General features: G+C 41.5%; 10 protein-coding genes across 16 annotated transcripts; 5 read left to right on the forward strand and 5 right to left on the reverse strand.

Annotated features, from left to right (window-relative positions):
• Window positions 1–4,624: 4,624 nt before the first annotated feature.
• Window positions 4,625–51,912, reverse strand: frk (fyn-related Src family tyrosine kinase). Of its 4 annotated transcripts, XR_015124930.1 has the most exons (12): window positions 51,231–51,912; window positions 48,238–48,359; window positions 46,307–46,470; window positions 46,040–46,208; window positions 44,256–44,414; window positions 40,409–40,590; window positions 9,660–9,878; window positions 7,910–9,577; window positions 7,293–7,426; window positions 5,183–5,398; window positions 4,887–5,105; window positions 4,625–4,804 (listed from the first exon to the last, which is right to left on the reverse strand). XR_015124930.1 is itself a non-coding variant. In XM_086262904.1 (8 exons), the coding sequence occupies exons 1-8, from the start codon at window positions 51,620–51,622 to the stop codon at window positions 9,575–9,577; spliced, it is 1,410 nt and encodes a 469-aa protein (XP_086119030.1). In that variant the 5' UTR covers window positions 51,623–51,912; the 3' UTR covers window positions 7,497–9,574. The 4 variants fall into 4 exon arrangements, 2 of the variants coding, with proteins under 2 accessions (XP_086119030.1, XP_086119029.1); XR_015124929.1 differs by lacking the exon at window positions 7,910–9,577 and having other exon boundaries at window positions 4,631–4,804; XM_086262904.1 differs by lacking the exons at window positions 4,625–4,804; window positions 4,887–5,105; window positions 5,183–5,398; window positions 7,293–7,426 and having other exon boundaries at window positions 7,497–9,577.
• An 11,191-nt stretch (window positions 51,913–63,103) lies between these two features.
• On the forward strand, window positions 63,104–139,618 carry nt5dc1 (5'-nucleotidase domain containing 1). The gene is made up of 12 exons (XM_086262907.1): window positions 63,104–63,483; window positions 64,664–64,755; window positions 67,893–67,964; window positions 68,054–68,163; window positions 68,558–68,637; window positions 68,737–68,818; window positions 106,907–107,081; window positions 109,351–109,448; window positions 116,024–116,145; window positions 128,890–129,063; window positions 131,877–132,045; window positions 137,179–139,618. Exons 1-12 carry the CDS (start codon window positions 63,391–63,393, stop codon window positions 137,289–137,291), a joined length of 1,380 nt encoding a protein of 459 aa, XP_086119033.1. The 5' UTR covers window positions 63,104–63,390; the 3' UTR covers window positions 137,292–139,618.
• Window positions 68,896–75,263, reverse strand: col10a1b (collagen, type X, alpha 1b). The gene is made up of 3 exons (XM_086262905.1): window positions 75,124–75,263; window positions 74,673–74,805; window positions 68,896–71,331 (listed from the first exon to the last, which is right to left on the reverse strand). Exons 2-3 carry the CDS (start codon window positions 74,788–74,790, stop codon window positions 69,479–69,481), a joined length of 1,971 nt encoding a protein of 656 aa, XP_086119031.1. The 5' UTR covers window positions 74,791–74,805; window positions 75,124–75,263; the 3' UTR covers window positions 68,896–69,478.
• A 423-nt stretch (window positions 139,619–140,041) lies between the features above and the next one.
• dse (dermatan sulfate epimerase) lies at window positions 140,042–172,212 on the forward strand. Of its 2 annotated transcripts, XM_086262908.1 has the most exons (6): window positions 140,042–140,210; window positions 145,532–145,997; window positions 151,789–152,042; window positions 162,636–162,875; window positions 165,373–165,580; window positions 168,885–172,212. In XM_086262908.1, the coding sequence occupies exons 2-6, from the start codon at window positions 145,576–145,578 to the stop codon at window positions 170,629–170,631; spliced, it is 2,871 nt and encodes a 956-aa protein (XP_086119034.1). In that variant the 5' UTR covers window positions 140,042–140,210; window positions 145,532–145,575; the 3' UTR covers window positions 170,632–172,212. The 2 variants fall into 2 exon arrangements, with proteins under 2 accessions (XP_086119034.1, XP_086119035.1); XM_086262909.1 differs by lacking the exon at window positions 140,042–140,210 and having other exon boundaries at window positions 145,859–145,993.
• LOC147313401 (uncharacterized) lies at window positions 157,077–161,205 on the forward strand. The gene is made up of 2 exons (XM_086264371.1): window positions 157,077–159,866; window positions 161,183–161,205. The coding sequence occupies exons 1-2, from the start codon at window positions 157,745–157,747 to the stop codon at window positions 161,203–161,205; spliced, it is 2,145 nt and encodes a 714-aa protein (XP_086120497.1). The 5' UTR covers window positions 157,077–157,744.
• Window positions 172,213–174,620: 2,408 nt separating the features above from the next.
• ndufaf4 (NADH:ubiquinone oxidoreductase complex assembly factor 4) lies at window positions 174,621–178,822 on the forward strand. The gene is made up of 3 exons (XM_086262913.1): window positions 174,621–174,837; window positions 174,961–175,055; window positions 176,409–178,822. Exons 1-3 carry the CDS (start codon window positions 174,702–174,704, stop codon window positions 176,709–176,711), a joined length of 534 nt encoding a protein of 177 aa, XP_086119039.1. The 5' UTR covers window positions 174,621–174,701; the 3' UTR covers window positions 176,712–178,822.
• Window positions 178,553–191,597, forward strand: gpr63 (G protein-coupled receptor 63). Of its 2 annotated transcripts, none has more exons than XM_086262912.1 (2): window positions 178,553–178,597; window positions 186,638–191,597. In XM_086262912.1, exon 2 carries the CDS (start codon window positions 186,753–186,755, stop codon window positions 187,983–187,985), a length of 1,233 nt encoding a protein of 410 aa, XP_086119038.1. In that variant the 5' UTR covers window positions 178,553–178,597; window positions 186,638–186,752; the 3' UTR covers window positions 187,986–191,597. The 2 variants fall into 2 exon arrangements, with proteins under 2 accessions (XP_086119038.1, XP_086119037.1); XM_086262911.1 differs by lacking the exon at window positions 178,553–178,597 and adding an exon at window positions 179,535–180,034.
• Window positions 191,598–198,923: 7,326 nt separating this feature from the next.
• ufl1 (UFM1-specific ligase 1) lies at window positions 198,924–212,706 on the reverse strand. The gene is made up of 19 exons (XM_086262914.1): window positions 212,461–212,706; window positions 212,130–212,275; window positions 211,990–212,018; window positions 211,779–211,876; window positions 210,443–210,557; window positions 210,133–210,263; window positions 208,297–208,355; window positions 207,918–208,064; window positions 205,816–205,991; window positions 205,524–205,703; window positions 205,312–205,438; window positions 203,650–203,772; window positions 203,299–203,419; window positions 203,047–203,213; window positions 201,568–201,698; window positions 201,380–201,460; window positions 201,147–201,232; window positions 200,882–201,062; window positions 198,924–199,327 (listed from the first exon to the last, which is right to left on the reverse strand). Exons 1-19 carry the CDS (start codon window positions 212,535–212,537, stop codon window positions 199,136–199,138), a joined length of 2,367 nt encoding a protein of 788 aa, XP_086119040.1. The 5' UTR covers window positions 212,538–212,706; the 3' UTR covers window positions 198,924–199,135.
• Window positions 212,707–242,467: 29,761 nt separating this feature from the next.
• Window positions 242,468–247,501, reverse strand: LOC147313405 (uncharacterized). The gene is made up of 2 exons (XM_086262915.1): window positions 243,118–247,501; window positions 242,468–242,836 (listed from the first exon to the last, which is right to left on the reverse strand). The coding sequence occupies exon 1, from the start codon at window positions 246,311–246,313 to the stop codon at window positions 244,202–244,204; it is 2,112 nt and encodes a 703-aa protein (XP_086119041.1). The 5' UTR covers window positions 246,314–247,501; the 3' UTR covers window positions 242,468–242,836; window positions 243,118–244,201.
• Window positions 247,502–248,792: 1,291 nt separating this feature from the next.
• Window positions 248,793–253,836, reverse strand: LOC147313406 (uncharacterized). Of its 2 annotated transcripts, XM_086264313.1 has the most exons (3): window positions 253,644–253,836; window positions 252,633–253,362; window positions 248,793–249,708 (listed from the first exon to the last, which is right to left on the reverse strand). In XM_086264313.1, the coding sequence occupies exons 2-3, from the start codon at window positions 253,195–253,197 to the stop codon at window positions 249,608–249,610; spliced, it is 666 nt and encodes a 221-aa protein (XP_086120439.1). In that variant the 5' UTR covers window positions 253,198–253,362; window positions 253,644–253,836; the 3' UTR covers window positions 248,793–249,607. The 2 variants fall into 2 exon arrangements, with proteins under 2 accessions (XP_086120439.1, XP_086120438.1); XM_086264312.1 differs by having other exon boundaries at window positions 252,633–253,836.
• Window positions 253,837–288,358: the final 34,522 nt, after the last annotated feature.

Consider the following 288,358-nt stretch of genomic DNA (forward strand, 5'->3'; position numbering starts at 1 on the left):
CATTTAACCCATTCACTCAGTGAAGCAGTGGGCAGCCACTGGGCGCCCGGGGAGCAGTGTGTAGGGACAGTACCTTGCTCAGGGGTACCTCAGGGTAGCTGTTCAGGGGAATCGAACCCCCGACCTTCCGATCATGGGGCCACCACTCTACCTACTGAGCTATCCCTGCCCATAGAGAGGAGGTGATGGCGCTGTACGAGTGGTGCCTGGAAAATAACCTGACTCTCAACATCAGCAAAACTAGAGAGATGATAGTGGACTACCGGAAATGACCAGTCAGAGAACGCCAGCCCATCCACATCAACAGTGTCAAGGTCGAAAGGGTCAGCAGCTTCAAGTTCCTTGGAGTCAACATCACTGAGGACTTCTCCTGGACCCTTCACACAGACACTGCTATCAGGAAAGCTCGCCAGCGGCTTTACTTCCTGAGGAGGCTGAGGAAGTTTAGCATGAATGCCAACATCACCTCAAATTTTTACAGGTGTGCAATTGAGAGCTTGCTGACGAGCTGCATCACAGTTTGGTACGGAAGCTGCTCTGCCAGCAGCCATAAATCACTACAGAGGGTGGTGAAGGCAGCAGAGCACATCACTGGCACGAGGCTTCCTGCCATTCAGGACATTTATCTCCAGCGATGCCTCCGTAAAGCACACAGCATCATCAAGGACCACCCAGCACATCAGCTGTTCTCCTTGTTACCATCTGGCAGACGTTACAGGAGCCTGTCTGCTCGGACTACAAGACTCAAAAACAGTTTTTACCACCAAGCCATACGACACCTCAACCACAACACTTAAACACACACAACACAGCACTCAGAAGCTACCCTGCAGCTTCACAAGTACTCTATTTAATCTGCACTGGTCACTCCACTTTATTGTCATTGATATTTATATTTAAAAGTGCAATACTGTAATTTTCTGCTGCTCACTCCTGTGCAATATCCCATCTGCCCTTCCGTCATATTTCTTTTCAAGATTTTCTTATTTAATCACTAGTGTACATATATTTATATTTATAGATACATATATATTTAGTCATCTTTTCTCTTTTACCATGTCTCTCTAATATTTTGCTCCTTACTATTTTTCTATTTTCTTTATTATTTTATTTTATTTTATTTTATTTTCTCCTATAGGAGAAAATATGAAAAAAATACTGTATCATGCTGCTGAGTGACTGCTGTTCGTCAAACACATTTCATTGCAATGTTGACCCTGTGCTAACTTGCATATGACAAATAAAACTGAAAACTGAAAACTGAAACATCTATTATGCGATATGAAAAGAAAAGATATTATGAGCAGCTGCTTCAAAAACATAAAAATAATATTAAGGCTACCTGGAGTATATTAAATAGGATAATAAAAAATCTAAATAGTATATGTTCTCCAACACGTATTGTAAAAAGAGGTAATGTAGTGATTGAGAAAATTGAGAACATAGTTAATGAATTTAATGATTACTTTGTTAATGTAGGTCCCAACTTGGCAAAAGAGATTTCTGTACCAGGAGGAAATGATGATAAAGTAGATTCTACTTCTTGTAAATGTAACTCAATGTTTCTTGGTGGAGTCTGTGAGAGTGACATTGTGGAAGTGGTGAGTAAATTCAAGAGTAAAAAATCCATGGATTGTGACGACCTTGACATGTCACTAATTAAAGAAGTTCTTCATAGTGTCCTTCCGCCATTAACATATATTTGTAACAAATCATTTCAAACTGGAATATATCCAGATAAAATGAAAATTGCCAAAGTGATCCCATTATATAAAACTGGTGATAAACAGATTGTGTCAAACTATAGACCGGTATCTTTACTGCCTCAGTTTTCGAAGATTCTTGAAAAACTATTTGCAAACTAACTAGATTCCTTTATTGATCAATATGATTTATTGAATGATCATCAGTATGGCTTCAGAAGAAATCGTTCAACATCTTTAGCTGTGATGGAATTTATTGAAAACATTGCAACGGCTGTGGATGAAAAACAGTTTGGAATAGGTGTGTTCATTGATTTACGTAAAGCCTTTGATACGATAGATCATTCTTTACTTTTACGGAAGTGTGAAAGGTATGGTTTAAGAGGTGTTGTACAATTTTGGTTAAATAGTTACTTGAATAATAGGTTCCAATATGTGAGTATTAATAACATGAAATCTAAACTTAGAAAAGTAACTTGTGGAGTTCCGCAAGGATCTGTTTTGGGACCTAAATTATTTTTACTTTATATAAATGATATTTGTACAGCCAGTGATACTTTAAAATATGTGATATTTGCTGATGATACAAACTTATTTTGCTCTGGAAAGGACATAGATAAACAGGGGAAACAGAACTCATGAAGTTAAATAGATGGTTTGTATTTAATAAACTATCATTGAATGAAAGTAAAACACAATTTATGTTATTTGGAGGTAGTAAATGTAATATTAAAGTAAAATTGAATTTAAATAATGTTGAAATTGAAAGAGTATATCAGACAACATTTTTAGGAGTAATTATTGATGATAAACTTTGTTGGAAGCCCCACATAGAACATGTGAAACCGAAATTATCCAAGTCTATTTCTATTCTTTATAATACAAGAGATTCTTTGAATAAGAACTGCCTTTATTTATTGTATACTTCCCTTTGTTTGCCTTATATGACCTATTTTGCGAAATTTGGGGGAACACATACAAAACATATTTGGATTCAATATTTAAATTGCAAAAAAGAGCTATTAGAATAATAAATAAAGTTGGATATAGGGAGTCCACCAACCAGTTTTTTGTAGGATCATCTATGTTAAAATTCATGGACATTATATATTCTAAAACTTTAGAAATGATATATCGAGTGATGAAAAAGAATCTTTCAATTTGTATTTTAAGTATGTTTCAACTAAGAGATGGAAAATATGATTTGAGGGGGTCTTATAAGTCTGAAATACCTAAAGTGAGAACCAATGTTAAGTATAGATGTGTGTCAGTTTTGGGAGTGAAATTATGTAATGGACTTAATGATGAACTGAAGAGGTGTTGTCATTTTTTGTCATTTTTCAGGAAGAATTTAAAACAGGATGTGAGGATGCGTGAATCCAGTTTAACTCACTGTGCGATCAACAGATCATAGTCCAAAGCTCCAGACTAAAACAACACAAAGAAAGTCAGGCTTAACTTTAAAACTACACTGTAAAAAAAATTGTAATATAAAAGTATTTTACTGTGTATTTCAGAGGGGTTTTTTACTGTTTTTCTAGAACATCATTAAATTTACATAAATAGACTGTGATTTTACACGTCAAATGTAAAATAACATAAGATCGCTGTAAATGTAATAAAACCTAATTTTCTTGTTTTTTAAATATATTTTTTGTACATATGCATTAATCACAAATGTATCATAATTTCACAAATATTTTTCTGTTATTTGAGAGATTGAACTGTTAAATTCAAATGTAATACTATGGAAAAATATATAAAATGATCTAAATTAATGAGAACAATTAATAATTAAAGGAGTATTTAAATTATAATTTTGCTGAAAATATTATGCCATCTAGGTCTGTTTCAATAATTCAGAGGTGAAAATATAATCAATAGGAATAAAAAACATGACGATAAACATCGCCCAATAAATTTGAACTAACAACCACAAGGTCACGGGTATGGCTGTGGAAAGCCCGGTGGAAGAGAGAGGTTGGTGAAAGATCATCCACCCAGTGCTGCAAGGCAAGTATATCAAACTCAGCTTAGTAGAATTAACTTGGTATTGCTTGACCACTATGGCTTGTGGTTTACTGAGATGGTAAAAGGCATGGAATCCCTAGCTATAAAGGTAAAGCACGTTGTCTGTCAGTATAAGTTGCAGTTAGTATACAGCTAGACCAGCCGCTATCTTGCTGGCTAGCAGAGTTATTGTAAACCTGGGCTGAGGTTAGATTATTATCCTTCACCTGTGTACAAGCTGTGTGGGACAACATTTTACACTCATGCATCAAAAACCAGTCTCTCATCCCTTCTAGTCCTCCTAGTCATGGATACATAAAGTCCGCTTCTGTCCTTCATCAAGTCAAGTCTACCTAAACTGAAAGACCCTGAGCCTTTGCTCGAGCTTTTACAAGATTTGAGAGTTGAGGGACTGGAGGACCTGAGCTATCTGCAGGAAAGTGACCTCCTTCCTGTCCTGCGGCCAGTTGAAGTTAGAAAACTTCTCTCACAGCTTAAAAAGACAAGTATGTATTTCAATTCTGTATGTAACAAAACTTTCATGTCAGAAAAATATGCATAGTCAAATAAATTTACTGGGCACACTTGTTGACACAGTTAATAGTGGATGGTAGTTGTGTTGTACTGCGTGGCATTATAGCAAGAGAGGAACACTTCAAAGTGTATCAATTGAGCTGAGTGTATAATTATGTTAACTATTGATAATCACAAATTGAGCTTTGTGATGTCTGTGTACAAATATAAGATGTAATTCCTGTCCTGTGTGTTACGGCCGAGAGGGCCAGGCTGTGGGTGTGGACTCAAATGCAGACACAGAGGGAGGCAAAACGGGCGTGAACACAGTGCTTTATTTACAGAGCCTAGTGAAGTTACAGAGCAGAAAACTATGAATGCTATGAACTGTGGAAGCTATGAACTGTGGAAGCTATGAACTGTGGAAGCTATGAACTGTGGAAGCTATGAACTGTGGAAGCTATGACCTGAGAACTGTGAGGCAAAACTGTGAACATGAAACTCTGAGTGCTAGATTTCACGGATGGATCCGGGGAATGAAAAAAGGGGGCAGCGGCTTGGATGGAGGTGTGCAGTCACTATGATGAGAGGAGAAAAGTAGTCAGTGGTAGTCTTAGTGAATCACAGCTGGAGGATTAGACTATGGTGGTTAGGGCTTACGCGTTGCAGGTTTAAAGTGTCATGCGAGGAGGGGGTGTCCAGGGGGTTCCGGGTGAGGAGTGTCCAGAGAGGATCCAGAATATGCTTGGAGTGAGGGGCTTGGCAGAGAGGCAGGCAGGTGTAGTCCGACGATGGAAAGGGAGCAACCAGATGATGGAACCAGCGTCCAGGCGGAGATGTGAGTAGTCTGGGTTGGGAATCGCGACGGCCAGGTGGGTCCTATGACAAAGAAAACACGGTGAGGAGAAAAGCAGTAGTTAAGGGTTCTCACAAGGGCTTGGCGGCCTAGCACTAACATGAGTTAGCAGAAGATCTGGCAGAGGTCTGTTGTGAATGCTGGTCTTATATGCTGGTGACTTGATTGGAACCAGGTGTGGAAGCTGATTGGAGTCTCTGCCTGAAGGTGGAGCCCAGCGGAGTGGAAAAACCCCGTACTCACCCGGACCATGACAGTACCCCCTCCTCAAGGATCGCTCCCCGGCGACCGAGCCGGCCCGGACACGCGACGAGACCTGTAAAAATCAGAAACAAGCGCCGGGTCCAAGATCAGAGACGGAGACACCCACGAACGCTCCTCAGGCCCGTACCCCTCCCAGTCCACCAAAAACTGCCGGCCCCTGCCCCTCCGCCGCACGTCCAGGATATGCCGCACCGAGTAGGCAGGATGACCATCGACGAGCCGGGCGGGAGGAGGGGGGTCGGAAGGAGGGCACAGAGGACTAGACAACACCGGCCTGACCTGCGAAACATGGAACACTGGATGGATCCGCAACGATGCAGGTAATGCAAGCCTGATTGCCCCAGGGCCGATTAGCCTGTCAATCTTGAAAGGCCCGATATAGCGCGGATGTCCTTAGCCGCCAGCCACACCTTTTGCCCCGGAGAGTAAGTAGGTGCTGCCGTGCGCCGCTGGTTGGCGTAGTGACATTGGCGAGACACAGCGCGCAACAGCGCCTCACGAGTCCGCGTGCAGGCCCGGCGGCAACGCTGTAGATGATGCTGGACAGAAGGCACAGCAAGCTCGGCTTCCTGCTCAGGGAACAGAGGTGGCTGGTAACCTAAGGATGCTTCAAAAGGTGAAAGACCCGTGGCTGAGGTGGTGAGTGTGTTATGTGCATATTCAACCCACGGTAAGAATGTGGACCAAGAGGCTGGATTATGGGCAGTAACACAGCGAAGAGTGGTCTCGAGTTCTTGGTTTAGGCGCTCAGTCTGGCCATTGGTCTGTGGATGGTAGCCTGAGCTCAAACAGGGCTTGGCCCCCAGGGCCGTACAAAAGGCTCCCCAGGCCTGAGAGGCAAACTGGGGACCCCTGTCAGACACTATTTCCATAGGGATCCCATTGAGCCTGAAAACATGTTCAACCAACAGTTTAGCTGTTTCTGAAGCAGTGGGCAGTTTATCTAGAGCTATGAAATGTGCTGCCTTGGAGAATCTGTCAACTATGGTAAGTATGGTAGTCTTTCCTACTGAGTCTGGGAGTCCTGTAACAAAATCCAACGCAATATGTGACCATGGCCGGTGTGGGGTGGTTAGTGGTTGAAGCAGTCCGTAAGGGCGGTGATTTCTGGACTTATTACGAGCACAAACTGTGCAAGCAGCTACGTATTCGCGTACATCCCTATCCAACGTCTCCCACCAAAAGTGTCTCTTCAGTAGCATAGCTGTCCTACCTCGGCCCGGGTGACCTGTGAACTTGGCCGTGTGAACCCATTCCAAAACCTTGGAGCGGGCTGCTGTGGGTACATAGCGCTTGTTAGCTGGACCGGTGCCCGGATCAGGTTCTGCTTGTAGAGCCCGCTGAATGACGGAGTCTACTTCCCATGTGACAGCCCCTACACGACAGCTGGCAGGGAGTATAGAGGGTACCCCTGACTGCTCCGAGGCAGCTTCGAACTGGCGAGAGAGAGCATCTGGCTTAACATTCAGGGTACCTGGGCGATATGACATAGAAAAGTCGAAACGGGCAAAAAACAGTGACCAACGGGCTTGGTGTGTATTCAGTCTCTTTGCGTTCCGTAGGTATGTTACATTTTTATGGTCTGTCCAGACTATGAATGGGTGCTCAGCCCCCTCCAGCAGGTGCCGCCACTCCTCCAATGCCAGTTTCACAGCAAGCAGCTCACGGTCCCCAACATCGTAATTTCTCTCTGCCGGAGACAAGCAACGAGAGAAGAAAGCGCAGGGTTGCAACTTTGCTGATGGACTAGTATGTTGAGACAACACTGCCCCCACTCCAACATCTGATGCATCTACCTCTACAATGAAGGGCTTGCTGGTGTCGGGCTGGATTAGCACGGGAGCCGTTGCAAACAGTTGTTTTAGCCTGTTGAAAGCTTTGTCGGCTTCGGCAGACCATGTGAATGGGTGCTTGGTAGACGTGAGGCGTGTTAGAGGTGCAGCTACCTGACTGTAGTTCCTGACGAATCGCCTGTAGAAGTTGGCAAAGCCCAGGAATCTTTGGAGAAGCTTACGGGATGTGGGTACCGGCCACTCTGTGACTGCCTTGACCTTTGCTGGATCAGTCTTCAGCTGCCCCCCTGCCAAGATATAACCAAGAAAAGAGACTGACGATGCATGAAACTCACACTTTTCTGCTTTTATGTACAGTTTGTTTTCCAACAAGCGCTGGATGACGGCACGGACATGAGCGTGATGTTCCTGGAGTGATCTGGAAAAGACAAGTATGTCATCCAGATATACGAACACAAATCTGTTCAGAAAGTCCCTGAGAACATCATTCACCAACGCTTGAAATGTGGCTGGGGCGTTCGTTAGTCCAAAGGGCATGACCAAGTACTCGAAGTGGCCCAGTGGCGTGTTAAAGGCCGTCTTCCACTCATCTCCTTGCCTAATACGTACCAAATGATAAGCATTACGAAGATCCAGCTTTGTGAAGATAGTGGCGCCTTGCAGGGACTCTGACACAGAACTGATGAGTGGCAATGGGTATTTATTCTTTATGGTTATGTCATTGAGGCCATGGAAATCAATACATGGTCGTAGCGACCCGTCCTTCTTACCCACAAAGAAGAATCCAGCTGCAACAGATGTGGCGTGGTCAAAACTGATTAGGTTTTGCTCCAAACCGGAGTCGACCAGGGCCTGAAAGGAGTGCATGGCACGGTTGATAACTAAACTGACTGTGAGAAGCAAACGGGGTTTATCATCACTATGAGAACCGCCCACCCGTATCCCCGAATCTACTGGCGGGCTGGCCCTTTTCCTCTCTTAGGACATGCTGCGATTAAATGTTCAGTTGACCCGCAATAAAAACACGCGCGTGCACGAAAGCGACGCTCTCTCTCTTCCGGCGGCAGCTGAGCGCGGCCAATCTGCATCGGTTCCGGCGCCGCGTCTACGACGGAGGGAGAGGCAACTGACACAGGCGACTGCATTATGGGTGGAGCTGGCGCAAACGAACACGGAAGTGGACGGAGGAGGGAACGTTGGGGTTTGTAGTTCCTTTCCATTCAGTGTGTGAATGTGTGCGTGAATGGGTGGATGACTGGATATGTAAAGCGCTTTGGGGTCCTTAGGGACTAGAAAAGTGCTATATAAATACAGGCCATTTACCATTTCATACTCCCTCTCTCTCAGCCTGTTGTCAATACGGAGAAAAAGGGAGACTAACTCCTCAAACGTAGCGGGCTCATCCCGTGAAGCAAGCTGATCTTTCATGTTATCATTCAGGGACTGTAGAAATATTCCCTGCAACGCGTGATCCGGCCACCCCGTCTCCACGGCGGCCGTCCGAAAGTCTATGAGGTGATCAGGAACACTACGGCGACCCTGGCGCAACTTTAACAACTTACGGGCCGAACTGCCCTCAGAGACAGGATGAGCGAATGTTCTTTTAAACTCACCCAGGAAGTCATCATAAGAGCAGGTTCGCAAGGGATGGCTTGACAGGTATGCTTCTGCCCATTTTAGAGCACGATCCCGTAATTTCCCTATGAAATAGGAAATCCGAGCGGCGTCGTCAATGAAGGTGCGTGGTGAGCGGCCAAATACCAGATCGAACTGAAGTAGGAACCCCGTGCAGCTCCCCGGATCCCCAGAAAAAGGTTCGGGCTCCGGGGATGATGCGCCGCGAAAAATCGGCCCACTTTGGAGCGCGGAAGCCGAGGCGGGGGACAAAGTGGATGGCTGTGTGTCTTGTGCGGGGGCCGCGGGTTCGGGGGCAGGACGCGGCACGGGAGCGAGGTTAGCTTGTAGAGCCTCTAGGGCAGCAAAGATCTTAGCCTGTCCCTCACCAAGGTCTTTCTGCGAAGCCAGGAGATATTGAATGGATTGCTCGTGGTGACCTAGGATGGCACCTTGTTTCTGAATGGCGGTCCGCTCTGCGTCTGCTGAGTCCATATTGTGGCCAGATCTTACTGTTACGGCCGAGAGGGCCAGGCTGTGGGTGTGGACTCAAATGCAGACACAGAGGGAGGCAAAACGGGCGTGAACACAGTGCTTTATTTACAGAGCCTAGTGAAGTTACAGAGCAGAAAACTATGAATGCTATGAACTATGAATGCTATGAACTGTGGAAGCTATGAACTGTGGAAGCTATGAACTGTGGAAGCTATGAACTGAGAACTGTGAGGCAAAACTGTGAAAATGAAACTCTGAGTGCTAGATTTCACGGATGGATCCGGGGAATGGAAAAAGGGGGCAGCGGCTTGGATGGAGGTGTGCAGTCACTATGATGAGAGGAGAAAAGTAGTCAGTGGTAGTCTTAGTGAATCACAGCTGGAGGATTAGACTATGGTGGTTAGGGCTTACGCGTTGCAGGTTTAAAGTGTCATGCGAGGAGGGGGTGTCCAGGGGGTTCCGGGTGAGGAGTGTCCAGAGAGGATCCAGAATATGCTTGGAGTGAGGGGCTTGGCAGAGAGGCAGGCAGGTGTAGTCCGACGATGGAAAGGGAGCAACCAGATGATGGAACCAGCGTCCAGGCGGAGATGTGAGTAGTCTGGGTTGGGAATCGCGACGGCCAGGTGGGTCCTATGACAAAGAAAACACGGTGAGGAGAAAAGCAGTAGTTAAGGGTTCTCACAAGGGCTTGGCGGCCTAGCACTAACATGAGTTAGCAGAAGATCTGGCAGAGGTCTGTTGTGAATGCTGGTCTTATATGCTGGTGACTTGATTGGAACCAGGTGTGGAAGCTGATTGGAGTCTCTGCCTGAAGGTGGAGCCCAGCGGAGTGGAAAAACCCCATACTCACCCGAACCATGACACTGTGTCCTTTATTAGGCCATCAAGATGTGTTTGACAGTCCTCCAAGCAACCGCTGAACTGAGTACAAGTACAAGTCCAGTAACACGATCTGACAAGATGCTCATTTCTGGTGAGTACATGCCTCTGTTTCACAGAAGGACTCTCTTAAAGTGTTAGCATAGATAGGTTATATAGATTGTAAAATCACTCATGAATGTTTTTAGCCCAATGCTAATAACAAACCTCATTGATCTGACCACTTATTTTATCCTTCCACAGAAGTGTTACTAGTTTTCTTTTTCTTTTGTTGCAGTCAGTATCAGGACTAACTCTGTTGATAAGAATGAACTTTGACAGTCAAAATAATGGAGGTTGTAACATTCCAACTTCCCCTTCAGTGTGCTTGTTGGGCAACTTAGATAATGTCACTACAGAAAAGAATAAAGCCCATATGGTTGCCAAGAAAACAGTCCTCATGAACTGGAAAAATAAAAATAATCATAACTCTAACCAATATAGAAATTATCTAATAGATTATATTAGTCTTGATACAGATTCTGCCACCACATCAGATCAATCCCTCTGGGCTCCTTTGATCAGCTCCATCACCTAGCGGTGGGTGTCGTAGTTTGGTCCCACCTTCGCTGTTGTGATTGGTGTGGGGGTAGGGACAGGCTTGGGGTGTCGGGGGATTACCTAGGAGTGTCTTCCTTGGAGGACTCAACCCGGGATTGTGGTCACGACCTGTTACAGATGGCTCTTAGATGATGGTTTCCTTGTGGCTGCGTGCAGTGGGGCTGGGGTAGGATCTGTGCTGACGGACGTGGGTTACTGACCTGGAAGCCTGGTTGCCCCTGGGTGGGTTTGAGGCGGGCATGGGGTTCTGGGGGTGCTCCGTCTCTGGGCTGGGGCCCTGGCTGGGCCTTGGGGGCTTGGGGCCTGGTTGGTGTGTCGCTGAGGTTGTGGGCGGGTGGGTGGGCGCATGGGGGCTCAGCCCTGTCGCAGGGGGACTCTGGTGCATCGAGCCAACTGGGGGCTCTTCATCATTGCAGAAGTTCTCTGGTCTCAAGGAGTTCGCTCTGCAGATGGGGGTGAGATTATAGAGAGGGAAGGAAGAACTCAACCTGGGTGTCTATTGTCTTGTGTAGTCTGGGAGATGAGTGAATGTCGGGGTGAGTGCAGTTTTCTCTGTGGTGGGGTCGGGTGGGCTGCCCCGGAATCTCTGGGGCCGGGCGGTGCTGCTGCTGTGGGCCCTGGTCCGGATGGGCCTGGGCCCCCTTGCCCTGGTGGGTTCCAGAGTGTGGGGGTGCCTATTGGGGTCAGCGGGGGAGCTGGCCCCAGTGAGGGGCCTCTTGCCCCTCCCTTCCTTCCCTCCCCATCTCCAGCTGCCTCCCTCTTCCCGCTCCACCACAATCACCCACACATTCAGGGCCTTGGGGTGCAGGTGTGTCACCAGGGTGCAGGTGAGGCATCGGTACATTGGTGATTCTTGGTGTCCGGGGCTGCGCGCTCAGTTATGCACCGGCTCACTCCCGGTGGCTGCTTGTCAGGGCCTGGCGCCTGTGGCTCGGTCGGGCCCCTTCGGGGGGTGGGGTGCCATCGGCCTCTGGGCCTGGGGCTTGGTCCACTCTGCCACAGCTGGCTGCTGGCGGAGCTCATGGGCACGTCATTGCAACCCCCTCTGGGTTCTGCTCCACGGCTGCTAGGTGACCCCTCATATCGGGCTCTCCTCAGCTCTTTCTGGGAGAGTGGCACGGTTGCCCCTCCATTGGTCTTCCTTGGTCTCTTGTTCTCTGAGGGTCTCTGGATGTCTGGAGCCTGGATCTCCTCCATACCTGCTTCATGCCCTGGAGGACAGGGCTGTGGCTCCCCACACCCTCTAGCAGATCGTTGCACAAAGGAACCTTTTGAATACAAGCACGCTGATGCTCACAGGTGTACACATGGGTGCTCACAGATACAAACTACACCCATTTTGGCTGCTACCTCAAAGCACACTGTGCGCTGTTGATCATACATGCTGCACAATAATATTCAGTATTTAGTATTTACTGTTATATACACATAGATTATCGCGATGATCTTGTATATTATATCGCTCTCTTTTTTGCTTGTTTTCTCTTCTTTTTTTCTCTCTCAACAGGTGATCCAGGTCATTGATATATATATATACAGTGGGGCAAAAAAGTATTTAGTCAGCCACCGATTGTGCAAGTTCCCCCACTTAAAATGATGACAGAGGTCAGTAATTTGCACCAGAGGTACACTTCAACTGTGAGAGACAGAATGTGAAAAAAAAATCCATGAATTCACATGGTAGGATTTATAAAGAATTTATTCATAAATTAGGGTGGAAAATAAGTATTTGGTCACCTCGAACAAGGAAAATCTCTGGCTCTCACAGACCTGTAACGTCGTGTTTGGAGGAAGAAGAATACTGAGTTGCATCCCAAGAACACCATACCTACTGTGAAGCATGGGGGTGGAAACATCATGCTATGGGGCTGTTTTTCTGCCAAGGGGACAGGAGGACTGATCTGTGTTAAGGACAGAATGAATGGGGCCATGTATCGTGAGATTTTGAGCCAAAACCTCCTTCCATCAGTGAGAACTTTGAAGATGAAACGAGGCTGGGTCTTCCAACATGACAATGATCCAAAACACACCGCCTGGGCAACAAAGGAGTGGCTCCGTAAGAAGCATTTGAAAGTCCTGGAGTGGCCTAGCCAGTCTCCAGACCTCAACCCCATAGAAAATCTGTGGCGGGAGTTGAAAGTCCGTGTTGCTCAGCGACAGCCCCAAAACATCACTGCTCTCGAGAAGATCTGCATGGAGGAATGGGCCAAAATACCAGCTACTGTGTGTGCAAACCTGGTAAAGACCTATAGTAAACGTTTGACCTCTGTTATTGCCAACAAAGGTTATGTTACAAAGTATTGAGTTGTATTTTTGTTATTGACCAAATACTTATTTTCCACCCTAATTTACGAATAAATTCTTTACAAATCCTACCATGTGAATTCATGGATTTTTTTTTCACATTCTGTCTCTCACAGTTGAAGTGTACCTCTGGTGCAAATTACTGACCTCTGTCATCATTTTAGGTGGGGGAACTTGCACAATCGGTGGCTGACTAAATACTTTTTTGCCCCACTGTATATATGTATTTTTTTGTCCCCCACCTTGTTTTGTGCCCTTATCACCGTTCCTCTTCCCGCTGTTTTTTCCTTCTCTCTCTTTCTTTCTCCCTTTCCTTCGCCCAGTCATGTCTGTCCCGTATGTAACAACTGAAAATAAAATAAAATAAAATAAACAATAAAAACAAAGGTCAATCAAATGGACCAATACGGCAAGGCATCTTTCTTGGCCTTTAGACAGTAATTCTGATGACAAAAGAACCAAAGAGGACAGGCAGGCAAAAAAAAAAAAATTTAAGAAAAAAATAATGGAGGTTATATTATATGAATTGATGGCTTTAAAGTGCTGTATCATTATGTCAAAACAGCTTATCTTCTATGTTGCAACTCTTCAGGTGGTTCTAGCTCAGCAAGTACAATCTTACTGCAGTCAAGTAGTTCCATGGATATGGATTTCAGACCTCGTTGACTGCCTGACAACAGTTGGCATTTTAAATTTCAAATTCCTTGGCATAAAATTCCATCTGATGGAAACAGGAAAATGGCCAACAAAAAGTGAGAGACTTGAAATCATCTCTCTCATTGCTGATCTGCACTGGTTGCCTGTCAAATATCGTATTCAATTTAAAATTTTGTTGTTTACTTTTAAAATTACCAATAACACTGCACCAAGCTATCTTAAGGAACTTTTAAACCCATATGCTCCTGCTAGGGCTTTAAGGTCATCCTCACAGTTACTGTTGGTTCAGCCCAGATCTCGACTGAAATCTAGAGGTGATCGATCGTTTGCTCTAGTTGCACCGGAGCTGTGGAACAATCTCCCGATTGGCATCCGGGCGTCTGATTCTATTCATTCTTCTAAATCACGGCTAAAAACATATCTTTTTAAACTTGCCTTTTCTACCAGTTAAATGCTGGCTTGCTTGCAGTGACCTATTGACCTATTGTATTGTATTGTATTGTATTAAATTCTCTGCTATCTTTCCATTATTGGTGTCTTTTATCATGGTGGTACAGTCTTACCTTGCTATAACCTATGTGCTGCAGTTTACTCTTATTGGTGGCTTTTATCTGTGAACATAATCCGTTACTTTTATGTATTTGATGTTAATGTGTGAACTGTTTTTTTTTTTTATTGTTTTATGTAAAGCACTTTGGTATGCCCAAGGCTTTTAAATGTGCTCTATAAATAAAGATTGTTGTTGTTGTTGTCATTGTCAGTGAAATTTTAACCATATGCTCAACACCTGGGAAGAAACACCTCAGTGAGATAGCAAGAAAGATGACAATGACCTACCCTGTAATGCCACAGGGTAGCCTCTCACTTTTTGTTGGCCATTTTCCTGTTTCCATCAGATGGAATTTTCTGCCAAGGAATTTGAAATTTAAAATGCCAACTGTTGTCAGGCAGTCAACGAGGTCTGAAATCCATATCCATGGAACTACTTGACTGCAGTAAGATTGTACTTGCTGAGCTAGAACACAGCAAAACACAGCAAATAAATTTACTGATGTAATTGAAGGGGAAGTTGTAGGCAGTGGGTATGACACTGTCACCAAACAGATGGTCAGCAGAGTGGATAACCTTAAGAGAGGAATGATTTCACTTTCCTTTAAGAGAAAGCTCATTAGTAGCAGTGAAGAAGAGGGTAGCCCCACTCAAAAGAGAAGGCTAGACAGTTTGCATAAACTGGCAACCAACACGGCTTCAGCCTGAATTCCAAAAGCGTGAAAAAGAAGAGTTAAAAAAAAGTACAGAGAAAAATACTGTGACACCAAAGCTATTGAGAATATGATGAGGGTCACCTTCTTCACTCAGAGAAAAGACATTATTCGTGGAACTGAAACTTCTGACTTGACGAAGGAATGGCCATATCTGTTTGAGATAACTGGCATCAAGATTCATTTTGAAGAGCTGTGTTTTTCTCATCCATGGACATGGATGAGAAAAACACAGCAAATAAATGTGCCAGAGTTGTTTCATTCCTTAAAAGCAATGACAAGACCAAGAGAAAGGCGGCCATCTTCAGAGAAATGGAAACATCTAGCAAGAATGTTGCAGACGTCAATGTTGCAGGGTTTCTTCCACTACTTCTCAAGTACTTCAATGAAGAGGAAGAACAGATGTTCTTCAAAGTGAATTAAAACAACCCTACCCTCTGAAGTGGACTGTAGCTACACCAAGTGCACCATGCATTGTTCTTTGTGGTATGAATATTTATCTTTATCTATTTAAACTTTTTGTGCATGATACCTCTTTATATTATGGTCAGTTAAAACTTTGAGTTTACACTTCTGAGTTGGATTGTGGTCTGATTGGTTGTTGTGGCTTTTCTCAATTTCATAATAATAGTATGGTATAATAAGACCATTGATATTTGATGTGATTATTATACTGCTAAATTCTGTCTGATTGGCTAAAGCATTTGGGCACCTTGCAGTTGACTGAGGGGCCCAAACTGCGTGCCAGTATATATAATTGATATACATCAATTGTAACATAGCAGTTGTTTGAGTCATGTGTGGATTTGTTTTTTGACTTTTTGTCCCATTGTCTCTTGTTCATGTACATAACAGGAAACTCTACTTTGGCAACCGAGCATTGCATGTTATCTGTGGACCAGACCATTGTGAATGGACATATCACTATCTTCAGCGAGGCACTTATCCTGATGTTTGACTCTTACTACTGCATGAACATTTCTTATCCAGTAGGCCAAGCATCAACCTTGGAATTCTTATAAATTTAAGGCAGCACCAGTCAATTTTATATATTGAAACATCTCCTTTCATTTGCATCTAGAACACATAAGACTGAGCAATGCTTGAGTGTTGAGATGATTTGTAGATTGATAAATCAACAAATAATTAATATTTGAGTTTCAGATGGCTGTCTCTGAAATATGATTCATGCTCATGTCAAGTTATAGAAAGAGACCTTTGAGTAGTAGATGTTCACGGATGTTTCACTGCCCTGAAATAGTATTTGCAATAGAGACTCGCAGGTTCACCAAACATCTTTGCATCACCTCTCTGTTCCACAATGACCTGTATGTCCAAACACGCACTCAAAAGCAAGCTCAATCTACACTGTTAGATTAATTGCAAACGTAAAAAACGCATACAGTCCAGTCCTCAGTTTCTTAATTAAGTTTTTGTTTTTCATTGACAGATGCCTCGTTCAGATAAACCCCGACAAGGGATCCAAAGTGGAGCGGAACACGTCTAAGAAACACCTTGCGTTCAATCCAAAGGTTCTGACGTTGATCACCAAAATTGCAGACTACGAGTGGAAAGCATAAAAAGGTCTTAGTTTTATCCTGAGGATAACATAATCTGGTGTTCAGTAGCACTGGTCTCTGATTCACAGCCAAAGTCAACAGCACAGGTGGCCCGCTTGATAGGGGAAAAGTGAAATATAGGCTGCAAATCCTATTCACATTTAGCTAGCATTAGCACTAGCCTGTTAGAATCTGCAGATTATACAGTACAAATAAAATGTTCACATTTCTCCAACGTTGTCTTCCCAACAGTTTCACTAACATCTACGCTTGATGGCCAGGAAGCGTTCCCGATGTCTTCTCGGGTGCTTCTCCAGCGCTGATAATTGGCGTCTGTCTTGTGTCAGTGACGTAAAAGATGGATTTAATGCGACATGACCGTTCAAACTGCAGGCTCTTTCTAAAACATCAGATATGTATCGAATTCAGTACCACATACGAAAGTGGCCCAGGTTGGATTTGAAAATATCGGATTTGTGCTGTTCACACTGTCAAACCGTGATCGGATATGGGTCGCATAGGGTCAAAAAAGTCAGATTTGATGCGCTTTCGCCTGCAGTGTGAACGTAGCCTAAGTCACCCTTGTGGTGTGCCCTTTTATTTCTTGCTAGACAGTTTAACAAAAAAGTCCAGGCTACTCATGCTGACAGTGAGTCAAAGTCGTATCTTGATGTTGGCATAACTTCCATTTTGGAATTATTTTCCAACCCACGACTAGATGACAAGAAAAGGCTGATAGTTGACCAACTTCAAAATATATTGTATGATTCTTCAGAAAATTCTGATACTACAGCTGTCTCCATATCACAGTGGTACCCTTATTCGGATTCTGCACAACACTCTCAGAGTCACTGTAGAGAATGTGTGTGTGTGTGTGTGTGTGTGTGTGTGTGTGTGTGTGTGTGTGTGTGTGTGTGTGTGTGCTCTTACATGAGTGTGTGTGGGCGTGGACAGATGCACGTCGCCTCCCTCAGAGCCTCCCATTTCCCACTCTTTTCTGCTAATGAATACCGGTGGAATGAGGAGCTCTAATGGAATTACACTTTAATGATGTTTGCTGTTTTTATGGCAGTAATTAATAAGATCAATGTAATCTCTTCTCCCCAAATTCTTCCCACACAAACATTGCAAGCATGAGCCCCTGCTCCCCCGCAGAATGTCATAAACATCTGTAATGGCGTACTCCCTGGACAAAGCTCTCTCCCTAAATGAAGCCAGAACACACTCAGGGCAGCTCAGCAGATACCCAGCTACTGGAAATGTTCACAGACTTATTACCCATATTGCTCTTCATTTGAAAATATTTACTGAGATCTCTAGACTTTGCTTTCTTTGTCTAATCTCCTATATAAGAATAGCACACAAACTGTTTCCTGCTAAACCTTCAGCTCTGAATTTAGTGCATATATATTCAGAGACATTATACATGATGAAGATAGGAGGACTATATAACAGCCAAATATCAGACCAAATGGGAAAGAAATTAGCCATGTTTGGATGCACAGTAGAGCCTCGCAATCATTTGCTAACTGCCTGCATGCAAACTAGAAGTAGAACTTACTGGAGAAAAGATTTTGAAAGTTTATTCAAGAGCAAAGTTGCCACAACTTTTCCAGCAATTTCTTTTATTTTACATGCATATAAAATAAATAAAATATTGGAGTTGTTACACTCTGGAGGATACTGATTCTGATTTATCTTCTTGATAAATATGGGCTCTGAAATAAACTGAAAAACCTAGAATATTATTACAGATACGCAGTAGAATGACTAAACATGACAACGACTACATTGGTTTTGATGCCAGACAAAACCTTCCATTTACAGTGGATGCCTTATTTTTATCTGCTTGTATTGTTTGGTCTTTTTTTTTTTTAAAAACAAAACAAAACAAAAAACCACTTCCCTGATGAATCTGACTTGCATTTGGTTTGTTTATCAGATAGCCCAAAATAAATGTGATAAAAGGATTGACATAGCAGCTTTTTTGGCACTGAAACAGATAGTTGACTGCAGCCATCCATATAGCAAATATAGTGTATGCATAGTGATGCACAGTCTCCTGTTTTCAATTTCCATTTACAATGCAGCTGTCAAGAAGATGGTCACCCAGGAAAGTAAAATATCTGGCCCTCGTTCACACAGTTAACATTGTGAGTACCGTGCCAAAGGAAATGGAAACAAACACTGCAAAAGAGTGAGTCACATGGTCAGAATGACCTTGCTTTATGACTTAAGTGCTTCCCGCCTTCTCCTGTCTGATCTGCCACTTCCTTCTATCAATCTAATGATATGGCAAAGGGCCAGGTTAATCAAGCTCAATTACTTTTGCTCTCATTTGAGACTGACAGTAATACAACGTGGTCCCAGTACCAGCAGATTTAAGACTGGACATACATTGGTGTTAGGATGTTGGGTAACTGTTTACATTGGAAGAATAAACTATTTTCAGGGTTTCATATACAGATGGGAATAAATGAACTGTATCTAAATGATAGAATGATTTCATATTACCTAACTTCCTAAAGTCACTGGTCATCAGGAATCTACTTACTACTACTAACTTAATGGCCATATAGGGTGTTATGGTTTTATCCTCAAAATATATACACAGGTTTACCATCAGGGTTTGGGTTAGATTTGGGTTTAAAAAAAGTACTTTCACCATCATGGTCATTGTAATAAAGAAATATGTGGCATTTTGACTGTAACAGAACAAACTGACTTTCTGTTTAAAAGAAGCAAAGAACATATAAGTACTATGCCCTCATCCTGTATGTCAAGATATTAACATCCTTGCTCTAACATGCATGTTCTGTAGGATATAATACTCTCTTGCCCCTGCAAGGTTCTCTACCAGAGCCCTGGGAGCTTGAGGGTCCTGCACAGTGTATTTGCTGTTCCTGTGCTTTTCTGTATGTATTATTGTAGGTTCTCCCTTACAATAAAAAGCACCTTGGGGTGACTGTTGTTGTGATTTGGCGCTGAATAAATGAATTGAATTGAATTGAATTGAATTGATTGCGCATGTTGTTCTAGGGATCTGCTGGAGCCACTTGCCTAGCTTGGGAGTCACTGCACTGAGTCCCCCGGTTACTACTGGGACCACTGTTACCTTCATCCTCCACTTCTTCTCGAGCTCTTCTCTGAGCCCTTGGTACTTAAGCTTCTCGTGTTCCTCCTTACTGATGTTCCTGTCATTCGATACCGCTACATCTATTACAAAGGCTGTCTTCCTCTGCTTGTCCACCACTACTATGTCCGGTTGACTAGCTATCACCATTTTGTCCGTCTGCATCTGGAAGTCCCACAGGATCTTAGCTTGGTCATTCTCGACCACCCTAGGGGCATCTCCCAGGCCATACTCAGCACAGATGTTTCTGTATACTATTCCAGCCACTCAGTTATGGCATTCCAAGGATGCCATACCTGCTAGCATCTTGCACCCTGCTGTTATGTGCTTGATTGTCTCAGGGGGATCTTTAAACAGCCTGCACCTTGGTTATTGCCTGGTGTGATAGACCCCAGCCTCTATGGATCTTGTGCTCAGACTTGCCTTACTCTCTGCAGGTACTTGAGGGTTGCAACTTTAGGAAACCAGTTGGATTCCCAGGTACTTTTAGCTGTCCTCAGTGTCTGCAGTGCTGCCTTCTGGTAGTTCAATCCCCTCAGTTCTGACTACCTATCCCTCTCTTCATTACCATCCAACTACACTTTTCCCATCCAAATCACATTCCACTGTCAATTCAACTGCTCTGTCTACCAGTAGCTGGTATTTTGCTCCTCTGGTATTCTTGCCAATACTGTTCTGTGGCAAGCTCATGTATTGAGCTATATGCCTATTCATCTTAGCTATTATGATGCCTGACAGGAGCCTCTATGTGGTACTGAGGCAGGTTTTTGGCCGATAGTTGGATGGGACTGGTCCCTTCTGGAGGTCCTTGGGGATCAGGACTGCCCAATTTCAGTTACCCATTTTGGCTTTCTCTCATCTACCTGCAGCTGGTTTATTTGTGCTGCCAGATACTCATGGAGTGCAGTCAGCTTCTTCAGTCAGTAGGCCTGGTGCTGTTCAAGTTTTCATACTGGAGACCCTTTCTTGGATGTCTGCCACTTTGATGGTTACTGGACCCTGTATATTTTTTCCCTCTTTTTTTGCGTAAGTACTATGTTTTTCTCCTTATTGGTTTGTTGTCTGTCTGACAAATAACACGTGGTGAGCCAATTATAAGGCTGATGTACAAGATCCATAAATAAGCTCTACTAGAACACAGGTAAATTTTGGGTTGATTAACTCTGATTGTCGAGTTCCAGAAAGGATGATCAGATATTTTCATCAACTAAGAACATGTTCACTCTGAGTTAAGTGCTTGCATGAGAAATGAGAAATGATCTTTTAATTCTGAGCTGATAATAAATGTTTAGTTATGATCATCTGTGTCTGGTGATCATGTCCTTATGATGACTATTGCACTATTGATTAAATGAGTTTCATACATGTACTTCAGCATCCTCAGAAGGAGAAGAAGAGTTGGATAGAAACTCACAGTTTGCTGTGGAAAACTTAGCACTGAGCAGGTTAGATTCTTAAAGTACATCAGTAACTGACTCTAGCTTTCTTTCTAGAGAGTCCCTTATCTCAGTGTTATTAAACTCTAAAACTGAAAGTAGGCCTAGTTCTAGTTTTAGTCTATTATTTAGAACAGGCGCCAGGAAGGATGCGAGGACCATGAAAAAGTCTGGGCAACAAGCTGGAGCAAAGGAACAACAGGGAACAACATAAGCAGGTATTCTGACAGAGAGGTTGTCAGGGACAGGGAGAGTAATTAGGCAGCAAGACAGAGGATCAAGTGGAGCAAGTGAAACTAACAGGTAAAGACAGGGAGGACGAGGCAGATAATCACAAACTCAAAATAAAAAACAAGAATGAGACACATCAGAAACAAACCTTTCAAGTAAAACAGGAAAAAACAAGGGACATTATTGATCACCCTAAATAAGAAGACAGAGACAGAGGAATACAGGAGGGAAAAGGCATGAAGACACAGCATAGGGATTCAAAATAGGGAAGCACTGAGGCAATGAAACCAAGAGAAGAAAAAAATATCTGAACAGCACCCAAAGCTCCATAATATGGGATAAAAAACCAGGGACCATGAGAAATAGACGTATTGTCAAAGCACTGACCCAGACCTGGCAACAGAATCACTTATAAGTTAAAATGTATCAAGACCCATGTTAAATCTAGACAAACCACTAGTACCTAATGAAATGTAGATATAAAATGAATAATGTCACTGGTGTGAATGAGACACGGCGGGTCCAGGGATCATAGGTTTGAGCCATTTTATTCAATATTTGTCACACCACAACACACACCAACCCCTGAGTCCCCGTGTTTTTAACTAGGCGGGCGTGATTAAGGATGCCGTGCAGGTGCGTCTGCCCTCCCTGCACGGCACTGCAGACCACGCCCCACCACAGTCACACATTTATTTTGTGTGTATAGATTACAGGATTATTGTTTCCTGGTTTGGACTACTGCAGGTATTGGAGTAATTCAAATGGACTTGCTGTGACACAAGCCATGAGTGACATAATATCATGTTCAGACATGAACTCTAATATTCTCTTTAATGTAAATCACTCAACAAAGTCATTAAATTTGTAACTCCAGTCCAGGTCATGCTGCTCAAGTCCACTGACATAGAAAGCTTAAGTTGCTAATGCGCTGATACAATTCAAAGGGTTGTTAGGGTTAACATCTATGGTCTTATTTATTTTGTGAAGATTTCTCGTTCTCGTTGACTATTTCTTCTCCTTATTGCTGGATCACCTAATACCCAGCATTCCCTGATATCTTAATTTTTCTACTTTGCTAAAGTCTGTAAGCAAAGACCACTCTGAGGATCCTGTTAGCTGGCCAAATCACTACTGAGGCTTTTTGCCTTTCTGCCCATTTGTAACAAAACATCTCCATCTTTGTCCTTGAGCAATGTGAGAAGAGGCGAGCATAAGGTTCCATTAATACTGCATTGTGCTGTAGGCCTACCTACAGAAAAACACTAAGCTCTATGCTCCGGTGGAGGTTCACAGATGTTAGTTCATCCTAAAATTTTAAATGTAGCTTACTTGTCTTGTAAACATAACTTTCTTCATGTTTATCCTAAAATATCCATAATTTCATTAAAAAGCTGATTTGGGATTTTCCTACTGCTTCACCCAGCATGATTAGTAGGGTTTCTGTGGTGCTAGCAGGACAGAAACTGAAGAAGCTGCTTAAAAAGAAAACTGTGTAATAAAACCTCAGATATCTTTTTACAGAACTGGACCTTTAAAAACTCACAATTAACCAATACCTTAAAAAATAGGCTTTACAGTCCTGTAAACACGACTGCAATATATGGAGACTCGCTGTATATATAAACTTTAAGTAAAATGTTAAACGTCAGACACTGTAAGAGAACTCCACTAGCTTAAAGTGTGCTTGCTTGCAGACAATCAGTCATTCAAAGGGCATCAGTGAGGGTCTCAAAGTGGCAGAATGCCAAATTAATCAGGCTACAGAGATTAGACAACTTTTGTTTCCAGAGCCATTAGTGTCACCTCAGGCGCTTAGTGTTCTACCCACTCAGCGTGCAGCATATTCCTAATAATTAGCCTTAATGAGCTGACCTATGGACCCACCACCTGCAACACTTGACTCAAATCAGCATTTGATATGATTATAGTGGGAGAAAGCAAAATGTGTGGGAGAAGGTCCAGTGTATTTTGCTCAGGTTCTTACATATTTCATTCTGGACACATTAAGATGTAGCACATAAAATCCCAGTAGGTGATTTTAGAAGACATTGAAAACGCAGGTTAAAGAGTACGCTTTGTGAGCAATGTCTTTATTAAACTGCTGTTTGCCTCTGAATCCTTTCCTCCTTTTCTGGATGGAATCAGAGATAATTTCATGCATATTGTAGCGGAACCTCTATTCCATCAATTATTCGTAATACACAAAGGTGAGCCTCTTCCAACAGGGAACAAAAAAACCCTGGTTGAAATGTTTAAGCGGTTTTAACAAAAATTAAATGAATTTCATTAAAAAGAGAAAGGATTAGTGAGAAAGAATTGCTTGGAGCTGGTGGAACTTCTCTATGAAAACCCTGCTGCTCAGGATCAACACACAAAATTATGTCAATGCTGTTAATTGCCCCCAAGTCTCTGTCCCACAGTGTGGCTCTCAGCTGCCTGTCAGTGCTGTCGGAATAATCTGCACATGGTGTAAATCAATGCTATTGAGATTTCCATTACAAAGCAAACTGTTTGCATTCTCTCTTCATTCTCTGCCTTGCGGAAGGCTTGTGTAAGTATTTTTGCAGCAGTAGTACCACCTCATTTAAAATGTGACAACAGCATAACCATGTCATGATACCTGTTATAACCATGGAGTCAGTCAATGTATTTCAGTTATGCTAAATTTAATACAAAGTTGGATTTTTTTAAAAGATGTCTGTCTACTTGCAGTTTTTAATATATTAAAGTGTAAAACTGCTTTCCTAGCATATATACAGTGTTACACTGCTGGGTGCTCATATTAAATATGCCCAAGCTTCAAATAATGACATCAGTATATTACAACTAAACCCTGTTAGCCAAACGCTCAGACTGCTGCAAACACACATTTCCAACACATTTATTCCACTCTTTGCACCATGTGATGTTACCTGTTTATGTATCCTTAAATGGTGCCGCATTTGAAAGGAAACCTGCCTATGCCAAACTGCTATTTAGTCTCATTTGGTGTAGAAATCTGGAGAAACAAGACATTTTTTCTTTTTGTCCAGCATTTGTCATAAGTTAGCCAGTGTGGCTGTGTTGGTCACTCTTGCATGAACAGTACACCCAAGCTAATCCTGCAAGTGTTCAATAGGGTGGAGGTCAGGACTGCAGGCCCTACACACCATCACACTGCCCCATCCAAAAACTACTATCCTATCAGCAATGTCATGGGCCCTATGCAGATCCGTCATACATGCCATTCTTAGAGCAGACACCAACTGACCATCGTGGTAGAGTCCATGCTCACAAGTAGCTGACATGACTGTCAACACCTGGGGCACCAAAAATTCAGAAGAAGTCAATAATAGAATAGCTGTTTGGCATTGACAGAAAAGATCTGAAGTTTTTCATAAGTGCAACCCACATACATACTTAACTCTGTTACTCAACACACAAATGAATTTTAATTGCAAATTTAAATCACACCATTTAATGGAGACTAACACCCAATAATCACTTTTACAACAAAGAAGCAATCAATACACATTTCCTCACTTAGGGTTTTGTTTTATACCTATATGTTGCACAAGGTGGCTGCTCTGCACATCAGACAGACAGACAGACAGACCTATCTCTATAGCCTCCACTCCACTGCAGGGGTATTGTATCATTGGACATGAACCCATCACTGAATCTGGATCCTTGTCCCTGCCAGCTGATTGCTAAACATAGCTAAAAATCTTCGTGCCAGTTGCGGTCTCATTTCTTTTTATTTTTCTTCTCCTTGTGCCTTGTTTTCTCTAATGTGCTTTTTCTTTTATTTAAAGTGAGTGAACTCCGCAAGGTGTAACTCATTCAGTTTTTTGTGTGGTGTCAGGCCAAAGGTAAAAGTAACAACAAAAGCAATGTTCACATACACCAAAAATGCAAGAAAAATAGCAACATGCAGAAAAACTGAAATTAATTTTAAATCTATCTGCACTCACAGCAAATAGAATATGAGATACAGCGTGAGTAAGTAGCTGTAAAATAATTTAAGGTTTAGGGTGTAGCATGCAGAATAATGTTTCATTTCTCTGATTCACATTTTTTTTCTTTGTCTGCTTTGTTCACTGATTGTTTTGAAGCTGTTATGTTAATAAAGACACTTGCACCTTAAATCCTTGAAAAAAAAAATCCAAGTATTTTAATAGGAAAATAGATTCACTTTTTGTTAGGTATGCTTACTGAACTCAAACACCCTCCTCTTTCTGGCTTTCTTCCAGTCTCACAGACTTTGCTATTTCCTGAACACAGAATTCATTGTTATCAGTGATTCAATATTAAATGATGAAATTCAAACATCAAACAGCCTGCCTATACATAGTATATTTACTATTTCAGTTTAAGGTGCCAAGGAAATATCCAAAGAGGTTACAATAGCACTTAAAATAATGCCATGGCTGTGCTCATCATTTGCTCCAGATGAGTGTTATGGGCCAGAGGAGAACAGATGTGGTTGTCACTGTATTATCAAGCAGGAGAAAAGGCATGACGAGGCTGCTGGTGTGAAAGGAAGCCACTGCAATATTTCGAAAGTCAAATGATTCATCCCATCCGACCCAAGTCATTTGTCTGTGTCAGAGTTTATGCGATGTTCCCAAACACTTTGCCTAGCCCCCCAACTTTCCTGTCTCCTATCCTTGAAAGCCAAATCAATCAAGCTTCCCCATGCAGGAAAGTGGCAAAATAAAGAGACAATGAAGTGGAATGAGCGAAAGCAGGATTGATAGCATTAAGAGGATTTGGGACAGCTTGTGAGGAAATTTCTGGGCTACAGTGTTTTTGGGGTGGAGTAGCACACTCCAGTCCACACTGCTGAATAAGAGGTATGCAGATAAATGGAGTCAAAGCAATGTAATCATATATTCAGGCCCTAGGAAGCTATCGCTAGCACTGATCTGATGGATGATTGCCTATCTTTATTTCTTGGAGTTAGAAAGTCAAAGTTCCAGTGGAAACTGTAATCGATCATTCGTGTCTGTGCTTTCAGGAGTAGATGGTGGTTGTCCCAACAAACTCAGAATGTGAAATGTTTCTCTTTTTAAAAGTAATACCTCGGGTGAGGTTTACTTACACTGACATGTTCAAGCTTTTAATAAGCAGACAGAGAAAAAAGTTGTATGTTATAAACCAAATTTTATATTGTTAATACTGTAATATGTCTCACTCTGAACCCAAACAAGTAACAAACAATATCTGTTGATATTTTATCTTTGGTCAGGTCAGCTTGTGTCCCTGCATAATGGAAAAACTCCAGTGTTTTTCATGTTCCGCATATTTAGACAAGGAGTGGAAAGCAGACATCCAAGTTGAAGGGCAAGCTCTTTTTATTTGAAGTCACACAGACCCGTGTCAGATTAGTAAATCCGAGTGCTTTCTTGGCCAGCTTCACCACTGGTCACGGCACTCCTCGAACACCATTTGATAGACTTGGACATCTGGACCAAAGTCAAAGAGTACTTGGCAAAGCAGACACTTTATTGTCCAGAGGTGAAAAGGGACATTTCTGGCTGTTGTTCAGGCATTTATTTTCTTGGAGAAACACAAGCATCTGTTGTTAAGTTAATTTTTCACATAGGTGGGAGCTGATTAGCACTTTATCGTAAGCCAAAGCAGTCAAAGCTCAGGGGAAGCAGAGATGTTCTGTCAAGCATTTGAGTTATCAGCCAAGATTTGTTTCAGTAATGGTAATGATTACTTTGATGCTAATCGAAAAGAAGAAGAACAGAATTTGAATCTGAAGGGGGAAGAAAAAATTATTTCACACCTTTGTCTCCACTTTATGCTCAATCTGGGCTCAGCTTGTGTCAGTCTGTCTCTTTTTCTTCGCTAATCGACTTTTATCTGCAGGACTTTTCCCTTTGATCTCAGACTGTTAGCAGCAGACTGCTCCTCGATGTGAGTCTCTGACAAAAAGGGTGAAGCATACGGTTGCACAGTGGGATTCTGGGTAGCCCTAGCGCTTTCACAACATTTTCTCTGTGTGAATGAACCCTTTACAGAAGAAGTGAGTAAGGTAGGCTGAATTCAAATCTGTTTCATTGTCTGTCTGCCTGACAGATATTGTGCCTTCTGATGAAGCCAGCTGAGTCCTAAAATGTAGTGGACATCCATAAACATGTCAAACATATGACCCCACAGTTTTACTTTGGTTTTTTTCTTGGGTTTTGTATCTATATTTTTTCTTTTACTTTATATTTAATAATATTACCACTTAAATTTTTTACAGTACACACAATTGTAGAAAACTGTGACCTGAACTGAAGAGCAACCAAAGCAGGTATTATGGTCACAATTAGGTGGCACTTCAACCCCAGTAGCTTAATATTGATCAAGAGAAGCAGCAAGGACACTGTAATAGTTGCATGATAATAGTTATTTGATAATACAAATGCATAGTTACTCTGGTGGTAAAATACTGTTACTGTACACCAATGGCCACAAAGAGCCAATATCTTTGCAGCTTTCCGAGCCTTATATTCAGCTAATGGGGCCAGAAAGTAACAACATTTTTGGGGTAACATGTTACATTGTAATATAGTGTAGTACAAGCAATTACATAATAATAAGAGTAATGAGGAGTAAGCCTAGTACAGCTTCCATTTCCTGCCTTACCTGCTTGTACTGTAGAATAGCTGTTCCCACAATGTATGTGAAGTGCTGTTTGGGCTGCTAGCCCACCTTTGTGTTAAAACTCAAAAAATAATGTGTGTTTCCTCATTAAGATGTGGATTGACGCCCATGTGTTGAGATGTAGCCTAAGGTTTATGTTGTTAAATGGTAATTAAGTAACAAATTACTTTCTCCGGGGAGTAATTGATTAACGTAATGCATTCGATTTTTGAATCAACCAACAGTGACAAGACAGTTGTAAATCTGTATACCAGCAGAGGAAAGTAAATACTCCACTGCCTAAAGCTATAGAGGACAAGCAGGTCATGAAGCATGTAAAACCACGTAACCCTGTCCCTGAAAAGATAGCAACTGGACCGTTTAGATTTGTTTCATGTCTTCTCTTTTGTCTTCCTCTCCAAGACACTCGTATGTCTTGGAACATTATACTGAGCTACCAAATTTCATATATATAGATGTCCATCCATCTATTTTCTTCTGCTTATCGAGTTCATGGTGGAGGGGGACAGGCTGTGAGGCAACCGTTCCCCAGAGTAAACTATTTGATCAAGATTGAAAGATTCACAATTTAACTTGCGACTAAATCTCTAGGAGAAGTGTGTTCAACTATAATAATATAAAATAGCATAAAAGTTCAGCACAAACTGTGCCAACTGCCTATTACCACATTTCCACCTGTGCCTTTCCAGCTGTCATGCCAGTTTTAGGATAGCACACTAAAAAAATAACTGATGTGTGTTCCCATTAGGATCAGAATTTTTTACCACTTTGTGGGACTTCAGTGTATGGTTTAAATTCTTAATATACGATGTATCTAAGATCATATCATGAAGCAACAAAAATTAATGTAAAGCACAGAATGATAGACTCAGCAGGAGTACTTAAATAAAACAGTGCATTATTTTATAGAAAAAGAAATGAGAAATAATCTAACTCATTACTTGTTTAGTGCACCAACCCCAAAACTCAGTGGCAGAAACAGGCAAGTCAAAGGAGAATCAAAGTGTTTGGCTGAGGCATGCGTTAACTGAAAGGCAGAGGCACAACTTGTTTTTTCACATCCAGGATCTGTAGGTATCACCTAAGAACACGCTGAGTAATCCTTAATGCATTTTTTTAGTTTTTTCAGCATGCAGGCAAGTGCGAGCAATTTCAGTGGAAGTGTCTCCTTTTCCTGTCCATTTACCACCTTTCAAAGCAAAGTGGTGCAATGAAGCAGTATCCTAAATTTTGGGAAAGTTTTTAAACCAGGTTCATTCCAAATAACTTGATTAAATGCCAATGTGTTAGAAGTGTTCATTGCTGAAATATAGACTTGAATGTGACCTTGTCTTGTAGAGAGACTGGTCCAAAGATCTGCTGCCAGCTTTCATGTTTGATAATTATGGTCTTGAGACAACACACGAGAATGATGACAGTAAAGTAATTAAAGAAGTTTTATTTTATCAATCATGTGGGTAAACAGGAGGTGATGTAAAGGTGCGATGTCCAAAGTCCAAAAAGATGAACCAGTATGTAACAAAGACACAGAAAGTACACAGGAGCTGATTTGATGGCTTGATACTAATGAGGATGGGATAAAGAGCACAGGAGGAAATCAGCAACACAGCAAGGAAGTAACCTTCATAACAAAATAGGCAACTGAAAGTATGTGGATAAATTTTCTCATCCCTTAAAGTCTTCCTGTATGAATAACACACTGCATCACAGTAAACACGGAAAGTAGCTCAGGAGGTGAGAGAGGTGAGAGAGTCATTGCCTCTTTTTTCTTATCTATTACCAGTATATTTCTTTAACATTTCTTTATTTATTTCATGGATTGAATTTTAGAAGAAAATTTCAACTTAAAACGAAAATCTGAATGTCTTAAAATGTAATAACCTGCCTCGGTTGTATAATGCACACAGTAGAAATCTGTCAGCATCATCGTGTTTCATCATAACCCTGTGCTCAAAACTCGTGTTAATACATAATCTGCTCTGCATGTACACATCCAGCATTTAATCAGGTTGACGTTGGCTCTGAAGAGTCTGCTACTGGCTCTATCATAACTGTCTTGGGAACAATCCATCAAAGATGACAAACCCTGCTGGAGAACTCTTTTATTTACAGTATGAATCTAAAGCAGAAAAAAACAATAATTTTCTTACAGTTGTCAAAATTCACAAATTCTTTGCTATAATATGATTAATAAAATTAGGAATTACTAATTGATTTTTAAAACTGCAGTCACATGTTATAGTACCACATTAGCCTTTACTGCTGAACACCATTATGGAGTAAGCTGCCAGTGTGTAGTATACAATAACCAGTTTTCTTAAACCTCACTAAAGCCTTTTCCGATACAACTTTTTATAAAGTCTTTTGTCCAAAACCTCCAAACACCTTTTCTCTTTGTATGTCAACAGCACCATCAGTCAAAAGATATTAATCAGATTGTGTGATCACTCTGTTCACACTGCTCTCATAATGTTTTTACCAACTTCATGCACTACTTTGCGTCAGCTTATTTAGCACAACAACATCAGTTCACACCATTTTCACAGTTTCATTCTGAAAAAAAATGACCTCCATGATCTCAGGGCTGGTTACAGCCACGGTGAGAAATTCTAACAATATTCACTATTCTAAAGTAAAATTACAATTTTTTTAAACTGCTGGCTGAGAGATGAAGATGTCCTCGGGGCCAGTTTAGCTACAAGGTTGAACTAGAGTGTAATTATATTTGCAGGGCAGAGTTGGGCGAGATTCAGGAAGCCAGGTCCAGTGGGGTTAGAGCATGCTGCTGTGTGGTTGACATGATTGATAGACTCCTCCCTCAATGCTTGCAATGATCCCTCAAACTGTAATGGCCCAGAGAGAGGGGCAGCATGGGAACATCTTCTCAGAGATGAATGTCCTGTACCTGGGGTCCTAAGCCCGGTCCTTCGAAGTCTGAACTGTCAAGTCATCCTCATGCATCGATTGGAAGCAGTGATAAATGCCTCACTGCAGTTAGTACTAGATGCCTATGGAACAGGGTTGCAGGATCCCTTTTTAGCAGAAACCTGGAATTCATTAGCAAAGCCATAGCAGCCCTGACCAGACATTACTACCTTTTTATATAATTACGTCCACTCTGCAAAGTTGCAGGACTGGCTAAATCCTGTACTGCATTTTGTTAAGGCAAGACCGAGAACACAGGAACACAGGGCCTGCCAGTCCTATCAATCAAAGAGTAGCCTAGCAAATGAGCAATTTTAGTTGGACATTTGGAATGGGATTAAAGCAACAATGTGTGCAGCAGAAAGGGCAAAATTATCAAAGGTTATAAGGACTTCATCTGTATATACACAGTGTTGTCATGGCATTGTAAATAAAAAGTACAACAATTCAGGCACATTTTGTACGTCTTTTCAATAATTTGTATCAATTCACAGCTTTAACATTCTAAAAGGTTTGTGTTGTTGCAAAAGGCGTGAAGGTCTTTCAGAGGGTCTCCTCCCAGCTGGTTATACAAGGAAAAACCTCTAAGAGGAAGCACCAAGGAGGGATCCTAACCAGATGCCCAAACCACCTCAACTATCTCCAGAACACTCTACACTACTCCCCCCTGCACAGTCTATTTTTGCATTTGGATTGTCTGATTACACCTACTGTCATTCATTTCTGCAATATTCTTCTTAACCTCTTTATTAAGAATCGAACCGTTAAGATACCAGGATGTTGGATTTGTAAAATATAATCTATGTCATTTTCTGCTGTTATCAATGAGATTTAAATTTAGCAGAACAGAATTTGGTATTGAAGACTTTCTGGTTTAGTGTCTTTATGTGGCAAGAAAAAATGAAAGCAAAACATGACCAAAAAATTCATGATTAGGGGAGAAATTATCACAGACTTACTGTACAAACCAACGTAGCTCAGAATGATAGATAAAGAAGATACTCAGTTAAACAGAAGAAAAGAAAAAAGTGAAAAGTGTAATGAATCAGAAATTTGCCTAATCATATATGGCTGATGGGGGGACAGAAAGAGATTGGGCTAACTTTATTGGATTCCTTAGGGGACTAAGCCATAGAGAAACCCTCATATAGCTAAAGGTAAGAAAATGTAAGCCAAAGCTTAACTGACCCTTACATTTCTATACCCACAATCAGCCTAACTAAGATCTGCAAATGGTACAGAAACATTGAAGTTACTGGGGTTTTTTTTCATAACTCATTGAATATATCAGTCGTATATCAATGTAATTTCTGGGGAAGAGCTGCTATTGTGGGAACAATATTAGCCATGTGCAACAGGGCTAAATGGGGTATAGGTTACTGGGAGTTCAAACTCAGATGGCTGTGCATTTACACCACCAAACAGAAAAGCAACCCATCATGTTTATGACCCCAAAACCCAGTGAAAAAGAATCTTGACTTCATACAATTTCATTCTCTCTCAGCTTTTATGATATACTGATTTCATAATGCCTCAACATGTAAATCATGCAGTTTGAATCAAACTGAGCACACTCTTTATTCTCCGTCTGCCTGCAGACACAAGGGAGAGAATTCAGAGCATAACCAAAGTCTTGACATGTCTCTGTGAATAAGGGAATTAACTTATAAACTCATAAATATGTTGGTTGCAAAAGGAATTACCCATCCTATTCAAGGCTGTTCGTCTTTTCAAAATCCCCCTTTTCTCTATGCAAACACGAGCTATTCATTTGAATAATTCTCACTAAACCTGTCTTATCCACTTGTTTTCCCTTTGAGAGGCAATCACCCGTTGTCAGCTTGTAATTTATGACCACATGCAAATCTGCTGCAGTTTTACAGGATTGCATTAGAATACATTCTTGTTATTGTGAAGCATTATGGTAAATGGGGAAATATATGCTTTTTAATGGAAAAAGACAAGGTGGATCTTGAGTTTTATGTGTTTCTGAGACACTGAAAGCAAGACGGATTATATTTGCATTGCTACTTTTTTATTATCCTAATTATGCAAAGAGTTTACTGCTGTGAAATGCTTTTAAAAGGCTTGTGAACAACCAGCTTCTCTGTTAAATTAAGATACATCTAGATTCTTGTTTTTTGTATTCATGCTTCCCAAACAAGTTGATTATTACCCTAGCTGTAACTGTTGGTTACCAGGTAACCATGGTTAACAGTTAAGACATCCAATGCATTCATTGGAGTATTAACAGCTGGCAGCACTAAAAGCTTGGCTAAATGTGGCATGTTTTATACAGCACTTTGAGTAATGCCAGAGAATTGAAAAGCGCTATATAAGTATCAGACCATTTTAATTCAATTTTATACAGCGCCAAATCTGTCACGGCCTGGAGGTTCAGCTGGTCGCTGATCAGCTGTCTCTCTCTCTCTCTCGCCAGGGCGGAACTCATTGTGGGTTCACGCCCTTGTCCCACGCCCTCGGAGGAGGAAACACCTGTGCCTCATCAGTGGATGGCATTTACCGGTAAGCCAGGAAGCAACGGCTGTTCTTCGCTGGATCATTGTAAGAATCGCGTCAGAGAAAGTCAAGCGTCTAGCAAGTGTTTTTCCATGTAGTTGTGTGTTTGGAATCTAACGAGCGTTTCTTTGTGTGCAGACCTGAACTGTTTTCCCTGGTGTTCCCTGAGTGATGAGTGTTCGAGTGGATTCGTGTTTGGATTGTTTGGAGAGAGACGAGAGTGTTCACCTGGATTTCCCCCGGAGCCCTGCCCCTCTCACAAGCCTGCCACAAGGCAACTGTTACATTGTAAGGTAGACCTTACAATAATACATACAGAGAAAAACCCAATAATCACATAACCCGCAAGCACTTTGGCGACAGTGGGAAGGAAAAACTCCCTTTTAACAGGCAGAACCTGCGGCAGAACCAGGCTCAGGGAGGGGTCGGCAGGGATGGCCTACAGTCTTTACTTAAGTACATCCAGATGTAGTAAATTTGTTTAGTCAGCTCTTTTATCCATAATTTTTCTTTAATATTTGTAATCCCACTGTAGATATTGACATTTAATGGAAAATCAACATGTCACATACTGTTCAAAGCCTTTTAATTCCTTTTTAAGTCTTTATCATTTGGTTCAAAATTGACGTTAACACACTTTCATTTGAAAAAGAAACTGCACTAATGAAACCAACAAAAGGAATTAAAAACCAGTCTATAGCAGGGGTATAGACAGACTGTGTGTTTACTACAGTACAATATATATACAGTTTAATGTTTATTTATATAATGCAGTTGTTGTTGTTTTTTGCACTACTTTGTCAAAGGTAGAAAGGGAAAAAATATTTCAAACATATTTATGTGATTATTGTAGCGACTAGGCTTTTAAATGAATCAAGATTCAAATTAAACTGTCCACAAAGTCTGTGCTTTATTTACATTGAGTAAATAAATGAATTATTACAAAGGTCATTTTAGTCATTTTGCAAGGTAAACTCTAAGGGGTCCTGACTGCACCCACAGTAAAAACCAATGATTTTAGAAAACACTCATCTTTAACGCTATCATTGGTACAAACAGATCTTTTAGCTCCCCCTTCTGGTAAATTTGTGTAAGATCGACCAAGACAAATGCCCACATAAAACTGTTTCTCCTGTATAAACAAGCAGCTATCAGATGGAGCTGACCCTATAAAAACACCAGATTACAGTGTGAGAATAGTGTTGACCAAACAAAACCCTAGCCATGTCAGCATAAAGCAACCAGGTGACCATCTGAGAATTGTTAAAACAGCAGCTAAGACTTCCAAGTAACCCATTTGCTGAGTCTGACCATCTACAAAATCAACAAGTGAATAAAACAAATATAAAAGAAACAAAAAAGGCCATACAATATTCAGATCTGTGATTCTGTGCTTAACTTATGTCCCTGTTGTTTTCTTACCTAACCTAACGTTATGGTCTAAGCCACTAATGACATTTTAGAAATTTCAATAATCAAAACCTGAAGGGTTTGATTATTGAGGGAAGTTGCGATTTATCCCAGTGTCATTGTCCTTACACAGTCACGTTTCATCAGTATTTGTGTGTATATGTGATGTGTTGGTTGTCTGTTTGTTTGTTTGTATGGACATACTGCAAATCAATTTCCCGTTAGGGACAATAAAGTTACCACCACCACCATAAAGTATTTTTAAGCTGATCACTTATTTAGCATTGAAATTTCAGTCCCAACTACAACGATGATTCAGATGAACATTTTTTCAATGTAGTCTTGCTTTAAATACATAAACCCATAAACAGTACAAACACTACACTAGGTCCACATAAACACAAATGCCAAAACAACACCAAACCAAAACACGCATCTGACCTTTTCCTTCAATACCTTAGTAACACGTTATGCTATTAAGCATAGTTATTATAGTCTGCACCGACGCGGGCGCTTCATGTGGTATAACTTGTACTACTTGATTCTACTATGTGTAATACGCCTAGAATTATGCAGTCTGCCACATTTCAACTAAACTTTCCTCTGCGATTTTGTGTTGCGTACTAGTACTTCCATCACAGTTGATTCCTTTTTTTTGAATAAATGCTATAAGTGACATTTGCCCCAGGCCCATCAGTCCTATATTTGCTCTTAATACACCTGTAACAGACAGCTTTGAACCTTTTTAGCTGTACAACATAAAACCAGTGATTTGAAGCCACAACCAAAAACACCACCATGATCCTGTCACATTGGTCATCTGTCATCTGTGGAAGGCCAGAATGGTACAGTGTGTACCTGGGTTTAGGAACACGGTTTAAAACCATGGATATGTTTTGGCCTCAGTGAATGACAGAGCTGAAAATTATCAACCAACCCTGATGTTCAACATAAACTTTGACTTAAGTGTGCACTTACTTCTCTCTGTTAGATAAAAAAAACAAAAAAAAAACATTTCCAATGATGAAGATGAGTCAGACTTTAGATAACTGCATTTAAAAACTGCTGGAAGATATCAGCAGGCTATGAGGCAGGGGTGCAAACGGACCGGCAGCACCGCCATGTGGTCACATTGGGAAGTTACATCAAACAATTTAGTCATAGTTGGTGCAAGTTGCCAAAAAACCCATGAACCCATATAGTCTTTCTCTCTCACACAATCATGTTTGTATCAATTAACAGGACGTTGAATTCACCTTTTTTATTTGCTGGAGGCTTGCTCAAGCCTTAATCATAATGTTTTCTTTGCCTTTCCCCTAATTTTATAGCAGAAATCAGTACATTTAGGCACGTAGACTAAATGAAGATGACGTGCTGAAGCTCAAACTGATCAACAGAATGGCAAAGAACAGTGATTTAACAGACACGGAATGTGACATCCTTGTTGGTGCCAGAATTCAGATGAGAATGATGAGATTGCTTCTACGTGATAGGATGGCAGCAGTAACTTAAAAAAAAACATCAATTAAAAAAAACAGAGTAAACAGAAGAGCTCATTGTACTGCAACATGGATGCAATCAACTTATCGCACTACTGAGGTTTTTCTGAAGCTTAGGTGGCTTAAATAGTAGCGTTCTGCTCATCTGTGTTTTTGGCTCAGGTGTTTCTCATCTTCCCCTTGACAATACTTCACATGTTTTTTGCAGGATTCAGGTCAGGGGAGTCAGTTAGCCAATCAAGAACAGTAATGTGATGATTTGGTAGTAGCCCTGGTAGGTGCTGAGTCCTACTAAAAAAGGAAACCTGGATTTTTATAAAGTTGATCACCAAATGGAAACATGAAGTGTCTACTTGAAAATCTCCAAGTAGACAGTTGCATTGACTTTGGACCAACCAACTTCAGAATGCAACATGGCACCCAAATCATCAGAGACTGCAGGAACTAAACACTGCACTTCAAACACCTTGGTTTCTGTCCTTCTCAACTCTTCCTCCAGATTCTAGGACTTTGATCCCAAGCCAAGTCATCAGTCTTTCCCATGACAGCATTTATGTGTACTGAATTAGACTAAGATACATGGTATTTATACAGTTTGTACTTGCATACATAATGAAAACAGAATATTAGTTTACATTTTTTAATTAAATCGTTTAAAATATGAACTTTTTGACAGTATTCAGATTTGTTCATATACATTAGTTTATTTACTGAAATTGAACTATAGCCGGTGTGCAATACCATTTTGTACCATGAGATGGTGTAGAGAGTCTATCCATCTCCTTCCACGTAGCCAATTCAGGGTTGTTGAGGGGGTGCTGGAGCCCCATGGATGTCTTGGACACAGGTAGAACACAACAACTTGTCACAGAAAGACCCCAACTCTAGATTTGAGCCCAGGACCTTCTTGCTGTGGGGTAACAGTGCTAATCACTGCATCACCATACCACAGGGTTTACAGAGTTAATGTCCTAAATGTCATAGGGTGAGAGGCACCCTGAACAGAGACCTGTTTAACAACTCTATTCTATAATAGTTTTTACAAATTGATCTATGGGACAAGGAATTCCAGGTAAGTTGCAACTTTTTTCGAAAGGTAAAAAAGTTGGTAGGCAGTATGCATATGAATAAAATACAATATATACTGACAACAGACAGCGTGAACAATGGCGCTTCCTGTTATATAAAATGTCCACACAATGAGAACCTGCAATGTGTTGACCCATTCTGTCCTGTTATTAAGTGCAGCCCGAGACTAACCTTACAGCAGAGCTCTGAACCACAAAGTTTCACATACAAAAGATATCTTATTATCATTCACCCTAATGTCAGAAGGGCTGATCATGTTAATCCACAGTTTAATACTCTAGCAACCCGCCTTTTCACATAAAAGGGGTGGTGTTGGTAGAATGTCACCAATTACAAAACTCCAGGCAACAAAGTGATTTATTTTAAACAAATCTTCCTATCTAGAACAGCAGCGTGAACATAACAGAAAAGACACTGTGTGGTTATGCAAGTTATTTAAGTAATGTTAAAACCACTGGTGTTTGTGCATTTGAAGTTCCATCACCTAGTTCATCCTATTGGAATGCAGGAAGTAGAACTAACAAAAAGCTGCATAAGTTAACAGGCTTTTCAACATAACCCTTACATTAGGGCATAGGAGTTCCTGCTGGTTTATAATCCACTGTTTCATTAAATTACACCTGAAGTAAAGGATCTTCATAGTACAGAAAACTAGGATTGAATGCCATATGGCAATGGATCCTGCTGAGAGGCAAACCACCTTTCTAATGCTGAAAACCGAGGGTTAACCCTTACATTACCTGGTTTAGCCCAAACTCCTTTTCATAGTATAAGCATCAAGCCTCCGTTCTACAGTATTTATTATAGGTTATGGAAACTTATACCTGTTTGAAGAAAAAAGCTAATCCCAACCAATAAAAGTACACAGCACACAATGACACAGAAGACAAAGGACTACACATTCAGACTCCAAAGACCATCACTGCCATGCGTCGAAAGCATGGGAAAAAAGGTTTAATGTGTCAGATGAGTTACTCTGATGTCAGACTTTCATTTTCCTATCAGTGTAAAATTCAAAAATCCAGGCAAATCATACTAAATACGGTTCTTTTAATTATATTAGGCTTAGGGACAATTAAGTTAAAATACAATATGATTATATATAAACACTGTCAAGATTACAATGTACAATTAACAAGAATTTGTGCATGACACTGAAAAAGAAAAAAAAAATCAACATTAGCTAAAACACCAGTTTAACTGGTTTAGTAAATGCATCAAGAATTTGAATGTTTGTGCCGTCACTTTGTTGTCGCAGCTTCCATTAATATGAAAGACCCCACAGATCTGAGAGCAGTGTGAACAGAATCAAAAATCAAATTTTTCAGTCACAGAGCATCAAACCGTCGCACAATGAATGAGCAGAAGTGTGAAGCAGACAGGTGTGGTGATACTGTGATGATACTGTAGGTGCTTAAAGTAGAAAAAAAGTGCATGCAAATAACTGATTGTTCACAAATGTAGCTTTAACAACTACAACAACTAGCTGCTGATCAAAATTCACAGTATATTATGTGGGGAGAAAAAAAAAAAAACTAGACTAAAGTAGCTAATGTTATGCTTCCATTTACATTATTTGCTTTTAGTGTGAACAGAATAACAGCCATCATGACTATGTGCGACTATGCAAATGGTTAAATGCAGCACAATAGTTGCATTTAGAACTTTTAGTAGTGGTTATTTTGGAAACATGACTTAACAGAGTATGCAGCAGGTTTCTCTCAGGACATCTGCAGGACCCCCACGCCCATCTTCCTTTTATTTGTCACCATTTTGTAGCAGCTGTTAGAATTTCTAAAGAGAAAAGCTTGTAGTTAAATAGCTTGGTTAATTTGTCTTATTAGTGACCGCAACTTTGGTTGTCGTCCTAGAACCCCAAAATAACAATAAATGTGATAAAACTGCAGTGCCTGCTATTCTCTCCAAGACAGCAGATTGAGCTTCTAGGTGAACGTGACGCATTACTCCTGTCATGCAATGGCTCAACAAGTCGTTAGTGGAAAGAATGTTTGCTATGCTTCGAGCAAGCCGAACCAGTTAGTCGAGAGCAACGTAATGCTGTGCTGAAAAAGGCGTCTTCCAGTTAAGCGCTCTGTAGGAATTAGGTTAGACACGCATGTTATGCAATTGAGTGCGTTCATTTCAAACAAGACTATGAGTGCTGTCACCAACTCCATTCTGCTTTCCTATTTAGACCTTTTAAATTACATTAGCCAGTCAGTATATTCACGATTTCTTAAGAGTTTTTTTTTGTTTGTTTGTTTTCTAATATCACAGCCTGGCAGTTGTGCTAATAACGAGTGGCATCGTCATAGGACGTCACATCCTGTTCAAAGTATTCCTCCAGCTTCCACTGCAGGGTCTCAAATGTAGGCCGGTCCTGTTCATTTTCCTTCCAGCAGTCCTTCATAATGTCATACAAGACTTTGGGGCAGTTTGCGGGGCATTGCATCCTGAAGCCCTCAGCCAGTTTCTGGACCACCTGAAAGTTTGTCATTGCTGAAAGAATCACAGACTCACATCAGTACTAATCTTACAAGCTGGAATTCTTGCTAGATCTTTGTATTTGATAGAAATCAAATCTCACCTGGGTACGGCATCTGGCCAAATGTCACAATCTCATACAGCAAAATTCCAAAGGACCAAACATCAGATTTGATAGTGAACCTGTTGTCATGAATGGCCTCTGGAGCGGTCCATTTCACAGGGAATTTAGTTCCTTCTTTGGCTTCGTACACATTTTCGCTTTCTTTCTGCAAGCAAAAAAAGGCACAAAGATCCAGCCAAAAGTGATCATCAAAGCACATCAGTTTATTCCTGCAGTACAAACATGTGATGTGATCCTGACAGTAGTATAATAGATTCTGTGGATTAGTTTGAGGAGTATTTACAAGTTATGCCTGAAAGCAAGCAATTACATTTAGTAAAGAATGCAGGTTTTCTGAAGGACGTATGACTGGAATGAACGGCATCATGAAAGCGTAGAATACCAATTTCAGTTTTACACTCACCATGAAAACCCTGGCCAGGCCAAAGTCAGCCACTTTGCAGATGTTGTTTTCGCCCACTAGGACATTTCTGGCTGCCAGGTCTCTGTGGATGTAGTTCTGTAACTCCAGAAAAGCCATGCCTGATGCCACCTGTGCAGCCATCTCAATTTGATCTGAGATACGCAGTGTTCTACCTTTATCCTCTGTAATCCAAAGAGAAAGCCAAGTTACTGGTCACAATCTTACACACACACTTTTTCTTTTTTTTAATGAAGCATGCCGGTAAGGAAACAAGTATAGTTAGTAGAGAATGCTAGCTTCTCAAAGAATGTATCTATTTAAGTCTGTCACTTTGACAGTAACAAATTCTTTGTTCCGACTACTGTGTCTATGTGGTAATTTTCTATGATTTCATTTCTCTGCCTCCTCACATGTGACCCCAACTCTGCCAACAAGAGCTCAAACTGCCCTGCATAGATGCATACAAAAGCATTTTGGATAAAGCTTTAACTTCTGGATATAACCATGAAATCTTCCCTGCTGCTGGGGAACTGGATGAACCCAGAATATCAGTTTCTTTCTTTACTTGTTTAGAAACATCAGGACTAGCTCATCTTGGCTTGATGTCTTCTTAAGCCAGATAACACACACCAATTAGTTAAACTGCAGGAATGTCTTAAAGACATAAAGACCTGGATGGCCGCTAACTTTTTGCTTCTTAATTCAGATAAAACTGAGGTTATTGTACTCGGCCCTGAAAAGCTTAGAAATATGGTATCCAGCCAGATTCTTTCTCTGGATGGCATTACCTTGGCCTCCAGTAACGCTGTGAGGAACCTTGGAGTCATTTTTGACCAGGATATGTCCTTCAACGCACATATTAAACAAATATGTAAGACTGCGTTCTTCCATTTGCGCAACATCTCTAAAGTTAGAAATATCCTGTCTTAGAGTGACGCTGAAAAACTAGTTCATGCATTTATTACTTCCAGGCTGGACTACTGTAATTCATTATTATCAGGATGTCCAAAAAACTCACTGAAAAGCCTTCAGCTAATCCAAAATGCTGCAGCAAGAGTCCTGACAGGGACTAGAAAGAGAGAGCATATTTCTCCTGTTTTGGCTTCCCTTCATTGGCTTCCTGTTAAATCCAGAATTGAATTCAAAATCCTGCTCCTCACATACAAGGTTTTAAATAATCAGGCCCCATTTTATCTTAATGACTTTTAGGAACAACAAGTAGGCCTGCAGAGCGAGAGCGAAGTGCTCTAATAGGGTGATATGGTACTACGAGTATTTAAAAGTAGAATGGGAGGGAGAGCCTTCAGTTTTCAGGCCCCTCTTCTGTAGAACCAGCTTCCAGTTTGGATTCGGGAGACAGACACTATCTCTACTTTCAAGATTAGGCTTAAAACTTTCCTTTTTGCTAAAGCATATATTTAGGGCTGGACCAGGTGACCCTGAATCCTCCCTTAGTTATGCTGCAATAGACGTAGGCTGCCAGGGGATTCCCATGATGCATTGAGTTTCTCCTTTCCAGTCACCTTTCTCACTCACTATGTATTAACAGACCTCTCTGCATTGAATCATATCTGTTATTAACCTCTGTCTCTCTTCCACAGTATGTCTTTTATCCTGTCTTCCTTCTCTCACCCCAACCGGTCGCAGCAGATGGCCGCCCCTCCCTGAGCCTGGTTCTGCCGGAGGTTTCTTCCTGTTAAAAGGGAGTTTTTCCTTCCCACTGTCGCCAAAGTGCTTGCTCATAGGGGGTCATATGATTGTTGGGTTTTTCCTCTGTATCTATGAAGCGCCTTGAGGCGACTTTTGTTGTGATTTGGCGCTATATAAATAAAATTGAATTGAATTAATTTTTGGGTGCCAGGGTGCTGGAAAGGAGAGTTCGTCCACTAGTCGAACCTCGGATACAGGAGGAACAATGCGGTTTTCGTCCTGGTCGCGGAACACTGGACCAGCTCTTTATCCTCTCCAGGATACTTGAGGGTGCATGGGAGTTTGCCCAACCAGTCTACATGTGTTTTGTGGACTTGGAGAAGGCATTCGACCGTGTCCCTCGGGGTGTCCTGTGGGAGGTGTTGCGGGAGTATGGGGTGTCTGGCCCATTGCTACGGGCCATTCGATCCCTATACAACCGGTGCAAGAGCTTGGTTCGCATTGCCGGCAATAAGTCGGACTCGTTCCCGGTGGGTGATGGGCTCCGCCAGGGCTGCCCTTTGTCTCCGGTTCTGTTCATAATTTTTATGGACAGGATTTCTAGGCGCAGCCAAGTGGTGGAGGGCTTTCGCTTTGGTGGCCTCAGAATCTCATCTCTGATTTTTGCAGATGATGTGGTTCTGTTGGCTTCATCGGGTGAGGGCCTCCAGCTCGCACTGGAACGGTTCGCAGCCGAGTGTGAAGCAGCGGGAATGAGGATCAGCATCTCCAAATCTGAGGCCATGGTTCTCAGCCGGAAAAGGGTGGAGTGCCCACTTCGGGTCGGGGATGAGTTCCTGCCCCAAGTGGAGGAGTTCAAGTATCTCGGGGTCTTGTTCGCGAGTGATGGAAGAAGGGAGCCGGAGATCGACAGACGGATTGGGGCTGCAGCTGCAGTAATGCGGACGCTGCACCGGTCCGTCGTGGTGAAGAGGGAGCTGAGTGTAAAAGCGAAGCTCTCAATTTACCGGTCGATCTACGTCCCTACCCTCACCTATGGCCACGAGCTGTGGGTAGTGACCGAAAGAATGAGATCACGGATACAAGCGGCAGAAATGAGCTTCCTCCGAAGGGTGGCTGGCCTCTCCCTTAGAGATAAGGTGAGAAGTTCGGCCATCCGGGAGGGGCTCAGAGTAGAGCAGCTGCTGCTCCACATCGAAAGGAGCCAGCTGAGGTGGTTCGGGCATCTGCCAAGGATGCCCCCTGGGCACCTCCTGGGTGAGGTGTTCCAGGCATGTCCCACCGAGAGGAGGCCCCGGGGCAGACCCAGGACACGCTGGAGAGATTATATCTCTCGGCTGGCCTGGGAACGCCTTGGTGTTCCCCCGGATAAGCTGGAGGAGGTGGCTGGGGAGAGGGAGGTCTGGGCCTCTGCTTAGGCTGCTGCCCCCGCGACCCGGCCCCGGATAAAGCGGATGAAGATGGATGGATGGATGGATGAATTAATTTTTTCCCCACACAATCATTTTTTTGGATGAATTAACCACTAACCACAAAATGTATTCTGTAATGGCCTTAAGGACTGTGCTTTTTGACACAGATTACTCTCACGTGTCCAGCAGCTCAAATAGACCAAATCAGTAAATCTATTTAAATCTATTAACCAACATGACAACAACTATTTCACCGCTCACTCAGCTATCTTTATCTCATGGGAGATATTCTTTACAGTTAACATCTGATCTCTTCAGTCAAAACTATCAAATACAAATACATAAAAATTCTAATAATTACAAAGATCTAACCAACCTAGAACCTTAGATGACTCCTGCTAATCTGCTTTAAATCAATGAAAACAAAAGAACACAGAGTCAATCTGTCATATATTACAGGCCAGTAGATAACTTGTAATTGTCTATTTACAGCAGAGCAGAATGAGTCACTCCTCAGTAAGACTGCTATCATCACCTACTTCCTTTAACCAGATTTTTTAAAACGTGAAGTCTAACAATCCAAGACAGTGATATATTTCTTTTGTATGTTCTAAATTCTTTACACAATGCATCTGATCTGTTACTAAAAGATTAAAATCTCGGTACCATGGCCTCTCACTGGTGATAACTTTTTAAAGAACAACAGCAGCAGCAGCGGTGGTTCTGTCATAAAGCAGAAGCTGTTCAGAATCACAGGTGCAAAATAAAGAGTGTGGCTGTCTTACTTTGAAGGTACTCCAACAGGCTGCCATTTGTCATCAGCTCTGTGATTATGTAGATGGGCTCCTCCAAGGTGCAAACGGCATACAGCTGAATCAGCTTGGGGTGCCGCAGCCTCTTCATGATCTGAGCCTCTCTCAAGAAGTCCTCTGCGTCCATGGTGCCTGTCAGAGGTGTGTAGTGATTTCATGGTTGTATACTGGCACTCAAAGCAGCTTAGAAATATGGTCATTTTTGTTGAACCCAGCAATGCTAACTGCTCTGCCAACAAATAGAACTTGTTTGTGACATACATTTAACTTTACTTTTAAATATATTATCTTTATTTATTATAAGCTATTTTCAGATGGGTGCAAGTGGGCATCTTTCCAGAAAAACCTACTGCTAATTGGAATGTCAAAGGAATCTTCTAAGAAGCTTTCATGCATAGGAACTTGAGTCATATCCCATTTTCAATTCATACGGTTGAAGATCATATCGGCCCACCCAACTTGTAGAAGCAGTACTTATAGGCAGGTGTTTTATTTTATACAGCTGTGGCCATGGAAGTCACTGTAAAACTTGAATTTAATCATTTGGATGGATAAGTGAATACTTTGGTAACATAATCCATCAGTAAGGACAGATAGATGGAAATATACCAATTAGCAGTCACATAAAAACACAAAAGGCATATCTTTATGAGCACTGGCAAGTGAAGTGAATAACACCGATTATCTCTTCACCATGGCACCTTTTAGTGCGTGCAAAGGAAATTTCTTTCCTTAAATTTGATATGTTCGAAGCAGAAAAATGGCCAAGCATAAGGATTTGAGCAAGTTTGACAAGAGCCAAATTATGATTTCTATATGGCTTGGTCAGAGCAATGATAATTTGGAGCTCTTTTGGAGCGTTCATAGTCAACAGTGGTCCAAAGAAAGACGAGTGGTGAACCAGTGACCAAGGTCAATGGGCCGGAAAAGCTTACTGATGCATGGTGGGACCGAAGGTTGGCTCATGTGATCATGAGCTACTGTAGCTCACATTGCTGAAAAAAATGTATGCTGGTTCAAGATGTCCGAATGCACAGTGTATCACAGTTTACTGTGTACAGCGCTGCATTGCTGCAGAACAATGAGTTTCCAAGCTGACTCCTGTACACTCCTGAAAGCACCAACAATGGGCGCATGAACATCAGGACTTGACCATGGAGGAATGGAAGAAGGCAGCCTGGTCTAATAAATCCCATTTTGCTTTACATCATGTGGATAGCCAGGTGTGTGTGGGTCGTTTACCAGGATGCTCTGTGGGAAAATGGCAATCCAGCAGAGAGTTTGATGCTTTGGGCAATGTTCTCCTGGAGAACCTTGGGTCCTGCCGTGCATGTGGGTGCTACTAACATGTACCAACTACCTAAGCATTGTTTGAGAGCATGTCCACCCTTTAATTGAAATGGTAATCCCTGATGGCTGTGGCCTCTTTTAGGTTAATATGCCATAAAACAAAAGTTGGCTAAGGAATGAACACTCAGGGCTGTTTTGACAGCAAAAGGGTCCCAACACAGTTTTAGGAAGGAGGTCATAATAATATGTCCCATCAATGTAAACACCATTTTCATTATTAGCTCTAGTATCTAGAAGCACGCAGTAGTCAGGTGCTAATGATAAATAGCTTATTATTGGTTTAATAATTTGACGACAACTTCATCGGCTGATTAAGTTTCTTTATGTGAATCACTCTTTTTGTAGTTTTTAAGAGCAGCCCTATTCTGACAAGGTCAGAATGTCTGAGTATTTGTCGTTTTGTGTACCTGGTTTGAGAGTCTTCACGGCAACTGATGTAGTTTCATTCCATATGCCTTCAAAGACCTCACCAAACTGTCCCGCTCCAAGCTTTTTCAGTAGTTTGATGGAGCTACGATTGATTTCCCATTGGTCCACTGTGTTATAGGACAGACCATAAGTCTGTGGAACTTCTATCTGCAGACAGAAAGAGTCACAGATTTAAAATTAGTTAATTAATTAGATAAATAAATACAAATTATGCATTGTGCGTGGCAGCATAGTTTGTTTTTTACCTTTTTGCATGGCTCACCCAGACGTGCACAGAGGCCATCAGACTGTCGGGAGTAATGTTCCACTAACTCCTTCAGTGTTTGAAACGATTTGGCCCTTGACACATAGTAGTGACCATTGTCCAGTTTTCTCAGCTTGTAATGCTTCACCTTTCCATTGTCAAGCACTGTAAAATAAGTTAATAAGGCAACATTTGAACATCTCAAACACTATCAAAGATAAAAGTCTGAAACTTTTATTAGTCTTTCTTACTCTCAAAACGAATCATAGTCTGTAATATGGGACAGATAAATTGGCGCACTGGTGATGTAATGACCCTTACAGGAAATGCATGAGACTTTCTATACTAACTAGTTTATATTTCTTTACTTAAAATTATTATTTTTATTATTATTATTATTGTAATAGGACTTTTATCAGAAGAATGATAATTATGTTTGTAGCAGCAATACATTTTTTAAAAAGTGGTAAGCAAAAGATTTCTGTTATAAAACAGCATCAATATTTGGATTGCAAATACTCCATAAGGTTATCAGCTGGCTTTAATAAATAAATATAGCAAAAATTCAACCATGGTGGAAAGAGCAAGGACAGAGTGGAAAACAATACAGATAAGAGCTCAAAGAGATAAAGTGATCCTACTATTTTTTATGGCAGTGGAGACCTCGATTAAACTTTCTGACCTTTAAACCATTAGTCACTAAACAATGCTGCAGTGTCAGGGAAAGTGTGCATCCAATAGTATGGGAACAACAAAATGTTAACTATGTGAGAGCTGACCAACTTTTAGTAACAGTGTCAACGTCTTTTTGAAATATTCTCTCGCATAAGGTCTCTGGTTTTATTTTGTCTTGTTTTAATATTTTACGGTCTACATTTAAAATAAAACACTGTGGCATCCCATAAATGTTTAAACAGGTTCACAAGACTTTTACAAGTCAAAAAGCCACAGTAAAAGCAAACACAAGTGAACTTCCTAAAATGCATGTGACAGCATTATGGTTAAAGAAGTAATAAAGTCAAACAGCTGATTGCTGTCACTAGTCACAGTTCCTATCAGACCAAGTAAGACTGTAGCAAGAAAACCCCTGAGTGGACTAAAGTGAGCAGCTAGTAAGTGTGTTTTATTGGTTAGTAATTCAAATTTTATCGCTAAGAAAGAATATCTTTTTACAATATCACATTACTTTAGCTGATTTCATTCTGAAGCATTTTCATTTATAGGACCTGCCGGGTCCCATATTCACAAACACTCTAAAAATCAGTTACGACAGTTCCAAACTAAGAATTTCTAGCAAGAACTTAGAAGGGATTTAGAACAAAGTCTCTCAAACTCTGGCCAAAAAGAGACTTAAACCAAGGCATGACTGAATATGCAGGGCTGTTTAGGATGTAACCCATTTAATTTTATTAGCCAACTTTCAGAGGAAACAACTTTACACTTCTGGTCATTTATCCAGTTAGAGGAGCGGGGAATGGAAGAATAGGCAGATATTTCACAAGGTTTGGTTTTGGAGACACATACCACAGAATGGACTAAAACAGTTTAAAAGCCCATTTTTCAAGTGAGTTTGTGTAGGACATTACACAAGTGCTACTAAACCCCCCCCTTCTCGATGTCTTATTTTTGCATATTTGTCACATTCATCATCAAACTAATATTAGACAAAGGTATCCCGAGTAAACACAAATGATGATGTTATTTATTGAGGCGAGAAAAGCTATTTAAACCTGCCTGGCCATGTGTGAAAAAAATAACTGAACAGAATTTATGGAGTCACAGAACTATTAGCATGGGTGCATTGTGTTGCTCACTCATTTTGAAAGAAGGGAAAATCATGGCTATACTACTTTAATTTTCACAAGCAAAAAAGCTATAAAATTTATTTGATGACATTGACTTCAAAAGAGATGAAGTCAAGTGAGAGGTTACCTGACAGTGAGAGGTCTCCTTTCTGACTTTCACAGTTTCTGACGAGAAAGGCTCCATGCTTGTTCCCTCCAGCCATCAGCATCTTCTCAGCATCCAGCCTCTTGGTGTCAGGGAAATACCATCTGGACATCAGAATGGAAGCAGGATATGTCCATATTAGCAATGTTGCAGGGAAGACATGTTTCTGGACTGTCAATGCTTAAAATAAAAACTGCTGACACAGATATATCTTCTGTCATTTTATTTGGGTTTTAATGTTATTTATTTCCCAAGGAAACCAAGAAATCATCACAAGACAAATTTTAGAGTCAACTCTTTGCAAGTTTTCCAACACCGAGCAGATAAATAACGGTCACAGACAGAAGTCAATGTTTTACATGTAAATTAAGTAAAATCTTATGGGCAATCTACCAGTATCAGGAATCATATTAACCACTACACCTTGGGCTCACTTTGTGTCTGCGTGTGTGTCCTTCAATGACCGTAGCCCTTCTATAACCAAGCTATGATATTTATGCTCACTTGGACTTTAAAAATCTAATTGAAAGAGTAAAAAAAGTCAAATCTGTATTTGAATGGTCTGACATTTTGAAAAGTTATTTTGACAAAAAAACTTTTTTTCCTTTGGCAAATATACTTCAACTAGATAGTTACACAACATTATGACTTTGTTTAACCTGTCAGAGTACAAAATTAACAACACGGGGATTCCCATTATGGGCAGAGTAAACCAAGAAAAACAATGATGTCACTGCACAGTTGCAGCTTAAATTAATTGTACGTTTGCATCAGTGCAAAAACACAATAAGTTTTCCTCTTTGAGTCTTAACTGGCTCATCTGGGTGCTTTCCCTTTGTAATGCTCAAAATCAAGTTAAAACTGAGGGTTATTTTCCAGTATTCACACACTTCAGACATATACAGTATCTCTGTCGAGAATTAGAGTGAGATTAATCAACAACAAATTCAAAGAGAGCCACATAGTGCCAGATGTAGAATTCAAAGGATTTCAAATCATAATCATAAACTACACTGTCTATAATGGAACAAATGTACCTGCGGGAATATTGAGTCATAAAACTGACTGATTGAGCTGTGACACCGTTTTCCATTATTAAAACAAAAGAGCTGATCATCTCATCGATAGGATTCTCTCTCTAAAATTGCGGAGTCTTTAGAAAGAACCTTCAGATGACTGATCTAAACTGGCACTATATCCTGAATATAATGTTCAGAGTGCTGTATGTTTCCATTTTTACTAAAGTACTGGTAGTAGATTCTGCTGTGTAAAACTTGATTTCTACTATTAGAACAACCACCTCTTCTTAATCACTGCTTATAGTCGAGGCTCTCTACCAGTCCACGTTACATTTGAGCCAGATTATTTTATGTGGTTAATCTAGATTTGATTAAACTGACAATTAAATTACACACTACAAGTTTTGTCGACTTGTTCTGAACTAACGAGGCCTGACTTTTAGTTTTCCATTAGTTATTTACAGATAACGGCTTTCCTGCAGGTACACAATGTGGCAGACTGGATAATTCATTGTGTAATTGCATTATGGAACAGGTCTGCCTATCTATTAGGTTTGCAACTGGACAAACTATGACACAAATAATGCCAAGACTGATTACCTCTTGAACTGGGTTTATTCTTGTAAAAAAAAAAAAAAAACCCTTCCATTATTAGTTAGGAATTTGTGTGACGTCATCTTTTTTCCAACAACTAAGCTACACATGGCAGCAAAGAAAAAGGTACACATTCCAGGATTGGTTGCTCTATAGTTCCGTGCCCTACACAGGATACCTGAAGCTGAATTTATGACAAACCAATCCTGTCTTTATTCTCAACACTAGAGTTAAATGGCATGAAATGCCAGCAATGTGGCTTTAATGTGTGGTTCTGGTTCTTGTTTATGATCTCCACCTTCAACAGGAATCATTAACCTGTAAAGCTTTCCCAGCATTTCCTGGTCTCAAGGTGAATGATTAACTAGTTTCGGCAAAGACTTTAGGGATAAGGAAAACACGCCGTTACATTTTACAGCCTTTTACCCGTGGGACATGACTGACTATTCAAATGTTTTAAAAACGTCAATCTCAGGCAGAAATAGAACAGTAAAACACTTAAATCACAGGCTCAAGTACTTCAAAAGAATTTTGAGGTTTTTGAGGTACTTCTGCATCTTCTACATTCTGTCACTTTAGAATTGAGAGTGAACTCTAACGACATTGCCTTTACAACACTGTATTTACCATTCAGCTTCAGGAAGTATGTTCTTTTTAGTTGTTACTACCAGTTAAGTTAATACATGTTTCATTGGAAGAAATCCCTTCAAGGAAATTTAAATGACAAAGTAATTTAAGATTAGCTTCCTCCTCATACAAACCTATTCCGTTGATGACTGTCGATGACCATTTGTTGCAGTTATTTAGCATTAATAAATACATTTTTAAAAAAGAAATATATATATCTATATCCATATCTATATATCTATATCTATATACAAACATTTTAAGTGTTAGATTAAAGAGAAAGTTTCACTTTTTGTTGTCATTTTCGACACAACTGATATGAGAGGATTACTCTATGATGAAAATCCCTGCTGTATGTAACCCTTCTGTAAGTAGAAGAATATGACTGTGCGGATACAATTTGACTTGACTTTCCTTGGAAAGGAAATAAACATCTATTTTGTAGTATTATTGCCTATTTCCCCCTCTAGATTATTTTAAACTCTCAAAAAAAATATGTGCATTTACTTTGACCTGTAATTGATAACAAAAAAAAAATGTTAACTCGTTTTTCAAGTTGTTCTTCCATTCCCAAACAAAACAAAAATGGCTCCCCCCCTCAAAAAACAAACTAAATAAAATAAAATAAAAACCTTCAGCTTGGGATTCAAATAAAACACATTTTTTTAATGGTTAAGTTTGATAAATTATATAAAGAAGACTTCACATGATCCTTCATACAAAAGCTATACTTACGGTTCGGCATTAATGCTCTCCACAGGCGCCACATAGTTAGCAGGGATGTATCCCTGTTTGGAGGCTGACACCCCGGTGAGGGCTTTAGCGAACCACCAATCACCGGCACTTTTGTCCAGGGCCTCTAAAGTATCCCCCGTGTTGAAGCTAAGATCCTCTTCTGTGCGAGCAGAGTAATCATACAGGGCGACATAATACTCCACATCAGCTGGTGGCAGCGGCGGTAAATCTCTTGTTGAATGAAAGCTCTGTTCGTCTTTGTCAGCAGCGCTCAAGTTTTTAATAACCATCGATTTTTCCCCACGGTCGGTCTCGTCTCCAGAGGGGCCATTTTTTTTAAAACACCCCAAAAAACTGTCCCAACAGGCAGAAAACCTCTTTTGGATCTCCATGGTACTTTCGTCAATCACAGTCGGTCATTGTTTTTGTCAGGAATAAACAAGGAAATCGTTTAGAGAATCCGTCCTCCTGTCTTTATGATCCACATCCCATTAAATACAAGCGCATTTATTTTTCCCAGTTTGGGATGGTGGCGGTCTTTGACCTGAACACACGCCCAGCTATCACAGATCGGTGTGAGGGGAAAGGAGCGGTAGTTTAAGTGTGGATCTTCGTGTTAGAGGATCGGTCTCACTGTTCAGGTAGCAATCACCTGCACCTGCTCAGGAATGGGGAGCGGCTCGCGCTCACTCTCCACTGGGGTGACGTCACGCCTGCGCTTATAGTCGGGTTAGTCACGCGTTATGAATGTGGGAGAATGCTGATTCATGACACTTTTAGGAATATTTTTTATACATAATTTTCCATTTTTAGAGGCTCAAATGTAATTGGATAATTGACTGGCAGTTTCATGGCCAGCTGAGGCTTTTTACATTGTTATTTTATCACTAACTGAGCAGATAAATGTATTGATTTTACAGTGAATAGAAATAAATATGCTCATTATTTCTCCTTAATGTGACAATTAGCATATAAATGCTTAGAACTGTCATCATGGAAAGGTTTATCTTTATATAGGTATAGTTGTGTTCTCCACTTTGCATGCAGTCCTCATACAGTCATCGGGCTTGAAAACCTTATCTTTAAACCATATCTTACTTATCTTTACTCCTCAAAACATACCTGTCATTGTAGCCTGGTAGTGCTACAATGACAGGTGGTTTGTCCCCTCTAACCACATTTTTTTTCCTCCAGAAGCAGACTTGACTTGTCCATGTGTGCAGCTTCAAATTTCAGTCAAGACTGAAGGTGTTAGTTCTGAATCAGAGGCTTTCTTCTTGGTTGTCACCGTCTCAGTCATGGCAATGTAAAACTCTATTAATATTTTCTAACAGTTCATGGCAAGCTTGAGCCCTGGTGGTTCCTGGATTATTCCTGAACATCCCAATAAGTTTCTTCTCATCGGATGCTGACAGTTTGTGTCTGTAAATGTGTGTGTGAGAATGGGTGGATGACTGGATATGTAAAGCGCTTTGGGGTCCTTAGGGACTAGTAAAGCGCTATATAAATACAGGCCATTTACCATTTACCATTCTTGCAGGGGTCTTGGCAAAGTGGTCATACATCTGAATACGTGTACTTCCATGGAACTGTGTAAAATGATATCTTGGAATCTGTAGTTTTTAAATGGTTCCAAGAGACCTCCCCAGTTTGTGTAAATCTACAACTCCTTCTTTACTGAGATCTTTTATGTCAAATGTGTTAATATGTCAAGTGTTTTCTATGTTATATTTGCCATTCCTGACCAGATACAAGTGATGACTAGCCAGATCTTACACCATGAAGAATCCAAATGAGGATCTTTTTCATTCAAAGTGCTATCAGTGTGTATAGAAATGAGGAGAGAGGTGGGAGTGATTGTCTTTAGAAATACTTTCAGCCTGTGGTGTTGAACATCTTATCAGAATTTGTTGAATTATGAACACGGACAAGTACTGTCAGACTTTGAACAATGAAACAGTATCAGCTAATTGCCATCAGCTTAATTTGTCAGTGTGAAAATGATTCCAAAAATTATGTTGCTGTGTATGTTTAGACCTATACAAATAAAACCTTAGCTTCAACATTAGGGATATTTTAGAGATATTTTAAAGTGCCGGTGATTGGTGGTTCGCTAAAGCCCTCACTGGGATTTCGGCCTCCAAACAAGGATACATCCCCACTAATTATATGGCGCCTGTGGAGAGCATTAATGCAGAAACATAAGTATAGCTGCTGAATGAAGTATCATGTGAAAATAATGAAAGAGCAGATGTGACTGTAGCTGCAGTTTGTATCCATATGATTGTGGCGGAGGTGTGGTCCCGGGCGCGTCTGCAGGGGAGGAGTGGTGTCACGGCTGGCGGAGTGAGCCGTGTGGAGTGGAGGAAAAGGAGGACCCAAAATGCAGCAAACTGATGATATGAGTGAAGTTTATTTACACGGTGGCAGTGGCAAAAACAGGCAATGAAGCATGAGTAATGACAAACCTAAACTGGGAGAAACTAAAGAGCAAACCTGAAATCTTACAAAACGGAGAGCGGAGCAGAGAGACGCAGACCAAGGACCAGGATACCAAGAAACACAGACGAGCCGACAACGAACACAGACCGACACCCACTATATATACACACACACACACACACACACACACACACACACACACGGTAATCGCACACAGGAGGGAAGAACAGCTGATCTGAATACACATGATGACTGGAGGACACAAGCTGAACACAATGACAACAGACACAGACTTTCAGAACAAAACAGGAAATCTAGAACCCGAACCGGACACAAGGGAGGAGGACACAGAATAACTAGAACAGAGGGAAATAATCACAAAACACAAAACGCTGGGTCAACGACCCAGGACCATGACAGTACCCCCCCTCCAAGGGCTGGCTCCAGACAGCCCAAAACAAAAACAGACGACCAACCCAGGGCGGGCGGCGGGGGCCCAGGACGGAGGGACCAACACAAGCTCCAGCGAACCGAGAGAATTGTCCAAAACAAAAACACACATGCTGGAGCACGAGAACAAAACACAGTTCAGGAGGCCGGCCCGGAGGCTGACAACTCAGAAGTCCAGGACAGTTCATCTTCTGAGGCCGGCCACGTCGGCGACGTAGATCCATAAGCCGACCGAGCGGAAGGCAGCGGTGGCGGAGTGGAGGCAGTTCAGGGGGCCGCCCGTGCACACGGCAGCGGCGGCAACAGGGAAACCGTTCAGGCGGCCGACCGTGCGGACAGCAACGGCGGCGATGACAGAAGTCTGGAGGCCGACCGTGCGGACGGCAACGGCGGCGATAACAGAAGTCTGGAGGCCGACCGTGCGGACGGCAACGGCGGCGATGACACAAGTCTGGAGGCCGACCGCGCGGAAGGCAGCGGTGGCGTCTAGGAGGTCGTCCATGTTGACGATGACGCTCCACCAGCGGCCTGGCAGATGACCGCCGATGTCGAGGCGGCAGTTTGGGACCCGAAGGTGGCGTGGCCGTCGCAGCACCAGACGAGACCGAAGCAGAGGCTGGACCAGACGAGGCAGCTGATGAGGATGCTGAAGCAAAGGCCGGACCAGGCGAAGCTGAAGCAGAAGCCGGACCAGGCGATGCTGACGAGGATGCTGGAGCCGGGCCAGGCGATGCTGAAGACACGAAGGCTGGAGCCGGACCAGGCGATGCTGAAGACACGAAGGCTGGACCGGGCGAGGATGAAGGCTCGGAGGCTGCAGCTGGCGAGGATGATGAGGCTGCAGCAGGCGACGGCGTGGAAGCCGGAGACTGTAGCGCTGCAGGCGTGGAAGAAGCTGCTGCTGCCCGCGGCGTGGATGAAGCTGCAGCTGGCGAGGATGATGAGGCTGCAGTTGGCAGCTGGACGGGCTCCTCGGGCCCTCCAGCTGACGAGGCAGGAGGCTGGCTAGGTTCTCCTGAACCTCCAGCTGACGAGTCTTGAGGCTGGACGGGCTCCTCGGGCCCCCCAGCTGACGAGACAGGAGGCTGGCTAGGTTCTCCTGAACCTCCAGCCAATGAGTCTTGAGGCTGGACGGGCTCCTCGGGCCATCCAGCTGGCGAGACAGGAAGCTGGGCGGGCTCCTCGGGCCCCCCAGCTGACGAGGCAGGAGGCTGGGCGGGCTCCTCGGGCCCCCCAGCTGACGAGGCAGGAGGCTGGGCGGGCTCCTCGGGCCCCCCAGCTGACGAGGCAGGAGGCTGGACGGGCTCCTCGGGCCCCCCAGCGAAAACAGTCTCTGGACCAGTGGGCACCGGGGCCCCTGGAACACACAGGTCAGAACCAGTAGGCGCACGGGCCTCTGGCAGGCACAGTTCAGAACCAGCAGGCGCACGGGCCTCTGGCAGGCACAGTTCAGAACCAGTAGGCACACGGGCCTCTGGCAAACACAAGGCAGACTGCAGCTGCACAGAGCATTGACCCAGCTCGGGCAGCGACAGCCGGATACAGTCCTCAGCTGGCTTCTTAATCTCCAGGGGTCCAGAGTCGGCCGGGGGCTGGGACCCAGCCTCTGGGGAGGCCCTGGAGTGCGTCACAGTCTCTGGGCTGGCCAGCTGTTGCGGACTGACTACTGCGTTATGTGGTGTGTCTCTCTGCTTGACATGAACAGGTGAAAAACAGTGCTTTTCCGGTTGGATGGACTGGACTTGTAGTACAGGCGGAGCTGGTGAAGATGGTGGCTGAATAGGTGGCTGAGCTGGTAATAACGCTGATGAGTCTCTTGCCAACTGAGCTATTGACTGAGCCACGGATTGTAACAAGGTGTCTAATAGGTCTGGCTGTGACTGTAATGGGGGTGACGGTTGAGTGGCTAACTGAGCTAGTGGCTGCTGGGCAGCTAACTGAGCTACCGGCAGGGCAGCCGACTCAAAAAACACAGCCCCGGAATAAACAGACACACAGTCCAAAACAGAAAAAGCGTCCTTTTCACTCACCACAGCTGGCAGTTCCAAAGTCCTAGTCTTCGGCTGTGGGGTGATGCGCCGACGGCGCGATCGTCGCTTCCTCCCGGGCAAAACCTCCGGCGGGCCGGGCAAAACCTCCGGCGGGCCGGGCAAAACCTCCGGCGGGCCGGGCAAAACCTCCGGCGGGCCGGGCAAAATCTTCGCCGCTGGGCTGAGTTGGGAAGCGGTAGCGGCTGGTGGGTGAAGGTGCAGTTCGTTGAGTATGAAGTCCTGTGCGAGCGGGTGAAGAGAGTCCAGCAGCCAGGAGTGAGCAGAGATGAGCTGCTGTAGCCTGGCTTCTACAGCGTGGAGACACTCTTCCCCCTCATGCTCGAGCCATAGGTTAACCAACCTGGAAACAGAGTCAATTAGTTCCTCCCGAAGCTCCTCGGGAGGTGCGGATGCCGCTGGGTCCATGTTTGGTCGGCTCGTACTGTCACGGCTGGCGGAGTGAGCCGTGTGGAGTGGAGGAAAAGGAGGACCCAAAATGCAGCAAACTGATGATACGAGTGAAGTTTATTTACACGGTGGCAGTGGCAAAAACAGGCAATGAAGCATGAGTAATGACAAACCTAAACTGGGAGAAACTAAAGAGCAAACCTGAAATCTTACAAAACGGAGAGCGGAGCAGAGAGACGCAGACCAAGGACCAGGATACCAAGAAACACAGACGAGCCGACAACGAACACAGACCGACACCCACTATATATACACACACACACACACACACGGTAATCGGGTAATCGCACACAGGAGGGAAGAACAGCTGATCTGAATACACATGATGACTGGAGGACACAAGCTGAACACAATGACAACAGACACAGACTTTCAGAACAAAACAGGAAATCTAGAACCCGAACCGGACACAAGGGGGGAGGACACAGAATAACTAGAACAGAGGGAAATAATCACAAAACACAAAACGCTGGGTCAACGACCCAGGACCATGACAAGTGGTGCAGTGGGCTCAACGGGGCGGTGCTGGAGATGCCGGTGAGAACAGCTGATGGCGATTTGGACTGATAATGGTTTCCTTCCCTTTTTATAGTGATAAAGACCTGTGTGTGTGTGTACCTGTGTATAGTGCATTTCACAATGATATAATGGATAAAAACAGGATAAAACGGTGTATATATGATGGATAACTATTCTAGATGGAGAAATATTTCAGAAGACTAATTAAAGAAATTACAAAAAAAATAATAATAATTCTAGGATCATACCAAATATTGACTTTAAAGTTCATTAGATTTCTACAGAATGTCATCAAATTAACAGACTAAAATATATCAAGCAACTACTCCTTACAGAACAAAATCTTACATCTTTTTCACCTCAGTTTTTTTCTTCCCACATTTGATCTCAGAGGTCAAAAATGTCTGATTTAAACTCACCCTCTTAACAGAAACCAGATAAAAGTATAATTTATACTAATGTGTTGTTGCAGATGATGTTTAGAATTAAATGAGTTTCTTTGCTTTGATGAGGGTCTCTGTACCTCGGCCTGTCACAGGTGGTGAGACTGTTTTCAAAGAACAGCAGCAGCAATGTTCAAGTGATTTTGAGCTGCTTCTGCTTTATGACAGGGTCAAATGTGGAAAATAAATAGTGTTGCTGTCTTACTTTGAAGATATTCCAGAAGGCTACCATTTGTCATGAGTTCTGTGATGATGTAGACGGGTTCTCCCTGCTGCAGACAACTGGACCAGCCTGGGGTGCCAAAGCTTCTTCATGAGCTGAGATTCTCTCAGGAAGTATTTAGGGTCTATTGTGCCTAGGAGAGATGTGCAGTGCTTTCTCAACACTGGCACTAAAACAGGCTCTCAGATGTTGAGAAAGCATGTTGATTTTTGATGTTATTTTTTTCAAGGATGCTGTGTGGCAGGCGGGAGGATGAGTCAGAAGATGGGACATAAAAACTCAAAAGCAGCTTTATTACTTTGCACTTACAAAACAAAACACGGTTCTGGTCGGGAACAGATCATTTAAAAGGGCAAGGGAGAACTCAGACAACATACATACAAAAAAAAAAATCCCCTCTTGCCCCTGCGGGCAGTTTATCCTTCAAGCTCGGGTCCTCTACCAGAGGCCTGGGAGCTGTTCCTAGGACTGCGCTCTGCTGGACAGAAATCTCCGATGTTGTTCCTGGGATCTGCTGGAGCCACACGGCTAGTTTGGGAGTCACCGCACCTAGTGTTTTGATTACCACTGGGACCAATGTTACCTTCACCCTCCACATTTTCTCAAGCTCTTCTCTGAGCCCTTGGTATTTCTCGAGCTTCTCGTGTTCCTTCTTTCTGATGTTGCTGTCATTGGAAACCGCTACATGTATCACTACGGCCGTCTTCTTCTGTTTGTCTACTACCACTATGTCCGGTTGGTTAGCCACCACCATTTTGTCCATCTGTATCTGGAAGTCCCACAGGATCTTAGCTCGGTCATTCTCCACCACCCTTGGGGGCGGCTCCCATTTTGACCTTGGGACTTCCAGGTTATACTGGGCACAGATGTTCCTGTGTACTATGCTTCCGCTTGTCCTTTTCAGGGTCGCAGGGGGCACTGGAGCCTATCCCAGCTGTCATAGGGCGAGAGGCGGTGTACACCCTGGACAGGTCACCAGTCTGTCGCAGGCAACAGTAACCAATAGGCTAAATAATAAGACAGAATACAGAGGCATAAAACAACGAGCTAGCGAAAACTCAGAAGACCCAAAAACTCATAATAGTACCTACCTTACCTTCCTGCATGGCTCACCCAGACGTGCACAGAGGCCATCAGCCTGTCTGGAGTAATGCCCGGAGTAATCCCCCCTACTGGGGTTGTTTTGGTACCTCATGACCTGAAGGACTTGCTGTGGCAAATGGAACTTTGAATTCTGCTGTCTACCAAGACATCCTGAAGGAGAATGTCTGCCCATCTGTTCATGACCTGTAGCTGAAGTGCAAAAGAAAAACAAAATGAAGTCTTTGAAGTGGCCTAGTCAAAGTCCTGACCTGAACCCAATTGAGATGCTGTGGCATGACCTGAAAAAGGTGGTTCATGTTTGAAAACCCTCTAATGTGGCTAAATTACAACAATTCTGGAAAGATGAGTTGGCCAAAATTCCTCCACAGAGCTGTAAAAGACTCATTGCCAGTTATTGCATATGCTTGATTGCAATTGTTGCTGCTAAAGGTTATCAGGTTTGTAAAACAAACCTGTTTTACAGACCTGTAGGTTTGGACCCCCCCCCCCCCCTCCCCCCCATAATGAACACCTTCATTTATAACCTGTATTTTGTGTTTACTTGTGTTATCTTTATCTTATATTTAAATTTGTTTGATCTGTAACATTTAAGTGTGACCAACATACAAAAAAATGGGAAATCAGGAGGCAGGCAAACACTTCCTCACACCACTGTAGTAGCTCTTTTCCAGTTTTACTGACCATAAAATGTAAGCCATCAGTGTAAATGACCAGATGTTGCCAATGGCACCCCTTTCATGTGAGCATGCTCAAACCTAGACCAGGATGGCTAGTGAATAACCAGCTTCAAGTGACCATTTATCCTATCTCCTATTGTAAGGTGGAACCAAAGATCTCAAATTTGGACTCATCAGCCCAAAGCGCAGATTTCTACTGATCTAATGTCCATTCAGTCTTTCTTTTCCCAAACAAATCTCTTCTCCTTGGTGTTTTTTACCTATTCTTTGACAATAAAGGCCCGATTCGCGCAGTCTCCTCTAAACAGTTGATGTAGAGATGTGTCTGCTACTGGAACTCTGTGTGGCATTTATCTGGGCTGTAATCTGAAGTGCTGTTAGCTTGCAATTTCTAAGGCTTATTAGCTAATCATAATAAGCTGTTAGCCAGTGAGCATGCACTGTTTTTACCCCTCAGCTGAATGAGGTATTGTCTACCTGTGGGGCAAGTGGGTGTGCGGCTCAGACACCCAACTTTATGAACAAGATAACTCAAGAATAAGTTGAAGTAAGATTTGAAAAATTTGAATTTGATTTGAAAAATCTTACTTCAGACCTCATTCACCTTGAGGTCTCTTAGGTTTCAGATGATACTTTTTCTGAAAATCTTGTCAACACGATAACACGAGAAAGATGTCAACTATGATTGATAAGATAGGTGTCTATACTAGGAGTCTGGTGGCACTGGCAGCTGCCAGTATTTTTAAAAAATAGTATGAGCAAGATTTCCAAAAAAGACTCGACTAGTTATTATCTGACTAAAGGTGAGTGGCTGAGTCCATAAACTCATCTGGAAAGTGTTTACAGAGGGCAAGGCACAAAACCACATTCTTGTAGACTTTTTTCAACCTGTTATTACCACTTTCTGGTGTCCTTGAGATAGAAGGCAAGTTTAAGGCATGTCCAAATTGGCTTTTGTTTTCAACCCAGGAAGCTACATCCATGTTTTATGCTGAGTGGGTGTGAAGTTTTTAACTGAAGGAGGCAAAGGTGGAACTTTTGGTGTTAATACTGTTGAAAATGAGTATCTAATCCGAAAGCAACTTTTAGCAAACCCGGGTTAGATATGACTTTTTTATCTTCCAGGAAAGCATTCTAGCTTGGAAGATTACCATAATGTGACCTATGACTAACACTGACTATTAGCACAATGACAAGGATGCAATGTTTACAAAAAGAATAAAAACCTCTGTGAACAAAATTATTTCCAGACATGAACACACTGACATGCAGTAACACATTCAAAGAGAATTTAAAATTACACTTAAATGATGACAAATGAACATATTTTGAAATGGGCAGTATATGTGTCAAACCTAACTCCACTTGACTGGAAGATACCTTTTTCAGGACAGTGCTACTATGCGTCACTCTCAACCAACTGGTTCTCCTTGCTTCAAACATAGCAAGCATTCTTCTCACTGACTTCCTTACCAGAAAGCAACTATTATGAATCATGTTCACTTAGGAGCTCATTTTGCATTATATAACCAAGCTTTGATTAAAAAATTTTCTCTTTCTGAAACTACCCTTTTGGATTGGTCCCTTTGCGTGTGCAGATTTCCACCTGCATTCCAAAGGATGCATGTTAGGAAAGACTGGAGTTGTAAGAGTGAATGTTTGTCTTTCTCCTTGCCTTTCATCCCATGACAGCAGGGACATTATCTTTCCACACCACCTTAGGGTACATACTGATATTACACCAGCCTGGCCACTGTTCACCTTCAGATTAGATCTCTACAACATACTTCATAGATGTTTTGTTCATTAAGTCATTGCTGTTTCTTCACATTCCATTAATAGTTTTGGTTAATTTTGAAATGCTTAAATAATTTGCATATTTCATATTTTTATTTCCATAATGTTGTTATTGCATTTCTCCATGATGTGGGAATAATATGTAGTACTTTCTGTCTGTTATCTATACCACACTCACTGCATCTCTATAGAGGTGCTACTGCCAGACTTCCTGATGGAGTTCAGACACATATCAAAATAACTGGCCACCACAATTTGATTCTAACTGCTGACCTTTGTTTCCTCTTTTAACTGTAGAAATGGTGAAAGAGGTAAACATAGTTAAAACTGTTATTAAGGGCAATAAGGGCTGTTGAAATAAAAATGCTTTGGGACTCTGTTTGAAAAAGGTCAAATATAAAACATATACAAAATAGGAAAACATAAATCAAAACCAAATATGTTTCTCCAATACATTTAAAATTAATCTTATTGGACATGTTATATGTCCTGTAAAATCCACGACACATGGGGAAGAAAATATAAAAGTGTGCTGTTGAAAAATGAAAGGATTTCTCTTGAGAACAAAATAAAAAGCTAAAGATTGAGACAGGTTACTGTAAGGTTATGTCATGGCCTAATGTGTCATGGCCTAATGTGGTCCTACAGTAGTGCAAACTACAACAAAGGCGACTTCAGGTGATGTTTGGATGGTGGTAGCTGTGTAAGACAAATTGACCTTAAAATTAAGGTTGGGTTTGGGAGCGGTGGTTGTATCAGCACTGAGTAAAATAAGTCAACTACAGCCTGCTCTCATGTATGGTTTTTTTTTCACATTCTCTTAAATTTGTAATGTACTTTTAACTTAAAACTATTTTTAAAGTCTATATTGTGTATACATTTATTTAACATGTGTGGTCTGACAGCTCCTTGGCATTGCCATTGTCCATCTTCTTAACTTCTTCAGTTCAGTTTTGCTATTAGAATCTGTCCCATCTGTCACAGGGTGAAAGGTGAAGTACCCTCCGGTTTCAGGTCGTTCTTATGACAAACAAGGAAATGTTCACAAAGAGGAAGAATAAATGGATAAACACATGATTTTAGACCACATGATTTAGATTCATGATTTGGCTATTCAAGATATCTGCCAACTGTGCTGCATTTGTTCATGTTCATAGACTTGAATTGTCCTTCTTTTTGTTTGTGTGTGTTTATTTCTGAAGCAGCACAACTAGAAGTATGTTTTTGCATATATGCTGATTCTTCAGCAGATTCTTCATCATCTTTAAAGCTTTTTTTCTGGCAACTAGAAAAAACAGCTTTATGTTTTTATGAATGTTGTTTGTATTACGTTGTGTTTTCCAGATTTATTAATTCTTTGTTTTTTCATCTATTCGCGGTTTTAGTTTCTTTGTGTTCTGTGTATTTATGTCTTGATTTTCTACATTGTCTATTTTTTGATCCAGTTTTTTTTGTATTTGTCTTTAACGCTGGCTATCAGGTTCAGTTGTCTGTAAGCATTTGCTGTTTTCTGTTTGTGTACAGTGTATACATGATTAATTTAGTCTATTCTGTGTGACAAACCGTGCATTGTTGTGATCTCCCAGAGCCTCCAACTGGAGAGACTAATTATATCTGTACAAGTGCGGGTATATGTACGTGGTGGGATGCTGCAATCACTACTGCAGGCATTAGCCTTTGCGTGCCCTAGATGGACGACTTTTACCTAATTTACCCGATACCTATACACTGTGTATTACGGTTTCACACCCGGAAGCACTGCGTGCTGTCTTGTCTTCTTCTGGCACACAGGAGTTAAACTTCTGCCTCCATGTGGACAACTTATTGACATTAACCGTTCTGTGATCAGCCATTTGCGTTGAGGAAAAGCCGCGCTGGTGGGATTATTTTCGCGCAGGCAGAGCGCAGAGCCATCCTCGCCGTCACACGGTGACATTGACACACTCGGAGTGTTTGTGCAGCTGTGCCCAAGTTGGTGCTTCGGAGCGTCCCCCAGCCTCAGCAACAATGAGCGAATACTTCAGCCTTTCGGACTGCGACGTTATCGGCTTCGACCTGGACCACACGCTCTGCCGCTACCATCTGAAAGAGACCTCCAGGGTGAGTGTGCAGCGCGCGCGGCTAGCTTCACACGCACACAACCGTACGGTGGCCGCGAGGCGCTGGCTCGCAACACATCTGGAATAGAAACAACCCGTGGCTGGCCAGCGGGCTCAGCGGGCATCTGTGGCATTTTTCACTGGCATCAAGGCTCGCTGGTGAAAACGCTGGTGTGTGCTGTGGGAGGTTTGATGTGATGTGATGCTGCCGCTGCTGCAGTCACTCTGCGTGACTCACGGGGTGAACGTCGGCGGTGATGCTCACACATACATGTCTTTAAGTGTTTAAGTCCCCTCAGAGGCCTGCTGATAGCCAGCACATTTTCATACCCTTCTTCGTCTGATGTCGTTAGAGTAAATAATAACAACACTGCGGACTCGCGGGGTGTTGCTGGATCCCGTGACATCGTATGACAAATAAATAACTGCTGAATCCTTGTTTCCTGCAACTTACCAAGGCCTGGAGTTCATTTGTTTTCCATCAATGTCAGATACGCACAGTTCAATTCTTTACACATATCACACAATGGATATGTCAGTGATAAAGATGTCGTCCAGTTTTAATAGACTAGTGTTTATTATCTGTGAGTGAAAACTAACTTAATGCCGTGATGTGGATTTTTCCTTTGATATTCACAAAGCATCGTACAGATATGTGTAACATGAAAGGTTTAAATACTGACAAGCTTAGTACGTGAACTCTCCAGTTTATAGTTACCTTCGGGTCTTTAGAGTCTGTGAGCACTATAATCCATTGGTTCCCTTTGTGGACCCATACTTTGTGCAGCTGTTTCTATGCTTATGCTGACTCATGGAGGTCATATTCTATAATAAGTATTTCTGTAAATAAAAAAAAAATAAAAAAACCTGAGCGGTTATGAGCAATAACTAGTTGTTCTTCATTATATCAGGGTCATAATAGGTCTTTTTTTGGCAATGAGTCTGTGTTAACTTGTTAAGAAAAGAAAAGCATGGTTTAGATATGAATAAATAAACCCCCAGTATAAATAAACCCCCAGTATAAAACATGTTGAAAAAATGCTAATAACCTTCACCAGAGAAGAATGAGGAAAGTCTTTAGTATAGCCTTAATTTGGAATATAAACCTGTATATTTTTGGCATTCTGTAGCACTCTCTGTACACTTCGGTGTGTGATGGTATGTGCTCTTTGTGTTTACAGCTTATCTACGAGAGCTTTGCCAGATATCTGGTGGAGCATAAAGGATATGACAAAGACCTGCTGAATCTAACTCCTGCTACCTGGGATTTCTGGTGAGTCAGCAGCAGCATCAGTTTTGTCGGCCTAAAGCAAAATGGGACAGAAACACGTGTAATGAATATCTGACGATCCCTCAGGTACTACATTCATCTGATATTAATGGCTAAAAAAGAAGTAACATCTTTGAAGAACAGAATGTTAACCTGCACTTCATCATTGATGAATGTATCTTTCCCTCTGCTGTGTTGACTGTTAGTAGGCCAGTACTAACCCATATCCAAGTAAAATCAATATTCGCATTCAGATGTCACTATCAGCACCCACCGAAGTGCAAGCATTCCTATTCACAGTTTTCATTTGTGTGAAGCCCTGAAGGGCAGAGTACCATTCAACCTTACTGAACATTTCATCAAACCATAGTGCAGACATATCAATTTGTTTCAAACCACAAATATTCTGCCTCTCATATGTACAAAACCAAAGAAGTGTGGACATACTGAAAGTTGTATTTTAATCACTTTTAATCAATCAAAGTCATTGCAGGAGCTCCACTTTGGTGGTTTTCTTTTAACCCTTGTGTGGTGTTCGTATTTTTGTTACTCAGCCAGTGTTCATGGGTCTGGTGGACCCGCTAGAGTTTTGGCTTTCCAAATTAACACTATCAAACAATTTTATGTTAAATTACTCAACAGATGTTTACTTCATCCCAATTACAAGCCATATGAACAGCAAACATGGTTAATTTTTTCCCTTTACCTTTGTTAGATCACATTTATGAATTAATGTGCTTCTCGTTTTTCTTTTATATAAAATGTTATAAAAAAATCTGTTATAATCAAGTGGAGTGAGTGGAAAGACACAACACATTTACACGTGAAGCAATATGTTTCACAACTAAATGGGATCAGCTGCTCATCAATGGTGACATTAGGCCCAGGGTTGTAAAACAGGGGAGGTGGTGCACACACTTATCCCACACTGTCCTGATGGCAGGTAGCTTGTCTCTCTGCCGTCGAGCTGGTCTGTCGTCTCGGTTATCAAAACGGATAATCCTGGAAATTTTGTTGAAGTTTTCCAGAAACATTGATGCATGGAAAGGTTCTTGCCGGTTTCTTCATCCCACAGGGATTCTGTGGATTCCCCTTTGGACCTGAAAACTCCAGCAAGGATAAGAACCCCAAAGTAGGCCTTTGGGGTTCTTAGATGGATTTGGTCCATCTCCTTCCACCTCTCTCCAAAAACACACCTTCCTTCTAGATTACTGCAATCCAGAATAATTTTCTGGATGGAATCTGGGATGAAAAGCTCAAATGAAGACTTGATGTCCTGTCAGCCGTGTTGGCCCTGGCTTATCACAGTAGCAGCTCTGCAGGGTGGCTCATTTCTTGGGCAAGAAGACCATTCAATTTCACCAGTTATTGACATCCATATTTCTTCACTTGCTGTCTGGTGGGCTTGTTCTGGTCCTGGAGCTGGCTGCAGATGGGGTACTCGTCTTCGTTTTGTTACTAAATGGTGCTCAACCTCATCCTCTTCTTCAAAGTCACTGTCAGACTCAGAAATGTGAAATATTCTGAAACCTCTTTGTCAACATCATCATCAGAAGCCCCTCTCTCTTCCAAAATCAATTGGATGGCCCTCGCAGCAGATAATCTTTTGCCATCTTGATCAGTTGTGATAAAGAACCACACTGGCAAAGTCTTATTTATAGTATTATGCCCCTAATTTGCAGGTGGGACAGGGTATGAGAAAATAAAATTTGGATCCCTAAAGAAAGAGGGTAAAATGTGCGGGAATGTAAGAGCAGACAGTGTTGATAGTTGAATTTTCAACAATGTTGCAACTTTGTGCGGAGCAGGAGGGGAAGAAAACACTATCAGCAGCACCAGAAAGGAGGAAGACAGAGTGTGGGAACACAGGACCTACACTTTCAACACTTTTATTAGACCTGGGTCCAGTGGACCCGAACACCTTGTATGTAATGTAAATGCGTGGGGGGAGGTACAGTATGAGGTCATTGAAAATTTGTTCAGATTCATGTTCTTCACAGAAAATAAGCCAAAGCCAATGAATTTCAGGTTGAAAAAATAATTAATTGTTTAATTTTTCTTTTGAAAAAAAACTGAAAATGGGTCTCACAGACCCGAACACCATACAAGGGTTAAGTATATCTTGAGTACTTTCACCAGGACAAAAGCATGAAAAAGAATGTCCCTTATATATTCTGTATAAAAGGTATGCAAAAGTTTTACATCTGAATGGGTCAAAATTTCCTCTTCAAAAGGGATGTCAGGACACAAAAGACAAGCTAATTCTTCAGCTAATTGGCTAATGCTAGCTGGATAAGGTAGTGATAGTGTTACAAAATTCATGTTGGTGTTTTCAGGTTGAAAAGATAATTAATAATGAATCAATTTGGAGTTGTTTTTGCACTTTTATGGCATCTACACCCTGATAACAGTCTTTAAGTTACAATAAAATGCAAGAAACTTTATTGTAATTTACCCACACATTATTTTTTTTTTATCAGATTTACAAAGTTGTGCATGGACACAGTCTTGTTTAATAAATGTTAGTCGTCTTGTGCTTTTACACCTGTGGCTCATTCCCTCTCCCTTTATTAGCCATGGATGGATGTAAATTCACAATAGAAATGTGTGTTTAGCAATCTTAGATCTGATATCAGACAGCAAAAGAAAAACTACTCAAAGGAGAAAGAGTAATGGAGGCTATCAACTCTACATTTAGAACAAAAGGACCTGGCAGATGTAAAAAGGAAAAAAGTACATCAGTTCGCAGAAAGAAAACATCAGCTATTTATAGCACCCATTTATTAGGGTACAATTTGAAATGTGAAAATGTTGCTGTTAAATGTTAAATATGGCTTCACCTTATTATTTTGCTCAAGTCCAAAGGTCTTGCCTTGCTTAAAAAAAAGAGTTGTAGGTATGGTCAGACGTACGCCTGGTGTTGCTATAGTTCTACAGCACATTTCCCATTTATGCAAGTTTTTGTGCATACACATTCTTTATCCATCTGGCTGTGGCGTATAAGCATTTTCCACTGAACACACGGTGAAACCAACAATTGGTAGGCTCAACAGATGGCAAACAATTGCTTGACCACTGATTTTGTACTTGTAAATCAAGTAACTGCAGATAGTTTTTCTAACAGAGACTTTTGTGTTCAGTTTTAAAGGGCTAGTGGTGGATCTGGAGGATGGAAACCTTGTAAAGCTAGCGGAAGATGGAACTGTCTTAAGGTATGAGTCTGCATCATGACAGTTTCAGCGTTCACAGAACTTCAAAGTGAGATGATAACTTTATCACGGTTTTTCTTCTGTTTGAATAGAGCGACACATGGAACCAGTGATCTCAGCACAGAAGAAATCATCAAACATTATGGCCCCAAAAGAGAGTGGAATCACTTTAATAGCCTCAGTACCTCCTTCACGAGATCTTGTATGATGTTTACATCCATCTGTATCAATCAGTAACTGTAAGCTGTTAGCTCCTGACCTCTTAATATCTCCCATATCACTAGAGACCTGTGGGTTGGTGATGTCTTCTCCTTTATATGGAAATTTCACCTATTTGGGATACCTTACTGAATAATAATCTTAAACTGAATAATAAGCTTACAGCAGATTGCATGTGAAAAACTTGATTTGAAAGGTAATATCTTTCACTGTAATGTTTTTGAAACTGTGCTTTTTTAATTTGTGGCTAAATGGTTTGCCAGTGACTTGTTGGAGCTTAAGCAGTTGAGAAGCTAATGTATATTTTCTTTATATTTTTTCACAGTTTTTTTTTTACATTTCATTCATTTGCTAATATTTTCTTTTGGTCTTTGCAGCAAAATACTACTTCTATGATAACTACTTTGATCTGCCTGGTGCCCTTCTCTGTGGACGAGTCGTTGACATGTTGCACAAGGTCATTTTTGTTTTTTTACTGTGAGATTTGTAATATTGGTTGGCATTTTCATGAAGAGAACACATACTGAAACTTAATTTATGTTTGTTTCTCAAACAGCGAGGAAATGAGGTGAATTCTGACTTTTGGAAAGACATGGTGGCTGCCATTGACCACAATTACAACACATCTGCGTTCAGAGGTAAGAATTTTATTACAAACCTGCATACATTTTAGATTTCTTATGAGAAGAGCACAAATTAACACACATAGGTAATCTTTCGTTTTCAAATAAGAACTTTTATTCCATGTTTGGTCAGTGAGTGGTACATAACTTAACACATCCAATGAGACATAGTTGTTTAGAAAAAATGGTTTGAATTTTTTTTATCTTACGTTCCTTTCCTGATCACAGTGCTTGTGAGAATGTGCTGATCTCTAATGACATATAGTACACGTTTGCCTTCTTGTATGTCTTTTTATATGTATATTACAGGAAAATTCTTAAACAACAGACATTAATAAAACAAACACAAGTAAAAGACATGCTGTAAATGTTACAGGCAGTTGTAGAGCACCACTTAAAGTATCATGTATCTTATGTTGTTATGTTTCATGGATTTTAAAATTCCAAAGGCACACACAAAGTAAACTGGGGAAAGTGATCATTTTTAATCTGCAATAAATTTCTGAACAACTTCTTAGCAAATTGAAGACATTTAATGAGGCGGTTAAACCTTTAAAACTTGTAACCACATTTTTCTTTAATCTGCAATCCAAATTCTGAACTTTGTAAAGTGATATTTTTCTCTGAGTATTTAAATGTTTTATAAGGTTTTGAGGTTTATTTGGATTTGTGAAATCACGTTGAGGCAATCAAGAACCCAGAGAAACCGCAGTGAACATTATCGGCAGCAAATATGCCATTACTCTCCTCATCAGGGACCTGAATATAGACTCTGTCACCTGTATACAGCTGGAGAACAGCACTGCCTGCCATCTCATCCAGGAAGCCCTTGTTGTACTCATCATAGGTGAAAAGAACTGGCTCCTCATTTCTGTAGAGGGCCACCAAAGCATTGGCACCATTGACATGAAAGTGATAGCTGAAATAGTAGAGGCCTGGGACCTGGCAGGTGAACACGCCACTGTGAGGGTCATAATGGTTCTCGCCATTGTACAGAATCTGGTTAAACTGAATAGGGGTTACCGCTGGGGGGTAGGCCGTGGTTAGCACAGCACTAAAAGCGGACATAGGAGCCTTAATCATCTGAGGCATCACAACCTCATGAGATTTGATTGGCATGCTCTTCTCATGGTGGTAGACCATTTCTCCTGGTGGACCAGGTGGTCCAGGAGGACCAGCAGGACCTGGGAGACCATCATGACCTCTGGAACCAGGAATTCCAGGAGGACCATGGGGACCAGGAATTCCCTTAGCTGTCAAGCCAGCTGGGCCAGGTGGACCTGGAAGACCTGGATGACCCTTGAATCCAGTGGGACCTGAAGGACCAGGAGGTCCAACGGGTCCCATTGGTCCAGGCAGTCCAGACTCACCGCTTTTACCTGATGCTCCTGGGGCGCCAGTGTGTCCCTTTGGCCCTTGGGCACCATTAATACCTGGGAGTCCTGGGGCACCTTGATGGCCTTGTGAACCCTTTGGACCTTGAGCACCATTATGACCTGGGATTCCCGATGGACCTACTGCTCCAGGGGTACCTGGTTTTCCAGTGAAACCTGGAGCTCCCTGTTCTCCTTTGGTTCCTCTTGGGCCCGGTGCACCTACCATGCCAATGTCACCTTTGGGCCCAACTGGGCCTGTCTCACCCTGAAATCCTCTTGCACCCTGTGGGCCAGCTGGACCCATGGGACCAGTAGCACCTGGCTGACCGGTAAATCCAGTTGGGCCTGGCTCTCCTTTTTGACCAGTAGTTCCTGGACTACCGGGGGCTCCTCTGCTACCTGGAATTCCAGGTTCACCTGTTTTGCCAACACCTGGCATGCCAGGTGAGCCTGGTTGACCAGCAGGACCCTGTGGACCTTTTACTCCCATTGGTCCAGGCATACCTGGGGTGCCATTCTGACCGGGTTTTCCTGGTGCTCCTGTGCCTGGTTGCCCAGTATGACCCTTTGGCCCTTGCACACCCATTGGTCCAGGTGAACCATCTCTTCCAGGCTCACCAGGCTTGCCAGGTTCTCCAGGATAACCGGTGGCACCAGGTTTACCAATTCCAGGTTTTCCAGGCATTCCAGATGGGCCCATTGGCCCAACAGGCCCTGCTGGTCCTTGAACGCCAGGAACTCCAATGCCTCTCTCTCCTTTGGGTCCATGAAGACCAGGAATTCCAGGATGTCCCTTTAAACCAGGCTCTCCTCTTGGACCCATTGCTCCAGAGATCCCAGCTGGTCCAGGTTTTCCAACAGAAGAAAGTCCAGCAGGTCCAGGAGATCCAGGGGTACCAGGTGCACCTCTGTGACCCATTGGTCCAGTTGCGCCAGGCTGACCGCTTTCTCCAGGCTTTCCAGGGGCGCCTGGTTTTCCAGGGCTACCTGAGACACCAGGTTTACCTGCTTGAGTGAAACCAGGTGGTCCGGGTGGTCCAGGTGGGCCTTGTGGTCCAGTGTGTCCCACACCACTCTTTCCAGGAGGTCCAGGAGGTCCCATTGGTCCTGGCTCACCTGGAGGACCTTGAGGGCCTGGCTGGCCTTCAACAGCTAGGGATTACAAAAACCCACAAAAAAAGTAATTAATCAGTTGATAGAATGTATATGTCAAAATGTTATTATGCCTCCGTTTTTTCTGGTTTTAGCTTTTGGTCAGCTCTATCTTTATCTTTGAATTTAGTAAATGTATTGATGAACTGAAATTGAATTTATATGTTGAGATAGTGGCTTCATAATAGAGCATCTTGTGTCCATTTATTGTACAGCCTTTTATGACCCTTGAATAACCCTGACATCTGATATCTTCTCCATAAGATCACAATCTGACTTGAAACACTGATCCCTGTAAATTGTGGAGTGGGTTTTTCACAGCATGATCTTCACAGCACAGTAATCTGTGGTGTTGCTCCCACACAGTTTATGCTTGCTGGTATAAGACCCAGTTGTACCCTCTCCTATGAACAGCAGCTGTATATGTCCACCCAATACTGCACCCATCCTTTTCCTGTACTGCCCATGCTAGTAAATGTGTAGTTGGTGGCATCAAATCAACATCATCTTAATGCATTTCGTGCCATATAAAGTACAATACAAGTACAAGTAATGGCTAAAGTGGGATGAATATGTGTGCTAAACTGGTGTATAATGCCAGTTTGTAGTGGAAGTTAGTGTTCACTAAATTTACAGCTATAATATAGGTGTAGTTAAGCATAGTTCCTTTTCTCCAACAATACAAACTATTTATAGCTTTACTCCAATTTAACAGTAGATAGGGAGCATCATGGACAAAGTTGGCAGTTTGTTCTTCAAACCTAAGGTAACACACATAACTTCCAGACAGTCTAGTTGTGTTGTCTCTTGACCTCTTAACATCAAACAGGTTGCTAGCAGACTGGTTTGGATTAGGATTAGGTTCACATATACCATGTATCAGGAGTTTTTGTCTTTTTTGAAATATGCAAATAGAAATCGTTAAAAAATGGGGGCTTAACTGCAGGATCAAAATGCATGTAAGAGATTTGATTTGAAAGGCAACATTTTTTAGTTTCTGAAAATATGCCCGTTTGGTGAAAATCAACCCTAACCTCAAGTCTTTTGCAGATGACATGGCTGAGATTAAGAGATTACATTTGTTGTTCATGCATTGGAATTTTTACTGATGACTTAAACTTACATGTATTATTTTTCAGTTTGGTACTATCTTAAAGTTAATTTAATACTTTTAGTGAAAGTAAAGTAAAGGACACAGTTTCCAGAGCTGTCTACCTTTAAGTATCTTTATAAATAATATAATTATCATTTTCATTTCTACTGTAAAAATGAAAACCTGAGCACTCTGAGCTTTAATATTAACAAGACAAATCATTTATATAAATGCTGTAGCTTTTCATCATAACTCTGGATGCATCCTTGTCAAATGAAGCCCTGTCAGAGAAACAAATCAGAGGTGCTGGCCTCTCTTTTGAGATGGTGTTTTGAGAAAAAAAAGTTCTCTGAGAGGGCTATCATTTTCCTGTCACATAAAGGCTGTGCTTGAAACCTCACAGGAGATGTTTGTCCAGAAGTGGGAATTTTTGGCAGCCAAGAAAACCACAAAATGAAGGTGATGATACTGGCCTCGGTAGCTAACCCCTGATCTGAACTGCGTGTTGCCTGTAAACACTGTGCATGGTTAGGCTCACATTCCATGTAGTGTCATTATCCACGCTCAGTTTGGCTGCTTCAGTAAATACCCCCTCAGTCTGACTCTTGATTCTGTCTTTTATATTAGAAAGACTGTTTCCATTCTTTCAGCTGAGTGAAGGTCCATTAAATTTGCTGTGGTTTGTTTGGGAGATTTACTGTTTGAACTTATGAGAGCATTTCTCCGCAGCCTGTATAGGTTTTTTTCCCCTTGTAATTGTATGGTGTGATTTTAATACCACAAGGCACTTTGCGAGGGCGTGCCTGCAACGTGGTCGCAGCATCTGTTTTGGAGATTTGTCAAATTTGAGCTTGCATTGTTGACTTTGAAATCTAGATTTACGTAAAGGCACACAAGTCAAACCACATCAGAGCAAAGCAGCAGAAATAAGTCCTTCTGAAAGTTTGACTCTTTGTTTTGTTGGGGTATAAAATTTAGTTTTAGGCATCATCTTGGTTGCTGTGTCATAACTACTGCTTTGTTTTTTATGACACATGCAGTATACACAGCTTTCCTCTTTAAACTTAATTTATCCAGAGCACAAGTGCTTGCTTACAGCCCTACCCCACCTTTCAGTTATATACAGCGGTACACAGCAGTTTACTTGGCCTGCTTGATAGCACTTAATTAAGGAGGGTGGCACTTTCCATATGTATATGAGTCAGGAGTTTGCCAGGATATGTGACATTCGTAGCGATGATAATTATGATGAGGATAATGACGTGTAGCTTGTTGAAAGATTGTCTTCAACCTATGTAAAAGGCTGCTGTGTTTGCAGGGTTCATGCAGGTTATCAGATCAGCGGTGACAGCTCAAACGGCAATTTTTGTCGTGAGGTGGTGACTTGAAAACCTTGCTTTGAGTTTCCTTTTTAAACCTCTTAATGTCCACCAGGTTGCTGGCAACCAGTTTATCGTAAGGGACGGAGTTAGGCTTAGGTTCACATCTCCTCCCTTTATATGGAATATTCAGGCTAGCATACCCAAACTGGAATCTTGTAACAGTATGAGGAAAAAATGTCTGTAAAAGGCAAAATCTTCAAGTTTTTAAAGCTATGCTTATTTAGTATGTGGCTAGAACCCTACATGGTTTGCAAGCAACCCAGTGAATATTATAAGTTTTATTAAAAATTACTACTGTTTTATTTTGGTCAAGTTTTTAAACCTTTATACCTTTTGTAACTTAATGTCCACCAGGTCAGTGCTGACCTTTGTAGAGTTTGGTGAACTGTACGCTTAAAATAAATGTATGCCCAATGCAGGATCTTGTAGTTTCTGACAGTATGTGGCTAAAATGAAACCCGACCATGACCATGACCCTGGTCTTCAGTAACCTGGTGGGCATTAAAGATGGTAGTATTGGAATGATATGGCTTAATTCATCTTATTCATCATTTGTACTGTTTCCCTCATTTTTCCAGCAATAGAGCAGGTTACAAAATATGACAAGTGTCATCTATTCCTTTTTAGCACTTTCATTTGGTTTTAACTGCTCAACAAAAATGTGATGGATTATGAAACTGATGGAGTCTAAAAGAGGTGTGCGTTCCAGCCTGCAGTCATTTGAACACTGGGCTTGTCTGGAGTTAACATACTAAAAGAAATAGATGCACTTTTTGCATGTTTTTTTAAGGCATGTTTTCTATTCTGGCTCCTCCTCGATTTGTTATTGGGATTTTTATGAAAATAAAACACACAATAAAACTCACCATGACTCTTGACAGGGTAGGGAGTCTTGCTCACTTTTGGGACATGATAATACCTCTCAGGCGTTGCCTCAGCTAATGCTAGGAGGACGAGGAGGAGGCTTGTTACCCTCAGGTCCATCTTGTGACGCTAAACCTGCAAAGACAAAAAAGAAAATCACTTTTATGAGAAAAAGCATCTTCACATACAATCAGTGCAAGTGGAGGAGATGGCCAAAAATTAAACTGGCTTGTCCTTTTAAAAAAAAAAAAAAATCATACATCTATTGATTCACTGCTAGAGGAATATTTTGTTGGATCGGCACTCTCAGGTGCAATCTCTCTCCTGGTGTAAACCCAGCTGCAGCACATGGCTCATTACAGTCAGCACTCTGACCCACCTCTCAGTCAGAGCCAGGCTCCAGCTGGGAATCCCCTGATACATTCCCCTGAAATCAGGCAAAAGCCACCTTACCGGGAAGGTTTAGGCCTCTGGAGAAACAGTGGGGAACTTGGGAGGCTGCTGTCCCGGCGTGGTGCTCGTATATCCTTAGTTGTGGAGTCTCTCTTGACTGAGCGGCTGCTGCTGCTTCCCAGGGCACTGGGCTCAAGGTATTTATACTGGTCTTTAGCAGCGTGGAGGATCTGCCTGCTGGAAGTTCCTCCCTTATTCTGATGTCATCTTTAATGATGGTGCCATGTCACTTGTCACTCTAGGGTGATTTTCTCTCTCTCTCTTCCTCACTCCTTCTGGTTCTCTCTGTCTGTGCGGAGCAGCAGCAGTCAGGGGATTCCTAGCAGACTTTCTATGGGTGACATGTCCCAGTGAGGGTGATCTGTGAACATAACACCTTTAACAGCTCTTTTGACTGGCACTCTTGTGACAGATGTCTGCGTTAGTGTCCCTGTTTAGCATTTTTAATTGCACAAACATAGGTGTTTTCTTAAAGTCTAAAAACATCAAGTTATTGACTAAGTGGGTTGTGACGGGATGTTTTTTCTGGAAAAGTAAAGACTGCAAGTCTGACAATATTTTCCTCCAGTCGGAAGGCTCTGTACTGGTCAGGCTGTGGTGTGCTATACGGAGCAGACAGCTATTTTCAGTCACATTGGGTTAAATGTGAATTTGCACCCATCTTTTAATGGGTGCTGGAAACTTTCCCTTTCTCATGTGTAATTTTCAGCAGACTGTGTGTATTCTTCTAAACGCATTTCCAAACTCAGCAGTCTGACCTTTCATTTGTGTTCAGGTTTATATTTCTCAGAGTAAAAACATGTCATGATGCTGGCATGTTTATGTCTGTATATTGTCTGTGTAATTTTTGCAAACCAGTCTGTGGTTTTTGAGGCTGAGATCCACAGTGCAGCTTTGAAACACCAGGAGGCAGAAGTGAGGTTTTTTTCTAAGACGCTCACCTGCTTCGTCCTGTGAGAAGCCTCCTGTTTGCGCTTCAGGCTCAGGGAGCTGGGTGCTGCTCTACCAGTGCAGCTGGAGGATAGCTGGAGTGAAGTTATTGTTAGTGTGGGATTTTTTGTTTTTGTTTTTTTTTTAATGGCAGTCTGTGTTACAGAGAAAAAAACCCTAAATTGTGTAATTGGACAATAATCTAAAGCTACATATCTGAAAAAGGCATTCTGCTTTAGTTTTAATGTTTAACAACAGTCATTTACTAATCATTTAAGATCAATGTTTAGACAAAAATAATAAAAACATATTAAAACCTTCTTTCAAAATAAATGATCACTTTGCTGTCTGCAACACATTTTTAAAAAGTTGTGAAAGAGGCAGCAATAATTGTACGGTTTTTACTAAGTTAACTACCTTTAATTTAGCAAACTCCCACCGTAAGGGTGTGTTTTAACTGATGAAACTGTGTCGTACTCAGGCTCGGACATCTGATTGCTGCCTTTTATAAGTTTATTCCACAACCATAAACTAACACCAGTACAGTAACCGTGCCTTTACAGATGCCAGGTAATCAACTGAAAGACACAAAATAAAACAACCATACAACATTAACAAAGCAACACTATTAATGACAGTACAGTTTAGTAATAGTCATATTTATAGCTTTAACACGTTACTTGGTTAACACAGAAACTCACCAGCTCGGCTTCATCAGTCATAACAGCGATATCAATGAAAAGAAGATCCGGCAGGTAGGATCTATGAGCGGCCGTTAACACGTACCATCCCAGACTTAGATAAATCACTCCGTCTTAAATAAATTTGTCATTTAAAGCAAATATGAGTCTGGCTGATAATAAATCACAACAAACAAATTGGCATGTTAGTAATATGGGAAGAAACCACACAATAATAGACTAGGACAGTTATCTAATATCAAGCAAAAAAATAAACAGTAATTAGGAGAAAAAAAAAGAGCATCCCAGAGAAACTGAATCCCTCAGAAGTAAAGATGAGAATGAAACACTTTTTGGGCAAATAGTTTCATAGAGTAGTAGATTTTAAGAGAATTCTGGGATTTTAGCATTTACAATACATAATAGAAAACAATCCCTTTATGCAACAGATAGGGCTGAAAACCAATACTGCATGATGGTGATGATTATATAAGTCTTTATTGTCAACATGTTTGAAGAAAACGTGGTCAAGGCCCTTTTTCCTTCCTGTACTGTACCTTGAAAAAACATATTTTTTGCGCTTTTTAAAGTGGGGGATGTTTATACATTGCTTCAGGGTTAGAGTAGGTTGTAGGGAGTTGTGATCTTTGGGTCTTTAGACAGCACTACATCATTCTGGAAATCACAACACGGGCACAGGACCACTCCAGAAACCACTGAACAATGAATTAGAGCCAAGTTTATTTAAGATGGATTGACAAGAAGTGGTGTGTGCTAATAATCAAACCCGCTTATTATCAGCACCAAGTTAAAATAGCAGGACAATGCCAAACTCCCCTGCCAGCAGTCTAGACCTGCTACCCTCTGAAAGTGTTATGAAATGGAAGCTTGAATAAGAAAACATGTGCCATTCAAGACTGTAGCAGTTGTAGCAATTGGACTCTTCACTTCCACAATGCTTATGCTACAGTCATAGTAGGCAAAACAGTGACCAGAGGTTGTGGTGCAAACAAAATTATTGCAACCATGTGCAGTGAACTTGTGATTTCAATGCTTTTGGTTCCTTCAACAATGGGGACCAGATTGGTGTTCACTTGCAGTCATCAAGTCAGCAAGTTTCGTGCATCTAAATGGTGATAAAATGGCCAGAAGTCAGAGTCAGTCCGCTGTCTGTTAAATTGCCAATGATTGGGTCAAGAAACTCAAAAATTCCTGCTCCAGTAACATGGTTGTTGTAGAATGGCAATTTAACTAAAAGATGACCAAGAGCTTAGCAAACACTGTTTTTTTTTCTGACTAACTTCTTTTTTTCTCTCATCTGTACTTTGGTGTGACCAGGCAAGTAAAGGTGTAGTGAAATGGAGCATTTGGTATTAAATTCTTAAGGAAGGAGGAAGGTTTAACATTCTTTACAAAAAGTCCAACCAGACGGAATTGATGCTGCAGCCACTGGACGAACTTCCCAGGTGGAAGGAGTTATCATTTTCTGACTCCTGTCCCATTAAATGTACTAAAGGCCATCACTGTAATACTTTAATGTTACAGTGTTACAGGCGTTTCCATTCGTGACCCATGCATGTGGACTGCTTGTTTTTTGTAATTGTCCTATGATCCTCACTGACATGCAGATCATTTACTTTCAGTCACATTTATCCCTCTGTTTCATGCTCTTTTGTTACTTAAATGTGAAGAATCATCTGCGACTGTGCTCCTGGAATTTGTTTGAAAAAGTACAGAACTTTCAAACAATACTTGTTAGATGGGTGGCTGTAGCTCAGGAGGTAGAGCAGGTCACCTACTGATCGGAAGGTTGGAGGTTCAATCCCAGGCTCCTCCAGTCTGCATGCCAAGTATCCTTGGGCAAGATACTAACCCCAAGTTGCTCTCCGATGCATCCATCGGAGTATGAATGTGTGTGAGTGTAGTTAGAAAGTACTCAGTATAGAGGTAGTGCTTGTGAGAATGGGTGTGACTGGGTGAATGTGGCGTGTTGTATAGAGCTCTTTGAGTACTCTGGGAGAGTAGAAAAGCGCTATATAAGAATCAGTCCATTTACCATTTAGATGACTGAGTGGACCATCTATCTTTTATCACACTTGTAGCTGTGGCCAGTAGGTTCTCATATGACATCAGTTGGCTAGAACAAGCTTTGGTTTGGCTACAAGTTAATAGCTTGAAGCCAAGCAAGCAGTTGTAATTTATCTAGGAGTTGCCATACTGAGATTGGGGATGGGCATTTAAAGCAAAAATACTATTTGATGTTCACAGAGAACTATTCGGACTAATTCATCTTTAACTGTGGGAGATGCTCTAATGGGTGTCACCACTGGTTTTGTAGCTTAACCAAAGGTCAAGACCGTGGCCATGGTTAACTCTGGCTCCACCCTTCCTGGTAAGATTGAGTCTCATTAGGCTCCACTCGCAGCCCATGTGATATTTATACATTCAGTGAGTAGTTTTTTTTAAATTGGTTTTTCTGTTTCTCTTTCTGCCTCACATGACATTTTTTTACACATGTCAAGTAGAATAAATGCAAAATTCAGTAAGCAAAAAAAAAAAAAGAAATCAATGAAATTAACAAAATCAAATTAATGAAATAAGAATAAATAATTGTATTATCAATAAACATCATGAATTGTATCTAAAAGTGGTTGTGAAGTAATCCTGATGATAGCCTGACATGGTTGAGGTTGACAACCAGTACAACTCTGACTCATGACTTATCCAAGTAATGCTTTCTGCAGCTTAAACTGTGTTAACTTCCTGATCTTCATCAGCTTACATCTGCTGTACATAAGAATCGTGACTGGCCTGGGACTGTGTAATATATCTGTGGTTTTAGAAAAGCCTTTCCTCCGCTTTCACCGTATCATTTACCCTGCCAGCCACAGATGAGCATTCAGCGAGCCATGGGCATCCTCGGTAAACTCTTCGAATGAAATGACAGAGTAGCGTGGGAGGTGGAGTCGACATTTAACAAGTTTCTAAGCTGCAGATACGCCATTGCATCTCACCATGAAAGTGGCAGTGACCGCAGTGAGGCATGGCTCCTTTTTTATTTCAATTGGATTACTTTTTTCCATTTTGGTGTGTCAGAATTAATGCCTCCCTATCTAAATCTGGCCGCTGTGAGGTTTATTGTAAACGGCTACTTAGATTCACAGCCTGTATTTGGGCGAGTTTGTGCTGTGTATGGCAAAAAGCAGTCATAAAGCAAAAACATGTAATTAGGAGGGGAGATGAGCTCGATAAGAATTAGTCTTCAGTGTTTTCAGACACCTTGTGATGGCAGGCTGGGTTGCACTTGTGGGAAGGGTCTGCTGTAAACGTTGTTTTGCCCCTCCAAACATTAACACACTGCCGCTTCATTCCAGACATGACTTAATTCTTCTTCAATGGCTTTAATTAACTCTAACAGAGTTTGTCCCCCCACTATACTCAGCCTCTGTTTTCCACATTAACTTGAAACATGTTTATGATTAAGTCACATTTGTGTTTTCTGTGATTCTGAAAAAATGTACTCTGCACCTCAGCTGGCAGAGGAACGCTCACACCTTTTGTTGTCCTTTTTCCAGTTTGTGTTGTCTTTTTTAAAATCCCATTGTGTGTTTTTCTATAGTTGAATGCATTTTCCCCCAGATTTAGCCCAGGAATAAACAGTATATTGGACAGTATCAAACCGGCAAATTAAAATCCAAATCCAATTCAAAAATTGGATGTGTTGTTAAATGACTACTGAATTGTAATTTGTATCTTTGGACAGAAAGTCCAGTGTGGTGTGTCTCGGTGTGTCTGTAACTGTTGGATGTAAAAAAAAAATTAAAAAAAAGGACAGTCAGTGGTATTTGCATAAACTAGTAACGCACACATAAATGCACTCGGCAAAACTACACAAAACAAGTAAATGTACATGGGATACAACGTTAAGAACAAAAACAACCAAAATGTATGAATTTTGGTGCCAACAAAATCTGATAGCTCAGTGTCATTGTCTCTGGCCAATAGGCAGGGGTAAAAATATTTGAATTTTTTAGTAACTGCGTCCAGGTAATTTAAAATACCCATAATGCCATAATGGCTCAGTCACACGGTCCCCAACCTTTTTTGCGCCACGGACCAGTTTATGCCCAACAATATTTTCACGGACCGGCCTTTAAGGTGTCGCGGATAAATACAACAAAATAAAACTAGTACCAGTACCAAAAAAAAGAAGATTTATTCATAATACACGTGAAAAGACCCAGGAAAACCGAGTTAACGATAAAAACGATAACAAAATAACGCTGAAAACCGATAAAAACTCTGAAAACCATACATTTCATACCTGAGCCTCAACTCTCGCGGCCCAGTACCAAACGACTCACGGACCAGTACCGGTCCGAGGCCCGGGGGTTGGGGACCGCTGCACTAGAGTGAAAGTAGGGTCGCAACCTCTTTGTGTTTGGGAAAAATCTGGTTGCCCTTAGTTATGTTTGATTACCTAGAAATTAAACATGAGGCACTATCAACCTCTGTGTGATAATGTGTTCCAATCTGGGAACCTATCACCTGCTGACTGGATGCTGTTGTTATTGGTGCATGCAAACTGTGACATCATCACACAGCCAGCCTTGACCTGCTGCAGTCAGAAGAAGTCAAAAAAGAAAACAAAGCGTTACTGAGGTTTTTCCAGAGCTTCCTACAAGCATTTCATCCGTCTTCTGGGGGCAACAAGACAAGACCTACAAGACTTACATAATTTCCTTAGGGATTATTAAAGTAATATGATTCTGAAGATTTTCTGTGCCAGAAAACTTTATGAATGAAATGAAAAGACCATCAAAAACCATCACTTAAATCATATGAAATGACAGTTTCAAGATTGCATTCGATTGCAAATGTCTTTAATCTTTTGCTCTTAGTAAAACTCAGACTGCAAGAGGACTACAACCAGGATCCAGAAAACTCCCTGATCCTGTGTGCACATACGCAGGGATTTTTAGAGATGACCCCAAATTAAATAAATTTTTTAAATTAATTAAATTTATGCAGTGGACTTTTTTCTTAGCTGCCATCCACACCCATGTGATGTTAGTAAGTTAGTCAGGCTAGCTCTTTGTTAATCTGTTGACCCCAAACCAATGTTTGGGCTCCATTTGTAGCCAAATACTCACAGAGGCATGGACTCTGTAAGACCTCTGAAAGTGTCCTCTGGTGTCTGGTGTCAAGAAGTTATCTTTAGATCATTTTAAAATTAGACTCACCCCACCAGTCTCTTCCTAATTTATTCCCTTTCAGACCACTCTCAGCAAATGCCACAAAATAATACACAGCTACCGACTAGGTGCACCCCAGCCACATGAGAACATCTAAAAAGAAATGTCACTGATATTTATATCAGCGTTTTAGTAGCCTCCTCATCTAAGACCCAAGTCATTCTCTTGTCATTTGTGATATATAATGCAGATTTTCTCATCTTCCTATCTTTTCCTTTACACATTGTTTGTTTGGTTTTGTTTTTGGGGTTTTTTTTTGTCTCCATATTGTCCTGAGCCCTGCAGCCTGACAGAAAGAGGAAAATAATTGCAGGTTGATGTGCCTAAGGAAACAAGGAAGAGTGGAAAGCAAGAGCTAAAGATAGAGTGTTTGAGATGGGAAGTGACGGTGGCTAAGATTTAACGTTTTAATAAACCAAATAGGCCACTAAGAGGCACTTAGAGCTTTATGATTGGAAAGACTAAAGCTGGACCTCCTGGCTGAGTCTTGGCTGCAATTACAGGGATCCAAAGACAAAAATCATGGTTGCAGGCTTGACCAACCTGAGGCTAACTGTAATTCAGAATAGCAACTAAAGCCCTCACTGCATCCTTCTGGATTTTCTTTGCCTTTTTTTTTCATCCTGACAAAATCTTGCCCGAGTCATTATGAAATTATGGAGAGGTTGGTCTCATGAGAAAGAAAAATTAAAGTCAGAAACACAGAAGTCCATGGTTACCAAATCAGATTTTGCTCTCATTTTAGGATTTATTTCAGGAGCAGGTAATGGGTTACTTTAAATCTAATTATCTTAATCAAGGCTGAGTGAGTGCTTTAATGACCAGCCCTTTTTATTTGTACCAAAGCCTTACCTCTAACTCCAGCTCATAATAAGCAGGTTTTCATGCTGCTGTTGCAGTCTGCCTATCCCTGCGACTGAAGAAGAACCTTAATACTTTACTCACTCGCACGTCTTGGTCTTTGATACATTATATCATGTTTTGTCTTGTGTAGGTTGGAAACTAAAATCAACAAAAGCAGTAGTTCACCCCCCCAAAAAAATCCTGTGTACTGAATGTGATTACATGAATTTTATGAATAAACTAAACTATGAATGTAAACCTAGTGAAACCCATATTCACATATACACACTGGCGTGGATCAGACCACACCCATCTTTGAACTGTGTATTGTATTTTGCAGGCTGTGACACCCTGTGTAACAGGACCAAACTAAATCATCTAAATCATAAAGCTCATTGTCATTGCTCAGTTTGGAGGTGAAAGAATAATATATGAGATCAAACATGAGGAGCTTCCCGCTATGGTGACTCGTTTTGGCAAAGTAGCAGCCAAAAGTAGCTTTAATGTGTACAGCCAGGGTGAAAGTACACTCTGAAATTGTCTAAATTCTAAGATTCCTTGCATCAGAACATAAAAAACAATCTATTAGGCAAATACAACCTCACTATGCAACATGACAATACACAGTGTCAGTCTTTATTTAACTGAAGCCAAGAGCAAAGGCAATGTGTAAGAAACTAACTAACCCTTACTGCTTCAATAAGAATTAATAGTTATTATTTTGGAGTTAAATAAGTTAGGTTCTACAGCAGATCGTTTCAAAGCTCCATGGCACATTTGTCTTTGTATTTGTGTTGGTGGCCAAATCACTTCTATCATGGTTTTGGAGTTTTACAGTGAAAGGTGCTGCAAAACAAGAGGCTGTTTGCCCGTTTCAAGTCCTCAGTCCTTCCATACAGCGTTTACCTTCTTCTTCTCAATTCAATTCAATTCAGTTTTATTTATACAGCGCCAAATCACAACAACAGTTGCCTCAAGGCGCTTTAAGGTAGACCCTACAATAATACACAAAGAGAAAAACCCAATAATCATATGACCCCCTTTGGCAAGCACATTGGCGACAGTGGAAAGGAAAAACTCCCTTTTAACAGGAAGAAACCTCCGGCAGAACCAGGCTCAGGGAGGGGCGGCCATCTGCCATGACTGGTTGAGGTGAGAGAAGGAAGACAGGATAAAAGACATGCTGTGGAAGAGAGACAGAGGTTAATAACAGATATGATTCAATGCAGAGAGGTCTATTAATACATAGTGGTTTCTTCTAAACAGAAAGCTATGCTACTTGGACTCTCTCACTATTTTTGCCTGGTGCATAAGAGGTAGACAGCACAGCTCTTTCCTGTTTACAGTCATTGTACTGGTTGTCCAGTGTCTCTGGGAAGCACTGCAGACTTGGTCCTGCTGCTAACTCACTGTGGAGATGGTGACAGCGGTGAGAAAAGGTGTTAGAGGCCAAACCCAGTGTCTTAAACAGCTCCTTCACTATTATGCATGTTTTTTTTTCTTTTTTTGGAAGAAGTGCTAGTGTTTAGCAAACACACAATTACAAAGCACAAGCACAAAAATGGACAGAGCAATAGCAACTGTCTGCTCCTGCAAACATCCGAGTCAAATGCTGTATTTCACTGATTATGAGTCGCTGTGGAAGAGAAAAAATATTGGATTCAGTGTCTTGTTGAAAGGTGGAGTCATTTGAAAGTTTTGTTGTTTACTGGCAAACTCCTTCATAACATGCTCTTCTTGTTGATTACATCTGAGGTGACATTCTTTACAGCCTTTTTCTGGAATTAAATGGCGCTCAGAGCTCAAAAATGTTTATGCCACTGAGAGAGCTTTATGATCAGAAGACAGACAGTCATGCATACACCAGTCACCAGTGACATGGTCGCGATTAGGTTGACATCCACGCCTTGATGTGCAAATCTAGACCACATAGGCTTAGTTCAGCAGGGTTTTAGGTTTGGGAGCAGTTACCTGGCAGCTGCTTCGGGGGAAATTACGTCAAACTTTGAAAGAGTTTTTCTGTGCCGCAGCGCCTGTATCCATGCAAACAAGTCCTTAGCTATTAGCCATAATAGGGCCTGTGTTTTAAACAGTTATTAAGTCAGTCTGATTGAAAAAGAAATGCACAGTCCTCAGCATTTAATAGAAAAGTACTGGCAGGCATGTTGCGTGTAAATCAAACAGAAACCATGAATTATGTTTGAATAAAAGCCAAGCAAAATAGAATGCTCTGTAAATATAAAAATACAAACCCTTCACCTTCTCTATGCTTTTTTAAATATAACCAGTAAGCTCGGTTCTTGGCATAAAGTATGTGCTTTAAGATGTCTTTATGGTATTTTAAACCATTACCCATGCTTATCAGTGCTGGTGGCCTGTGTCCTAAATATACTGGGATCTGTGTGGATTTCCCTCGCTGGGCTGCTCTCCGCTCAGGTCTGTTGTTGTTTTTGTCGGTTTAGGTTTTATTTTAGGTGTTGGGCTGGGAGAACCATTCTTAGCCGGTGGGAAGAATGTGTAAGGAAGTTTAGAAGCTTTTTTCCTCCTCCAATCCAAAGAAACCGAGCGTCCCTCAGCAGAAATGAATAAGCAGCGAGTCACGAATAGCATTTATCTCACGAACAGTAAATATCTTTGGTTTGATTTTCACCACAGATAGTGGAAGTGGGTATAAATTTGAAAATGTAAAAGCCATTATATCCATTAAAGTAGCTTAAATAAGTTTTAACTTGTAGCCTCAGAGAAAATATACAGAATGTAAAATTAGCTGAGTAGGGTTTTTCTTTTATTTATGGTCCATCATCACAGAAAAGGCAACATCTACATTTAATTGTACAGTGTCAGATTTGCATCTTTTTTTTATCAGCACTGTGAAATGTAATAATAAATAATAGGTCCATGTTTCCTCTGTAGCTTTTGGCTGCAGTCAGCTAAACCATTCACAAAATGAAGTATGTGTTGTTTACAGGGGTGCTTAAGAAAGAACACAGCGAGGCTGTGGAGGAATGAAACAAAGCTCTTGGACTGCACTCTTTAAACTGTGCTGAGACGTGTAAACACAGTCTGAAGATTGCTGCTCTTACCAAAACGGGGGCTTTGTGTTCCCAAAAGCGACTGCATTTACAGCTTTGTAGCCGTGGGTGTGTTGACACTAACACTGAATGGTGTGATTTACAGAGTGCTGTGAATAGTTCAAGGTCAAAAACTTTTGTGGATATATGTAGGAACAGAACAATTCGTTTTAAAACATGAAAATAAAATAAATACATAATTATAATAATTTTAAAAAAAAAAGGAACAGAACAAATCTTAAACGGGCAAGATTGGGGGGATCAGGACTAAAGGAAGGCATTTTTTTGCCAGCCGTGCTAAGACAAAGGCTCCATCTACACTAATCCAGATAAATTTGAAATAGGCGTTTTCGCTTAAAAACGCTCCGCGTCCACACTATCCTTTCCAAGCGTTTCCAAAAAGTTGTTCATCCACACTGAAACAATCGAAAACGCTGCATTCCTGTATTGTGCGTGGGTGAAACTGTCTGCCGTTTATTTACTTAACGGCTCTTTGAAACATTGCGGACATTAAATGGACTAACAATGAGGTGGAGTTGTTGCTGCAAGTAACATAAAAGTACAAAGTTGCAAAAGCGAGTGAGAATTAAAGATTTTGAGGAAAAGCTGTCTACAGCATGTACAAACTGATATTAATCTTTAATAGGGCTGTCAAAATTGAGAGCAAACAAAACAATTGCTGTATAATGCCCTCCATAATCTTAGTTTAACTGGTCACATGACTGCAACACATGACTAAAATACACTATTGTTTTCGAAAAGGCTCCGTGTTCACGGTCCACACTGCGACTGTATCCGCTTTGGAGAGCGTTTTCAAAACGCTGTGTTTTCCTTGACCGAAAGCGCCATCTCAGTGTGGACGGAAGGCCAAAACAGAGGGGAAAAGATGTGTTTTCAAACAAAATTGTATTAGTGTGGACATGGCCAAAACTTGCAAGTATATTATGGTGTCTGACCCAGCACATGAGTCTGTGTCTGTTAACCAGCTCAGGCACTTTTCTTATTCACAGCATTAGGCATTTAAGTGCCTGATACTGAACTGAATACACCAACTGATACAAGAAGAGTTATAACCTGTTGCTGTAGCTACTTTAGCATATTTTCATTTTCTAAAAAATAGCAAAACAAAAGAGGGTTTCAGTTTTGCTTTTAGCTTCCTTTGCTAAACCAAAAACTTTATGTACTGTCACACCTTTTCCCAGCATGTGAGTCTTTGAAACTTGGTTCAGATGATTTGATGGATTATTTGGCTTCTTTCTATTGTAGGTTTATAATAGCTGGTCAGTCATGAAGGGTTTGCTGCGCTCCCATGCATCAAACAGGGGGCTTTGGACTGTAATGACCACTGGTTAGGTGAACTTGTCCAACCCTCCTTGTCCAACCCTATAATTACTTGGACCTTCTTACAACTCTCAGGCCATTGGTTTCGAGTATGTGGACAAAACACATTTAATGTAATTCACAGCAGAAGGAAGAGGCTAACTGCAGCTGTTAGCGATAGGGAGAAGTAGTAAATAGGACTAGTTTTCATTGACAATATTTTGAAACCACTGCTTTGGTTTTGCTCGAATTTTATTAGCAATATACACATGTGTAATTCAGCTGCTAGTCTGAAGTCAGCAAGTATCACCCAGGAGAGGTGGAGCAAGTGAAATAAAGAAATGCCTAATTTTCTCAGTAAAATGGTGAAGTGGCATGTGCTCTGGTTTTTATGGTAATCCAGCAAATCCAAAATAAGATTGCTTTAAAGTCTGCAGTTTCATTTCAAACATAGTATTAAGCTGCAAAAATACCAAAATGCTCTCATCAAATTCACCACGTCTCTGACCACTCATTCACCTCAGCATCCACTGCTAAATTCACTACTGAATTTGTTTAGCTCAGAAGAATTGTTTGGAGCATCCTATGTCTGATAGCGTGGCTGCTTTCTGCATCGGAAGGCTCCTAACCAAAATCCCATGGTTTATGGTGTGATTGTAACCCTTCAAAGCAGAATCCTATTACACTTTTGCAACATTTTCCTAAACCCTGGTCTTTTAGACTACAGCTTTTTCTAGAGACAAAACACCATTCAGCTGTCTGCACTCTTATATAATCCTGATAGACTTTTATTGTAATCAGTAACTATATTACTATCTAGCTTGTCACAGTGTTTTTCTATGCATCCATCGCTCAGGGCTGTCATGAAGTGAGTGCGTACATGTGCCACTTGTATGTTGACACAGCAACTGTATCCATGTTTTTACAGCTTTATAAAGATTTAAGTTGGATGATGAAGTCATCCATACCACAAGGCTAAATTAGTTTGCAAAGTAGCAAGTGGATTGAATATGACATCTTTGTTTGTGTCTTTATTGTGCCAACACCAAACCTTGAAAAAGTTGGAACGAGAAGAAGGAAGGAAGGAACCTGAAAACATGCACACTTACCCATTCTCATCTGCTTACTGTTGCAAACATGGAGAGTCCACCATTTGACCTTAGAACTGAAGAAGCTTCTCGGATGAGAGGTGAAACGTCTTCAAGCAACTTAAAGAAGTCCAGACGCTTTTCTTTGCAAGCTCCTTTGACTACGATGACCTGGATGACTGAGAACCTTCACAGACAATAATAACAATAATGATAATAATAATAATTAATGTCAAATAAAATATGACAATCAAGTGGACCAGTATAGCAAATGCCGTATAAATCTGTTGGGCATTTTTCTTGGCCTTCAGACAATAACTCTGATTGCTACAGTGCCGGATGGGACATACAAAAAAACCCCATCATAACTTCATTACAGTTTGTGCAAGAAACAGATTTCAAACAGATTTAGAAAGCAGAGAAATATGCTTTATAGGGATATTCAGTGTATCACAGTAAAGCATTCACAAGGTACTGCTGTCTGAGCACAGACAGAAAAATCAGCTCTACCTACACTGTGTTGCAAATTATTATGCAAATGATATTTTCCTCTGATTTTCCTAAGCAGTCGATTCAAATGACAGTCGGTATAATTTTTGATTCATCAACCAATAGATTATAATTCAAATGTTACTGAACAAAACTACCAATGAAAACAGTATCTCTTTCAAAAATAAAAAACTTAAAATGCACTGCTCCAAAATATTACACAAACAGAGTTTCAAAAGTTTTTTAGGTTGTAAAGAACTCAAAATGGTTATTTGTAGAATTTGCAGCATTAGTAGATCAATTTTACTGAAATCAAAAGCTATTTCAATCAAAAACATCTTAACAGGTCAAGTTACATATTAACATAGGACCCCTTATTTGATAGCAGTTTTACAATTCTCATATCCATGGAACTTGAAAGTTTCTGCTTGAATGTCTTTGCAGGATGTCAGAATAGCCTCCCAGAGTTGCTGTTTGGATGTGAACTGCCTCCCACTCTCATATTTTTTTGCTTGAGGATGCTCCAAAGGTTCTCAATAGGATTGAAGTCAGGGAAAAATGGGCACCACACCATGATTTTCTCTTCTTTTATGCCGATAGCAGCCAATGATGCACAGGTATTCCTTGTAGCATGACATGGTGCATTGTCTTGCATGAAGATGGTTGTGTTGCAGAAGGCACAGTTCTTCTCTTTCTACCATGGAAGAAAGTGGTCAGTCAGAAACTACACATACTTTGCAGAGGTCATTTTCACACCTTCGGGGACCCTAAAAGGGCCGACCAGCTAGAAGCCTCGGTGGGAAAAAGTAAACAAAGCTGGGGCATAGAAGCAGAACCCAGTCCTATGTGTGGAGGGACAGTAACTGTGTGTGTATATGTAAGCATTTAAACACTGCAGAGAGTACAATTAACAGTAACAGTATTGTAGAAATTCATTTCACCGAAACAATAACGTGGCGCACACTGTGACGTCAAAAAATGCGCACACCTTTGACGCTGCGTTTTCTCAGTTTTTCTTGTCCACACGTAAATGCAAAAATGGAGTTTTCAAAAATATCCACCCTGGCCGGAGTTTTAAAAAATCTCCGTTTTCAGTGACCAAAAACGCTGTTTATGTGTGGACGAAAGGTGCAAACGCATAGAAAAATCTGCGTTTTCAAAAATACCCGGGTACGTGTGGACGTAGCCTTGGTTAGGGATGGCCAAATAGAAGGTTTATGCACAACTGCAAGTCTCTGGAGGATCCTACACCTTGATGTTCGCAGGGCTCCAGAGGTACCAGCAGCTTCAAATATCTGTTTGCTGCTTTGTAATGGCCTTTTAGCAGCTGCTGTCTGATGTATTTCTCTGGCAGAAACCTTCATCATTGTGCCTTTATCTGCACAAACCTGTGTGTGCTCTGACTCAGCCACAAATCTCTTAACATTATGGTGATCACGCTTAAGTTTTCATGAAATAGCTAAGTTTTTCATTACATGTCCAAGGCATTCAACTATTTCATGCTTTTCAGCAGCAGAGAGATCCTATTTCCTTCCTATATTGCTTGAAAATGATGGTCTGCTTAATAATGTGGAATATCCTTCTTTAGTAGTTTTTCCTGTAATTGGGCTCACCTGTGGGGATAGGTTAATTGGATAATCCAAATTGCCACTAGGTGTGAATGTGCGAGTGAATGTGAGTGTGAATGGTTGTCTGTCCCTATGTGTTAGCCCTGCGACAGACTGGCGACCTGTCCAGGGTGTACCCCGCCTTTCGCCCTATGACAGCTGGGATAGGCTCCAGCACCCCCCGCGACCCTGAAAAGGATAAGCGGAAGCGAATGGATGGATGGATGGGCTCACCTGGCAAACTAATGATCATAGGTGTCCGGCATTGATTTCAGTCATCCAAAGAGCCCTGAGACACAATTCCATCCATGGGTTTAATTGAAAAACAACTTATTTAATCTTTATGACACTTAAACACAATTTGCATAATCATTTGGAATGCGGTGTAGATTTTACCATGTGTGCTTCCCATTACTGTAACTCGTCAACCATTTTGGATTAGAGAGGAAATTCAAATGGTTCTTCAAAGATGAGAAATATTTTGTATGTTTTATACTCCAAGACATTAATACATTGGGGATTAAATTATTTTATTAAAGTATTTCTTAAATGCTGCAGAGTACATATTGAAGTTTTTTGATTCAGTTTCAGATTTTGACTACTAAGAGTACCACAGCAGTACGAGACAGAAAGAGTGTGTGATGTGTTGTACTTTAATTATATACCTTACCATGATCACTGTGTTTTTGTTCCCTTAGTCACTTTAGGCACTCTGTGCCTGATTTATTTTCTGCCATTTTCTGTAATGGAGTTCAGCAAGATCAGGTTTTACTTTGCTGTCTCTCTCCAGTGATAGAAAAACACAAGCAGTACATACAGCTAGGCCCATATATATTTGGACATTGACACTGTGCATTTATTGCACAATGCATTTATATAATGTAGATGGACATAATGTGTAGACTTTCAGCTTACATCACTGACATTGGATGAAGGATTTAGGTGTTTCAGCTCCTTAACATGACCAAAAGTAATTGGACACAATTTAATGGCATTTCATGGGCCGGTATGGGCAATTGCTTTGTATAGCCATTATCAATTAAGCAAGGCCTGGAGTTTTATGTGAGGTGTGGTGTTTGAAGATTTTGCTGTAAACAGACCACATGCAGTCAAAGGAGCTCTCCATGCAGGTGAAAAAAGGCATACTTAAGCTGTGAAAACAAGAAAAAATACATCTCAGAAATTGCTACAGTTTGTTACATTCTCTGAGAAAGAAAGAAAGCACTACTGAACTTATGTTCATGGAAGACAACACTTGTGGATGATCGCAGAATCATTTCCATGGTGAAGCGAAACCCCTTAACAGCAGCCAACCAAGTGAACAACACTTTCCAGGAGGTAGGCATATTGATATCCAAGTGTACCATAAAGAGAACTGCATTAAAGTAAGGATTGACACAGGGTTCACTGCAATGTGCAAGCCACTCATAAAACTTGAGAATAGAAAGGCTAGATTGAACTTGCTAAAAAAAAAAAAAAGAAGAAGGAAACATCTAAGGATCTAAGAAAGCCAGCAGAGTTGAGGAAAAACATTTTTTGGACAAATGAAACAGGGATCAACACCAGGATGATGGCAACAAAAAAGTATGGAGAAGGCGTGGAACAGCTCATGATCCAAAGCATACCACATAATCTGTAAAGGCACTGTGATGGCTTTACAGAACGAATTCTGAGGTGTTCAGAAACACACTGTCTGGTCAAATACAGCCAAATGCAGTCAAACTGATTGGGCGGCATTTCATAATGCAGCTGGACAATGACCAAAAGCATACAGCCAAAGCATGCTAGGAGTTTATTAAAGCAAAAAAGTGGAATATTCTTGAATGACCAAGTCAGTCAGCTGATTGTAACCCAACTGAGAGTGGATTTCAGTTGTTCACTAAACTTCGAACTCAAAGGCCCACAAACAAACAGCAACTGAAAGCTTCTGCAGTAAAGGCCTGGCAGTGCATTAAAAAGGAGGAAACGCAGGATCTGGTGATGTCCTTGAGTTCAAGACTTCTTTGAGTTCAAGGCTGTCATTGGCAGCAAAGGGTTTTCAACCATGTACTATAAATTAACATTTTATTTTCGGTTATTTAACTTGTCCAGTTACTTTTTAGACATCATCAGATCCAGCACTGCACATGATCTGTTGTTTATTGTTTGTTGAACAGTTAAAAATGATGGCGTTACATGTATGTGTGTTTACAGTTTGCTGCTCCCATATGTGTATTCAGGACACGCAATATTTACATTAACCCCTCCCATCTGTGTCTCCAGTGACAGAGCTAGAGAAACACCACAAAATCCACAGCTGACTTCTAAGTCCTGGGTCTCGTCTGTTAGTGTTAGGCTATTTTCATGTTTTAAAATGATCTGTTTGGCACTGGAGTCCCTTTGTCATTGTCTTTTAAACAAATGTATACATATGTTCCACTGCGTGACGTTCCCCACATCAGGGTGGGGATGCACAGTGTTATGTCTGACTTGCCAAATGATGTTGTGGTGGCGCCTTTCTTTGATCAGCCCCATGTTTGCTCACAGATAAGCTAAATATGTGTTTTGCGTACAACATAACAGACGAGGCATGTTCTGCGCTGCGTCAAATAAACAGCAGACTCCTAATGAACTGCTAGTTTAGTTTCCATCAGGTTTTCTTTGGAGGATGAATGATGCTGCCATATCTTAAACAAGGATAAAATAATGGTAATTGCTCATGTGGTTGGATGTTAGAGTGTGATCAGTAGATTTCAGTCTTAAGAATTTAAAATAAGCGTATATTCGCTGGTCTGAAAGGAACGATAATCGCACCTTTTTTTGGAATACAGAGAATGAGCTCTGACTTACTTTTAACATCAGTTCCATCTGACATCAGCAAAAGGAGCCTCTTGTTTCTTCTGCTCTGAGAGTCGTAAAAACTTAACTGAGCAGCAGCTTGGAGTGTGATTAAAGTGGGTTCCACCAAAGACTTCATTAACTGTTCTCATATTGTGAGAAGACAATAGTTGCACTCAGCTCAATATGTCTTTAATAGCCCGCCTTGCTGCTGTTAAGGCTGTGAAAAATGCAATAAATATGAGTTTGGATTGCATTGTATATGTATATAAAAATAGTTTAAATATGTACTGAATAACTAAAATGTGAGGCTCAGCTCTAAGCATTCAGGGTGAAGAACCAATAGCTACCTATAGGCCTACAGGACTGACATTTGTGAGTATTATCTACAGTGATTATCATGAACTTTTAAACAATACTGAGAAAAGGAGTAAATTGCCTGCTTTTAATCTTAGTAAATTACACTTGTGTGATTCATTTAAAAGTGCGGCAAGTAATTTTTTTGAAGTTGTTTAATAGGAAAAAAGGAAAACTGTCCTCATGAATATATTCGTTAGTGTTTAATCACATCTTCCACCAAATTGATCCATTCTCCAAAAGTTTGAATTATTATTTTGAAAATAAGGAGCGTGCACCAGAATTCGTCATGTTGCCTCACCATCTTGAACACAGTGGCCAAGAAGGACATTACCACCACATACAGTGGCTTGCAAAAGAGGAGGATGTTGTCCAAGATAAAGACAATGTTGGATAATACCTCCCACCCACTCAGGGGCGGATCTAGAGAAATTTTCTTAGGGTGGCATGAGGGTGGCAAAGAAATCAAATGGGGGGGCAAAATCAAAGCCTTTTTTTTCAAACACATATGCAGGTGGTTAAATATGGTTAAAATGAGTCAATTGCAGTAAGTACACGTTTTTCATATAAATATATATGGTGAGGACATAGAGGGGGCGACACACTGTCTTACAGACTACCTCAACTTTTGTGTGGACACGGTCGCCCCTGCTAAGACGGTACGGTGTTATCCTAATAACAAACCGTGGGTAACACAGGAAGTCAAAGCTGTCCTCAACATGAAGAAGAAGGCTTTCAGGAGCAAAGTGAAGGAGGAGATGAAAGCAGCACAGCGGGAGGTGAAACGCTGCCTGAGGGAAGCAAAGGACACCTACAGGAGGAAGGTGGAGCAGAAGTTGGAGAGGAACAATATGAGGGAGGTCTGGAATGGTGTGAAAACCATCACAGGCCACAACACCAAGAAAAGCACAGTGGGGGGGACTGTGGAGAAGGCAAACGAACTCAACAACTTCTTCAACAGGTTTGACCAGCCCACAACCCCCCCACCCTCACCCTCACCTTCACTACAGAGTCCAATCCCCACTCTCCTACCTCCCTCGCTTCCCCCCCTTCCTGACACCATGACACCCCCCTCCTCCAATCCCTCTCTCAGCAGCAAGACATCTCCCCCCCTCCCCTCCTCCCAAACATCTCCCAGTGTCACAGTGGATCAGGTCAGGAGACAACTGAGGAAGCTTCGCCCCAGAAAGGCAGCAGGCCCAGACAAGGTGTGTCCTAGGATGCTAAAGGCGTGTGCTGCTGAACTTGGGGAGCCGCTACAACGAGTCTTCAACCTCAGTCTGCGACTGGGGAGAGTGCCCGCCCTATGGAAGACATCCTGCATCGTCCCGGTCCCCAAAAAGAACCGGCCCAATGAGCTGAATGACTTCCGACCGGTGGCACTGACGTCACATCTTATGAAGACTCTAGAGCGGCTCTTCCTCAACCTCCTCCGACCACAGGTACAACATGCCCAGGACCCACTACAGTTTGCATACAAGGCGGCTGTCGGAGTGGAGGATGCCATCCTGTACCTCCTACACAGAGCCCACTCACACCTGGATGGGGGAAAAGGCACGGTCAGGATCCTGTTTCTTGACTTTTCCAGTGCCTTTAATACCATCCGGCCCTGTATGCTTCAGGAAAAACTGAACAGGATGGAGGTGGACCCCTGCCTGGTCGCTTGGATCTCCGACTACCTCACCGACAGACCACAGTACGTCAGGCTGAAGGACATCACGTCTGACACAGTGGTCAGCAGCACAGGAGCACCACAGGGAACTGTGCTGTCCCCTCTTCTCTTCACCCTGTACACCTCTGACTTCTGCTACAACTCTGAATTATGCCACATTCAGAAGTTTGCAGACGACACAGCCATCATGGGGTGTATCTGGGATGATCAGGAAGAGGAGTACAGAAGTCTGGTGAGGAACTTTGTCGCATGGAGTCACACAAACCACCTGCAACTCAACACCTCAAAGACTAAGGAACTGGTTGTGGACTTCGGGAGGTCTAGAGCAGGTCCACTGCCGGTTCAGATAGAGGGGGAGGAGGTGGAGGTGGTCAACAAGTACAAGTACCTCGGGCTGTGGGTGGACAATAAACTGGACTGGTCATGCAACACAGAGCACCTGTATAAAAAAGCACAAAGCCGACTGTACTTCCTCAGGAGGCTGAGGTCTTTTAACATCTGCAGGAAGCTCCTGAGGATGTTTTACCAGTCGGTGGTTGCTGGAGTACTTTTCTATGCTGTGGTGTGCTGGGGGAGCAGCACAGCAAAGAGGGACTCATCCAGGCTGGAGAAACTGATCAGGAAGGCTAGCTCTGTGGTCGGCATGAAGCTGGACACTCTGGTGACAGTGGCAGAGAAAAGGACATTAAAGAAACTGATGGACATTATGGACAATGCCAGGCATCCTCTGCACACGGCCATAAACAATCAGAAGAGTCTGTTCAGTGACAGGTTGCTTCTCCCAAAGACAAGAACTAACAGACTTAAAAACTCCTTTGTCCCACACGCCATCAAACTGTTTAACTCCTCTCTGGAGGGGAGAGGGAGGGGAAACAGGAGGACAAAGGAGGGGGGAACAACTAAGCTGTAGTGCCTCTTCACCTCACTGTACAATACCTTTTGTGCAATACTTTTTGTAAATAGTCAACAGTGCAATAGACTCAATACTTGAAATGTGCAATTCACTTGTATTTTTATTTTTTATTCCTATTTATTCTATTTATCCCCTTCGTATATTTTATTTATATTGTCTCTGTATTTATATATATGTGTGTGTGTGTGTGTATATATATATATATAATATTCTGTAACTCTGTAACTTCTGTCGGTGCTGTGCTTTTTTGGAAATCGAATTTCCCAGAGGAACCCACCCGAGGGATTAATAAAGTTCTATCTTATCTTATCTTATCTTATCTTATCTTATAGTCTATAACTTAATTATTGTCTGTAGCCAATGCGTTTTGATTTTATGTACTGTATAGCCTGTATAATAAATATGTAGCCCAATAAGTATAAAATCCAGAAAGCTACACAACATGGGGTGGTTGCTTTACAAACACAAGTCTAACTGAAGTTTCACACTGTTTTTTGTTAGAAAACAATCACATTGTTACATGCTTAAATTACACAAAATGTCAGAAATCTGCACTGTCATGAGCAAAAAACAACTAAATTCAGTTGAGCTGAAAAGAATGATACTAAACAAGGCAAGGGGAAAAAAATAAAATGAAACAATTTGAGGGTAAAATACAAATGTAAAAAGGAGTCAAAAATGGGCAGTTGTATTTCAGACCTCAGAGGGTTAATTCAACAAATCATGAAAAATTAGATTTGAGATCTGACAACTGCTGTTCACAAACGCTGTCCATCTAATCTGACTGAGCTGGAGCTGTTTTGCAAGAATTTCAGTCGCTAGATGTGCAAAGCTGGTAGAAACAGACCCTAAAAGACTGGCAGCTGTAATTGCAGCAAAAGGTGGTTCTACAAAGTATTGACTCAGGGGCTGAATAATTACGCACACCCCACTTTTTAGTTATTTATTTGTAAAAAATATTTGAAATCATGTATGATTTTCATTCCACTTCTCACGTGTACACCACTTTGTGTTGGTCTTTCACGTGGAATTCCAATAAAATTGATTTATGTTTGTGGCTGTAATGTGACAAAATGTGGAAAAGTTCAAGGGGGCCGAATACTTTTGCAAGCCACTGTACATAGTAAACATCTTTAAATTAAAAAATCACAAATAGCTCTTTCATATATGACCATTTAACATTTGTACATTTTCATCATGTCGTTCTCCTCCTCCAAAACTGCTCTCTCCCTGCTCTTGTGTCCACTCCTCACCTCAAGCCTCTTCTCCTGGACTGAAGTGAGATCTCGAACACACAAAAACATTTGTAAACATGCTTATTTATCCTGTGTGTCCTTCAGTGTTGCTTTTTGGTAATCTCAGTCTCTCACTGAATGTACTCCTGTGGCTTGCCAGCAAGTCATGGAGTGGGTGGGAGGTATTATCCAACATTGTCTTTATCTTGGACAACATCCTCCTCTCCGACACCACCCTAAGGGAGTCCAGCTCCATCCCCACAACATTACTGGCCTTGCGGATCAGTTTATTTAGTCTGTTGGCATCTGCGACCCTCAACCTGCTGCCCCAGCATGCACTGGCCACAACAGACTCATAGAAAATCCTGAACATTGTCCAACAGATGTTGATGGACCTCAGCTGCTTCAGAAAATAGAGACGGCTCTGGCCTTTCCTGTAAAGTGCAGTGGTGTTTTTGGTGGTTTTTTTGTGTACTCCGAGGTATTTATAGTTCTCCACAATGTCCACATTGATCCTCTGGATTGAAACAGGGGTCAAGGTTTTCCTGGTCTTCCTAAAATCCACAATCAATTCCATGGTCTTTGCCACGTTGAGCTGCAGATGATTCTGCTTGCACCACGTGACAAAGGAGTCAACCACAGCTCGGTACTCTGACTCATCACCCTTGCTCATGCGTCCAACCACCCCAGAGTCAATAGCAAACTTCTGAAAATGGCAGGTCTCTGTGCAGTGGTTGAAGTCTGTGGTGTAGAGGGGGAAGAGGGAAGGGGGGGAGGACGGTCCCTTGTGGTGCCCCTATGTTGCTGATTATCTTGTCAGACACACACTGTGGAAGACGTACATATTGTTGTCTTCCTGTCAGGTAATCAACAATCCAGGACACCAGAGAAGCATCCACCTGCATCTCTCTTAGTTTATCACCCAGGAGGGTTGGCCTGATGGTGTTGAATGTAGAGATGGCACGATACCACTTTTTTATGTCCGATACCGATATCATAAATTTGGATATCTGCCGATACCGATATGAATCCGATATAGTGTTTTTTAATCAACAAAACTGTTTTTTTTTAAATATCTTGCTGCATTTTGTATAAGTTCATACTCAAGTTTAAAACAACAACTACACTAAAGCTATTCTGTTATACCTGTATGCAAAAAAAAAAAGTTTCATAGTTCAGCAATACTGATCAATCTAATAAACTTAAACCTACACCATCCTCCCTATTCTGGTATTTTAAAGAGTACTTAGCGTAAATATTAAGTAACCTAACTAATAGGGTTCCAACTCCCAGCAACAAAAATAAATAAATAAAAAATAGGGAACCACCCCTCACGCTCCACCTCATGATGCTTAATCGACGTAATCAACCTTAATTTGATGCAGTGTGAAAAAAAAATGCACAGAAATCAATTTTTTTTCAAGAAATATTAAATAGATTCAACATCTTTCTTCAACAAAATTGCAGACTGCACAGATGGTACCTTCCCAAAGGAAAAAGTACTATAGCTTACTAGGGTATATATATTAGACTTAATAGTCACTATATACAGTAATTGACTTCTATTCATTTTACATCAAATTAAAACTTTGGGTGTCAGATAATTATTTATTAAAAGCTTTTATTTATTAGACATTTTAAATGAGAATAAGAAAGAAAAGTATGTCTTTGTGCCCCCTTTTCCCTGTTAATGCCCTATCGGCCCCCCTGGCTAAACTTTGCTAGATCCGCCCCTGCACAGTTACCAGCGTCAGCTACGTAGAAAAAGATCCTCGAGTAGAAAGTAATATTAAATACATTCTAACAACAGCTGATCAAGCTTAAACGTGCTGCTGTTGTTCAGCCGCTGGTTTCCTCTTTCTGGTGCAAAGTGGGCCTTATTTGCCTCTGAACCTGGTTGTGAGTGAAAGTGATAGTTGGGGGAGGGGTGTCAGGACTTTCACTGGAGGCAACAGTGTGGAGAGATAGGGAGGCCATGTCCACACTAATACATTTTCCTTTGAAAACGCATCTTTTTCTCTCTGTTTTGGCCTTCCGTCCACACTGAGACGGTGTTTTCGGTCAAGGAATATGTAGCGTTTTGAAAACGCTCTCCAAAGCGTTTTCTTGTCGCAGTGTGGACAGCGAACCCGGAGCCTTTTCGAAAACGATGACACATTTTAGTCATGTGATGCAGTCATGTGACCAATTAAACTAAGATAGCGGAAGGCATTACACAGCAGTTGTTTTGTTTGCTCTCAATTTTGACAGCCCTATTAAAGATTAATATCAGTTTGTAAATGCTCCAGACAGCTTTTCTTCAAATTCTTCATTTCTCACTTGCTTTTGCAACTTTGTACTTTTGTGTTACTCGCAGCAACAACTCCACCTTATTGTTAGTCCATTTAAAAAACGTTGTGCTTTTCCTCAACATTTTGCCGCGGCGTTTCAAAGAGCCGTTAAGTAAATAAACGGCAGACAGAAATGAGGCAGGTCGAATCGGCTTGTGTTTCACGCATGCGCAGTACTAAAAATGACACTTTCCCATTCTCATAGAAAGTTTACTCGCCAAGTGCAGCTAACAGCAACAAAAACAGCAGCGTTTCCTGACAGAAAAGTTAAGGATATCCTCATCAACCCACCTCAATATCCCTGTCATCAAACAAACGTGTGCTTCACTTACTCACTGGATTGTATTAGACTCCTTTCACAACATTTTACAGCCTCCCCTTGGAGCATACAATTGCATATGACGAAAGCCCATTGGCATTTGTGTTCACATATTTTATTCTCCTAGTGATCACTGCTTCATCATTTTAATACCTTTGTCTCTAAAGTCTGGGTTCTATTTTTCAGTGCTATAATTAAGTCATAATATCATAATCTACTGATAGTTCCATTAAACTTGGTGATCATTCTTACTCAGCTTTACTGCAAGGTGATCATTTTGCTTTTCTCTCAGGCATCCTGGGCCCTATCAGAGTTCCAGTCCACAGCTTGGATATAGAAATAGTATTTCTTCTGTTTACGTCAGCAATATAAAAGATGTTGTTGCAACATAAGTCAGTATTTTTGCCATTTTTTTCATCCTGTGTGAACTGATGAGGAGTAGCGATCGTGCACGCTTCCCATGTGTTTTCTAAGACTCATGTATAAAGATGGTAGCCAAACAGGTAGCTATTGTTTATGGAGATTGCACCTTGGAGGATAATTCATCATTGTGAGTGCCATAAACTCCCTGTGATTATAACAAACCAGACTGGACTTGTTCAGGGTTTTACACATTTTGCTTTTTGTGCTTTTCTTTTGTCGGTGTTCTTCTGAGAGTCAGCAAAATGTAGTTAAGATAAATATACATAAATATGTTTAATTTGAAGGGCAATTTCACTTGTGCATTTAACTCTTGTTTACAATAGGCAATGGGATTTTTGAATCAGCGTTTTCTTCCCTGTGTATTTCGGTTGCGCTGCACCTACTGAGACTGTGCACGGTGTCACCCTGTATAGGGAATTTAAGATGTGATCTTCCTGAGATCAGACCTTAAAGTATGAATGCCTGCAGTTTTCTTAAGATAGCACTGGCTAAATATAGCTCTGGTTTGGTGTAATGACAGATTGCAGTGTCCCTCACGTTTGCTCTGAGGCGAAAGTGACTGCGCAACTGGCGTCACTGTCCCCCACAGCGATGTGTATAAGGGTGTCCAAAAACCACCGTCCCTTTTTTTTCACAGCTGCCATTGTTCTTTGTGTCGCTTTTTATCTCCACTTCAGTAGCACTTCTTCAGAAAGTAGAAAAACTAAGGGACAGGAGTCTATCTGCCTGCCTAGTGAACAACTCAAAGGTTTCCCTGTTCTCTTTTTTATGTTCCTTGATCATTAAGATAAAACACCCTTTAAAGCACAACACCTCAACGAAAGACCGCTTTGGGAAAGCTATTCTAATGTATGATAGTCTAATTAATCTACTTAGATCAAACTGGGACAGCAGGCAGATAAATCCTTGGAGGTGTAATTCATCATCTTTCACAAAAAGTTACCTGAAATCTAGCCCTATATTTTTTAGAGATAAAAAGGACCATTTGGGGAAAATACTTTTGGGAGATGGAACGATGGATGGAGGAATTGCCACAACTCATGCATTCCCTACATTCATTGTATGATTTAATAGGACTACAAAATAAAATACTTTACTAATTCAATCTTTAAAATTTCTTCCAGTTTATGAAATTTATTTGATTTATTTTTCCTAGGAAACATCTTCCTAATCTGTCTTAAGGACAAAGTTATCTTATATTAATATTAATGAGGCACTTCGTAACCACAACTTGACTAAACTAGGTTGAGTTTTACAATGAAAACAACTTGTGAGTGTGTGATATTTGTTGAGGTATGTTTCACATTACATTGAACTCTGCAGTCTTACACTAGTCAATATATCCCAGCGTAATGTAACACCTTTGTACCATAATGTTAGGTTTTCCACCACCATCAACAAAACTTTATTGTTCCAGTAGATGCATTGGTGGAACTCACCCCAAGTTGCCCTGATGTATCCAACGGAGTGTGAATACATTATGTTTAAAGTGAAAACATTTGTATGATAGTGTTTGTGTGAATGGGTGAATAAGGCTGTTACTAAGGCTACGTCCACACGTACCCGGGTATTTTTGAAAACGCAGATTTTTCTATGCGTTTGCACCTTTCGTCCACACGTAAACGGCGTTTTCGGTCACTGAAAACGGAGATTTCTAAAAACGCCTGCCAGGGTGGATATTTTCGAAAACTCAGTTTTTGCATTTACGTGTGGACGAGAAAAACGGAGAAAACGGAGAAAACGCAGCGTCAAAGGTGTGCGCCTTTTGTGACGTCACACTGTGCGCCATGTTATTGTTTCGGTGAAATGAATTTCACCAATACTGTTACTGTTAATTGTACTCTGACTGAGTTTGTTTAAATGCTTACATATACACACAGTTACTGTCCCTCCACACATAGGACTGGGTTCTGCTTCTATGCCCCAGCTTTGTTTACTTTTTCCCACCGAGGCTTCTAGACTTCTGATTGGCCAACATTTCTACACGGTTAGGAATATATCGCCACCTGTTGCTTTGGCATGTTCCTAGCAGCGTTTTTCTTCATTTCTGTGTTTACGTGTGGATGGGATTATTTTTTAAAACGAAAACGGAAAATCTCCGTTTTCAAAAATACCCGTGTACGTGTGGACGTAGCCTAAGAGAGTGCTGTACAAGTACCAATCTATTTATTACTACTTTTGTTGTCATTGAATCCCCGTCCAAACTTTTTCTAAAGGTCTCTCAGATTTCTTTAGATCTGGGTACGATAATGAAAAGCAAACCTTAGACAGGAAACGGGTTCCACAGTTCTCTTCTCAGTGAGGGTCCAATCTTTGGCACCTAATTTGCAAACTCAGATTTGAAGGTGTAGTTGCACTTTATGTAACTGAGCTGTTGTTCTTATTTATTTCAGTCATGAAAGTTACTTCAAAGTGACAACTTTTGTGTCATTTGTTTGAGTGATTTACCTTTATGTAGAGAGGATGAACAGTTTAATTGACTTACAATGTCAAAAAAAAGCAAGAAATGTCAAAGGCTTTTTGACCTGACGTGAAACTTGTTGTGGACTAAGTTGGAACCTCCTTTTGACAGCTTTGTTTTTAGAGTATATTGCCTTTTTGTTATCACGAGTGTTATTTCGATAGTGAAGCTCCACTGTCACCGACTGAAAGGGGAAAAAAAGTGTGCAAAGGACATGATGCAGCAATTTGTGGTCGTTCTGCTAAAAATGGAAAGTCCACAGACAGAATGGCCCGACCAGTTTTTCCACGTGGTTCCAACAGGTGCTGGAAAATGCTGTTTGTCTGGATGCCTTTTTAAGACAAAACACTGTAGATTATAGCTTCCCTTTAGAGATTTAGTACATGTGCTTTATACAGTGTATATACAGAGATTGATGTTTATTATGTATAATGACAAAAAGAGTAAATGGATCTTTTCTCACATTTGTTTTCTTAGCCTTTATCTTTCCTGCTGGGGGGATAAAGAAAATAAATGAACGTGTAGATTGTGCCCCTCATCACTTTTGGTGTGGCTGGTTGCAAAATGCTCATGTTCTCTGCCCTAATTTCCACTGCTACTGTTGATTTGTGTATCCTGTCAGGATGCTTTGATGTATCAAAGAGATTGACCTGCTGCAGGTCGTGGTTTTCTTTCACTGAGCAGCTATTCAGTTATGCAGGCCTGGCGCCTGCCTGCACAGTGCAGTGCCCAGGCACAGGCCTGCTGGGCCTCAGGGCACTTCAGTCCTATATTCACAGCTAGACACACACACTGTAGTAGCCTCACAGTGGTGCCAGAGCAGCATTTTAAATATGCGCTTCTCTGCGGGACTTCTGGTTTGCTTCTTCGCTTGCTTCTCTGCTTTAAATCATTTGCCTGGAAGCAGACAGAGGGCTGAAGAGATATAGAACAAAATATAGAGCGTCTGTGAAATGAAAAAACCGAGTTGTTTTTGGGAGGTGTCACTGAGACAGAAAGAAATAAAACAAAACAAAACAGCACTCAGTTGAGGCTATCATCCTGTTCTGGGATCACACTCGAGCGTTTTTTTTTTTTAGCATCTTTGTTCATATGAATTGCAGAATGGGTGGAAGTGTTGATCTCTATAGGGATGTGCTGATATATCAACTGTCTGCTGCTGTCAGCCAGTATTGACTGACACTGACATATCAGCAAAACAGGCGATATATGACCAGCGTCTGTGGTCAGCATGTATATCTGCAAACAAATTTTTGCACTATCTGTTAATATTGACTAAATTGGACACTATGGATTTAGAATTTCCCTTGATCTAGCAACAGGACACTATTTACCACCTACAGCAGAACTACCACGTGCTTTTATGATGTTTTATTGTGGCTGGTATTGGATAAGGAATCCAATATCATCTTTTTAGCCATCTTCATCTCTGAATCTTTGCGGCGTGTTATTGAAATCTGGTGCTGGCATGTGGGGTCGATGTTTGTTAAACACATGAAACTACTTCATGGAATCTTGCTGCTAGGAAAGTTCACCTAATCCCCCACAGATGACCTCCCTGATTGTGGGTAATGAGGCAAGACAGGCTTTGTGCTTCCTGAGGAGCGGCCGTGGTTGTTGAGACCCCTTTTTGCTGTTTAGCTGAAGGTGTAATGATCTGTGGATGCAATTAAAACTTCAGACGAGATTTTTTTTAAATGTTTGCATCTGGAACACTTTCAAAATGCGGATTAAGAGGTTCTCACTGACCGGATAAACCAGATAAATGAGCCATTTTTGCTTGTTTGTGTTTGTCACCATCTTCTGTTTAGACCTCTGTACTGCCTTTTTTGGAAAAAACCAGAGCATTTTTCCTCTTCCATGTTAGTCCTGTATTTGGCCACTGGAGGCCAGCATGCCCAAACATTTTAGACTTGGTGCAGGACTGAGAAACCGCTCAACCATATCATTCCCATGACAGGCAGTAGTTGTTACATACCTATTTATTTAGTCAGATTAAAAAAAATAGACCTAAACAGAAAAGAATTTGAAACTGCTGCTATAAATACTGTGTCAGGTAGTCTGCTGAGGGTGCTGATGTCAGGATATTAAAAATGGTATTAACTTATAGAGATAAGTAGTGTACTATAAGTAGAATGTAGCTCTTTTTTCTTCTGCTTGCAAAAGAAAAAACACAGCTTCTATTAAAGTTTGTCAGCAAATACCATCTGCTTCATATTTCTGTTTGTATATGGTTGCCTTTATGTCAATTCCATCGCAGAACTGTGAGGTCTTTTGTCTGTAGGATTCATTGGGTCTACAAATAGTCACAATTTTTGCAGTTACAAGACTTCCAGGTACCATTTGATAATGTTTCCACATTTTACAATGCAGAATGGCAATATTATATGTATTCATGTGTATTATGTGTTGTCAGGCAGTATCTGTATTCTTGATATATCATGCTTTATTCATAGGTTTTTATAGTGATGAGACACATAACTGAGTTACATGTTTTAATGAGCCAGAATTGGTAATACTAACAGGAAGTGAAGTGATGGAGAAGCAGGGCCATGACCCTTAGGTCCCACTTTTGTGAACACAGATTCCAAAGAGAACTTTATGTTTTTTTCTGTATGGCATCTTTAAATATAGTTCATGTTTTTGTGTGTTTAGTTTTGTTTGTTTTTTGAAGCTTGCTCAGCAGAAAATAAATTGTGGAAAAGTTCAAGCACTTCAGCCTTCTTTGCTCAATCTGTAAACATTTAGTCTCTCACGAGGAAAAATGGAAGCATGTGTCCTTTGATGTTTGTCTTTGAAAGAATTGTAGCTTTTTTGGGGTTTTGCAACAATATGCGAAGAAGCTAATTGATTACCATCTGTGCTGGTTTCTTTCAGTAACCCAAAGACTCCTCTGGCATATTTATGGTAGCAGATTTCAGTTTTCTTTTTCTTTGTTTTGTTGTTTCTCTGCATCGTTGCATTACAGGTAGTTACTTGTATCAAAGTTTTAACGCAGCTGAAAGAATTTTATCCTAGAATAAGTGACCATAACTGGAGGTCAGCATGCTGTCCTTTGTTATTAAAGTGTTATATCAGGTAAAAAGATAAAGATGACCACAGATTACTTAAAAAAATCAGATTAGACAATAAAAATTTTACCTGTTTAAAAATGGACACTACGTTAGCGGTTGTGAACAGCTGGTACTTTCCATATAGTGTTACATTTGCACTGTATGATGGTACAGCAGAGCAAAAACAGACCTGTGTTAGCCACTCAGAAACATGCTGTCAGTTTAGCTCTATGACACAACTGTAACTTACACGTATGTTACAGTGGGGATCAATTTTAATGAGATGGTCAGTGGGTAGTAAGGAAATGCTGTTATGTTCAGCAGCTGAGGGTGTTCTAGCATTGGACTGTAAATAACAAATGAGTTCAGTTCAATTTAATTCAGTTGACTTTGATTTGTATAGTGCAAAATTACAACAATAATGGCCTCAATGGGCTTTGTCTTGTCTTGTAAGACTCTACAATAATATAGAGAAAACCCCCAAAATTAAATGGCCCACTTTGAGCAAGCAGTTGGTGACAGCGGGAAGGAAAAACGCCCTTTTAAAAGAAAGAAATCTTCAACTGAGCAGGTTCAGGGAGGCAAAGCCATGACTAGTTGGAGATGAAAAGATGAAGAGAGTGACACAAGACAAAAGCCACAGTAACACTAACTAATGATTAAATACAGAGAGGTGTATAAACATAGGGAGAGTGAAAAAGAAACACTCAGTGTGTAATACGAAGCCCCAAGCGGCATGGTAGTAGTGCTTCACAGCTACAGTAATCAACTATTACCATAGTAAATAACTGTTGTAGCTTTGTTACTGGAGTCTCTGTCGAGGTGTGTCAGATTGTGGAAATCTGAATGTGAAATAGTAGCAGCGTCACTTTTGTTTACATAGCGTGCACGTGTCTTACTACTGTTGTGTTTCCCCACAGATGATGCAGGGACATACTTCCCAAGTGTGAAGAGGGATCCGGGCCAGTACCTGCAGCGTTGTTCCGACTCTGTCAAGACCTGGCTGCGCAGCATGAAAAATGCTGGCCAGGTTCTGCTCCTCATCACCAGTTCCCATAGCGACTACTGCAGGCTCATCTGTGAACACATCCTGGGGTAAGACTGCCCACACCAATACTTCACAGTGGCACCTCCATTAACAAAGCTGGAACCTCATCTGCTTTGTTTACCATAACAGTCCAAATAGGGCTTTTAACCTATTCTTTTTTCATTCAACTCACTCATCCTTGACCTTTCTAAACCTGCCCAGCAGGATGCTGATGAGGTCTGTGTTTTTAAATTGTAGCGGTGGGGCTACTGTTCAAATCACTGGCTTTGTGCATTACCAGCTTCCCTCTGTCTTCACTATACAAAGTGTGGTTAGAGCCTTGTTTTTGTAGCCTAAGCCCCATTTCACACTCGATCAAGCAGCAGTACAGGGCCTTGAAACAACACAGTGTCCACGTTGCTGCTGTGTTTGGACTTAGATAAGCCCTTCTTGTTCTTTGTCGGCTCTTATCCTCTTCTCTGGCCTTGTCGATAGTTTGGTTTTTTTTCAGTCTCCATTGCTTGAAGCTGTTGCTCCATGTGAAGTTTTCAGGTTAAAGCCGTTTTGCTCTGGATGTCCTCCTCTCACACCATTTCCTGTCGTCTTCCACAGAAAGCAGAGGCCTGTCTGAGTGTGTGTGTTTGACACACACTCAGACCTTTACAAGGTCAGCAGATTTCTGTTGTAAGACTTAGAAATTAGGCTGAAGTGGTTTAGGGAGGAGTGTTTGTGCTGATTGAGGTAGTTGGCTTCAACATCCTACTTGGTTGTCTTACAGCCAAAGTTTGTGTATTCTTCCAGGGAAATGTGTTGGTGGGTCATGTCAGCACATGATGTGTGATATGTTAAGAAAGCACTTTATTGAGAAACGGGGCTTCTCCTTTGTCATCATGCCACCGTCCTTTTCAAGAGAAAATCGTCACTGGCCCACAGTAGTTGCTGTGTGGCAAATAGTGGCTGAACACCAATGACACGAGGCTGTCAGAAATAGCACAGGAAAGCCAGCTCTGTCCAACAGGAGAGTACAAGCTAATACTGACCAACCTGTCCAGTGAAGTGGGCATTACTATTTGGTACAATTGGATGAAGACTTTTTTTATAAGAAGAATAGCATCATTTCATGATTCTGTGAGTGTTTATTCCACTGACTAAGCATGTTTTCTGGTTTATATAAAGTACTGAAAGTTGAGATGTTTATCCATTTTCTTCGGCTAATGTGGGAGTGGGTCATATGGGCAGCCAAAACTGAATTTAAAAAAAATTGAACTTAATTTTTTTAAACATGCACTTTTCAAAGAGGTTTTTACATGTCCACTTAGGTGGACAACATACGTTTTGACTTATGAATTTGACAAACTACTAAAATAAAATGTGAAAGAACTATAACATAACAAAAATATTTTTTATATATATTTTAAATATATTTTATAACAATATATGTAACAAATATTTATTAATCCTTTATTTATCCAGGTAAAAAATCTCATTGAGATTAAAAATCTCATTTCCAAGAGAGACCTGGCATCATAGCAACAAAAGTCACATACCACATAGGTATATATAAATATAAATATAATATATATATATAAATATAACAAATATAACCCTGTCACCCAGTGAGTGGCAGGGTATGGAGTGACACAGCAGTGTCCAATGTAGTGGTTTATATGCAAGTATACTATCAACACAGACACAAATACAAGAAAACCGCCTTTGAATAGCTGTCCACTGTAGTGACCACTATGCATGAAAGGGTTAAACTCCTTGTCCCTGACCCAGTGTAGGCAGTTTGGGGATGGCCCTTCCTTTTCCAAAGTCACACATCACTGTCTGACTTTCCCATAAACACACTCCTAAACCTCATGGAAAGCCTTCCCAGAAGAGCTAAAGCAGTTATAGTTGCAAAGTGTGGATCACAATTATATTAATATATTTTTCAGTACAAATAGACTTTTGAGTTCTGAATTATGATTGTTAAAATGTGCAGAAACCCATTTTTGCCACGGTTATATACTGTACTGTACTATAATGAGCACTTTTGTCATGAAGCAATTAAAGCTTGGCACATACTAATATTTATGTCTTGCTTCATGAGCCACTTGTTGGCTTCTCTCCTTATAAGGAAGATTCTTCCTCATAAACATGTATACTAAAGTCCTCATGACTGTAGGTCGGTGTTTACTTTAGTCTGCATTTCTTCACTGTTTATTGCTCTGTGTTTTCTATCATCTGTATCATCTGATTGTTTAGACTCATTCAGCCTCACTGTGTGCACTTGTGTACTTGGATGCTTTCCACGAGTTGTCGAGTCTAAAGAGTTTTCTCTGGCTGTTACAGGAAGGACTTTGAGGAACTATTTGACATCATTATCACAAATGCCCTTAAGCCAGGATTCTTCTCCTTGGTGCCCCAGCAGAGGCCCTTTAGAACCCTTGGTAAGTAAAAGATCACCGCACCCATTTCTCAGTTATTTAAGCCTTGAAAACATCTGTAGAAAAGGCTCAAATATATAACTTTTGCACCGACTGGAGGTTTCAAAATGTTGTTAAATGTTACATTAAAATATTATTATGATTTCAAATATATAAAAATAATAATCTGTCACTTTAAAGAGTACCATCACATAAAACGTACTTTTAATTAAACAAAAACAAAACATCTTTTTTCAATTATCTTGTACGTGTTTGTCATATTGTGTAATTACTGCTGCATGTCTGCAATTGAATATATTGGCTTTGCCACATTAAACAGCAAAGTTGCATCATTTTGAGTCCAATGATCTGGTAATACTTTTTAAGGAATGGTGTTGTGTAAGTTTACTGTAGCTGACCTCTGTAATATGAATGTTTCAGGACATATAAGAGTGTACGTTAGTGGTTATTAACACCGACTTATTGGGTGTGGTTTCTGGACATTTTCAGTTTAAGCCAAAGCTTAATTACAGATGTAAAAAGCTCCTCCAGACCATTCCCTGTGGATGATTTGACTAAAACAGGTCAAACTACACTGGCTCATGTTTAGTTTGCAATTGAGAGTGTTTAAAGGATTGACAAACCCACTGGTTTTGGATTCTACATTATGAAAGTGACCTTATTTGAAAAAAAGAGGGTAGAATGCAAGTTTATCAGCCAAGAATATCAAGCTTGGCTAGTCACCAAAACTAAAGGGCAAGGGAGCCTTGACCTCCTTGGCTCACTTGTGACCTCAGTAAACACATTCCTAAGGCGAGAGGCGGCGTACACCCTGGACAGGTCGGCAGTCTATCACACAGAGACAGACAAGCATTCGCACTCACAGTCACACCTATGGACAATGTAGAAATATTAATTAAGCTAACCCCAATAATTGCTTATGTTTGGACTGTGGGAGGAAGCCATAGTACCCGGAGATAACCAGATGGTGGAGTTCTTTCTGACGTCAACTGTTCTAACCCCACACCTGTGCTGCTCCATTTACAACAGGCTTTTATTACTTTATTAGTCTATTGATGGGAATGAGAGCTTACTCCAGCTATAACCACCACAGATTTTACATTTAACCTGAATATTATAAACAGCTGTGCGTTCTGTTATTGACAGCACTATCTGCAGCTTCCATGTAGCTTCTCCTACCTGCCCCAACCCCAGACATCTGCTCCTAGATGCTGGTGGTGAAGGCGTGTCCTGGGACAGGGGTTGTTTCCTGGTATGCTCCCCATGTCTGGATTATCTGGCTGCCAGCAAGAAGACTGGGGATGCATTATGTGTGAAGACGGGATGATCCACTCACTGAAATATTCTCTGCCTCGCCCTTAGCTTTGCCACGCTGGCAGAAGTAGCATCGGCATCTGGCCTCTATTCTTTCTTTTTTTTTAAACTGAAATCGTTGCTTCTTGTTCTGCACTCTTGACATATTCTCATTTTTATTGGCCAATAAAGTTTATTTAGAACACTTCAAATTTATTACACTAGAGCTGATGTTTGAAGACCCGCCAAGCATGCTCAATTCATTGTCATGAAGGTGAGCGCGCAGAGCTGATCATCAGCTCGTAAATGATTGGTTTAAGAACAACGTCCACTTTCCTTCTATATTCTGAAGACATTCAGATTCACAAATTGCATTTACTTCCTCATCATCTGCAGATTAGGTAACACTACATAAAAGTACTCTACAAGTACCTGGATGGTGTACTTGTAGATGGCCCTACTGGTGGTGGTCAGAGGGCCCGGTGGCGCCAGTGTCCAGCAGCCTCGCCTCTGTCGGTGCACCCCAGGGCAGCTGTGGCTACAATGTAGCTTGCCATCACCTGTGTGTGAATGGGTGAATGACTGAATTTAGTGTAAAGTGCCTGTCATTCTGGGACAGGATAGTTTTATCTGTTCAAATTCGTCAGTTTCTGAAGCCTGAAAGTCGTCACCAGTAGAAGAAAAAACTGGTGTTACAGAAACAGGACTTCTTAAGAGCTGCTGCTTATCTCAGCTGCACCATTTGCACTGCTCTGAATCCAAACCACATGACCCCATCACTCTCATACCCCAGTGTCCTTGCAGCTGAGTATACACGTGTGCATGAGTATTCGCAGATGTTCAGGTGCTCATCCCTCGTCTTACTGTTTTTTCTCTCCTGTCAAAATGTTTCTAGCATATTTAACCTGAGTTTGAACTCGCTCTGTGGAACACTGTCTTTTTTATCGCAGAGGGTGAAGGACTCCTTTTATCATTATGCTGCTGCTGGGTTTTAGATGCAGTGAGCCCTCTATCCTGCTTCACAGAGAGGAGAGTGTAAATTCAGACAGGGAGCAAGCGTTTGCCATTGTTTAGGTTGACTAAGGAGGCTTACTGCAGAAAGTCAAACAGTCATATAGTATATAGCAGCTTCAGAAAGTTTTCTTTTTGCACATTTGCATTTTCACAAAGTTTATTTTAGCAAAAAAAACTGTAAGAAAATACATACTTAAAGCTGTGAATTAGTTTTTTATAACTATATGAAATATTTACAGTATAAATGTGTAAAATTACAGGATATTTTCTGTAATTTTACACATTTATTTCTTACAATTTAAACTCAAACAGTCAGTTATTGAAAATGATCTATAGGAAGCTGCCCAGCATTGTTAAATGTGATGTTGTGATCATCGTGCAGTTAATCATTACTGAAACATTGGGGATTACATGTCTGTATCCCAGTTCCACTTTTGCTTATTATCTGCACTAACAAACAGCTTCTCTAGAAGGAACTTCTTTGCTAACATCAAACCTGTAGCCAACCAGTGGAAAACTCTTATTCGCGTTGTTATTCACAAGCTCTGTATTCTGAAAATGACACGGGTGTTTTACCTCCACAGAACCATGGCTCTGACTTTTCGGAGAGAAAAGATGAGATTTGTTAATACCTTGGCTGACAAGTGGTGTTTGTTAAGGTTGGATTGAAACAAGAGGGGCATGGCTGGATCTGAATATGGCAGTCTTCACTGTGCTGCTTTCATTCGTAGTCTGATTTTCCCCTTCAGTGCTGAGCTGAGATAAGGGCTGCCGAAATGCAGTTTCTATCAACAGCAGCTCACGTCTTTGTAGAGTCATGGAATACTTGGAATCAAGTTACCAAACTAAACCAAACAGAAACTTCAGAGGTTTTCTACCATTTCGATTGTCTTTTTTTTTTTTTTTACTTTTTATTTTATTTATTTGAACAACTCACTTGTCCATTACGCATACAGTTTCTTCAGAATAACAGAATACAAAGAGGGTCACAAACTCAAGACAGTGAAATTAGAAAGAAAAAGGAACAAACAAATATATGTATAAAAATATAAATACATATATAATAATAATTAGAAAAATAAGATAAAGTAAAACAAAAGAAAAAAGAAAAATAGGAAACATGCCTGTGGTGTCAAACATTTCCATCGTTCATTTCACATTCTTTTCTTTTTTTCTTTTTTTTTGTATGCCCATCTTCATTCAGTTCAGTCTTTGTTTTCTTTTCTTCTGCTGTACGTCAACCATTTTCCCCAGTTCTTCAAAAAGCGTTCTTCCTTTAATTTTAGTTTATGTGTAAAGTTCTCCATCTTCATAATGTCCTCCACAATTGCTACCCACTGCTGCTTTCCTGGTGTTTCTGTCTTAAGCCAGTTTTTGGTGATGGCCTTCTTTGCTGCCAAAAGGAGAATCTTTGTCGCATGGAGTCACACAAACCACCTGCAACTCAACACCTCAAAGACTAAGGAACTGGTTGTGGACTTCGGGAGGTCCAGAGAAGGTCCACTGCCGGTTCAGATAGAGGGAGAGGAGGTGGAGGTGGTCAACAAGTACAAGTACCTCGGGCTGTGGGTGGACAATAAACTGGACTGGTCATGCAACACAGAGCACCTGTATAAAAAAGCACAAAGCCGACTGTACTTCCTCAGGAGGCTGAGGTCTTTTAACATCTGCAGGAAGCTCCTGAGGATGTTTTACCAGTCGGTGGTTGCTGGAGTACTTTTCTATGCTGTGGTGTGCTGGGGGAGCAGCACAGCAAAGAGGGACTCATCCAGGCTGGAGAAACTGATCAGGAAGGCTGGCTCTGTGGTCGGCATGAAGCTGGACACTCTGGTGACAGTGGCAGAGAAAAGGACATTAAAGAAACTGCTGGACATTATGAACAATGCTGGGCATCCTCTACACACGGCCATAAACAATCAGAAGAGTCTGTTCAGTGACAGGTTGCTTCTCCCCAAGACAAGAACTAACAGACTTAAAAACTCCTTTGTCCCACACGCCATCAGACTGTTTAACTCCTCTCTGGAGGGGAGAGGGAGGGGAAACAGGAGGACAAAGGAGGGGGGAACAACTAAGCTGTAGTGCCTCTTCACCTCACTGTACAATACCTTGTGCAATACTTTTTGTAAATAGTCAACAGTGCAATAGACTCAATACTTGAAATGTGCAATTCACTTGTATTTTTATTTTTTATTCCTATTTATTCTATTTATCCCCTTTGTATATTTTATTTATATTTGTCTCTGTATTTATATGTGTGTGTGTGTGTGTGTGTGTATATATATATATATATATATATATATATATATATATATATATATATATATATATATATATATATATATATATATATATATATATATATATAACAATTCTGTAACTGTAACTTCGGTCGTTGCTGTGCTTCTTTTGGAAGTCGAATTTCCCAGAGGAACCCACCCGAGGGATTAATAAAGTTCTATCTTATCTTATCTTAATCTTAGCCAGGTAACGATCCTTTACATCTACAGTACCTTCCAAGTACCCTAGATACAAAACAAGGCAGGTTCTAGGAATAATATAACCTAATATATCACAGAGAGCCGAGTGAATTTTAACCCAGAAAGTGTGAATTTTTCTGCATTTCCAGAAAATGTGCTTATGGTCTGGTTCATCCCATCCACACAGCCTCCAACATTGTTTTTGTGTATTGGTTTGTTTATTTTTAATCTTAGGTGTAATAAAATAGCGAATTTGATTTTTCCAGATGAATTCTCTCCACCTCAATGAGTGAGTTGTATTCTTATGTTCTTTCCATGTTTCATACCACACCCTCGCAGTGATTTCTTCACTCAGCTCTCTTTCCCATTTTACTTTAACATATACAGTTGATTCCTGTCTTGAGTCCATCAAACATTTGTATAGGGTAGACACTGATTTTGGAATAACACTTTTATATGCCAGTATAATTATTTTTATAATAGGATGGATTTTGTCTTCCTTTATTTTTATGTTTTTATTAACGTAATCTCTCACCTGTAAGTATCTGAAAAAATCCTTGTTTTTTAAGTTGTATTCCCGTTTTAATTCTTCAAAACTTTTAATTTCTCCTTTTTTGATTAATAAACAAATTGCTGTGATTCCCTTTTCATTCCAATTTTTAAAACCAAGATCCAATTTTCCTGGTCCAAATTCTTCATCGAAGGCTATCCATTTTAGCAAACCAAGCTCTTTACCAATTCTGAACTCCTTTACTGTATCATACAATACATTTAATGTAAAGGATATTATTGGATTCCTATCTTGGTCTTTAGTTACGTATTCAGGGATCTTTTTTATACCCATGTTTGTTTGAATTGGGACATTGAGTGTGGAGAGCTCCACATCCTTCCAGCGAGCCCCATAATCATCACTACACCAATATGTTATCTGGCGTATCTGTGCAGCACGAAAATATTCTTTTAAATTAGGAAGCGACATTCCTCCTTTCTCCTTAGTAAGCTGTAAAGTAGTGTATCGTACCCTTGGCCGCTTGCCTTCCCAGACAAATCTAGATATATACTTATCCCATTCTGAGAATTGGGTTTCAGGTATGCTTATCGGAAGAGAGAGGAATAAATATAGCAATCATGGTAAGATATTCATCTTTATCACATTTATCCTGTCACTAAATCCTAACGGATATGTATTCCATCTTTCCATATCCTGCCTTATACATTTGAAGAGATGCAAATCTAGCCCGATTAATAGCACTGTAATTTAATCCTCTGAGGTCGACATCCTCATCAGTCGCAACCCAAATTCAAATTCTTAGCCTGGGCTATCAGAATATGTCATTTTTCGTGGTTGCATGATTTTCATTAAAATGCTCTTCCAAATTTTGGCAATTGAGGAAATAAGAAAATAATTATTCCAACTTTTTTCAAAAAAGTCCATTTTGGACTTTGAAATAGAGGGTGAGGGTCGTGTTGGGGTTAGATTTACAACCTATGATCAACTCAGAGGGTTAAAAGGTTGAATGATTCTGAAGACCTAGTAAAGAATCATAAAGTAATTTAAAAGACAAATTAGAGCTGAGGATAAGATGCTATTTGTACTTCCCTGTTCTGTTTTTTCACAAACACTGAGATTTACTCTTTGTTTCCCTGCACAAATGACGCTGTACCTCTGCCACTGAGTTGTGTGGTTTTGTCCTGGATTACTGGAGGTTTTGCTGGTGTGTCTGCTCCTGCAGCAGCTGGCGTGTTGGTCAAACTGCTGCGACTGTTTTATATTACCCATTTTTGCTTGTGCAGTGAACGATGTGGAGGAGAGCGAAGGTCTGCCATCGCTGGACAAACCCGGCTGGTACTCCCAGGGCAACTGGCCACACCTCCACGAGTTGCTCAAGAAAATGACGGGGAAACCAGAGCCCAAGGTACACAAACCACCTCATACACTACAGCAGGCAGCCAGAGCTCTGGCTCACTTTGAGGTTAGCTCCAACTTCAGCTTTTGGCAGGCACTGAAAGAGATGAAGGCTTCATGATAAATACGCTCAGGGAGATTCACACTAGAGTGATGAAGAGGAGGAACATGGCCCCTGGCATGACTGTTGACAAGGCAGGGGTGTGACAGCATGCTGAGAATTCACTGATAGAGCCAGTATAAGCCATTCTTAGAGACACTTCTTTCCCTCAAGAAAACAACAGTTAACCAACATTCAGTCCCACACAACAGTGGTTTGTTTAATTGACAAGACTAAGGGAAACCTTATTTTTTGTCATGTACATACAGATATATTTATGACTTCTCAAATTAAACATGGAAAAAATTAGCTAAACTAACTAAATACTGTGGTCAACTCCAGCCAAGTACCTCTGGCTTCAGACTTTTCTAAATGCTTGGCTTCAGACTTTTTCTTCCAAGGAGCCACGGTTTTTTTTACATTTTTAAAGTGGTCTAGAGCAGCGGTGTCCAACTCCAGGCCTCAAGAGCCGTTGTCCTGCAGGTTTTAGATGTGTCCTTGATCCAACACAGCTGATTTAAATGGCTAAATTACCTCCTCAACTTGTCTTGTAGTTCTCCAGAGGTAATGAACTAATCATTTGATTCAGGTGTGGTGACCCAGGGTGATATCTAAGGCTGCGTTCACACTGCAGGCGAAAGCGCATCAAATCCGATTTTTTTGACCCTATGCGACCCATATCCGATCATGGTATGACAGTGTGAACGGCACAAATCCAATATTTTCAAATCCGATCTGGGTCACTTTCGTATGTTGTACTGAATCTGATACATACCCGATGTTTCAGAAAGCGACTGCTGTGTGAACGGTCAAGTCGCATTAAATCTGTCTTTTACATCACTGACACAAGACAGACGCCAATTATCAAGCGCCCGATAAGACATCGCGAACGCTTCCTGGCCATCCGGTGAAACTGTTGGGAAGACAACGTTGGAGAAATGTTAACATTTTATTTATACTGCATAATCTGCAGATTCTGACAGAAATCTGCAACTATCCTTTGAAGCACCGCTCCTCTCTAAAACAGCAATAAGGATCATTATTAGGTTATCTACATTATTATGTAAATAACAAAATAACTTAAAGCAAAAATTGGGAAACGTGAAGTCCGAAGTCTTTATATTAAGGGCCATCAGTCAAACAATATTGTTTGCTCTGGGTCTAAACAGAGCGCGTTGTGTGTGACATCTTCTTTTGCGCATGCGGCCGCTTTGAGCGTTCACACTTGAGAGCGTTTGCTGTCGCATTTTATTTGTAGTGTGAATGAGCAGACAAAAAAATCGGATTTGATCAAAAAATCGGAATTGAGCATTAAGACCTGCAGTGTGAACGTAGCCGAAAACCTGCAGGACACCGGCCCTTGAGCCCTGGAGTTGAACACCCCTGGTCTAGAGTATTAGTTCTCCAGGCTTTTTGAAGGTCTTTTAAAGTCTTTGGACTTTGGCTGGTTTTTCACGCATTTTCATTCCAGTTCTTGTGCTTCATCATTTTAAGAGGAATTCTCTTTTTTTTTATTGTTTTAAAAGCCATTTTATACTCACTTATGAATCATTCGAGCATATAAAAAGTACTGTTGCGAAACATATAATTTGTTCCCATTTATTTAGTCGATTGTATGTAAAGTGCCAACAATAGAACTGTTTGACAGGTGTAAAACAATATTTTTGCACTACCGTATTTTTCGGACCATAAGGCTCATCGGATTATAAGGCACACTGTCAATGAACGGGTCTGTTTTCATACATAAGGTGCACCGGATTATAAGATGCACTAAGCAAAACAAAACAGTCAGATATGTCAAACTTCACTCAACTCATTCTTCTTGTTCCTCCACTTCCGTACCATTGATTCATTAATGTTGAATTCTCTCGCAGCTGCTCTATTCCCATGTTGTTGCAGTATATTAATGACTAACCTCATATTGTGGATGGATTATCTCAGTTGTTCTCCTGACTGAAGTTTGGTCTGTTTACAGCATCCTGCCTTGTGATTGCATTTGTCCCACACCATTGGGAACCCTCACGTTAACTTTTATCGAGTGGATAAAAGTTAGCGTTCATGCTCCAGCTTCACTGTGTTTATGTTATGCTAACATAGCTGTGTAGCGATCATGTAGCACATCATTATATTCCAGCTAGTCTAACTTCAGTAACCCTACAAAAGTCACTGCTGTTTAGTTTTCTGTCTTCAGTTATGTTGGAAGTGATAGCAGAGCTGTACGTTTTAATTTTTCACAAATCTCTCAGTCAGAACATGCTATATGATGTTTAGGTGGAAACTAGCAAGCTAACTTCTTGCTAACTTCTAACTCCGTTAAATGTAATAAATTTTGTTGTCATGGATGCGTGGATGTTAAATTTAATTGTTATACCTGGTAAAGTGGCAATGCTGATCATTTTATTAAAAACGAAATAATTTAGACAGTTTTTCCACTCTCAGTGATGCCACCGTGTTCGTTTGACTTCGGGACCTTAAGTGGAGTTTGGACCCGGATTACTCCGCAAGGCTCCTGACTACGGTAGCCGTAATGCTCCAACAATCCATCAAGCGGTGCAGCTTCGTAGCTTACCAAAGTTGTACTAAAACATTTTTTGACAGACTTTTGAGCGCCGTGTACCACATAAAATCGGTTCAACATCAATAAGCACAACCAGAATTCACACATAAGGCACACTGTTGATTTTTTAGAAAGTCTACTGAATGTGGGATCACCTCGATTGCGAAAAGAAAGATAGAATAAAAAAGGAGTATCCAGAAGTTTTGGGGCATCCTTGAAGAAACTTGAAGAACTATTCCTGAAGACTCCTACAAGATATTTACAAGAAAGCTTGCCCAAGTAAGATGAGGCTGTGTTAAAGAATAAAGGTGGTCATACCAAATGCTGTAGAACTAAAACAAAACCGAATAGAAAGGATAGACAGAAAGGATCAAAAATAATTGGATAATTGACTGACAAGTAGTGCTACTTTACAACTGTTTATTTCCCCCACATTAATTGTATTTCGGATTAAAATCTTGCTGACTACTCAAAAAGCTTTGTGTTGACTCATTTGTAGAATAAGACAAACATTTATTTGTATTGTTTGTTTTTATGGATAAAATAGTATTTGCTGCTCTCTTTGGTAGTTGACAGTCTTGAAAATGAGATTTTCAACCTTAATTAAACCTTTATGTGATCACTTAAAGGATATATTAAATAAAACCTAATAAACAATCTAAGAAGCTTTAGGGATTAGCCAAATATACAACTTTCTAGATTTCTTTCTCTATGAAAATAACTTTTTAAAATTTCAATTAAATACTTCATATACTTCATTAAATACTACGTATGTCAAAAGATTTTACACCAGATACCGTCACCTGACCCAATTAACCAAGTTTGGAATTGTCACTCGGAGTCCCCTAGCTTATGATCTGCTAGGGCCAGATAATAAGGATCTACAGACAAGATTTTAGTTGGGAGGGAACAAGATCAGAAATGACAATGGTTGGATGTAAACGTGAATATTTTGGCAGCACGGTGGCACGATGGTTAGCACTGTTGCCGCACAGCAAGAAGGTCCTGAGTTCAATTCCACCATCAGGCCGGGGTCTTTCTGTGTGGAGTTTGCATGTTACTCTCCGGGTACTCCGGCTTCCTCCCACCGTCCAAAGACATGCAGCTTGTGGGGATAGGTTGATTGGATAATCCAAATTGCCACTAGGTGTGAATGTCCGAGTGAATGTGAGTGTGAATGGTTGTCTGTCTCTATGTGTTAGCCCTGCGACAGACTGGTGACCTGTCCAGGGTGTACCCCGCCTTTCGCCCTATGACAGCTGGGATAGGCTCCAGCGCCCCCCGCAACCCTGAAAAGGATAAGCAGAAGCGAATGGATGGATGGATGAAAACTATCAAATAAAGTAGGTATTTATAAGACAATAGCTTATATTTGGTGTCTGGTAAGTAATGCAGCTGTCTTCCAGACAAATAAGCTTCCATCTGTGTGAAATTATGAAATTGTATCAGAAAAACAAGCAATAAAGTGGCATCAAAGCAACAGTTTAGTCAAAAACAGGGCACAGGACACAACTACATAAAAGGAAAAATGCCAGACAAAATAGACCAGAAAAAATGCTGACTCATCTCTGCTCTCAACAGTCTAACTACAAGCCAGCCACAAAACTCCCATTAGACGTTACAATGAAAGCTTTTTGGCTTGTGGCTTTTTGTAGAGAGAAGAGCTGTCCCATACTGGAATGCATCTAAAGGAAAAAGCTGTTAAATAATCCAGTGTGTCTGTGTATGCTCACAGGGATGTATAATTGTGTCTAAAAGGACCTAATTTGGAACAATCATGTCCCTTTAAATTTGATAGATTTTCACATAATACAATGAAATATAAATATGTATGCTCAATGATTACACTTGAATGTTCTACAAGCAATTAATAATGTATGTTATCCATCTATTTTCTTCTCCTTGTCCGGGACAAGGAGAAGAAAATAGATGGGCTCCATCTCCTTTTCCGAGACGGAGCCCACACCTCCGTCTCCGTAGCCACCTACTCTAGTTTGTCCGAGGGAACACCAAGGTATTCCCAGGCCAGCCAAGAGATGTAATCTCTCCAGCATGTCCTGGGGCTTTCTACCAGTGGGACATGCCCTGATGAATCCGAAAGAATAACATCATCTGCAAAAAGCAGAGATGCGATTCCGAGAGCACCCAAGTGGAAGCCTTCCATCACTTGGCTACGTCTGGCTATTCTGTCAATAAAATTATGAACAGAATCGGTGACAAAGGAACTCAGGGTGAACCTCATCTACCTCAGGGACCCTGGTGCCATGTGCACTTATGGACACTTTTGTGTTCGAACATGGTGTTCATTAAGGACAAACTGTGGTTTGATCAGGCAGACCATTCTTTCCAATCAAGCCCCTCCAGGTCTCGGTGTTGTTGCCCACATGAGCATTAAAGTCTCCCAGTAAGAAAACAGAATCCCCAGGTGGAGCACACTCAAGCAACCCACCCAGGAACTCCAAAAAGGCAGGTACTCTGAACTGTCGTTTGGCAGATAAGCGCAGATGACAGTTAGGATCTGTTCCCCAACCTGTTCCCTTGATCTTACGCTTATAAGGGTCTTCTAAATTGCTCTTTGTCTGGTCTCTCATGCAGGACCAATTTGCCATAGGAGACCCTATCAGAGGGCAAAAGCCAGCCGCCAGAACATCAGAACCCTGGGACACACACTGTGACATTGTGATGTTAAGACAAGAACTTTGACAGTGGCTTTGTTAGTGGCTGGGCAAATGGGGTTTAACACCACTGACAGGCAACCACAATTTATACTGATTTTTCAGAAAGCTCACAATTGATCCAAGTAAACACTTAAAAAATTTAACACGAGTATAACTGTTTTTGGACATTTATTCAGAAATGTGAAATGTGATTTTCGCTCACATAATTGTACACATTGAAATATAAATCAATGTGTGTGAAATATAAATCTTCTACTACGGTTGTTGTGGTATGGTGATGTATAAATTTTTAGCACTTTATGATTTCCTATGAAGCTTTCTTGCTTTTGGAAATAAGAGGAATAAGGAAATCTGTAGTTTAGCTGCCAACAATGCCTTAAGAACCATAAGAGCATGTAACTTTTCTTTTAAAAATAATCAGATAAACTTTTTCTATCTAAACTGACAAAATAATTTAGGGCAGGAGAAATGATCTGTAATAGATCAGGCACAGCCAGCACTGCACTGGGCAAACCCAAGTCCAGGTAGTAATACTCATCACCATCCACATCGAAAGTTCCTCTTCCCCCTCCTCCCACTCCTGTGCTCAATGCTCCCCCTGTTCCTCAGCCACGTGGAGAAAGCTCTTGTGGAATTTAGTGTCAACCTGCACTTATAGCTGCTTTAAAGACTCCTCTGGGTTGACCTGAGGCACTCTGTATTTTCAGTTCTCTCCACTTTCACCTGACAGGACTTAAGGCAGGTGGCTTGAATAGAGGCATTCAAGGAAGATTACAATTGACTTACAGGACACTGCTGAAACTACTGGGGTTGTGACTGGACTGATCGGACATGATCAGACAGGTTCTTTGGGTATGGGTAGTTCATTCTGTGTTCCCTGTGTTGTTTTGGGAAAAGCGGCACAGGTTAAAAAGGAAAAAAAACAACATGTGTACTGATTCTGCTGACAGTATTTCACAAGTTAAGAGAAATGTCTGGTTTCTGAGAGTGTAACTGACAAAATGTCTGTTGCCCCCACCCCCCTTATGCTCCAGGCTCCATGCTGCCTGTAGCACAATGGCCTCATTAAGGTCATTCTATATGTTTGCATTGCCTGATTGCCTGATAAAAGAACTACAGACCCACATGGCTGATTCTCATAACTTGACCAAGGGGAAACTTTCATGTGCAGCTTTTTGCCATGAAGGAATCCCATTGGATTCCTAGTCTTTCACCTGCAAACTTTATATTAATACTAGATTTTCTGGTTGGCTTTCAACTTACATAATGAGGCATGACCAGATAAAGTTCCATGCTTACATGTTCTGCAGAATTCATCCTGAAAAACTTTGGTATTATAAGATGGCACGTCAAGTAACTTTGAATTCAATTCTACTTGTATAGCATTTTAATTAATTTGCACCAGATAACCTGTACACTGGAGAGGAACTGCATCTCACTAATTTAGGAGGTCTTCATTTAGTCTGGAAAAAGAGTTTGTTGCTCTAATAAGTCTTATAATAATAATAATAATAATAATGGATTGGATTTATATAGCGCTTTTCAAGGCACCCAAAGCGCTTTACAATGCCACTATTCATTCACTCTCACATTCACACACTGGTGACTTCCCTAAAGCTAGGGCGTCTTACTGGTCACTGAATCTCTTTTTTTTTTTTTTTTTTCTCTTTTTTTTCCCGATCTAGATCCTATAACTTAGTCTATGTACCGTATTTTTCGTACCTTAAGGCACACATATAAGGCGCACTGTCGATGAACGGGTCTGTTTTCATACATAAGGTGGACCAGATTATAAGGCGCATTATGTGAAACAAAACAGTCAGATAAGTCAAATTTTACTCAACTCATTCTTCTTGCTTCCTCCACTTCCGTACCATTGATTGATTAGTGTTGAATTCTCTCGCAGCTGCTCTATTCCCATGTTGTTGCAGTATATGAATGACTAACCTCGTATTGTGGATGGATTATCTCAGTTGTTCTCCTGGCTGAAGTTTGGTCTGTTTACAGCATCCTGCCATGCTATTGCATTTGTCCTTAACCATCGGGAACCCTTACGTTAACTTTTCTTGAATCGAAAAAAGTTAGCATGCATCCTCCAGCTTCACTTATGTTATGCTAACATAGCTGTGTCGCTAGCGATCACATAGAACATAATTATATATACCAGCTAGTCCAACTTCAGTAACCCAAGAAACGTCACTGCTGTTTAGTTTTCTGTCTTCATTTATGTTGGAAGTGGTAGCAGAGCTGTACATCATAATTTTAAGTTTTCATGGATGCCAGGATGTTAAACTTAATTTAGACAGTTTTTAACTTTTTAACTTTTTTTTTGGCCTGTCCCGTTTGGCTCTTTTGCCATCAGAATTGTTGTCTAAAGGCAAAGAAAGATGCCCAACGGATTTACTTTACCAAACTGACCATCCCAGCCTTGCCGTAATGGTCCATTTGATTCACCTTTTATTGTTTATTTTATTTTCACTTAATGAATACGGGACAGACTTGACTGGGGGAAAGAAGGGGAGAAAGAAAGAGGGAAAGAGAAACAGCTGAGAAGAGGGACGGGGGAGAAGGGCAAAAGACAAAAACTAACAGAACGGGCAGAGAAAAAAAATGCATATATCAATTACCTGGATCACCTGCTGAGAAAGAAAAAAGAAAGCAAGCAGAAGAGAACAAGAGTAATAGAATAAACAACATCACAATGATATATGGGAATATGACAGTAAATACTAAATGTTAAACATTATTGTGCAGCACATAAGATCAACAGAACACAGTGTGCTTTGAGGTAGGAGCCAAAAAGGGTGTAGTTTGTGGGTGTGATCACCCGTGTGTACACCTGTGAGTATGGACGTGCTTGTTTTTTGTTTTTTTAAAAGGTTCCTTCATGTAATAATCTGCTAGAGGGTGTGGGGGGGCCACAGCCCCGTCCTCCAGGGCGTGAAGCAGGTGTGGAGGAGATCAAAACTCCAGACATCCAGAGGCCCCCAGAACACAAGAGACCAAGGAAGACCAACAGAGGGGCAGCTGCGCCACTGTCCCGGAAAGAGCTGAGGAGAGTCCCAGATGAGGGCTCACTCAGCAGCCGCGGAGCAGAAGCCAGGGGGAGTTGCAGTGACGCGCCCGTGAGCTCCGCCGGCAGCCAGCTGCGCCTGAGTGACCGAGCCCCAGGCCGAGAGGCCGGGGGCACCCCACCTCCGAAGTGGCCCGAGCGAGCCCCAGGCTCCAGGCCCCGATAAGCGGCCGCCAAGGAGTGAGCCGGTGTGTACCTGGACGCCCATCCCCGGACACAAAGAACCACCAACGCACCGATGTCTGAGGGGGTCCGCCACTGGCAGGGGAAGTGGTGGTAGGGGGAGATAGGCCTCCAAACCTTGGAGGGCCTGAGATGTCCCCAGAGAGGTGGCGCCTGACACCCAACCTGACATATAGACACAGACATACAGGCACACACAGATACAAACATCCATTCCCACCCTCATGCTCTCATATGCACTTACTCCACACTCAACCAACGTGGAGACAGACATAAAGAGACGTTGTACACACGATCACACTCCCCAAGCGTACTCTACAAACCGGGTCTAGGTGCCCCCGCCCCTGGAGGGGGAACTGCACCCAGACCCAGGTGGTGTTTCCCTTTTCCCTGCGGTGGGGGGAGGCAGACCGCCCCGACTCCGCAGCAGCAGGAAGGCTCCACACTCCAGACCGCAGTCGGACGGCCAACTCCTCCTCCTAGTCCTAGCCCCCCTGCTCCAGCAGGTCGCAGAGAACGGGGGTGAGAGAAGACTCCGAACCTCCCTCCACCCGCTCATTGTAATGTTGATGCATGTGTGTTCTAAGGTGCATTTAAAACCCAGGAGGGCTTGGGGCTACCTGCCAGAGAGCAGCAGGTAAGCGCATGGTCCCTCCTGCTAGCCCTCAATGTCTACGTGTATTTAAAATTGAGAGGTGGGCAACGATGCCAGGGGTGGGGTGTACACCCTGATGGTACTTTGGACTCCGTGTATCGTGCCCACCCCCAAGATCCTATATGTATGTGTAATGAGAGTGTGAGTAATGTGAATGTCTAAGTTGTGGGATAAAATTGAGGCAGAGGCAGCCAGAAGGGGACAGAGGGGGGGGTAGCCTCCTCTGCACCCTGGTGACATACCCCTACTCCAAGGCCCTGCATGTGTGGGTGGTTGTGGTGGAGCGGGAAGAGGGAGGCAGCTGGAGATGGGGAGGGAAGGAAGGGAGGGGCAAGTGACCCCTCCCTGGGGCCAGCTCCCCCGCTGACCCCAGTAGGCACCCCCATACTCCGCGACCCGCCAGGGAAAGGGGGCCCAGGCCCATCCAGACCGGGCCCAGTGCAGCAGCGCCGCCCGGCCCCACAGAGCCCGGGACAGTCCACCCAACCCCACCACAGAGAAAACTGCACCCACCCCACCATCCACTCATCTTCCAGACTACATAAGACAATAAACACCCAGGCTGAGATCTTCCTCCACCTCTCCTGTATCTCCCCCTCCTGCAGAGGGAGCTCCTGAGGAGAGGAAAGCTCCTGCAAGATGTGACAATCTCCCCCACCAGTTGAAGAGCCCCCCAGGTGGCTCGACGCACCGGCGGCACCCTGCTCCAGGGCTGGGCCCCGATGCACCCACCCGCCCACAACCCCGGCAACACACCAACCAGGACCCAAGCCCCCGAGGCCCGGTCCGGGTCCCAGCCCAGAGACGGAGCGCCCCCAGAACCTCACGCCCATCCCGGACCCACCCAGGGGCAGCCAGGCTACCAGGTCAGTAACCCACGTCCGTCAGCACAGACCCTCCCCTAGCCCCGCTGCACGCAGCCGCGAGGAAACAGTCACCGGAGAGCCAACAGAGCCCCTAACCGGACATGACCGCTACCCCGGGTTGAGCCCCCCAAGGAAGATGCCTCCGGGGAACCCCCCGACGCCCTAAGCCTGTCCCTACCCCCACACCAATCACAACAGTGAAGGCGGGACCAAACTATGACCCCCCACCCCCACTAGGTGATGGAGCTGATCAAAGGAGCCCAGAGCAATTGATCTGATGTGGTGGCAGAGGCTGTATCAAGACTAATGTAATCTAATAGATAATTTCTATATTGGTTAGAATTAAGATTATTTTTATTTTTCCAGTTCATGAGGACTGTTTTCTTGGCTATGCATAGGGCAGTGAAAACCATATGGGCGATATTCTTTTCTGAAGTGACATTATCTAAGCTGCCCAACAAACACACTAAGGGGGAAGTTGGAATGTTACATTTCAGACACTTCGATAAGTCTTCACATATCTCGCGCCAAAACTTCTGAACTGGTGGACAGAACCAAAGAGCGTGGATATAATTGTCCGGTGAATTGGTTAGGCAGTTTGAGCAGTTGTTGGTAGACGTAAAGCCCATCTTGAACATCCGATGACCTGTATAGTGCACTCTATGTAATATTTTGTATTGAATTAATTGAAGACTGGGATTTCTAATTAGATGAAAGGTTTTTAATCTGAATCTCTATTAGTGAGCTACGTACCACAGGCCTTTAGGATTTCCACGATGCTGCTCATGTTGTTTGAAATTCCTACCAACACCACCATATATTTTTCACAAATGTTCTATATGCAAAAAGTGCAATGTATTTGTGTTAGCCAATCGTAATATTGGAGAGAAATCAAGTCAAGAAACCGTTCCTAGAACACCAGCTGTGCTGCGGCACAGCAAGTTTGACAGCTGAGAATACAAAAACTAAAGGGTGCATTTATAACCAATGAACAGTGTGATCGTTATGCTTACAAACCAAGAGGTGTCTGCCTGGCTGATTTAACCATAGCCTGGAGTCTGATTCTCTTTATAGGTCTTCCCCTAATGCAGAGCTTAGTGTAGTTGAGGTCGGTGTAACTGTATTCATCAACAATGAGTCTATCTGTAATATATTTTCTCTGTGCTGGAATCCATGGCCTCTCTAAATATTTATCATAGTGATCCCACAACTCTGGCAGCAGTACTGCTTAGCAATGAGAGGTGCAGGATGTTTCTGGGGTTCGAGGATCAGCTGTGGCCAGTTCTGGGAAAGTTAGTGGAAATATAACTCCTGCAGTCCTTGCACCACAGGCTCTGGGCTGCAGCCCCCCAGATTAGCCGGTCTGTTTGTTTACATGTGAAAGGGAGCTCTTGAGTCACAGCACAGAGCTGTGAGGAGAGAGACAACCCCCAGCTACTGGAATGCCTTACATACTCTTTATGGCCTTCTGGTTTGATTTAGTTGTATCTAACACGCATATATTTGCAGAGATATGTGTGTGTGATCACTATTTGTTTCGGCTAGTATGGGTTTACATCATTGTATATTGGGTTTGGGTAGAAACGGTAATACGTACTAGACTCAGAATTGCTACACTAATCAGCTTAGCTATATATGACCATTAAATACACCACCATTAGGTATAAACTGAGCTAGACTGGTTTGCCTGACAGGGATAAAACACTGCTTTCCAGACAGAGCGGTTCTGCCATCTGCAGATCTGTTGAAACTGTGTTTTAAAGACAAATGAGATGTACTTTCAGTTTTCATTACAAAAATTATGTTAACTAAAAGAAAGTGGTTAAAAATCTTAGCCTATCTGTGAAACGCGGTGGTGGTAATGTCATGGTTTGGACCTGTTTGGCTACATCTGGGTCTGACAGCTTGTCATCACTGATGGAGTGAATGTTTTCTAAAGGAAAAAGTCAGGGCCTCTAATCATCAAATAAATCAAAAAGGATAGTGAATTGTGCAATAAGACATGACACAATGCAAAATATTATTAAATATTAAAATATTACCAAAGAGTGTAAAATGATAAAGCCAAGTCAAAACTTTGGCCTTAATCCAACAGAAATGCTGTGGAATTAGAGGGAACCCATCAACATTTTAGAACCTTAGAGTTTTTTGAATGTGAAATGGTATAAAGTCCCTCCAAGTCTATTATTGTTTTATTTGATTATTCAGTTGTTTTTACATATACTATTTTGAGGGCTTGTGTGAAAAGGATAAAAGAGATATAGAAAATTCCAGCAACTGTAAACTGTATGTATCTGTGTAGTATTCCTGTGAACTGACCTCTAGTCTTCTCCATTTTATACTACTTGTTACTCTAATGCCCTTTTCCCATCTTCTGTGTGTCAGTAGGTCTGTGTCATTTCATTTTAAACTCCTGCATTCTGAGTTCCCCACTCCAGTTTGGAGGGCTTTAACCTCTTAACATCAATCACCAGTGAAACCCTTTTTTGTGTGTGTGGGAAATAGGTCAGAATTCATACATGCTACCGTCATCATTGTGAATGTTAAAAGAAGATAAAAACCAGTTTAACTGACTTTCACTAAGCCTACGCAAGAATTCTGTTTCACTGAGAGTAACCAGGCTGTTATTTTTCACCCTGCAGGTAGTTTATTTCGGTGACAGCATGAGATCAGACATGTTCCCTGCCAGCAGCTTTGGGAAGTGGGAGACGGTGATGATAGTGGAAGAAATGGAGGGGGAGGGCGTCCCAAAGAGTGAAGCGGCATTGTCCAATGAGGCGCAAGTGGAGCCTCTAGAGAAGAAGGGAAAGTTTGAGGTAAGTTATATAGCAGTCATTCCCTACCCCCAGCTCTAGCCTTCTGACACCTTGTGGACTTTGTGTTTGTATATGCAGGCTCAAATCTTCTGTCAATTGAACTTGTGTCTGACTCTTTCTGGTTTCTTTAAGTATAGTTCTTACCCCTCAGCTGTAAAAGGCTGACGGGGTATTGTCATCAGCCTACCAGGCAGGTGGGCAGGCAACGTGGAAACTCAAGATTTAAATGCAGTAACTCAGGAATAAAGCAACATAGTTGTTTCAAATTGATACCATAGGTCTATGTACTAAAAATCTTGGATGACTTTGAATCTAACAAAGCACAATACTCAAAAGGAGGCGTTATAGTTTGAAATAGGTTCCAAAGCAGCTTGCAGATGTGCAACAAGTAAATAGTTTGTGCTACATACGACTTTCCAAATGGAACTAAAGAATATGACTTCAGCTGATGGATCTGCAGAAGCAGTCTGGCACTGAGATCAGCTGCTCTAAAACTGCTGTAGGATAGAAAAATGTAAGTGACTTTATTTTAATTTTGCTTTAATAGTCCAAAAAGTTGAGAATACTGCCCAACTGTGTTTGACCTTAAAACATCCATTCATGAACTTGTGAGGCAGGCTTGCTGAGACACAGTCATGAAATAAAAGGTTTTTAAAGGCAAATTATGGATCATATCAGGTGTTTAACTTCTGTCGTGTAGAAAGGAAATTGTAAAGAAATGAATAAATACATATCAGCCCTCTTGGTCACAGTTCAATGAGGATATTAAGCAGCAGGATGTTAACATCCCCTCAGACAAAAAAATAAGGCGTCAGCACATCTTCTGGCAAGAAACACCAGGATAAGAACATTTCCTCATTTTCGTTTCAAAGGGCACTCTGCACTGTACTTTACTGCAGTAAAGGAAGGAAGAGCAAAATTAGATGCGATGGAATAAAGCGGTCACATTTACCCGAAACACCCTGATCTAACTTACTGCTCATGTATTAAAACCAAGAACTTATTTTTTCCAACATACAGAAAAAGCCCACAGATGTACAGTGCACACTTTAAAGAAATTAGTAAAATAGACTGTATAGGGAGACTTACTATGGAGTCTTTGACCTCTGAATAATTCAGTTTTAAAATATATTTTGTCCTGTTATTACTAATAAGAAACCAAACTAGTTAGTAGGAACACTGCAGTGTTAATCATATATGAGGCATCAGGGCACAAATTCACTGTTGGGCCCTAACTAACTACAGAGTGCCTTGTTACCTCCCTTTAACTACAATCCAAATTCTGTAAGGGTTAGGATAGAGCTGGTAACATTAGCATACATTCTGATATACTATTAAGACTGACTTTCACTCAGTTATATATTACATAATGTAATATATTCATAATATTCTAATTGTTATGCTCAGTTACTACAGTAGGTACCTCTAAGCTAGCTAGCTAGTCATGTCAAGGAATCCAGCTTTTTTGGAACTTTCTTGGGATGAAACCATTCTTTGCCCTACTTATCTTTTATCTTTATCTTTCTTGTATCATTATATCCATTATAGTTTTTGGTTGACCATTTTATAGCCCTGAGTTTGGTATTCTAGCCATTAGGAGGTTTTCAGCTAAGCTAGAACAAATGCTAGTGCTGAGTAACTAGAGCAGTTAGCAATAGTTAAATGTAGAGACCATTTTGTACTAGGCTGTTAGTTAATTTATCATGTTACGTTGGCAACTTTAACATGAAGGAGACTGTAACAGAGCTCATGTAATCGTTTCCATTGAATAAATGAATTAAACAAGAACTTAAGTGTCAGAGATATTGGTAGTGCTGATAAAACAAGTGTTACTGACACAGATAGAACATCATTTGTGATAAGAAACTTCCTTTTCCTGTGGTTTGCAGTCTTTATTTTGAGCATTATCAAAGATCAAAACTAAGTAGTGTGAAGCCTGCTTGGTATTTTTCATCTTGTTTCACGGTCAACCATCATTAGTCTTTAGTGCATTTCATGTTTTCCCCATCTTCATAAATCTTTTGCGCAGTTTGCCTTTTTTTGTTTTAAAATATTATTATTATTATTTATTTTTTTTGTACTTTTATTTAACTTTTTCCCCCCAACAAATACAAGGCTGGTTCACATCCAAAATAATAACACTACACAGCACTAGAATATTACAACATTATGTCGATAATTGTTGTCCATTAGGATCCAGTTTACCGGTTACTCCCAGTGCTTCCAGTGGTTTCTTCCATTTGTCCACAAAAATCCGGGAGCTCCCATCAATATAGTGTCCCAGCCTGATCAGAGTCATAACTTCAATGATGAGCGACTTCCATAGAGAAATGGAGGGAGGCTCCAATATACCAATATATACATTAATATTATAAATAAAATATTCTTTTTAAAGTAATTGGAACACGTCTTAACATCATAAGCAGCTTGGGCTTTTTCCTTTTTTCTATTTTATCACCTGGTAAATCTCTGTTATGCAACATTTCCTGATATCTTTAAGGCTCATAAGATCAGTGTGTTATCAAACTTATTTTAAACACCACATCCTAATGTTGCTGCTCATTAGCAGAATCTGCTTGCAAAATGTACAAGTGATAATGACTAACACAGCAATACATTTCTCAGTAATAGTGATTCATTTCAGTACTAAAGAAAAGAAACCTCATCATAGCTGGCTGGATTGAAACCAGTTTAGAGATTCATCATCCTCTGTGTGCTCAGGGTGGTAATTCCTACATGTAAACAAGTCTGTACCTGTCTGAAAATGAACACAGTGTTGCATAGTTTGGCTTTTCTATCAACTGTCTCAACAGGAGCAGGGCATGAAGTCACCCTCTGCTGTGTCCAACCAGTGGGGTTCTTACTTTGTTGATGTGCATAAAAGTGGAGGAGGGGATGAGGAGAGCCAGAAGCTGACCTGGTGCTGCCACTGCATTCACAAATACAGCACCATGGCCATCCCTAGTGTTGAGCACATAGCAGGTATGTGAAAGGAGACAAACGATGGAAATACATTTGAAAGTGATGTGAAATACAGAGCAAATTAATATAAACACAGGGTTAGGGAACAGGGAACAGCCCTTTATTTAGAGCTCATGTATTTGTTACCCTCTACAATAACCCGAAAGGCTGACAGGAACAAGTACAGTGGGGCAAAAAAGTATTTAGTCAGCCACCGATTGTGCAAGTTCCCCCACCTAAAATGATGACAGAGGTCAGTAATTTGCACCAGAGGTACACTTCAACTGTGAGAGACAGAATGTGAAAAAAAAATCCATGAATTCACATGGTAGGATTTGTAAAGAATTTATTCGTAAATCAGGGTGGAAAATAAGTATTTGGTCAATAACAAAAATACAACTCAATACTTTGTAACATAACCTTTGTTGGCAATAACAGAGGTTATTGCCAACAACCTATAACGTTTACTATAGGTCTTTACCAGGTTTGCACACACAGTAGCTGGTATTTTGGCCCATTCCTCCATGCAGATCTTCTCGAGAGCAGTGATGTTTTGGGGCTGTCGCCGAGCAACACGGACTTTCAACTCCCGCCACAGATTTTCTATGGGGTTGAGGTCTGGAGACTGGCTAGGCCACTCCAGGACTTTCAAATGCTTCTTACGGAGCCACTCCTTTGTTGCCCGGGCGGTGTGTTTTGGATCATTGTCATGTTGGAAGACCCAGCCTCGTTTCATCTTCAAAGTTCTCACTGATGGAAGGAGGTTTTGGCTCAAAATCTCACGATACATGGCCCCATTCATTCTGTCCTTAACACGGATCAGTCGTCCTGTCCCCTTGGCAGAAAAACAGCCCCATAGCATGATGTTTCCACCCCCATGCTTCACAGTAGGTATGGTGTTCTTGGGATGCAACTCAGTATTCTTCTTCCTCCAAACACGACGAGTTGAGTTTATACCAAAAAGTTCTACTTTGGTTTCATCTGACCACATGACATTCTCCCAATCCTCTGCTGGATCATCCATGTGCTCTCTGGCAAACTTCAGACGGGCCTGGACATGCACTGGCTTCAGCAGCGGAACACGTCTGGCACTGCGGGATTTGATTCCCTGCCGTTGTAGTGTGTTACTGATGGTGACCTTTGTTACTTTGGTCCCAGCTCTCTGCAGGTCATTCACCAGGTCCCCCCGTGTGGTTCTGGGATCTTTGCTCACCGTTCTCATGATCATTTTGACCCCACGGGATGAGATCTTGCGTGGAGCCCCAGATCGAGGGAGATTATCAGTGGTCTTGTATGTCTTCCATTTTCTGATGATTGCTCCCACAGTTGATTTTTTCACACCAAGCTGCTTGCCTATTGTAGATTCACTCTTCCGAGTCTGGTGTAGGTCTACAATACTTTTCCTGGTGTCCTTCGAAAGCTCTTTGGTCTTGGCCATGGCGGAGTTTGGAGTCTGACTGTTTGAGGCTGTGGACAGGTGTCTTTTATACAGATGATGAGTTCAAACAGGTGCCATTCATACAGGTAACGAGTGGGGGACAGAAAAGCTTCTTACAGAAGACGTTACAGGTCTGTGAGAGCCAGAGATTTTCCTTGTTTGAGGTGACCAAATACTTATTTTCCACCCTGATTTACGAATAAATTCTTTACAAATCCTACCATGTGGATTCATGGATTTTTTTTTCACATTCTGTCTCTCACAGTTGAAGTGTACCTCTGGTGCAAATTACTGACCTCTGTCATCATTTTAGGTGGGGGAACTTGCACAATCGGTGGCTGACTAAATTATTTTTTGCCCCACTGTATTTTTCTATGACAATGGGTTCCTTTTACACTCCTGTGCAAAAGTGAGCTACCTTTCTTTTCTTTACACAGTGGGGGAAATGATCATTTGACCCACTGCTGAATTTGTAAGTTTGGTTACTTACAAAGACAGTTTCTGATTTGTATAGTAGAGAAATAGAATATCAACCAAAAATACTAAATAAATATACATAAATATTATAAATTCATTTTCATCTCACAGAGTGAAATAAGTGTTTGATTCCCCGAGCAAAACATGTCTAAAGAGAAACCCTTGTTGGCATGCAAAGCAGTAAGACATGTTTTGTAAGTGGTCACCAGGTTTGACCTAACACGAGGTTTGTTGTATTGGATCATTGTTATCGTGTTCTGGCTGAGGGGAGGAGCTTCTTGTCCAAGATTTTAAGGTACTTGGTCCCGTCGATTGGCCAAAGTATAATGCTTCCAATTCCATGCTTGAAAGTGGGGATGGTGTTCTTTGGGTCATACTCAACTGTTCTTTTATTCTAAACGCAATGGATCGAGTTAGTACCAGAGAGCTTGATTTTAGTTTCTTCTGACCTCAGCACTGTCTCCCAAGCCTTTTCGGAATCATTTAGCTGTTCACTGGCAAACTTAAGATGTGCCTGTACACACGCCATCTTTAGCAGAGGGACCTTGCAGGTGCTGCATGATTTCAGTTCATTATAATGTAGAGTGGTGTTCTTGGGGACTGCGGTCCCAACTTCATTTATATTATTAAAGAGCCCCTCCATCTTTCTCATGTTACTCCTTGCACAGATTTTTACACCGAGGGTGATTGATTGCCATGTTCTATTTCTTTCATTTCCAAATAGTTTTACCTGATCAATTTTAGAGGGATGTTTTTGTTTGTTTGTTAAGCCACTTAACATTGACCCATGAATCACTCAAACATAAAAATGCCACTTCTTTAGTTGAATCCTAGCCTTGAAGTTGATTAAGCTACCAGTCACTGAAGCCTTATCAAAAAAGGTCTTGGTAAACACTGGGTTTTAATTATTTATAAAAAAAAAAAAAACAGGTACAGGTAACTCTGTTCTAGTTTATATACACATATGGTAAACAAACTGAGAATCAAACTTATTGTGTTAAAATTGTAAAAAAAAAACTACATCCTTTAGGTATACAAAAAAGTCCTCGTATCAGACATCTCCATTATTCTACTTCATCAGAGAAACATTCACATGAACCCAAACAAGGACAGAAGCAGACACAGATGTGCAGCCAAAGTTAAAATAACTCTTACCAAGCAGCAGTGTGCTGCAGAGCAGATCCTGGGAAAATGTGATCTGCGGTTCCCTCATCAAAGTGCAGGTGTCCACAAAGGTTGCCAAGAAATGTCTTTTTTGATGTGTTGCATTGATGTTATCCTGGCGTGTGTGTGTGTGTGTGTGTGTGTGTGTGTGTGTGTGTGTGTGTGTGTGTGTGTGTGTGTGTGTGTGTGACCTTCCTGTGTAATCTACTTGGAACAGTTTGTATTGTGACTGCACAAAAACCACAACACTGTTTGACTAAATATCATGTCAGGCCTGGGTTATGGTCTCTGTGAACTAGTTCTTAAGAAATGTTTGTCCACCACATGGGAAATCCAGTGTTTATTCTCATTGTCAATGGTGAAAAGTAGGCTCTTATGCAGTTGGGGACGTGGTTATGATGGCACGCATTTTCAGACTTGTTCTACAGGCAGACACGACAAAATGTCACATGTGCATGAGTAACAAAGGGAAGAAAAGGAAGGCTAATAATAATAATAATAATAATGGATTGGATTTATATAGCGCTTTTCAAGGCACCCAAAGCGCTTTACAATACCACTATTCATTCACTCTCGCATTCACACACTGGTGGAGGCAAGCTACGGTTGTAGCCACAGCTGCCCTGGGGCAGACTGACAGAAGTGAGGCTGCCATATCGCGCCATCGGCCCCTCTGGCCAACACCAACACTTCTAGAATTAGAAGTGCAGTTCTAACTTTGGGCTCCTCTCCCACCTTCCTGCACCATTGGCCACTGTGAATGTCAAATCATCCCATTGTTAAAGCTAACGGGTGATGGGGATGTTTAAATCTTTACCATGGACTATATATAGAAGAAGGGATGGGCCTACATGATGAAAGGGGAAGCAAATGTGGACGTGCCTAACATCTGCATTATTTATAATGGCCAGCAGGTGGCGACTCTTCTGGTTGGATAAAATAAATCTAGGATTTTATGGGAAGATTACCCTTCAGCTCCCTTGCTCTATGACCTCAATAAACCCTTTCCTAATGTGTCTTTGGGTTCAGTGGCTATTTTAAATTCTTACTGAATATGTTTGAAATGTATTTTGCAAATTATGAAACCCACTGTAGTCAAAGAGGATTATAAAGCAGGTATGGTTCAGGGCTGGTCTATAGGAGACATTATGGTGTCTTCACGAGTTAGTATCCTAACCCTAAGCCTCAGCAATATGCTCCTTGATCTTGGAGAGCAAAAAATTATTCCAAGCCTTAAAAGCTATTTTTTGTCTGTCTCTAAAAGTAACAGAGTTAGGGTTAGACAAAACCTGAGCCCAGTGTTAAGATACTGCCAGTTCATGTATGTACAGGTATGTTTGTGAAAATTCTCAATCATCTAGGTCATTGTAGTCTAAGGAGCTTGGAAAGAAAAGTATCTGGACTTCTTTACATTTCTTGAAGATATTTCATCCGAGAAGCTTCTTCAGTTCTAAGAACAACTGGTGCTGTGTCCCAGATTTTAGGCGCTATAATCCCTATGGGAGTGTACCTAAGGCTATGTCCACACTAGCCTGGATAAATTTGAAAACGGCTTTTTCGTCTGAAAACGCTCCGCGTCCACATTATTGTTTTCAGTCGTTTTCACAGAGTTGTGCGTCTGCATTGAAACGGCCGAAAACGCTTACGTTCCAGTACTGCGCATGCATGAAACGTGGTCAGATGACTGCATCACATGACTAAAATGTGTCATTGTTTTCGAAAAGGCTCCGGGTTCACTGTCCACGCTGCGACGCGAAAACGGCGTTTTCTAATGTATCCGCTTTGGAGAGCGTTTTCAAAACGCTGCGTTTTCCTTGAACGAAAACGCTGTCTCAGTGTGGACGGAATGCCAAAACGGAGAGAAAAAAATGCGTTTTCAAATGAAAACGTATTAGTGTGGACATGGCCTAAGAGGGTCATGGACCCCCTACTGATCCTCTACCTAATCACAAGAGCCAAGGAGTGAAAACGGGTGTGGGTCACAATCAGCCAAGGTTTCGGGTGAACCCATTGTGAAACCAACCAATTGTGATCACTTGCAGCTGACTTTCCTATTTGATTTTTCCTTTTTCTAGATCTGCCTCTGGATTACAAGTTTCCCAGGTTTTCCCCTGATAAGCCCTGCACCACCGGCTATTACCCTAGACCCCCGGATTCTTTGCTGAAAAGGTGTGAGAGTATGTCATAAAAGAAAAGAAACGGAAAAATAAAATCCTCCCTTACCCCTTCTCAGGAGAGGAATGTTCCTCCATTTATGCCCGTAGTTCCCCACCTGACCCCACCATCATCTATGGAGCACAGAAAACGTCCACTTTTCATCCTTTCAGTGAAACCATGTGAATGTAAGCCACAGTATCTCTCTGTAATAATGCATACATTTGAACATTGTTTTGTGGTTTAGTGTACGTGGAAATACGACAAACTAAGTGTGTGAGCGTGTGTGTATCTACATTCAGTAATGATACGGTGTTCTTATTGTTTTATGTGTGTGAGGCCTTCTCTTATTTTCCTTGGTAAATTGTTTCAAAATCTGAAGAAAAATCAAATGTTTTGCCCTCTTTTTCCTGAAGTTATTACCTCAAAAATGTGATTGACTGTAAGCAAAACAGGAGTACCTATCCCTAAAGATCTGTTGGAAATATTGTGTGAGTATTTCTGTAAAACAGTATTATTGTGTAGTCCTCTCTTCTGGATATGGTTTCACTGTATGCATTTTAGTAACCTTAACACGAGATTTAAGGTCTGTTGTTCCTACTGTGTCAGTTTAGTGGAAGATGTTACTCTTCAGGTCATTGTTGCTAAAGAACTAGCACAATACTGTCCTTTGTGATGGTTGTTTCAACAACAAAAAAACAAAAAAGAAAAAATCACAACTTGGGGAAACAATAATAATATGACTGATGATGACTATGCTAGATGTTCTTTGTATTACTTTTGTTGCAACAGTGAAATGTGCTCTTTGAGTGTAAAAACGTGGACTTCTACTTGTGCTTCATTTGTATTCAGATTGAGGTATGCTTTAACCGACTTCTGAATGGTTATTTTGTCGGTGTGCATAGACAGGTTGTGCCATAATATTTAAGGAACACTCGGTTTGGGAAGACTCCGCAAAGTCACAGAAGATTGGCATCAGGTTTATCTTTGTGCATCCAGGAAGTGTTTAGCATAACTTAGTACCAAGTATCCCTGGTGCACAGTGAAGACCTTTAGTTGTTTGCAGGGATCGCAGTAAGCAAGACCTAATTTTGCCAGGGCTAAACTCTGTTTAATAGAATTTATGCTGGGTTCAGATCACTGATACATGAAAATAGCCAGACCAGAATGATCTTGAGTGTCTCACAATACTCCAGCAGAAGTACTTCTCACCTCTTCTGTAATGCTGACCCATAGCCCAAAGCACTCTTCCAAATGTAACAATGCGAAAAACAAGATAAAACATAGACAACCCATGCTTTTCTTTGGATATGATCTGTGTACTTTCTTTTTTCTTTTGTTAGCCTTCGATTCATGCCAGTTATTTGTTTCTGTTCTGGTGCATGTTAAAGGGTCTCCATTGAAGGGGATAAAAGCCAAATGTGAATCGGCTACAGTTTGTGAACACTTAGATTGCACGTGGTACCTTTGCACATGACTTTTCTATCTATCGTGCCAAATCGAGAATTCTTCCATGTCTTCTATCAGATGATTTAGCATCATCTCTTCAGTACAGTTCACTCTGTTTGGATTAATCATTTGCACAATTAGGGTAGCTATCATTGCTATAGGGAAGGCAGCAGAATGGCATGGAATTCATGAGGTAGGCCTACTATGTGAATTTCAATTCCTTAGGTTTTGTGCCAAAAAGTAGATGCTAGTTTGTGCTAACCTGGACCCCGACCTGTCTCTATGCTAACCTCACAAAGATGATACTGGTCTAAATCTTCTTATCTGGCTTTGATAAAGTCAAACAATAGGATTTCCCAAATGGCAAAGTGTTCCTTTACAGTGGCCATCATCTCACAAGTGAAGATGGTATATTTTGATAATGAACAGCATCCAGCTGGCAGCATGTAAGTGAGATTGGTCATCCAAAGTGAATTATTACTTGTGCTGTGTGTGCAAGTGTTTTATGCATACAGCTGTAGTGATTGTACTCTTTGTTTCTCATAGACCTGGAAGATTTGACATGCGCATTTGCCTTATGTTGGATTCATTTGTGCTCTTAAGTTCTTAAAACCACAGGGAAAGTTCACTTAAGTGTTCAAGTGTTGGAAGTATTGTCAAAGAAATAAAATGTTCTTTGATTTTCTTACAAGTTGTTTGAGATTTCTTTGCAAACTGACGACTTTTGCTGCACAGATTCCATTAAAATTCAAAAAAACACATTAGCACAAACATGATAAGAGCAGCTGAGTGACTCCAACTCCCATCTGTGTGGAACATCAGACAGCAGTTGGCTACTACTGCCTAAAGTCATATTCATAGAGTCTAGGCTGTAATCTTAATTTTTAATGCTGTAAAGTTGGGCGTTAACTAAAACCTTGACTTTAAATTTACAGAATGTGTTTTTTTGATCATTCCTTTCAAATGTATAACTCTGTCTGTAGCTATTAAACGTGGCTGGTTAGTCTTTATTACTAAACGCCTCGTGTCTCATATTTGATACATGACTTTTGAGTCTCCTACATCATCAGTGTGATTTTTTTCCCCCAGATATTGCAAATATTTTACAAATTTAAACTCACATATTTAGTCTTTTTTTTGTCAGGAGATTCAACAGCCAATCAATTTGGGGGAAAAAAAAGAATGTTCTGATTAAACTTACTATTTGAATATATATCCACGTTTTTCTTGCAGTTTACAGCAGCTCTGGTTTGGGGCTTTTCGTTCAGCCACAGTTCATTAGGTCCTCTTAAAGCTTCTCTTCCTGCGGCCCCTCCTCATTCGCCAGCATGACGCTGGCTCCGCACTCACACATACCTCCCTCCTCTCTCTGTGTTTCCTCTTGAAAAAAAAGGGATTATTAAATTCTGCCTTTCAGCCGTATCAATCATCTTTTTGAAACCTGCTGCTGTGAGATGACAGCTGGAAGAAGTGACATACGGATTGTGAGCGCCGCTTCTGACAGGTAACGACTCTCCCCCCCACACACATTTGAGAGGTCCTTAAATCTTTTTGGTGGGCTACGCACGAACAAGGCGACTTTGTGCGTGGCTCTGGATTATCAGTACCACCGAAAACGAATATTTCCGCGAGTGTCGGTGCTATTGTGTTGATGGGGGGTGTTTCCTGAAAGCACAGCTGCTTGTGTCGGCTGGTTTTGGGGTTTAATGAAACGCAGAAACTCTTTGAGCGAGAAGTTAGCTTAAAAATTTTAACGTTACTTTTACCGTACCTTATTACCTTACAAACATGAACCAGAGGAGGCAGCTCAGCTTCATACCTGAGCGTGACCGTGGAAAAATACGGAATAAAAGTTATGACTGTTTTCTAATAATTTATTAAACAGCACGTCATTCTTGGCGTACTTCACACTGGAATTAGCTAGTGTTGATAACGAGCTAACGTCCAGGACTTTGTCTTATTACGGCTGTAAAGATGTGCTAAGGTAACATAAAAACAAACCCGAAAAAAAACCAACTTAATAAATATGAGAAAATGCCAAAGGTATCAGCCGGTGGAAAATTACTGAGCGGAGTAAAATGCTGCCAAAATACAAATGTGAGCAATTACATGAGAAGTACAAGCCCAACACTCAGGCCATGCCTAGTTTTCCTGTAAATTGGGGAAATTGTTAATAACACTGGAAAATATCTGTTAAGATGAAAGGTCTGGTATAATTTAAAAAACCTTCTTACTTTTCTTAAAATAGATCACTGTTACCAGGCTAGGTTTTTAATATGATCAGTGCAAATTCAGCTGTATAACTTAGTTATATAACTTAACCTTTAAATAAGTCAATAAAAAATCTAAAATTATATTTATATTTTCGGTTGGAGACACCACAGGTGGCACTTCCTTTTGGCTTTACTCAGCCCTGGTGCTCTTCTGTTAGATGAACCTAGCCAATTCAGATGGCTTTAAAGCAGTGAAGCCTTCAGTTCAGAGCTCAGATTCGTTTCATATATTCAGGTATTATCACCTGATTTATCCATTGTTTTCTTAATGGAGAAATGTTTTTCTTAATTAAGTAAATCTACAGTAGTGATGTGTCGGTCGCCAACGAAATGGCTCTTTCGAGCCTGTGTTGTGCCAAAAAGTGATTGTCTGCCAAAAACTGAGTCCCAGTGTTTCTGTGTATTTTTTATGTGTAATATCTTTAGGTATGTTCGTAAATAGACTTCGGTGAACAGGGTTTACAAAGGGGTTATATAGAGAATTAAAAAATTATCCGTTTTTCAAGTATCTTTACAACTCTGTGTTATTGTACTTACATTATAACCAATCCGGTCCTTTATCCCCACTTAAAATATTTTTACAGAACTATTGTAATATTTGCTGCCATTTCTGCTGTCCTCTTGGCCAACTTACTCTTACAAAAGACATTTTAATGTTAATGAGATTTTTTTTAACTGCATAAATAAAGGTTATATAAAAGTCACTGCCAAAAACTGATTGCGGCTTCTACCTTGTTACACGAATGTTGTTTGTGGCTTAAGATGACTTTGTCATCCATAAGGGATGCATTTGACATATGTTTCACATAGTATAGCCCAACAAGTTACTTATAGCAGTTTAAATACGAGCAATCAGTTTTTGGCAAATACCGGAAATCACTTTTTGGCACAACACCGACTCCTTATCTTTTTTTCACTTCACTCCGCACTGGGGCCGTGTGCTTGCGCTGGGAAGAGTGGGGAGGGCCGGTAGTTACACTCAGTAGTACAGGAACAGAGCAGGAGGGAGAGACAGAGAAAGAGAGCCAGGGACAACAACGTCACATTAGAAAGGTATAGTAGTCATCCGCAACAGAAAGTAGTTGTGGATGATTAAAGGATACAGAAAGTTTATTCATGCAGGCCTATATGACAGAGAATATGCATGTTCTTTTTGTTTTCATATTTTAATTTATATTTAATTGTGTTGTGGTTTGCAGTGTTTTGTGTTGTTTCACTTTAAATTTGTTTAAAAGGAAAAAGCTGAAAAATTAAATAGTTAAAAGTTGAAATGTGAATAGTTTGTTTTTGTATTATATGATTTATTTATTACATTTTATGTGGAGTGAATAAATAAAAGTATATTTACGGTGGACCTAGAAACAAAGCATGTACAAACATGTACAAACTCCAAGCAAGTACCAACGACCGGATTTGGTGTGTGATAGTAACAGGTAAATGAACAATTTTTAAAAAATTATTTGAATATATATGAGTGCTTGTGTATAAATACACAAACAATACACATATGCTTTCAATTGTGTAATTTAAGTGATCTAGGTAGCTCTGTTTTGGAAGTTCAGTTAACGCTAGAAATGTGTTTTGGAGTTTGTAGTGCTTTGTCTCTAGGGGCCACTGCATATATTTATATATAAACATATATAAATAAAAACACACTTTTTACATTAGTAATTCCTTTTGTGCATAATTGTGTGGATGCTTTAAGCATCCACACTATTGAGTTCCTTCTTGGTGTTTCCGTACACTTTTCGCCGTGGATCTACTTCCACAATTTTCAGCCGATTTTCACCGTTCAAATTTTAAACTATTCTGCTATTTCTGCTAATAACGGCTATGTCTTTTGGTATTTTTCACTATTATACTTTTTAAAATATTAAGCTTTTTTCCTTTAATTTGAAATGAATGGGAAACTTTGCAATTCTGCTAAAATTAGCTTGTTTTTGAAACTTAACTACTTCCTCATATTTTCACGTAGAACAACCATTCAAACTTTAAAATGTTCTCAAATTATTGGGCTATTCAGGTATAAATCAGCTTTTTCAAATCTTTTACCGTTTTACTTTTATGCTTCTTAAAGTTTTGAGTTGCAAAATTGTGATTTCTCACAAAATACATGCGTTGTTATTGTTGCCACTGAAGGTTTCGCAGTCTTCTCTTCATGTCCGAACAACTTCTTGCTACTTGCTCAATTTTCACTCAACTTCCACAAATTATACATCAAAACGTAGGTATTTTTGCTGGCTTTCTGAAAATGTCACTATCATTGTTGTGGAATTTATAGAATTTTGGCAAATCTCCTCAGACCAACAGAAAGTCGGAAAACTCTCCATAGAAAGTCAATGGAGAGTTTGTTCAAAATCACCGCTTGATTTCTGTAATGAGAGGCATTTTCGAATTGTCATATCTCCTTAATCTCCTTTGTGCTAAACCAGAGTATTTGTGCTGAAACACAGTATTTCTGCCAAATGATAGTATTTCTGTCAAATGATAGTATTTGTGCTAAACCATAGTATTAATTTAAAATGACAATATTCATAGTTCATCACAGTGTCTCTGGTAAATCACAGTATTTCTGCTATGTTGTACTATTTTTCTAAATCATAGTGTTTCCGTAATGTTTAAGTATTTTTGGCTAAATATATTCTTTCTGTTATCTTATACTATTTATCCTAAATTCTTGTATTTTTGAGAAGTTATCATGTTTCTGGTAAGTTACAATATTTCTGCTAAGTTCTGCTATGCTATTGTATTTCTGCCAAGTATTATGTTTCCTCTAAGATGTTGCAGTTCTGCTAAGTTATTCCATTTTAGCAAAGTTCCTTTGCTTCTGCAAAGTTTTTACAATTTCTGCAACTTTTCAGCTAGTTTTTGCATACAGCTTCAGCTTTAAAGCATCCACACTGCATTTTCGCAGGAAATGCAAATTTTTCTAGTTTTATATTGTTGTTAATAATAAATTAATTAAAGCAACAAAACAACCTGAAGAGCCGGTTCGGAGCCGAAAGAGCCGGTTCTCTAAAAAGAGCTGGAAATCCCATCACTAATCTACAGTGATGTTAAATGGAGAGGGAAGGCAATCATCTCTGAAAAGCTGCAACCATGACATACACACCCCTCACCAAGGAATGATTATCCGTTAAAACAGAGGAAATAAAATATCTTAATCACTGTGTTCAATACACATTTTGCAGATTATGTTTTTACATTCAGTTACAGTAGGATATCTTAACTATCACATGCTTTTTATCCTTTTACAAAATAAAAAAAAAGTCATGTTGTAAAGCAGTGATAAAACATAGAAGTCAGAGCTCAGCTGCAGTCCCAGCCAATCAGCTCGTTTCATTCTAAGGTCATCCCGTACTAGTCGATGGCTCGGCTCATACTTTTCTACACATTCAATTGGCAAATATCATACGGGGCACGCTAGTTAACCTGCTCTAGACTGTACACATCAGCTGAGCAAGCCGCTTTGCAACCCACCTCTGCCCTCCTCTTTTCATCCTTTTTTTGACCTAATTTATATGAGAACTGTTGTCACTGATGCCAGCTGTGCTCTGTGCTTTGCTGCTGCCAAAAAGAAATAGACAGAAATAGCAGTGTTTAAACCTTAAATATCAACATAAAAGCATTATCATAACTATGTAATATTTTTTTTTGTATAATATGCCAATTGTAAACAAACATATAAAAGAATCTGCCAAATAACAATATAAATAATATTATTATCATTTTTTATTCTGGTAGCTCTAATTTTATAACAATCTTCTGTTGACTACAGCTGTCCTGACTGAGCCTGAATTTAATGAAAACCATAAGATAGAGAGCTTAAAAAAAAAAAAAGTTTTCTGTTCTGCTTGGTCCTTGGTATAAATCTTCCACCTTCGTGTTCACCACAGAGGAATGTGACGCCTCCTGAGGTCAAATGTCAGAATTAATTCCAGGAGGAGACTCAGTTTTACATTCCGGCTTGAATTTTCTTTCTTTATAAGATGCACGTCCACTTTCAGCCTGTTAGAACGGACTCCAGTCTAGACGTCTTTTAAATCACTACCAAATGCTTTTCCACTGGGGCTTTGCCAAAAGCTCCTCTAAGGTCATGGAATTTACGCTCATGTTTGGAGCACAGTCTCACTGTAAAGCACACCATTTTGGTTTAAAGCGTGTTTCAGTGAACCAGACTAATGTTACTGCAGTAATGGGCCATTTATGACCTCTAGGGCCTGCTCCTCTGGCCTGGCCTGGGTGTGCATGGCAAGACTTGTCTGACAATAGCAACGCCGACTTAAATCCTGTGGGTTTAAGAGAAGGTAAGGCGGTGTTTCATGGAAATTTTAGGCTATTCTTAAATTCTTGGAAACGATAAAGTCCTACTCTATCAGACAGTGCTGATCGTTTCTAAACACTGCTGCCTCTCCATCAGTATGGAAAGGCCGGATCATCAGGCCTACAGCTGTATCTAATTATTCAAGGAATGCAGGGCTTTTGCGAGAAAAAAAACTCTGCAGAATATGGGCCGGCTTTCTCAAATCTTTCTCCCCCTTCCCCTTCTCAGCTGAGCTCCTTCGGCAATGCCACAGCCCAGTCTCCGATGAGAGGATGAGAACCTACACCCGCGGGGCGCCCACTGTCTTCTTCATAAGTCTTCTGTGGCCCCTGCTCTCTCTGGCAGCTGTAGCCGAGGTGGACCCCAGCGGAGGAATCCCCTTCATGGGGGGCAACTACAATGGTCATCCCATGCTGTACTTCAGCCGTGGGGATGTGGAACAGCTGCAGTACGCAGCTGCAGGGACTCACCAAGAGATGGCGAGACGAATCCGTGAGGCCGGGGAGACCATGCTAGAGCACCCCGAGGAGTACCTGCCCCCCTGGAGCCCGGCCGAGTTCAGCGCCCGCTGGAATGAGGTTTATGGAAACAACCTGGGCGTCCTGTCCATGTTCTGCCTGCTGTACCCACACAGGGCCGGGGCCCTCGATCTGGTCAAGGACTACATGGAGAGGATGGCAGCCCAGCCTAGTTGGTATATTTTCTGTTGTTTTTTACTTGTGACTGTGACTGTGACTGAAACTTTTTGTTTACAGTTTACAGATGTTACTCGATATCTCTGCCCCACCCCTACATCTTCATCAATGCAGCTTTAATGCTAAACCACTGCTGTCAGTGGCTTTTTAGTCAGTCCCCTCTCTGGAGTGTTCCGGTCCTTCTCTGTGGGAAGACTCGTGGTAAAGATGCATTGTGGGCCGATAAGTCTGTAGTCCAGGAAATATGTTTAGCAGCTGTTTGCCCAAACAACCCCCACCCTCACCCCAAGTGAGAGGAAATGAAATATTCAGATGTGGGCTGAATAGTTCAGGCCTGGGTTGTGACTGAAGCTCAGGGTCCAGGTGACCTGACAGGGACTGCCTCTAGTTGTGGTTAGTTCTCCTCTGTATTGCATATCATCAGGCTAAGCTACAGTCATTTCCCTAACCAATCTTTCTTGTATTTCCCATGTTTTCAACTTGGTAATCCAGCTGTGGGAGCTCTTGCTTTAGTATGATGTACACTTCATCCTAGAGAATATGTTTCCATCATATGTTTGCTTCAGTTTACACAAGGCTAAGTAATTCTCAGGGAGTTTTGACACGACATTTGCCACCTTTGTATGGAACTTATGATTGTGTGGTTATGACATATGCAACCTCAGTGTTTGAGTGGCTGAACAGAGCTGCAGAGTATACACAATCAGTGCCATAGGGCTCATTATTATCGTTGGTTTGAACATGGCAGAGGGATTTTAGCTTTGCTGCATATCAGCACTTTGATGTCAAATTAGGTAAGAATGTATGATGATGACTATTTTGGATGTGCAAAGGAAACCACAGCAATGAGCTGTTTATATCAACTCTGAACACAGCATATATTATCTTAGGTGACGATAGGTTGCTACGTTCTTCAGGCTTTGAAGTTTCTCTAAGTATCAATTCAGTGCTTTTCACAGAGTTACATTCTGTTTGTTGCAGGAGCATTTTGTTTGAGGGTGAACAAAGCCAAATTCATCCATACTTCCCCAAACTAATAATTAAATATACATATTACTGTCAGTTTTTCAGGTAGAGGTATCCAGGTAGAGTTGAATAGCATTTTTCCCTTAATAAATAAAAAACGACATTTCATATTTACTCTAAGATCATCAACAAAGACAACTAAACGAGTGTGGCAAATTGCAAAAAATGAGAAACTAGGAGAGGGGAAATACTTTTCCACAGCAGTGTATCTGTGTTAATTTAATTCAGGAAGAAAACAAACAGAAACTATTTGGTCACAAACAGTTTTTAAGAATGATAACACAGCTAAATGGAAAAAGTACTCAAAACCTCTAAAATCCAGTCATCTGAATTTAGGCTTTAAATGGTTTTCTTAGCAAACTTAACTGTTTACTGCAGTCAGCATCTTCTTTGGACACTCCACTGCCTTCCTGCTACTGATAAACTATGTGACTGGGTCATAGCATTTATTTTTTATTCATTCGTATTATGATTCAACAGAAAGTGTGTGGGTTTTTTTTAAAAATGTCCTGTCACTCACCCTAAACCTGTTGTGGCAGATGGCTGCCTCTACCTGAGCCTTGATCTGTCAGAGGCTTCCTTCCTTCTCACTGTCACCAAGTACTTGCTCAGAGAGGGTCGCATGATTGTTGGAGTTTCTTCTGTGTCTGCTTTCTAATTTACAGTATTATCCGGCTCAAGCTCGAGGTGGTTGCTGTTGTGATTTAGCGCTATATAAACAAATTTTAACTAAATTGAACTTAATTTAAAATGTGAAAACAAAGTGATCTAAACTAATGTTCTGCTTAGTCCCAAAGTCGTTGTACAAAGCTATATTTCTTTAGCTCCAAAACCTCTTTCAAGTTTAATTATAACAGTCAAGACTTATTGGCAACCAAAATTCTCAGGGGTAAATTTAGACTAGCCACTCGGAAATGTGTCAGTCTAAAATCGAAATGATATAAACACATGCATGTCTATGTTTTTATTTTCCACCTCGCCACATTTCCTACTGTGAGAAAAACATTAGCAAGTCAGCTGAATTCATCCATTCAGCCAATGCCTGGACAATCCTCAGGCTTTTCACAGTCAGCCATGACTGAACTTCATGCCAGTAGCCGTGCTTCCTTATTTCCCTAACAATTCGATTGAGTTCAATGGCCATCAGTTCTGGCTGGCAAATGCAAAAAGGCTGAAAAGTGGATTAAAGTCATTCACCGCTTCCAATTCTACACACATTCTGTTTGAAAGACTAAAACCAATCAGAAGTGGTGCTTAAATACTTTCATATATGGAAATAGTGGCTTCACAATCTTGCAGGAGTCAGGCTCTCTACCTGTATAATATTTGTTAATCATCACCATCTCAGTGCTTGCTTCTCTTACATTTTCAAACAGTTTGCTCAACCTCTGCAGTTTTTGACTATTAATGGTGTAAACAGTGTTAATAAGCAAGATTTAAATCAGCAGGTCCTGCAGGAATGTTGGGAAATTCTTGTGTATAGTTTGAGTTTCCTTTTTTTTTACCAGTGGTTGGGGGCGTGTCAAGTTATGTATTTCGGTAAACCAAAGAAGCTGGGGAAAAAGAAGACTTAGACTCGTTTTTCAGAGCCAATTAAATTGTTTGTAATGTTGCTGCAGATCACTTTGTCGATACTTGTGAGATAGTCCTCAGTAAATATAGGGTGAATGGAATAGAACCATGTACTTTTTTTTCTAGGGTTTTTAATTTATTCTAATGTATTCTAATTAGCCAAAAAGGTTTAGCAGGACTTAGACATGCAAAAGTTAGCAAAAGAGCACAGTTAAATCAAAGTCTCCTCTACTGGTGGTCTTTAGATTTTTATGTTATCGTACTGTGTCACCGTGCCAGTTAAAATGCCCTCTCTGGATCATCATTAGGATGGAAACAGACACCATAGATGTTTTACACCTGGTTCACTTCACAAACAATACATTTGCAATAAAAAGTTTTCCAAATTAATATTATACAAATACAAAACAAGCTATAGCAATATTGCAAGTCCTAGTGACCGAAGAGTGTTTTTTGACTGCTCCAGTTTCTTAGAAATTTCAAAGCAGGTTTTGTGCACCACCCATGATTTTCTTCCCTGCATCATTTCCTCCCCAAAGGACTTCAGATGTGGAGAATAAGTCCATATTTCTAAGCCTAATTTGTCTTTCTTTTTCATTTATTGAAATCAGCATTCAATATTAAAGATGTCAAAATTGATAAATGTGATAATTAACTGTCTTCATCGCGCTACTATACAAACGCTGCTCAAGATTCTTGGCAGTACATGTTCCCAGTGGTGGAACATCATTATCTGTTGTGTCACTCACAGCAGAATTATGTTTCTCCCTTATCTAAACTTGTCAGTTTGTGTGTTATAAAGCATTCCTGTTGTTTCATAGGTGCTCAGTTTTACAAGAACAGAAAGAGAATCTCAGGTGAATTCTTCTTTAAAGGGACAGTTTAATCCTTCTCATTCCACTGCACGGTTGCCATGTTCCCTCCAACCACTGAACAGGGCCAGGGGGATTTTCCAGATTGGCATTAGTGCAATTTACAGGGCATTTTTCACAACATTAGGATGTGTGCCACAGTGCAGAAAAGAAAAGCCACTGAGCATGTGTTTTCACGTCTTAAGAGCACACTGTGAGTTTTCTACTTGGCCGCACTTTTATTGTGGTCACTGAACCTCTCGGGGCCTCTGCAGAGTGGCTCCAGGAATCAGTCAGCTGTGGTATTCATGACCTTCAATTACGCCTGCAACAACCATGTTCCAATGAAGAGCTTCTACTTTGTGGCAGAATGGTGCCTGCCTCTCTGGTGCGTGTGTGTGTGTTTTTTTTTTATTGTCATTGTACATGTGTGCCGGAATAAAATAAAAATAGTGGAATAAAAAGCAAACAAGAGAAATATATAAAATCAAAACTAGTGTGTTTTGGCATAATTTAATATCAAGTCCAACTCTAAGTTTGCAGTAACTTTTATTCTCTTTTCTTTTTTGTCCTTTGGCCAGGTTTCAAAAATAAAAAAAGCTCTGATTTTCAAATGAATGAATATAAATTTAAGGATCCAGCTGAAGGAAGAATACCATTAATGCATTTTATCAAGTGTGTAATTGGGGCAGCTGGGGGTTTCTGCGAAGGCTCAATAGTGTGTGTCCATAGACCACAAAGCAGAGCTACCTATACATACATAACCACAAAGTTTAGAAGTTTTAATGGGAATTTTTGATCATTTTTGCACAAGTGCATTTCTGAGGTTAGAGACTACCGGTAATGTGAAGGCCTGGATCGAAGTCTCTGCTCTAGTTGATCCCAGTGGTGTTCTGTCAGGGTTGAGGTAAGGACTCTGTGCAGGCCAGTCAAGTTTTCCACACCAAACTCACTCATTCATGTATGTATGGACTTTACTTTGGTGCACAGTGATGTTGGAACAGGAAGTGGCCATCCCCAAACTGTTTCCCCAAAGTTGGTACTCTTATGCTGAAGCATTAAGAGCACTATGCACCTCAGCAGCTGCTGACTGATTTTATGTGGCCTACCACATAAAATCAGTCGCTTTCACTTTGTTATGACGCCACCAACAGTTGACTGTGGAATATTTAATAGTGAGGAGATTTCACAACTGGACTTGTTGCACAGGTGGCATTTTATCACTGTACCACACTGGAATTCCCAGTGATTTTATACACTTTTGTCCATGGAAGTGATTGGAAAACCTCAATTCAGTATAGCAATATAGTGTGTTACGATAGTAGTGAAATTGTCTAATGCACAACGGGCTGCAGGACAGGGGATACCCCACTACTCATGTGCCATTTTCAGTCAATGCAAAGAAAAGTATGCTTTCATGGCGTGCACTTGCAGCAGATTGGACTCTTTGTAGCCTGGTTGCTGACGTTGCTCCAACTAGTACTGGATGTTTTTGTAGACTGCAGATGCCAAAGCTTGAAAAATGAAATTATAGCAGCATTATAAATTTCTGTGAAAGGTAGTACAACTACAGTGAAAGTCAACAAACTAGGCTTGATGGTTAGTCAAATTACCCAAAATGACAGTATTTAGGATGCTACACCCTGTGCTTACTTTGTGTCGCACTGAAGTGGAATGCTGCCTACTGTCCTCTTTTGACCCACTCTCTACAACAGAGGTGCAAACTGATTCTTAGTTACCACAATTCAAATTTACACAGGAGGTTTTTTCAGTTGAGATGAACAGATTTCTATTATTTGTTGTTGTTGTTGCTTTAGTGTTTAGTGATTTATCCTTGCAGCTAGACTGGAGGTGATAACAGGACTCTAGTCCGGTTTAGATCTTAAGACAGCCTTTGTGTAGATCTCAGCACAATCCATGATGTCAATTATTGGCTGTTAAAATGCAGTCCACACATCTGTAGTTCAGTTCCCTTTAATTAACCTGAACAGAATGGTTGCTTTCACTTTTTTTCTCAAAAGTAACACTTTGCAGTTCACACGTCAGCAGTCTTAGATCCAACCTGGAGAGAATCTACCCACGCTGCATTTCTAATGTCTCGTTTTGTTGGTACACTTGTAATTTTGCTGATAAATCCTATTTAGCGTCTTTATTTTGCTTTCAAAGAGACCAGCCCTTTTACAGCTGCTATGTTAATTAAAAGCCTTTGCAAAGGAAGGCTTTCTCGTTCATTAGAAGCCATTTGCCAGGATTTCGTTGAAAAGAGTGAAAATTTCATACTTGCAATTTCTTTCCACTTGCTGATGCTTTCCCTTCTGTTTGTCTGATCTATGTATTGCAGGCTTGTTAAAGACGCTCCCTGGGATGAAGTTCCTCTTGCACACTCTTTAGTTGGATTTGCCACTGCCTACGACTTCCTGTATGAGTACTTGAACAAGGGCCAGCAGGAACGTTTCCTGCAGGTGATCGGCAACGCATCACGCCTGATGTATGAGAAGTCCTACGTCCGAGGGTGGGGGTTTCAGTACCTACACAACCATCAGCCTACCAACTGTGTGGCTCTGCTCACAGGAAGTCTGGTTTACATGATGCAGGGTAAGTGTGTGATGGTTACGTTTCTGGCTTCGCAGATCCGTTTCTTGAGTTTGTTGCTGTATGTTATTCTCAGTCTGCTGTGCCAGCACACCACAGAATCATAAAACATTGAGATATTAAAGAACTTCTCAGGAAAAATAAATCGTTTGGGGTTTTTTAGGCCTTCTGTGTTTTGTCCAGTTTATTGTCAGTCTTCAGACCAAGGTATTTATAATCCTCCACTGTGTCCACACAGACCCCATGAATGGGTTTTTTTGCCATGTTCACATGCAAGTTTTTCTGTCCATGGTGTAAAAGGTGGAGACAAACAGGGAGAAACAGCTCCTGAAGAAACACACTAACAATAAATGGTCTATAGCAAACATTTATCTACAGTCTTCTGCCGAATTGTGTGATTAAAACACACATTATCTTGATTCCTTTTCTCCTTCGTAACACAGACGATGCCTCTGAAGCGTGTTTCAGTGCAATCCTTGGTGTGTTTTGGTTTCTGTTACTTCCACAGTTGTTCCATCACATTAGTTTCTCCCCAAAATATTTCTGTTGTGTTTTGTATGATTTTTGTATTTCCGTTGGTGCTTTGTGTGCTTTTGCAGCCTTTTCTCTAATCGCTGGTGTTTTCTGCACACATTCACCACAGAAAGTTCGCACTAATTAACAGATTTAGGTAGAATCTATTTACTGAACACCAATGATGCTGTCCATTTGTACTTTATTGCTCACACTGGTGATCATTTTGAATTGTGGAAAAAGCCACAAAAAATTCTGTTTTGTTTTCTGTTTGTGTGCCTCAAATGTTTTTATGAAGAAATATTTTTCCACAAATAGTTTGGAAGTTGGAGAGAAATCCTGGAAACAAAGCAAAATGCAGCCTGACTAGACGATTATCATTTGTCTGGATTTCGTTGAAGGGATTTAGTTAAACATGGTCCAAAGTCTGATTCCGGGAATTCTTTAGGGGGATGGGTTACACTAACACATGATCAATTGTTTTGTTTTTTTACACGACTGTGAGATATTGAGACATTTCATGCTGTCATATCTTCAACTTAATCTGCTTCCATGATGTTTTTCTCTCAGTCTGAGCCTCTGATCATGTAGGTAAACTTCACTTCCACCGTCTTGGAAGGCAGATGGAAAATGTATGCATTGAATTCTTGTTCTGCACAACTTTGTAGTAGCACATAAAGCAGTACTAGACCTGCTGCAGGTTCCTGTTAGAGTAGAAGGACTGCCATATAGTCAGAGTCAATGTGGAATCTATCCAGCAGCTGGACAAAATCACCTTTGGGTAAGCAACTGAATGACATGCACAACCCTAACCTGACTGGGTGGTAGGGAGAACACAAGACTGAAAGCAGCATACTAGCTAGTTAGCTCCTGCTGACTGTTCAAAATATGAGTGAGGGGATTGCCCTCAAGTAAAATTATTGTTTTTGCTAAAACAGTGTCAGAATCTGTAGTTTTAGTTTTGGTTTTACACTTTATATGTTAGACAGCTGCCCCTTTTCTGGTTTCCTCCTCAGACTTTGGACACCGTGTTTTTAAGTTTCTCCAGTTTTGCTTTTTCCTTTCTTTCTGTCCTAGCAGTACAGGATTCTCTCTTACGACATTGTCGCCACTTTCTCCACTTAAACCCCGCATGAGCAAGTGCTTGGTGAGAGTGGGAAGGCAAAGCTCACTTTCAACAAGAAGAAACTTCTGGCAGAACCAGGCTCAATAAGCGGAAGATAGGATAAAGACACACTGTGGAAGAGACCCAGTGATTAAGAGATTAATAATTACTAATGATTATATGCAGAGAGGTGCATAAACACATAGTGAGTGAAACCTCACTATGTGTTGTAATGTAAAAGGAATTGTTCCTCGCACAGAATCCTGTGGAATTCCATATTTAACCTAAGTTTACATTTACAACAACAAACTGGATTCTGTTAGATAGGTATGATTCAAACCACCGCACTGCAGTACCTTTAACACCTACGGCATGCTGTAATCGCTCTAATAAAATATTATAGCTTATAATTAACTAAGAAAGCTGGGTCAAGTGATGGCTTTTCATGTAAGAATTTAACTACTAATTTAACTGCCAGCTTGAAGGCCTGTGGTACATAGCCAATACATTGAAGCATTAATTAATGGTAGAACTTCTCAGAGCAGTCTTGTAGGAATAGGGTCTAAAAGACATGTTGATGGTTTGGAGGAAGAACTACTGAAGTCAACTCAGAAAGATCAATTGAAGAGAAAGAGTCTCCAACCGATCAATGCTACTGAAAGTAGCTGTAGATAATGTTACGTATGTGAGATGGTTATGAGTAACTTCTTATCTAGTGGTTTAAATTTTAGCTTTGAAGAGATTCACGGTTCATTAGTTCATTAGTTCAGGTTAAAGGGATACTTGGCCCAACTATTTTTTTATCGGCCTGGCTACAGTGCTGCAGAGAAACCTAGGGTTCTTTTTATTTTCTTCAGTGCAAATGTACACTGAACAAAAATATAAACGCAACACTTTTGTTACTGCTCCCATTCCCCATGGGATGGACGTAGAGACCTAAAATTCATTCCAGATACACAATATAACCATCCCTCCCAAACAGTGGTCACAAATCAGTCCAAATGTGTGGTAGTGGGCACATCTGCTATATTGAGATAATCCATCCCACCTCACAGGTGTGCCACATCAGGATGCTGATCTGACATCATGAGTAGTGCACAGGTGTACCTCAGACTGCCCACAACAAAAGGCCACCCTGGAATGTGCATTTTTTTGCGCTATTGGGGGTCTGGGGACCCAGAACCGGTCAGTATCTGGTGTGACCACCATTTGCCTCATGCAGTGCAACACATCGTCGCATGGAGTCTATCAGATTGTCAGTTGTGGCCTGTGGAATGTTGGTCCACTCCACTTCAATGGCTGTGCGAGGTTGTTGGATAGTCGTGGGAACTGGTACACGCTGTCGTATACGCCGGTCAAGCACATCCCGAACATGCTCAATGGGTGACATGTCCGGTGAGTATGCTGGCCATGCAAGAACTGGGACATTCTCAGCTGCCATCTGCCCTGAACAATGTGAACCATGATTCATCCGTGAAGCGCACACCTCTCCAACGTGCCAGACGCCATCGAATGTGAGCATTTGCCCACACAAGTCTGTTACGGCGACGAGCTGGAGTCAGGTCAAGACCCCGATGAGGACGACGGGCATGCAGTTGAGCGTCCCTGAGACGGTTTCTGACAGTTTGTGCAGAAATTGTTTGGTTGTGCAAACCAATTGTTCCAGCAGCTGTCTGGGTGGCTGGTCTCAGACGATCTTGGAGGTGAACCTGCTGGATGTGGAGGTCCTGGGCTGGTGTGGTTACAAGAGGTCTGCGGTTGTGAGGCCGGTTGGATGTGCTGCCATATTCTCTGAAACGCCTGTGGAGACGGCTTATGGTTGAGAAATGAACATTCAATGCACGAGCGACAGATCTGGTTGACATTCCTGCTGTCAGCATGCCAATTGCACGCTCCCTCATTGCTTGTGGCATCTGTGGCATTTTGCTGTGAGACAAAACTGCACATTCCAGGGTGGCCTTTTGTTGTGGGCAGTCTGAGGTACACCTGTGCACTACTCATGATGTCAGATCAGCATCCTGATGTGGCACACCTGTGAGGTGGGATGGATTATCTCAATATAGCAGATGTGCCCACTACCACACATTTGGACTGATTTGTGACCACTGTTTGGGAGGGATGGTTATATTGTGTATCTGGAATGAATTTTAGGTCTCTACGTCCATCCCATGGGGAATGGGAGCAAAAACAAAAGTGTTGCGTTTATATTTTTGTTCAGTGTATTTCCTTTTATAGCTATCCTTTTTAGAGAAATGGGCTGTGGTTGATTTGGAATGAGTCCTGTTCCCTATCATACGCAAATCATACAGTAAGAACACACTTGTCCTGTGTGTTTGTGTCATACATCTGATGGTGATTTTGCGTAAACTCTTTGCGCAGTTCTTTTGTGTTGCACATGTTAGTAAATGGGGCCCGCTATCTTGAGTATGTCCTTTGCAGAATCTGCCATGATTACTCCAGTTCACTATCTCAACACCATCGACTAAATATGTATGTGAAGCAGAAGAGGAAGGAAATCAAGATGTTCTCAAATTGTTTTCTGGCGTTTAAGATTTAGTACTGATGTAAACTAAATTTAAGCTCAATTGCCGAGAACCACTGTGGTCACAGTGGTTTTATTTCTGCTCATTTTTCATAAAGGTTACCAACAAGCACACAGTTCTGTGACATCTCAGGAAAGTTGCAACCTGACCTTGTCTTGCTTGGTTTCATTTTACTCCCCAAAAATGACTTTGCTCCTGCTCTGCATTACTGAGGAAATACACTGTGTTTTCCTCAGCTTGGTTGCTTTGTTTATGACATATTTATTTTTGCTTAAATGGTAAATGGTCTGTATTTGTATAGCGCTTTACTTGGTCCTAAGAACCCCAAAGCGCTTTACACTATACACAATCATCCACCCATTCACACACACATTCACACACTCAAGTGTGATTTACAAGCAACCTCATGCAAAGATGTGAGTTTAAAAACTAACTAGGGTGAAGAACTTTGCTTCCTAATAGTTTGGCAACACATGATCGATTTTAAGTGATCCAAAAAACAAAAATCTGCTTTATTTAAGATTCTTTTTTAGCAGCTTCATTCAGGCGTCATGTCTAACGCTGCGCTTAATTCAAGCTTAATTTAGGCATGGCATTAAATTCAGTCCTGGCTCTGAATAACTGAAAGCTTTCCATTTATCGCTGCCAAAAACTACGTACTATATTTTTTCTTCATAGGTTATCTGACAAAAGCTTTTTGCACACTGCTGCCAGTTTGAGAATGAGTTAAAGATGTTTTCATCGTAGCAGTGTACGCCCATTCCTACAGGTCAGATGTCAAAACTGGCCAAAAGTCATTTTATTATTTATTTGACACACAGGGTCAAAGAATTTTAATCAGTATAACAAGAGTGTCATGGTCCTGAGTCTGAGGACTCAGTGTTTTGTGTTCCTTATGCTTTTGTTCATTCAGAGTGTGTATTCTGTTGTGATTTTGCCATTTGTTAGGTTTCTGTTCTTTGCCTGCCTGCTTCCACTTCTCTGTGTTCCCTCTGTCTGTCCATGGTGTTATTGTGTCTGCTCATGAGTCTGCCTGTCAAGTTCAGTGTCCGGTCTGGTTCTCTGTGTCTGTTAGTTTCCTGTTTTATTCTGAAAGTTCATGTCTCATGTCAGTGTGTTCAGTTTTACCTCTCCCCTGTCTCGTTAGCCTTATTGCTCCCAGCTGTGTCTCCCTCCTGTGGCCCATTCCCTGATTACTCCCCGTGTATTTAAGCCCTGTGTTTTCCTGTGCTCTCTGTCGCGTCGTCTGTTTAACTCCATGTCAGTCTGCATTATTCTGTTACCTGGTATTCATTCTGCGTCTCTCTGCCATCTCTCTTTGTGCATTTCGCTCCTCCTCCCGTGAGTGTCTGGTTTAAGTTTTGTTCTTTAGTTTTCCCAGTTTAGGTTTGTTTACTCCCCGCTCTGCTCTTCCTGTTTTGTCACTTTATCACCTCTGCAAATAAATTTTCACTCGCACCCCAGTCAGTGCCTGCATCTTGGATCCTTTTCTCAATTCACCACACGACTGCTGTGCAGCCGTGACAGTACGACGCGACCACAAGATGGATCCAGCGGTCTTGGCCGGGGAGAGCGACCTCACACGTGCCCTACGCCTGGTGGACTGGGTAACCCACACCTCCAATGCACGAGCGAAAGTTGTGGGGATAAATGCCGTTGAGGCAATCCTGGCCGGAAATCCCTATCTCCACCAGGTCCGGGGATTTACAGACTTAATCGCTGAGCTGCATAAAGCCCAGGAAGCGGTGCAAGCTCGGGAAGTAGCCAATTGTGCCCAGCAACAATGGACTACGACCGCCACAAAGCATCCGTCTCAGATTCACCCACCGGAGGTTTCACGGCCCGACCCCCCAGAGGTTTTTCCCTGCCTGTCGGAGCCGTCAGCGGTGGGGAGGAAACATTCGCGCCACCGACGCTTCACCCCACAGCCGGATTCAGGGACTCCTGTGCGACCAGCTGTGGTGAGTTTTAAGGACGCTGGTGCTTCTGGGACTGTGTTTTCTGGGGCCGTTCATGGGGAGGGTAAAGACAGTACACGGCGTTTACCTACCTTCGTGGTAACTGACCTCTCACAAGTTGGCATTTTCAAAACATCCATAACAGTAGCTGACTGTGTTTCATCCACTCCACCACCAACTCCAGTCTCACTTCAACCAGTACATCAGCCTTTAGCCAGTTCATTAGCCCAGCCTGCATCTATGCCATTAGCCCGATCACCCGTTCCCTCCATACTGGAGGCTGTGTCTGTGCCACCCATTTTGAATCTCGTTCCTAGCACCCATTTTGAGCGGAGAGACAAATGCATTAAAACCACTCTAGTTTCTCAGAAACTGGCTAATTTAGAGACTGTTACTCGCCCCAGGGCCTCCCCAGAGGCTGGGTCTCAGCCCCCAGCAGACTCAGGACCCCTGGCGGTTAAGAAGCCAGCTGAGGACCACACCCGGCCGTCGCTGCCTGAGCAGACCCAATGCTCTGTGCAGCTGCAGTCTGCCATGTGTTTGCCAGAGGCCCGTGTGCCTGCTGGTTCTGTTCTGTCCCTGCCAGAGGCCCGTGCGCCTGCTGGTTCTGTTGCGTCCCTGCCAGAGGCCCGTGCGCCTGCTGGTTCTGTTGCGTCCCTGCCAGAGGCCCGTGCGCCTGCTGGTTCTGTTGCGTCCCTGCCAGAGGCCCGTGTGCCTGCTGGTTCTTTTCTGTCTCTGCCAGAGGTCTCCGCACCTGCTGGTTCTGTCCTGTGTGTGCCAGGGGCTTTAGTGCCCACTGGTTCTGAGACTGTTTTTGCTGGGGGGCCCGAGGAGCCCGTCCAGCCTTCTGCCTCGTCAGCTGGGGGGCCCGAGGAGCCCGTCCAGCCTTCTGCCTCGTCAGCTGGGGGGCCCGAGGAGCCCGTCCAGCCCTCAGCTGCAGTCTCATCACCAGCTGCAGTCTCATCACCCTCGCCTGGTCCAGCTTCCGCTTCCTCATCAGCATCGCCTGGTCCAGCATCTGGTCCAGCATCTGCTTCAGCATCGCCTGGTCCAGCATCTGGTCCAGCATCTGCTTCAGCATCGCCTGGTCCAGCCACTGCTTCAGCATCGCCTGGTCCAGCCACTGCTTCAGCATCGTCTGGTCCAGCCACTGCTTCATCCTCATCAGCTGCTTCGTCTGGTCCAGCCACTGCTTCATCCTCGTCTGGTCCGGCTCCAGCATCCTCATCAGCATCGCCTGGTCCGGCTCCAGCATACTCATCAGCCTCGCCTGGTCCAGCCTCCGCTTCTGCTTCAGCCTCGCCTGGTCCAGCCTCCGCATCCTCATCATCCTCATCAGCTTCGTCTGGTCCAGCCTCCGCCTCGTCTGGTCCAGCCTCCGCTTCGCCTGGGGCTGCAGGGGCCACGCAGCCTTCAGGTCCCCTACTACCACCTCCACATCGTCGGTCATCTGCCAGGCCGCTTGTTGGGCATCTCCGCCACTGTGGACGCCCTCCTGAACGCCCTCCTGAACGCCGCCACTACCTTCCACGTGGCCGGCCTCCGGACTTGTTTCCACACCGCTGTTGCCGTCCGCACGGTCGGCCCCCAGAGCTGTTTCCACGCCGCTGTTGCCGTCTGCACGGTTGGTCCCCAGAACTGTTTCCACACCACTGCCTACTGCGTGGCCGGCCTCCGGACCTGCCCCACTGCTGCTGCCTTTCACACGGTCGGCCCCCGGAACTGAACTGTTTTGGCCTCCGGGTCGGCCCCCTGACCTTGTCCGTCTGGGCCTTTTCGGACTATGTCCCTCCATCCTGGACCCCCACCGCCCGCCCTGGTTGGGTCGTTTTTTGTTTTTTGGTTCGTGGGGGTTTTTTTTGGCTTTGGTCCGTTTTTGTGTTTCTGTTGGGCTGTCTGGTGCCAGCCCTTGAGGGGGGGTACTGTCATGGTCCTGAGTCTGAGGACTCAGTGTTTTGTGTTCCTTATGCTTTTGTTCATTCAGAGTGTGTGTTCTGTTGTGATTTTGCCATTTGTTAGGTTTCTGTTCTTTGCCTGCCTGCTTCCACTTCTCTGTGTTCCCTCTGTCTGTCCATGGTGTTATTGTGTCTGCTCATGAGTCTGCCTGTCAAGTTCAGTGTCCGGTCTGGTTCTCTGTGTCTGTTAGTTTCCTGTTTTATTCTGAAAGTTCATGTCTCATGTCAGTGTGTTCAGTTTTACCTCTCCCCTGTCTCGTTAGCCTTATTGCTCCCAGCTGTGTCTCCCTCCTGTGGCCCATTCCCTGATTACTCCCCGTGTATTTAAGCCCTGTGTTTTCCTGTGCTCTCTGTCGCGTCGTCTGTTTAACTCCATGTCAGTCTGCATTATTCTGTTACCTGGTATTCATTCTGCGTCTCTCTGCCATCTCTCTTTGTGCATTTCGCTCCTCCTCCCGTGAGTGTCTGGTTTAAGTTTTGTTCTTTAGTTTTCCCAGTTTAGGTTTGTTTACTCCCCGCTCTGCTCTTCCTGTTTTGTCACTTTATCACCTCTGCAAATAAATTTTCACTCGCACCCCAGTCAGTGCCTGCATCTTGGATCCTTTTCTCAATTCACCACACGACTGCTGTGCAGCCGTGACAAAGAGGCAGATCTGCTTACATAGACATTTTTTCAAAATAAACATGTAACAACAGAAGAGTGGCTTGAGTTATACTGAGTTTATTTATAGACATTTGAGCTTTTATGTGAAAAACATGGAACAATAATCTCTTCTTTGCTTAAACTTTGTTTAAGGACTGGAACTACTTCATTTGTTCAGTAGCTACACAGCTCTGTTAAAAAACTGCAACCAAATCAATTTTATTTTCATTCAAGTGTCGCAGCTTAAAGGCTGAGTTATGTTTATTTTTTTGTCTTCTGAACGTTGATGCATGAAGTGATGCACTCAAGATTGTGAGCGATAATCACCTACACACAAATATTTGATAGTGTTACTGTAAGTGCTAATGTCTGCCTTTTTGATCTTTAAGGGGATTTTTCTCGTGTTTCTTCCACTTCCCTCTTCAGATTCAAAAAAGCCACCAGGCTGAAAAAAAGAAAAGCGTTGCTACGAGGCGACTACCATTCTGTCGCTTGCTTTTAGACGAGTATTTATTGATCCATCCGTTCAAAAAGAACATGTCCTTGTGACATCTCACATATTGTTGTCAGGGATAAGATCATTTTTGTGTCAAGATGTTAATTTTGGTCCGTATTGCCTGAAACTAACCGGCTGTCCAGACAGACTGAAGGATTGCTCGGCGAGTCCAGGAGCATTAGTGGAAAGTTGCTGTTTCACATTCCTCTGGAGTGCAGAGTGAAAGTGCTCTGAAGGCTGAGCTGGCAGCTGTGGTTCCTAGCACTTAGAGCGTCATGCCCTCTGTCGGTCAGCTGTCCACAGCGTTAGACTCTGTGATAACAGCTACTCTATGTACATGCGTATGAGCTCACATGCTCATAGAGCCTTTTTTCCCTTTTTGTAAATGTTGGTGTACGAGTACAGTGACTTGTGTGGTGTGCCATCTTTTCGATTTCTGGATGTTCTGTGGACAACATTTAACTGTCACATCATACATGAATGGTGATTATTAATACCTCTGTACCTCACTGTAGTAAAAAGAAGCCTGATTCTTCCCTGAGAAGTTGGGGTGGAAGTAGGTTGCAAAACAGAATACAGATGTACAGTGACTGTTGGAAAACTTAAGCGGCTTAAACTCTGTTTCCTGTATGAAATTTGCCAACTGGATGTGTAGAAGGATATCAGCTGATGTGGGATGGGACAGACATCAGCTGATCTGCCAGGATTGTGGTAGAGCCTGACTTAATGGCTTGCCTGAACTAACGCTATATATTTTTTCTTTCTTTCTTCATTTCACAGCAAAATCAAATCAAAAATGTATCTATGTTCTTTTCTATATCGCAGTTTCCTTTTAAATGTGTGAAATGACGGGATGTGGACATTAATTATATTAAAGTGACAGACAGCTCTGAAGTTGGCTCCTGGACTTTTGTAAGCACTGTTTAAGCCCTGTTTGTGTAAATGTAGTCTTTGTGTCTCTGTTTGATGACTTGTAAATACCTGCTCTGTGCACAAAAGCCAACCAAACCAAACCCATTCAGGGATGGCTCCAGTGGGTGGACCATGTCTCAGAGAAGGGGGGTGTTGTGGGGAGCGTGTCAACCAGAGTTTGCTGACAGCCCGTGATTCCTCAGTGAACTGTGGCTACAGTGTTTATGTGGCTGCATGTTCTCATAGTAGATTCTGTGTGTGTGATCTGGTCTGTGTTTATGTCTAAAGGAGTATATATAGTACAGTGTAGCATAGCTGTGTGATGTAGCCACAGCTAAATATGGAAGCTTTCTTTAGATGGCACCCTCAGATCCATCAACAGGCAGAGTCAACTCTGAAATTGTTTCATGAACTGAAATTTAGATTTAGTTTTGGATTTTTTTGACACCATCTGAACTTCCTGTGTTCCAGGTTACCTTCAGGAGGCCTACCTGTGGACCAAGCAAGTCCTGTCCATCATGGAGAAGTCCATGGTTCTCCTGCAGGATGTGACCGACGGTTCCCTGTATGAAGGAGTAGCATATGGGACTTACACCACCCGCTCTCTCTTCCAGTACATGTTCCTGGTGCAACGCCACTTTGCCATCGGCCACTTCGACCACTCTTGGCTACTTAAACACTTTGCCTTTCTGTACAGGACCATCCTGCCCGGTAAAAGTGACACCACATACTGCCAGCAAAATTAATTATGTGATTTTTTTGTATTTTTTACTGTAATGGTTATATTTAGGCAAGCACATAAAAAGTCAGTAACCTGTGAGGAAGTGTTTATTCAGCTATGAGTGGCCTAGACATCTGGCTTATGCCTACTAGAACGCTTCCAGCCAAAGGCCTCATTATGTTAGCTTAGGCATGAAAATTACCTCAGGCTGCCCCACTGGAGAGCACCCTCTCCTCTGAACTGATATGGGGCATGCATGCGTGTAGTTATTACCTTTCTGGATGTCTGACAAAGCTGTGCTGAAGCATGCGGGGATCTGTGGTGTCCTGGGGGTTTGTCTGGAGGTCAGGGCGAGGGTAGCAGTGGGAGGAGGGGCCCCCAGGTCAAACTCAGGCATTTTGCAGCCAATTGCTGACAGTTTCTATATTGTAGCTGAGCAGCAATTCTGCACCCAGAAAGCACCTCTAATTGCACTGACCAGGAGAGCCTGAGCTTCAGAGCCACAATAGCAGCTTTCTCCTCCTACCAGACAGGAAGACAAGGCCAGATTATCCCAAACTGGCCTCGGAGCACCCTGAATGATCGCTGTCCACTAACTGTCTGTGTTTTTCTTTTGGGATCTTGTGAGATCTTAATGAAATAATAAGAGGTTTAATGTTACTTAATTGTTCACTGTTTTTAATGTTGTGTTCTGTTGTTGGTGTGTATTGGAACAATAGCTCAAGCTGAAGCTTCACAGTTTAAAGAAGCTAAAGTGTCAGAAGACAGCTGGAAAAAAGGAAGTAACTGTCAGTTTAAGTTCCAGTATTAGTCTGAGTCTTGAATGCAAATGAAGAGATGCCAAGTGCTGTAATGTAAATTGCATGTCCATATGCTATTTTATATAAATGGCAGATTTACTTACCATTGCTACTTTTCCAGACAGATTTTGAAATAGATAACAACCTTCTAATAAGTCAGTAGCATTTTGACATGTAATTTAATGACATGCGATTTTTAAATGACTAAATCCAAAATTTCAGAGTAGTGTTTTTTTGTCTTTCCTCTCATTAACTCATATGACGTATAAGATTTATGTGATCACACTTAAATCCAGGTTGGAGATGGTTGGTGTGGGTAGTTTTGCGTAGTATATTACCATGTTGTATGGAGATGCAGTGTTTATGTTATTTAATCAGGTTTTTTTTTATCATGTGTTGCATGAAAATGCCACCAGAGCACAGAGTCTACTGGTGGATGAGAGCAGCTGAGCTCAGAGAGCTATTTAAAAAAAGCTCTAAATAGTAACTTTTTGGGCTGTTGAGTTTCCATATATCTATGACAGGCATTATCCAAGGAGATGATTTTTGTGACATCATGCCATATATTCCAGTTACCTGGATTGATACTTGTGTAAAACCTCTGTGTTTACCTGAGCACTCGAAACGCTTACTGTAGTGTACACACGCTTTCATCCCTTTAAGCCCTGTCCATCACACCTACTCCAATGCATGCATTTGGCATTGCCAGGGATTGACCCATGCTATCTCCTGAGTTGGGATAGACCTTCTTATCATCCTGACAAACATGACATTATGAGTTGTCTGTGTCAGGAAAGTGTGAGTGCACCTAAAAACAGATGCCACCCAAGCAAAATGAAGGCTAGGCTGAAGTACAAGCTGGAGGGTGAATAATGAAAAAAGGTGGAAGGTCAGTTGTAGTGGGTGTTGCTGAAAGACTATGGAGGATTGTTGTGTATCTTTGTATTTTGTATGGTTGCTTGTATGTTCTAAAACTGTTGACAGGATTAGAGAGTCAGTCAGTTGAAATATAAATCACCAACGTTCTCATAGATGTTATTGTCAGTTCATTTGCAGTGTTTACTTAAAGTTAAATGAAGAAAGGTTAATTTCTATACAGATACAAGAAATATAATTCTACCCATGGTCCAATGTAAAACTAATCTAAGTACTGCTGTGCAAAGGATAAAATGAAGACATTAACTTTGGTTTGAGTGTAGATTACACTGAAAGCAGGGGCTTTATAAGTCTGAAGAGACTTACCTTGACAGTGTTTGTGCTATAAGTTCCCGAGTGTTTGGGTTTGACAAATGATTTACTGTGATAACATGTTGTAGTTACTATAACGGGTTTCTAAGAATCCTCTCAACAACAGAGAGCAAGAGTTTCCTTATGTAATTATAGACAACAAAACTGTGTGAACAATTTGCACTTAGTGTGGAGCTGAGCTGGGCCACAGAGGTTTAAGATGGGGAATGCTCTTTTGTTACACATTTGTGATCACAAGCCAGATCCTTTCATAATGAGTTTTGCATGGTTGAGTTTTGTAATTTGCAAAGAATTCATAGTGTTTAAAGTGCTATTTTTGCACATTTTTTGGCTCTACAAACCTCAAACTCACTCAGTACAACATTTTATTTGTCATGTGTACCCTTTACAAATGAAATATGGTGTTTTTATCTTCTTTGTGTTTTCACCATCTCACCAGGATTTCAGCGAACTGTAGCAATTGCAGATTCCAACTATAACTGGTTCTACGGGCCAGAGAGCCAGCTGGTATTTTTGGACCGCTATGTGTTGCGTAATGGCAGTGGAAACTGGCTGGCAGATCTAATTCATCAAAACAGGGTAATGGAAGGGCCGGGGCAAGCTGGAAAAGGCCAGCGATGGTGTACTCTCCATACAGAGTTCATTTGGTAAGCTGCTCAGGTTAATTTCATCGTTTTTTTGTTAGTGACAGTACTTTAACATACACTTCTGCACATCTTGTCAGGGGTCACTTTTTGGTCATTTGGTCAATTTTTCATGTAAATTTAAATGGATAATATGATAAATTGTTGCCTTTTTTTACACTTGCCAATGTTGGGCTGGAAGATCATCCATTTAACAGGACAGATGGCCATGAGAGTCTCTTGGCAATGAGCATGAGACAGGCACCCACTAATTATTCTTGCACCAACTGCGGCTGCATGGCATTAGCTGAGAGAAATGCAAGGCAGCACTCGATCCTGACATCCTGGTTGTCAAAGTTTTGCTGTCAGCTGTTTCTCACTGCAACGTTTCAGCTACTGGAAGGCCTTGGTCACCGACCTTTGGGTGCTAACCAACACCTAACAAGTGTATTGAGGCTTTCTCCCTTGAAAGCAGAGGCTTGCAGATTTTTCTATACTTGGATAATTAGTTGACATGCGGCCCTACTCAGATGCAGACTGTCTTAGACATAAAAACTCTTCTTGTGTTTGTTCAGTTGCTGGGGAAACTGACAGAAGTCGTGGAAGCCACTGGGGCTTCTTTCTTGGGGCCCCCTGCAGGTTTGTATCAACAGCTTGGGCCTTGACCCCCAGAAGGACCAAAACAGGCCAGTGGTAGTGTTGAAGTATTGCCTTCAGTCTCTGGACACCTGGAGGAACTGGACTTTTTTTGACCCGTGGTATTCCTTTGGATCATTTCCCTTCCACGGGGAAGTGGTGGTTATAGATTCCTCCCTCTAAGGCTGTAGTGCTGTGTGAGACCACAAGATAACATGTATCATGATAACCAATGGGGCACCAGATCAGGTCAGTTCCTGGAGGCTCAGCAGCTCTTAACATGAGCTTCTCCTCACCTTGTGAGAATGAGTCAGACATCATTTCTGACTAAAAGTCCCCTGGTGTATGAGAGGAGGCTGAAGCCAGTGGTAGATCTAGCAAAGGCATGGCCCCAAGAAGGGATGGGTATTGATAAGATTTTCACGATTCCGATTCCATTTTCGATTCTGTTTAGCGATTCGATTCTTTATCGATTCTCTTATCGATTCTTTTTAAAAAAGGAGAACACTAAGGTCGAATAGCTTAGAACTTTGTTTTATATCTTCTCTTTGAACAAGATAGAAATTTAGGAGTAACATGGCCTTACAAACCCAACAGTGAGATCTTAAGAGATCCAGCCTACGGCTCTTCAATGGGGTGTCACAGGGTCCCCAGGAAAAAAAATTGTAAATGTAAAATAATAAAATAAATATTCTTCTGTAGCAATAACAAAGTATAACATAAATTATTCTGTAGCAATTACACAAGAATATCCAGTAATGTCCCTGCCTACAATTAAACACATTCACTTACCAAAAATTGGGGGCATCTGCTGTGGCAAATGGGTGCAAGCCTTTTACCACAAACTCAGTCACTGCTCGGTGACATTCGTCTATCCTGGCCTGAAAGGAGACGCTACCGGTAGATTGCAGTGAGAACTGCCAGCATCTGAGCCAGACTCTGTCTGTCTCTCTCATCATGGTCACCTAAATGCACAGTAATGGCAGGTTTTGTAATAAGGCAGATCGCGCTAACATAATATGCACTGTTAGTTGATTATTTACCTGCGGCATTAACGGGAGAGGACGTGCAAACGTTACCGCTGCTGCTGGGTTGAGATTCACGAGTCTGGAGCGGAATTAAAAACACGACATTCATTTAAGGTTATCGTGTGTTTTGTGAGCAAATGCTTTTGCATATTCGTAGTGTTTCCTCCCTTAAATGAAATATCCACTTTGCAAGTATTGCAAGTTGCCCTGTTGTCATCCGTTCTCGTAAAGTATAACCAAACTTTTGAGCGTTTGAGCCGCTTACGCGCTGTGTAAATGACGCTCCGCAATGTGGTGACATCCTTCAGGGCGACTGGAATCGATAAGGGAATCATTTACAAAAATGGCAAACAATTCCAAGGAATTGAAACAGTGGGAACCGGTTCTCAACAAGAACCAGTTTTCGATACCCATCCCTAGCGGCAAGTGATCTGTTTGCTTTGGAAACATCAACGCACTCACATACTTGACATACTTTGCCCTGTTCAGGCTCTAAGACATTGACATGACTCCTGGCTTCTGTAAGATAGATGCAGTCTTGGTCTATCATGAGAGGCACAAACAGAGGCTTTTACACTGGGTTGTTGATACCATTTCAGAAGTGTAGAGACTTCAGGGCCTCCAAGTTCCACCTGTGAAATGTCCTTCCACCAGGAGTGGAGCTGTGGAGAGATGTTTCCCTCAGTGACATCTGTGCCACAGTTCTTGAGCTTCTTCCTGTACCTTTGCCTGCTTCTGCAGGGTTAATGTGGTCAACCCTCATCCTGTGGTGACAGCAGTTGTGCAGGGCCCTTTGGTCTGCGACTGAGTTGTAGTCTGAATCTCTTGTGACTTTGTTGACGTGAGTCATCCAGGTACTTAATGTCTTCTCTGGCGGTCAGCATTAAGTAGAACAGTGCCAGTCTCTGCATTTACATGTGCTCAATTAACCTTGATTAACATTTTAATACTATTAATTAATATTTTAATATTTTTTTAAAATAAAAATGACTGCTCTAGGATAATAACACCAGCAACAGCCCAGTCCATGATGGTTCTTTTAAATGGTGTAATGAGTCTGATACTCAGTTAAACATATTTAAGATGAAATATAGACATAGTCATTGATTTTAGAAAATCCACTCATATACATAATACGGGGCGATCGTGGCTCAAGAGTTGGGAGTTCGCCTTGTAATCGGAAGGTTGCCGGTTCGAGCCCCGGCTTGGACAGTCTCGGTTGTTGTGTCCTTGGGCAAGACACTTCACCCGTTGCCTACTGGTGGTGGTCAGAGGGCCCGGTGGCGCCAGTGTCCGGCAGCCTCGCCTCTGTCAGTGCGCCCCAGGGTGGCTGTGGCTACAATGTAGCTTGCCATCACCAGTGTGTGAATGTGTGCGTGAATGGGTGGATGACTGGATATGTAAAGCGCTTTGGGGTCCTTAGGGACTAGTAAAGCGCTATATAAATACAGGCCATTTACCATTTACCATAATGGATGTGGTTTCGCATTGTCTTGCTCAAATTTTCAGACAATTTCTTTTTCCTTGAAAGGTTTGAAAATTTGCAAATATTTTTCCTGATTTCAGGAAATATTTTTCCTGAATTGGTACATTTATTTACATTTTAGATAGCATCCCAACGTTTTGGATTTGGGGTCAATAATATCTGTCCTCTGGTTCTGCAGGTATGACCCAGGCCTGGTCCCCAAACCCCCATCAGATTTTGGAACACCCAAGCTCCACTACTTTGAGGACTGGGGCGTGGTAACATATGGAAGCGCTTTACCCGTCAAAGCCAACAGCTCTTTTCTGTCCTTCAAGTCAGGGAAGCTGGGGGGACGTGCCATCTTCGACATTGTTCATAAGAACAAGTACAAAGAGTGGATTAAAGGGTGGAGGAACTTTAATGCCGGCCACGAACACCCTGATCAGAACTCTTTCACGTTTGCGCCCAACGGTGTCCCGTTCGTCACTGAGGCACTCTATGGACCAAAGTATACCTTGTTGAACAATGCGGTTTTGTTTAGCTCAGCCTTCTCAGGGAGTTGCTTTAAGCCATGGGCTGGACAGGTTACAGAAGCCTGTGATTCCAAGTGGTTAAAGTACAAGTTGGGGCCAGCTGCTGATGCTCAGGGGAGAGTGGAAGCTGCTATAGAGAGGAAGGGCATGATCTTTATCCGAGGAGAAGGACGTTCTGCTTACAATCCAGAACTGAAGATCAGGAATGTCCAGAGGAACCTGCTCCTTCTTCATCCACAGCTCCTGCTTGTTGTCGACCACATCCACCTGGATCCTGACAGCCCTGTCCGTGCCATGAGTGCCTTCTTTCACAACACAGAGCTGCCATTCCAAGGTACAAAGGTAGATGGTGTTCATGGAGCGTTTATATCACACGGGGAGGATAAATATAAGATGTTCTGGATGGATGACACAAACTACAGTAACAAAGGGGTGGTAGGCTACTGGAATTACCCTCGAGGATACCCTTATAATGGCTCCAACTATGTGAATGTCACAATGCCATTGAGGTACCCTCACACTAGGATGGCCTACATTTTCTTTGGACCAGGTGTGGATGTGCAGAGCTTTAGCCTGCGTGGGGATAATGAGAGGGTCGATATCTACCTGGCCACCAAGAAACACATCTACACAATTTACCTGTTGACTGCAGAGGTCACCAGCAAGGCACTTTTTGCCATGGTGCTATTGGACAACAAGAAGATCGTATTTGAGAAGGAAGCAGCTGAGGTTAGCAGCTTTCCGGAGGAAGTGGAGGAATATGTCAGCCTAATGGAGGACAACCTCCAACACGTCAAGCCCGTCTTCCAGCAGATGGAGAGGCACATCCTTGGACGGGTCCTCAACACCGTCAGCTTCCGAAAGACAGCAGAGCGCCTCCTCCAGTTCACTGACAAGAAGAAGACGGAGGAAGCCATTGAGAAGATGTTCGCTATGTCCAGAAAACAGAGCAAAGGTAAGGGGGGGAAGAGAGTGAACCTCGGAGATAAGCTCTCAGAGACTCTACCTGACATTTTTGCACAGATTGAGGTGAACGAAAAGAAAGAGAGACAGAGAACTTCAAAGCGCACATATGATGACAGTCCAGAAGAGGGCGATGCAGATACGCGGGCCTTTGTGGATTACGCAGACAGCCGCAAGAACAGAAAGGGGGGCTTTTTCAAGGGTCGCAAATTCAAGGAAGTTCACATGGTCGCCACAGCAGGAAGCGACAGTTTACCCAGCACGGCTTCCTACATACGCCTGTTCCTCCTCCTGAACATGGCCACCTTCTTTTCACTGCTGGCTGTACTGCTGACTCGCTTTAAGAGGGGTCGGAGTCTGTACACACAGAGATGTTTCTACAGCATCCTTCTGATCGACTGCTTCATCCTGCTGTACCTGTACTCCTCCTGCTCTCACACGCAGTGCTGACATCACGAGTGTACTGAGCACGCCAGCTGATCCGTGTGCAGTTTGAATGACCTCACACCTCACTCTGAGCCAGGTCTTATGACAGGATAGTAAGGCCACTGTTCCATAAAACAGAACTGAGATTTCAAGAAAAAAATGGGAAAAAGGTGGAAGGTTCAAAGATTAATTTTACAAGAAAAGTGTTGATGGTGTGAGACAAAGTTAAATCACAAATCCAGCTTCCATCACATAGTATGAGCATCTTGTAACATTACAGATGGTATCAGTCAGGCAAGTTTTGCTCCTAATCTCATGATTTGTAGCGCATCTTATTATCACCTGTATTGTTGTAATATCACAACTTTTGCTTTTATTCTCACGGGTGTGTAATAATTCCAAAGCCAAGAATGAAATCATGGTACAAACATTGACCATAACATCTTCTCGTACTGCGATACCCACATGGAGCTGTAAACGCCAAGTTAAAGAGTGCTAGGCTGATGAAAGCTGTAATGATGTCAGACTGCTCAGGTAAATAATGAACTTGAAATACAGAATCAGAATAATAGAGAGTTTGTTTGTGGTGTGTTTATTTTTCATTTCAAGCACAAAGAGGAAGCAGCATATATGTGCCAGTGGGAGGGCACTAAAGGTATCCACGGTGTACTTTCAGCTCCTCCCTTATTTCCGCAGTGGATGGATCCATGTTTTGATTAGGCACAGAATTTATACCAGATTTTACTCTTATTTTCTAATTGTTATATGTATAAAAAACAGTAAATGGTAATGTTAGATAATTAATTTGCATGAGCTAATTTAATGTTTGTTGCTTTTGTCTGAGAAACATTCCCTGACTCAGGATTGGCAGAGAGTCAGCTTTGTGAAACACTGGCAGAAACTTTAAACCCCGCCCCCACCCACATATACTTCTAATAATTTGTTTTATTTGAATAAAAACAACTTTTTAGCATTTGAAGATTTTTATTTGAACTTTTTTGTGTACAAAACAATCTTGGAATGTTGACTTTAATATTGTGATATAAATTTTAAAGTTCTGTACTGCCCAAAATCACACACTTACCTCAGGGCTACTTATTGATTACTGATCTATAGATCAGGACTGCATTCTGGTAATGAGTGTACACTTATGGGAAAAAACAGTAGTCTTTTTTTGTCATCTCACAGAAAAATCATAGTATGAGACATGCAGTATACATAAACATTTACTGTAAGAGTTTTGTCTTTTCCATGTGGGTATTCTTGAAGTCTCTGGCTGTTTCTAACAGTGGCTTTAATTCTGTGGGATGTAATGAGTGTCTGTTTAGGAAAAGCAGTGATTCCAAGTAGGAATGTTTGAATTGCCAAGATAAGAGGAGACCACCTCTAATGTAATAAGCTTCTGTGGAGCTTTAGAGATCTGTGTGAAGGTGTTCTCAACTACAATGCCATCTCCACATTTGTACTTGAGATTTGTCTTGCTCTACAGAATTGATAGCAACACTTGTAAATGTATATATTTTATGTTAAAGCGAAAATATATTTTTTGGTCTCTCTTTTTTTTTTACCATTTGTAAATAAAGTTAGAACATGCAGAAGTTTCAATTCGCTGTGTGTTGTGTCCTGTAAGCGTGTTACAGTATGAGCAGTACTATGGCCACTGCGCCATTACAGCTGTGGAATCAAATGCTGATCAACACTTCAGTGTGTTACATCACTTATTTTTTCATGTACTGTTGGCTGACAGGGTTGTAATTTGGTGTAACATTAGAGTTTGGCCCAGTGAAGTGACCATACACAGTGCTAAGTTCTCAACTAACACATCATAGCTTAGCTAGCAAAGCTGTATTTATAAACTATACAGATGTAATGCACAGACACATTCATCTGATAATTATTGTTAGGTAACAGACTTCTTGGACCATCTCTAGCACACAATGCACAATATTATTTGTCAGATAGTCCTATTAAAAGTTTATTTTCCAAAAGATACTAAAAGTACAAACAGTCTGTGTGGTCTAATTCAGGGATGCTAGTTAGTAGAGGTGTGGACTAATATGTCAATAAAGCAGCCACACCCCTAACCTTGAGCCTTTCCTGAAAATATACAGTTGCTATGAAAGGAGAAATTAACCACAAAGGCCAAAACTGATGTTTTCTATCAGGCTGTGAAATGTTTGTGTGTTTAAAAATGGGTGGTTGACTTTCTTTTTTGGACATTAGAGGAACTGCTGTTTTTTGGCACCTTGTTTGCGTTATTGTTCAGCTCCAGATGAACACATGTGGAATGACCCCGGCACCCCCTGAAATATGCCTGTTCTGCCTCATTCGTAGTCTCCACAATGCCATTCCATTGCACACATCATGAGCGCAGCTTGTCTCTAAACACTGTAGCAGAAAGTGGTGGAGGAGGAAATATTTGGAGTTGTCACATTATCTGCTGAGTCCACACGGACAACAATGATAAGCAGTCTTCAGCAGCTCTCATATTCCAGCTGCACTGTTTTGTTGTTGTTTTGGAATAAAACCTACCTCAAGACAGTAGCTGATGTAACTGAAATATCACTGGCTGGCCTTTTATTGACTTCCATCAGCTCCCAGTTTGGGAGCTGATTCCTCCACTCCTCACAAAAATACTGTGAGCTGTTTCTTTATGATTGAGTAGATAATTACCTCCAGATGTGTTCCCAGCATCTTGCCTTACATGAAGACCGGCTTCTGTTGACCTGTTTAAATGCTTATTTATTTCCTTTACTTCAATAACAAATAAAGCCTCCCTGTGCCAGGCCTGACGGGTCAGTTCAGTTCATGTTTGAAAAACATGTCTGATGAGCTTGAACCTCAAAAAGAGGCCAGCCATATAACCCCACTTAGAATGTGATAGAGTATTAAATGCTGCCCTCTGCTGGACATTTTAGGGTTATAACTGATCTATACAAAGTGATCAATGACACCATAAGCTCAGGCTGTCTGAAGCTTTTTTCTTACTAAATCTCCTAGATCCTTTCTTGGGTTTACTCTGCTGTGTATATAAAGATGGATAGTTTTGGGAATTAAATAGTGGAAAAGAAAAGTGTCTGGAAACAGAAGATTCTTTCATGGCCATATGGAAAACCACCCTTGGATCTCGACCTCAATAAACACTGTCCTAGTGAGTTTATTGTTTTGAATTTTAATGAGTACAAAGTGAGATAAGTTTATCTTATTGGATAAAACAAAGTTTAGGACACCCCAACTGGTCGCAGCAGATGGCCGCTCCTCCCTGAGCCTGGTTCTGCCGGAGGTTTCTTCCTGTTAAAAGGGAGTTTTTCCTTCCCACTGTTGCCAAAGTGCTTGCTCATAGGGGGTCATATGATTGTTGGGTTTTTCTCTGTATCTATGAAGCGCCTTGAGGCGACTTATGTTGTGATTTGGCGCTATATAAATAAAATTGAATTGAATTGAATTGAATATGGCCTTGCATCTTCAGTAGGGCTCCTTGGAGACATAGTTGGCTTCTCACCCTAATTGTTAAGTATGTTTTGTAACAAACAAACATACACATACACTTACGCTGTGTCCTTTGTATTTAGATTTTCTCCTATTTATTTTTCTTTCTCTCTTCTTTCTTCTCTCTGTCACTCTCCTTTCTTCTGTTTTACACTGACTGTTAAACAGCACAAATGGTAATGTGAACAATTCTTTTTTTAAATAATACAATAACTCTTAAAAGGAGCCTATAAAGAGTTTATCACGTGGCAAAGCAAGTGTGTTTGACACAACAGTGCATTCAGATCACGATTCTTCTTGTTAAAACTGGCAGTCAGGTTTTTACAACAAAACAAAAAGATATGTTTTATTAAAAACACTCAATTAAATTATGAGACTAATTATTTATTTCTTAATTTATTGAGTTAACTAAGACCTGTATCCAGCATCCTTACGTTTGGCAATTGAAAAAAAGACACGGGGAACAATAAACTCATCCAACCACACGGTGTCGCTGCTGCTTCCTCTGCGCTTTTCACATTTCCGCCTGTAAAAAGAACCTTCTCGCTCGCCGTCGGCAGTTTGAATCAACTTTATTCATAGCGGGCTTTGACAATTTGTTAAACATGGGTGCACGGGTTACGCGTGTGTTCAGGAATTACAACTTGGAAAACCGAGTGCACCGAGAACTTTCCAAGGACAAGCCGCGAGCGGCGCCCCGGCACTCGGTTAAGCTTCCACCGACAGCCTCCAGCCCGCAGGGTAAGTGAGTGAGTGCTAGCTGGCTTGTGTAACAGTTAACCCGGGGTCATGGTAGGCTCACCGTTCATCCGTGTGTCCTCAGAAAGCTCGGGGACGATTCTCACGTCGGTTTGTGTTTTTCAGAAGTGGATTCGTTGAACCAGAATAACGCGCCGCTGCTGGACCACCTCAGGTCCGTGTACGTGGAGTCCAGAGATCCAGCACCGGCTGCAGCAGAGGTCAGACTGACACTGCCTGAGTGTTTGAATGCTGTTACATCAGCTCTGCTCAATCATTCATTGTTTGTCAGTGTTTTTGCTCTCAGTTTGGGTCATTCAGACGTTTACAGGTCGAATCTTTGCAAAGTTGAGACATTCATGTATTCTATGTTATGAAGAATAAAGAAAGACATTATTGATTAACACTGGCTGTTAAAAGGGAACTATCATTATCATCGCCAGCTACATATGTTTCATGCTTGGACTCTGCTTTGCATGAACACAGTTCAAAAATAGTCTTTGCTCTGTTCAGCTGCTGTCTGGAAACAAGCTGCCTAATCTCCTGCTGCTCCCTTTAAGACTGTTTTCTTCTAATTGGCTGGTCCTCGTAAACAATAGGTCGAGCTTTTGTGCTCACAAGTAAAAAAAAAATAATTTTTTTAAATTGTTTTAGAATTATCCATCAAAGTCTTTGTAATCAGGTGACAGAAATTTAAAAACCTAATCAACACTCATCAAACAAACCATGTTGATGGTAGTGAGCCACCAGTGATAAATCACCTGCAGCTCCCATGATTCTAGGCTTGGCTGTGTTGTAATGAATCAGTTTTATTCTCAGTTTTTAATTTTTAATTTGAAAAAGAAGAGTTGAATCCTCTGTAGCTCTGCCAGACCAATTTATACCACCATGGCTGTCCATAGCTGGATGATGGCAGGAGGACAGCTGTGACTGTGCTTCTATTTCTTAATCAGAATAGTCAAATATTCATGTGCATCCACATTACTTGAATTTGACCTTTTATCTGTTCATAGCTCATCCATATGTGGTCCAGAGGACAAGACATTTCAAAGGGAACAACTGAATATGTAGATTCATGTTAGGCATGCACTAATCCAGTTTTGTCCAGTTATGTTAAAGTTCCAATAAGAGTGTTAAAATAATAAGCTTAATATTGCTGACGCTGAGACTGGAAGTCATTTTTTTCATATTTAAGATAGCATCAGAGAGTACATATTCTTTCCTGACTCTGTAAAATAAAATCTAACTAATGCATGCATCTAAGAGTATAAATGATGGACTCAGTATCTGTTAGATTAATAATTTAAAAAATCTGTTAGCATTATTTGTTACATTTATGATTGCAAATGTAATTAGGTTACCTTTATGCCACAAATTATCATAAAGGTAAGGTGGACGTCCTTGCTGTGTTGCGATAGGGGACTTTTTGAACTTGTGAATGACAGATTGGCTAATTTCCTAACTTCAAACCTGACTTTCCTGTGTGGGATTTGCATGTGCACTGGCCAAAAGTTTTTAAATGTTGATTTTTGTTATTCATAATAGTTATTCTTCACTGCTTGTTCTTCCCTCAGGTATCGAAGGACGTGACGGCGGGGAGAGAACAGCGACGACTTCTTAAGTTCAGTGTCCCAGCATCTCCGTTGGGCCTGGTGGAGCTCACAGATGTTCCCATTGGTAAACTGACCATTGCCGAAGCTCTGAAGGCTGTGGGCAGCCACCAGCATCAGCCTCAGACGTGGAGTCCCGAAAAGATCGCACAAGAGTATTCTCTGGACTTGAAAGAAACAAAAGCTCTTTTAGATTTCTTTGTCCCCTTCAAGGTTGAGATCATACCACCCAAGACTAAAAAGACCAAGCAGATAAAGGCTTCGTAGGACTAGAGTCTCTGACATCTCTGTGGAAAATGACAGCGTATTTAATTTATTTATGCTTTTCAGTGTTTGTCACTGCAAGAATGAGCTGATTGAAAGCTTGGACATTACATATTGCTGACATGGAGATGAGATCATAGGAAATTTCATGGGACATACTGCGAGATACAAAACACCCCTACAATAAACATGAGAATAATTGTAGATATTTAATCTTCTTTGCAATCCTATTGGTTAGTTATCTGATGAAAATAAAACAATCTAAAACTGGGTGATGTCATTATGCAGGTGGATACATCAAAAGGAGTCATTCAGCTCATTCAGTTTGGAAAGTATATTTACTAGATTTTCTTCATAGAGTGACATTCAGATGGACAGGCTCATATTTGAGTTATATGAGAGTCAGGATGTGATTAGCCTAGTTTAGCATAAAGACAGTAAGCAAATGGAAAAGGCTAGCACAGTTAGCGCTGGGATTCCCATAACTTGCATAACTATAAGTCCCCTGGGCATCTCAGTCAGGAAACCTGATCCAAAGATACAATTAGCAGGAGGAACTTCTCTAATTAGCATCTCTTCCTGTGACCTGGGGGGTGCACCAAAAGCCCAGCTTGACATAACCAAGCTTGCCTGACAAAAGCCTTGGCAAAACCAAGAACTTCAGGGATAAATGCTGTTTTGTGTGTGGTTATCAGCTTTCTTTGTTAATCCAGTTTTATGTTTTGTTTTTTTTGTCCTTGTGTCATCATCAGTCAGTATTGAAGTTCATGTGATTACAGGTTTACAGTTACCTGCTTCTGGTGCACAGCTGAACTTGTTAAGGTATATAGAACTCCTCTCCTGGGTAGAAAACACATGTCACTTTTATAGAAAATTAGTAATTCTGTGACATTTTTAACATCAATACTGAGCGTCATTGAAAACAGACGTTAGCCTTAACAGACCTCGTTAACAAAACTGGGTGTAGCCAACTGTGATGTTGCCAGTTGATAGTAAAGTCATGTTTTGAACCCTTGAATATTTTAGCAAACACCATCTTGATGTTGTCAAATACATATTGAGTGAGGGGTGGATTTGTATGTGAGTCAAACATGAACTAAAGTCTGATGTTCTTAGTAAAAAAGAAACCATAATTTATGAGGAAATAGGTCAAGGGAGCTAAAAAGTCTTTTTTCTCATATTTTGCTAATCAGATACAGAATTAATTTTTGACTTCAGCTTCCATCTTTTATATATAGTCTGTGGAGGCATTGAACTAAATCGCATATCTAAACGCAGGTCAGTAGTAGATGAAAATACAAAAGATCATAGGTCAGGTTTTATTTTTCAACAATGCAGATCACATGATAAAACGGTGCAAATTTAGTGTTATTATTGTTTTAAGCTAATGGCTAACTCCACCTCTATACCTCTGCATACAATTCACTATCTGTGGTAATAAATACATATTTCTATTTTAGACCACTTTAAGATTCTACTGTTTAACTTTTGACTTGAGTTCACATAAGGAGTCAAATGTAGCTCTAGTTTGTCCTGTTTCAGAGTTATTATCCAATAATGAAAGCTATAACCTTGGAATGAAAGTGCAGTTCCTCTAATACTATCACTTGTAGTAGTTAAAGACCTGTTTGCTGATACTGTGCTTGTATACAGGCTTGTATGATGAGAGTAATTCCACTGTACAAACCACACACAAAAGACAACAAACAGCAGCAGTCTGTTTCTAACTTGCTGAAATGTTCTTTTAAAGATGTCAGACAGTGTCGTGTCTAAAACGTAGCTGTTTATTACTACATATGAACTCACTGACATTTGTTCTGTTTACTTTTTTTTTGACTCCGTCCACCCCATCCACCACTGTCACAGATCTGGATTACTCAGCATTCCAGGTAAGACAGTGATGCTCGGAAATGTTGTTTTGCTGACAAAGGAGATGAGTGTTGTCTAACACGTGGGTCCAAAGTTCCATGGATGGGGCTGTTTTTAATGCATTTTAATGTAGAATTCATGGAGCCACATCATGGAGTATATTTATGAGTGAAAACAATCCTGTGCCATTTATACCATCTGCTGCATATACGCACAATTTTTCAAATAAAAGGAAAAAAAATCTTCAAATAATTGAATTTCTTGTACCGTCCAGCCACACTGCACAATATCCTGAAAACACAGTGATTACTTTAGAGCTAATGTACTGTCTTTGTTATCTTTACCACCCACTGCATGCATCCGCACATGCCCCAAAAAGCACTTCCGCTAAAACAAGCCACGCCCCACTTGCACAGTCTATCTTTTAGGAATATCCACTTTTGCCCATGACATTCTGTGTATGTCAGTTATCAAGGAACGCAAACCTTACCGGAAACTGTGTAGCCTTATCTTCAAAATAATGCAGATAATTGATTTATAAAACAAAAATGCAGAAACAACAATTTAGCCATACGCCATGAAATTTATTTTTGAGTTAAAGCTTAGCTATTTATTTTTCAACACAATCTTTAAAAAAAACCCTATTCATTTAATTTTTTTAAAGATATGTGACAAAATTTGCAATTACAAATAAAGTGGGACTTTTACAAGAAAAACTTGTTTTTGAAAAATCCTCATCAGATGATTTTCAGCGCGAGGCAGCAAACTGTTTATACCATGCGGAAGGTTGAGGTGGGACAACTGCAACAGCATTTAAGAGCTTTTTGTACTGTTTATAACATAAACCACATGAAAACAACCAAAATCAATTTTACATCCACTCAAAAACACTATTTAAAAAAACACAACTAGTTCTTTATTTTGAAAGGCAATATAGGAAGTAGTGGGTGTCTGCGCCTTCCCGCAGGCAGCAGCCAGTGAGAGTAGTTTAGAACCGTATGAGGAAAATCTGGGCTCCGTACAGTAGACGCTCACATACAGTGACACTGGTACATTTGTCAGTGGAGGATGGGCCGTTCACACCTCACATATGGACGAAGGAAAACAAAGATTCGAGCAGGAAACCTTCCGTTTTCCCGCCGCGGATAAGCAGCTGTTGCTGGAAACAAAGCCGTTCTGACCAAACACAGATTTCACTTTTTTTTTCTTCTGAGGCTTCATTTGTGGAGGTGGTGGCATCACCGGCCGTCGCGCTGTTGCCAATATATATATATATTTAAAAAAAAAAAAAAAAAAAAAAAAAGCTAAAACAGGGTTTTTCTCGGGCACATCAGCAGTTATGTGTCTTTCTCTACACCGACGACCATGAAGATTTTTGGAGGTGAGATGCTCCATTTTCCGGACTGAGCTTCTGTACTTGAGCTGCTCCTGAGCTCTAGCATGGGAGAATGAAGCAGGTAATAATATTAGCGAGTATACTTTAAACCCGACCAGCGGCGGTGTAATAATGACATTCATGTTTTGTGTTAAAACATGAATTAGGCCGTTTGTTCAGAACACCCACTGTTCTCGTCGCTTACAGTAATGTGAAGTGTCTGTTTATTTTCTCGGTCTCTGAGCTTGAGTGGATGGCTCCAAATCACCGAATCCTGTCGAAACAAGCGGTTTCATGCTCTGTGAAACAGCGTTCGGCGAGCTGCTTCGGCCTGGCGTAAATAGCTGTGAGTTGGGGTGGATGAAGGGAAGGCCTGGTCTGTACTAGGCACTAATATTCCATTAAGGTCGTTGTTCATCTGTCTTTGAGGGGTATCTACCGGTGCCAAGTACCAATCCAGTACCAGTGTTCAATAAGCTCCAGTCAGTGCGTGGAAGAGACTGGAAGCCATCCAGGGAACATCAGCCTTCACTGAAACATTCTTTTTCTGAGTTTATAAAATAAATGTAGCAAGTAAATGCATACAGCAATCTAATTTTACAGTTTTTTTTTTTTAAATTAATACATTTTATTTTACAAAAGGCTAACAGTGAAACAAATTAAAGTAGGTATTCAGTAGGGGTGGTGGAAAAAATCGATACTGTGTAGTATCGTGATATTTTGTTTGCTAATAATGTATCGATACAGGGACAGCAGAAATCGATATTTTGTTACAAAAAACGTTTTTGTGGACTGGAACTCTGACTTCAGAGCATGTTGATCAGCTCCTTTTTCTGAGCAAGAATCCTGACATTCCTTCACTGTCCAAATGTGTTTAACTTTTTTTTTTTTTGGTAGCAATAAACATGACAGTTTACGTATTTTAATTTAAGACATGTTTTATTTTAATTAAGTTTAAAACTTTTTTATTTAATGTAAAATTATATTTTGTTTTAATTAACTTTCAAATTCTTCAGTTGCTGAATGGGCTGCATAGTTTTCATAAATTGCATAGTTCAGAATAGCTATAATTGTACCAGATGGTTGCATTCAGTTAAGTTGGACTAGACTGTAATACAAACCGTTCAGTTTGTCAACAATAAAACTGACTGAAATGAGAGAAAGACTGAGTGCGAGACTTTGATATTAGATAAAATGAATATTGATAAAGTTTACCTTTATGTACAGAATCTGAATATCGCAAAATATTTTTAAAAAATCGCAATAATATCGTATCGTGCGTTAAGTATTGTGATAATATCGTATCGTGGGATGTATCGTGATTCCCACCTCTAATATTCAGTGTAATTTCAGCTTGGTGTGAGGGTTGTATGGTTAAGCATAAAGTGGTTGAACCAGTTAGTAAAGTTGGAGCAACCCTCACCAACCCTGACTTGATAATCTGGCTGTAATGCACGAAAAAGCAGTAAAACTGTTAAACTTGCTGCAACATCTGACTTGTGAGGCAAATATAACGCAACAGTATACTGCTGTCATTTACAGTTGCACTTCTTCCACTCAGTCTGACAGTGAAATTATACTTTGTTAAAACTAGGTTATAGGTACAGCGTAGCCACAAACCCTTCTGAACCCCTTTGCTGTAACTGATGCTGTAGCCTAACATGCACTGCCCCCAAAATGTAACTACATGATGGATGATGCGGTCTGCAGCGGTTGCGATAGGCTGTTCAGTGGTGTTCATTTCTTCCATGTCTATATTTTGCTACGTTTTCTGCGGCTGCTATTTTTCAAAATGTCTGGAAGAGAAAGGATTAACTCAATCAGTTGACAAGAGGCAGGTAAAACCTATTATTGTTAGGCCAGTATTATGGTCTCCAGTTATGGCAGATGGCCACCCTGGTTCTGCTGGAAGTTTCTTCCTGTTAAAAGGGAGTTTTTCCTTCCCACTGTCGCCAAAGTGCTTGCATCTTGAGGCTATTGTTGTTGTGATTTGGCACTGTATAAATAAAATAAAATTGAATTGAATTGAATATTACTGACTTCAGTTGTGGTCAGAAGTTTACATTCACTCATCATGTATTTTTGGGGGGATTTCATGTAATCCTCACAGGTTAAAAAGTATACATACAGTGTCAAACATAATCTTTTAATAGATGGTGCAGTATGTTTTAACTTGACACGGTCTGTTGTTGATTAGCGATCATGATTGACTACTCTTTCGTAATTTCTCTGTGACAGCATTCATTGCAGTGACCCACACTCAGAATAATGGGAAAATCAAGTAAACTTAGTGAAGTTCTAAGGAGAATTGTGAATTTATACAAGTTAATAATTCTTAATAGGAACATCATCCCATGTACACATCAAAACTGGTGTTGGAATTGATAAAACCTTTGGAATAGCTTTCCTAACAATCCAACCCCAGACCTGTTAAAAATCTGTGGAATAGTTTTAAAAACCCCATGCCAATCAATTAAATTTAACGCTTAATATTCTGCCAAGAAAAGTGGTCAAATATCCATCCAGAATTATGTCAGACTTTTCTTTATGGCTACCAGAAGTGTCCAGTCAATTTGTAACATCCAAAGGGACATTCAACCAAATCTTATATCGTATATTTATACTTTTAGCGCTGTGTGGATGAAAGAAAATCCAAAACAAATGTGAATTTTCTTTTTGTTTTCTTTAATAAGTCATTAAAGATGTATGCACAATGATTCCACCCTGGGAAAAGAACAGCTCAATAAAATAAGTGGATGCTAACGTCTAACTGAAACTGTATTGGCATAGGATTCATTTGACTTCTTGACCCCCAGCTTGCAGTAGGGCTGCTGAGTGTAAAGCGAATTGGCACCTCCAAATCTGAGATCATAGACCCACAAACTCTGTGTAGTGACAACAAGATTGAGGTTGTGGATAATCTTTCTTCACCCTTAAAGATAAGGTGAGGAGCGCGATTATTTGGAAAGAGCTTGAAGTAGAGCTGTTACTCTTCATCTACATCAAAAGGAGCCTGTTGATGTGGTTTGAACATTTGACAAGGATACCTCCCAGACACCACCTATATAGGGTGTTTCATGTCCCACCAGTAGGACTACCTGGTGAAGATCCAAGACACACTAGAGAGATTATATCTCTTGGCTGGCTTGGGAATGCGTTAAAGTCTCCCAGAATAAACTGAATGGAAGAAGCAGCTGGGTAGATGTAAATCTGGGCATCTTTGCTTAGACTTGAATCTGGATGGATGAACGAAACTCATCTTTTTTTTATATCAGATAAATGAACATTTTAAAAAGTAAAGAAGAGATTGGAACAACCTTCAACACCATTCAGCCTTGTTGCTGGTGTTCCAAATGCATTTTTTAAGAAAACCAGAAACAATAAACGGCTGCTCTAGGTATAGTCAGGCAGTGCATAAATGTGTAATTAAAATAACTACACATAGTAAATCATAGGGAAATGTGTTTTTTCACCGATATATCAGAACATCCCATTTTTTAGATCGCCAGAAATCGGTATTAGCATTGCTAACTAATGCTAAATAAACACGAGCAAAATCAACCAAATCTTTATTCTTCCAGAACATTTGAATGCAGACAATAAGGACACTCGGATAAGATAAGATAAGATAAAACTTTATTAATCCCTCAGGTGGGTTCCTCTGGGAAATTCGGTTTCCAAAAGCACAGCACCGACAGAAGTTAGAGTTACAGAATATTATATATACACACACACACACACACACACACACACACACACACACACACACACACATATATATAAATAAATACAGAGACATATATAAATAAAATATACGAAGGGGATAAATAGAATAAATAGGAATAAAAATAAAAATACAAGTGAATTGCACATTTCAAGTATTGAGTATTGACAACATTGATATCTTGTGAATCACAACATCTCTGCTAGATCCTCGGAAAACTAATGTACTAAATGGATCTGTGGTAACATTCCTTCCACTTGTGCTTTCACTACTGTGCAAGAGCTCTTTAAGTTAGAGTCCCTGCTCTCCACAGTCTGTAGTTTTTATTTTAAAAGTAATATCTCATACGACTACTTTAAAGTGCTCCCTGTAACCGTTTCACACCGTTGTGTACAATCTGCTGCAAAGTCTATGCTTAGTTACAAATAAGCAAAGGTAGATGGTATGGGAAATTAAAGCCATGAGTCATTTGTATCAAGGCATGATATCACTGGGAAAAAATCAGTGTGAAATGTTCAAAGGTACCTAAAAACAAGGTTATACACGAGAGCCCTGGGTCGCAGGTTTCTGTCTACCCTCCTCTCTGTAGCTGCTTCATTTCAAGGACATCGGAGCAACATTTATAAGACTGCAGAGATTACCAACTGTTAGAGTACAGGCAGGAGGGAAGCATGACACAGGGAAGGGCAGGAGCTAACTGGCAAGCAGCAACTGAACTTTGAAATAATAGCAAGGGATTGTCCTCTACTTAATCCAGCACACGTTGCATTATCTCTAGATTAGAATTTTTAAGTAACTCTTCAAACATACACGGGTGGGTGATCGTATAACTCAGCAGCCTGTCCAAATAATGCTATGTGAGGGGAAACACTGGTATTTCTCTCACAGACACACCAGTGTTTAACAGTATATTTGAAATAAACACGGTATTTGAACTAGCTATTATTGCGTTAAAACTGGCACCTCCCAGTAACATCACGAGCACCATCGTGAGCTCACTGGGCAGCTTCCCAACAAATCTTTTTCCCTCTGAGCGATTCAAGGTTACAAGATGTGTGAAAAGCTGTAAGCATATTCTCATTACATAATTGCAGGGCCTCTGCAGTTATTTAAACATTTCCCTGTCGTTCAGAACACCAAGTACCTGATCATTCATTTCCTATGCAGGATCACTTGACTGCTGGGAGACTGGAGTGGCTCTTTTAACATTGTAGGTCATTGCACCCAAAAGCAGCGAACACTACCCTACCTGTTGAGGCCGACATGCTGCAGGCTACCTCACTGAATGCAGAGTTAATGAAGTGGGAACTGGGCCAAGAAGACTAAACCGGCTGCTCCTTGCTCTCCTTGTGGAAATTGTGGTAGACAATAAGCTTGTCATCAGCATATGAACAAAGCAAACTCTGCCCGATTTCACTGCCGTTTATTTTTGCATTGTAGGTTTTTGTCCCCTCCAGTGTGCTGAAGAGATGGCGCTATCTGTCAAATGGCTGCATATCCTAGTATCACAGCAGCACAGCTAAAGTACAGATCCCTCTAACAGGCTTAAATGCAGTGTTGTCACAGTAATTGCTCATAATTACACTGGTTTGATATTTATTTATTTTTTTACACCCACACAGGACTAAAATACTAAAAAGCTTAATTTGTGTGGAAAGTTATCCTATTAACAAATGGACTCTCTGGTGCTGCCCATTTATTATATCTGAAATTTGCTGCCTATTGTAATAATACCAGCTGGCCTGCCTGCAATGCCTCCAGTGTTTATACTAGTGATAAGGGTTTTTATTGCAGTATTTGCCTTGTGTCCGGTTGAGCACTAGCTTTCTGTCACTCTCAGGGGTAAAAAAAAAAATTCGAATAGGATTTCTTATCACAGCTTAGCCAAACACACCAGACAATGTGTTTCTGTTTGGAGACAGATTTGTCTTTCTGTATTCCACTTTTAAATGTGGCTTAATTCTGTATACTGAAAAATAAACTTTATGCTATTTATTTCAAAGATGTAATTAGTTTAATAGGTATATGGTTGGGGGCAAGATACAATCAGACACACTTAACAAAATGATGAAAAAGAAAACAGTTGCTCATTGAATTTTATTTTTGTCTAGTAAACTTTGACATTTTAGTTTCAGTTTTGTAAAAAGGTCTTTGTGAGAAATTCATCCTCTGTTTTGTAAAGATTTCCGTCATGGTGTTGGTCTGTTGTTCTAAAACAGTAAGGCTCTGTGTTTTTGATTGTTTAAAAAAACTGAAATGAGTCATATTTTATTCAGGCACCAATCTTTTGGCAGAAACATCCTATTTTATTACCCCAATTTACAGTATCATGAAATCTTTCGGGACTCTGTGTTCTTGGAGCTTTGTTCAAATTTTTCATATTATTTCAAAATACTTTTGGATTTTTCAGCTTGTTCAAACTATGTGGGAGCACTTGCCATTAATTTTTTACAGCCAAATTTTGTCCACTTCCTTAAACTTGTAAAAGTGTGTAACTCATACACACTTATACCCACGAGTCCTGCTCAACTTTTTAATTATTTGTTGCTGGAAATCAATGCATTTGTCCACCCCACGCCTCAGTTGATTGTAGTTTTCCAGTCGTGAAGGATCATTATCGTACCAAACATGGCAACCTTGTTTCTGTTTCAGCGTCCTTTCTGACACATCATACATTGACGGAAGTGTTGTTAAGTGTGTTTTTAAATAGAAAATGAATAGGCGTCTCGTGCTAAGACAGAATAGTTATATCCTGTAGCTGTATGGTGTAATATGCAAATAGGAAAATTGGTGTTCTCTAAACCATTGACCCTCTGCATCGGTCAAGTTGTGTTTAGTCTGGTAGTGACAACTCAAATTGTTATCCTTAAACACGGAAATCTGCTCTACACAAACTGATTGTAAGGTAGACCCTACAATAATACATAATGGAATTCTAACATATTTTTATTTTTGTCTTAGGGTCTTGCTACCATGAAGATGGTGCTGTGTGGCCTTGGGGAGATGATATCCGCATGTCTGCCATCAGATTTTATGTGAACTCTCCTGCAATGATGCCTGCTCACCCTGGAGAAGCATGGTTCTCTCCACTACTGTTCCCCTCCTGGATACAGGGGACATTAACAGCCGTTTCTGCTGCGTCGTTACGAGGTTGCTGAACCTTTCTGAGAGGCTACCAATGGAAGACCTCTCTGTGGCAAACATTTCCCTGGGCTCCGGGTCTCCCTCGGAGCCGGTCACCCCAACAGCAAATGCTCTGGAAATCCAGCAAGGCATTGGCCTACCTCTGCAGATCTTCTTCTGCTTTGTCATGGCAGCCATCCTTTTAGTGGCGCTGTCAGGAAACATAGTGGTGTGCCTGATGGTGTACCAGAGATCTGCTATGCGTTCAGCCATCAACATTCTGCTGGCTAGTCTGGCATTTGCGGACATGATGCTGGCCATCTTGAACATGCCCTTTGCTCTGGTTACTGTGGTGACCACCAACTGGATTTTTGGAGATGTTTTCTGTCGCGTTTCCGCCATGCTCTTTTGGTTTTTTGTTATGGAAGGAGCAGCTGTACTGCTTATAATAAGCATTGATCGTTTTCTTATTATTGTCCAGAAGCAAGATAAGCTGAGCCCACAGAGAGCCAAGCTGCTCATAGTGGTCACATGGGGACTCTCGTTCATTTTCACTTTCCCTCTAGCTGTTGGCTCACCTCCCTTACAGATCCCACCCAGAGCTCCTCAGTGTATATTTGGCTACAGCAGTGATCCTGGTTACCACGCCTATGTGTTGATATTAACACTAGTTTTTTTCTTCTTGCCTTTCACAGTCATGCTATACACATTCATGGGCATCCTCAACACCATCCGCCACAATGCCATTCGCATCCGTAGCCACACAGACAGCGTCTGTCTGAGCCAGGCCAGCAAACTGGGCCTCCTCAGCCTTCAGAAGCCCTTCAAGATGAACATAGACATGAGCTTCAAGACCCGTGCCTTCACCACCATCCTCATCCTCTTCTCCGTGTTTACAGCGTGCTGGGCACCCTTCACTGCCTTCAGCTTGGTAACTACCTTCAGTGACAGGTTCTACCGCAAAGACAGCTTTTTTCAAATCAGCACATGGGTCTTGTGGTTGTGCTACCTCAAGTCAGCCCTCAACCCTCTTATTTACTACTGGCGGATCAAGAAGTTCCGCGACGCCTGCCTCGATCTGATGCCCAAATATTTCAAGTTTCTTCCTCAGCTGCCAGGCAACACAAAGAGGCGCATACAGCCGAGCGCTGTGTATATATGTGGAGAGCATCGCTCTGTGGTATAAGGCATAACTCCTCTCTGAAACACTGTTAAAATGCATCTTATCTCACTAGGGTTTTCTCATGGTTTACTTCTCTTAGCAGGCTATAAGACTGAGGTTAGCACTGCATTAAAAATATAAGGGGGCTGAGGTGGAATGGGTTATTGCTACAGTAGCCAGACTGAAGATCCAATCCGGGAGGTACACGGTGAGTCCAACATGCCAGAGATTTAAAGGTTGTCAGGTGAGAAATCGCAAAATTTCCAATATAAGACCTGACTGTTAGTACTGAAACTGTACTTTATAAGTTTTATTTTTAAAACATCATATGTGAATGTGAGGATTCTTCATCAACAAAGATTTGGTTGAGCTTTAGTTTCCACAAGAAGTAGCAACAGTCAGTCATGAACAGACAGAATGGCATTTGCATTTAGTGGTTAGAAGTTACGCATGTTGGGCAGGAAATTCAGAGTGAGGTGATCCTTTTGAAAGGCAAAAAGGTCATTTGTGCACCATGGCTTAAGTCAGGGGTGTCCAACTCGGCTGGTGTCCGGCAGGTTTTAGATGTGTCCTTGATCCAACACAGTAGATTTAAATGGCTAAATTACCTCCTCAGCATGTCTTGAAGATATCCAGAGGCCTGGCTGGTAATAAACTAATCATTTGATTCGGGTGTGTTGGCCCAGGCTGATATCTAAAACCTGCAGGACACCTGCCCTCAAGGCCTGGAGTTGGATGCCCGTGGCTTAAGTAAACATAAATAGCCATTCAGGATGACCTCTTGTGGCAACAGTTAGTAGACATACCTTTAGAATCATTGCTGGCTTCACAGCAGCTTGCTTTGTGCATATGCATACACTTAAGGATTGTTGTGGTAGTTTTTCTGGTTAATGTAGTCTAGTATTAAACACAATGCTACTTAATGGGCTTCTTTGTCATTCCTAAGACTCAAACCACTTAAAAACAAAAAACAAGAAAAAGAGACTTGATGTAAGGATCAAATCAAAGATTGACCAACAGTGAGCCCACAATTCATTCCATCTGTTTGCTTTTACATTAGAAAAGAAAGAAATTTCATCTAAAAGCAAATAATAAATACCTGGGGGGCTTTTAACTAAACTGGGTAGAGTTCAGGGATTATTGGGTGATCTAAGCTCAGGACCTGTCATTTGACGTGCTGTCTATATGATGGCGACCGTAGAACAGGAGGTTGGGAAGTGCATCTGTAACCGGAAGGTCACCGGTTCGATCCCCGGGCTCTCTGTCCTGGTCGTTGTGTCCTTGGGCAAGACACTTCACCTGCCACCTACTGGTATTGGCCAGAGGGGCCGATGGCGCAATATGGCAGCCTCGCTTCTGTCAGTCTGCCCCAGGGCAGCTGTGGCTACAACTGTAGCCACTGTAAAATTGTTTTATTTGTTTGCACTTTAGGATACGCTCAAAATATTTGATGACAAATTTGTGGTCCAAAGATTAAAAATTTTACAAGACTCAGTAGATTCAATATCAGCTTCTGATACTTGATAGTTCAAGTATCAGTAGTAGTAGTTGGTGGAATATAACAGGCTCGACTGAGACCCTGTACCCAACAACCCAGAACAAACATTTTAAATAAGCACGATTCTGTTGCTGATAGTCAAGAATGACCTACCGGTGTGCGTGCAGTCTACCTGCTCAGTCTGTCCAGTGTGTTGGGATATGATGTTCTATTGTTGGCAAATGTTGGGTTGGATCAACTGGATGTGTTTGCAGTATCAGCCTCAAACCCCCACAGTGGTTCAATGCAGTGTTAATGTCAGTCTGACTTTAAATGGTCAGGGAGTGTATGAAGGTTCTCAGAAAGTTGTGAGGCTTCCAACAGGTCGATGGCAACTGGACTACCATACCAAACCCTACAATTTGACCTATACAACAGGTAATGGGAATCTTTAGGTTCTGTGTTCATCTTTATATACAATATATATATCTTTATATTCAAATCTATATCTGCTGTATCTGACAAATTTGAATCTTGAGCACATCTTTTGAAACACACTGGAAGTCCATTTGGCATTTGAGCCTGTAGAGCAGGGGTGTCAAACTTCAGTCCTCGAGGGCCAGTATCTTGCTTGTTTTTGAGGTATCCCTGCCCTACCTGCTGCTGATTACCTGGATCAGGTGTGCTTTGCCAATAAGAAGCTACGCACGATCTGATATCCTCGTGTTGGTGTTGTTCCCACATCATCATAATAAATGTTGTTCCAGGTTCAACATTGCAAGTGACCAATCACATTGGTGTGATGTCATACTTTTGCAACTTTGGAAAAAAACGCCTTAAAAAAATCTACTTAACTTGCGAGAAACCGCCTCTGTCCGCCAATCTAGCAATTTGAATTTGTTGCATTTCAGGATACTGTTCTTTAATAAACGGTAAGCACTATACATATTGTCCTTGCAACATTCGAATTTCATAAATGAATGAATGGCTTGGCTTGCAAAAGTATGACGTCACAACAATGTGATTGCTCACTTGCAATGTTGAACCTGGAACAACATTTATTATGATGATGTGGGAACAACACCGACACGATATCAGATCATCCAAGAAGGCACAAGGGCAGGTTAGTTGGAAAACAAACAGGACAGCAGCCCTCAAGGCCTGGAGTTCCGACACCTGTGCTGTGAGTCTCGACCATTCAGGAAATAACAAGTGAAATGCAAAAAGTTTTGTTTTGTCAAAAATAATAAGATAAGAGACCAAAAAAAGGTACATTTGTTTTTGACAAGTGGCTGCACATTACAGGTGAAGACACTGATCTCCACCTGCAGCAGCTTCAGAGTCTAAGCTAGTTCTAGGTCAGCTCAGGCAGTTTACAGCTGGGATTTCACCTCACTTTTTAGTGCCAAAGTTCTCTGTTTTTGTTTTTTTTGTCTTTTTTTGTGCTTAAAATCAGCCTACATTTGGCAAAAATATCACCTGAAATCAAGAAGTAATATCATATAAACCTCGCCGTACTTCAGAGACCAGCTCATCCAAAACCGCAGCATTAGATAAACCTGCTCAAAAGCCATCACTGCTGCATTTACTGAGCCCACAATCACCCATTCCTCCAAAGGTGAGACAGTGTCATTCAGGTTTTTTTAAATTAATTAATTTTTCTTTTAAAGACATTATCTTAAGTGAAGAAGTTGTCTGAAGGAAACCATAAAAATACACGAAAAGGCTTTATAACTCCTGAAATGCACTGATTGGCACATGTTGTGCAAGAGAAAAGATTTTTTGTTGTTGTTTCTTTTGTGTTATTTTGAGAAGATAATCTGGGCTTGGCCTGACCTTACATGTTTTGTTGCCACTGGAGTTGCAGGTAGAAGACAGTGTGTTTAGCTGTATAGAATTTGTTTTACCAGGCATGTACATTAACAGCTAAGTGGAATCTGTGTGTGGTCAGAAAATGGCCATGACACATTTGAACGTGTGTATTTGTATTTAAATGTCTTGATTGTGCCTAATAATTAGTCCATTTGCCAGTCAGAATGCTGCTATATCTGGTGAAAATGTGCAATTTCAGTGTACTGTACTGTTGAATGTAATAAAGAAATAGACATTTCTTACCTTGGTAAACTGTCTTAAGTGGAGTTTTAATTTAAAGGGTAGTTTTGGACCCATGATGGTAGAGTGGCAGGATGTAGCCAACAAGCTTCTTTGCCACAGAGGTGAGAAACCAGGGACCCAACATATAAGACTGCAGTCCCTCTAATTGCCACTTGAGGCTAGCTTGCATGTTAAAATGTCTTCCACCTCTCACCCCCACCGGTCGCCGCAGATGGCTGCCCCTCCATTAGCCTGGTTCTGCTGCAGGTTTCTTTCTGCTTAAAGGGAGTTTTTCCTTCCCACTGTCGCCAAAGTGCTCATAGGGGGTCACATGATTGTTGGGTTTTTCTCTGTATGTGTTATTGTAGGGTCTACCTTACAATATAAAGCACCTTGTTTACAGCCTCATAAAATAACTGAATATGGTTTTGGTCTCTATAACCAATTCACCTTTCAGGATAACTTTATGTGGAGTAATGTATCACATAGCCTACTCTGTGACCTGACGCGCACCTCCCTAGAAATGTAATTACACGTCATCTCTGTGAAGCTTACACACACACATGAGTGTGTGGCTGCTGATACCGTTTGATACTGAAAATGCAGCTGTATTATTAATTCATTTATTCATCTTTCTCTTTCGAACGCTGTATGTTTAAGGCATCACATATGGGAACCATGTGTTTATGTGACGATGCCTGTTTGCAAACTCTGCCTTCATTACCCTCCTTCCGATGCGTCATCTGTGTCTTCTCTTTCCACCCAGGGACTCCACTTCCTGTCATCATCTCCACTGAGTGCTTATTCATCCAGTACTCCTCATATACTCCTCATATGTGGCCCATTTAGATAAAAGTATGCATCATTTTCTCAGTAACGTTTTCTGATATACCAAGTCCTACATCATGGTCAAATTCACCAACACCAACATCTCTTTCCTGAAATGGTGTCCTTGTTGCTGTGTGTGTCAGCTCTGTGCATAATTCATGCATTGATGAGATATAGTCTACTCCTTTTCACCAGGTTCACGTCTGAACCAGGAACTCTGCTTTAGTGACTGTTCAGTTCATTGAGTTTGACTCTTCGATATATTCTTGTTTACCTTGTATAATTACTCAGAAAGCTAACTGAGTAACTACCACCCCCATATGCCCTTTGCAAAAATGACATCACAATCTACTTTTAATAACTGTGAAGAGCATCTTCATTAGCAAGTATCACAAGGTTAAAACGGCAAATGTGATCACTTCTGTCAAGTGTTTTAACTTTATTTTTCCTGCTACCGCTACATGTGTAATATCAATCTTTTTCTGTGAGAATCATCAACATGAAGTTTAACCCTACCTTGAATTTGGGCAAAACCCTAACCCCAAAACTGGACCAGTGAGTGAAATAATAAATATGAAAGAAACATCAAAAGAATCACTGAGTAAGTCGGCACGAGACACATGCCAGCCTCCTGGCTGTTAAACCTGTAGCTATTGCCACCACCGCTCTAAACTCCAGATGTGGAAGTTGTAGGCCTGGGACTGGCTACAGAGAAGACTTGACAGACAGCCCCAGGATGAGAATGTGTTGGTTGACTGCTCTACGCCTGATGCTTTCATCCTGAGACTGAAGCATAGTGGTGGTAGCATCATGCTGTTTGGGTTCTCTGCAGGGTGAATGACTGTAACTAAGGGAGTTCATATACAATACAGTGAAGAGGGCTAAAAGTGAAGGATTTTCAAAGGTTGTTATGATGTTGTGGAAAGTCATCCTTTGGTTTGTGTGTGTGTGTGTGTGTGTGTGTGTGTGTGTGTGTGTGTGTGTGTGTGTGTGTGTGTGTGTGTGTGTGTGTATCCTGTGACTGTAAAATAAAAATAAATGACACCTGCTGTCTGATAACGTCCCATATCACAGTGAGTATGAACTACATATGGATGTTAGTAATCTGAATTTTTTTTCAGAACAGTCCGCCTTTAATGTCAGTCCAAAGTACATGTCAAAGACAAATGTATCTGTGCAGACTGTGAGACATGAAAGCCAGGCAAATGAGATCCTGGCTGCTTGTAGCATCATGCAGAGAACACCAACCATCCACAAAAAGGTCAGCAGGTTGTTTTTCTTAGATTGCTGACTGGCCATTTCTCTAGTGACCTCATTGACCTGCTACGGATGGATGAGGCACAGATAGACCGAACACTAAGACAAATTTGATCCCCACCACACTCTTGATTACAAAGGATGCTGTTCTTAATCATCTTCCTCCCAGGGATTCATTATGCAGGCTGCTGTGAGTAATGAGTGTGTCCAGAGCTTTGAAGCTCACTTTAATCATAGCACTGAAGACTATTACTAAGCAACAGGAACCTGCAGATGTCTCATGAGGAGGCATGGTGACAGCGGATGGATGTAGACGGGGCTGTTCACCTAAGCAGATGAGAAGTCAAGGGGCCACTTGTGAATATCCTTCTGTGTGTACTGCTCTGGCATTATTTCAGCTGAGTGTCACTCTGTTGACGAACTAAACAGACTCCAGTTAAGTTGTGTGTTTTTTTGCATTGAGGCAACTGTCATTGTGATTTGGCACTTTATAAATAAAATTGAATAAATTGTTTGTTAATCATTAAATAAAATCCTATTTCCAAACAAAGGGGAATGCCAGAGTGCAGTCTTCTGCTTATTTCCATCTGGCAACCTCAAGAACTGTGACTGTAAAGAATAAAGCTGCAGTTCCTCTAAAATACACATGAGGCATATTAAGTCCTCAGGGACTCGCAGGTTCATTGAAACAGCATTAAAAAGCATCTCTATGGTATCTATACATGATATGCATATATATCAGGAAAACAAGCTGCGAATAATGATAAAATTGTAATGTTTTTTTCTAGAGAAAATGGCTCAAATTGACACAACTTGAATATAATTTGACAAATATGCAATGCTATTAAATTCGAGTTTTACATAGCAAATGCATATTTAAAAACTGTTGCAATTAAAAAAAATGAAACTTATCAGTAATTCCGTAGATATCAGTAAACATCTGCTGTGTTTGCAGTGCAACATCAACCACAGCTAGGCTAGCTTTCAAATCTGCAAGGATGTAGGAAGAAAACAGACTGTAGATGGAGAGGCCATTGTGGAGTCTAGATACTATTAAGGGAGCAGTGTGGAACTTTCAACACCAAAGACTTTTATCAAGCAGCTAGCTCCATAAGAAAAATTTAGGGAAGGAAAATGGACAATTTATAAGATAAGCAATGCGGATGCAAGAACATTCTGAAACTGTTATGTTATGTTTTCTTGATAATGTTTATATGCCATGGTGCACTTCAACAGTACAATACAAGATTTTTTTTAAAATTACATGGTAAAACCCATATTACAATTACTATAATCAAAAATTAGGATTTTGTTGTAATTATAAAGTCTGTTACTAGTTGTACAACAAGATTTTGACTTTCTTAAATGGCTGGTATTTAATCATATTAAATATTAGAAAAATCACATCAAGTTGTTTTTACACATGTACTTATGCTACCTAACTTTTCATTTAGCATAAAGAATCTGTAAAAATGTATGAAATCTCAGGTGAATTAAAGTTACAAAACTATATTTTAATTATGGAGAAATTCTGTATTTTTATGTGATGTATTCTATTATTTTACAGCATTTATCTGGTGGCACAGCTACTAGGTTGTTGTATATTAATAGTTATTATTATTATTTTTACACATTTCATTCTTTCTTTTGTTTCTTTTTCTTTTTTTCTAAAACTGTGTCAGCAACCTGCTAATCAAATTTGCAGGCGTTAGCTCTTATGATATTATCTTTTCAGGGGTCAAAGTGCATATAATGAGGCATTAAAATGTGGTCCAAAAACAGCTGGAATGACTGATGTTCAATTTTTTATATACAGTCTATGATTTTTTTTTTTTAACAATCACAAGTTTATTAATAGTTGAAATGTTGCATTTCTTCATTTTGTGTGTTTACATAAAGGCTATTGATTGAATTGGAAAGTGAATTTGAAAGTGACCCAAGCTCCTTTCTCACAGCCAATGTAAATACTTTAACATAAGGTAAAGCTGCTAATGGCTGTTGCTCACACCCACTAGTGTCCTATGAATCCTATTGGGAAAACGCCCTGAGATTATCTTCTGGGAATCCTTTGCATGCTATATCCTCTTTGAAACACTGACACCTTAAATTAAAAATTCAGCGTTGGAAGGCTCAAGTCCTTCTCTTGTTGCCCTTGGTGACAGTCATGCAGCATCCAAATCATCCTGCAAAGGCAGAGCTGAAAGTTTATAAAAATAAAAGCCTGAACTGCTTAAGCAGTGATCTGTCAGCTCATGAATCAATATGTTCACTGAGATTGGTCGGTTAGATATTTGCTTGTGCATTGCTTTAGCAAACAGTTGTTGCTATGCACTGTCAGAGCTGCCTAGTGTTATAATCATCAGCACACGATGTACAAAGGTGTATTTGAGAGAGGCTTTTAGGGCTTTATGTAAACAACAACATTGATTTTATTGACAAGATAAACATGGATTACATGGACACTACAAGCAATTTACCCTATGAAACTGTGTGGGACTAACTGCTGTCATTTGAGGCAGTCCCACTGGGGCCAAATGTGATTAAAATTGATGCATTATGTTATTTTAAAAAATATTGAATTTTGCATTTACACGAATCACCTCCATGAATCACTGTCTTATTGTGGAGAAGTTTTGTTGTTTAGGTTTTTGCCCATGACAGGATCTCCCAAAGCAAGGTTGTCCTAGTTGATGGGCCAGATTAACTGCAACTGGGAAGACCCGTATCATAGAACTACTGATGCCATCTTGCCAAGATTGGGGTTACTGGGGCAAGGCTCCAGAGAGGAGCACATTTTTTAATTCAGTTCTTTTTCAGTTCAATGTAATTTTATTTATATAGCACCAAAGTGTCATACAGCTCATATGTAAGGAATGTGGCAGGAGATATGCTAAATATAATGCCAAGTATGAAGTGTGAGCAACTCATTCATTCACATTCTCAACCAATTATCCAACTAGGGTTGCAGGAGTGGCTTGACTTGGCTTCGCTATGAAGCGCCTTGAGGCAGTTGTTAATGTGATTTGGTGCTATATAGATAAAACTAAAAAAAAAATTGAATTGAATTAACCTCTTTTCACTTCCAATGAGTTTATACACAACTCTTACTATTAATCTCTGGCTCTCTTCCACAGTTTGTATTTTGTCTTGTTTCTAACTAACTTGTTTCTAACTATTAAAGGGAGTTTTTCCCTCCCATTGTCACTGACTCTTTGCTCATAGGTGTTCGCCTGATGGTTGGGGGTTTCTCTCTATTATTATTTTGTCTTTACCTTCCAATATAAAATGTTGCTTTGATTTTGTGCTATATATTGAATTGAATTGTTTGGCTCATATCAGTCTTCATTAAAGCTCACCTTTTCTTAGTATCTGTGGTGACTGAATTTTAACAGTTATATGCAGCCACTAATTGTTAATGGGATCCATTCATTGTCTATTTGGTCATTTAGTAACATTTGTTTACATTAAAAGTATAGTAAGGAAAGCATGAAATGGAAAAGATGTCTTTCCCTCCAATGAAACATAAACACCTGATTATTTTTCTATTTAATTGGCTAATTAAGCATGAATACACAATCCATCCACCTATTAAGCCATCTTAGAAAGGGGTTGGATAGCGTGGGATTCTCTTATTTTAGAATAAAATTCCTCACTTGACATCTCTCCCTTGCCAAGCCCAGAGGCCTCCTTTCTCAGAAGATGTGTTTCCATGGCAATGTGGAGCATGTGCTTGTGTGTATGATGAGCTCACACATCCATGTCCTGCTCAGCAAACTCTTCTTCTGGCAAAACGATGTGTCTGCCTCCACAAACTACAGATGGTGCAGCCACATGCCAGGCTTCCACTTTTTCTGTGGTGTTGCAAACATGAGAAAGTCAACAGCTCCACCTTTATGAGGATAAGCATCATCCCAACCTCCATATTGTCTTTAAATAGAGAGGAACGTTTTTTACATAAACTAGATTGAAAGAAAAAGAAATGCTCATCATATACAACAGGCAGACACTAGATGCCTTTCTTGATGTAATCCAGAAGGGGATTTGGATCTCTGGCTGGATTGAAAATCAGGCAGAATCAGGCTTAGGGAGGTGTAGCTGTTCACCACAACTAGTTGGTGGTGAGGGGAAAGAGAAGAGAGCGGAGAGCTCACCTTAATCTTAGACTTGGAGGCACTATTTTTTTTATCCCTTCTGCTTTGCAACTGGGTGCAAACTGCTGCAGTGTGACTCAAAAGTCACCCCTAGATGCATGCATGATCACAAGATCACTGAATCAGAAACCTCTTGCCTGGCTACACTAATAATGATATAAAAATTCACAAATTAGTGACAGAAGTCAGCCCTGGCGTAATACAATGCTATCCAGTACAGACTCTGATTTAGAAGCAGATTTATGAAGCATGCTCTGTTGTATAGTGACCAAAAAGAGAATAACTCCTTATAGTCTTATAGTCAACATAGCCTTAACATTTAAGGAAAGCTCTTTTGATAATTGGGTGAAGGATGTGGAGTGGTGTGAACACATATGTTCAGCTTTTTTATGGCCTGGATTAGTAATGGTTCTAATAAATTTCACTTCAGTTTTATTTCAATGGTGCCAAATCAAACCACCTGTCACCTCAAGGTGGGATGAAGGGAAAAAAAAAAACATGTATATGCTGATTTTTTTTACACTGAAAAAAAAAGAAGAGCAGATTTGTTCAACCTCAAGTACAAAGGGAGCTCCAGGAAACTGCTTTATGTGTTTGGCCTGCAGAGAGCTCTGACCTTAACACCTCTGAGATGAAGTAGAATATAAGAAGCAAATGCCAGCAAGCAGATTTAAAATCCTGGGGTTAAGCTTGAAACCACTGGGATGGAGACTGTGACATCCGTGTGTGTAGTGTACTCAGTTTGGTTCCTGCAGTGCTCTTCCTTTCTTTTATAACTGCATCAATATCACTCAAACGACTGTTTGCTGTTGGTGCCCCCAAGTGTTGAAACGCAGTATCATGCACTTTAGTGTAAGTTCACATAATGGTCACAAGACGGAGACAAACACACCTAATGCATCACTCTCAGACTCATCATGCAGACGTGGTACTGTCTTCATTGGCCAGTTATGCCCACATGTAATTTAAGCAGTTCAAAGCTCAGTTATGTTACATTTATGAAGCATGAAGAATGAGAACCAGGAATTTGCAGTACACGAGTACAAGCATTTAGTTCATTTACACCACTGTATTATCTGATGTTAAAAAAGGTCAGTAATAAAGTGTGAAGCCGAATGTTCTGCATTTGTGCTGGTCACAGAAGAAGCAACTCACTTGAGGAGGAGGAGAGCATTTAATACGCAAGTTAATCAGAACCTCACTGAGGACAATTGTGTTAAATTCATCATACACAGTGATTTCCTTCAATAATTTAAAATGATGCCCACATAGAGAAATCATAGAAAAATACAGGACCACCAGCTGATCTAGAAGCAGCACAGGTCTTTAACCCTGTGACATTCCTTCCTCTTTATTCAACTGTTCAGTCAGTCCTCATTAACAGACGTCTTCCTCTGAGACAGCACCAGGTCCTTCACCTGAGGTGTAAGGGTCTGGACCTGAGCACGTGCGCTCCTCGCCTCCTCGTCCTGCTCCTCGTCATCCTCCTGCTTCTTGCTCTGGCTCACCAGCTGCTTCACCACCAGGCTCTGGTAGGTAGACAGCAGCTGCTGCTGTTCCTGCAACAAAATGCACACATTTCAGCTGCTTCACTCTCCTTGCAGCAGATGGAGACCACCGACAGCTGCTTCGCCTCAACACTACTTCAAGCGATCCTGAGATGAAGCTTTCAGACAGCACAATCACACGACGGGCATCGTAAAGCTAAACATTTACAGTGTTAATGGATTATGCACCTGTTTCTATATCCAATGAGAATCATATCAACTCCGGGAGGGATGGCTGTGTAACATAATATAACTGGACTATGTTTCCCCTACACCAGGGGTCAGCAACCTTTAAGACACAAAGAGCCATTTGGACCTAGTTTCCACGCAAAAGAAAACACTGGGAGCCGCAAATACTTTTTGACATCTAAAATGAAGATAACACTGTATATATTGTTTTTTACCTTGATGCTTTGTGTGAACAACTAAGGTGTGTTGCTTATGAAATCCATGAAGTGCTACAGAGAAAATTACATTTTATTTATGTAATTAACACATTTTGAACTCTTAAAGAAATATAACAAAAGGAAAGACACCAACCTGAACTAAAGTGATCCATGTAGCAAACAGAAACTGTTGTGAGCCACCACTCTTATATCGCCTTTGGGCTTTTGAAGCCTTGACCTGACTTTTAAAAAAAATAATTGGAAAAAAGCACTATGCTGCTGAAAAATAGATATTTACAAAATTCTGCCTAAATATGTATTTTACCAGGTTAATGTGTGTGGCGGGGCGTGGTCTGCAGCACTGCTGCAGGGGAGGCGGACGCACCTGAGCGGCACCCGCAATCACGCCTCGCCGCCTTAACGTCTGCGCCATCTATGCTGTTGTTGGTATGTGTCGGGCTGTGAGCTGAAAAGCTACAGCCGGCTGTATACGTACAGCAACCGTGTGTGAAAAGTGGTCAATAAAGAGATGCTGAAAAGCGTGTTCATGGAAACATCGTCGGGTCTGCTGTGATATGTTTACAATGGGACTTCTGCTCCTGAACCTCTGCGCACAGCGTCTGCAAATCGGGGCTTTATGAAGTCACTTTCATCTTTACGCAGGACTGTAAGCAGTCATCTGTGAGGCGCGAGCGGTGTTTGTTTTTAACATAGTTCATGGTGGAGAATAGCTGCTGACATAATGTGGATCCGAAGATCCATAACTGGCCTACCTGGGGTTGAAAGTCTCGATAAATGCACAGCGTTTCGGCGGGTACACCGACTTCTGCGAGTGTGACGCTTATTTTGAGCAATGAAAAAAATAATAGAATACAATTTTATTTTTATATTTCAATATTACAATAATCTTCCAATTTAGAACTACAAGTTAAAAAAAATAACTAACATAAATAAAATACACTTCAGCTAAATGCTTCTAATTTATTTTCTCAAACCGCACGGAGCCGCACTATAAGGACTAAAGAGCCGCAGGTTGCCGACCTCTACCCTACACAGACGTGATGAAGGAGTGAGCAGACTGGTATATCTGATGATCCAGTTTATCATTTTTTAAAACTGATGGATTGTGATGCAACACTTTTCCTTCCCATTCAAATCACGTTCAATCAGCTGTACATACTGCAGATATTCTCCCCGTGAGTGTGCTGATGATCTGAGGCACACAGCGGCCCGGGGCGTGCAGCATACAGTGCGTGCTGGCCTGAAACAGCAGCACGCTGGTCAGGTGGAGGACCAGAGCGGGATCCTCGGTGTCCTTCAGCTGCTCAGTCAGGGCCTGGCGGTGCAGGAACAGGGCTTGTCTGCAAGACACGCATTCACACACTTCTAGACTCCATAAGTGGATCAGGGTGAAGAGTTTTGTGGCTCGAATGTGCTTCCACTACCTCTCTTTTTTCTTGTCTCCTTTCTTTAGCATGAATCCACAAACCTCAGCACAGGTATCCAAGTTAGTCACAAAGTCTTCAATGGACTGTAAACACAGAAAGCAAATCCACCTTACTTAAAATGTTATCCCTCAACCTTTCCCCAGATTAGCGATTTTTAAATTTCAAGGTATTAGCTGTCATTTTGCAGTCACCCACAGTGCAACACTATTTTAGACAGGCATACTACTTACTTTGCCGTTCAGGGAGTTGTGCAGCTTCAAAAGAGGCCCTTTGGTCTCCTCTGACAGTTTGCCTAAAATCTTTAGTCTGACCTGCAGTACCAAATCGCATATTCAGTGTGAACCGTTGAATTCAGCTCCACAGATAATCGTAACACAGTTTGAGTTTCAGGTTGCCGAGAGGAGCGACAGACACAGACCTCGTTGGTGATGGTGCTGGGATTCTCCACGGACATCATCAGGTCAGCAGCCAGGAAGTTAACCAGGATGTTACTGACATCAGTGCACACGGTCTTCAGGATGTGCTTAGCGATGTGGGCCTGGGTATCATCTGCATGCATAAAAAACAAACATACAAATATTGCATGTAAAGCCTTTGAAATTTTGGATGATTCTACTCAGCCCTCACCATTTTTACAGTCATTTTCACCATGATACACACGTTTTATAGCCTAATCTCTCCAGTGAATTATGTCGGAGAGCTCCAACTTTAGCAGTTGTTCAGCTGCTTCTATTTTCTTTGCATTTAAGTGCACAATTCTCAATAAATAACTCACTACTCTTGCTGGGTGTAAAGCAAGGTCAATACACAAAACCTGTTATATTTCTTTTATGTTCCTCTAGAAATCCTGGAGATTTGGACAGTTTTGGATTGAAGTTCCCTTACATACTTAAATGTATTGGCTCTATTTTGAAGTAACAGATGAGTGTGTCATCACGTTTTCACATTCTAATTAAATTACCCCGATGTTGTGGCTGCCACTTAGTTTTGGATGTTTGTTCTTGTTTTTCATCTGTTAATATCACAATATTGTGTCTCACTATGAGGTTTTTATCAGAGCTTTACTAAAAAACAACATTTGCTCATTTGTCACTGTTTAATCCAAAAGTGGAAATTCAACCCAATATGTGTGATGTTCAAAGAGGAGGTAATATCTGGTATTAGTTACAGGGTTTAATACTACAATGCCAGATATTTTTTTCAAAATAATCCTTATGTATCTTACATTGGGCCTCGGTGCCGCTTTTGACTTCACTCTCTTCTAAACTTTAACATCCACTAGCCCATCTGTGGTCTGTTGTGGGTTTAGGGCTGGTGCTTTTAGCCACACACTATATAAACTGACTTTGAGAAACTAGAAGATATTGTTTGTGTTGTAACTTAGCCATTACAATTTTTCTCTTAAAAGCTTTTTGACAGCTTAGCTGTTGATGCAGCAACGAGCTCCTTCTTCTGAATGACTGCCCTCCAGGTGGGTGGAGCTTCTGTGCTCACAGTCAGAGCTGTGCTCCTGAGACTTTCACATCATCACTTTCTTTGGCATCACAGAGCCAGGAGTACAAAAACTGTCTCTGAGCATTGGGTACGCTCTGAAGCCTAATGCTCGTTTCCCTCGACATATATACGAAAATAAAGCAAAGGATGCTAGCTTTCCCGAGTATGACTTGTCTTTCACGGGTAAACATTTGATTCATACAGAAGAACAAATATCAGAACATGAACCCTGACATGATCAGTTAATCCAGTGTAACAGATCTATTACAAATACAGTGATCTGCCAAACAGTAAGGGTAAAATCTGGACCTTGTGAACCCCGCCTCCTCTCTCGTCTCCTGTCAGGATGCGAGAGATGAAGATGGTCCTGCTTCTGATTTCCAATACATGGAACATGACTTACCTGAGAAGAACTTGGTGCCTTTTTCAAATAGTCGGATATTGTTGTACAGGTTGGTGATCTCTTCCTGCAAATCCTTCATGCTCTTCTTCTTGTTGGCCCCTGATGGAGAGCTGGTGGAGGACATGAACACTGTCCGCAGCACCTCCTGGTAGGCTTTAGTCAGAGGCCTGCAGGGATATTAACAGAAGGTGAATGAAGGGATTGTTGGCAGCTCTGAGAAAAGGGAACTTCAGAAAGAGATGTGTCTGTTACCTGACTAACTGCTCTGCCAACTCAGACAGGATTTCTTCAGGGCAGTCACTCACTCGTTCCTCTAAAACGGCTACGATCGCCTCCTGGGCCATAAAGGGGGTTTCAGTCTGTCTGCTGCGATCTTGGCAAAGGTAAAACACAAGCTAATTAGTCTCCCTGGAATCCTACAGTTACCTTTGTCTTCCATGTAGAAAAAAAAAAAAAAAAAGAAGCTTAATGACCCAGGAGATTCCTCGTAAAGCAGCCATTAAGCTCTTATTACAGTAAAAAGCCTCAGTGAGCAGGCTTAATGTGCAGATGGAGACCATATTTCCCTGAGAACATAAAATGTCTTTGTGACGGCTGACATACTTTGTTGAGAAGGTCCAGTTTCCTCATCGCTGTCTTCATCTTTCCGCCCTTTCTTCTTGGTTTTACGAATCCGGATCTCTCTGGCATTGCCTCCTCCACCTGCTTTCACACTGCCACTGCCCTCTGGAAGACAAACAGTTAACAGATCCCAGTCAGTCTGAGAAAACTCAACTTCTTAAAGTCAGCAAACACTGACTTGCCACATTGCAGATGTCTTTATTTTCACTGCTCTAGTATCACTTTAAGATAACCAGTCTATTATTTTTCCTGTCTTTGTCCTACGGGTCATTGTAGGGTAGATGTTGGCAGGTGGCGATGCCGTCTACTCCAAACGTTACAGAGCTGGTATAAAAATAGCACAAGCAACATTTGCATAAAGCTGTGTTGGACAACAAAACACACACATTGGGCCTCATTCATTAATATGCATGCAGAAATGATCCTGCTCGCTACCTACAATCTGCAATCTGCCACACCCCCATTTCACTGGGACATGTTTTATTGGTGAGGATGTTCTAAGCGAGACAACTGCAATACAAAAGCAAACATCAGGAGAATCTCTATAAGAATGACGGTTAACTGTGAGGCAAATCTTTCAAGTAAAAAAAACAAAACAAAAAACATATACGTCACATTTTAGATTTCAGAATTTCAGATGAACAAACAAAGATTAACATTAGACAAAACCTGCGTAAACGGAAACTACAGGTTTTTACTGATGACGTCATTCATTAAGAAGCTATCCACACCTGCTTGTCCCTGTGTGAAAAACTGCTGCCTTAGACTAATAACTGGTTGTACCATCCTTGGCAGCAAGATCTGCAATCGAGTGTTTGTAATAACTGGCAATGAGTCTCTCGCATCGCTGTGGAGGAAATTTGGCCCACTCTTCTTTGCAGAATTATTTCAATTCAGTTCCACTGAAGGGGTTTTGAGCATGAGCAGCCGTTTAAGGTCATGGCAAAGCATCTCAATCAGTTCTGGGTCCACTCCAAAAAATAATCTGATGATATTTGATGATTGTTTAAGTCCAAGTTTGTAAAAAAAAGAAAAAAGAAAAAGAAATATTGGTGAGTTTTCTTGTAGATTTATTACTACGGGCACCTTATTGAATCCCTCTCGTCTCATCGTTCTGGTTTCTGGAAGCAGCTCTGACTGCTTTACATAAATAAAGGAGTCGCTTTACTCTTTGCTGCACCGTCATTACACAAGAAGCCACTGACAGTATTGTCCTAAACAATAGGTGACACGGCAACCATAAAAATGGCCTAAAACCCACATCTCTGAGCTTTGAGCCATTCTAATTGTTGCAAAGGCAAAGTGAAAAAAGTCTTTACTTGATCAAAAGAAATGAACAGATATTCCTCTCATTCAATTTCTTTTACCCACTTTCAGCTTTTTGCAAACAGAAACTGAAACATTTTTCTGCAAATTAAAACAGAAAAAATGATTTCATGTAAGACATCACTCATTAGACTCACTCATACATCATTACCTTAGAGAGCTTTGAGGACACATGTTGGACACTAAGAACCAAAATAAAATCCTGGGATTTCTCACCATTGTCAGTCTCCCTCACAAAATGCCAAAGGGACTAAAAACTATATGAATAAAAATAATAAAACAAAAACAGTGGGAGTTTGTGAGATAGGTTTCACAAACCTGCTGCCTTCTTCCTGCGCTCCGCTTCTCTCTTCTCCTTCTTAGAAGGTGCGGTGCTCTCAGTCAGGATAGATGCTTGCTTCAGATCCTCTTCAGTTATCAAAAACACTGGATTGCTCTTAACTTCCTGAAAAGCACACAAAATCTAGTTCCACCCTTTGGACAGAGCATATACATATACATGTAAAACCGGGTGTCAAAGGAATCTCTACCTTCTGAGCTTTCTGCTGCATGGCCTCATCAAATAAAGAGAGGCAGTTGCTGATGAACTTCTCACTGACAACCACGGTGCCCCCCAAGATTCTGGCAGACGATTGGATGTTAGTGTTTCTCATAGCTTGGTTAATCAGTATCCCAATGTCCTCAGTCGACAGGCAGCTGGGCAGAACTGGCTAAAGCAGCCCAGACAGAAGAGGATAAGAAACAGAAATCTAAAAACAAAACAAACAAACAAAAACGATGCAACTCCTCTAATATCATCAATTTAAAGGTTAAAGAGCTGACCTGGAGGTCAGTCCAAGTGGCGGAATTGACAGCTTCCTCCACAGAGGCCTCCACCTGGTCGACCAGAGCTTGGCCCACACAGGCCGCTCTGAGGAACAGCAGCTTATTAGACTTGAAGCGCTTCTTTATGTAGCTGGATGGGTCGGGAATCCCCAGTCTAACCAATGCATCAAACTCTGTGGGATAACGATGTCATCAGTTCATATAGTATAGCAGTTTATTTAATAACCCTGAGCGTAGGGCTGCTCGATTATGGCAAAAATGAGAATCACGATTATTTTCACTGAAATTGAGATCTCGATTATTTGACGATATTTATTTAACCCTTACGACCTACTATAGAACCAAGTCCGCCAGAGCTTATATTATTTTTTTTATATGTTGTAGTGCCATTTGTGCGAGCATTTCAAGTTGCTATACAACTGTTATAGCCCATATTTTAATAATATGTGTGCATTAAGTCCATAGTAACTACATTAATTGCAAAAAAGTGCAATAAACTACAAAACAATTGAAAATCGTTTTTTTACATATACTTCTACTTGGATAAATTTAAGAGGTTTATCCCTCGAAATTTATTTTGAAATTATGAAATGTTCATAAAGATGATTTTTCTATGGTTGATGTCATCTCTTCTGCTTAGGTTTCTACAAAACTCACAGCATGTGACTGATGTAAAGTAACTGAAATCAGCTGAACCCCAAAAATATAGTAAAATGCAACATAAACATGAATGCAGCAGGAATGTTAATCGATACCACAGTCCCATATCTGTAACACTCTGACTTGGGAAAGTAATTTTTTACTGTTCCCTTTAGCAGTTACCACACCAACCCTCTACATGTCCACCACTGTTTATTCTTAGTTAACCCCCTTTGCCATGTGTGGGTAGCAGCTCTGCTTGCCTTTCTGTAACAGTTCTTGCATGCCACTGCTGCAAAGTGCCAGGTGTCGCTGAAAAGCAAATGTTACTACCTTTTCATGATTACTGAGGGCACAAATGGGAACCTCAGTGTCCTATTTCACAGTTTTGCATGATGCGGATCTGCACCAAAACACGACTGCGTCTTCCTTTACCCATGGTCCACTGAGGCACTGAGTTCTTTGAAATTCATTGTTTTTTTTCCTCCTTGTTTTTAGAAATGTAACCTTGCTTACAAAATGACAGAACCGACAAACACATTGATCACCTGCCTCTACAATGGCTCTTGCCTCAGAGGAAAAATTGAGTTTTTAATCATTGTCATTTTTCATCTAGTACACACAAGATAATAACTTCTGTGCCCAAGATAAAAGAAAAATATTTTTGAGACAGTCACAGCTCAGTATAACTGCTTATCTCAAGTCCCCAAAGTAGGAAGTAGGAGAAACTAACAACAGTAATAAAGAAAATTTAAAAACAAACACAAAACACATCTCACTGTTTTTAGGGTAATAACTGTGCAACGACCAAATAACCAACAACTCCCTAAAATTTTTAAACTGAAAGAGTTTCAAATATTTCAGCCCTGCTGTCAAAGAGCCTCAAAAACTCAGTCTTACACTGAATCTCTTGTCATTTTTAACAAACATAGGAAATACTGTCTTTCCCCTCAATCCCCAACCATCTGCATAGACGGCTACTACTCTCTGAGCCTGGGTCTGCTGAATGATCTACCTGTTAAAGGGCACTCCTGCCAATCCATCACCAAGTGTTTGCTCGCAGGGACTGCCTGATTCTTTGAGTTCTCTCTCTAACATTGTAGAGTCTAAACCTTACCGCAGAATGTGCTTCGAGGTAATTGTTATTGTGAATGGATGCCAGTAACACTGAAACCGAAACTGGAGTTGATCTGAGGTTTTAGGAATTTAAAAAAAAAAAATCATTTTTCTAGTCATCTTCTCATGAGTGATCAAAGTAGTCTTGTGGGTATACCTCTACTCCAAGTATGGCTGACAGGACTTTGAAATTAGACGGCAAAACAGCCACTTTTTTTTTTCTTCTTTTCTTTCTTGTGGATCAGAAGATAAAAAAGCTCAAACATTCTGAATGAGACAGCTAGCTAACTAGAAAAAGCCTTAGGGTATTTTTGATCACCGACATCAAGTTTAACAACACCTACCTAAATATCCATTTTGCTGGAGAAAAGAATCCACCCAGGCATTTTGTGTTTTGGTGTAGATATCAGGGATATACACAGCCTTGTCCTGCCGCCCCCCAACCACGCTTCCTTTCAGGCGCCCGATATTCACCAACTCCTCCAAGACAGCTGAACCACAAAAAATACAATATCATAATACGCCCTCTAAAGTATTAAACAATGACAATAGAGGACTGTTTGTCTAATGTTTAACATTAGACAAAGTTGAAAACGATTAAAAACAAACATAAATATCATACAAGTTTAAAAAAAAAGAAGAAAAAAAAAAAGAAGACTAGTACACACATGAAACCAAAGAGCTTAACAGGTTAACTTAAATGATGTAGCAGCTGGTCCTTACAGTACAGAAGGTGTTCCTGAAATCCAAATGCTCCAATCATACTGCTGACAGGTGTTGGCCTATAGAAAAAGCAAAACAGCAGGAATTATAAGAAAGTGCCAACGAATGCAGCTGTTGAAGACAGCGGGGTCTCATGTGAGAACATTTATTTTTTCACATCTGTTAGACGTGAAGATCAGTTATTATTAATCTTTGACTTTCTCTTATGTATGTCTTTTATCACGTCTCCCTACACCTTACCTCCAACCGGTCACAGCAGATAGCTGCCCCTCCCTGAGCCTGATTCTGGTGGAGGTTTCTTCCTGTTAAATGGGAGTTTTTCATTCCCACTGTCGTCAGGTGCTTAGCAGGTGGTCTAATTGATGGCGTTTTCTCTCTATTAACATAGGGTCTTTACTTTACAATATAAAGCACCAGTACTGAGGTGACAGTACTTGTAATTTACACTGAATATAGTTATATGGTAGCACTTATATCCTTAAACAGCCATATAGGCTAGCTTTATGGCTCTCTCTGTGGCAAACACTAGCTTCCAAAAATGCTAAAAACCTGTAGCAGAGAACAAAACACTGAACAGTGAAAGTGTTTTTACTAAATCACAGATGGCTTTCACAGTTCCATGAAAGTCATGGAGATTGTTAAAGCCAATGTGGTATTACAGAGTCAGGGTGTTCACTTTGTGTTCCTTGCTCTTTTAAAGTACATGTTCATCCTTCTCACACAATCTGCTGTTATCTGTCCTCGTTTCTCTCCATAGCAACACAAGTAGCCTACACCTCATCACCTCTGTTTCCTTCACCTACATGTCTATGGGGACATTCTCTATCACTTCATCCAACCCAATCAAGAATTCCTCTCCCTTTTCTATCTGATGCCCAACCTGTGGGGATGCACTGACAACATTCAGCACCATGCCTTTAGTCTTTATTAGCTTTAGATTAGCGAATGTAGTAAAATTAGGAAAACTTCACGCGTTTTAATTTCTCAGCTATATTGCACTGGTGCAGCCTTATGGGTTTCATATCTGCCTGATTATATATCATCATTAGAAACACAACTGTTGTAGATGCTGCTTGTGACCAATAGGTTACACAGTAATTTAAATGAGAAAAATAATCATAGTGTGCATAAAATATTTGCACTATTGCACAGTGAGGAGTCTCTAACAAGGTTAAATGTATGTATATTTGATTTTATGAACTTCTCAAATGTTCATGGGATATTTTGCCTCGGTACCCTGTTCTCTGGATTGCCCATTAATCTTTAAATTTAACCGAAGGGCTTCGTTTAAGAACCAAGCAGTGAAAGAGAAACAGATACCATTTTCTTAATACTATTCATGTAAAGTCTTACTTTAACAACAAACTGAACATTACTATGAATTCACTCACTATCACCAACACTGGAATGATCTTTAAAGCAGCTACCCACTCACTGCATTTTTTGGTGTCAAAGCTTCACTAAGTATACACAGGGGAACCATAATGTAAAAAAACTCAATATGACAGAACATGCAAAACATTTTAGCTACCATCTGTCAACCTGCTGGGATGCTGCAACACAAACACAGCTCAAAATAATGTCCTGCAGACAGAAATCCTTCATAGCATCTTGAGCTATCCCACACAAACAGCTTAACCTTGCTTAGCATCAAAGAACTGTTTCTATAGTTTCTTTAATAACCTTGTTTCATTTAGTTACATTTTTTAACTGACTTGCTTTTCGGTACACACAAGAAATGTTGAGACAGGTATGGACATATCAAAATCTGTACATCTGCAGAAGAAAAACAAAAAACAAGCCATAATAAATATTTAGCCTTTTTGCAATATTTACCTTGTGACTGCACTGAAGAGCCCTTGTATTCTAGCTTTGTGGCGAGCAACAAAAGCCGGGGTAAATATGACACCTCTGTTGTACTGGTCCATTTCTCCTTGGATAATCTTCCCAAGACGCTTCGACAACTCCTAAAATATGGATCAGAAACCCACGGGTTTTTTTTTTACTAACAAAGAAACAACGTGTCAAAACAAGCTGAGACCACAAAGAAGACTAAACCATTTAAAAACACAGACGGCACAACACATTGCTTAATTTAATGACCAGATTTCTTATTGGATTAAAAGGCACGTAAAAACTGGCTCACCTCAGTTAAGAAATCTCCTGGGAGGTCATAGCTTTTACACAGCTCTGCAATACTGATCATACCAGCCTCCTGCAGTTTGTCATTCACCTCCTCGGCCAAATGGTCCAGGTATGTGCTGCAGATGACAAAACATGAGCAGTATAATCACAACACCTCACTCTCATTTAACCTGTTCAGACTTGACCCTTATATACTATACTTTTGTAAATACTTCTGTGCAGAAATGAGACTTAACTAAACCTTTAATGTGAAAAAAAATATTTAATTTATTGAATAAGACTTTGAATAGAATATAAAATTTAACAAGATAAAAATTTTACCCTCTTTGAAGTCATATAAGGAGTTTCCCTTCAAATCTGATTGATTTGCTTTTATGTAGAAATGAACTAAGAATGAAATTTGGTGACAGGCAATATTTCATTATTTATGGGCCCTATGTTCCTACAGGGATACAAATGAATCCGAATTATAAAAATAACTGAACTGTTTTAAAGTCTTTTGGTTCTTAATCAAATTAATTGTGAACCTTTAGCTAGCACAAAACTGATGTGCACAAGTAAACACAGGTCAGCATCAACTTATTTGCAGACAGCCCAATAACAGTTAAAGCTTCCTTTATTGCCTCCTTCAGCAGAAGACAAACTGGAGCATTCTTTATGAAAGGAAAGGACATAATGCCATCCCACAATTCACAGCGAAGCACCATCTGGGCAATCACGAAAACGATCAACATAATAGACGAGTGACACAGATTGTGTCAATATTAATTATACGTTTGTTTTCCGTGCCATACCCTGCTGATGTGTTTTGAACCTTCAGCAACAGCCTAAGTTAAACCCACAGTCAAATTATGAACATTAATTTGTTATAGAAAAACTGGCTCTCTAAAGCTCACTAAAGCTCTCTAAATCAAGATCATCCTACACTGAAATGACAAAAGTCTAAATTTTATCAAAATAAAGTTTGCATCGTTTATGTCTGTAGCTGCACTGTTGGCCTTTAGAATTATCATTAATTTTACCTCAAAAGCTTCAGTTTTGTAAAAAGAGTTAACAAGTGCAATAGGCTAATGAGATGGAGCTTAACTATTATAATTAGCTAACTTAAGTGTTATAGCTTTTTCTCTGGATCCTATAGACCTAAATATCTTGTAGCATATATCGAGAAACACTGGGCATGTGTGAAATGAGCCCATAGAGTCTAAAGTGTTGGCTGATAACTTAGTATTTTGCTCTTTCATGCAAATATGCAACTTGGCTCACAAAACCCATTATAGTGCTGTCCATAGTGTGACTTTATGGTAGCCATTTTTATACAGTATAGACCTAATACTCACTCATCAATCAGCTGTCCCAGTACAAGCTGAACCCCTTTATCAGACTTTGCAATTTCATTTGCTCTGTTTTCAACATGGACCCAGTCCACATTGATAATCTGAAAGGAACAACATCATGAAAACATTCATAAAACATCTGACCCAAATTTGAATGAACAAACTGTATATCTCATCTAGAGGACGCAGGACGAAACACAGTGTTAACACACACCTGCTGGAGGTCCACAATGTTGATTCTCCCTGTAATACAGAATGAAAGCACTTAGTTTCTGTCACAATCTACAATTCTGAAAATGTCACAGGGACAATGTGACAATGCTGCATCTCATTTCTTAAACTTCTGTATCACACCTCCGTGCACGTAGAGTTCATCTCGGATCTCCCTGCTGATCTGAGCTGGGGTGACATACTCTTTACCATCCAGTGTGTGCACCACATCCAGCTTCTTGTCTTGGACTAGTTTTGCAATTATTTCAATGCAATTTCTTTCCGACAGCCTGCGGAAAAGTTTACACAAGTGCCGTAAAGGACAGTGTAGTATACATTTATTATTGTGTTTGTTTTAGTCACAACAGTTGTTACAAGAGAAGCCACAATCTTCATCTAATAGCGTTACTTTTAAATCAACTTTAATGACAGCTGTGATTAGCTTTGATGCTATCACCCGTTTAGTTGCGTTTACCTTTGCACTGTGTCAGCAAACTGCGCTCTCTGGAAGTCTGCGGCAAGCCGGCGAATCTCTTCCCAGTCATCCGCCATTACTGTGAGTTTTTGAGTTCGCAAAACCAGCCTGTAAAACAGCTACTTTCAGTGTTCAGTGTCTGCTAGCTGTTTGTTAGCTAACGGAACAGCTCAGACACACGTCAACATACAATAACCCGCTACAGCGAGCCAGAAGGGACAAAGCTTCTCCTCCGACTTTTCGCCCACAAGTCACGTAGAGCAAGAACAAGCAGAGCGTCTGCTTTATGTTGAGAGAAAACAGTCGATATGATTCAAACTAAGATTTAGAAATGTGTACAATAATTTGTGTCTAATTATACAGACAAATTTTTTCCAATTCACACACAAATACAAATAGATTAGAACATACAAAGACTTATAAAAGCATTTTATAAAAGCTATACTTCAAAATAACAACAACAACAGCAACAAAAAAAACCCCGTGATCGTTTAACAGACATTTTTATATTTAAAGTCAACAGAATGATATTTTTCACTTTCAAAGAGCTTACGCCCACATAGAGCTTCCTGTGCGTATAAATGTTTAAAGATATTTGTGACATTTTTACAGATCCTGGAGAATCTCCCAGAAATCACGGGTTGTGTGCACTGGCCCTATCGGGACCTCTCGCATAGTCCAGAACTACCTCCTACAGAAGGTTGTATTAGATTTTTAAGTTGTAATACATCAACATGTATAGAGTCACCCCTCCCACCCCGAAAACCCCAACCCACCCAACAGCATCGTATTCTCAGCACATATGTATATCAGTTACACCATAGTTCTCTGTACAAACAATCCCGTTATAAATTGTAAAAAGTGTGTCCAGATCCGGTAGAAGTCTTTTCTTTAGCTAAGAACGTCAACTTTCTCATTGCAAGCCTGTCATTTCTTTGATCCATTAATTAGGGGTGGGTCCATGTATGTCCTTCCATCTTAAAGAAATTTGGCTTTCATTCCTTTCCATGTAGTTGGAACTGTCCAGAGAGAATGTGGAAAATGCACAATTTTGCGTCAACTGGGATAACATGTTCTATTAACCTGGAAATTAAGTCAAGAATTCCTTTCCATAAGGGTTGCAATACTTTATAGTCCCACATACAATGAAATAAGGTTTCCTTCTATTTACTACACTTAATACAGTCATTGCGAATACTGGGATTAAAACAGCCATTTGTACTTTAAAATCCTGAACCTTGTGTCAATGGTTTGGGTTTGAGCCACGAGACAGGTCTATCTCCAATCTTCTACAGGAAGCTCAATTTGGAGGTCATTTTTCCATGCAGTCAAATAAGAAAGGCTTTCCTTAGAAACGAATACGAATGATATTATCACCCCATTGCCTGAGGAGTCTCGGGGACTGCTCCCTTACACTCCTCCTTTATTAACTGGAATACTTGCTGATTAATACAACTCTATTCTACTCATTTGTTTTTTATGTCGTGTTCTTCAGGAAAAATCTGGATTTTGTTTTTAACTGAAACATGGCAGCTAATTATGGAATGCTTTCCCTTTATTAAACTTTGCCCCGTACGTAGACAGTGCCTTTCTGATCTCACCATGACCTTTAGATGTGGAGATGAGCTGGCTGTACTTCCAGCTGGTACTTTCAGCTAGTGAATACTACTTTTAACTCCTTTCAGATACATATCATGAAGACTGGTGAGATTAATCTATTTTCTAGACCACTGGGGTGAGCCTGAAGTTTCTTAGCAAACTTCTGTAACTTATTATAACCACCATTAGGTTGGAAATAATCTTTCTGCCTTCTACAACTAGAACATATTTCCCGAGTTTCTTTCTTATCCACTGTAAAAACTAAGGTGTGGAATCTTAGGCTAAATTTTGGTCATTCTTTGGACTTGATGCTCACATTAATTCTATGGCCTTAGATTTCGGTTTAAAAGCTTGGTTTTTACTTTTATGGCCTTAGGCGATAAGGTGACTTATATTACATATTCCACCCCTATTCTCAAAACTTGATTCTTAGGTCCGCAGATGGAAGTTTTCTTGTGATGCCATGAACTGATCTGAAAGCAAAGGGTGTTATGGCCCTGTCCATAATCTGTTTTGGTGGCTGTTGTTGTCTGTGCCTTTAAGTCTTTGCAGGTCCCGGAGTGGATGAGCTGACGGCTGCTGATTGGTCCCCTGGCCATGTGATCTTCTTCAAATCCCTCACCAGCAGTTGTCCTGGGGCAGCCACTGACAGCAGCAGCAGACCTGACCCTGGCCTCCAAAACCTGAGACTTTTGTGCCTGTGATTTTTGCGGCCTTTCTGAGTTTTGTATATAGTGTGTACATTAGTTTTCATTGTAAATAGCACTGCAACAGAAGGGGTGAGCTGCCGTATTGTTTTTCCTTGCACTGTTTTCTCCTGTTTATTTCAGTTAGGTGTAGCGCTTGTCTTTTGTTTGATGTTTGATTTCACATAGGGTTCTAGATAGCACCTCCTCCTGACTTAGCTTGTTTTGTTTGTTATTTTGGCCTTTGTTCACCCTGGAGCTTCATTTTTGCAGTGTAGAGAATAAATCACAATTCATTAAGAAATTGGTTTTCCCTCTGTGTATGGTTTTGGGGACCAGGGCGGGGCAGTCTTTTCAAACTTATGTTGCGTTCCTGTACCCCTAGACTGGGGCGTAACAAAGGGGAATTCTGCATTCCAAACCTTCAGTCCAAAATGCTGGAACAGATAACCACTCTCTATTAACACTTTAAAAAAACAGCTTAAAATTCATGAGCTTTGATACATGTTTGGGCAGCATTTTGTGTTTCCTGTTGTCTTACTTGTGTTTATTTGATTTTTATTGTAAATCAATTTGTGGTTTTTTTTCTTGAAAAGAGATTAATTTGAATTATAGAAGTATCCAGATGTTTAGAAACCTCTCTAATAGGTATTAGGTGTTAAGTTCAGGAAGTGTTGTTGGTGTGTGTGTTTTCCTTTTTCTGTGACCATTAGAAGCCAAAGTGAAAAATCACACACACACACAGGAGCACTTGGGATATGTATATTTTCAAGACTTTGGTTTCTACAACTTTCATCAGATGGATCACAGCAGCTGCTGCATACGTTATACAATCTGTGCACCACAGAAATGAGATCATGTGATTAATAATAAACACATGAAAACACACACATCCTGCCTCATCAGAGGCCTGTACTATGAGGGAGGATTTATTTCTTATCTGGATAACTTCAGGGTCAACCGTGGGTTTTCTGTACTACAAACATGGTTTACTTCTCACTGGAGTATGTTGCCGTGGTAACTTGCACAGTCAATATAACCTGCTCAGGTCAGATTCCAGATTAGTGATGAACAGGTGTGAAATCAACACATACTGAACAATCAGTTCTCTGGAAAGCAATGCCTTTTTTGATATAGAGTATTTGTATTTCTATGATATGCATTTGCAACAAATAAGGATTCTTAGACACAAATTTAGTCTTTAATTATTTTCCTGGTGGCTGTTTTTAACAGTTTTACAGCTATTTTATTTTTCAGTAAGCATTAATATAGCACATGAAAGTAGGGCACCTATTTGCTCTGTATGTCAAATTTGCACGTGGACTAACCCTACTTTTGAATTTTGTATTTAGATTTATTCTTTAGTTGTTCTCAGACCCTTAAACCCCACCGAGGCCACAGCTGAAAGAATAAAGACTAAAACTGTCTTTTAAACATTAATTTAAAAGACAAAATCTGATAGAGTGGAGTAGATTATAGTGTCATCAGATTCTTGTGTCTTAGTGATAGAGCTGTAATACTGATAAATCTGTTAACTTACACACACTTTGGAATTTCATCAGAAAGTAGATATATCTGTGCAAATGCTGCTCATCTCATCCAACCACACTTTTCTCTGCCCCCTCACTTCTGTTCTGCTGGGCTTTGTTGTTGTGCAGTTATGAACTCAGCTGCACTGAGCAGATGCATGTAGGTTGCTGTAAAGAGGGACATCATGTGGAGGTATTATATGGCTGTAAATTAAAAACCTCACAAACAGCAAGGTGTCTTGGAAGAAAATTCTCTACTTTGGCAACAAATTATATAAACACTCGAAAAAACAGGAAACGAGAACTTTTCTCATGGAACAAGAAGCTAAAAAAAACTGAGCGAGTAGGAGGGAAATCCTTCAGACAGACCCAGGCCCAGTCCTTCCAGAGAGGCAAGGGCAAATATATGAGGCTATTATTGTAGCAAAACCATTAGTGTGTGTATCCCAAGCTGCACTTTGGTTTTTTTAATCTGTTTGGAGTTTCCTGTGTGCATATTGAAATTTATGTGTGCATCTTCAGATCCGTGTTTGTTTAATCTGGTTTGGTAATCTCTACATAGATTTGTAAAAGAGTACAAGAATGTGCAAATGTGTATTCCGAATGTGTGTGTAAGATTTCTAAATGTATAAATAAATGTAAGTGTGCATTCATATTAATTTATGGAACGTCTTAAAGTTTACCCAAAGCCCTGCTTGTTATTCCCATACAGACTATGTCAGCAAAATGTGATTTAAACATAAAAAAACCCACAAAAAAGTCTTATGTCCTGTTAGTAAATTATGTAATAATTGATTAAAAAGCTAGGAAATGTTATTATTTCTCAATTATTGGGGAAAATAACAACCCAGGGTTTCTCTTCAGCACTACAGCTAGGCTGACAAAGAATCAAAGCTCTGCTGAGTCGAATATTCCTTCAACGTTAACTAGTAATGACTCCATGAATTTCTTTATAAATAAAATAACATTACAATTAAAAAAATAATTACTCATAACAATCTCACAGATATATAATTATGTACAGTTACTTTCAGTATGATTGATATTTAGAGACTTTCTATCCTATTGATCCATCCATCTTATTCAATACCTCATTCCAAGACTGCCCAAAGAAGTCCTACCATTAATAGATACTTCAATCATGAATATGATTAATCTCTATTAATGGGCTGTGTACCACAAAAGTACACACATTCTGTACTTAAGTAGAAGTAGAGATGTAGAGATACTAGTGTAAAAACAAAAATCCAGTAAAGGTTGAAGTTGTCACGTCTGCCGAGGCGAGCAGTGTGGTGTTGGAGGGAGAAAGGACCCAAAATGCAGGCGGTGGATGATAATGCTAGTGATGTTTATTTACAAAGTGGCGTAGTGGCAAAACGGGCAATGAGAGATGACATATAACTAAAGAAACCTAAACTGGGAAAACTAAATAACAAACCTGAGATGATACCAAATGGGGTGAGAGACAGAGAGACGCAGACAAGGAACAGGACACCGTGGAACACAGACAAACCGGCAACAGAACACACAGGGCTTAAATACACACAGCAGTAATCAGGGGATGAGAAACAGGAGGGCACAGGTGTGGGAGAAATCCCACACCTGGGAGAAATCAGAGCTGACGGGACAGGGGAAACGTAAACTGAACACACTCACATGAGACGGGGACCTTCAGAATAAAACAGGAAACTCAGACACAGAGACCCAGACAAGACACTGAACTAAACAGACAGATTCACAAACAGACAGTATGACACCATGGACAGACAGGACACAGAAGTGGGACCAGGGCAGGCACAGAACAGAAACCTAACAAATGGCAAATCATAACAGAATACATACTCAGAATAAACAAAAGCATAAAGAAACACAAAAAACTGAGTCGGCAGACTCAGGACCATGACGGTACCCCCATGACAGCCCAACAGAAACACAAAAAACGTTCAAAAAACAGAAAACAACCCGACCAGGTCTGGCAGTGCTGGTCCAGGAAGGAGGGACCGAGTCCAAAAACAACCAAAAAAAAAAACAAAACCCGAAGCACAGAGAGCAGATCCAAAACAATTCGGGAGGCCGACCCGGAGGACGGCGGCACAGCAGTCCAGAACAGTTTATCTCCGGAGGCCGATCGCACGGAAGGCAGTGGCGGCGACAGAGCAGATCCGGAGGCCGGCCACGCAGAAGGCAGCGGCGGCGTTCAGCAGGTCGTCCACAGTGGTGACGATGCCCAACAAGCGGCCTGGCAGATGACCGACGATGGTGAGGCCGCGGGCTGGGCCAGGCGAGGCAGAAGAGGCAGAGGCTGCTGGCTGGGCCAGGCGAGGCGGAAGAGGCAGAGGCTGCTGGCTGGGCCAGGCGAGGCGGAAGAGGCTGCTGCTGCTGCAGGCGCGGATGAAGACACGGAGGCTGTACCAGATGAAGATGAAGACACTGTAGGCAACAGCGTGGAAGCCGCAGGTGGTGGCACTGCAGGCGATGGCGTAGAAGCGCAGGCGGTGGCGCTGCAGGCGATGGTAATGGCTGGACGGGCTCCTCGGACCCTCCAGCAGGGGCAGTCACAGAACCAGTGGGCACAGGGGCCCCTGGAACACACAGGGCAGAACCAGCAGGCACGGTGGCCTCTGGTAGACACAGAACGGAACCAGCAAGCGCGAACACCTCTGGCAGGGACAAAACAGAACCAGCAGGTGCGCAGACCTCTGGCAGGGTTGATGCTGACTGGAGTTGAGGAGCACATAGGTTCGGGTCGGGTAATGAGATCATGGGTGTAGGGTGCAGTTCCCGGCTGACTTCTTAGCCTCCAGGCGACTCTGGGGAGGCCCTGGAGAGAGTTACGGTCTCTAAACGGGCCAGCTTTTGAGGAACGATTACATTATTTATTGGATTGTCTCTGTGCTTACAATGGATGGATGAAAAACAATTCCCTTTGGATAGAATTGATTTAGCTTGTTGTACTGGAGGAGCAGGTGAAATAGGGCACAGCATAGCTGGACTGGCCATCGGGCATAGCGAGCATTTGCCCGGTGGGCCGCTGGCGATTTTTTGTTTTTATGGGCCGATGGATTTTTTTTTTTTAGGAAGGGTATATATAATGAAAGGTGTTGGATTGGCCAATTGGTCATGAGCGACTCTGGGCTGGACCAATTACAGCCGAGGAGGCCGAATGCACCCGCCCCCTTGTTTAGCAATCACGTGATTTTCGCGCATTGCATGCCGGGAACTCGTGGCAAAACAATCCAAGTACCGCATCAAATGCAAACATTTGCAGCACCGCAAAACGTTCATTCTCCGGTTCCAATACCTTCTTGTTTTTTCTTTACAGTTTACCGACGGATGTGTACAGGACCTTGAAACGCACCGTGTAGAACGAAAGACCATCGTACGAACAAAGGTAAGTTTACCAGTCTCACAAATCGTCGTCATAAATACACATTCGTTAACCGTTTATTAATATAACCTTTGAGCTCAACGGTAATTAATTAGTAGTGGAAATAATTTCTGGTAGAATTACAGAAATGTAGCAGTGACAATAATATTGTATGCTGTAATCGCACTGGACAATTAGTGATACAAAACAACTGTTTTATCCTGTGAATAAAAGTATATGTTTTTGTCAATGTACCATGGTAATAACAGAAGCGAAACGCAATATTGTGTCAGGACAATTCACTATTTATGCACAATAAATAAAGGAGCATAGCGCGACAATTTCTGTTCAGCGCCAGACTTGCTTGTAACCTATATCACCAATTATGTTAAGAAAAATGACGTATTAACGACTAAAAAACTCTGACCTTTGTGGGAATGCTTGGAGCAGACTAACATGTGAGCTGGAGTGTTCTGGGACGTTATATTTGGTATATCCAGACCATCCGTCGGCTCTTACTTCGGAAACATGGCTTAAAACATTTCTCTTCAAGGACGTAATCCGATTTTAAAAAAAAATGATCGGCTTCCCGTGGCTGTCATGCGACCGGCTATTGCAGTTAATAATACAACAGCTTCTTGCCATTTTTTGTGTTTCTTTTTATCGCTGTGTAACTGAGTTCAATTGAAAGCCTGCGTGCGCTAGTACCTCTTGCCACAAGTTCCCAGAATCCTTTGCGGTTTTACCCCTGAATGACGTCACATTTTCAATCTTTATCCTGGTGGGCCGGTCTCTAGTCAAAATGCCCGGGCACAGGGTGAGTGGCTGCTGAACAGGGGGCTGAACTGAGGGCAACTGAAGTGAAGTAAAGTGTAACCACTGACTCATTTTAAATAGTTTAGGACAGCCAAACTACGGACCAGTTGCTAGGTTCGGCAGGGCTACAATAGAAAGCGAGGCGAATGCAGAATGAAATGGCTGGAGACAGGAATTTGAGCAGCAACAGTTATTATTTTGCACAAAAATGAAATAAACAAGACACAAATTCCACATTGACAGTAGTAGTGATAATAACCATAACAATAATAAGAAGAAGCCGGCAAAACAAAAATAACCCCAAAAATAGTCGTTTGAGCTCAATATTCAATTGTCTTTTTGTCTTTGGTCATTTGTCAAGTCAAAAATTCTTAGTCTAGTTCTTGTTCTCTTTCGTTTGTGGTTTGTGTGTTACCACTTGGGAGTCTCCGTCGAGGAAGAAGAGTAAGTTCCTCTGCAAAGTTCAGTCTGGGCTCAGGCTCGCCATCTCCATCCGGAGAGAATCCATTGGAATCCAAAATCTTAGTTCCTTCCACACGGACAAGGGAAAAAAACCTAGCCTGCACAACAATATTAACATTATTGTACACAGCCAGCTCCGTTTCTTCTCTTGTATCACAGCTATAGCTTTAGTTCTTTATCTCTTTTCACATTTCTTTCACATTACCACAGTAATACATTACATGCATGCTTTGAATATATCTCTCGTTATACATGAAATTATTTTAACCATGTAAACAACAAATGAATTTCTTGTTCTCTTTTTAACCATGAAATTATGATTAATAGGTATAACCAGCAAGATAATACATTTTTCCAATCATCCTTCGAGTATGCTAAACAAATCCTACCACAACAGCATTTCAACCGTTTTTAAACAGCAAATTACCACTCGCGAATCGGTATGAACAGAAGAAACAACTTTTAGCAACAGACTAACACATTATTAACTTTTCAAACCCATGGGCTAAACTCACCAAAATGTTAGAAAATTCCGCACGAGCTATCCGTGACCTGTCTCATCTATTTCCACGTGCGAAAAGATCTAGCTCATGTGAAATGATGGTCTGGTGTTTCGGAAGACGGGGCTAAAACCACCTTCAACCAATGAAAAAGGCATTTATCCCTTGTGATCCAGCAACAGAAAATAAAGTTTGCTAGAGGATCACACTTCCTTTTTTCAAAATAAATGTTTCTTTTCAAAATAAAATAATGAAAATACATTTATACAATCAAAACGAAAACAAGAAAAAAATAACAAAAGGTAGTTTTCTCTACTGGGTTACACTCTCCCCAGCTAAATGTCATGCACGTCTCGTTGCATGTGTAGCCAGTACTGTCCCTCTGTACTGTTTAGGGACTCAGAAAAGGCTATGCTCAAACCCTGGAAAAGTGATTTCACAACAGTAACTAGAGGGTTTCCTAAATCAGGATAATCAAGTCTTTTAGGTGGATGTCTGATTCTTGTTGACTGTCTTACTGGTTGAGTTGTAATGGGATCACAACTGTCCATCTCATCAGGTGAGTTAACAGGCTGGTTTCCTGGTTCTTTAACCAAATCCTCAGGTGATTCATCCAATACGGTTCCCGTTCCATTGTCCACAGGATCGTCAATTCCAATCTCATCTCCATCTGGTAAGTTTTCAACAAGCACATGATTGGTAAGTTCGTCTTTGCTTGCATCTTTATCCATATTCAGCTCCTTGTTGCTAGCAATTTCAGAAAGGTCACAATCAGGTAAGTTTGTAATGTCTGGTTCATGAGAAGGTTTTGGATATTCATGTACAGTAGTAAATCTGGTTATTTCTTCACATGGGGAATCATCAACCCATTGAATGAAAAGTTCATTGTCAAGTTCCATTGATTCTTCTTCCTCATTGCTTTCTGTGACAACAGTTTGACGCGTTTTAGGACGGTGAACCTGCTGTGGCTCAGATGTGTCTGCGGTGGCAACCGGGAGGAAACTGCAGGGAAGCAACAGGTCTCTGTGTAAAGTTCGGGAGGGACCTTGCTTGGACTCGGGTTTAACAGTATAAACGGGTAGGTCGCCTGCACGTTTGACTACCACATGGATGTCTGCCTCCCATTTATCAGCAAGTTTATGCTTGCCACGCAGCCGCACTTTTCTAACTAAAACCCGGTCCCCAGGTTCAAGTTCTGAAACAGTTATTTTGTGATCAAATCTGGCCTTATTCTTGTCTGCCACTTTTTGTGCGGTTTGAGAAGCTAACCTATAGCTTTCCTCTAGCCGTTTCTTGAGACTTTCAGCATATTGCGAATGTGTCACTTTTTGATCTTTGCTGAGAGGAAGTCCATATGCAAGATCAACAGCTAATCTGGGTTTTCTGCCAAACATCAACTCGTAGGGTGTAAACCCTGTTGCATCACTACGGGTGCAATTGTACGCATGTACTAATGGCATAACATAGTCTTTCCAGTGAGACTTTTGTTTGGATTCCAGTGTTCCTAACATACTAAGTAGTGTTCTATTAAATCGTTCAGTAGGGTTACCACGTGGGTGGTACGGGGTAGTTCTTATTTTCTTTATCCCAGAGATCTCACACAGATCTTTTATCAGTTTTGCCTCGAAATCAGGACCCTGATCGCTGTGCAGGCGCTCAGGTATGCCGTAGTGGACAATGAACTGGTCCCACAGGCACCTGGCGACCGTTCGTGACTTTTGATTAGAGGTGGGCAACGCGAGGGCAAACTTAGTGAAATGATCGGTTATCACAAGGATATCCCGTGTGTTGCTACTGTCTGGTTCTAGACTGAGAAAATCCATACAGACGAGTTCTAAAGGTCTGGTTGTTGTTATGTTGACCAGTCTAGCTGCTTTTTCAGGGGGACTCTTTCTCCGTATACAACGATCACATGTTTTCACTTTCTGCTCAACCTGTGTCGCCATGCGTGGCCAATAGAATCGGGTTCTGACCAGATCAAGGGTTCTGTCGATACCTAAGTGGCCCATGTCATCATGCAAACTTTGGAGCACTGAAGCTCTGAGCTCCTCAGGAAGAACAAGCTGGTGGGTCACCTGGTCTCCATCTTGTCTTTTTCTGTATAACACCTCATTGTGCATTTCCAACCGATTGAGTTCCCTAAGCAAAAGAGGGAGATCTGGGAGTTCTTTTCTAACAGTCGGTGGAGGTGTCTGACCATGTTCGATTTGTTTGATAACTTGGCTGATTGTCGAGTCTGCTCTCTGCTTATCCTTAATTTCTGATTGGGACAAGGCAGGGATGGTTGGTAAGCCATGATGTTCTTCTGAAACATAGATGTCTGGAATCGCGTCAGCTGAGAGGGTAAGCGATTCTACAAGTGTAACACCACTATCCTGACAATCATCACTGACTTTTACAAGGTGATTTTGACAGATTGCTTGGACAACATCACTATCTACAAGCTTTATGGTGTCAGTGGTGTCAGTGTCAGCTAGGTGACGCTCTACAAATTGGCTTACACGCTCCTGCTCTTTCCTGGACTGGACATCATTTACGAGTTCTCCATGAGGACGTCTAGACAACCCATCTGCGTCTAGGTTGTGCTTGCCCGCTCTATACTGTAACTTAAAGTTGTAGTTAGATAAAGCGGCAAGCCACCTATAGCCAGTGGCATCTAACTTAGCAGAGGTCAATATGTATGTGAGTGGGTTACTATCTGTAACCACAGTGAACTGACCACCATACAAATAATCGTGAAACTTTTCAGTCACTGCCAATTTGAGTGCTAAAAATTCCAACTTGTGGGCTGGATATCGTGCTTCACTTCTTGATAACCCACGACTGGCAAAAGCTATGGCTCTGAGCTGACCCTCCTGCTCCTGGTAGAGTGCTGCACCTAAGCCAGTAGTACTGGCATCGGTATGGAGCACATAAGGCAGCTTCGAGTCTGCAAAGCCTAAGACGGGGGCTGACGTTAGCTTTTCAATGATGGAGTCAAAAGCTTTTTGACACTCTGCGGTCCATCGGTCCTCAAATGGCAGTTTGGGATCAAAGTAGGTCTGGTTGGGTTCTTTGGACTTTGATTTCTTACGTAGTGGTGGGTAACCACGAGTGAGGTCATTGAGTGGGCGTACTATGGACGAGTACCCTTTTACAAAACGTCTGTAGTACCCCGAGAACCCCAGGAAAGATCTTAGTTCTTTGAGATTCTTGGGCCGTGGCCAGGTCTTTAGGGCCTGAATCTTTTCGGGATCCGTCTCAACTCCGCTTTCAGAGATTACATGCCCAAGATACCGAACTGTGGTTTGGAAAAATTTACATTTTTCCAGCGATAACTTCAGGCCATACTCTTTAAGGCGATGGAGTACCCGCATAAGTCGGCGTTCGTGTTCTTCCAAACTATCTGAGAAGATGATGAGATCATCTAAAAAGACTAGCACTTCATGTAAGTTCATATCACCAACAGCGCTCCATCAGCCGCTGGAAGGTGCTTGGGGCGTTGGTTATGCCCTGCGGCATGCGGTTAAACTCCCAGAACCCAAGCGGTGTCACAAACGCGGTCTTTTCTTTGTCTGCCTCCTCAACTTCTATCTGGTAATACCCAGATTTCAGATCGAGGACCGTGAACCACCTGGATCCTGAAAGGGCAGAGAATGTCTCTTCCAGATTTGGAAGTGCGTAAGAGTCTTTTATTGTTTGCAAGTTCAGCTTGCGAAAGTCTATACATAGACGCACATCATTGTTCCGCTTTCTCACCACAACAATGGGAGACGAGAAAGGTGATTGAGACTCTCTTATCACACCTGCAGCAAGCAGCTCCTGCAGGTGTTTCCGGACAGCCTCAAGATCTTGAGGGTGTATAGGGCGTGCACGGTGCTTGAAGGGAGTCGGATCATTAAGCTTGATGGAATGTTTCACCTTGTTCGTACACCCAAAGTCAAGATCATGAAAAGCGAATACTTCCGGAATGTCACTGAGTTGCTTGGTTATCCTCTCTTTCCATTCATGTGGAATCGGAGAGTCACCAAAATTGAAATTCAGCGGTGTCTTACTTGTGACTGACTCATTAACACTGGTGACATTATGCTGGGACATGATACAATGGAAAGCTCCCAGCTCTGCAATGACACAAGTAGACGGGATAATAACATCTTGTTCTGTTTCATTTGTAATCATAACAGGCACTTTGTGTGGAGCTAGGGAAGGAAGTGTTATCAAGCAAGTTTTAACACAAAGGCCACCAGGCAAGGAAGACTGAGAGGGGTGTTCAACTATGGCACACGTGTCTGCTGCAGTACAATGAACGTTAGCAGATCCCTCTAAAACTACTGTTTGGCCTGCTGGAACTACAACTGTAGCCTTGCCTGACAGGGTAACTAACCCAATGCTCCCATCTTTGTTCTGTGTATGTCTTAGTTCTAGAGTTTTCAACAGGGCTCTAAACCCGCAAGGACTAGGTAAGTAGTCAGAAGTCTTAAGGTCCAAAAATTTTTCATAAAGGACATCAAGCGTGTTTGTTCCCACCAACACTGGGGTCTGACTGTTTGGATGAGTGTCTGGAACAACAAGAGCTAAGGTTGGTATGTCCATCTCTGCATCTAAGAAGTCTTTTGGAAAAGTAATGCATGTCTCTATATAACCCAAATAGGGGACGGGCTGACCTGCAGCACCCTCCACTTCCAAAAGATCATAGAGTGGGTTAAGATTTTGATCTGGAAAGTTCTGTTTGTAGAACGACTCAGCGACTGTGGTCACTTGTGACCCTGAGTCCAGGAGACAATTTACATTAACGCCAGAAATGCTAACTACTGCTGTGCATTTAGAGCCAACCAACCCTTTTGGCAGACTATACTTCTGTGGCTTAGTGACAGATTGCTTACAGTTAGCATGTTGCATGTACTTAGTGGGACATGATCGCCTGGCTGCAGTCTCCATTTGCCCCGCAATAGAGACTGTTTTCAGTTTAACTGTTCCTTAGTGGCTGGAGGGTTCTCAACCTCCCATTTCCTCTGTTTCTCTTTAAACAGTTTGCGCTTTTCAGCAACTAGGGCTGGGTTTGGTTCATTTTCGCAGTTTGGCTTGATGTGGCCATCTTCTCCACATTGGAAACAGTACCACGGTTTGGGTGGGGTACTTTGAGTTTTAACTGTTCGTTCTGAGGGCTCCTTGCTCACTTTGTCTGGCTTTCGGTTTTCTTTAGACTTGGTATGGGAGGCATATCTGGAATTCTGCGCTTTTGATTTCGCGGTCAGCTGCACCAGTTGGGCCTGGAGCTCTGCAACTTGCTTTGAGAGTTCTTTAATTGAGCTTAAGGTGGTTGTGTCTTCATTTTCGTCTAAGCAGCCTTTGACTGTTTGGAGGTGGTATGTCGCTTTTTGTTTCGTGATGTTCAAATGTTGCTTCATTCGCATTGTTTTGGTAGCATTTTGGTCTTCTTCTGTGCGTAATAAGAGAAGCAACTCAGGAAAAGATAGGGGGTTTATCCGTTTTTGTTTTAGTTGAAGTGCGTTTAAAAGGGAATCATCCCAGCAACCACGTCAGAACTGCGTGACAAGGAGTCTGTCAACATCATTGCTTAAAGCACCACCCCGTTTTACAGTGTGAGTTAAAGCTACCTGAAGGCGTTGTACGTATGACGACGGTTTCTCACCTGGATTTTGGAAGGTGTCAAGAAATTTGGCGTAAAGCTCTCCACCATCTTGAACTGTCCCATAGGCAGAATCCAACATTTGAAGGTAGTCTGCAGGTGAGCTGTCTGGGTTCAAGTGCTTAACTACGTCAGCTGCCGGGGGTAAGAGAGACTCAAGAATCTTTCGCGATTGTTGCAGTTGCGACATGGAAGTGTCACTCAAGATTAGTTCAGCACTGGAACGCCAAGTATCATAATCTGGCTCATAGGTTGGCCGGGGGTCCTTGCCAGAAAAAGCTCTGAGTTTTTGTGAAAAATGTTGCACTGAATGATCATCTCTTCTCACAATGTGCTCAACTACTACACGCTGCACCTCAGGAGGGTTTAAATCAGGTGCAGGTATGGTGGGTACACTATGAGCTGGGTTTCTTGCAGTGTGATTTGACTGGTTCGATTGCTGTGCACCATCAACACTGGGTTCAACAGCTGAAGGCTGAAACTCAGCCAAGGGAGATTCAGGTAAGTCAATTTGCTCTGATTGATCATGTTCAGGCTCTTTGATTGATTCAGCTATCTGTGACATCATGTCTTTCAGAACATCTGCAAACCCTCGGCCGCTCATTTTGGCTAGGTTTTTTAACTCAGTGAGATATGACTTGGTTGTATCATTCCCCACACATCGCGTGTATACGCTTGCAAGAGACTGTATTCTATACTTAACCCCGCTATCGGATATGTGGTTGTAAGGTAACGGCTCAAGAGCATCAACAGCAGTACCTGAATTGTACTCAACAACAACACTCGAGATAAACTCAGATTTACCATCATCTACCTTTAAGACTCTTGAGATTGACCCATACTGTTTTAGGAATTCAGTCACCTCATCAATTTGCTCATCTCCAGCTATTTCGCTCACGATCACCGAATTTGGGACTTTAACAGATTCACGTTCAACAAGACGGTCCATTTGGGGTGCGTTATATACTTGTAATCACATGAGAAAAAGCCTCCTGGCTGGCTCGCCAAGACTTACTGTAACCACTGACTCATTTTAAATAGTTTAGGACAGCCAAACTACGGACCAGTTGCTAGGTTCGGCAGGGCTACAATAGAAAGCGAGGCGAATGCAGAATGAAATGGCTGGAGACAGGAATTTGAGCAGCAACAGTTATTATTTTGCACAAAAATGAAATAAACAAGACACAAATTCCACATTGACAGTAGTAGTGATAATAACCATAACAATAATAAGAAGAAGCCGGCAAAACAAAAATAACCCCAAAAATAGTCATTTGAGCTCAATATTCAATTGTCTTTTTGTCTTTGGTCATTTGTCAAGTCAAAAATTCTTAGTCTAGTTCTTGTTCTCTTTCGTTTGTGGTTTGTGTGTTACCACTTGGGAGTCTCCGTCGAGGAAGAAGAGTAAGTTCCTCTGCAAAGTTCAGTCTGGGCTCAGGCTCGCCATCTCCATCCGGAGAGAATCCATTGGAATCCAAAATCTTAGTTCCTTCCACACGGACAAGGGAAAAAAACCTAGCCTGCACAACAATATTAACATTATTGTACACAGCCAGCTCCGTTTCTTCTCTTGTATCACAGCTATAGCTTTAGTTCTTTATCTCTTTTCACATTTCTTTCACATTACCACAGTAATACATTACATGCATGCTTTGAATATATCTCTCGTTATACATGAAATTATTTTAACCATGTAAACAACAAATGAATTTCTTGTTCTCTTTTTAACCATGAAATTATGATTAATAGGTATAACCAGCAAGATAATACATTTTTCCAATCATCCTTCGAGTATGCTAAACAAATCCTACCACAACAGCATTTCAACCGTTTTTAAACAGCAAATTACCACTCGCGAATCGGTATGAACAGAAGAAACAACTTTTAGCAACAGACTAACACATTATTAACTTTTCAAACCCATGGGCTAAACTCACCAAAATGTTAGAAAATTCCGCACGAGCTATCCGTGACCTGTCTCATCTATTTCCACGTGCGAAAAGATCTAGCTCATGTGAAATGATGGTCTGGTGTTTCGGAAGACGGGGCTAAAACCACCTTCAACCAATGAAAAAGGCATTTATCCCTTGTGATCCAGCAACAGAAAATAAAGTTTGCTAGAGGATCACACTTCCTTTTTTCAAAATAAATGTTTCTTTTCAAAATAAAATAATGAAAATACATTTATACAATCAAAACGAAAACAAGAAAAAAATAACAAAAGGTAGTTTTCTCTACTGGGTTACAAAAGGTTGAAATGAAATGATGGTGGAGTTGGAGACTGAGCTTGAGGCCGGGCGGCTAACTGAGCTTGAGGCCGGTGTTGTGCCAAAAAGTGATTTCCAATGTTTGTGTGCATTTTTTTTAATGTGTAATATCATTACGTATGTTGCTAAATAGACTTTGGTGAACAGGTATTACAAAGGGGTTATATATAAAATGCAAGTTTTGATTTGGCACTGTATAAATATAATTGAACTGAATTGAATTGAAATACAGACAAGTGATCAGTTACAAGTCACCAGCTTTTCAATTGGCTGTCTTTTTAAATGTTACTTTTCCTGCACTTCTACTATGGCAGATCTGTGAAGCAGCTCTCTGTAAGTCAGGGGTTCATTAATGCTGAGCTCAGGCTCACAGGCTCACATCGCCTCTCTAGCTCACAATCTGGGAGCATATTACTCAGTCTTTAAGCATGACATTTGTCAGCTGGTAGTGGTGGTTGTCCCCAAGGCAGGCTCAGATGGACATACCACAATGGATTTACCATATGTTTGCTGCAAGTACATGTTCATGTTTTTTTCAGTAGCTGTCATAAGTGGCTCATATTGGAGCTGTGTAAAAAATAAAATGTTATCTGTGACTGGAAACAGCTGTGATTGCTCAGCTTATTGCTCACCTTACAGCTTCCATCCACTGGTAGAAAGGAGTTACCTGAAGCAGGTAGCCAAAAAACTCACTGTGTGAGAGTTACTGGAGTATATGGTATCTAACTAGAAGCCAGAGCGATGTCACAATCTTTTATTTATTCATAAGTATCCTACTGTGCCAAGCCAAAATTTATACTGTGAACATCACCTTTAGTGCCACAGCACTAAATCACAAGTGATTTATGGAATCCCGAAAACAAATGGTGAGAGAAAATAATGAAAACTTTATTTTCAGGGGCCCACCGTCATGTTAAATAAGCCATTGATTCAGACAGAAATACAATTTTAAAGCACATTTTAGAGTACATTCAAGGTATTGTAATTCAATTCAATTCAATTTTATTTATACAGCGTCAAATCACAACAACATTTGCCTCAAGGCGCTGTAGCTCCCGTTAGCCACCACACGGACAAGTTCTTGTTTACAGATGATTTATTCAATGTTCGGCGACAAGATCACTCAGCGTCGTCATCATCATCATCATCGTGAGAACTACCCAAAGAAAACAATTGCAATAAGCAACATGTTTACAATAACTCTTATCACAGTAAATCCAAACAATAAAGGTATAGACACATAAATGCCCTTTTATGGCACTTTCATTGAAACTGAAATTAACAGAGGCACCCTGAACACACCTCATTGCCTGCTGTAGCCAAACGGGAGAAAGTCCGTTCTTCGCGCGAGCCGCTACTCCTCTCAACGGTGAGTCCACAATTGGGTTTAATTTAACTTAACTTAACTTATGTGTTCTTTAAAACTTAAGTCCAGTTTAAAGCAGTAGGACGATGCAGCTGAACTCACAGAGCGCCATGCTTCTCTGCTCTAGTGTCACCACAAACTCAGTCCGTGCTGCACGTTACTTCCGCTACCACCAATTACAAAACAAAGTTCCACAATTAAAGGAAACTTACAAATATAAACACAAGAAAAACATTGGAACACTTCACTGTTAGTTACACTCCCACCAAATCACCTGTGATTTTCCCATAAAACGTAACATGTATGGATATAACAAGAAATCACATTTAACATTAATTGAACTTGTGGATTGGCAAAGTGACTCTTCAATTAGCCTCCAGTAGAGTTACAGTCTTTTGAATAGGTCTCTCCAGATAGGTTGGTTTTGTGGTGCGCCTTCCTCTAGCATCTAGAGTTGAGTCACTGATCAACAACCTCACACTTCTCACCTTTCCATCCTGTCCCAGATAGACATCTATGATCCTTCCCATCTTCCATTGACTACGTGGAGCAGAATCATCCTTGAGAAGCACAATATCATTGACTTTCGCATTTCGTCTTGCTCTGTTCCATTTTTGTCTGCTCTGAAGATTCAACAGATATTCCCTTTTCCACCGTTCCCAGAAGCTGTTGGCTAAGAACTGTACTCTGCGCCATCGTTTTTGCAGGTACACATCTTCCTTGATAAACTTTCCAGGAGGTGGGGGAATAATGCTTGACTTCATTGTCAGAATGTGGTTAGGTGTCAAGGGTTCTGGACCAGATGGATTGTGCAAATGCTCTGATGTTAATGGCCTGCTATTCACAATTGCCATAACTTCGTAGAGGAAGGTTCTTAACGAACCACTGTCGAGCCTTTTAACTGCTTGGTCGAGAACGGATGGCAGAACATTACGCACGGTGCGTATTTGGCGTTCCCAAACCCCACCTTTATGACTTGCAGATGGTGTGTTCATAACAAACTCACATCCAATTTTCTTGAGGTTCTCTCCATCCATCTCCTTCATGGCTTCAGCGAACTCGTGCCTTGCACCAATGAAATTGCTGCCTTGATCACATCGAATTTGCCTGACACTTCCACGCAATGCAATAAACGAACGCAAGGCATTGATGAATGCATCAGTTGTTAAGTCCTCAAGCATCTCAATATGTATGGCTCTTGAGCACATGGATGTGAGTAAAAGCCCATAACGCTTAAGCTCCTTTCTGCCATCCTTGACATAGATAGGCCCGAAGCAGTCCATCCCACAATATGTGAAGGGTGGAGACAACTCCGTGCGTTCTTGTGGGAGGTTCGCCATCCTTTGTCCTTCAGTGTTCCGTCTAAACTTCCTGCATTTTGTGCAGTTGTAAATATGAGAGGAGACTGCCTTACTGCATCCAAGAATCCAAACACCATTGGCTCGCAGCTCGTTAACAGTCATACCTCGACCTTGGTGCTGCACCTTTTCATGATGATGCTTGATGAGCAGTGTTGCCAAATGGCTTCCTTTAGGAAGGATAGCTGGGTGTTTCACATGGGGGTGAAGACTGGACATTGTTAAGCGCCCTCCAACCCTGAGTACACCCTGCTCATCAAGGAATGGGTTTAATTTGTGCAATTTATTTGCCTTGTCAATTGCCTTGATTTGCCCATTAAGCTTGAGACTCTTCATGGTTTCAGCAAGGTGTGTTGCTTGAACCAGTTTGATGAGAAAAACTTCTGCCTCCTTACGCTCCTGCAAAGTGGTGGGTTCACTAAACCTTGGTTTGTGGCCTTTAGCTGCCCTTGCTCTGCGTTTCAGTATGGCTACAGCTTGTACTGCTCTTGCCCAATCTGAAAACCTTTCAAGACGATCTAGCAGTGACCTCTCTTCCCTTGAGTGAATTTTGTGGACATGAGTCTTTCGTAACTCTGGGTCATCTTCTGATATTTCTCCCACTGTGAACACACTACTTGGGAGGTTTAGCTGCCACAGAAAATTTGGACCTCTAAACCAGTTAGATGCCTTGAGCTGTTCTGCTGTCTGTCCCCTAGAAGAGTGGTCAGCGGGGTTGTCTTCTGAAGCAATGTAGTTCCATTGGTCAGGATGTGTGCTCTGCTTGATACGTTGGACACGGTTTGCTACAAAAACATGAAATCTCCTTGCATCATTGTTGATGTAGCCAAGGACAACCCTTGAATCAGTCCAAAAGTATTCCTGCAGGCCTTCCATTTCAAGCTCTCTCTGGAGCATGTCACTTGTGCGCACTGCCACCACTGCTGCAGAGAGCTCAAGTCTTGGTATAGTTGTTACCTTTGAAGGAGCTACCCTTGCTTTCCCCATCACGAGGGAACAGTGCACTTCTCCCGATGCGCTTATTACTCTCAGGTATGAGCACTCTCCATAACCTGAGGCACTGGCATCTGAAAAATGATGCAGCTCGTATTTCACAACTTTGCCAAAGCTTCCTGGTAGGTAGCATCGTTGTACCTTTATGGTTGCTAGATCTTGCAGTCCTCTCAACCAGGATTCCCACTGGGGCAGCAGATGGTCTGGAAGAGGATCATCCCAACTAACTCTCTCGAGACACATTTGCTGGAGGATTTTCTTTCCTAAAAGGATGAAAGGTGCGACAAAGCCAAGCGGATCAAACACCGAGGCCACGGTGGACAATACCCCTCTTCTGCTCATGGGTTTTTCTTTCACCACCACTCTAAACTGGAAATCATCTGATGTGACACACCATTGTACACCAAGCGCTCTCTCCATGTGTGGTTCATGAAGAGCCATATCCAAGTTGTTGGCTCCTCCAGCACACTCTTCCTTTGGGATTGATGACAACACCTGCTTACTGTTGGAAATGAACTTATGCAACCTTAAGTTGCCAGTGTTGCAAAGCTCCCTTGCTTCATTCACTAGCTGGATTCCCTTTGCTTCGGTGGATACACTAGTCAAACCGTCATCAACATAAAAGTTTCTTTCTATGAAGCGGACGGATGCTTCGCTGAAATTCCCCCTTGCCATTGCAGCAAGATGTTTGAGGCCATAATTAGCACAGCCTGGAGACGAAGCAGCTCCAAACAAATGGACTCTCATGCGATAGACTGCTGGCTGTGCTTCTAAATCTCCATTCTCCCACCAGAGAAAGCGGAGGTAATCTTCTGCCCTCACGTGAAATTGGTGGAACATACGTTCTATGTCACACATGATTGCAACCTTTTCCTTGCGAAACCGACACAAGACACCAACAAGGGAATTTGTCAGCTCTGGACCAGTCAATAGATGATCATTTAAAGATGTCCCCTGAAACCGGGCTGAACAGTCAAAAACAATGCAGATTTTCCCAGGCTTTTGCGGGTGATAAACACCATGGTGTGGGATGTACCACACTGGGTGTTTGTGGAGATCAGCCTTGGGGATCTTCTCAGCATCTCCACGCGCTATGGTCTCTTCCATGAAGGTTTTGTAGTCCTGGTAATATCTGCTGTTTCCCCTTAATTTCCTTTCTAGGTGCTTAAGGCGATGGATAGCACACACCATATTGTCTGGCAAGCTCGGCCTTTCTCGTTTAAATGGAAGAGGCATCTCAATATGACCATCTTCTTTGTGTTTGATTCCTTGTTTCAATTTCGACAAAAATTGGAGGTCATCTTGAGAGAAGTGATTGTCCTCAGCAACTCTCTCATTAAAGTCACATTCAAGCGCTTTAATTATGTCAGATGAGATGACTTCCTTGATCTGTGTTCTGCATACATAGTGAACTTCCTGTTTGGGACTTGATGGAAGCTGAAGTTCCGGTGTCACTTGCCTTGTGATGACTTGATGACTCACTCCAATAGTGTCTCCACAGTCTACGTATGGGCTGCCATGTCCAATAATGCTCCATCCCAAGTCTGTTCTCTGTGCAAATGGTTGATTTTCTTCACCGCACACCACCTCTCTAGGAAGAAGTGCCTGAGAACAGTTGTAGCCAATTAGTAGACCAACATCACACCCTTGACGAGGAGCAATCCTATCTGCAATCTGCTCAAGATGGGGCCATGCCATTGCTGTCTCTGGTGTGGGTATGTGGTCTCTGTTCGCCGGAATGAACTTTCTTGTGTAGGTTGTAGGAAGAGTTATTTTCTTCTCTGAGTTGAATCCTCTAACTTGCAACCCAGAGATCCTTTGGCAAGCTACAACTTTGTTTGTAGAGGCCATAGTAGATAACTTTAGCTTGACCTGTTCCCCCTTTGCATTTAGAGAATCTGCTGCCTCCTCAAGAATGAAAGTTGTGTCACTTTGCGTATCAAGGAGAGCATACACAAGTGTTTCTCTGTCAGGCTCTTTCATCATTGAAACCCACACAGGAATGATTGTAGATGTCTGAATGTTGGTGTTGTCATGCTGAACTCTGTTGGATGTTGCTTCACTTATTGCTATAGCTTCTCTTTCTTCTAGCTGTTCATTGCTTTGTTCTCTGTGTCTAGCTTCCTGCCTTATTCCTTCAGTCTTTCGTGTCTTTTGTTCTCTTTGATCATCGTGTAAGCAAGTTGGATGCCTTTTCTGGCATGTACTGCAAGTGCTTCTGTACTTACAGTCTCTCGAGTGATGTCCAGGCTTTAAGCAACCAAAGCATAGCTTATTATCTTGAACAAACCTGTGTCGTTCCAATATTGGTCGTTCCAAAAATTTTCTACATTTGTACAGACTGTGGCCTGGTCTTTCACAAAACAGACAACTGCTGGCAGCAATCTTCTCATCAGTGTTTGTTGTTAGAACTTTAGCTGCAGGAGTCTGGTTTCGTTGTGGCTTGACCTTTTCTCCATCGCACTGTTTCAAGGCATGGAGTGAAGTCACAGGATTGCATGCGATCCTGGCTTCCCTTATGAGAAACTGCACAAACTGGCTAAAGCTTGGAAATCTGCCAGTCTCCTCCTCTATCGTCAACACTTTCCTATTCCACCTTGATGTCAACCAATCGGGGAGCTTGGAGAGGATTTTTTGATTCTCATTGCAATCATTAAGAACCTCTAGACCTTTAATCTGGCTTTCCGCAGCTTCACAGCTCCGTAGAAAGTCCACAAATTCCTGAAGTTCCAGACTGTCCTTGGAGCCAATTCTGGGCCATGCACTGAGTTTGTCTCTGAAGGCTTTGGCAATAAGGAAGGAGTTTCCAAATCTCTCATCTAATACTTCCCATGCTGCCTTATAAGCAGCCTCAGTGCCTAACAGGAAATAGTTTTCAACAGCCTTCTTAGCTGGTCCACTAACGTACTTGCACAAATAGTAGATTTTCTCAGAGGCTGGTATGTTTTTTCTTTCGATTAAAGTTTGAAAGGCAGCCTTCCAGTTCTTATATTTTAGCGGGTCACCACTGAATGTTGTCGACTCTGGCATAGGAAGACGACTGGCACTAATAGAATCTGCTAATAACATGGCAAGTGCTGCGATGCCACCATCATGCTGTGGATGTATAACAGCTTGTTGTGGTAAGTGTAACTCTGGTGAGTTATGTATGTGACTTGTGTGCTGAAATCGGTCCCCTTCCCTTTGGCTTTCAGTTTTACATCCATGCAGTAACTGCTTAATTTCTTCTTCTGAATCTTCATCTTGCTCTTGCTCATACACTTGCATGGTTGCCTTAGCCACCCTTAACTGTTTGAGTGCTTCCAATCGTTCCAGTTCCTTGCGTTTGTCTTCCAAAAGCTTTCGCCTGGCAGCATTTTCAACCTCAAGTTTTGCTTGTAACTGTGCTTCTTCTTCCTCCATTCTTAAATGTCGTCTGCAGGCTTCAGCTGTTTGTTCTGCAATCTGTCTTTTATCTTCAGCCTCCAGCTGCAGAAGCTCTGCTTGCTGACACTGTTGTTCATGAAGGATTTCCAGTGTTGCTTGGGCTGCAGCCATTTTAGCAGCAGCTTCTTGTCTGCTCATGGATGACGCACTGGAGGACTTAGAAGCGACTCTTGATGCAACGTGTGACTGTTTGTATTGACTGGAAACCTGTGAGTGCTTACTGACGCCATATGATTTCTCAGACATTAAAAAAGATTCATCTACATTAAACTGTGGTTTGACTGGTGCCTTTCCTCTCAAACGTCTTTGTGCAGTCTTAATAACAGTTCTTGTTACCTCCTCGCAAGTATCAATTCTGCGGCGTGCATTGTTATCAGGAATGTCCACCTGACGCCAGTTTTCATATGCTGTGTTTAGTTCGCTGGAAGCAGTATTAATGTTGTTTATTATTGCTTGCAGCTCTTCATCTGAACAATTGTCAGAAATTGAATGGTTAGCATCCTTTGCTAGAACCTTCCACTTTTCGTACTTGATCTTAAAACTTTGCTCCAACTCCTTAATCCTTTGGTTTAACATTCCTCTTCCCTTTTCAGTTAAGGTTCTTGACCTCTGGCTTTTACGAGGTGGGTTTTGAATTTTTTGTTGCGCACACTTACTTGTTGATGGATGAACATCTGATGTTACTCGAACTTCTTGTGGACCATCTGTATTTTGCAGAGGAGAACTGCACAGTGGAGGGTTTTGCTGAGGCCTGGTCACAGTCTCTGCCTCAGGATTGTCACTCAGTTTAGAGAGATTTGTGACTGACATGTTAGGCTAAGTAAAGGAGTCTGATAACATAAAATAACACTGCTTATAGCTTGTAACAAACTTGGTTACTTCCTTTGAATAAAACCTTGCATAAAATCCAGGACTGCTTTAGTAGCTTATTCTTATAACCCTTAAACACATGTCTGAAATCACTAACAACCCTTAAAGACACATATTTTTCAAACTCATGATCAATTGTAAACTTGAACCTTCTTGCTTGCAGCTACAATGAAGCCACTTCAGGACACCCTTATTAACACTTTAAAGCATCCAAACTTGCAACTGGTCTTCAGGTTAATTTTCTGCAGCACACTTGAGAAGATCAATATGTCCTTTCTTTGAATTGTTAGGATGAGCAAACCCGTTCTTGGCTTCTGGCAGGAGCTTGGGGACCCTTGTAGACACGCTAGAGATGACTTATGTTCCTTTCTTTCTCGCCCACTCACAAGGAGCAGATGAGTTCTCACTGTAGCTCCCGTTAGCCACCACGCGGACAAGTTCTTGTTTACAGATAATTTATTCAATGTTCGGCGACAAGATCACTCAGCGTCGTCATCATCATCATCATCATCGTGAGAACTACCCAAAGAAAACAATTGCAATAAGCAACATGTTTACAATAACTCTTATCACAGTAAATCCAAACAATAAAGGTATAGACACATAAATGCCCTTTTATGGCACTTTCATTGAAACTGAAATTAACAGAGGCACCCTGAACACACCTCATTGCCTGCTGTAGCCAAACGGGAGAAAGTCCGTTCTTCGCGTGAGCCGCTACTCCTCTCAACGGTGAGTCCACAATTGGGTTTAATTTAACTTAACTTATGTGTTCTTTAAAACTTAAGTCCAGTTTAAAGCAGTAGGACGATGCAGCTGAACTCACAGAGCGCCATGCTTCTCTGCTCTAGTGTCACCACAAACTCAGTCCGTGCTGCACGTTACTTCCGCTACCACCAATTACAAAACAAAGTTCCACAATTAAAGGAAACTTACAAATATAAACACAAGAAAAACATTGGAACACTTCACTGTTAGTTACAGGCGCTTTAGATCCTACAATAATACATACAAAGAAAAACCCAACAATCATATGACCCCCTATGAGCACTGGCCATCTACTGCGACCGGCTTTGGGTGAGAGAAGGAACACGGGACAAAAGACATGCTGTGGAAGAGAGCCAGAGATGAATAATAAGTAATGATTCAATGCAGAGAGGTCTATTAACACATAGTGAGTGAAGAAACACTCAATGCATCATGGGAATCACCCAGCAGGCTACACCTACTGCAGCATAACTAAGGGAGGATTCAGGGTCACCTGATCCAGCCCTAACTATATGCTTTAGCACAAAGGAAAGTTTGAAGCCTAATTTTAAAAGTAGAGATAGTGTCTGTCTCCCAAATCCAAACTGGAAGCTGGTTCCATAGAAGAGGAGCATGAAAACTAAAGACTCTGCCTCCAATTCTACTTTTAAATATTCTAGAAACAACAAATAAGCCTGCAGTGCAAGAGTGAAGTGTTCTAATGGGGTGATATGGTACTATAAGGTCATTAAGATAAGATGGGGCCTGATTATTTAAGACCTTTTATGTGAGGGGCAGGATTTTGAATTAAATTCTGGATTTAACAGGGAGCCAATGAAGGGAAGCCAAAACAGGAGAAATATGCTCTTTCTTTCCAGTCCCTGTCAGTACTCTTGCTGCAGCATTTTGGATTAACTAAAGACTGTTCAGGGAGTTTTTAGGACATCCTGATAATAACACATTGCAGTCGTCCAGCCTAGAAGTAATAAATGCATGAACTAGTTTTTCAGCATCACTCTGAGACAGGATATTTCTAATTTTAGAGATATTGTGCAAATTGAAGAAAGCAGTTCTACATATTTGTTTAATATGTGCATTGAAGGACATATCCTGGTCAAAAATGACTCCAAGGTTCCTCACAGTGTTACTGGGGGCCAAGGTAATGCCATGCAGAGTAAGAATCTGGTTAGATACCATATTTCTAAGATTTTCAGGGCCGAGTACAATAACCTCAGTTTTATCTGAATTAAGAAGCAGAAAGTTAGAGGTCATCAAGGTCTTTATGTGTCAAGAGATGTATTCTAAGACACTTCTTCAGCTGAGAATCAGAGAGGAGAAACACACATTTTTACTTGCTGTAAGGGCAGTCACAGAGCACCCGCATGAGAGTGAGAGCTCAGAGACTTGCGCTCTGCCACTGCCCTGGTCTTTATTTATAGACATCAGTCGTTGTTTGTTCCTCATATTGGAATGTGGATGTTCATATGTGTGTGCGCGTGTGTGGGGTCAGAGTGTGACCCCATAAAGACTTCCCTAAACCTGCTGGTCTGGAAGTCCAGCAGTTCATCTAAACAAAAAGGCACTTGGCTTAAAACAGACATAGATACATTTATCCTACCACAAAACAATAAGAGAAGGTACAACCTCTCCCATGCTCCAAGGATGTGGGTGTGAATGCCAGAGCACTCTGGAATGCACACAAAGTCTTGTAGTGAACAACAGCCTAAGTCATCAAAAGATCAACATGCAGTATTCTACCATATGCAAACCTATATCACTAAAAGCTTATACTGACTACTAAGTACAATTTTCCATTAACATTATGTCTTTAAGATATTCCTTTAGTTAACTTATTGGTGTGTGTTATATGGCTTCATGGATAGATAGAGTTGGGTGTCATCTGCATAACCGTGAAAATGTATGCAATGCCTTCTGATGATAATGCCTAAGGGAAGCATGTTTCATGTAAACAGAATTGGTCCTAGCACTGAATCCTGTGGAACTCCATAATTAACCTTAGTGTGTAAAGAGGACTCTCCATTTCCATGAACACATTGGAGTTTATTAGTCAGATATGATACAAACCACTGCAGTGCAGTACCTGTATTACCTACAGTGTGCTCTAATCGCTCTATTAGGATATTATCCGACATAGCAAACTTGGTATGGCCTGGATCTGGCCCACACAATGTGCTTACACATGGCCCACATACCGCAAAGAATGACGGCCCTTTGGTGGCTCGTAGCTGGTCTGCCAGCACAAGGCCAGTTGCAGACACACTGCTGGTCCTGTGCTGGCCCAGAACAGTTTCAACTCTGGCCCCAGATGTCAGCCTAATGTGTACCATAATCAAGCCATGTAATGACAACATGTGCCGGAACATAACAGTGCAAAAGTAACATGACAAAACTCTGTTCGGACAGTGAATGGACAGATTTGTATATAGCGCTTTTCTACTCTCGCAGATTACTCTAAACATGCCACATTCACCCAGTCAGTTTCTCTAAACCAAGTGCTTCCTAACTACATTCATACACATTCACACTCTTGACACAGAGACTGGAGGAGCCAGGGATTGAACCACTAACCTTCCAATCAATAGGTGACCTGCTCTACCTCCTGAGCTACAGCAACCAAGTGGCAAACATAATAAAGTGTACACTCACAAACCTGTCAAACCTGCATTTGAAACATTGGCTACCATAGCAGTATAGTATTGCAACATGGCAATTGGGTCTTCTAACTAAAACAGGAAAATAGGAACATAAACATAGAGGCCAAGTACAGGTTCACTAAAGAAGTGGACATTGCTAAACATCAGCACTCTGAGAAGATGCAGCAGCAGATCTCAGAGAATGACTCGGCCTCTGTGTGGAAAGGTTTTAGGAATATCACAAACTACAAGCCTAAAACCCCCCACTCCACTGATGTCTTGCTCTTAGCCAACACCCTAAACGACTTCTACTGCCGTTTTGACGAGCCATCAGGCAGCCTTCACACCTCCAACGGCCCCAACAATAGAGACACTTTGGACACTAATTCCCCCACCTCTCCCCCCTCCATAGAGCCATCACCACCTTCAAACCGTTCACCTACAACACCCCCCTCCTCACCCCACACAAAAAAGGATTTCACACCACCTCCTCCCACCACAACTCTTCATATTCATGAAGCAGATGTGAGGAGGCAGTTTAAGAGTCTGAATGCTCGAAAAGCTCCCGGCCCAGACGGTGTGTCTCCTGCCACCCTCAGACACTGTGCAAACGAGCTGGCCCCAGTGTTTTCTGGCATTTTCAACTCCTCACTGCAGGCATGTCATGTGCCTGCCTGCTTCAAGTCCTCCACCATAATCCCTGTCCCCAAGAAACCTAGGATCACTGGACTAAATGACTACAGACCCGTGGCTCTGACATCTGTGGTCATGAAGTCTTTTGAGCGCCTAGTTCTCTCCCATCTCAGGACCCTCACAGCCCCCCTCCTGGACCCCCTGCAGTTTGCATATAGAGCCAACAGGTCTATAGACGACGCCATCAACATGGCCCTACACTTCATCCTGCAGCATCTGGACTCCCCAGGAACCTACGCCAGGATCCTGTTTGTGGACTTCAGCTCTGCCTTCAACACCATCCTTCCAGACCATCTCCGAGACAAGCTTTCCCAGATGAATGTGCCTGATCCCATCTGCCGGTGGATCACTGACTTCCTGACGGACAGGAAGCAGCATGTGAGGCTGGGAAAGAATGTCTCGGACTCCCGGACCATCAGCACCGGCTCCCCTCAGGGCTGTGTTCTTTCTCCTCTGCTCTTCTCCCTGTACACCAACTGCTGCACCTCCACCCACCAGTCTGTCAAGCTAATCAAGTTTGCAGATGACACCACCGTTATTGGACTCATCTCGGACGGGGACGAGTCTGCCTACAGGAGGGAGGTTGAACGTCTGGTGTCCTGGTGCAGCCACAACAACCTGGTGCTGAATGCCCAGAAGACAGTGGAGATTATTGTGGACTTCAGGAAGCACACAGCCCCACTCCCCCCCATCATCCTGACTGACACCCCCATCACCTCTGTGGACTCATTCCGCTTCCTGGGTACCACCATCACCCAGGACCTGAAGTGGGAGCCCACCATCACCTCCGTCATCAAGAAAGCCCAGCAGAGGATGTACTTCCTGAGGCAGCTGAAGAAATTCAACCTGCCAACACGGACGATGATGCAGTTCTACACTGCAATCATCGAGTCCATCCTCACCTCCTCCATCACCGTGTGGTACGCTGGAGCCACTATCAGGGACAAACAGAGACTGCAGCGTGTTGTGCGCTCTGCTGAGAAGGTGATTGGCTGCAGACTCCCATCTTTGCAGGACCTGTACACCTCCAGGACATTGCGGCGTGCAGCTCGGATCTCAGCTGACCCTTCTCACCCTGGACACAGTCTGTTTGACCTGCTCCCCTCAGGCAGGAGGCTCCGGTCCATTCGCACCAGAACCTCTCGCCATAAGAACAGTTTCTTCCCCTCTGCTGTTGGACACATGAACAATAACCATATGACTGTTCCCACCACTAACACATGACCCTACGCTGTGTTCACTGCATCATTCCATGTTTGGCACTGATCACCACCTGCACTCATGTTAAAATGGAGAGAATGTTGTCTCCGGGAGTTTAGCTGATTTGATTTAGAGCGGCAAGGTATGGTGGGTGTGTTCCGGTTAAAGAACACGGAGGCAGCTTCCAAGTTTAGGAGATTTATTCAGCTGTGGTCTGTAGTAACGATACATAAAGCAACTATCAGTACAGCACACATAAAACATTCAACATGCCCAGACATTATTCTAGCACAGAGATAGCACAAGGAACTGTATTAAACACTCACATCTATAACAACTTCAATAATCACACCGGATTTATGATTAGCATTAACTAGCTTAGTAGCTTACATAGCATGTTAGCGTATTAGCATAAAATAACATTAGCATAGTCAAGAGGGAACAAATACACACAATAGCATCTGGCATACACAACATCATGTAAACAGAACCCACCTTCTGGCATTCACACACAGCAATAAACCAAAACCCACGAAATGCTGATGAGAGGACACAAGGAGCAATGCTGGCTATCAGCAGCTACAAGGCAGACTAGCAGCACACGGCACAGAGTGGTGCATTCAAGGAACGTCAGCATAGACATGGTGAGTTCAATGACGTAGGACATATCAATTTCCACAGTGCAAACACTATCTATAAACAAACCACTACACTTCAACCAAGCAAATAATGTGTAAACAGTGGGCTTTCTAACACAGCCGCCCCCGACTGTCTGCACAGACAGTCGAATCCAAGGTAGAAAGCCACTCAGGTACGTGGATCCTCATCATCTTCAAGCATAGGGAGTGAGACCAAGCGGGCTACCGGTCGAATATACGTTCGATCTTCGACCTTAACGGCAGCAGTCCGGATGCGTCCATCAGCTCCAGGGTAAGTAGTCGCTACCTTACCAACAGGCCATAAAGCTCTTGGGAGCTGAGGATCAACTATGAGCACCACTTGGTCCGGTTTGAGGCACTCCGAATCCTTCTGCCACTTCTGTCTCTCTTGCAAGTTAGGCAGGTAGTGACGGATGAATCGGGACCAGAAATGGTCGACAAGAACTTGACTATGTCTCCATCTCCGACTCCCAATAAGGTTACTGGGATCGTAAACCACTTGAGGGAGTGATGCATCATAGCGTCCCATCAGCAGGATGTTAGGTGTGATGGGGTCTGGATCTGCTATGTCTGATGAGACGTAGCCGAGAGGCTTAGCATTTACGATGCCTTCCACTTCCACAAAGACCGTACGAAGCACAGTTTCAGGGACCGTCTGCTCCTTGAGTACGACCTTAAGAGCAGTTTTTACGGACCTGACCTCTCTCTCCCAGGCACCACCGAAGTGAGGAGCACTGGGAGGGTTGAAACGGAAAGCAATCTGCTGCTCTGCCAAACGCTCCTTCAACTGAGGCGCCATGGTCTCAAAGGCCTCATGGAGCTCTCGGGCTCCACCGACAAAATTTGTCCCATTGTCACACAGGAGCTCAAAGGGTTTGCCTCTTCTGGCAATAAAGCGCCTTAACGACATCAGAAAGGAGTCAAGTGTCAAGGCTCTCGAGGAGGTCTAGATGCACACAGCGGGTCGTCATACATTTGAAGACTATGCCCCAACGCTTCTCTGTTCGACGTCCAATTTTCACGGTAAAGGGTCCAAAACAATCGACTCCAGTCGAGTAAAAGGGTGGTTTATACAGACGCAGACGAGCTGGTGGCAGATCTGCCATCTTTGGGATGGATGGATTGGCACGCCAAGCCTGACACTGCCTGCAGTCCCTCTGATACCGTCTGACTGCTTCCCTCCCCCGGAGGATCCAGAACCGGCGACGTAGTTCAGCCAACACTCTTTCTGGTCCAGGATGAAGGAGGGTCTCATCAAAATCTTGGATGATGAGCTTAGTCAGAGGATGTTTTGGGTCCAGTATGATCGGGTGGATCGTGTCTAGCTCCAGCTGCTCAACTCTTCGTAACCTTCCACCAACTCTGATGAGTTCCGTATCCTTATCATATTCGGGTGATAAGGAGTTCAAACGGCTGTTGGTTGGCAATGGTCTGCCAGACCTGAGTGCATTGGCCTCATCTGGGAATGACTCTGACTGGGCCTTCATCAGGAGGAGTTTCTCAGCTTTGATGTAATCATCTGCTTCACTGTGCGAGCTTGAATTTGGGTCAGCCGCCCCATGTAGGGACCGCGCTGTTGTCTTCATGAGATCCTTCCAGGTAGAGAACATGCTGATTTCAGGAAGTTGAGGGCAGGAGTTAACCCTAACCTGTCCACAGAAATATGATTTCTTCAGCTCACCATTCTCTGGCTCTGGATATACTGGTGGGCTGGTCGGCCAATGTTCCTCGGATTGACGTAAAAACTCAGGGCCTTGGTGCCACCGGTGTGGTCGTGACAGCTCCTTTAAGGTCTTGCCCCGGGTAATGTCATCGGCAGGGTTATTCGCGCTATCCACATATCTCCAGGTACTCCCATCTGTAAGACTCTGGATCTCTGCCACCCGCGTGCCCACAAAAACTTTATAGCTGCAAGATTCTGACTTGATCCAGTGGAGGACGGTAGTAGAGTTCGACCAGAGAACAACCTTCCGAATGGGCAGCGTGAGCTCAGCTTGAAGGAGACCAGCTGGTTGTGCACCAGTGAGAGCGGCACTTAGCTCCAACCGTGGCATGGACAACTGTTTCTTTGGGGCCACTCGGGATCTAGCCGTTACAAAGGCAACATAGACTTCCTTCTGAGCAGTTTCTGTCCGTAGGTAAGCGACAGACCCATACGCTCTCTCGGAAGCGTCGCAAAAGATGTGGAGATCTCTGCTCGAGGCAGATGAATCAGCAGACGCTGGTGCATAACATCTGGGGATTTCCATTTGGATAAGATCAGGAATCTCCTTTTCCCAGGCAAGCCATCTGTCACGAAGGCTAGGTGGCTGGATCGGGTCGTCCCAGCCGAGCTGGTCCTTCCAAAGATCCTGTACCAGAATCTTGGCCCGTGTGGTGAACGGTACTATATAACCTAGCGGATCATACTGACACGCAAGTTTTTTGTAGACGTTCCTCAGTATGGGTTCAGTTCTCTCCCCCAGTCGATGTCTGTATTTGAAGGAGTCACGAAGGCAATCCCATGTCAATCCCAGAGTTGGCTCCCAAAGGTCCGTGCTAGACTGAGAGAGCCATAGGTCACTACTCTCAGATCTGACATTGGATGGAAGATGTTCAATGACAGCAGGGATGTTGCTGGCCCATTGACGTATCTCAAAGCCCCCGGTGTGGAGCAGCTGGCGCAGACTGTCGACTAGGGCCTTAGCCTCCTCTTGGGAGTGGGTGCTGTGGAGACAGTTATCCACGTAGAACGACTGCTCTACACAATGGACGAGGTCATGATTGGACCCACAAGTGTCCCGGACGTGCTGCTGCAGTGCATAGATGGCGCAGCAAGGACTGCATGTAGTGCCAAATGGTAGCACTTGCCATTCATAGATCTTCGGCTCTTCATTCCTCTTCATGTCCCGCCAGAGGAAGCGCAGCACTGGTTTGTCTGCTGGCAACAGGCGTATCTGGTGGAACATACCTTTGATGTCGCCACTCACAGCAACTGGATACTGTCGAAACCGAAGAAGAACTCCTAGCCAAGAGTCTTCTCTCACCCCCATTCTCTGCGGCCTACTGGAGCGGGGGGGCTAGGAGGAGTGGGCCATCCGACTGCGGTCTGGGGCCTCCCTGCTGCTGCGGAGTCGGGGCGGTCTGCCTCTCCCCACCGCAGGGGAAAGGGTAACACCACCTGGGTCTGGGTGCAGTTCCCCCCTCCAGGGCCAAGGGTGCCTAGACCCGGTTAGTAGAGTACGCTTGGGGAGTGTGATCGTGTATACAGCGTCCCTTTATGTCTGTCTCCACGTCGGTTGAGTGTGAAGTACATATGAGAGCATGAGGGTGGGAATGGATGTTTGTGTCTGTGTGTGCCTGTATGTCTGTGTCTATATGTCAGGTTGGGTATCAGACGCCACCTCTCTGGGGACATCTCGGGCCCTCCAAGGTTTGGAGGCCTATCTCCACCCACCACCACTTCCCCTGCCGGTGGCGGACTCCCTCAGGTATCGGTGCGTTGGTGGTTCTTTGTATCTGGGGGTGGGTGTCCGGGTACACACCGGCTCACTCCTTGGCGGCCGCTTATTGGGGCTCGCTCGGGCCACTTTGGAGGTGGGGTGCCCCCGGCCTCTCGGCCTGGGGCTCGGTCACTCAGGCACAGCTGGCTGCCGGCGGAGCTCACGGGCGCGTCACTGCAACTCCCCCTGGCTTCTGCTCCGCGGCTGCTGAATGAGCTCTCATCTGGGACTCTCCTTAGCTCTTACTGGGACAGTGGCGCGGCTGCCCCTCTGTGGGTCTTCCTTGGTCTCTTGTGTTCTGGGTGCCTCTGGATGTCTGGAGCTTTGATCTCCTCCATACCTGCTTGATACCATAGAGGACAGGGCTGTGGCTCCCCACACTCTCTAGCAGATCATTACATGGAGAAACCTTTGGAATGCAAGCATGCTGATCCACACAGGTATGCACACAGGTGTACACATGGGTATTCACAGATGCGGACTACAGCTTTCTTGGCTGCTGCCTCAAAGCACACTGTGCGCTGTCTATCTTGCGTGCTGCACAATATCGTTTATTATTTAGTAACTATTGATATCTATGACTAGCTAGTTTATTGTGATGGTGCTTTTTTTTTTTTTTTATTATGTTGCTCTTTGTTGTTTGCTGTCTCCCCTGTTTTTTTTGTTTTTCTTTCTCTCCATACAGGTGTCCCAGGAGTTTTTTTTTTTTTTTTTTTTTCTCTCTCTTCCCCCCCTTCTCACCGTCTCTTCTCCCCTTTGGTTTTCTTTCTTCCTCTCCCCCTCTTTCTTTCATTCTTTCCCCCTGTCCTATTAAAAAAAAAAAAAAGGATGACAAAGGATGAACTGAAGCTCCGCCATCACGTGATGTCACATGCTGCTGTTTCTGATGTCACTTCCAAAAAAAAAAAAAAGAAAATGAGCTGTAGAGATACGTAAAGTTACAGAAATGCATTTCACGATCAGCAGTACTTCATTGCAGCACATGGCAAGCATGCAAAAGACCACCTGGATGCTCAAAATATCCCCATTTATCCCAATTATAAAGCACGGTGGAGCAAGCATCAGACTCGTGTTTCTTTACAACCATTAAGGAATAAAAAACTGTTATTCCGTTTTTACCAGTGTGGCATGAATAAGACACGGCGGGACCACGGAGCAACGTTCAGAGCCAACTTTATTTGATTCACGTCACACCACACCACCACCAACCCCTGAGTCCCCGTGTTTTAACACGGCGGGCGTGATTGCGGATGCCGTGCAGGTGCGTCCGCACGGCCCCGCAGACCACGCCCCACCACAACCAGTTTTTACACAGTAAAACAGTGGAAAATGTGTCTTTTTTCCCTCTTCCAGGAACAATACTTGATTAAAATTTTGACTTGGGGTTTTGCTTTTTTAAATACTTCTCTGAGTTTCAAAATAAAATAACCTACCGTTCTTTCAGGTTAAGATTTTGCATTCAGTATGATACATTTTAAATCTTACCAATCTTCTGAAATCTCTCAGAAATCTGTGAGATTTTAGCAGTTTCTTTAAGCAGTTCCCAAACAGATAAGCACATCCAATATCTAACAATAGTTTACAAAACTATCTTGGGTTACTTGTATCAACAGTCTTTATTGTCTTTTAAGTACTCAGGAGAAAAAGGCAACTTTTACCAATGAAGACTGTGAGGTACAATAAAAAGCTCTAGAACAGCTCTGCAGAAGCTATTTAAAATCCTGAAGTTACAGAAAAAATAATTCCTTAGAAAAAATATGTGCAGATGACTCACTGGTAACATCAACCGTGCCAAATATGACGCAGAGTAAGATGTTCAGAATCATTTAAAACAAATGACACTATCAGTAGTTTCACGTGTAGCAACAGATGTTTCGGGACATTGATCTTAAATCAAAGCAACAAACGTAAATAGAAATGTAGCTTGCTCTACAACGCCTTGACCTCCACTCCACTACCCCCCCCCCTCCCCATGCGTCCAGCATTTCCAAAGTGTGAAGAGCATATGCCAACACTTGCTGGCTGCTCTCCACTGCTGTGACATATTTGCCACCAGAGGGGATCTTAAGATGCTCTTTGACACAGTATAGCAGTTCCTGAGAGAGATATGACCTTTGGCTTTATTTATGTCGTTGGCACTCGCGCGAGACCTTTTCATCAGATACGGTCATTGTAATCCCTCAGCCCCCATTCAATTTACAGAGGCACTCTGTCACTGCAGACCACTAAAGTCGACGAAATTAATGGATCAATAAGCCCTCTGAAAGCCTGGAGGAGGATCCAGATCCCACAGGTCGCTATCAAATTACAAGTCATAATGAATGGGATGTTGTTTATGTTGTAAAGTGCAACGTCACTGAGTCCTTTGAACAAACCACTCTCTGAGGAAGATCATACGTGCACTTTATAATTGTTGTTCTTGCCCTTGCGTGAACAAGCTGTAAGCCAAAACTGCTTTGTTAACTGTAAATTTTACAGTTTTTACATTGCATATTTAAAACTGACCTGGTGCATTCAATTATACATCAAAAGGTCCTGGCCAAGTTTCCATGAGAAGCTGGTGAACTTGATAAAAAAAAAAAATCCTCTCTTTATTAGATTATAACTGATATATAAAAATGGATCATATCCATTTTTGTTCCTTTTACATGTAAATATGATGGCTTTCAATGATCTGGTGCTTATTTTTTTTTGTGTGTTTTAACATTTGTTACTCAAGTTTTCAAAATAAAGATTTGATTGATTTAATTTGATAGATAAATATAAGTACTGGTAACAATTTCTTCAATAGCACATTAAGAGGCATATTATACGATCACATTGTACATGTTGTGCACAGTAACATCACCACAGCTCTATACCATTTATCAAAGCACTGAGAGTGGAAGTACTCGGTGAAGTACTCTCCTGGATAGACAGGTACTGGTATAGAGGAGAAGTCAAACCTGAAACAAAGAAAACAAAGAATGCTCATACGTCATTGTTTAGTAATGGTTTAGAAACGCATCAACGCAGCATGCTTACGGGAAAGTAACAGTAATCTAATTACATTTTTTTCAATAGTAATCCCTTATTTCGCTCATTACTTGAAAAAAGTAATGGGATTACAGTAAATCGTTACTTTTAACACATTACTGCCCATCTCTGCTCATACCAAATATTGACTTTCAAGCTTATTAGAATTGTGCAAAAGTCTGTTTTTGCCTTATATACTGTATTTCCATGTTACAGTATATCACTGCACCTATTTATATCTTATCTTACTACACTGATCATAGCCTTTGTATATTTATACATGTATACATGTGTATGTGCCCTGTGTCCTCCTTAACAGGTTGGCCAGTCTTTTTGCACATACACACATACATAATTATGTTTTTGAAAAACATTTATTATCAATCTCAACTCTTTTGGATTTTCAGATTCACTATCCCCTCTGCAAATGCAATGTTACTTTTTCCATCTTCATTTGCTCCATGTGTCACGAACAACACATGTACGCACATGTTGAAGTGCACAAAGTTGTGCCTGATCATCACTGCCTCCAGCTTTGATTGACTGTGAAACGTGGATGCTGACATTGGTCAGGAGGCTTAAAGCAATATCTAAGAAACTGAGCCCCAGTGAGTATTTTAGTACAACTGATTGCGGCACAAGATGAGAAGCCTCTCACCCAACAATCATAAGTGGTTATGCCCTTAAAATTGAAACAGGTTTGTTATATATTCACCTCTGTAGAGTTGCCATTAAAGGAAGCTGTAACTGTCAGCCTAAAGTCGGCATTCAGGGGAACTACAGTTGTGTGAACTTGTTGCTCGAATTCTGCTGATTCTAATGGTATTTATTTATTTATTTTACAAATTAAACTCAGCTATCACAGTTAGTGGTTTCATCAGATCTAGTTTATCTTAAGGCAGCTTTAACATAATTAGTAGTCATTATAAACCCCATCTGAGAATGCACAAAGAATGCTGACTGCAAGAGGCCTGTTTTTCAACACAGTGAGGCCACTGATGGCTCAATACCAGGCCTACAGTATCAAACAACTATTTGGGGCATTCGGGTCCAGTTACAAACAAGGACAATGTTAAATGTTTGAAATGGAAATTTCAATCAAAGTTGCCACTCTGTGTAAAAAAGATGAAACCAGATACGACACGCCATCCTCTCTGAGAGCGGAAAAAGATGATGATCATTCAGCTAACACACACACTGAAGAAAAGGATAGTGCTAATATGATCACAGTCTGTACAAACTTTGGTCGTCATCTACTCTTTCTGTGCTTTGGATGTGATTTAAAATGACTCTAACAAATGTAACAGGCTTGTTTAAAAGCAGCGCTGACGGTAAAATGAAGCCATAGCAGTCGGGTCACATCTCCAGATTTGCATGCTAGATGGCATGAGAGAAACTCCCACCACAATCATCCTCTGGAACCACATGATCACTTGCAATTCACGATCAAGGATTTCAAACAATAGCACTCGGCATTCATAGATTTAGCACAGAATTGAAACCATGTGCTGTGCGGGTTACTGATGGTCACACTGGAGAAATGTGCTGACAGCTCAAGAAGGCCTTGAGGTGCACATCAGCCCTGGGTAACTCTACCAAACTCGCAGCTCTGCTTCTTTATCGAAAAACAGTCTTTGTTGCCACTGTTGGCAGTTAGTCAATCGCATGTATTAGAGTACCCGCCAATGCTCGCCAGTCATTGATAGCTCTTAAGTGTGTGCATATGGAGTCTTAACTTTGTCATTCTTTGTGATCACTTTGAGATTTGAGTGGGGTTTTTTTTCACTTCTGACAGGCGAGGCTGTGGGGTTTCGTCTCAGGGCTCAGGGCAGACTGCGTGCAGCCGGTGGGGTCATTTGAACCTTGTGGTTGCAGAGCAGAGTGCTGAGACACAAAGAGCCAACACTGCGCTCACAAGTGTCCGACAGTGTGAGAGTCAGGAAGTTTGGCGACTGTAAACCCCACCCGATCCCCCCACCACCGACACCACCACCCACACACCCATCTCTCAGATACGCACGAAGACACGCCAAGCGGGCACTTCTGCATAAACAAGTCTGTGCTACCATACTTATGAGGACATTTGTGCCTTTCACAAATTTTTAACCATAGCAGCCACATATTTCACCCCCAAATTTACACTGATCTAAAGCAGTGGTCACGCCTGCACACAATCTGTCATTCAAGCGGAGTCAAAACCGTTAATCCACCACCGAAAAACAGACACAACGATAAGAAATACAAAACTATTATTATTATTATACGAAAACAATTGAGTTAAATAAGCCTTTGTTTTGATTTAATCACTTAAGAAGCACACAGAAACTAATGTTTTCCATCATATGTGAAAATGTACCTTTGATTTATGTTGGATTTTTAAACCGAGACACTAGACATATAATTAAAATTATGGAATATCTCATCTAACGTTTAGCACTGCACAGTTGTGCATTTGCATCTGTTGAGCTAATCTACAAACTCTATAGACTCATTTCTAAACACACGAGTAACACCATCTATATTCCCTCATTTTAGGGCTAACACTTGGTTTGACATACAGTAAAGTGGAGCCGTGGGTGGAATATCACCACGTTTAATTTTCATTGTGTGATTCATTTAAAAGTAAAGGTGTCTATCAATCTGTTTTAAAAAAAAAAATACACTCTGACGTGAGGTTTAATATTGCATAAAAAATTTAGAAAGCTTTGAGTTTTTGTGAGGTTTTTTTTTTGCTCTTTTTAACTTTTAAAGGGGAATTCTTCCATGTTTAAAATCTCTTCTTTATTTCATTAACATAAGAAAAAAAAAGAAAGAAGAGAAGAAAAAAAAAAAAAAAAAAAAAAAAAAGAATTACTATTCTCCGATGGGCATGATGAGACTCTGGAACCACTGGGTTCTTGTGCCTTCTCTTTAAGGAGAGAAGTAACCATCTTGGCAATCTCCAACTCGTTTACCCTCTTCTTTAGCTGTCGTCGCCTCTCCAGCTGTCTGCTCAATGACTCTTGGGTTCTAATGGCTTCTTCCTGTAGCTGCTGGGCCTCTCTGGCTTGAGCTTGAAGTCGTTGACACTCATATTCGACTTGTTGATCCTCTTCTAGGTGCTGTTGGAATTCCTCAAGTTCCATCTGCTTCACTCGCTCTTCGAGCTGGGCTGTTTCCAGGTCTGATAAGGCGTGGGAAGGGAATCTGCCTATCGACGAGCGTGATGCCCTTGTGGATCTGGAGCTGGAGCTCCTCTGGGATGAGCGTGTTTTACCACTATGTGAACACTGGGAAGCAGTAGCCGGTTGCTTGGTTTGAGTTTGTCCCTCAGGAGGGAGTGTTGAAACCTCATAATCGGTCAGGTAAGCAGGTGGCCGTCGCTCTCTCTGCGAAACACGTGGGGGTGCTGAGTCAGCCTGGACATCTGTCTGTTCCATACCTTAATCAGTACTCTACTCCGGCTCGAAGGACCATAAAATGGAGAGAATGTTGTCTCCGGGAGTTTAGCTGATTTGATTTAGAGCGGCAAGGTATGGTGGGTGTGTTCCGGTTAAAGAACACGGAGGCAGCTTCCAAGTTTAGGAGATTTATTCAGCTGTGGTCTGTAGTAACGATACATAAAGCAACTATCAGTACAGCACACATAAAACATTCAACATGCCCAGACATTATTCTAGCACAGAGATAGCACAAGGAACTGTATTAAACACTCACATCTATAACAACTTCAATAATCACACCGGATTTATGATTAGCATTAACTAGCTTAGTAGCTTACATAGCATGTTAGCGTATTAGCATAAAATAACATTAGCATAGTCAAGAGGGAACAAATACACACAATAGCATCTGGCATACACAACATCATGTAAACAGAACCCACCTTCTGGCATTCACACACAGCAATAAACCAAAACCCACGAAATGCTGATGAGAGGACACAAGGAGCAATGCTGGCTATCAGCAGCTACAAGGCAGACTAGCAGCACACGGCACAGAGTGGTGCATTCAAGGAACGTCAGCATAGACATGGTGAGTTCAATGACGTAGGACATATCAATTTCCACAGTGCAAACACTATCTATAAACAAACCACTACACTTCAACCAAGCAAATAATGTGTAAACAGTGGGCTTTCTAACACATGTATATATCTTTCAACGTAGCACTCTTAATTCTTATTCTCATGTATATATCTCATGTATATCTCATGCACATATCTTCCCACGTAGCACTTTTAATTCTTATCCCTACTTTTATTTTTTTCCATGTCTATTTAAGTGCTATTTATGACACTATGTTTGCACTGAAGCACCGCAGCAATTTCCTAATGTTGTAAACCTGCTCAACATTTGGCAATAAACCCCATTCTGATTCTGATTCTGATTCTGATTCTAAACAGTGTCATCATTGCCAGACCTGGTCCCCATCTGGTTGACATACACCCTGCCATGACACCAGTCAGTCAGAAGTGCCAGCTTGATGCCGGATCTGGGCCAGACCTGTTTTCTATGAGCCTGGGCCACATAAACCAAACCACAATCGGGCCAAATGTGGCATGCCATCACATAAACAGTGCCATCTATGCCAGGCCTGGCCCCTATGTGGATGACATAACACTTACCATGCCAGAAGTCAGCCAGCAGTGCTTGACACCAGATCCGGGCCAGACCTGTCTGCTATGTGGGTATGGTCGACAGTATCAAACGCTGCACTGAGGTCTAGCAGAACAAGCACAGAGATGAGTCCACTGTCAGAAGCCATAAGAAGATCATTTGTAACCTTCACTAAAGCTGTTTCTGTGCTGTGATGAGCTCTGAAACCTGACTGAAACTCTTAAAATAAGCCATTGCTCTGCAGGTGATCTGTTAGCTGTTTGACAACTACTCTTTCAAGAATTTTTGATATGAAATGAAGGTTAGAGATTGGTTTATAATTAGCTAAGACCGCTGGGTTAAGAGATGGCTATTTAAGTAAAGGTTTAACTACTGCCAGCTTGAAGGCCTATGGTACAAGTGGTACTGATTATTAGAGATAGGTTGATCATATTAAAGATTGAAGCATTAATCAATGGCAGGACTTCTTTGAGCACTTTTGTAGGATTGGGGTCTAAAAGACATGTTGAAGTTTGGAGGAAGTAATTATTTAAGTTAACTCAGAAAGATGAATTGGAGAAAAAAACTCTAAATAGATATCAGTGCTACTGAAAGTAGCTTTAGATAATGTTTCCTCTGTGAGATGATTATGAATATTTTTTTTCTCTAATGGTTAAAAATTTTATTTGTGAAGAAGTTCATGAAATCATTACTAGTTAACATTAAAGGAATGGTTGGCTCAACAGTAGCACACACCAGCTTATTAATTAACCAAAGACCCAGACAGACTTTAAATTGTACTGCTTCATGCTAGCATAACACCCTCTTCTACAAGAACTGCAGAAAACTGAGAAATTCAGTCTCACGGAATTCATGCTGACCGCAGACCTGGAATCAAAATTTGTTTGTAAAGTCCTTCTCCTAAGAGAATATACTCTATTACTTATAGATATTATGCAATTCTACTTAATAACATAAGCAGTACTGTCCAAATTGTGCTACATGTAGTAATAATACTAACTAAGCTAACTCTAAGTTCTGCAATGATCAAGCAGCTTGATCGTTTTAAAACAAGAACCTGAAAAGAAGACAGTTTTCACAATCAGCTCGTCGAGGGTAACTGCAGCGTGTTCTCCAGATACTCTTCATAGTTTGATGCCTGAGTATGGAGGACCTGTCCCACAGGTTTGGACTGTTTTTCAGCACACTTAACATTTAAAAATGTTATTTATACAAAATGAAAAGAAAGAGGAACTGTTGTGATATTTTGATACCACGGTAGCATTTACAGGATATTGTTTTATTGTGATATTATACAGAAAAGAGTTACTCAATAAGGCCCATTTAATAGTTGTTTTTCTCTTTCTCTCTGACCCAAGAATTGATGTGTAAGACTCACAGGCTGGTACCCCAAGGTCGAAAACACCACAGAGACGAGACCACTTCCTTACTCCCATCCTCCCTTCTTTATCTCTTAGAAAAAGGCTTGTTAAAGGCCAGGTGGTTTGTTTCAGAATTCACTAATGAAAGAACTCTGTATTCTATGTCTAGGAGTGTATTTTGCTGGGATGATCATAAATTATAGCTGAACTGATAAACTACACAAAGGATACTTCTCTGCTCACAAGGCAGGAAGACGTTTCCTTATTTGGTCTGTACCGGTTTGAACTGGGAAAGCTGACACACGAACCTTTTTTTCCTCTATATAAGCTGTTATGTACTAAATAAACCTTTGAGTCGATTGGGAAGGCAACCTAAAGCAGTCTCTGTTTTCTTGTTCTCCCAAGCTGCTCCCGAGCTCGTACTAACACGCTGAATGGCATACCTGAGTGTTACTTTAAATAATTAGGAATCTTAGAAGGAAAGGACAGAACTCTGCTTATCGCTCGTGCCTTGGAGGGAAAACCGGGATGGACATTTTTTTTCCTTCAGGAACAAAGAGCAAGAAGAAATGAAGAAAAGACAGAAGCCACATAGATAGAAATAAAGGAAACGTTATTAATGGAAGTCACACAGGTTTAATAACTTTAACTTACTATCTTACTATCTGTCTTACTTGTCTGGCTTCTTAACTCCCTCATTTTGTTAGTTCTTTATTAATCCACTGTTAAAGTCACTCTTAGATTTTTACAAAATCAACCTAGCAGCAAGAAACCTGGAATGATGAACACAATCTAGGACTTTCACTGCAGACGTTTGTACTTTAAGTACTTAAAATTCCAAGGACATGGCCTCCTCAAACAATCTGCAGTACAATAAAAGTTGCTAAACATCCTTTAGATTGTTTCTTGAATTTCCAAATCAGGACAGTGATGGTGGCTGTGGGAGTATCTAAAACCTGCTATCACCCATGATAGCAGGTTTTAGAGCAGGGCTGCCAGACACACTGTTTGAATCATAAAGACATAAAATACTCCTGTTGTTTGCTTACGTGATGGTTTTGTGCATCAGCTTTGATCTGTTATCAATTGATTGTAATGTACATAACAATAGACTTAGAAAAAATTATATCTGCTACTGAATTATACTATTATTCATAAATCATGACACAATGATCTCCCGCACATAAGCTGCATTTAAAAATTAAAAACATCACTTCCTGGTATTAGCAATACTGCCCCTGCTTTTACTTGGTATTAGATCGATACCAGATTTCACAATATCGCACACAACTAGTTTGTGGTTGGTCAGAGTCTACCTGTGACACCACTTTCATATGAATGCACAGGAGAAAAAAAGAGGTTAACTTAATGAACTGATAACCAGCTTTGTGTGGCTGCTTATCCTGACTGCTGATACTTTGTAAGTGAATTCCCCAGCTATTTCTATCGGAAGATTTATCCCTTATATTAAATATATTTTGATTGTCCTTCATTTATCAGAACTGTTGAATGCTCTGACTCAGGTAAAATTCCCTCTATACATCATTTATTTCAGCTGAACTGAAGTAAAAATTAATTTATAGCCCATGATCTTGATTTAGTTATATAAATATATGTTCCTCATGCAAGGCAATAATTGACAAGAATCTGATTTTATTATAGCAGTGCGATGTTCATAGTTCATCTGTGTGTTTAAAAGGCTGTTAAAAACCTCAAAATATATGAATATTATATGGCATGAAATGCAAAATTTACTTATACTTAACATTTACATGATCTACACCTCTTTGTCAATTATGATGATTATTGCTGTGAATAGTCAGGTGGGGTGTCACTGTGAATTATGCAATAGCATTTACTGTTCTCCATTCATAAAAGATGGTCCAATGTATCCTTTGCTAAAGGAGGCCATAGAGGAAGCACTGAAGCTCCTTTCATAAGCATTTGAGAATTTGAACAGTTCTCATTAGGACCACTTTATAAAAACTAAAACATATTATTGTAACAAATATTAACAAAAAATGTGACATAGATTCAAAAAGAAACATGGAAACTTTCCTTAGTGATTTTGATCCTTATTGACATGATAACATCACACTGTAGCTGCCGATTTGTAAGCTGCACATGCATGTTGTGACTATACTGTCCAACCACATCCTATGAAAGTCTACTGTTATGCACAGACAATATGCTGAGTTTATTACCAGTAAGTGCCAACCCTCCTATCTTCTGAGGGAATTTATGTCCATTATGCTCATCGCTGTTTACATCCTCCCAACCGTCCAGCGTCAAAGATAGGAGTGAGGCACTCAATGAAATGTGGCAGGACATCACAGCCAAATGGATTCCTCATCACTTTAGTCACACAAATTTAAAGTTTTATAACTTAAACTGCACTGACATGTGGACTTTGTAATAACATGAGTTGACATGATTTCGTGTACACAACCTGTAAGGGTGCAGACAAGGCCTCCTACCTCCACCACTTTTGGACTCTCTGATCACACCACCATCATGTTGAGACCTTCATACAGACCTAGAGTGAGAGCCATCAGGCACACGCAAAAGCAGGCATGTGTGTCTCCTGTTCCCTGAAGAACTGCTTCAGCATCTCAAACAAGCAGCCACCTACACAGACACAGAGGAATACACTGAGCGTATGTCACAAAATGCACTGATGATGTCACTCACTGCAAAACTATCACTGTCTAGAAGTCATGGTCGACAGGGGAGGTTCACACCCCAAAGACACTGCAGGACTAGTAATAACCAGAGCCAACCTGTCCTGTGGTATCAGGAAAGCAAAACAACAGTAGAGTAAGAAAATATCTAGACACTTCAGTAACACCAGCGACTCTACCACAGACCTGTGAAAGTGACATCACATTACTTAACTTCTTGACTTCTTTTGACCACTTTGAAACACAATACAACACACCAGCACAGAAGACTACTCCCTCACTCCCAGACAAGCTCCAGCCAGCAGCTAATACAAAAACTTGGACACTTTGTTCTCAAAACCTCTCCTTACCCGGGCACTGGACTTTCTCACGGGAGGTCCACAAATGTGCTGGTTGGAAGTAACCTGCAAGGTCATCATACTGAGCACTGGGGCCCCACAATAGTGTGAAGAGCAGGTCAGCTCACATCTCTTTGATCGGCTGACCCACAGCTGTGTACCAACCTATAGCACCAACCACATTGTTAAGTATGCAAATGAGATGACTGTGATAGGCCAATGCTAACAATCATGAAGCCAACTCCAAGAACAAGGTGAGCCATCTGGTCAGAGGTGAAAAAAACAATTTCTTCCTGAATATGAAGAAAATTAAAGAGATTTTGGTAGCTGACCGTCAACCGTGCTGCTGTGGAGAGAATGAGTAGCACCAAGTTCCTGGAGGTACACATCTCTGAGGACCTCTCCCTCTGATAGTCTGATAATACCGCATTGCAAAATCTGCATCTGTATATTGAGGAGAGTACGATTCCCCCATCCCATCATGTGCAGATGGGGGCATCATTGTGTGGTAAAGAGGTTACCACAACACAAGATGTTAATTGGTGTTCATCCTGCTCTCCCTCATGGACATTTTCAGCATCCGCCTTATCTGCAAAGCCATCAGCAGCTCACCAGACTGTCAGAAGGCAGTTGATTCAAGCAAACAGCTCTGCTTCCAGCTTTGAGAGCAGCTTTTATACTCACCCCTTATTTTCTGTCACACAAAGATGTGTAATGAAATTGATGTCACATCTACTGCAGTGAGCCCTGTTTTGTTATCGGCCGTGCCACAGCTGCCACAGTGGGTTAAAGATGAGTGTACCACTTTTCATTGCCATTTTAATGATATATCAGTACAGAAACTCAGAGATTCACAGATTATACAGAGTTAGATGTTGCAACAGTTTGAAAAGATGAAACTTTATGGGGGAAAAAACTTAGCAATGTCTTTGCTTTCAGCTTTGCCTTTTTGTCTTCCTCTTTCAGGACTGACATGGTGGTATTGTCTGAATGAGAATTTTAACATTAAAGACTGGTACTGGTACACTGCTGTGATGGTTTTTTTTTTTTGTCTCAGTACAGTGTGTAATATGCCAAGACTTAAGATAATTAAGTCTTGGCATATTATAATTAAGATTGTATAATTAAGATGCAGTTGAATATGTGATATTTTCTGTTTCTCTCTACAGGCCAGGGCCTACTATGTTACAGAGTATAGCATGGTGGAAAAGGATGGAGAGAATCCCCCACTAAGCTTTTGGGTTGGCATTACTTTAGATTTTGTTTTGTATTAATTGCATGCTTTGGTGTTTCTTTGTGTTTGATGTGAGGTGTGGGCCACACCCATGTGGGAGTGGAGATTCTACTCTAGTCCAGCTGCCAGCTATTTGGAGTTGAATACAGGGAGCAGCTGATTGGGGAGGATTGGAGCCCTTCTCTATAAAGGGGAGAGGAAACAGGAAGTAGGGGTTGTCGTTGTTTTTTTTTTAGTAGGACACTGGTGTAGCAGGGAAGCCTCGAAGATCCAGGATGAAGTGTGCACATTTTAACGGAAAAGATTTTTAACCTGGCCTGGTTTTGCTTTTAAAATAAACTGAGGATGTTGGAGGGAGGACTCATTCTTATTGGGATGTGAGTGGATGTGCTGGAAGGCAGGAAAACAAACACTGGACTGGAGACTCTCTGTGCCCCTGACAAGGAAACTGGACCAGTTTTGGGGAAGTTCCAGCTCCCAGGATGTGATGTGGAGACCCAGCCTCGAACGAAGTCAGGCCTGAAAAGGTGGGTGGCAAGCCTTTTTGAGGAAGATGCAGGATTGATACGTTTTGGCTGCTTGTTCTTCCAAGTGACCACCTTTCCCCTGTTTGTAACCAGGCTAACAACCCTGACCGCGGTGGCTTTGGGCCTTGGATTCCTGGCTAGAGTTGTCTAGTTTTACCCAGAGAAAGAACAAATAAATCTTGTGTAACCCATTACAGTGTGAGTGTGGTGGTTCGTTACTGGTCAATATTAGAGCTACTACTTTCTTGTACGGAGGCCATTTTGGGCCTTACGTAACAACTAAATACTGCATCCAGGCGGGGTGATTGCCAGCCTACTATGTGCAGGTTGGTGGGTCTGGGAGGACGACTGCTGTTTCCTGCCAAAGCTGTCAGTGTGTGAAGTGTGACTGATTTGTGGCCCCGACCTTGAACGTGTTTTACCCTTTTTGCAAGTATGATACTGGACTGGTTTATCCCTCCTTCTTCATTTGATGTCTTATGTAGCTGAGATTGTTTCCTATTGATCCCAGCAACTTCACTAATAAATTATATTTAAGGATTTATTGACTGCCATCTTTTGCCCATGGCTGAAACTGTTGGTCAGACCTAGAATCTGTGTGTGTGCTACTGAATACTGCAGTGGCTCCCTGTGTCTTAATTTTGAGCATAAATAGAGGGGACTGTGTGCTGATGTTTTGGCAGTGCACAGAGTGACCAATGTGCAGGGTATACTGGTGCTTTTACCTGCAAGAACATGAATCTGTTGACGGACTCACAAAGCAAACACTTGCATATGTGATGGGTTTGGAGTTCTGTGTGCAGGTTTTTTCTCACATGTGACTTTTGGCATAAATATAATTCCATCAAGCAGAGTGTTGAATTGTGGTTAAACTTTATGGAGCAATTGGTGCCTTTTGTGCATTCATGTTGGAAAAGAAACACAGATTTGCACGAAGGCTAAGGTATTTAAAGTATTTAATGTCCTGTAGATACTAACATGTAATTGTATTTCCTCATTTCACATTATCCCTGCTGAGTCTAAATTGCTTTGAGGAAGCAGCCTCTTTTCTATGCATGATTGTCAGGAATCATTTTCATCTCAGCTATGTCTGGCAGAAAGCTGGAGGGTTGACAGCAGTGCCATAAGATTAGTTATCAAATGACTGTAACTTCAAGGAGTAAAACAGCTTTTTAACAATTTATTGGAGTTTAAAATCTGCAAATCTTTTAAGGATTTTCCCTCAGATTTTACTAGTGACTTCATTCAAATACAGTTTTTATTTTATTATCGTTGTTTGTCATGAACATTTGAATCAATGTTAATTTTAAGAAATGCTTCAAAATGATTGCCTGCTGACTTGGTCCTAGAAGGATATCGCTGTCTTTTAAAGCTTATTCTTCCAGTGCAATGATATGAATGATGTCGTGCATATTTTTTTCCACCTCTACTTTATTCATACAAAATGTGGAGTCCCTGACAAATGAGCATATCCATAGTCATATTTTACATACTGTAAAGTTATTAATATTCCATGTTAATATTAGTCACCGCTATCTATATTGTTGTTTAATTTTATGTCAGAATAAATGTGAGTGTATATTAGCAGTAGATTGTTATCAGGATTGCAGTGCTCCTCCCCCCATCTCTACACCAACGGTCTGTCAGAAGCTTGACTACTACTGCCAAAAGTCTGGAGACGACTATCATAGAGTGCAGCGCTATTAAAAAAAACAGCAACAATGAAACAGATATTTGCTCTAATATTTGCGCTAACTGGTTACATCTCACTAAAATAAAGAGAAAGATTAATGTCTATTTTTGTCCTTAAAGCTATTGTTGGTGACTCTCATGTGTATACTTATTGTCATTAATATTTATATTATTTCCTAAAACTTTAAATAAGTGTCCAAACTTATTTGCTTTTGAAATGACTTGAAATAATTTTGATGTTGACAGCGCTCACTGACATAGCTGAAGTAGACCAACAAGTATGCAAGGGGTCCAGTGTTGTCAGACCACTGACTTCTGTTCACATCTGGAAAAGAATTTGAAAGATAGCACAGCAGTAACTTCAAACAGTGCAAAAAGACATGTCAAACATTCACTTCACATTTATACAGCACTCATAAAGACTAAAACTATTAGAAACTAATAGTTCAGGGAGCAGGTATATGCCAAGGAAGAAGGCAATTCCTTCCTTCTGAGGCTCAAATGGCAGTGGAACATACAGAGATTTGCCCTGAAAGATGACATCAGTAAACTGACTGAAAATTTGGCATTACTTGGCATTCCTGAGACAGATGTAAAAGGGTGTTAAAACAATGATAAAGTGGATGTATCCACGCATTAGGTGTGATCTTTTTTTGATAGTGTTGTCCTTTGAATTAGTTTTATGAATAAACCATCTGGTCAAAGTTGAGAAACAGTTACTTATGTGGAGCTCAAGAGAAGAATAAATTAGCTAGGGTACCATGGCAAATATGTACCTCACAATCCATATGAGAAGTCCTAGAAGTGATAAACCTGGAGGGCATGCTGTTCACACCTGGTGTTTCCTATGATTCCCACCAGAGTGATTAGAGACAAGATAAAGAATTCAACTGACAATGATCCCTGTCAGCTGAGACAGATTGTGTAGTTCATTTAGGCACTTGTCATTTGTTTTGGACAGGTTACCTTTTAAAAAATAATGAAAGAGGACGGCTTGTATTTTAAAAAAAAAAAAAAAAAAAAAAAAAAAAGGAAACTCTTTCCTGATCTTCCTCTGAGGCCAAAACACCATTAATTATTACCCAGAGCATTTTGGACCAGTTTTATCTGTAGATATTTCAATTTGAGAGCAAGTACGCATATTTAAAAGTACGTTCAACTAAGTGCTACAACTCAAAAAGCTGGTTCTCTACCCTTGCTGAAAGACATCGGCTCCTCGAAGCCCCTTCAATAGCTCAGTTGGAGTGGAAAACTGTAGAGGAATGCAACACCTCTCCTTAATTGCTGGTTCAAATCTGGCTTGAAGAAGATGCCTTTTGAGGTACAGTAGCTGTGGTGCAAGAGTTAGGTTATCTTCTAACCTAGGGTTGTGGTTTGATCCCTGGCTGCTCTAGTCTGCATGTCAAAGTATCCTTGGGCTGAACCCTGAGTGTGTGAATGAGACATATTGTATAAAAAGCACCTTGAGTGATAAAGAATTGTAGTAGAGCACCATATATAGTTTACCTTCTAACTGTCAGTCAGACCTCCACATTTAAAATGAAGCTAAAAGGGACTGCATAAACACACATACACACAAAGTTTCTAATGCTTGATCAAAGTAATGAGGGTATTGTATTTGGAAAAAATCAAGGTGATGTTGTACACTTTATCTTAGAGAGCTATAAGTTCGTATTGCGGATTCTTTAATTAAAATAATATTCCATGCATCCATACATACATTTTCTTCTGCTCATCTGGGGTCAGGTTGTGGGGATAACAACCTAAACAGAAAAGCCCAGACCTCCCTCCTCTTCCAGCTTATCTGGGGAAACACTGAAGTATTTCCAGCCCAGCCAAGAGATATAATCTCTCCAGAATGTCCTGGGTTTGCCTCCCAGTGGCCTCCACTTGGGGGAGGAACTCATCCCTGAAACAAACTTGTTTATCCTGCACTAACCTGCTGAGAAGTGCTTAAAAATAATGGAACGCAGGATATGTTTGTAATACCATATATTCTCAATTTTTATCATTCATCATATGATGATATTGATAATCAATATTTAGATGAGTCTGAAGCATTTTAATCAAAATAGCTTTAACATGACAATCAAATGAATGCATGTGTTTTGTTTTATGAAAACAGCCAACTTAGCCTTTCCCAGAATGCAATTCAGCAAAACGTTTTTGACTGTGCTTTTCTGCCTGTACCTAAAACCCCAGGATGAAGTTTTGCTGGGAAAAAAAAAAAACTTCCCAAAAAGATGGAGCAGGAGCCCAAACACTGACTTTAGCCTGCTGTAGTCCAGGAAACATTGGAACAATATCCCTCAGAGAACAGAATGAACATTTTTCATCAACAAAGGGATTTAAAGCAGAAATAAACGCATTTACAGGTGGCATTTACTGTACCATGTAAAGCCCACCTTGTAGATTTGCAACCTTTTTCATTAACTTGGTTTGTAAAATGCTCCCTGTGCAGATCTTGCGTGTCTCCGTGGAGTGTCAACACCACCATTCAGTTTACCTTTATTTAAGATCTTTACCAGTAGTTTATATATTCTTTTACCTAAAAACTTATGCAGTCAAATGAATTCTGAAACTAAAAATACACTTGAATAATTCTTAAGCTTGTACCAGGAAATTATTTATATATATATATTATATATATATATATATATATATATATATATATATATATATATATATATATATATATATATATATATATATATAAATAAAAAGTTAAATGCATTTGCATATATGAGTTTTAATTGGTACCATGTTTGGGGAAAAAAAAAAAATCATGCAGATGAGGTAGAGGTCACAAAAGCTAGCCAAAACTCACATGTAAAATGGTGATTCAGTGTTAAAATCATGGGATACAACATCTAGGGAACAGCTCATCCTCTGGCTCCACAGCATTGAGAGACAATTGCAGCATGAAAAACAAAGTTTCTTCAAGTCCCAGACTCCCACGCACTGTTGCCGCTCTCACCTGCCCCAGTGGGGTCCCTCTACTGCATGGGTGAGGGCAATAACCTTCAGAGCTTCCTGTAGGTATTTCATATCATGGCAGAGGCATGTACTGGCAGAGCCCAGGCAGCTGTTCTAAGTTTGCCCGCAGCAGCAAGTAGCAACTTTGAGCTGACCAGCCCCTTGACTGATCTCACCTGAAAGGGTGCCCCAGATCTAGTCCAGTGGATGGAGCAGTGCCAGGTGGTGTTCGTGTAGATGAAGAAAGCTCTCATTGGGGAGCCCCTGCTCTACACGCCAAACGTTTTCCTCCCTTTTAGAGACTGACGCCTTGAACAGAGGGCTGTCCAGCATGTAAGGAGGGTTGAATGCCCGATCGTTTATATCAGCACGAAACTACTGAAGCAGGGGGTCAGGTACAGCACAAAAGAAAAAGACTGCCTGGTTATCCGATGGGTGGTCAACTCTCTTTTTGTATTACCCCCTGGGCTGCCCTTTCATCCTCAGTTCACATCATGGCCTGCTGTGGTGGAACTATTGCATAATGGATGCCAACACCCAGTTTGTCCAGTGGTATCTGGCTCTCCAGCCTTTAAGGTTCAATCATGTTATAGTGTCTCAGATGCCCCATCCCACTATTTACCATTTTTCATTGAACTATTTATTTCAGTCATCTGTAAAAATACCCACATCAAAATAATCCAGACATTAAAAATACATCATAATATGCATCAGTCTTCAGGGTGGCTTGAACTCTGTTAGAGAGGAAGCTCCTAGGTGCAGAAAAAAGTGCTTTTATGTGTAGGTGTGAATGGGTGAACGGGAATTAAAAAGGAGATCATTTTTATATTAGAAGAGGTAAAAAAATCAAAGAAGGAAGAAAACGCTGAGATAACAGAGCCTCCGCCTTATACAAGTGTGAGAGGAAGACTGAGTTAAAACAAACATTAAAGGAGAAAGATTCATGCTTACTGTAGGGGACTTTATATAAAATGGTCAAAGTTAACATCTTAAATGAAGAAGTATGTTCTGCAGTGTGAGTAGGGTCAGATACATGTTTAACAAAATGATGATAATAATAATATTGATGAGCAGGAGTTTTTGATGGATTCTGAGGAAGTTCCTGACTATGATAATCTGACCTAATTTAATAGTAGGAGGTAAAAAGTGTTGAAAGTCAGATAGAAAAAATGCAGCAGATCCATGTGGGCAGCATATCACAAGAGGTGAACTTTTGATAATAGTGATATCAAAGATAAGTTGTTTGACATAAAAATGTATTTTCGAAAAAACAAAACAAAACGAACAAATAAACAGCTCTTCCACCTCCGCAGCCAGAAATCTGGTACACAGAAAAATAAAGAGAAAGAGAAATAATAGATACACAGGTGTGACAGAGAGACAGAATGAGGGGATGGATCATTGAGATGAATAACTGAGAGACAGAGGGATGGCAGAAAGAATGAGTGGATAGAGCGACGGGGATGATAAAAAGATGATAGAAAGACAGAATAAGAAGATACTTCACTAAATTCTGTTTCTAACATTTGACAGCACTGATTTTAGAAACCAGTGTTTTCTTACAGTTAGGATATACACATATAAAAATATGTACACACACACACACACACACACACACACACACACACACACACACACACACACACACACACACACACACAGTCAGCAGGTTGACCTGGCTACAGAGCAGCCTCCAGCATGGTGTGAAGTAGTTCTGAGGTCAGGCAGCTGATGAGGGGGAGGCCAACAGTTCAGGGGGTCTGCCAGGGCTCGGGCCAAAACCAGCCCTGGTTGGCTGGAGGCTGAACAGGGCACTAGCTGTAGTAATAATGACAGGGCCCCTCAGAACGATGAAAAGGAGGACCATGGTGATGTGGCAGGATGAATGGTTGTTTCGGGTGAGGTGTAGTTCTGCTGATGAATGGGCAAGAGGCCGGCAGTGATGTACAATGATGGGATTCAGGTGGGTGAAGACAATGGGTGGTCTAGCAGGGTGCTGGTGATAAAGGAGGAGGTAAACCACCAAGTTAGACGCAGGAACTGGCGACAGAGAACCCTCTGGTACAGGCGCAGGCAGCATGGAGTCTGCATGTGGTGTGGAGTCCACAGGTGGCGTCCGCTGCTGAAGTGTCAAGGTAGGAGTCGTGTGCCGTTGAAGCAACGCGAAGAAAGTGAAGGAGAGAGCCAAGTCACGGGCCTGGACCTGCTTCCTCTATGTAACAAAAGACAAAAAACAACTTTTTTTTCTGGATTATTTTGAGTATTCTGTTAAATTTGACTGACTTAGTTTTAATATCACAGGACTTAATAGGAAGTCTCTCTGTGTGTGGGAAGTGGATGGAAGGCATGATAACAAAAACATATACAATGAAAATTATGTTGTCCAAGTCAAAACAAACACACACACACACACACACACTGACAGATAGAAGGATAAGAAATTATATTGTGAATTTGTACAGATGACTTATTAGGGAAAGTCTTAAGTTATCTGATAAATCTGCTGGTTGTAGATATGCCAGTATAATTAATGAGTCTTACCATACAATTATACTTTAATACGTCACCCATCTGTATATCTGGAAATACACCATCTATGCTCAGCATTTTTAATTGAACCTCGATCAATTGAAGCTACCGTTATCAATATATCAAAGGTAATGGGAGATACAAGTTGCAGTGTAGATGTGTAACCTCTGGGGAGCAGCACACTACAATCCATTAAACACTTTCTTGGGCACATAACAGATGGTACTGGATTGTATGAACCACTCCATCATGCTGGCAAATACCTGGCAGAACTGAAGCACTATAATTATATGTCATGCACATATTCACTGCAGGCTTATATGTAATTAATCGGAAGTTTAATATTAAAAAAAGCACAATCTCAATGAGAAAACTGTCCCTTTGTGTCTGGCAAAAGTGAACTATGTCTTACAGCCACATGCTCTCTAATAGGCTGCTGCCACAAAGAACTACTTCAAATACCCTCTTCATAACTCTAATGCTTCCATGCGACTACAGTCTGGTCCTGCCAGTTTGCTGAAACTCACACTTTGTAAGTGAGTAAAGAAGAAACTCATCAGTAGCCTTGAGCTAAGTTTTAGAATCAGGAGAAAAGTTGTAACTAGATTTGTTCAAACTTTAGGACATATTATACGATCCCTCTGTCATATAATTCTGCCTTCAAGCTTTGATTTAAATGACCAGTCATAGTAAAAGAAAAATTAGATCTTTTTTCAGCAGGATTCAGAGGAGTGTGTGGGTGGGGATACATTTCCTTGGAAATGGATAAAATGCAGCTTAGAAGCGTCCTTGCCTGAACCATCTGAATGTTTAATTATTTGCAAAGAGCATTTGTTAAAGTCTTCTCAGTTTGGGCCTTTAAATGGTACATTCCAAATATGTGTGAGTGTGTTTCACCGAGCGTGCACAGGAAATGATTAAGAATCTCCAAACATATAAAGGCCTGGCCTTTTAGCGAGGCAGCAGACCTAACACAGAAAAGATGAATGTGTTCAGATAATTACAATAAAAGCAACAGGAAAAAAAGATGCTCGGGGGCACAAAGCTTATTTTTACATTATGAGTTTGTGGATGTATTCTTGGCGTTAATTCGTTGGCCAGCATCTTTCATCTGACGGGAGTGTGGGAGATTTAGTGTAACTCCTGCCAAGCAGTTTGGGCTTCTTTAAAAATGTGAGAAATCTCTAAACAAATGTGCCATGATTATGCATCACTGCATACTGTAGCTTAATTAAGCAACAATAGCTTATTGTCTTAGGGAAATCATGCTTGTTTTACCTTCTAATATGTAGTGACTGTGCATTTGTTCAGAAATCCTCAACTAACTTAAATTCATTAATAAATGAAAAATATTGCCATGAAAGCTGAAATTAAAAAAATGACAAACAAGTAAAAAGCTGAGGTAAAACCAGTTGGTGCTTGCAGTCAGAAACTGAAAGTTAATTAAATTTACCTACTTTTCTTGTGGTGTGGAATAAAAAAATGTACTTTTAACCAACCAGCATCTCAATTTTTTCTACACTTATTTCAAAGAAAAGCTTAATATTAAACTCTTAAGCTGTTTACTAAAAGTAACCAAATTAGACAAAACCCAACTTTCAGTATTACAAAAACTGAGTTAAGTCTATAATCTGACATTAATGTCTTACCTTGGAGTGGGAAAAGTGGAAAACATGAAAAATTCACAATAATACACAGGAAAAAACAAGCTACACTGCAGTGACTGCTGCTAATACTGTGTACGTTAGGATGGCCCATAGTGGCTGATTTACAACAGGAGGTTTGAGGTGCAGAGCAACCATATGTATATTCACCAAAATCAGGGGTGTCTAACTCCACACCTTTAGAGCTATTGTCCTGCAGCTTTTCGATGGATGCTTGTTCAGACACACCTGAATCAAATGAATGGCTTGTTAGTAGGCATTTGCCAAACTTGATGGCATGCTGAAGAGGTAATCCAATCATTTGATTCAGCTGTGTTGGAGTAGGGATGCATCTAAAAACTGCAGGACAGTACTCCTGAGGACTGGAGTTGGACACCCCTGACCAACATCAATGGGACGTGGTTCCAGCAATAGCCTCAAACGTTAACTGGAAGCCTTTTATAGACTGATGCTAGTCTTAGGTTTCATGCTACACTGAACTAATTAACTAAACACACAGCTTATCTAATAATTTTTATTAACATTAAATCAATACAGCAGAAATTATTACAACTATAAAATAAAATGTTTTCCAATTTGGCATACCACCTCAAATAAATAGTAAAGTCTCATATGGCTATTTAACCCCTTCTTCAATTACTTGCTGCTAGCTGGAACCTCAGAGAGTGGGACTCTTCTGGGTGGTACAACCTTGGGAGAAAAACACAGGTGAGAAGCAAATAATGAATAAAACTTGAGTCTTTTATACAAGCAGTCCTACAAAGTGAGAATTTTGTAACTGAAATTATCTCATAAGTTCCCTTTGAACTATCAAACTCTCTTGGCTCTTGAGGCGGTCGCACTTTCTCCTTCTCCCTCTCCTTTATTTTTCCTGCTTTTGTATAGTCTCACTTATTCTCTAACCCTAAGAGAGTCTCCCAGACTTGTTCTCTAAAAATTTGAATTATGGATTTGATCAAGTGGTCCCTTAACGAAACTGACAACTCCTGGGCTTGGGAGAGCCTGATTGTCATGCAGAGACGTTGGCTGCTGGACAATCGATGGTCGGTTGCATCGTGCGTCTGGCTACACTCTCAATGGAGGGCATTGAATGAGATCTACCGATTCAGAACCATGATAACAGAGTTCTGGTTGATTGGAGCTGGTTCAGACCTGGCTTATCAAAGTACAAGAAGCGGCTACAGCTGTTCAAAATCCCACAAGGCTGGCCGATATGATAGATGATGGGCAGGACTGTGAGTACTCAGACTGTGTCTTTTTTTAACGCAATATGGATAAGATCTTGGAGAAGCTCATGGCTCTGCTATATGGATGACATCTTGAAGAAGAACAATGGGAATTGAGAGACCTGGTGACCAGTGACGGACATTAGACCTACTGTAAAATTGGATGCAGTTTGTTTGCACTAACCAAAACAACTACCATCTTCATCTCATACGGCCCCCTGGTGCCAGCTGGTTGCTCAAGGCAAAAGCTGACGAGAATAACAATTCTCCCTTAGATAACAAGACTGTGTTGTGACTTTCTCCCTCCTCAAAGTCGACCGAAGATTGTTGACTTTTGCCTAACCGAGTGAAGGAACACTTTCTCTCGGCTGAACACGGAACACAAACACACACTCACACCCACACATACGCATGTACACTGACACAGACCCACACTCACCCCCCAGCCCCTCCAAATGCCTTCGAAGCTTATGTGTTCTATGTTGTGAGATGTGATGATTCATGTGCTATGAGCTGAGGTGTTTTTTTTCTGTTCTCAAACTGATCTCCTTGTTGGAGCTCCGTCTGGGGGGAGTTCTTTTTTCTCCTCGTCTTTCCTCATGTTGTGCATTTTCTACTGTTATACCTCTCTGACCTGTCTTCCCCATGTGATGTTTTGTAATGTATGTATGGTTGGAAGAGTAAGATGGCGCTGGTAAAAGGTCAGTTGCCTTAACCCTTCGGGGTCAACCTTCGGTATCAATAAAGTTTTATTGAATTGAATTGAATGAAAATTAACACAAGCAAATAAAATCTGCTTTACTAGTTTGTGCAGTTTCCCAAAAAAACTGCACTTTCTACACCTAACATTCACACTCCGATGAATGCATTATTTACTTAAATGGACAATATCTTGCAGAGGATACTTTGATATACAGACTGGAGCAGTCAGAGATCGGACCACAACCTTCCAATTAGCAAATGACCTCCTGAGCTACAGTGTTTGACTGGTACTCTCTGTTTTTGTCATATTTAAATGTATCTAAACATAATGCAATTTGCATTAATACAAATGTAAACTGGAAAAACATTAACTAACAACTTCCCTAGTTTAAAATGCTTTTTTCAGAGTTTGCCTGTTGAGCACTGACTTCACTGTAGAGACTTGTTATGCTTTTTCTGAAAATATTGGCTGTTATAATTTCACAATAGGCCCTTTCTAGGTCTGTGGATGTGGATTCACATCTATTGGAGTTTTTGATTTACTTTGAAGTTTGAAGATTTATCAGTTGATTGGACAAATCTTTCTTTCTGCTATCCTGTGAAATGTATCTGTCTGATATACAGCAGGGAAACCGGAGCGTTCTCTGTAAAAGACTGAAATTATGCATGCACCCAGTAACCAGATGCTGCATGGTTTGTGTTGCTGTGAAATGGCACTGGGGTTCTGAATGATCTCACTCACAGAACTGTAATGCTTTACAAACATGTCATATACCTGAAATATGCTGCTGTGTGAAAAGATTCGAAGAGCCTGCTTATATCACAGCCCCATCTACGCTTCTACTCTCTGTGACTATCTATTAAACTAAGACTGAAGCAGCTTTATGACAAGACCAGAGATGTGGCTAATTGAGTCTTCAAAAGCTTTGATATTAAGAATAAAAAAAACAAACAAACAACAAAACACGTTGTATACGATGCCTTTTTCTAAAAGAATGACTGAAGCTTCCCCAATCTCATTTCAAACTTCAAAGCAGAGTTTCCCTGACAAAATGTAGGTCAAATTTCCACAGACTGCCTCTTTGAATTGTAATCAAGCCGGGGTCTATGAGTAATCACGCTTTTCCTCACAGCAGCAAACATTTCTTTCCTATGTCTTTAAACAGGTGAACTTAAGATACTCTACAGCTGATTGTGTGGAAAATTTGCTTTGAAGATGTTCCTGAAGGAAAGTGAGATGTTTAGTTAACGCTAACGCTCTTTGTCTTCTTATGCAGTTGTGAGTGTTATATTAAATAGTTTTTTCACCACATGGACAAGATCTCATATGCTAAAATAACCAGGTGACTACACTACCCAGTCATCACATTAAATAAAGTCATCTTTCTCTTATTTCAGGTGCATTTCAGGTGCAGTGACCCTTCACTCAAAAGAAACAAGTAGGTCCAAATTAATGCTATCAAAGTGCTGCCCGCAGCATAACAGAGCCACTGCAAACACTTCACAAGGCTTCAGGTTTTTCCTTTCCTTTTTCATCTGTCGGTCTTCTAACTTTGAGAGGTTTTTGATTAGTTGGGGTTACACACAGGTCCATTAACAAAATCAACCTTCTACTTGTGAAGACACAGGATCAAACCACAGCCTTTTGATTGGTAAGATAAGATAAGATAAGATAAGATAAACATTTATAACTTGTACACGTGAGTACAAGTTAAGAGCAGAAAAAATTAAGAAAAACACAATAGAATAGGATAAGATAAAATAGGATAAAATGCTTTGTTATAGTAGGAAAAATTGCACTTGGTACTACTGCACATCAGGGCGAAAGTTACAATTGTGTATGCGATGTGTGTGCGTGTTTCTGTCTGCATGTGTGTGGTCATCTGCAGAGACCATGTTGTGGAGTCTGACAGCAGTGGGGAGGAAAGACCTGCAAATCTCTCAGTCCCTCATTGTGGGTGCCGCAGCCTTCCACTGAAGGAGCTGCTCAGTGCTGTCAGAGTCTCCTGCATGGGGTGGGAGATGTTGTCCAACAGGGATGACAGCTTAGCCATCATTCTCCTGTCACTCACCACCTCCACTGGGTCCAGAGTGCACCCTAGAACAGAGCTGGCCCTGCGGATCAGCCTATTCAGTCTCTTCCTGTCCCCAGCAGACATGCTGCCGTCCCAGCAGACCACACCGTAAAAGATGTCTGAAGCCACCACGAGTCATAGAAGGCCTTCAGGAGTGGCCCTTCACTCCAATAAACCTGAGTCTCTGCAGCAGGTACAGCCTGCTCTGCTATTTTCTATAGAGGGCGTCTGAATTGTGAGATTGCGTGTTCTACCTCCTGAACCACAGCCACATACGGTTTGGCTATTCAAGAACTTCCCCTCATATTTTTTGGTGGTTACATTAGGATATATTGGTAAGTGATCAGTCCCCATACTCTAGGTATTTAGGGTGAAGCTGCTTTCATGTTGACACTGAGGGTAACAAAAGGCTGCTTTTCAGCCAGAAACCATAAAGATAATAACCAAGTTGTTATCCAACACTAAATAAACCATAGTTTCTCTTTCAAGAAGCCATATGGGATAGTTAGTGGCAACTTGCAATAATTTGCAGATTGCAACCAGATGAATATGCCCATCTCACCATCCTATTACAAATGTATAGAAGAAACAACACAAAAACCTTCTGTAGAGCTTGTGTTTGGCTTTTCAGGCAACTAATCATGTAGAGATTGTAATCCTTTAGATTGGGCACCCAAGTATTGCAGAAAAAGCTCTGACCTTCTATGAAAGGCAGACATAGCATCCTTAGAATCTCCCAGTGATTTGTCCCATTGTGAAGCCTTGAGCTGAACATTTCCACTCATGGCCTATTGGTGCTTTAAAACTAGACAAGAGCGTCTTACAACGAGAACAAGGCATGGTAGTGACTTATCAATCACAAGGAAGGCACACCAGAAGCACACAACATGACTCAATACTATTACTATTTAAGTCATTACTCAGTGAAGTCAAAATATGAAGCCTCAAGTGTTTTAAACAATATAATGAGCAAGGGGTGGATTGGACTGAAGAATAAATCAACACTGCATTCTAATTTGCTACTGACTTGTTAATCATACAGTAAATTATACACTTTTGTATTTTCCTTTTTGACTCCAGTCCATAATTTACAAAATAAATATGCTTTTCTTTGTTTTTCCCCAATAAGTAGAGCTAGCCATAGGAAAGAATACCTCTTTTCAAATGTGGAAACTACCTCATTATTTAATGTGGTTAATGTTGCAAAGGACCAATTTTAGTGCAGAGTATGAGCCTTTAGACTTTAGATATTTGGACTTTCCTTTCAGTTTAGTAAGAAAATGTCTTCTATAGATGGCAGGATTTGATATAAATTGCTCATTGCAACAAAAACACGAATCATGTTTTCATACACGAATGAAAACATAATTTTGGCTATTATATTCCATTTCTGTTAATAGAGCCCGCTAAATCCTACACACTCAACTAGAAAGTGCACCTAAATGCACATATTTAATGTTGTTGTTCAGCCAAGTTCTGAAAGTTCAGCCAACCCAAATATGACTCACTGTTGCGCCCAGTCTTTTCAGACTAAAAATACAGCAGATACAGAAGCAACGCCAGCATGAGGTCTGGTACTGACACGAACAGCTCCAGGTGCCTTCTCTGACTTCTCCCTGCCTCCCAGTGGCGTTGACACCTCACTCCTCGTCTGACTCTCTAATTCCTCAAGGATGTGGGTGGTGTCGACAGTGATTATAGCAATTGGTTGTGGTGGCCACATGCAGGGGAGTCTTATTTATTCAGGCCAAAAAGTGAATCTGTTGCAGAACAGGTTCAAACTGCTTTCATTTGTGTTTTAAAGATGCAGAAAGAAACAAGTAGAAAAAACAAATAATTTTAAGTGTTCATTTCAAAGTGTTTTCATGAAAGGCTTAGTTGTTAGTCAAGTTAAAGTTCAGTCCTTTCATGCCCACTTCAAAAGACAGCAGTGCAAAATGTTTGATACCCCAGAGCTAAGAGCCTTAGTTAGGTCAGGTTTTTTTTTTTTTTTTTTATTTAAAAGAAGCTTCAGAGTACTTTTACCCTTTGGCTGATTTCACTGATTGCAATATAAAAAGGTGTGCTAAGGTCACAGCATATATAAACACAGCTATTTTACTTCACGCCTACCTAATTTAACAGTATTTCAATCTGCAACTCAGACAGAGAGGCAGCGCCAGCAGCAAGTGAAAGTGACACTACCAATCTGTGAGAGGGGAACTAGAAGAATGTGACAGCTGTCTGTATCAGAAGAGTTTATGTCTGTCCACACTGATGCAGCAGGATGAACCATGTATAGGGTTACAATCTGATTCACATATACCTTTATATTGAATTTTCACCCACATGACATACAAAAAACACCTTAAATCTTCTAACAGAAGAAATGGAAATATGAGGAAAAAGTGAAGTCAAAGTAAACAATGTCTTCTTTCTGAAAGTACAAATCTTTCCCATAATGCTACAGTGACACCAGACAAAACACTGTGACACAACCAACATTATTGTGATTGTGTGCAACGAACCTGTCAAGTCAAACCAAGATCCATTTAGTGACTTAAAAACAATCAATAAAATCTTAAAATCTATTCCAAAATGTAGTGGAAACCAGTATAAAAAAGCAAGCCTGTCAGGAGTCGAGCTGCTGGAGTCTTGTAGATGAAAAAGCAGAGTTTTGCTGATTCCAAATTAAAAGCTAGTTATGATCAAGTATGGATGAAGTGAAGACATGAATTACTTTCTCAAAGTCAGCAGTTGAGAGCACGTTCTTAATCTTCTCAACGGCCCTCAGATGGAAGAAACTTTCTTTAACAGAAGAAATTATATTTTTTATTAAACTTGCAGTCGTGTTACTTTTGAAATGGCTGCTTTAAAGACAGGGACGAGGCAAGAGACCACTCACACTCAGTAGCCCTCTAGCCACGGCGAGACAGCAGTAATATGATGTAGTCCATCTGCTATTTGTTGCTCTCAGCAGTACACACTCATCAACATACTGCCACATCATATCTGTTTGCATTTATGAATTCATTTAATTCAGTTCAGTTTAGTTCAGTTGATTTATATAGGACTAATTCACAACAACAGTCGCCTCAAGATGCTTTATATTGTAATGTAAAGACCTCATGATATGAGACCCACCAATCAAACAATAGCCTTTTGTAAAGCGTTCCCACGTTTCTTGAAAGGCACTATACAAATCTAAGTTATTATTATTGTTATTACTCTGAATAAGCACTTGCCAACAGTGGGAAGGAAAAAATCCAGCAGGCTCAGGCAGGGGCAGCCATCTGCCACGACTGATCAGGGGTGAGGGGAGAGGGAGACAAGTCACACTATGAAGGAGAGACAGAGTTTAATACACCAACATTAATCATTAATGTTGGTGTATTAACACATGAGGTATGAAAAGGTAAATACAGTGGGGCAAAAAAGTATTTAGTTAGCCACCGATTGTGCAAGTTCCCCCACCTAAAATGATGACAGAGGTCAGTAATTTGCACCAGAGGTACACTTCAACTGTGAGAGACAGAATGTGAAAAAAAAATCCATGAATCCACATGGTAGGATTTGTAAAGAATTTATTCGTAAATCAGGGTGGAAAATAAGTATTTGGTCAATAACAAAAATACAACTCAATACTTTGTAACATAACCTTTGTTGGCAATAACAGAGGTCAAACGTTTACTATAGGTCTTTACCAGGTTTGCACACACAGTAGCTGGTATTTTGGCCCATTCCTCCATGCAGATCTTCTCGAGAGCAGTGATGTTTTGGGGCTGTCGCCGAGCAACACGGACTTTCAACTCCCGCCACAGATTTTCTATGGGGTTGAGGTCTGGAGACTGGCTAGGCCACTCCAGGACTTTCAAATGCTTCTGACGGAGCCACTCCTTTGTTGCCCGGGCGGTGTGTTTTATAGGCAAGAGCCTATGAAATCGCCCACAGGTTCGAGCCAACGAAAAGGGCCGCCAGGGCAGTCACGCAGCTTATGCAGCCAGGGGCACGAGTCTCTGCAGCACAGGGGGCCCGAACAGCTGCATTACGGGAGAATGTTCATATGCTAAGCTATGAACCACCAGAAAGAGCTCAAAGACCTATCCAGCGTGGGCGCCAAAGCTGGAGCACATTTAACAAGTCAAGCAGGAAGGAGGCTGTTTGCCATAACTGCTCCGGCATAGGACATCTACAGAGGAACTGCCCCTCTCCTCGCTCACCTGCCCAGAAGCCTGTAAAAGCTGCTAGAGGCCCAGCCCCTGACCCAGGCACAGTGTTCCATAATGGAGGCCAAGATGTGATGTGTGTCCAGATAGTAATACAGGGACGGGAAATACGGGCCTTACTGGATTCTGGTGCACGGCGGCATGTGCTGCCCCTCCACTATTTTAACACCATCCCCGCGGAGTCAAGACCCCAGGTGTAGGCATCCATTGCTCAGACTGTACAAGGCATTGGTCCAGAGGGATTGGCCGTCCTGGGTGAGGTCATCCTGCCTGTACATGTGGGGAGCGGTGTTAAAAATGTAGACTTTCTTTTGGCCGACATGGCTGAGGGCACTGAAGTTATCCTGGGGCACCCTTTCCTGCAACAATCGTGCGCTTGCTTAAACTACGGCCACCAAGAGATAACCCTGTTTGATGAAAAGATACCATGCTTTGGCTTCTGCCCTCAACCCCAGGTGCTTGTTGTTAGGGTGGCACACACTACGGTTTTGGAACCAGGCGAGTATGTGGTCCCGGGGTTTTCCAGCTTCCGTTGTGCCGCTCATAGAGACATGATGCTAAGCCCCACAAAGGGCTTTGTGGAGAAGCACCAAGTGCTGGTGGCTCACGCAGTTGTACAACCTCGTAAACCCTCTAGCATCCCAATCAGAGTCTTTAACCCTGGGGCTGCAGCTGTTACCTTAAAGCGGGCTGCCGTGGCGGGGGTTCTTCAGCCGGTGCAGGTCCTGGAGGGGTCGGGGAGTCACCCACCAAGGGTCTTGGCAGCCCTCGAGCTTAATGGTACTCCCCCTGCTTCTGTGCCAAGCCATTTGCAGGCCCTTTATGCTGAGAGCAGCCCCGGTTTGACTCATGTTTCCCGCTGCAAACTGGTAGGCCTGCTGCGGTCCTATGGTGATGTCTTCTCCACTGGCCCAAATGACCTTGGTCGCACTGGTGTTGTCCAGCATGACATCCTGACCACGCCAGGGCCACCAGTTAAGCACCCGCCGCGCAGGATGGCAGGGGACAAACAAATAGCGGCCGACCAGCAAGTACAGCATAGCCTGGAGGCTGGGCTAGCTCAACCTAGCAATAGCAGCTGGGCTGCTCCAATTGTGATGGTGAAGAAGAAAGACCAGAGTCCCAGACTATGTGTGGACTATAGACCACTAAATGAGCGAACCCTTAAAGACGCTTATCCCCTGCCACGCATCCAGGACACCCTTGACACGCTTTCCACTGCCAAGTACTTCAGTACACTAGACCTGACATCAGGGTACTGGCAGGTAGAGATGACCCCTAGCACTTAAACAAAAAGCAGCTGCATTTTGTACCCGTAAGGGATTGTTCGAGTGGAATGTGATGCCGTTTGGACTGTGCAATGCACCGGCCACATTCCAAAGGCTTATGGACAGAGTCCTGGCTGGGCTGCAGTGGGAGACGTGCTTAGTGTACCTAGATAACATCATTGTCCTGGGACAGGATAGCACCCAGATGCTGCAGCGGCTCGAGCAAGTGTTCATCAGATTGCGTCGAGCCAACCTAAAACTGAAGCCATCTAAATGCTGCCTGTTTCGGGAGCAGGTGGCCTATCTGGGCTATATCATCTCTGCTGGAGGTATTTCCACAGATCCCCAGAAAGTTCAGCAGGTGACGGACTGGCCTACACCCAGACCATCACAGAAGTGCGTCAGTTTGTTGGCTTAGCCTCATACTACCGCCGCTTCGTGGAGGACTTTGCCACAATAACCAAACCCCTCCACGAACTCACTAAGAAGTATGCCCGTTTTAACTGGACTCCTGAGTGCCAGTAAGCATTCCAGGAATTAAAAAAACGACTTACAGCAGCCCCTGTCCTGGGTTACCCACTGGACCAGGGTGACTTGTTCCTTGACACTGATGCCAGCGATTGTGGGATCAGAGCAATTCTCTCCCAAGTGCAATGGGGCGAAGAGCGGGTCTTGGCTTATGGGAGCAGGCGGCTGTCAGCTACCGAACAAAACTATTGTACGACCAGACGAGAGCTTCTGGCGGTTGTGGCGTTCACTTCCTACTTCAGACAGTACCTGCTGGGTAGGCCGTTCACTGTCCGGACTGACCATAGCAGCCTCTGCTGGCTGACAAGGCTAAGGGAGCCCGAGGGCCAGCTGGCCCGCTGGTTGGAGAAGCTGGCAGAGTATAACTTCCAGGTGCTGCACCGACCTGGGAAAAACCACCAGAATGCGGATGCACTTTCCAGGAGACCCTGCCGCGCTTCATGCCTGTGCACACTTCCAGAGCCCACCATCAACAGCGGCCAGTTCAAGCATAAAGGTGTGCAGTGTAACTTAGAGGACTATTGTACCAGCATAACCCCCCCAGGGCAGCCCCCAGTGGGGGTAGTGGGGCCTGATGGTAACAATGGGAAAAGCTGGGTACCAGGACCAGAGTGTGCACCCGTAGCAGCAGTGGACTGTTGTTCCGGTAGTAGCCACGACAGCCGCCCAAATATCAACCGGGTGGATGAGTCACATCACACTAGCTCGTGGCTAGCCAAAAGAACGACGTGGATATATGCCCAGTTTGGGAATGGAAGGAAAAAGGGGGAGGTCGGCCAGTCTGGGCCGATGTAGCAGCATGCAGCCCATGTTACCGGCACCAGACCTATGGGAATCTGGACCGGCAGCAAGCAGCACACAGGCTGGAGAGCACTGCGTAGCCAAATATGAGCAAACTGTGGATTAATAGAGAGGACACTGAAGTTAGCGTCTTGCTCAGGCCGGAGTTCATTTATTTCTGAGCTACGCATGCACAGACCCTATAGCTAGAGTCTCTCTGGTAGTTCCACAGCAGTGCAAGAGCACCATCTACTGGCATAATGAAACATAACCATGGTCTCGCAACACATAACAATGTCAAAATAAGTCACAATAATAAACAAAAAATAAGGGGGTAATTGGTTTTCTTACAAAAATAAACATGTAGCTTTTTCAACCTGCTACACTCGCAACCAAAGCCTACTGGGCGCAGTGGAAAAGACTGTACCTAAAAGATGGAGTACTGGTGAGGAAATTCCACTGTACAGAAAGTAATGTGTTTTTCCCCCAAATCCTTCTGCCTCACGCCTATTGTTACTCCGTAATGCAGCAGATGCACGATGGCCCAGTGGGCGGCCACTTTGGGGCAGAAAGGACCCTGGCACGCCTGAAGAATAGGTACTACTGGAATAACATGAAAGATGATGCGACCCTGTGGTGCCGCACTTGCACCGGTTGTGCTGAAAGGGCCTGGCCCCTAAAAACCCCCCAGGCAGCGGTACGTGTTGGCGCCCCCATGGAGAGGATTGCAGTCAATCTGATGGGACCGTTGAACGAAACAGAGAGGCATAACCGGTTCATATTGGTGGTACAAGACTATTTCAGCAAGTGGGTGGAGGCTCATCCAGTCCCCGATGAACAAGCACCCACGGTGGCAGAAAAGGTTGTTGCGGAGTGGGTGTGTAGATATGGAGCCCCACAGTCTCTTCATAGTGACCAAGGCACCAACTTTGAGTCAGCTGTGTTCCAGGGGATGTGCGAACTGTTCGGAATCAAAAAGATGCGCATCACGCCGTTTCATCCACAGTCCGATGGCCAGGTAGAGCATTTTAATGCTACCCTTCAGAAGGCCTTAGCCACCACCGCGGAGCGCTGCCACTGGGACTGGGATATAATGATCCCATATGCTGTCATGGCTTATCGGGCAACTAAACACAGCTCCACAGGACCCCAAACATGATGCTACTGGGGCGAGAGATAACCGAGCCTATTGACCTGGTCGCGGCTATTCTTGCCAGTTGACAACACCCCCAACTGCACTGCACCACAGTATGTGGTGCAACTCAGGGAAAGGCTGGAGCTTTCCCACCAACTGGCATGGGAGGCTCTTTGGAAATCTGTTGAGCATGCTAAGAGACAGTACGATAAGAATGTCTGTCAAGTTCAGTATCAAGTCAGCGCTGCAGTGTGACATCTGATCAAAGGGACCAAGAGAGTGCGGCACAAGGTTCGCCAGTTTTTGCCTTCCTATGAGGGCCCCTACTTCGTAGTGGGCCTGCTGGATGATGTGGTCTACTGCATTAAAAAGGGGCCCAGAGCAAAGGCTAAAGTGGTTCATCACGACAGACTCAAGCCTTATCACTCAAGAACGCCGCTGGGCAACAGCTGGGTCTTCCAAGACTCCGACCAGGCTGCACCTATCAAGGTGCCTCCTCCAGCGCTCGACGAAAGCGATTCTGACATCGATTTCGGTCCCTTTGACTTGTGGGAGGCCCCATCCGGGGCAGATCAACCAGATACTGGTGCTTCCCTGAGAACTGGCTCTCCGCCACCCGCTCTAGGAGACGGTAGCGGGTTGCCAGCCAGCCCTGTTCAGCCTTACGTGGATGAGGCTGAAGGACCAGGACATCACCCTTCCCTGCCCTACTTCTCTGACATCATCACTAAAAACAGCCATAATGCTTGGGTCTTATTTTCTACAGTTGACAGGCTAACAAACCCTCCTGTGCCAGTGGCAGCTGAACTTCATTCAACCACGGCCTGCAATGATTTTGCCAAATTCTTCACAGACAAAATCCAAAAGATTAGACAAGCAGTTGGTACATCAACAGCAGATCAAGGATATGTACTGTGTCCACCGAAAAACTGTTTAAACACCATCAAACAGTTTCACCCGATTAACAGCAAAGACCTGGAGGACATCTTAGGTCAACTGAACTCCTCCTCTTGCTGTTTAGATGTCCTGCCAACAAGTTTTTTCAAAAAGGTCTCAAAGACTTTAGAGTCAGACCTGTTACAGATCGTCAACTTTTCCTTAATGTCAGGTGTGTTTCCAGAATCACTAAAAACTGCTGTAATCAAACCTATACTGAAAAAGGACAATCTTGACAAGACACAAATGAAAAACTACAGGCCGATCTCAAATCTCCCATTTTTAAGTAAGATCATTGAAAAAGCAGTTTCTCAACAGCTCAATTACTTCTTAAAACAGAATAACTGCTACGATGCCTTCCAGTCAGGTTTTAGACAGAACCACAGCACTGAAACCGCTCTGACCAAAGTGTTTAATGACATATGTCTGAACACAGACAGTGGAAAAATGTCAGTCCTAGTTTTACTGGATCTCAGTGCAGCATTTGATACAGTTGACCACAACATATTACTCAAACGACTGGAGAACTGGGCAGGTCTTTCAGGAACTGTACTAAACTGGTTCAAAACATACTTAGAAAACAGGAAATACTTTGTATCAATAGGTAACTTCACATCCGAGCAGACAAGTATCACATGTGGAGTTCCCCAAGGTTCCATCTTGGGACCCCCTCTGTTTAACATTTACATGCTCCCACTGGCACAGATTATAAAGAACAACAAAATAAACTACCACAGCTATGCAGATGACACACAAATATATATCACAATGTCACCAGGAGACCGAGGCCCTGTACAGGCTCTTGGTAAATGCATTGAGGAAATTAATGACTGGTTGTGCCACAATTTTCTCCAACTAAACAAAAACAAAACTGAAGTAATAGTCTTTGGCGCCAAAGAAAAATGATTACAGGTCACCAGAGAACTTCAATCTATACATCTAAAAACCACAAACCAGGCGAGAAATTTGGGTGTAGTGATGGATGCAGACCTAAACTTAGAAAAACACATTAAGACAATAACAAAATCAGCTTACTATCACCTCAAGAATATTTCAAGGATAAAAGATCTGATGTCTCAACAGGACCTGGAAAAACTAGTCCATGCATTCATTTTTAGTAGGCTTGATTACTGTAACAGCATCTTTACAGGTCTACCTAAAAAATCAGTCAGACAACTACAGCTCATTCAGAACTCTGCTGCTCGAGTCCTCACTAAGACCAAAAAAGTGGACCACATCAGTCCAGCTCTGAGGTCTTTACACTGGCTGCCTGTCTGTCAGAGGATAGACTTTAAAGTTCTGATGCTGGCCTATAAAGCTCTGAATGGTTTAGGACCAAAATACATCAGTGACCTCCTGACCCAGTATGAACCTTCCAGATCCCTCAGGTCATCTGGATCCGGTCTTTTATCAGTTCCCAGAGTCAGAACCAGACACGGAGAAGCTGCATTCAGCTTTTATGCTCCTTATATCTGGAACAAACTCCCAGAAAGCCTCAGATCAGCTGAAACACTCAGTTTATTTAAATCCAGGTTGAAGACTCACCTATTCTCAGCTGCATTTGAATAAAGCACCAAATCCACACTTTTAAGCTTAAATTTCAAAACTTACACTAACTACTGATCTTATCTACTGTTCTGATTTTATCTGTTTTGATTTTATATACTGTTTTGTTTGTTTGTTAAGCTTAAATTTCAAAACTTACATTAACTACTGATTTTATCTACTGTTCTGATTTTATCTGTTTTGATTTTATATACTGTTTTGTTTGTTTGTTAAGTGGGTTTAGAGCTCTGGGTAGCTCCCCAGCTGGGTCTAGACTGGGTCTAGAGAGTATTTTAAATTCAGGGAATTTAAAATAGAAAGTAGCTCGTCCACAGAAGGACTGGTAGCTCCCCTTACGATAAGGGTTCAGATCGCGCGAACAGGTGTGGGATTAGAGCTCTGGGTAGCTCCCCAACTGGGTCTAGACTGGGTCTAGAGAGTATTTTAAATTCAGGGAATTTAAAATAGAAAGTAGCTCGTCCACAGAAGGACTGGTAGCTCCCCTTACGATAAGGGTTCAGATCGCGCGAACAGGTGTGAAATGTGTGTGTTTAGTTAGTTTGTTTGTTTGCTTGTTTTAATCAATTTTAAATCATGCTTTTTATTTGTTTTTGTTTCTAATGTCTCTGTAAAGCACTTTGAATCACCTTGTTGTTGAATTGTGCTATACAAATAAATTTGCCTTGCCTTGCCTTGCCTTCCTTCAGGTCCACACCCTGTTCCAGACCACAGCGTTTGCGGCGGGCGTCGGACATGTTTGGTGACTGGGTCAGTCACTAGGCTAGTATGTCCAAACTGAGTCAGGGTGTAGGCGGATCGCTGCCCTGCTTAGTCGTTCGAACATAAAAAAAATAAAAAATTGTTCATGTTACATATGTTAAGTGATATGACTGTTGTAGATTGAGTTGTTACAGGGGGCTATTCTTACGTGTACTGTTGGGCTTGTTTGTCTTGCTGTTTGCTGGTAATATGGCTGTCGACGGGCTCAAGTTATTGTTTGAACTGTTTATACTAATGAAGTAAAGCTGGATATAGGGGCAAATGGTATAAGAGAGGGGCAAACGTTCAGCTGTAGTGCCTTAATGTCGTAGCGCATCTTGAATAATATGGGCATCACCTCTAAAAGCTCATGGGATCGATGTAAATGCTGTTGTGTGTGTTTTTTTTTCTTTCTTTGTGAATACTATATATGTGAAGGACGGGATATGGACATTGACTTGCACCCTCCTCAAAGTGAACCCTGTACATTCTATGTTTTTTTTTGTGTGCAAGATATGGACAGTTGTCTACTTCAAGATTGTTCCCTCCTAAGGATCGCCATTTATGGACTGTGGGCATGACTGCTGTCCCGCATAGAATGCTGTATATTTCCTTGTTAATGGGGGATTCATGTGCTGGAATGATGTTAAGGGTTTAATTATCATCCAGAGTGAGGGTAGTGTTACAGGCATAGTCCTTAAGGGTGAAGCCTGACGGGAAATGTATTCGGGATGTGTGTAGCGGGACTGCCTGGTGCAGGTGTGTAGAAAGAGAGCGGAGAAGGGGAAAAGTAACGGTTAGCTACAGAAGAGACGGAAAGAAAATAAATAAAAGGAATATAATAACTCCCTCGACAGCCAGAGTTGTGTCGGCGATGCTCGCTGTGAGTAAACGGTTTCAGCCATTCGTGCCTTGGAGAAGAAATAAAGTTCGGTGAAGCAGTTTCCTACGCCTCCTTTGATCTTTTTGCTAGCAGAGTTGACCTGTATAGTAAGCTGGTTGCCGGCTACGAGCCAGTTACGGAACCTTCAAGTAACTGCCAGAGGTTTCCTTACTACGGTTTGGGGCCGCGGATCTGGCGCGGTAACACAGAATTTTAATTTTTTTTTGAGTCTTTATTTTTCAGACAACTTTTTACTTTTACTCCTTAAATCTTTACACAAATATCTGTAAATATCAGTCAAAACACACATTGTGAAATGCCATCCAAAGCTTAGCTTTTTGTACTATGGTGAATTTACAATAGCGCACTGTATTGCACTGGCACACAGTGGCTGTGGTGTGCACCAGTCTAACATAGCGCCAGAGTAAAGTAATTTGGTTTTACTATCAAATAGTTTTTAGGGTATTAGCATATGCTTCCCCTGGACCATCTCAATCCATGACCTCAGATCTTACAACCAAAATATCCACTGGTGTTACTGAAAAAATTGAAACATCACCTGGCTGGTTCAAAGTATCATTGTAACAACATAAATTATGCTGATATGTTGTTCAAAATGTGGGAACCAGCTTTTGCTGTTTGGGTATATGAGAGAACCTTGTATCAAGGGACCCAGGTAGTTTCAGGTGGATTTTCTTCAAAGACCCCTGATTGGACCATTTTTTCTTTTGGCAACCAATTAGATGTTCACATGTCAGGTACATTATCAGGTATGCTACAGCGAGCACCTTGTGAGCTTTCTGATCACTGATGGTCTTAAAATTAATTTTGTTGAGTTCAATTACATCAAAAGCTGTCACGGTCTCGAGTCAGTGACCTAGTGTTTTGATTTTTGATTTTGTCATTATTTATCATCTCTAGTCTTTTGGGTTCAATGTTAGAGTTTTTAATCTTCTGGTTTCTGTCTCTGTGTTCAATGGTTGCTCTGTCTCTCCTGTCAGCTGTATATTCTCTGGTGAAGTCTGCGTCTCTGTGCCATTCTTGCAAGGTTGTATTGTGTCATCTCAACAAGATTAAATGCCAGAGGTGGGACCAAGTCATTGTTTTGCAAGTCTCAAGTAAGTCTCAAGTCTTTATCCTCAAGTCTCAAGTCAAGTCTCAAGTAATGTCAGGCAAGTCAGAGTCGAGTCTCAAGTCACTGGTGTAAAAGTCCGAGTCAAGTCACAAGTCTGAAACTTTGAATTTCAAGTCCTTTCGAGTCTTTAAAAAAAACAAAACGAAAAAATAATGTTGCAGTTATATGCTAAATGTAAATATTAGACCATGTAATTTTAAAATCTGTGTTTTTCTCAACACATGACAAAATAGTGAACTTAGAAAATATACACAAATTGTGAAATTGCACCTCTTTAAAATGCAGCTCAATTAAACTTAGCTCCAAGAATAATTTTCACCGACAGTTCTGAGATAAGCTGCATGTTATTCTTGGATGCGGTTGTAGGACCCGCTTTAAAATCGCATGACAAAAATATCATACACATTAAAAAAAAACTGTATCACCAACGTAGCCTGGAAAACATTTGCTAGTTAGATGAAGTCAGCTATCTCATCGTAGCATATTTATATGCATATTTATAATTATACGCTTCTTGGAGTGAGTGCATACACTCATGAAGTTTAGTAACTTCAGGTCACTGCAACAAGCCCAGGTACAGTTTACCGACGGATGGGTGCAGGACCTTGAAATGCACCGTGTAGAAAGTAAAGACCATCGTACGTATCATAAGTTTACCAGTCTCACAAATCGTCATCATAAATACACATTCATTAACCGTTTATTAATAGGACCTTTGAGCTCAACGGTAATTAATTAGTAGTGGAAATAATTTCTGGTAGCATCACAGAAATGTAGCAGTGACAATATTGTATGCTGTAATCGTACTGGACAATTAGTGATACAAAAAACCTGTTTTATCCTGTGAATAAAAGTATATGTTTTTGTCAATGTACCATAATAACAGAAGCGAAACGCAATATTGTGTCAGGACAATTCACTATTTATGCACAATAAACAAAGGAGCATAGCGCGACCATTTCTGTTCAGCGCCAGACTTGCTTGTAACCTATATCACTAATTATGTTATGAAAATGAGGTATTAACTACTAAAAAACACTGACCTTCGTGTAAATGCTTGGAGCAGACTAACCTGTGAGCTGGAGTGTTCTGGGACGTTATATTTGGTCTTTGAATGGCTGCAATCCAGTCGCGTCTTTGTTACTTCGGAAACATGGCTTGAACAATTTCTCTTCAACGACGTAATCCGATAACAACCGATCTCTTTACCCGTCGGCTTCCCGTGGCTGTCATGCGACCGGCTATTGCAGTTAATAATACAACAGCTTCTTGACATTTTTGTGTTTCTTTTTATCGCTGTATAACTGATTTTAATTGAAAGCCTGCGTGCGCTAGTACCGCTTGCCACGAGTTCCCAGAATCCTTTGCGGTTCTACCCGAGAATGACGTCACATTTTCAATCTCTATATAATATGCATGTTAAATTTTATATTTGGGGTAAAATATCAAGTCTTTTCAAGTAAACAGGTTCAAGTCCAATTCAAGTCCCAAGTCATTGGTGTAAAAGTCCAAGTCAAGTCACAAGTCTTAGAACATTTTTTCAAGTCAAGTCTAAAGTCATAAAATTAATGACTCGAGTCTGACTCGAGTCCAAGTCATGTGACTCGAGTCCACACCTCTGTTAAATGCAACAAGTTTTAAGTTGTTGAATTTTATGCAGATCATTGATCATTTACTTATGTTCACCATAGAAACATAGAACCATTTTATTCAAATGACAACTTGTGAATGTAATAATGAACCAATTTCACTTTTTGGCTAAGTTTGGCTGGCAAGGTGTATTCAGAAATAGTGTGGGCATGA

Source organism: Aulonocara sp. 'chitande type north' Nkhata Bay, linkage group LG15 (assembly GCF_057382095.1).
Source record: "Aulonocara sp. 'chitande type north' Nkhata Bay isolate Kocher_YH1m ecotype deep benthic linkage group LG15, A_spYH_male_GT1.1, whole genome shotgun sequence".
Lineage (NCBI taxonomy): Eukaryota > Metazoa > Chordata > Actinopteri > Cichliformes > Cichlidae > Aulonocara > Aulonocara sp. 'chitande type north' Nkhata Bay.

Excerpts from the sequence above, each read along its gene's own strand:
- col10a1b (XM_086262905.1), bottom strand. The coding sequence starts at position 74,790 with ATGGACCTGAGGGTAACAAGCCTCCTCCTCGTCCTCCTAGCATTAGCT. Across the intron at positions 71,332-74,672 it reads CTACCCTGTCAAGAGTCATG|CTGTTGAAGGCCAGCCAGGC; the intron begins GTGAGTTTTATT and ends TGTAATCCCTAG.
- frk (XM_086262903.1), bottom strand. The coding sequence starts at position 51,622 with ATGGAGATCCAAAAGAGGTTTTCTGCCTGTTGGGACAGTTTTTTGGGG. Across the intron at positions 44,415-46,039 it reads CGTGAAGACTCTCAAACCAG|GCACCATGGACGCAGAGGAC; the intron begins GTACACAAAACG and ends CACCTCTGACAG. Across the intron at positions 40,591-44,255 it reads CCTGTTGGAGTACCTTCAAA|AGGATAAAGGTAGAACACTG; the intron begins GTAAGACAGCCA and ends TTTGGATTACAG.
- ufl1 (XM_086262914.1), bottom strand. The coding sequence starts at position 212,537 with ATGGCGGATGACTGGGAAGAGATTCGCCGGCTTGCCGCAGACTTCCAG. Across the intron at positions 210,558-211,778 it reads CTGGGACAGCTGATTGATGA|CACATACCTGGACCATTTGG; the intron begins GTGAGTATTAGG and ends TGTCATCTGCAG. Across the intron at positions 205,992-207,917 it reads CCAGCAAAATGGATATTTAG|AGTTTGATGCATTGGTTAGA; the intron begins GTAGGTGTTGTT and ends GTTATCCCACAG.
- ndufaf4 (XM_086262913.1), top strand. The coding sequence starts at position 174,702 with ATGGGTGCACGGGTTACGCGTGTGTTCAGGAATTACAACTTGGAAAAC. Across the intron at positions 174,838-174,960 it reads GACAGCCTCCAGCCCGCAGG|AAGTGGATTCGTTGAACCAG; the intron begins GTAAGTGAGTGA and ends TGTGTTTTTCAG. Across the intron at positions 175,056-176,408 it reads CAGCACCGGCTGCAGCAGAG|GTATCGAAGGACGTGACGGC; the intron begins GTCAGACTGACA and ends TTCTTCCCTCAG.
- LOC147313406 (XM_086264313.1), bottom strand. The coding sequence starts at position 253,197 with ATGGAACAGACAGATGTCCAGGCTGACTCAGCACCCCCACGTGTTTCG. Across the intron at positions 249,709-252,632 it reads ATCATGCCCATCGGAGAATA|GTTTGACTTCTCCTCTATAC; the intron begins GTAATTCTTTTT and ends TCTTTGTTTCAG.
- LOC147313401 (XM_086264371.1), top strand. The coding sequence starts at position 157,745 with ATGGATCCAGCGGTCTTGGCCGGGGAGAGCGACCTCACACGTGCCCTA. Across the intron at positions 159,867-161,182 it reads CTGCTGCTGCCTTTCACACG|ATTCAAAAAAGCCACCAGGC; the intron begins GTCGGCCCCCGG and ends TTCCCTCTTCAG.
- nt5dc1 (XM_086262907.1), top strand. The coding sequence starts at position 63,391 with ATGAGCGAATACTTCAGCCTTTCGGACTGCGACGTTATCGGCTTCGAC. Across the intron at positions 64,756-67,892 it reads CCTGCTACCTGGGATTTCTG|TTTTAAAGGGCTAGTGGTGG; the intron begins GTGAGTCAGCAG and ends TTTTGTGTTCAG. Across the intron at positions 129,064-131,876 it reads AGAAGAAGGGAAAGTTTGAG|GAGCAGGGCATGAAGTCACC; the intron begins GTAAGTTATATA and ends CTGTCTCAACAG.
- LOC147313405 (XM_086262915.1), bottom strand. The coding sequence starts at position 246,313 with ATGGGGGTGAGAGAAGACTCTTGGCTAGGAGTTCTTCTTCGGTTTCGA.
- gpr63 (XM_086262912.1), top strand. The coding sequence starts at position 186,753 with ATGGTTCTCTCCACTACTGTTCCCCTCCTGGATACAGGGGACATTAAC.
- dse (XM_086262908.1), top strand. The coding sequence starts at position 145,576 with ATGAGAACCTACACCCGCGGGGCGCCCACTGTCTTCTTCATAAGTCTT. Across the intron at positions 152,043-162,635 it reads TCTGGTTTACATGATGCAGG|GTTACCTTCAGGAGGCCTAC; the intron begins GTAAGTGTGTGA and ends CCTGTGTTCCAG. Across the intron at positions 165,581-168,884 it reads CTCCATACAGAGTTCATTTG|GTATGACCCAGGCCTGGTCC; the intron begins GTAAGCTGCTCA and ends CTGGTTCTGCAG.